This window comes from Eucyclogobius newberryi, unplaced genomic scaffold, assembly GCF_026437365.1.
Source record: "Eucyclogobius newberryi isolate DKJ021-1_F unplaced genomic scaffold, fEucNew1.0.hap1 SCAF_5, whole genome shotgun sequence".
In the NCBI taxonomy this organism is placed as follows: Eukaryota; Metazoa; Chordata; class Actinopteri; order Gobiiformes; family Gobiidae; genus Eucyclogobius; species Eucyclogobius newberryi.
Genome location: NW_027316167.1, coordinates 23,129,038 through 23,365,079, shown reverse-complemented (window position 1 = coordinate 23,365,079; position 236,042 = coordinate 23,129,038). Strand labels below are relative to the sequence as shown.

At 39.3% G+C, this 236,042-nt stretch overlaps 16 protein-coding genes and 1 non-coding gene across 34 annotated transcripts; 10 read left to right on the top strand and 7 right to left on the bottom strand.

Annotated features, from left to right (window-relative positions):
* The first annotated feature begins 438 nt into the window (after nucleotides 1-438).
* On the top strand, nucleotides 439-5,697 carry btbd10b (BTB (POZ) domain containing 10b). 3 transcript variants are annotated; one of them, XM_072464787.1, is made up of 9 exons: nucleotides 439-505; nucleotides 904-1,054; nucleotides 1,784-1,971; nucleotides 2,764-3,073; nucleotides 3,202-3,304; nucleotides 3,428-3,548; nucleotides 3,626-3,823; nucleotides 3,890-4,000; nucleotides 4,688-5,697. In XM_072464787.1, the coding sequence occupies exons 2-9, from the start codon at nucleotides 951-953 to the stop codon at nucleotides 5,017-5,019; spliced, it is 1,467 nt and encodes a 488-aa protein (XP_072320888.1). In that variant the 5' UTR covers nucleotides 439-505; nucleotides 904-950; the 3' UTR covers nucleotides 5,020-5,697. The 3 variants fall into 3 exon arrangements, with proteins under 3 accessions (XP_072320888.1, XP_072320887.1, XP_072320889.1); XM_072464786.1 differs by having other exon boundaries at nucleotides 442-530; XM_072464788.1 differs by lacking the exon at nucleotides 439-505 and having other exon boundaries at nucleotides 904-1,041.
* Nucleotides 5,698-14,663: 8,966 nt separating this feature from the next.
* Nucleotides 14,664-15,978, bottom strand: rassf10b (Ras association domain family member 10b). Its single transcript, XM_072465124.1, has one exon. The coding sequence runs from the start codon at nucleotides 15,927-15,929 to the stop codon at nucleotides 14,664-14,666; it is 1,266 nt and encodes a 421-aa protein (XP_072321225.1). The 5' UTR covers nucleotides 15,930-15,978.
* A 3,176-nt stretch (nucleotides 15,979-19,154) lies between these two features.
* On the bottom strand, nucleotides 19,155-39,310 carry tead1b (TEA domain family member 1b). Its single transcript, XM_072465403.1, has 13 exons — nucleotides 39,081-39,310; nucleotides 28,277-28,341; nucleotides 26,329-26,391; nucleotides 26,153-26,215; nucleotides 24,525-24,536; nucleotides 23,795-23,926; nucleotides 23,479-23,525; nucleotides 23,324-23,382; nucleotides 23,104-23,228; nucleotides 22,715-22,888; nucleotides 21,401-21,541; nucleotides 21,013-21,165; nucleotides 19,155-19,842 (listed from the first exon to the last, which is right to left on the bottom strand). The coding sequence occupies exons 1-13, from the start codon at nucleotides 39,226-39,228 to the stop codon at nucleotides 19,729-19,731; spliced, it is 1,296 nt and encodes a 431-aa protein (XP_072321504.1). The 5' UTR covers nucleotides 39,229-39,310; the 3' UTR covers nucleotides 19,155-19,728.
* A 17,311-nt stretch (nucleotides 39,311-56,621) lies between these two features.
* mical2a (microtubule associated monooxygenase, calponin and LIM domain containing 2a) lies at nucleotides 56,622-84,169 on the bottom strand. 8 transcript variants are annotated; one of them, XM_072464509.1, is made up of 24 exons: nucleotides 84,063-84,169; nucleotides 75,139-75,500; nucleotides 72,301-72,508; nucleotides 70,713-70,829; nucleotides 69,406-69,507; nucleotides 67,740-67,895; nucleotides 67,299-67,399; nucleotides 66,971-67,228; nucleotides 66,608-66,723; nucleotides 66,383-66,509; nucleotides 66,208-66,298; nucleotides 65,011-65,158; nucleotides 63,812-64,011; nucleotides 63,035-63,138; nucleotides 62,863-62,931; nucleotides 62,653-62,784; nucleotides 62,428-62,529; nucleotides 62,090-62,335; nucleotides 60,631-60,738; nucleotides 59,501-59,678; nucleotides 59,332-59,408; nucleotides 58,685-58,769; nucleotides 57,375-57,413; nucleotides 56,622-57,069 (listed from the first exon to the last, which is right to left on the bottom strand). In XM_072464509.1, the coding sequence occupies exons 2-23, from the start codon at nucleotides 75,391-75,393 to the stop codon at nucleotides 57,403-57,405; spliced, it is 2,991 nt and encodes a 996-aa protein (XP_072320610.1). In that variant the 5' UTR covers nucleotides 75,394-75,500; nucleotides 84,063-84,169; the 3' UTR covers nucleotides 56,622-57,069; nucleotides 57,375-57,402. The 8 variants fall into 8 exon arrangements, with proteins under 8 accessions (XP_072320610.1, XP_072320609.1, XP_072320606.1 ...); XM_072464508.1 differs by having other exon boundaries at nucleotides 57,375-57,406; XM_072464505.1 differs by lacking the exons at nucleotides 56,622-57,069; nucleotides 57,375-57,413 and having other exon boundaries at nucleotides 57,466-58,769.
* On the top strand, nucleotides 83,316-86,946 carry dkk3a (dickkopf WNT signaling pathway inhibitor 3a). Of its 2 annotated transcripts, XM_072464514.1 has the most exons (8): nucleotides 83,316-83,491; nucleotides 84,937-85,076; nucleotides 85,175-85,273; nucleotides 85,344-85,403; nucleotides 85,633-85,728; nucleotides 86,115-86,262; nucleotides 86,363-86,519; nucleotides 86,586-86,946. In XM_072464514.1, the coding sequence occupies exons 1-8, from the start codon at nucleotides 83,350-83,352 to the stop codon at nucleotides 86,671-86,673; spliced, it is 930 nt and encodes a 309-aa protein (XP_072320615.1). In that variant the 5' UTR covers nucleotides 83,316-83,349; the 3' UTR covers nucleotides 86,674-86,946. The 2 variants fall into 2 exon arrangements, with proteins under 2 accessions (XP_072320615.1, XP_072320616.1); XM_072464515.1 differs by lacking the exon at nucleotides 83,316-83,491 and having other exon boundaries at nucleotides 84,842-85,076.
* Nucleotides 86,947-87,247: 301 nt separating this feature from the next.
* Nucleotides 87,248-97,474, bottom strand: usp47 (ubiquitin specific peptidase 47). Of its 5 annotated transcripts, none has more exons than XM_072465444.1 (29): nucleotides 97,219-97,474; nucleotides 96,122-96,178; nucleotides 95,229-95,426; nucleotides 94,633-94,749; nucleotides 94,406-94,559; nucleotides 94,138-94,234; nucleotides 93,918-94,063; nucleotides 93,719-93,810; nucleotides 93,395-93,544; nucleotides 93,194-93,289; nucleotides 92,965-93,117; nucleotides 92,650-92,817; nucleotides 92,443-92,574; nucleotides 92,288-92,364; nucleotides 92,155-92,210; nucleotides 91,959-92,071; nucleotides 91,769-91,870; nucleotides 91,492-91,699; nucleotides 91,270-91,385; nucleotides 91,044-91,163; nucleotides 90,169-90,955; nucleotides 89,689-89,864; nucleotides 89,527-89,607; nucleotides 89,350-89,465; nucleotides 88,949-89,067; nucleotides 88,742-88,872; nucleotides 88,616-88,663; nucleotides 88,390-88,520; nucleotides 87,248-88,263 (listed from the first exon to the last, which is right to left on the bottom strand). In XM_072465444.1, the coding sequence occupies exons 1-29, from the start codon at nucleotides 97,261-97,263 to the stop codon at nucleotides 88,083-88,085; spliced, it is 4,167 nt and encodes a 1,388-aa protein (XP_072321545.1). In that variant the 5' UTR covers nucleotides 97,264-97,474; the 3' UTR covers nucleotides 87,248-88,082. The 5 variants fall into 5 exon arrangements, with proteins under 5 accessions (XP_072321545.1, XP_072321546.1, XP_072321547.1 ...); XM_072465445.1 differs by having other exon boundaries at nucleotides 93,731-93,810; XM_072465446.1 differs by lacking the exon at nucleotides 96,122-96,178.
* Nucleotides 97,475-98,071: 597 nt separating this feature from the next.
* clec3a (C-type lectin domain family 3, member A) lies at nucleotides 98,072-99,344 on the bottom strand. The gene is made up of 3 exons (XM_072465450.1): nucleotides 98,943-99,344; nucleotides 98,775-98,861; nucleotides 98,072-98,483 (listed from the first exon to the last, which is right to left on the bottom strand). Exons 1-3 carry the CDS (start codon nucleotides 99,046-99,048, stop codon nucleotides 98,086-98,088), a joined length of 591 nt encoding a protein of 196 aa, XP_072321551.1. The 5' UTR covers nucleotides 99,049-99,344; the 3' UTR covers nucleotides 98,072-98,085.
* Nucleotides 99,345-100,864: 1,520 nt separating this feature from the next.
* On the bottom strand, nucleotides 100,865-105,153 carry vat1l (vesicle amine transport 1-like). The gene is made up of 9 exons (XM_072465449.1): nucleotides 104,867-105,153; nucleotides 104,383-104,512; nucleotides 104,100-104,315; nucleotides 103,758-103,900; nucleotides 102,988-103,091; nucleotides 102,678-102,733; nucleotides 102,095-102,289; nucleotides 101,272-101,355; nucleotides 100,865-101,145 (listed from the first exon to the last, which is right to left on the bottom strand). Exons 1-9 carry the CDS (start codon nucleotides 105,079-105,081, stop codon nucleotides 101,047-101,049), a joined length of 1,242 nt encoding a protein of 413 aa, XP_072321550.1. The 5' UTR covers nucleotides 105,082-105,153; the 3' UTR covers nucleotides 100,865-101,046.
* A 538-nt stretch (nucleotides 105,154-105,691) lies between these two features.
* Nucleotides 105,692-107,068, bottom strand: bola3 (bolA family member 3). Its single transcript, XM_072465128.1, has 4 exons — nucleotides 106,950-107,068; nucleotides 106,716-106,839; nucleotides 106,505-106,593; nucleotides 105,692-105,976 (listed from the first exon to the last, which is right to left on the bottom strand). The coding sequence occupies exons 1-4, from the start codon at nucleotides 107,016-107,018 to the stop codon at nucleotides 105,911-105,913; spliced, it is 348 nt and encodes a 115-aa protein (XP_072321229.1). The 5' UTR covers nucleotides 107,019-107,068; the 3' UTR covers nucleotides 105,692-105,910.
* A 674-nt stretch (nucleotides 107,069-107,742) lies between these two features.
* Nucleotides 107,743-121,037, top strand: LOC140381259 (polycystin-1-like protein 2). Its single transcript, XM_072465289.1, has 41 exons — nucleotides 107,743-108,052; nucleotides 109,082-109,240; nucleotides 109,310-109,498; nucleotides 109,817-109,927; nucleotides 110,001-110,148; nucleotides 110,217-110,446; nucleotides 110,539-110,949; nucleotides 111,025-111,140; nucleotides 111,300-111,432; nucleotides 111,513-111,711; nucleotides 111,775-111,886; nucleotides 111,972-112,113; nucleotides 112,199-112,411; nucleotides 112,588-112,730; nucleotides 112,798-112,977; nucleotides 113,051-113,188; nucleotides 113,355-113,504; nucleotides 113,587-113,711; nucleotides 113,784-113,904; nucleotides 113,998-114,126; nucleotides 114,206-114,431; nucleotides 114,541-114,731; nucleotides 114,814-115,044; nucleotides 115,132-115,233; nucleotides 115,327-115,505; nucleotides 115,588-115,734; nucleotides 115,805-116,004; nucleotides 116,419-116,639; nucleotides 116,706-116,922; nucleotides 117,108-117,574; nucleotides 117,647-117,743; nucleotides 117,949-118,089; nucleotides 118,173-118,358; nucleotides 118,661-118,991; nucleotides 119,124-119,257; nucleotides 119,328-119,455; nucleotides 119,533-119,693; nucleotides 119,962-120,172; nucleotides 120,466-120,567; nucleotides 120,651-120,782; nucleotides 120,850-121,037. The coding sequence occupies exons 1-41, from the start codon at nucleotides 107,755-107,757 to the stop codon at nucleotides 120,997-120,999; spliced, it is 7,401 nt and encodes a 2,466-aa protein (XP_072321390.1). The 5' UTR covers nucleotides 107,743-107,754; the 3' UTR covers nucleotides 121,000-121,037.
* A 6,252-nt stretch (nucleotides 121,038-127,289) lies between these two features.
* nfat5b (nuclear factor of activated T cells 5b) lies at nucleotides 127,290-143,480 on the top strand. The gene is made up of 13 exons (XM_072464601.1): nucleotides 127,290-127,537; nucleotides 136,668-136,790; nucleotides 137,691-138,279; nucleotides 138,558-138,747; nucleotides 139,267-139,457; nucleotides 139,529-139,701; nucleotides 139,788-139,916; nucleotides 140,029-140,081; nucleotides 140,440-140,572; nucleotides 140,706-140,771; nucleotides 140,855-140,940; nucleotides 141,068-142,703; nucleotides 142,769-143,480. The coding sequence occupies exons 1-13, from the start codon at nucleotides 127,459-127,461 to the stop codon at nucleotides 142,993-142,995; spliced, it is 3,675 nt and encodes a 1,224-aa protein (XP_072320702.1). The 5' UTR covers nucleotides 127,290-127,458; the 3' UTR covers nucleotides 142,996-143,480.
* Nucleotides 143,481-150,913: 7,433 nt separating this feature from the next.
* kars1 (lysyl-tRNA synthetase 1) lies at nucleotides 150,914-156,857 on the top strand. 3 transcript variants are annotated; one of them, XM_072464959.1, is made up of 14 exons: nucleotides 150,914-151,061; nucleotides 152,021-152,156; nucleotides 152,235-152,400; nucleotides 152,477-152,570; nucleotides 152,800-152,986; nucleotides 153,339-153,464; nucleotides 153,552-153,671; nucleotides 153,760-153,922; nucleotides 155,128-155,301; nucleotides 155,394-155,479; nucleotides 155,578-155,663; nucleotides 155,734-155,860; nucleotides 155,931-156,074; nucleotides 156,563-156,846. In XM_072464959.1, exons 1-14 carry the CDS (start codon nucleotides 151,018-151,020, stop codon nucleotides 156,635-156,637), a joined length of 1,728 nt encoding a protein of 575 aa, XP_072321060.1. In that variant the 5' UTR covers nucleotides 150,914-151,017; the 3' UTR covers nucleotides 156,638-156,846. The 3 variants fall into 3 exon arrangements, with proteins under 3 accessions (XP_072321060.1, XP_072321058.1, XP_072321059.1); XM_072464957.1 differs by lacking the exon at nucleotides 150,914-151,061 and adding an exon at nucleotides 151,613-151,852 and having other exon boundaries at nucleotides 156,563-156,857; XM_072464958.1 differs by lacking the exon at nucleotides 150,914-151,061 and adding an exon at nucleotides 151,615-151,852 and having other exon boundaries at nucleotides 152,235-152,404; nucleotides 152,481-152,570; nucleotides 156,563-156,765.
* A 621-nt stretch (nucleotides 156,858-157,478) lies between these two features.
* On the top strand, nucleotides 157,479-159,621 carry gcshb (glycine cleavage system protein H (aminomethyl carrier), b). Its single transcript, XM_072464949.1, has 5 exons — nucleotides 157,479-157,691; nucleotides 158,626-158,705; nucleotides 158,990-159,053; nucleotides 159,121-159,252; nucleotides 159,373-159,621. Exons 1-5 carry the CDS (start codon nucleotides 157,541-157,543, stop codon nucleotides 159,468-159,470), a joined length of 525 nt encoding a protein of 174 aa, XP_072321050.1. The 5' UTR covers nucleotides 157,479-157,540; the 3' UTR covers nucleotides 159,471-159,621.
* A 9,913-nt stretch (nucleotides 159,622-169,534) lies between these two features.
* Nucleotides 169,535-171,138, top strand: rpl13 (ribosomal protein L13). The gene is made up of 5 exons (XM_072465119.1): nucleotides 169,535-169,711; nucleotides 169,991-170,132; nucleotides 170,497-170,670; nucleotides 170,783-170,839; nucleotides 170,939-171,138. Exons 1-5 carry the CDS (start codon nucleotides 169,608-169,610, stop codon nucleotides 171,095-171,097), a joined length of 636 nt encoding a protein of 211 aa, XP_072321220.1. The 5' UTR covers nucleotides 169,535-169,607; the 3' UTR covers nucleotides 171,098-171,138.
* LOC140381784 (small nucleolar RNA MBII-202) lies at nucleotides 170,347-170,427 on the top strand. The gene has a single exon (XR_011931275.1). It is a non-coding gene; the product is annotated as a small nucleolar RNA MBII-202 (small nucleolar RNA).
* Nucleotides 171,139-174,428: 3,290 nt separating the features above from the next.
* cpne7 (copine VII) lies at nucleotides 174,429-198,752 on the top strand. Its single transcript, XM_072465226.1, has 15 exons — nucleotides 174,429-174,665; nucleotides 179,630-179,812; nucleotides 180,150-180,224; nucleotides 181,248-181,322; nucleotides 183,713-183,796; nucleotides 183,884-183,973; nucleotides 184,856-184,954; nucleotides 185,040-185,126; nucleotides 185,726-185,785; nucleotides 186,271-186,404; nucleotides 190,448-190,502; nucleotides 193,032-193,083; nucleotides 195,398-195,531; nucleotides 196,185-196,421; nucleotides 198,582-198,752. The coding sequence occupies exons 1-15, from the start codon at nucleotides 174,492-174,494 to the stop codon at nucleotides 198,732-198,734; spliced, it is 1,692 nt and encodes a 563-aa protein (XP_072321327.1). The 5' UTR covers nucleotides 174,429-174,491; the 3' UTR covers nucleotides 198,735-198,752.
* A 32,432-nt stretch (nucleotides 198,753-231,184) lies between these two features.
* LOC140381695 (adenosine receptor A2b) lies at nucleotides 231,185-234,016 on the top strand. 2 transcript variants are annotated; one of them, XR_011931258.1, is made up of 3 exons: nucleotides 231,185-232,077; nucleotides 232,930-233,315; nucleotides 233,413-233,451. XR_011931258.1 is itself a non-coding variant. In XM_072465807.1 (2 exons), exons 1-2 carry the CDS (start codon nucleotides 231,270-231,272, stop codon nucleotides 233,223-233,225), a joined length of 1,104 nt encoding a protein of 367 aa, XP_072321908.1. In that variant the 5' UTR covers nucleotides 231,185-231,269; the 3' UTR covers nucleotides 233,226-234,016. The 2 variants fall into 2 exon arrangements, 1 of the variants encoding a protein (XP_072321908.1); XM_072465807.1 differs by having other exon boundaries at nucleotides 232,930-234,016.
* Nucleotides 234,017-236,042: the final 2,026 nt, after the last annotated feature.

Here is a 236,042-nt window from a genome sequence, read left to right as displayed (position 1 = left end):
CCACATTACCTGTTTTTTTGGAGGGGCTTGCTTCTGAGTGGCACTATTATGGCATACAGTTGGTGTTTATGTTGTAATAAGATAAGATAAGATAAGATATTCCTTTATTTTCCACACATGGGGAAATTTCACTGATGCAACGCAGGTAGATACAGAGGTAGATACAGAGGAAAAGAACAGATCACTTATAGGAAGTTTGAAAAACACTCTCAGTAGAAGATCTCTTATAAACAAAAACTTGATGGATTAAGTAATGACTGAAATATGGGTGGTTAACAGATAATGGATGTTTTAAAGCAGTTATTATTGTCATACATGATATTAAAATATTCGCAACGTTTATCTTGACGAATATTTTTTTTGCTTAATTTTGTGGCGTTGAGATCGCTTCTTTTTTTTTTCAAAGGCTTGATCGCGTGCTCTCTGACAATCTGGCAACCCGCGTGTACGTCAGAGGGAGATTGTTTTGAACTTAGGCTACATGGCTGGCTAGCATTATCGGCGAGTAAGAGAGATTTACACCTAAAGAGGTTGGGTTTTTTATTTGTTCATGCGTGAACCTTATTTGTTTGATCAAACGTTCAAAGGCATTTTAAATGACTGTCTTACAGCATAATTCTGTGTTATTTTACCGTATATTTGTGTGTGGTCTAAATGCTACATCTAGCTAGCGCAAAGATGCTAACTGGCGAAAAACTAAACCGCAGATTGTCAAGCTGCAACACATTTAATTGTATTAAGGAGTTTTCCATGTAGGCCAGTAATAAGTAGTAGTTTATCTGCATTAAACAAACTCATGCAATGACTCTGGATCGTACAGACGTGTCAAGCAATCGCTAACGTTAGACACAGCCTCTGTAAAAGAAAACTGACTGATTGACTTGTTGATTTGACTTTGACCAGATTATGAACAGTGAAAGAGCCAGTCGGGACCCCCCGCTGATCGGGTGATGGCAGAGCGGCTGCAATCATACGACAGCAACTCCAGTGACACCGACAGTAACTGGGATCAGAAAGCATCAAGCCGACCTCGTAAACTCTGTAAGCATCTGAGGTGAGCTACTGCTTTGTTCCTAAAATTTACAAAACCTAATGTGTATATGACAAATACAGGGACCATTTATTTCAATTCAATTTATTTTTGTTACGCCCAAAATCACAACCGCAGTTGCTTCGAGGGGCGACAGTGAAAAACAGATTAAACAATGTTCATAGGGACTTGACAATGTCCCAGCATCCCATGTCCTTAGACAAATGTCCCAAGCTGTCCAAAGACACTCCTTCTCGGCCAGGAAAAACTACTTTGTACAATACGGACACAATTTTCCTACAGTTTAAACAAATAAAGTATTATTATAAATCATATCATAACTATAGTGTTTTTTATATTGATACTGGCCATTTTTTACAATACAGTTGCTAGGTAACAAATGTAGAATCACTTCTTGTCCAGCTCATGTCTAACCAGGCAGTAAAATGTGTTCACCAAAATGGTCAAACTGGGGGGAAATAGGCCAACATCTCTTAAATTATAGTCTAACCTGTCATATGCACTTTCAATTCCAATAAGCCCCTTAGATGCAGATTGACATGTTTTGAAATATGCCAAAAAGCAAAACAGTTCCTTCAAATGAGGGAAGAAACCTGATGATCTGGTATGACCTGTTGAGACTCTAGTCCAACCGGTATTGTTTATTGTGTAGCAAACAACTAACACAGAACAGCTTTTAGAAATATGTAAAAAAGAATGCGTAATAAAGTGTAACTAAATTGTGAACAACAGCAGTCAGGCCCGTGCATCCCGAGTGGAGGCTGAACAGAGGAAGATGAGCTTGCATGGCGCCAGTGGGGGCAGTGATCGCTCACGAGACCGCCGCCGCTCCAGTGATCGCTCCCGGGACTCATCACACGAGAGAGAACTCACGCCATGCATCCGCAACGTCACCTCTCCTACGCGCCAACACAACTCTGGTCAGTGTGCGTGTTGTGGTAGCGCTTCACAGTTCTAGCCAAATGTGGTATTAGGTCTGCAGCTATCGATTATTTTAGTAATCCCATTTTTAAATACGTGTTATAGTTTATAGTAATGAACAAATAACAAATAAGGAGTTTCTGCCCTAAAATAACAGTTTATTCTTAATTTCATATTCGTAAAAACAGGAACTTTTCACTTCACCAGTCCAAATTGTTCTGTTAGAATATATGTTGTCTGTGTTTGAATTAATTTGAGTTTTATGTCACTTAACTTAAAATAAGAAACTTGTTTTTATTCCTGGTGTTTTGAGCTGTAACTCTGCAGTCGTTTTGCAGCATTAGCTCCGTGTTCCCTTTAGCCTCCGTGTCTTTGCAGACTTTCTATTTTATAATTACGGTCATCTGTGCTCTTTCACACAACAAAACTACATGTCCCAGTCATACTGTAAGTTTAAAGTACACTGCTCTCTCCTCTGTTGCGGGTGAAACTAAAGCACTACAAGTTGTTCCGTGCTCCACAGATTTTTTTATTAAATGTGTATATCAAGCGAATCATCAAGGTAATAAAATAATAGTCAAGGCTTTTTTGTAATCAAATTACTCGATTTACTTGTTTTAATCGTTTCAGCCCTAATTTTGTATATTAAAATATAAAGCAGATTTTAAGCTATTATATAATATTTCATATGCTCTTCTAATGGTGCTTTCACTTAAATTGAATTGTCATCTGTCAATGTGATTCTATTCCTTTTGTTTTTACCTTGATTTCATTTGCATTGTTGGTTTTAGATCGTGATGGTGGCTCTTCATCTAGGCCCAGTAGTCCGCGGCCTCAGAGAATATCCCCCAGTGGCTCCAGCAGCAGTGGCATTATGAGCAGCCGTAACAGCAGTTTGTCCAGCACTGAAGGCACTTTCAAAAGTTTAGGGGTTGGAGAGATGGTTTTTGTCTATGAGAATCCCAAAGAGGGAGGGACAAGTGCCACTGTTGCAAACCGAAACATACGGACCTCAGAAAGAGTCACTCTGATTGTAGATAATACTCGCTTCGTCGTAGACCCCTCCATTTTCACTGCACAACCCAATACTATGTTGGGCAGGTATAGTAACGTCATATTTTCTTTAAATAAATTATTTCATGGTCAGTATGTGACCGAAAACTGCAAATGTTATAAATATCATCACATTTTCATATTCAATGAATTGTGCTAATCTTTTTTTCATGCAGAATGTTTGGATCTGGGCGGGAGCATAATTTCACACGGCCAAATGATAAAGGAGAGTATGAGGTCGCTGAAGGCATCAGTTCCACTGTTTTCCGAGCAATTCTGGTATGTCTGTGCTAGATCCTTTTATATAGAATAATGCTCATAGAACATACCAGAGCTTTCAAATTAACACAATCATTTCCACATTATTCAAAGTGTCATTTTTAACATTCTGATCATTAACAGGATTACTACAAATCTGGGTTAATCCGATGTCCTGATGGAATTTCCATCCCTGAGTTGCGAGAAGCATGTGACTATCTATGCATCTCTTTTGACTACAGCACCATTAAATGCAGAGACCTTAGTGAGTATCACACTAATGACCTGAAATATCAGATTTATGTTACTAATATTTTCTTTTTTTATGTTGTCTATTATTAGGTGCCCTGATGCATGAGCTTTCAAATGATGGAGCTCGAAGACAATTTGAATTTTATCTTGAAGAAATGGTTCTTCCTCTAATGGTTGCCAGTGCCCAGAGTGGAGAAAGAGAATGCCATATTGTGGTTTTAACTGATGATGATGTGGTGGACTGGGACGAAGAGTATCCTCCACAAATGGGTGAAGAGTATTCACAAAGTAAGTACATGCAAAATTGCTCACTGCATGTAAACTCCATTTGTGAAAATCTGTTTGTTTTTGCAGTTATTTACAGTACAAAATTGTACAGATTCTTCAAGTACATAGAGAATCGAGATGTTGCCAAATCAGTATTAAAAGATAGGGGATTAAAGAAAATACGACTTGGAATTGAAGGTACAGTATTATTGTTATCAACGGTATATCTGTTACCCAATGGTAGACTATACATACATACATACATATACATATACATATACATATACATATACATACATACATACATACATACATACATACATACATACATACATACATACACACACACACACACACATACATACATACATACATACATACATACATACATACATACATACATACATACATACATACATACATACATACATACATACATACATACATACATACATACATACATACATACATACATATATACACACACACACACACACACACACACACACACACACACACACACACACACACACACACACACACACACACACACACACACACACATATATACATATACATAGTGTTTTTCAGACTTCCTATAAGTGATCTGTTCTTCTGGATCTACCTCTGTATCTACCTGCGTTGCACCAATGAAATTTCCCCATGTGGGACAATAAAGGAATATCTTATACACACATACATACATACATACATACATACATACATACATACATACATACATACATACATACATACATACATACATACATACATACATACATACATACATACATACATACATACATACTAGCTGTGAAATTACAATATATTTGAATAATGTTTTATACTTTTGGACTGCATAATGGCGAGTGCTTTATTTGGTAGGCTACCCCACATACAAAGAAAAGGTTAAAAAACGACCAGGAGGACGTCCAGAGGTCATCTACAACTATGTGCAAAGGCCCTTCATCCGCATGTCATGGGAAAAGGAAGAGGGGAAAAGTCGTCATGTGGACTTCCAATGTGTTAAGTCCAAGTCTATCACAAATCTGGCAGCTGCTGCAGCAGATATTCCACAGGACCAGCTTGTGGTGATGCACCCTGGCCCACAAGTGGATGAACTTGATATCCTCCCAAACCATCCGCCCAGTGGGAACCACTACACCAACAACTACAGCAACGAGCCTGACCCTGATGCACCTTCACCTGCGGTTTGAGAACACGCCTCGCCCCTCTCTCCTCCAGTCCACTCCCAGCATGCTGCAGCATGGACCGCTAGGGGCGCCATAACCATATTGCCTTGACACCTTCTTTGCAGCCTTAGAGCCTCAAGAACATGCTGGACTGTAGTAAAGGTATATGAAGAGGGTCATAAGACAAAAGAAGGAATTCACTGTTATTTAAAAGAAGGAAAAAAAAGTTTTTTACTTGACCAAAGGATTTATTTTTCTTTTTGGAATACATTTAGTAAAATATATATAACATTATTATTATTTATAATGTTGTTACATCTTAATTTGGTAAATTTGGCTGAGCATAGTTCAGCACATGTTCTTTGTTTCTCACTTTTATATTTCTCCTTATTTAACTGATTGCATACACATTCTAGGGTGGTCTTTTACTACTTAGGGGAGAAAAAATAGAACAACTGGTAGTCTAATTTTATGAAGCCAAGCAACAGATTGTCAACTATCACCATTTAGTGTTATGATCTCCAGATGTTTAGATCTTGCTCTACAGTCTGTAGTCATTGGCTGGGTCCGAAATGTGATGTTATGCTCCACCCACAGCCGATTATAAAGCAGAGCGGCTGTTGTGATCAGAAACTTATGCGAAGCTTGAAATCTTGTTGTTGATTATTACAAATATAAGTAAATAAAGGTCTTAAAAGTTTTGATTATGGTTCTTGTTTTAATTCAACATTACTCAGAGTTTGGACATTAATAAATACATCTTCTAAAAGGTTGCGTTATTATTTCTTCCTGATGTTTGTTTTTTTGCATTCCTTGTCTTAATATTTATTGATACTCAAGTATTTGCATTGCTTAATTGTTACTAGACTTAACACTTCTTTATCCCGAAATGTCATGTTGTCTTAACCTCCTACTGTCGTATTGGCACTAGACCTAGAAACACAGTATACAACCTTTGGTGATGGCATTTATTCATCTATTAGAACTATTAGTTTACAGCCCCTGAATCCTGGAGTGTTTGTTTTTAAAAATCTCTTTTCCCTAATTGCCATATTACATACAGTGTAATTGCCATATACATCTCAATATGAATAATGCAGGAGCATAAGACCAACATTACATTATTCTCTGCTACTGGGCACATCTGTTGTCCTTGCTGAGGGTCAATATGTTAACTACAGTTATGCAACATGAGCTTAATTAATGAGTCTTGCATTTCAGACGTCTTGTTCCCTACAATTAGATTAAGTGGATATCTTTGTGAAGTTCAGAAGTTATATTCTTCTATATTTAGAGTTTGATAGTCTAGTTAGGTTACATAGATAGCTTTGTCCTGTCTGGTTAGTTGTTTTTTTAATTTACTTTATAAGTGACAATATTACTAGGCTATTTGATTCTGAATCAATTGTGACAAACCACTTTTTTCATCACATTTGCGATTGACATTTAAAAAAGATTACTTGATCAGGCCATATAAGATTAAAACACTTTACCATAACAGTCAATGTAATGGTCAAATGATCAAGTGAAGAAATAAAATTGTGTGGATGTGATACAGATTTGCTCTAACTTGGTTAATGCTCAATGTTTCCACTAGATGTCTCTACTGCTCAGCAAGTTAGATTGAGGATCCTGCCTGGGTTAGTTGAGTTGCCTTTTACATATTTACATTTTCATGTCATATGCACACACTATTACCAGAAGTGATGTTGTATCGTCAATGATAATGGAAATGGAAAGATCTTGTCTTTGCAGGTTATAACACACTTCTCCTGCCACTGGTCCTCTGGGCTCTGGTGTCCTCGGGTTTGATCAGATTGCGTTTGAGTGTGTTAACATGAAACATTAGTCTTCTTTATTAAGAGGTCTTGTTATCTGTGTTGGTGTGGTTTGATGATTATTGAGGAAATATAGCCCTCAAACATTTTTTATTCTAGCATATTATTTTTAATTTAAACAATTGTTGCCAAATATATTTGATCAGAAGAGGATTACTGAAAGGATACATTTATATGTGAATGAGAGTCAGAAAACCACCTCAGTATGAGTGTTAGGGAAATAAAGTTGACCTACAAAAGTAGAAAAGTAGTGAAACACAATCCACTGCTATTGTGCGAAAGGCCAAACGCTCCTATTGGGTGATTAGGAGAGGATTCAAGCCATTGTCCTGCGACAAGATCTTGTTATTTTCCCCCTGAGGAGAGTCTTTTGCCTTTCTGTGAAGAGGAAGAGAGTGGAGGAAGTTCAGAAACACTTAGACATCTTCATGGTTTTTTTCTGAAATGGATATTCTCAGCATCAAGATACATTTAATTTTGTGTTTTAGTAGTTTATTTAAAAGGGACAGAACTGAGAGCATTGCCACATTTGAAATAGTAGCCGATGTCATGTCCACAGGCCGTTTAGCCAAAGGCTAATTTGCAGACCTGGTCCCTGACATTAAAACAGACAAAAGCAATAACATATATATTCAACATGCAGCATAATGTATTGTGCCAATGGGACCAGTGCATGTTACTTCAATGAAGATGGGATCTGTATTAAAAGACCACATCTAACCCTCTTAACCTCAAACTTCTTTCTTTTAACATTGAGCTGAGTCTGTAGCAGTCAATGTTTGACAGTCGAGTATACAGACTTCAAATGCCCAGGGTCTTTAAGACAAGAAAGGAATCAGCTGATGATTACGAGCCTCACAATTGTGTGGTGAATAATAAATGGAAGAGGATCAAAGCAGACCGGCAAAACAACTATATTCATATTTAATCAACATTAAATCTACTAAAAGCCTTTCTGTGGAAATACTCCATTAGATCATGTTCATAACACTGATTTAAATATATCAACATTTAAATCAAAAAAGGTTATTCAAGTTATCACATGAATGTGTAGAGTATTCAATCAAAAATAGAAATGTATTAGAGTGTGGTAAAACAAATCCTGATACATTTGTATTCTCTGACATGGCTAACCTCCAGGATCTCAGAAGCTGACATTTCTTTGGACAATTATAATAAATTTCATTGTGATGGACCCAGCAAAGGAGGTTGAGTAGCAATATTTCTAAAATCATTTTACTGTGTAAAAAGTTTGGAATGTATTACCCTTGATGTGGGTTGGAGTAAAAATAATACTGGAAAAATAATAGTAGTTCTTTGGGTTAACCTTTTTCAGTCATGACCCCTAAAATAACAACCGTTGGCCTTCACCACCCCTGATATAGACGGCAGGCCACTCCCAAAGTGATGATAAAACTTGATGCCTAATGTTTGATTTTATTTTGAGGCTATAGATAAATTACTTTGGTCGGACAACAAATAATAATCTACATTTAGCACTGCATTTGAAGGGTTTTAAGACTATTGTATCAATTTAACATTTTCCCCAAGTCATCCGGGGACACCCTGAAATCATTTCGTGTCCCCCATTGCGATCCCGACCCCCATGTTGAGAACCACTGAGCTAGAATACTTCTTTACTTTCCTTTCCACTTTTGATCATTCTGAATGACTTGTTTTAGGTGACAAATAATCAATCATTATAATGTGTTAAACCTCACACAACTTATGACTGCTCCTCCCGACCGGAGACCCACTTAAAGCAACATTACTGGACATTATCTTAAGCAACAAGCCTCAGAATTACCAAAGGAGTGGTGTCTGTCCTCTTGTCCTCTTTAGTGACCTCTGTCCTATTGGGTCCTAACACAAAATACATTAAATCAAGTGTAACTGTTAAAAGGTCCTATAAGCTTTTAATGAGCAAGCATTTCTGTCTGATCTGTTCTATAGTGACATTGGTTCATCAATATTACAGAACCCAACAGCGCTGGACTTTTTCTTTAAATAATTTCATGATATTACCCTAACCCTCTGGTCGAGTGGTTAAGGCAGCAGCACACATGCCAGTCTCTATGTGCTCTATGTGTACCCTATCTATTGCTGTTGCCCCAATACACGAGGATATATATGTATTTTCTCTTAATCCTTTTACACAGTATAAAGTTTTTAACTTAAATGTTGCTCTCAATTTATCCAAAAAAGTCCACTGGAGCTGACACCCTCAAATTTGCTATTTTTATCAGCTCCAGCTCCCATGTTTTTAATCAAAATGAAAGTATACTATTCAAGCTATTCAAACTTACTATGGAAAACTGATTTACTTGGATCATTTCCCTCCAATCTCAAAATTCCTGTCTAGCAAACTTCTTTTAAGCCAATAAGTAACCAGGTGTGTGCTTTCTTAGCCAAATATTCCATTTGAAATAGCTGACAGTCTGGATTTAGACCAGGGCATAGTACAATCACAGCTGCTACCACAGTTATAAATGATATTGCTATTGCTTAATCGTGAAAAATGTGCTGCTGTTTCTGTTCATTTGTCCAGGTTTATTAGACAGGATAGGCCAGTACAATTGTCAAGGATTAAGAACAAAAATGACTGGTATGTTATTTAGTTGTGTTGATCCACAGAGTTCCACAAGTGTATTCTTTAATTGTGAAGAAGTGTATCTTTATATTGTACATACATATGATTATTTAAGGCTTCTAGATACAGAATATTTACAAATAAAGTGTATTATTGATGAAAGCAGAAAAAATATTATGATTTTCTTGACATTTTCACTCAATAAAGCCAAAGGTCTTTCCATAGAGCAGTTGTTCCCAAAGTGAGGCAGAGGGCAAACAAATGGGAATCCGTGTTTTTAGAGTCTGTATAGTCCAGATAACGATTACAAGATCAACAAATAATGATTCATTTTTAATGTCGACTAGTCATGATTAGTTGATTATTCGTGGCAGCCTTGGATTGTATTGCAGAAGCCTGATATATGTTTATGACTGTTCTGTGATGACACACTCATCTCTCCTTCACCTTCTCTTTCCTCTTTCATCTCATGTGCCATGATAAGTGGCAGTGAGTATAGAGTATATAAGGCTAAAAAGGAAAAAAAAGGCTGGAACTTGATTGGAATATATCTATAGCATCACTTCTCGCATGTCATCGTCTCTGTGGTGATTGCCATGGCTACGGCCTTTGACGTCACATACTGTATAGTACCACAGTCTTCCGCTCACTTTTGACTGGTACAAAGATTGGATCATATCACAAACACTCGCTTCCTGTCTCTTATCGTATTTATTTCTAAATATTTTTTCTTTGTTTTTAAATGCCTTTACAGCCCCTGCGCGATCGCTCAGATCAGCAGAGCATTCCTTGTTATTGGTGCCAAAAATAAGGAGGAACCTTGGAGGAGACCAAATCTGTGGAATGTTCTGCCCCGGCACCTTAGACAGGCCCAGTCACTTTCTGCTTTTAAGTCAGCTGTTAAAACTACTCTTTTTTCCTTGACTTCTCATTGAAATGTTGACTTTGTACAATATATTTGTATCTTTTTTTGCATTTCCGCATCTATTTTTAAATTGAGAAAGAAGACAGTAAAGCAGTGGGATTGCTAAAGTAAATAAAAACCTTGTAAGTTTGTTTTGAATGCACTGATTGACTGGCTCATACACAGGGTGGAGCCACAGATGCAGTGACAGAACGACATCCCTTCCCTTCAACGACATTTAAAATGTTCTCACATAAAAAATAAAAAATAATAAATACTGGCTAAAATAATACTAAAAGAAATGTGTATTTAATTCAGGAAACAGAGAACAGAAAGTGGTCCAGGAGGGTATGTAAAGAGAAGAGAGACTGTTTCAGAAGGGCAGTGCAAGAGACATGCAAAAATGTCAAAACACTAGTGCCTCTCTACCAGACAATAAAGGTTTCTTTGAACTTTGAAGAGCAGACCAGCTCAACCATGAAGCAATATACCATTTTGATAACAGTTTTCTCTGTACAGTAGTCCACGGATGCCAATATTGATCCCTGTCTGGGTTATTAAGTAAATAACTGGCACACTGGCCCAGCTCGGTGCCACCTCCACACTCGTCCTGTCCACCTCCACACTCGTCCTGTCCAGTTCTCCTGCCAGCGTCGTTCAGTGCCACCTTTAGTAACGTCGTCATGGCAGGTCTCTTTTTGGAAGCAGCTTAAGCTCAGAGGAACCACAGGGAAACATTCCAGGGATTAGGGACCCTTCCAGTAGGAAAGGGATGTTTTGGGTGGGGTCGGCTTACAAGTGACATTTTTGGTTTCTTGCTTTTCACTCACTAATTGCTTTGACCCAGAGGCTAATTATATTGCTCATAGTTCATGTGCTTCTTTCTTTATATATTTTTTTCCCTTCTCTAAAGTATTGTCACTTATCCAGCTTGAAACTGGTGCAATGAATAGGCTGATTTGTGATCCTTTGGTGCTGAATTTACCGAGCAGTGCCAGTCTCAAGTCACAATCAGGTCAGAAGGTTTCCTGGCGAAATACAAGCACCTCTTGCTCTCTGTCCCACCACAGGAGGTCCTGAGTGCAGACGTCCTATGGAAAGAATTCAACTTTATCCCCACAGTCACCTTCGTGCCCCTCCTGGGTCAGTAACTTTAACCTAAATGACCCCAGAATTTAAAGGACAAGAGCAAGAGCAATACTGAAAGATTTTGTTTTGTGTTTTATTCTGTACTTGGGCGTTACATGAATATATCAACTGAAAAATTGTTATTTTGCTTTGAAATAAGGGTATATTTCTTTAGGGCGTGGCCCCACAGTTTCAGGGACCGCGGCATTTCCCGTATAGCCTCATGGCTAACCCTAACCTTAACCTTAACCTTAACCTTAACCTTAACCTTAACCTTAACCTTAACCTTAACCTTAACCTTAACCTTAACCTTAACCTTAACCTTAACCTTAACCTTAACCCTAACCCTAACCCTAACCCTAACCCTAACCTTAACTTTAACCTTAACCCTAACCTTAACCTTAACCTTAACCCTAACCTAACCCTAACCTTAACCTTAACCTTAACCTTAACCTTAACCTTAACCCTAACCCTAACCCTAACCCTAACCCTAACCCTAACCCTAACCCTAACCTTAACTTTAACCTTAACCCTAACCTTAACCTTAACCCTAACCTAACCCTAACCCTAACCTTAACCCTAACCTTAACCCTAACCCTAACCCTAACCCTAAACTTAACCCTAACCTTAACCTTAACCTTAACCTTAACCTTAACCTTAACCTTAACCTTAACCTTAACCTTAACCTTAACCTTAACCCTAACCCTAACCCTAACCCTAACCCTAACCTTAACTTTAACCTTAACCCTAACCTTAACCTTAACCCTAACCTAACCCTAACCTTAACCTTAACCTTAACCCTAACCCTAACCCTAACCCTAACCCTAACCTTAACTTTAACCTTAACCCTAACCTTAACCTTAACCCTAACCTAACCCTAACCTTAACCCTAACCTTAACCCTAACCCTAACCCTAACCCTAAACTTAACCCTAACCTTAACCTTAACCTTAACCTTAACCTTAACCTTAACCTTAACCTTAACCTTAACCCTAACCCTAACCCTAACCCTAACCCTAACCCTAACCCTAACCTTAACTTTAACTTTAACCTTAACCCTAACCTTAACCTTAACCCTAACCTTAACCCTAACCCTAACCCTAACCCTAAATTTAACCTTAACCTTAACCCTAACCCTAACCCTAACCTTAACCTTAACCTTAACCTTAACCTTAACCTTAACCCTAACCCTAACCCTAACCTTAACCTTAACCTTAACCCTAACCTAACCCTAACCTTAACCTTAACCCTAACCCTAACCTAACCCTAACCCTAACCTTAACCCTAACCCTAACCCTAACCCTAACCCTAAACTTAACCCTAACCCTAACCCTAACCTTAACCCTAACCCTAACCCTAACCCTAACCCTAACCTAACCCTAATCCTAACCTTAACCTTAACCTTAACCCTAACCCTAACCCTAACCTAACCCTAACCCTAACCCTAACCTTAACCCTAACCCTAACCCTAACCCTAACCTTAACCCTAACCCTAACCCTAACCCTAACCTTAACCTTAACCTTAACCCTAACCCTAACCTAACCTAACCCTAACCCTAACCCTAACCCTAACCCTAACCCTAACCTAACCTTAACCCTAACCCTAACCCTAACCCTAACCTTAACCTTAACCTTAACCCTAACCTTAACCCGGCGCAGACACTCCCTTTCTTTAATTGAAAAAGCATATTTCACATAAGGTAAATTTCGCCTATGTATAAATATAATTAATTTACCCCATAATTAATAATAACAATTCTAATCTAGCTTTATAATGATTTTTCTTGGCATACAAGGGTTTTTTGTTTAGCCTATTGTGGGTCTTATAATCTGACCTCTGAGCTTGAGAAAAGACCACTTGAGATTCCTGCGTTTTCTGTCGAGGGTCTGCAGAGTGGTGGAAACCTCACATCATCAGAAAGTGACATTTAGTTTCACATGGGAAACACTTCACAATGTTCCAGAGACAAAAGACCAGGAATGTGTTCATTTGCTCCTGAGAGAATCCGCTACTCTCCAGTGATTCAATTGGATCTTTCTTCACCAGGTCACAACAATTAACGCTTTCTACGGTGACAAAGTATCTGAAGAAAAGATGACCACATGAGATGGTGGAGTGCAAAAGGAATGTGACTCGCTTTCACAAACATACTGTCGTTTTATTGAGAGAGAGCGGCAGGAAAGGCCCTGTCAGAGCTGAAAATGCCTCCAGACCGAAATCCAGACAAAGGAAATTGTACATTTTACCATTACTATTACATGATAAAGTTGAATAAGTCTAGGTAAACTGGTCAAATAATACAACTTGGATTGGTGTAAATTGTGTAAAAGATCACTCGAAACATTTTTGGTAATTGTAATGTTATGGATCTTATCTTGTCCTGTGAACACGGTAAAACCTTAACACCTTGTGGCGCAAACAGACTCATTGTAACACTGACTGTGTTTGACGCGGCTGAGACAGAAAACAATACTTACACATTTGAAACTCAGTACACTTGGGAACCGTGGTGTGGCCTCTTATGTGATGCCAGACATGTGACTGAGAGCCTTATGTTTCTGTCATTGTATATGCTGAGAAACAACTTAATACCCATTTTCAATACAATTATTGGAGCGCTACATAAAGGGCTGTAATATATACCTTTGTGTTTTTTTTACACAACCATAGCCTAAACCTAACACGGTAAATAAACCAGATAGGTTTTAGTATAGCCAGCCAATAATAAATGGTGTATTATCCAATGTTTTCATGTCAGAACAAAATGCAAGATCCAATGTCATTTCATAGCAGTTTATAGAAGTTACGCCCATGGTCTCAAGAGAGGTCCAGATAAGGTCGGTTTCTCCTTTGCCTTTAGTTCATGTTTTCCCCCTCCATTCAGTAATCATATACATTTGATTAGAGGTATGTGGTTAAGTCTGGAACCAGTATTGTAATGTTGCCATTATCATAAATAAGACCACTTTATTCTAAACTTCAAAACAAAACAAAACAAAACTGTACAGTCTAAATGCTAAGAGGTTACAAGACTCAGGAGAGAGAGATGCACCAGCCTTTTGTTATGTGCTCTAGCTTAGTGTTTTTTAAACTTCCTATAAGTTATCTGTCCTTTCCCCCTGTATCTACTGCGTTGTAACACCAACATCTCCCCATGTGTGGACAATAAAGGCATATCTTATCTTATCTTAAGTCTTAAAAACCTGTTTTACATCACTGCCCACTGAGCGGGCTCTGAGTCCTGGCTGTGCAGGGAGCTCAGGCCCGTGTCCGAGTCGTCATCGTTCACGTCGTGCGCTTTGGAGAGTCCTCTGACCTGCTCCATCCACTCAGTCTGACAGTCCAAATGGTCCACGCAGGTTTTACCTTCTCCCTCAATGTTTTGCAGATCTGTAAGGTCCAGCGTGTCCACTTTCTGTAGTAAATCTCCAATCTCCTTCATTTTGGAGGCATTTATGTCCTCGGATAGATCTAAATCGCCCTGAACAGCTTCCAAGTCCGTCTCCAGGCGCAGGCCGATGTACCAGCTGGCTTCTAGTTGAGTTCTGATGCGCTCCTCCTCCAGCAGCAGTTGACTCTCGTGTAAGATGTTTGTCAGTGAACTCGGGTCGCAGAGGCTGGTTCTGGGGGTCAAGTGCTGCTGCCTCCGCTGCATCAGGCGCAGGTGCAGCTCCTCCTGGATCTGCGCTGTCAATCTGTCCATCTGAGCTTCATGTTCACTGATCTCCTCGTGCAGCCGCACGAGAGCCTCGCGTGTTGTCACATAGTCCTCAAATTGTTTAATCTTCTTTGAGCAGAACGTCTCTGGGACGCACGCGGCTTCACCGCTCACAAGGTACGTGTCCTGGACGTAGTTGACCCCGTGCCGCCGAACCCGCTCCAGGTGCACTTTGGCCTCACGCATCTCAATGTCTGCGTCCAGTTCCGCAAGTCTTTGCAGCTGCTGTCGGACGGTGTGGTCCTGGGACAGCACCACGTGCACCAAAGTCTCCATTCTTTCTGCGCATGATGCGTCCTTGCGTGCGTGCCTCTTGTTGATTTTCTCCAGTTTTCTGAAGGCCTTCCTCACTATGCGCCGCTGTTTCTCAGGACAGACCCCCACTGGGCAGCGTGTGGAGCCACTGGAAACACACGGACTCTGCTCGCTGCGCACCACGCGCGCCTCTGCGCTCCGGGGTGCGTGACTGGAGACCGACGCGTCGCACTTTACAAGAACAAACTTGACATCCTTCTGCTCCTGTCCCCATGCGAGCCATAGCCGCCAGATCTTGGTTCTGTTTGGAAGGACCCTCTCAAAGCCCCTCCATTTCTCAACCATGCAGTAGGACTGAGGCGCGTGGGACAGTCCCATCTCCAGGTTCTGATCCTTCAGAAGAACCTGGATCACATCTGCACAGCTGGTCCGCTTGGACAAGCCCAGCACAAGCTTTTCTTCGCGGCAGATACACACGGAAATTCGGTTTTCCACCGCCATGTCTGGTTCATCTCCTGTTGTCCTGTCAGAGGTCTGACATCTCCGCAGCGCTGGTCACGTGCACTGAGCCATATACTTGGGATGCAAACTTTACACATGCAGTACACAGAGCTCTGTGGTCACGTGATTCCATGTCACCAGTGAGAACAAGCCATGTGCAAACATTATACACTATAAAGTTCGACCATAACTGAGAAAAGTCTTGATGTCAAGTTGAGTCAACAACATTAAAATGTGCTATAAAATGGTTTATAAACTTTATTGGAATAGGCAATAGGTACCTCAAGATATATATTTTTGATATGAATTTGTATTTTATGGGGAGAAAAGTCAAATATGTTATTTTTATAAGCCTACTTGAGTTGCATATTCAAACGGTTGCTGTCAACTAAACTAACATGTTTTGGTAAAATAAGGATTAAACAACCAGTGTTCATCATGTCTCCCTCTTGTGGCCACAGCTGTAAAAACACCCGTACCCAGAAGAGAAACGCGTTTTATTGTGGTGAATCGCTGTGTATGTTAGAAGCAGCACACACACAATATTTTTTCCAATTTATGGAATTTATTTAATCTCAATTTTGCATACATACAAATGATCTATAAAGCTACAAAATATTTAACATTATCATTAAGGTATCTTGTTACGAAGCAGAGGCAAGATAAAATACAGAACATTGACGTTGCATTTTCTTTTCTTTGTTTCTCTTCAATGTTTTACAGTATGATACAAAAACATACCACAGCACCTGTGCCAACAAAAGCATATACAGAGCACCTTTATACAAAAAGTCTGCATAAAAAAAATAAAATATATGTTGGGCAACTTCCTTGTAAAATATTTTGAATCCTCCATACTATAACCATGATAGTAAACATAATTTACATTCGTCAAACTTAAAATTTTGTCTTAAGATTTGTAGTATTTGAAATGATGATATAAGAAGTATAAGCATTGCAATCTTATTGGGCTTGCAATTAAAACAGTAATGACAACACAAAACAAATACAACTGTACACAAACACATCAACAAACTGTTCCCACAAAGAAATTAAAAGTGAATAATAGACAAAAAACTCCTGCAGTGTTCACTGTAAAACACAGAATATTTTTATTTTACTTCACCAGATTTCCCCCTCTCCTGCCTTAATGGGCTCTTTTCTGATGAAAATACACATAGTTTGTACAAAACCCACACACGTGCACTCGCACATGGACGCACACACACACACACACTCACACAAGTTTAAACACACACGCACGCACGCACGCACACACGCACACACGCACACACGCACACACGCACACACGCACACACGCACACACGCACACACACACACACACACACACACACACACACAAAATTGGATCTGTTTCAGTGTTTAATGGCTTTATTTGGCCAAACATTAGTGTCTAGGTTGATTTAGCATTCATAGTGCTGGGATTAGTGCAGTGCAGACTGAGTGTAAAGGGAATAAAGGCTAAATCCGAAATTGAGCAAAAATACCTCTTTCTTTGAGTGCAAAGTCATGAGTAACTTGGAGAAAGCTGCTATCGCTGCTATCGCTGAATTCGAATCTTACATAAGTCTTTGAACACTTGAACCTGCAAGTGTTCACAAACCTCAAATCTGTAGTGAACAAGAATAAACACCTGATAGTACCAAATGACACACAGGACTTGCTACAATGACATAAAAAGTAAAAGAAGAGTTGATAGTATGTCAATAAATAAACAAATGTACACAGAAAAATACTGAACATTATTCAAAGACTTAAGACTTTATGTCATGTAGCCCATGACAAAATGCCAAAATATGCCTATGCTCCCTTTTTCACAGTCCAAGTTTTGTGTCTAACAATTGATAATATCGCCATTGTTGTTATGGATATTTGCAAAATCAGAATATCAATTACATTGTTTATAATATAAAATATTTGAAAAAGGCAGCAACAAGAGCGTACTTTGTGTGAATTTGTGTAAACCAAGACATTTACAGGCACGTCAGGAATACCATTATATAGTCTGAATATTGTCCTTGGGAAAATGTTTTTGACATTTTTCTCAGTATTCTAATTATTGTTCGCCACTATTATGACAGCATAATAAAATGGCATGAGCTTGGGGAAAAATAACAGCAAGACTGGATTAATTTGTACTGAAACAATGATGAAGTGAACATAGACCCTGACAATACCGTGAATCATTCAAAAAGTTGAATTTATCTGAGGTTAATTGAAAGTGCCACACCGCATCTTAATTCAGTCTCACATCAAACAGTTTGTTATGGAGAATTTAATTGTAGAGGATATGAAATTTGCTCTAAAAAGAAGGCAACTTCTCAGGATAATATGGGTCAAGTCACTAGGAGGTCTGAGGGCCACAATTGGCCCCTTGGCCATAGTTTGGACATGCCTGGTCTACAGTCTAATACAATGTATGAAAAGGCATTGTGGTGTTTGATGCCACTTGTGTTTTTGGTTCATTTGTCGGATCTGTTTACGTTGATAGTCCTCAAACCAAAGGCACTTCCTGTTACACACAGGACACACTGGAGTGTCTCAGGCTGGTTCTGTAGCCTACTTGTAAAAGGCTGAGATGTCCTCAGTAACTGGTGGTACAGTAGTAGGTCTATAAAATACTATTCATATGATATAGGCCTGTACATGTCAAACTGATACTGGAGTGTGGACTACAGATACTCAAGGACTTAGTTATCAACACCATCACTCGTGAACTAAAGGGTAGACTACATTTAAGGCACTGTACTTTTTACCTTTGGCAAATTTGTGTTTCTATCTCAATGCACTTAATCATGAGAAGAAGAAGCATGTTTTGGTGTTCACACAGCTAGCTGCAAAGGCCACTCATAAACATGAGCACAGTGTGATTGATAATGTAGTCAGGTTTACAAAGTTTAAGATGATCCAGGGACACAGTGAATTAGGCCTGAAGTGTTTAAACCCATTAGAAAACACAAGCATGACAAAGGCAAGGGATTTTTCAGTGTTTTTGTGCAAACTAATATTTAGTCAGAGCATCCACCTGAAAAACTAAAAATAAGTATTTGGTACATACCAAATTAGAATTTTATGGGGAATTTATACTTTTATTTCTACCTTTCTGTTTAATATAAAAAAACAAAAGAAAAAGAAAATGTATATATACACATTAGATGTACCGGTAGATCATAATTATTATTTTTTTTTTTCAAAATAATGTGTTTGATATCTTGAAGTAAATCCTTCTAATTTAGCAGTTATTATATTGTAATTAAAGTGTCTAAAATCTATGTCAAATAAAATCTAATGAATTTCACAGTGCAGTACAGTTAGTGTTCAGGGCGTGGAGTGCTTCAACATGTTATGAAATACACATCTGAAAGACTGCCTGATTTTAGTGCGTTTGTTATTTAAATATCATTACAATAGCACTGTTTCTTTGGGAAATCTACTGACAGCTGTGTATTTTAGAGTTTATAGACAATAGTTTCTAACTAAACACAGAGCAACAAAGACCAGATAAAACCATTTAAAAAGTGTTGTTTTTTCTTCTATACATGAAACAGAGGACAGCACATAGATTTCCATTTACTATTTTTGAACATATATTAATAATCATAGCCAACAAACTTTTTTTTAAAACATAAAACAACTGTACCGAAATTCACAGCTGCAGTCAAATACAAAAATCAATTACGACAGCGGACGTCACCCAAACCGTGGAAAAAGAAGCCAAGTATGCAGGACTTTAGTCGAGGCACTGGCACTGGGGTAAAGTCTATAAAAGAATGCTCACTCACTCCTTCACCAGTCTGTAAAGGTGATGCTGTGCTCCGTGTTCACTGTTGGAGACTTCAAACACACACGCCATGCACAGCAACGTCTCCTGCGTGTCCCTGTTCGTCACCACCTGCAAAACAATGGCTGCCTTCAGCATATCGTCTTTAAAAAACTATAGGTTTTTCACTCAATTATAGCTATTTGCTGATATGATAGGTCTAAGATGTCTTTGTTCTTCATGACAAAGATTTTTAAAAGGCTTACATTTCTAATACAGTTCAGAATAAAAATCATCACGTCTGAAAATATCTAATGCCTGTTACTGCCTAATTGTATTATTCATTCAACTGCTCTATTCATTGACAACAATTGAGGCACTTTAACTCCAGCTAGTTAAAAGTTGGATAGTCTGGATTTGTACAGAACATTTTTATTGTTAACTAACATAATCAACTATTTTAAATAAATATGTCAATTTTAATGTAAAAGAAATGTGAGACATGAAGTTGCTTTTTTCCTGTGAGTGTCTATATTAAATGACACTTTAGGACCCCATGTGACGTCTCCAGCAGAGGTCCCGGCCCCTTTCATCCCCATCTCCTGCTGATAATGAGTCTCCTCACACTGCGCCTCATCCCGTTAGGAATTACAGGAATGTGGGAGTTCATCTCACCACACACATTCAGGGTTTCTACACTTTGCTGGAAATTATTTTACACAACTTTTCCAGGACTTGTCTAGTTTTGTTATCACGGCATCGACAAAAACATTACCACCTTTATTATACAGTATTTATAATAAAGATGTAGGCTATACCTGAAGTTCACATTTATTGCAAATGAATTACACAAGAAGGCAAAATTATAGATGAGCCTACTGGTATATTGATAACACATTACTTTAGCACAGATTAGATGTTTGAACCCAAACATCATGCTTTATAGAATAAGAAATGTTGTACAAACCAGGTGCCTTTTCCTGCATTATGATGGTTTTTTTTTTGTTTTTTTTACCCCAAATCCAACTGCTGTTTTGACTGCGATGATGGCAGTAGCAGTCTCTAGTCATTTGATATTCAATAATCCAGAAAAGCAAAGTGTAGAGACATTTTCCTGCCTTTTAAGAAATAATCAATAATAATAATAATAATAATAATAATAATAATAATAATAATAATAATAATAAATAATGCATTTTCCATGTCTGTTTTCCAATTATTTTCCAGGTTTTCCAGGACCTGTAGGAATACTAGGAAACCACACATTAAAAAACAGGTTTGACCTCAGGGTTGAGTAGTTACCAATAAGATTGTGAAGTTCTCCAGCACACTGTTCATCATGTATTTCTCTGGGAGATGCTTGAGCTTATGGATGAAGTTGATCATGTATTCACACATGGGAGATCGACTGATGCGATACACGAAGCGGCCATTTTCAAACCGGGCATATTCAGTCTAAAAAGAAATACATAAAAAGAAATACTACAAATTGAAAATATATGTTACCATAATATAACTAATATTCAGGGCTAATAACTAGTTACATTTCATATGGTATCATATGCTGCCAATAATATTTTCTAAAACTGTAAACTCATGGAAATCAATGGTCCACATCACACAATAACTGTATTCTAATTGATCATATCAGTGCACACATTTATTAAAGCTTGTTTATTAAAGGCCATACCTCGACTTTCTCCACCACCTGTTTGCCGAAGGAGCAGACCTTGGTGGAACATGTTATGGTCATATTCTCAGAACTCTCGTATTGACTCGTAACGCCATAAAATGATCCAGTTTCCTCCTGGATGTTGCAGTTTAAATCCGCCTGTCAATCAGAGAAATAATGACACTAGATAACATTAATATGTTAAGCAAAGGGTTGGCAATGTTTTATTGACTTAAAGTAAGAAAGTCTCTTTTACAGAGCAGTCCTGTGTAACCCATTATTTGCCAAATTATATTTGACAAACTTCAATATTTACTATGATCAAACATGTTTTTATTTATTACCAGGGCAAATACAAAATGTATATTTGAATAATTTTCATTAATTGCCATTTTTTAGTCTTCAACATGATTTGTGCATTTTCCTTCACTCCACTTTTCAAGTGATTAACTTATATTATAAGTTAATCACAAATCCATCATGTGTCTTAACAGGGGCTTAACCTTTACACACAGTCCAGACAGGGAACAAAAGAAAGTGATTAAATAATAATTTTAACTACATCATTTACTTACATGGGTTATTTTGTCAAGGCTTGAAAATGTTTGATAATCAATGACTATCTGTCGCGTTTAATATATTCAATTGTAAGAAATCATCACATGAAATCAGCAATGGAAACAGGCTGTTGCTGGGTTAAATGAACGGGTTAAAAGACTGATTTACAAGGTTGAGCTGCTCTATTGGAGAGTGTGGCCTCTGTCTGCCCTGCATATCCGGTTCATTATGACCACAAAAAGACCCCATCCTTCTCCTTCATTAACCTCCACAGTTATACATTCATTATTGTGGAGATTTGGCCTTTCATTTGAATTTTAGATCTGCCGATCACTTCAAAAAGAATTTGAGAGGACTTGGCCCAAGAACACGCGCCCTTTACTTTGTTGCTCGCCGCTAGTTAGCATTTTGGACCAGACAAAGGAATACAAGCAGCGTTTCGTCTCCATTGAATGTCCAAAACCGGGTCACGTCATCGTTCCATCATGTTACATAAATTAGTGAGTGCTCTGATCAAAAGCTCTCCTGCTATGCCAGTCTAAATATAGCTAGTGTATTCAATAAACAAGGAGTTTTCACAAGGAATCCACTTTCCATGAACCCGGATATAATTTGTAATTCAGCATCTGCAGCTAAAAATGATTGTTATTTGTACTACACGAATTTAGAAGCTTATACGTTGAGAAATCAGCTTTTCTGTTTTGGCTTTATCATGGGTTACACAATACTTCATTTGTGCATGAATAGGGTAATTTATGGCTGGAAACGGCTTACCCAGAATTTAATAAGGAAAAAGGAATTCTGAGGCCCTTTTCCATATAGTTCTTTCAGTCCTCCTTTTTTCTCAGGAAATTTGTCATAGATTTGCCGGATGTCCACGGACTCCAGGAGAGCGTCGCTGTAGGAGTGGTTTGTCTGACCAATATGTACAAATAGATGTTTGTTGTACTGAAAAAAGGATTAATTTTTAGTTTTTGTTGATTTATATTCTTGAACAATATGCTACTGCTGAAAAGTAAATTCTAAAAGAATATTAAAACAATGTTACACATTATTTTCTTTCAGCTTTATTGTGTTTTTTTTCTTTTGACTGGAACAAAACAAAAAGCTTGTGTATTGTCAATAAAACAATCTATCTAATGTATTGTGATGGTGTTTCTTACAGAATCTGGGTCTCTCTGTTGTTCTAGAAAAGCAGAGAACTCAACCAGTCGCAGTTTGGACGTCCCGATGGAGCGCCCCTGCCAGGCAGGTACTGCTGGGGCCTGGCCTGTCAAAGGTTCATAGCCTAAACCAATCACAACAATCAATACTTTATGTCATGCGATGTACAAATACTAATTCAATTTAATTTAAGTGTAAATAATAATAAAAAAGTCTTACTTGAAATGGTTGTAACGGTTGGCTGGATTGGATATGCTTGTTGTGAAAATGGTTTAATGCTGTAAAAGAAAAAAGGTCTATAGTTGTATATGATGTTTAAAAAATAAATTAATATATACATATTTAATGCAGAAACATGTTTTAGTCTAACTTACTCTTGTGAGGATCCCGGCTGCCCCGCTGATATCATGCCCTGCCATAACTGAAGAGTGACACTATTATTGTCAGATCAAAAGAAACAGAGATTAACAATGTCCACTTGTGTACATGTGTGAGAAACTAGATCAAAAGGGTCCTAGCTCATGTTTAGTGTCAGTAGTTATCTTCACTAGCACTCTTTGATCACAAGCTTATCTGATAGGGGAAAGGCATCAGTGTGTAATGTGATTTGGCCTGGTTTGGTGGTCGGCCTGTGGCTGCAGTGTGCCGCTGGATGACAGATGAATATTGGGGTGCACTGGAAACACTTACCCCTGCTCCGGGGAAGGCTGGGCGCGGGATGCCTGGCAGCCCCAGCTTGTTGTGAATTGCCGTAGCAGAGACGATCTGAGCAGATGACATGGAGGCCATGCTCTGGAGCGCTTTGTCCTTCACGGCTTGATCCTTTAACAGCAGTCACAAAAGACTTAGCCTTTGTCGAGACAGAGGCAGCAGCCACCAACCCCACTGACCTTTCTCAGCACATTTAACAGCAACAGGTTAAAGCACCAGTGTTTAAGCGTGGCATGGTTTTAGTAAACGACAAAGAATGAAAACTGAATTCCAATATACAAAGGATGGTATGCCATTAAAAAGTTATTGACCAATGTATGACACACTGAATCAAATTGTCAAAGCAAAGAATTTCTCAAGTTAAAATGAAGGCCAATGTACTGACAAAACTTGCAACCTTGTTGTGGTGCACAAAATTGACAGGTACATTATAGTCACAACAAGTAGAAAATGCTGCAGAGTTGACGACGCCCACGCAGCCCCAAGCAAACCCAAGCAGACTCACGAGCTAAAGGCAGAGCATGCTGGTACCAGAAGCTGGCGGAGCAAAGTCAAGCAAAACGACCACACAAAGAAAGGCAAAAATTAGATGCAAATTAACTGAAAAAAAGTGCAGAATCTACTGAGCCACTAACAAGGACCAAACCAAATACAAGACAAAACAAAGGAAGAGGTCAATTCATTCAAAGTGACAAAAGTATACACTTACCATACTTGTAACCTGAATAAGAAAAACAAGATGAATGTAAAACAAGTAAAATAAAAAAGTACAATTTGATAATCAATGTATATATTCTATTACATTATCCAAAGCTTTGTCTAAAAAGAAGATTTAGGTAAACCAATTCATGAATTGAATTATTTGTATTATTTATTTTATATTAAAATCATATAGAACCAAAACATACAGAATATTTTACATAATTTACTTTTATTATGTTGGCTTGCAGTAATACGTTACATTTAATTACAAAACCATTATAATGACAGCATGCTGCTGTTACGTTTCCTGCTTTGAATACTTGATAAAAATAATTAAACATTTTTCTCCACCTATTCATCCACCTATTTTTCTTATACAGTAAATATATAAGTAGAAAGTAGACATACTGTCTAATGTAATCCAGCAGAGATTACAGGAAGCAGTGGGTCTTCCATTGATGACCCTCTAAAACGCAGGGCACTTTTGTATTTCTCTATGCCACTGAAGTCTAATTTGCTTTAAATGAGACAAGACAGGGAGTCATACAAAAGCCGCCTGTTTTTTCTCAGACTGAAAGAACCAGGCATTCATGTGGCTCACGGCCGCTCTGCCTGTCCAACAACACACACTCTAACCCGCACATGCACGTTAATAAGGGGTCATTAATGCGTGCTGAATACTGTGTGAGCAGAACAAAGTGTGAAAGTCAAAATTCAAAGTTGCCTTCTGCCTTCCCCCCAAAAAGAGGAAAAAGAAGCCCTATGTGCAAGTCTTTTTAATGCACTATATAATATACTTCAAATTACAGGTCAATATTATTCAAGATTACTCCTTCTTTTACAAAGCCAACCCCAAGTCTTAATGTGCCACTTTCAAAAGCTTTTCTTTAGGGATTTTTTTCCTGAATTTTACTGAAATAGCTGACAAGAACGCCCCGAAATGACAACATCTGAATCGGGAGGGAGGAAAGGCAATGACAGTCGTGGCATTGTAAAAAGCCAGGATGAACAAGAATAAAGCATTTTAGACACAGACAGAGCACTGAACGTGTCTGCCATAGAGGCTTTGACAGCAGGGAAAAGTTGGGTTACTGTGTCAAAAGAGGTTAAGGGGTAATCTTTTTTCTTTTTTCTTTTTTTACACAAACCCTTTTGCCATCCCCCCTTTTCTATTTAACATCTTTGAAAAACATGAAGGCAGACTTCCAGCTCCGAGTCACAGCCAAGGCAAGCATGCTTCCCAAATGACAATCAAAGAAAGGTCAAATACACCATGCAATGTATACAGTAATTATATAAAATAATGAGATCATTTCATTGATCAATTTAAATTGTGAAACATACATTAATGGGGCTTAATCAAACAACAACAAACTAGAGAATTATTATGATGTTATATTATGTGTACGGTGTCCTTTCTTTAAATTTTATGACACTGCAAAATGTGACTTGTCATTATAAAACGAGCCACTTTAAATTAGCTGCGCTTATATACGTTGCAATGCTTTTTTTTTTGGGTGGAAATATCTCGGGCCAGACGAACAAGTGATGAGAAATGAAACTGTGTTAGTTACAGTTATTCACTACAGGACACAGAAGTTTTCAAGCACGAGCCCAGAAGCAGGAAGCGCATACCTTTAGCTTGGAATGAAACTCACGAGATTTCCTTCTGGCAAGAACCTGAATGTGACTAGACACCTGCGGGGGTCGGGGAGGGAGGGGCGAAAGGGGAGAGAGGGGGAGGAGACAAAGGAAGAGCCTGTAACCATGGCAATGAAAAGCCCCCTGCAACTGGGCAAAGCAAGACATACCTTAATGGCAGCTTGGATTTCTCGAACTTTCTTTCTTGCTAAGACCTGTATGTGACTAGACACCTCCATTTCAAAAAGACAAAAGGGGGAAATCAAAAGGTGGATTACAAATGCAGCTCCAAGCTACAGAGCAGACTAACAGTGTAGAGTGAATGTTATGAGGTGTTGTACCTTGTAAGTTTACTGATTAGGGACAATCAAGGCTTGTTTAGGCCATATTATCAAATGGCAGATGTGGTCCGCTGTGTGCTGAATGAGAATCTGCTGCTCTGGTGTTCTTGTGGGACTTAAGCCCAAATATGTCACCACAATGTGAGGCCAAGACAGAGAAAAATATACTTTAAAATAAAAGACTAAAACCACCGTGACATGGAGCCCATTCGAGCTAAAGATAATGATTTTTGAATGCAAAAATTGTTATCATGGGGACAATGTTGGCACTGGTTCATCAAAAGGAAATGGATCGAAAATAATAATTGAATTGAATTGAATAAACAAAACCGACTTTTAATTGAATTCAAAATTGCCCAATTTCTTCCTCCAAAGTCTGAACTCTGCTGCTCCAAACCACATGCTTTTACTGACAGAGGATTAACCGTGGAGCTCTTGATTAAAAACATATCATTGACAGGTGATGTGCGCTGTGCCTTATCCAGGATCTCTATGCGCGCTGGTTAGAACCCGCACTCTCCGCTGGTGAGGATTGTAGGACAGACGCGTGAAAAAGACCCGTTTGATAGACAGCTGCTGTGAAACGTTTCAGTTCAGAGGAAAAGGGCTGAGAGTCAAGGCCAAAGTGGGTATTTTTATGAGCACTGCTTTGAAAATTACAGATTATTTTTGTTATGTTTGTAAATTGCACTTTAATAATTTTACCATAATCAAATGCTCCATTGGTATATATTCACACCTGCCTCAACAATGTACAAAACTTAAGCGTTTGTGATATATGAGGCCCATAATGCAATTAGTTTCTCTGAGTAAATCATTCTGGTGGCGATAAATATAATACCAATAATATTGAGCATAATAAAATACCATCAATTAGAATGGAATAGTTAAAATAACTTTAGTTTAAAGGCGGTATGGACGATTTTTCGGCGATTTGAGAACGCAGGTGGAAGTGCGCGTGCGCACTCCCCCGTGCGGACCGATACAACACACACGTGCGTTTTGTTTATTAGCGCAACGGATCGCATCGCATCGCTCGTCTCCCGTAGATTTCTGTCCACTTCTGAGTCAGCTGGAACTGTCTTTCTCCGTCTTCATTTTGCCCCGTACACTGAGGGAACTATATTATGATAGATCCATGCGCTTAGGCACGCGGAAACGTGGCACGAACCGCACGCGGCTGCAGGTGAGCGATAGGTGCGTTTTATGATTGATACGTGGCAGGACAAATGATTTATCCACGCCACGAGGAAATATGATAAAACATTTGCTGAAAAAAATCGTCCATAACACCTTTAAGGATAAGTTTTAATCACCAAAACCTGTGAATGTGGAGGACACATACACATTGTAGACATCTGCATTAAAACACATTTTAATTAGTAACATTTTCTAGTAGGAGCTTATTTGTAATTCCACTAATAGTTGGTTTGTTACTTATGGGAGCCCTGAGAGGCAAGCGGAAAAAAAATAAATAAAACACATATCATTCACAATCTGTTTTTTAAGTTCACATGTGTTTCTCTATGGTTTAGCTTGCAAGTAAAAAAATATAATTGGAAAAAAAAAACTTTAACAATTTTACTTGTGACTGAAAAAAAAAAAAGCTTGCCTCTCAGTTGAGAAAGAGTTTGAAATATTATTTACTTCAAACTATTTGATATCCATACTTCATACTTTTAGACCACATCATGGAATCTGTATTTTTCTAATAATCAGCAGGATGGGCCAGCAGACTATTCAGTGAGCTGTTCTGTTGTTTGACCTCTTTCCTCACCTGTTTCCGAGTCCTCGTCTTGCCTGTTCGCAGCTTTATGTATCTGGCGATCAGCTCATTTCGGCCTGCACACAGAAGAACAGAGAGAGAAAATCATACATATTACCACATTAACTGTTTTAATGCTTCAAAACAATTTGTGTTGCTTGCAGTTATGTCATGCATTATTCAATAATTTATAGTCATTTAAAGTTATTTGTGTAATGTGGTACATGTATAGTAATACTAAATATGTGCTGCTGTTCCAATAATGTTGTGATTTGTTTGAACTAAAGCTGAATGTCTGAGTAAACCAGTGTGCTATGAACACACCATGTGACATTAGCACGACAAAACTGCAAAGCCTTTTCAATTAATTCCATTCAATCAGGAAACAGGGCTAGCTTTTCATAGTGTTACAGAAAATAATGGCACAGAATATATCAGGTTTAAAACAGTGCAGCGTGGAGTAAATTATAATTAAAGCATAGCTTTGTAAAGATTTCCAATTAACAATGGCTCCAAACATTCTTCTGTCCACAGTCCGACTCTAATTGATGTAGCGATGCACATGACCCTTGCTTAGCCTTTTCATATGGTAATAACACGGCGCCAAGCAAAACTATTACACAAATTATAGTTAAGGAGCCACTCTCATTATGGGTCCAGCTGTACACAAACCAAAGCCCTGGGCATGCTCTGGTCTTCTCTGAAATGCAACAACATAATTACAATTTTTTTGACATTCAGTTCATTTTCATTGAGGTCTCACAATTATTATGCCACAATGGGGCTGTATCAGTCTTACATGTTAATAATATATCTGAGGTAATTAAGACAAAGGTCTTCAACAACAACACTATCCTATAGAAGCATGAGATTAAAGAGGAGGTTATATGATCAGGACTTCTTATAAAATTATAGTATAAAAGGGAACAAGTGCATGTACATCTTCTGTGAGCATTAAGGAGCAGCTGTAAACTCCAGTGAGCATGTCCTGTTACAGTCTGCATGACCAGTGTGTGTCACTGTGCCAACAGTGTAAACTACGTCCAGCATTTCTCTAGTTTCAATGAGCAATGAATTACACACAGTGGAACCATAACATACAATACAGGCATTCATGCAAACTCCTGATTCCTAGATCAAAGTGCACAAATGGGAAGTTGAAAGCTTGCTTACTATTGAATTATTCATTCTTTTCACCAGACTGACAAAGCTCATGGGTCCTGGCCGTCCCACTTTCTTTTCTTACTTGTTTTAGCAAAAAACAACTGCTGGAAAAGGTTTTTTATATATATTGACTGATGACAAAACAAGCAAGAGTGTCCTAGAAGTGTTATTCAAGTTTAATGAATTATTACTTATCATTATTACATTGCATCCATGTTCACAAAGAATATACATTCTTTGCCATACTTTCCTTCATCTCAGACTAGCTTATTTTGATGGAAGGCACTTGTGTGGTACAACTTAAAAACATCATAATCGGTTTAATTTATCTATTCTATTCTCCAGTTATCAAAAAGATGCATCACATCTGACATTTTGCACATAATATGAACTTGATGAATGGTATAATCAATACATTTGTGAAGTTCAGCGAGGCAACAGCTGCTGTGATTTAGGGCTCTACAGAAATAAATTGAATGAATATGCTGTTAAACTATGTTGGAGTTGAACTGAGCAGTCCATGGGTACTATTACCGTAAAACATTTACATTTCAAACTGAACTGGCGCTTCTAGTTGGTATTGAGGAATCCAGAGCATTCCTGCTTTAGTGAAATGGCAGATGTTTGTTTGTTTGTTTGTTTGTTTGTTTGTTTGTTATTTCGTCTTGAGGGATAAAAGGGAAAATAACATTTAGTCACATCAACTAAATCTCAAAATATTTCAGATTTTCTAGATCAGGGTCCAGTCACGAATCTTAAGAAAAAGGATGTGACTCAACTCTTCCCCGTCCCTCCGCCAGTTTCTCATTTGGATCTACATTCATTCTGTAAACATTCCGAGACCACTACAGTCAAGGGCAGATACATTTGTTATAATTATTTTTTATTCGTTCTATAAACTGCAGATCTCATTTCACTTTTCTAAACATTTTTATTTGACTAAAAATGTCTTACATATTTTGTCAGGAATACATTTTGTGTAGTATTTGGCAGCACACAGGCAGCTCTTTTCATCTGTGACAAATGGACAAAGGTCTCAGGGTGGCATTAGCATGACAATAGTTTAAACCAACAACATGAAGGCATCCATCCCAGGAGCTGTAAGCTTTTCATATGTTTATCAAACAATAAACACTTGCTAAAACGACAGAAACGTGTAACATGTGGTTATAAAGAAAAACGGACACTGTTAGAACAATCAATACAAGGTTAACATGAAGTTGGCCCATGCTATAAAGACCAATAGTGAGATGACAACATGACCTGAACACAGAACTGCCATGAATTAGGGACATGATAATGTAGTTTGTCATACAGACACCATTAAAGCTAAAAATACATTGCTGTCACTGGATCTTGCAGGTGTTTCCTGTACGATATGGGACACAGTCGTCGTCGTCGTCGTCGTCGTCGTCGTCGACGACGACGACGTCGTCGTCGTCTCCTTGTAATCTTTGGACTTTGCACTATTCCCACTGGAAAGTAGGTACTGTATATGCACTCTGCAGCTCTAAACAAAAGAGTCACACTGAACAACTGAGGCTGTCCAAGAAAAATAAATTATTATTAATGTTTTTGTTATTAATGGTTATTATCTTATTCTTCAACTTTTGTTGTTAGCTAGCACTTATTCAAATACATATAAAATGTTGTTCTGTAAAATGTTGTCTATTTTTCTAATGTGTTCAGATGTAAAAAAAAAAAAAATCAGGTCAAGTTTGAGATAACACACAATGTAACTGTGACACTATTAGGTTCTTAAAAGACAGTGCAAGACTGTAATTAACAGCTCTTTAAAAATCAATTTTTTAGTGGACACCAAAAGAAATCAATACTTAGCTTGTATTGACCTTATTGAGTCGGATAAAAGGCTTTATTGCATGTCCCGGGTCAAGAGCAGTTGAGCTAATGTGTTAGTTTAACAGTAGGGATTAAAGGTGAGGTGTTCTCTCAAAATCTTACAAGACATCACAAAGCAGAAGGTCACTAACCGGAGCCTTCCTGGAGACAGCGAGAGCGCATTACAACAGCCCTCTGCTGAACTGGACAAGCATCGAGATGGAATCAAAAGACCAAAAGACTAGGCTCTTTATCACCCAGCGGGGCCAACTCAGTCCATTTCCTCCTTCCTCACTATGTGGCTCTGTTGCGGCCGAAGCACCAATCCACTCGCCCCAGCTCTGCGCATTCTGCTCACAGGGGACCAATTTGCACCACCGGCCCTTGACTGAATCACTCTATCAATTAGGAGCCACTGTGTTTATCATCACATACATTATAACGGGGGTCATGGTGCTGAGGTGTGCGTCTCAGGAGACAGCAGAGGAGGAAATAAATGGTCAGGGAATGAAGACACAGTTGGACAGGCATCTGTACTAATCTGAACAGACAGCTGTAATTATGAGTCTCACGAGTAGCCGCTGTGCGTCCGGGGAAAGTGTGAACACAGTCAGGAAGGTGCAGGCCCCCCTTCTGCCACCAAGTCAGACATGGAGGCAAATCAATATTTTCAATCTTTTGGGATCAATTCGGAATATGAGCACAAAAGGAAAATATACTGAAAGTGGACAATAAGAAGAGATGAAAAGTCAAACTTTGTGGTTATGATAAGTTGCCTTTTACTTTCTTGACCAAGCGACATCACAAAGTTGTTTGTAGACACGCAGGCTGGTCAAGCATATGTCATATAAATCATGTTGAGAAGCAGATAAAATCCATAAATAAAACTGGTCCTCACACACCGGACTACACTGACTGTAGAGATGACCCATTATTTAGACTAAAAGTGCTTTCACATGATATCAAAACATTATAGGACTGTACAATTTAATACAGGGACAGCTAAAATTAATATAAGAATCAATATATAATCTCCCATCATGGATTTTGACATCAACACCACCAATACTCAGTATCAAAGTGCAGTGAAAGGAAGTACTATTTTCTTTTACCTTAAAACACCAATAATTATCAGAGAAATTGACTGATGACTGATGTACAGGAATCGATACAATTCAAATTGTGAGTAAACTGTATCGTTGCTGCACAGAGCTGGACCTTCACTCAAACAAGTAAAGTTAAATAGGTCACAACAAAGGGCCCCAGGTTCCGTGTCCTGATTGTTTTATCATTTATGTCTATCTGAAATCAATAGGGCTCTGATTTGCTCTTCCGCTTCAGCTGGTTAAATGTGTATAACACACCACAGCACAACACAGATAGAGGACCCCCACTATAAAGTTGCATAGTGCAACTGAACAGTATTTGTCCTTTCTTTATTCTGCTCAAAAGGCTCCATAGACATCTGCACAGTTGTGCAATATTTGAATGGAAATATGACTATTTTACAAAATAGGCTGAACAATGGGTGCACAAGTCTAATAGACTTGGCCATTTTTATTAGTTGTGGACCTGAGGTTTAGTTAAAAGACTTAGGTAAGACTACTAAAAGCCATAATTTTACCCACACTTCATCCAGCTATAGCAAACCTGTAAAAAAGTGTCTTGTTTATTTGCATTTGCAAACATGAAGGTTAGATCCAGCTCTGTTCTTGCATCACAACTTCTCCAGTCGTTGTTTTAGTCATTTTAGCATCTGATAAAAGTCAGAGATATTCTTTTTTTCTTTTTTGGCAAAATGCAAAGAAAATGTTTGAAATGATTTCCACGAGTGTTATAGATACTGACAAATCAGGCACAGTCACATGGTTTGTGCAAAGTGTCACATTGAAGGCGCTGAGCTCATTTGCTGAGGTAAATTATTCAAAAAAATTCTGATGGCTAACAGAACAAGAGCTTATTTGTTAAGAAGAAATTGACTTCTAATTTAAGTTCTGTCTATCTGGTATTAAAAAGTGTAAGCTATTTCTTGTTGCCTTTTAATGTATATTGCTGTTTTACATTTTGTGTCAAAATACTTCCCTGACACCTCAATACCACAAAGAAAAGATCAATTCCTTGTTGCAGTGTGGCCCCAATGTTCAGGATGGGACAATAATGGCAGCATTCAAATGTTGATTACATAAAATTGTCCCATCAGAAAAAGATCGTCCCATCAGAAATGTTTCATCATAGTGATGTGACGTAATCATCATGAAGATTTCCTTGGAGTGGGCTCTGGCTCTTTAAGAGGCCGGAGCAGTGTGTGTTTTAGCCAAACAAAAGCAGCCTATTGGGAACATGAAACCTGAAACCAGCAGCCTGGCTTACAGAGCCTGACACAGACCTCAGAGAGAGACACACCCACAGTCCTGCCTCACAGACACAGACACAGGCCAGGACAAAACACTCAACAGAACCCTCATGACAGCAGTCATCAGTTTTCCACTGAGCAGCATTTTTAATCTGGCATAAGCTTTAAATTGGATGTATGACCCCTCTCCCGCTTGCCCAGGCTTAGAACTGGCCCAAAGGTTTAACACCTTGTGGCTGGATCATTGAGGGTTATATGTATGGCACTGTCTTTTCACAACTTGATTTGCATTTCAGTGCATTTTGAGTCTTGAAAAAACAACAACATTTTCTCCTTGTAGGCCCTAGTTTTTCAACTGACGAGAATAAAAACATACACATTAAACATTACGTTTGAAGGGAGTATATGTGATGTGTCATGAGTATTTTAGTACATATGGTGTCACAATTTATAATTTTTCAATAAAAGAAAATTGTACCTCATAAGGAGAACATGTTTATATAATCCTACTACTCACTGTTAGAGACCACCAGACCATTCCATTTTGTGCATTTCTTGATATTTTAAAATACTCTATATTATTTTCATCATTTATTTGATCTAAAGTCTTTTCTCTTAACTAATTAAGATTAAAGAGAAAATTACTGGGAAAATGTCTGTGTGTGTCTTTATTTAATGACCGCTGAAGCCTAAACCATTAAAGCAGCGATCCCCAACCGTTTTCCTCACAAGGACCAATAAAATCACAAGATTCTTTGTCAGGGACCGGTTGAAGGGGATAAAGTCTGTAACAACAGTGTAAAATGTGTACAAACCCTTCTATAACTTATGAAATACCTTACTACTTATGTTTGCTGTTTATTAGATTAATTGGCTCTATATTTTCATGGTTAAAACACATATAATATTGGGCTTTAGCAACAGACTATTAAACAAAAATAATAATACATTAGCCACTGGGGACCAGTAGCAGATGGCCCGCGGCCCGGTTTTGGGCCTTGGCCCGGTGGTTGGAGACCCCTGCATTAAAGCAATTAAAGTGTATATGAATCAACATAGAATAAAAAGCGCCTAAAAGATAAAAATTTCCTCTGTGGGAATCAACTGTAATTTTCCGGTATCTGCGAAAAGACAGCATAACCATTTCAATACCAAAATAACAAACATGGAGTGATTGATGCGTATTGAGCTGAGATGTGTATTCTATCATGAGTACTGTTGCATCCTTACTATCAAGCCAGGTGCTAATTCAAAAAGAAGTACTTAAGAGAACTTGAGAGCATGTTAAGGGTGATTTACAACCTTTTTATAGGAGAGTCGAATTTATCAATCTGAGATGTCTCCCACTGAAATCATTTGGGAAAAGGAGGTACTTTGAGTAGAATATCTTTGTGCCTGCAGTTTGTTTTTCCCATTCACAAACGCAAAGGTACGTTTTTTTCAATCAATTGGTGTAGCTACACATACGTGAGCCAGTGTCACCATGTCGTAGGGCACTCGCTGCTATCATCTGTAAAGCCCTCCCCCACTGCACTACTGCCATGCTATTGATCCATTCTGCATTTGAGTCTGAACATCCGGGACAAACTCAAGCTCATCGGAAGAATAAGGTGGATTTTTTGTTTTTGAGTTTGTGAACAGGAAAATTCATCTTAATGTGCAAGGCCAATGAATCACTGCAACAAATCTGATATGTGAATAAGTTTGAGTGCAACAGTTCCTCCATCAAGTTACACAATTATGAGGATATTAATAATTTCATTAAATGTGGTTTCTAAACGCTTATTAGAATACAACAATAATGCTCAATCTCAGAAGAATCTCAGTGTCACAACATCTTCACCGGCACAACATAAGTCTGCAACTCTATTGTGTGGTTAGGTTAACCCAGAGAAACACAGGACAATTGTGTAGAAGGACTGAAGTGGTCAGCTGTGGTTCAATATATATCTAAAAAAAAAAGTATTTGTTTTACCGTGTCAGACTTAAAATGGTGCTTTTGAAGATTAAAAAACGAAATAAAAACTAAGACTTTAGCTTCTAGTCTTCTATTAACTCATCGATTGCCTTTATTTATTAAGACTTGTGACTGACATTGGCATGTGATTATTCTACAACCCATATTTTATAGTCCTTTAAAATTAATCGTGTTGTAACTGATGGAGGAAAAAAATCAGGTAAACAAAATACAATATTAAAGAATGTCTTAGAAAGATAAATTATTTTTAATATAAAAAATACAAATTAATTCTAGTTCCCATCCATACATCTTCTCCCGCTTATCCGGCTGCGTCACGCAGCAGTCTAACCAGGGACCTCAGATTTCCCTCATCCCAGTGGACCATGCCCGAAACACCTCCCCAGGGAGGCGCCTAGGAAGCATACAGAACAGATGCCCAAATCACCTCAGCTGGCTCCGCTCGACGTGGAGGGGCAGCGGCTCTACTCCGAGCTCCTCCCATGTTACTGAGCTCCTTACCCTATCATTAAGGGAGCGCCCAGCCACCCGGCGGAGGAAACTAATTTCAACCGCTTGTGTTTTTTCTGAGTTTTCTTGTCCTTTCGGTCATTACCCAAAGCTAATGACCATTGGTGAGAGTAGGAACGTAGATTAACCGGTAAATCGAGAGCTTTGTCTTTCGAGAGCTTTGCTCTTCTTCACCACAACAGTCCGATGCAGCGACTGCAGCCGCTGCACCGATCCGCCTGTCCTATCTCACGGTCTGCCAGTCCAGAGGTACTGTCCACGACCGTCACCCGATGTTGCAGAGATGTGTCAGCCAAGACAGTCCTACAACATTCAGAGACTTAAGGTATCTCATCGACCCCCAGAGCCCTGCCACAGAGGAAATTGCCAACAACCAACAACATCAGTGACTTCAGGTTGGGTGATTGACAAGTCAGCCTCCGAGTCCTCAGTCTTTGCTTCCTATTCGGAAGACGTGACAGTGGGATTAAGGAGGTCCTCAAAGTATTCCTTCCACAGTCAAACGAACACTGTCCGGTGAACTCCAACACGTGGCGGCTGAGCTGTGGGGCTAAAAGCAAGCCCACACCAGCCCACCACCTCTCCCCGCAGGAAACACCAGAGAAGTGGAGTGTCAAGGTCAAGATGAGTTCCAGAGCCCGAACTGTGCGTGGAAGTGAGGCTGACTATATCTAGTCGGTACTGCTTAACCTCCCGCAAAAGGTCAGGCTCTTTCCCCGCAGTGAGGTGACGTTCCATGTCCCCAGACTCAGTTTTTGTGTCCGGAGATCTGGTCGTCGAGGCCCCTGCCCTCGACTGGCCTTTCCCCACGGCCCTGTGGGGAAAGCCACCAGACGCTCGCCATGGAGCATCCACCCCACGCCTGGCTCCAGGATGGGACCCCGGTAACCCCAATCCGGGCGACGTAACTGTCCTCGTTGTAGCACTCATCATGAGGGGCTTCTGAATCGCTCTTGGTCTGACCAGTCACCTAGGACCAATTTGCCTTTGGAGACCCTACCAGGGGCTTGAAGCCCCCGACAACATTGCTCCTGGGATCATTCGGGCGCTCAAATCCTTCTACCACGTTAAGGTCGTGGTTCAAGGAGAGGATTCTAGTTCCCAATTACATGAATCTTTCCATCACCTGCATCAATGCTATTTACACTTTTGTAAGACGCTGCTTTTCAGAATGCATAAAATAATTGGACTTTTTTATCACCATGTGTGTGATAAAGCTCTAGTGCTAGTCTGACAATAGCAGGGGAACAAATGAGGGATTATTCTGGAGGAGTGTGATGCCTCTCCTGCCATGAAGTTCCTCACACTCTTCTGAGTGAATGCAGGTGACTGAGGAGCCTGAGCTGATCCCAGAATTCCTCATTATCCGCGCAGCAGGGAGGATGTGGTCCAGGCGCTCTGACTTGAAGCACGTTCAGCCCAAAGAGACAAGCCCCAGAGGAGCACAGAACTGGGCCTACGGGCCAAGCCAGGTCTGCTCATTACACCTAACTTATCTGTGGCATCTGTGCAAACCAAGTACCACTTAGTCCAAACAGGAGGGGTCTGTGCTAGAGCACTAATGACATGGCACAGAAAGAATATAGGCATCACTAAACAGCTTGTCAACAAAATATATATTCACTGATGTCTCTAAAGCTCTGCATTTCGTGTCAAAATTGAGAAAACATGTTTAAGTATATTGAATAGTGATGAAATAGATGTGATAAACACTCAAGACGTGCAAAAAACAAAATCACCTTAATGAAAATTACAAACGGCCCCATAAAAGAAATCAGTACAACACATTTTGTTTGTTCAAAGATAGAATAAACTGCATGGCAAAAAATCCCAAATGCCCTATAACTTGCAAGGTTAGTGCAAATACATGAGGCAATGAATAAACATACAATTTGTGTGAGGCGTGTCGTTTCATTTATCAACTCTATTTCAGGGATAAATGAATACAGCCGAGCACAGCAGGTGCATTATGCCATTGCAGTCTTGGGCCTTTGGCTTGAGGCTAAGCATCGAGTTTGATTTTACTTTTAAAATACTACATCCCTGACTGCGGTAGCTGGAGATGTCAACAATATATACACTGTATCTTCACAATAAGCAGCAAGGAATAAGCATGATGCATGTGAAGCACTTCAGGTAAACACCACAATAAGCTAAGAAGCAGAAATTAGAAATTGTTTTGTAGCACACACAGTTGCTATAGAGACGGTTGCTAATTAACTGCACTCTAGGCCGGGATAACAAAGGGCTTAAGGCCACTCAGGGCGGCTCCTCTTATGATGAGCTGTGTATGGAACACAATGCCATCCCCAGGGCCGCTCCGCCACAAAATACCTGTCTCTTTGTGGGCAACCTCCAAACCAGATGCCATGAGAGATTTTGTACTTATTCTGTTTGCCCCACTATACCAGGGGTGAGAGTGCATGATATACACAGTCACACCTATGTCATAGCGTACACCTTAAACATGTTGACCTGAACCTTTACATAAATATAGGGGGCTGTAGACAGGTCTTTTGAATGAACATAAATAAAAATAGGAAGATGACATGAATATCAACCATCTATTTTTGATTTGCTCATCTTTGCTGCAATAGCTCTTAAAATAAATATATATATTTTGGGCAGTAGGGTCTCAGGACAGATGTAAGCTAATGCTCTTAGGGGCCTTCGGCTTTCACTTGACACTGACAGACTGTGAGACAGTCCAAGAGCAAAGACAGAAAATATTCCCTGTTTGCATGACATCAGCCAAAAGCAGGGGTGGGGGTGGGGGGTTCACAGCTGGTGGCACCCACATGACCATCTGCTCTTGACTAATAGTTCATGCAGTTGCTCTTAAACGTATAACGGAAAAAAGTGCAGTTGAGAGAACCAAGGAACTGCCATCACAAACATTTCCCATTCATTAGAGACTGAATCATTATAATACCACTTGGTTGAGTCACATTGTTGATTGCTGCTGTACTTACCATACATCTTGCCCTCATCTGAAAGTATGATCTTCCTGCGTCCACAAGGCGGGTAGATGGCCAGCGCCTCCTGGAAGCTCTGCTCTATGTCCGGGCTCCATACACCCTCAGCATCGTTGTCTGCGGGCTTGTCCGTGGAGTCACTCATCCTCTCCAGGTCTTCGCCAGGACTTTCGCTGCCGCTCCAACTGCTCGGATCAATGGTGGCGGTGGGGCTCTCCAAGCTGAAGCCTGGAGCAAACTAGGGGGAGACCTGGAAAAGTTAAAAAAAAAATCCTCAGTCAACAGTAACAGTGGACATATAGTCCTCCAGTACATAATATAGCACAAGTCATAACTTTAGTATATCTGTGTCAGAAAGACATAGTGGTTTGGTGAATGTGATACATATATTTTCTTGCAATTTTGTATCAGCTGGTATCGTGATAACTATGATTTTGCAGCATAGTGCAGCCTTAACAATGGTTTACAATGAGTAGTAACATATGACCAATACTTGTCCTTGTAGTGACGTATAGTGTATAAAATACTTATACTTTAGGTATTTTGAAAGACATCTCTGAACCATGGAGAAAAAAATGTGTGACATATTTTACAGTAGCTCAAAAAACTCAATGTATGGTAAATTACTATTTATTCAAAATGAAACACAACTTAAACCCGAGCAACTTTCTTTTTGACTTATCTTTCAACATTAATCCCAACACGAACATTCATAATATTCTTCTTATGGTTTCCTTTCATAAACTTCACTCCACTGTGTGTGAGGATCCTGTCTTTGCTCAATCTCTCCTCTTACACCAGACAACTGCTTCTTCTCGGTGCACAATCCCATTCAAGACGCACAAGCTGTCAGGAAGTGAGAATACTAGCATATGTTTCTTCCAGCAGGCTGGACCGCGAGGGGAAAAGGGGGGAGGGGAGCAAGCTGTTTGGGAAAAGTCTCCCAGAGCAGAGAGAGCAGAGCTTTGACTGAATCTGTGTTTTGTGAGGCGACTGCTGACGCTGCAGAATGGATTCACAAACCAATGAGGGAGGCAAAAAGTCCCACTCAACATGTATCTTTCAGACAGATGACTATAGATGGATTATTATGATAATCACAACAAAAAAGGTTTACAATATCAAATAAAAAGTAGGTTTTGAATAATTCAACAACACATTTGTGGCAATGTAACAGTATATAAGATAAGATATTCCTTTATTGTCCCACATGGGGAAATTTCATTGGTGCAACGCAGGTAGATCCAGAGGTAGATACAGAAGAACAGATCACTTATAGGAAGTCTGAAAAACACTTTCACTAGAAGATCTCCTATAGATAAATAAAAACTCCCATAGACAAATAAATAAATACCATTGCATGTGATCACGACAGTAACTGCACATGAATATGTGTCACGACAGCACATAGATTGCACATGAATTTCACAGTAATTGCACATGAATTGCACATGAATTCCAACAGCAATTGCACATATGACAGAATTGCACATCAGTATTAGGTTAGGTCAGTATTGCGACGGGATAACGTGACGATCTCCGGGTAAGACGACTGTTCTCCGCAGTTTCATGAGTTCCTCCTTTGTGGAAACGCGGTACGGCACCGGCCGGGGGGCGGGGCCGGAGCCGGGGGGCGGGGCCGGGGGGCGAGAGCCAAGACACATCGCAACGACACGACGAAAACACTCAATCCAGCCGAATAAAGTCAAAACAAGTTAATTTAAAGCGATTCCAGTGCGTGTCCCGATCGTTCGTGAAGTTCCTCTTTCATATAAACGTGTACATAAACGTGTACCGACGACACGCCGTACTTTAGCGCGGCCGGAGGGCGCGGGGAGGGAGGGGCTGGTGGGCTCGCTCGGAGCTAGCTCACGTCACAACAACACAACGAACGCAACGAAAAACGCTCAAATCAGCCGAAAAAAGTCAAAAACAGTTGAATTAAAAAACTATTCCAGCGTGTGTCCCTATCGTACAGTAAAATAGAAAAAATATACTAACTATATTTACAAAATATAGGAGATAAAGCACAATAAGTGTGAGAAAGAAGAGAGAGCGTTTACACCGGGCTGCTAGCTGTACCAGCGCCTTATGACGTACAATATGTTGTATTATCTGTAAATATAAATATAAATATATATATTTATTTTAAATATGGGTGTGCCTTTTAGGAAAGCATGGTCAGAGACTGCCACATCACATATTTACTTTAGAGGCTTTAATTAAGGTTTAAACTCAGGAATACTAGATCGCTATAGACTATCACAGTCGTGTACATTATTGATTCTCCTCAGACACACTCTGGTGATGTGGTCATTCTATAGCCACAGCTGTGCGGGGTCAGACTGACAGGAGCGTGGTGATGGGGGGTCAGACTGACAGGAGCGTGGTGATGGGGGGTCAGACTGACAGGAGCGTGGTGATGGGGGGTCAGACTGACAGGAGCGTGGTGATGGGGGGGTCAGACTGACGGGAGCGTGGTGATGGGGGGTCAGACTGACGGGAGCGTGGTGATGGGGGGTCAGACTGACAGGAGCGTGGTGATGGGGGGGTCAGACTGACAGGAGCGTGGTGATGGGGGGTCAGACTGACGGGAGCGTGGTGATGGGGGGTCAGACTGACGGGAGCGTGGTGATGGGGGGTCAGACTGACGGGAGCGTGGTGATGGGGGGTCAGACTGACGGGAGCGTGGTGATGGGGGGTCAGACTGACGGGAGCGTGGTGATGGGGGGTCAGAACTGTGGTCCTGACCCCCCATCACCATCGTCAGTCTCGCTTCAAACAATAACACTTAAAGCACCAGAGATGAAAGGTAAGAGAGTCTCAAAGTTAGTCTATAATCTGGTACTAAACCTGGAACTAAAGCTGGACTAAACCAGGTCAGATTACTTTGCTGAATGTCTCTACCCTCTCGCTCCAACTCCAAGTGTGAAATCACCCTAAAACACCAACTTTCTGGTTAATGTGTAAGCATCTCTACCTAACACATATATTTTTAAATTTTAGTTAAAACTTTTGGTAATACAAGGAAATGACTTCAATTTGAGTGTTTAGAATGTGTAACAATTGGTTATGTCCTTGTTATGTTGTGCTGTAATTACAGAGGATGTACCCGGACTCATCACCACAGCAGCCTGAGCGAGGTCCCCTATGTGAAGACAGATGACAAGCATGTTTTGCTGTGATTGTGTGTTATTGCTTTACGGTTGAGATAACAAAGACTTGAGGATTTGAATATAATGTGCGGATGTGAGGATTACCAGACATTGCACAAGAGACCCCCACTACAATATGACAAATTAAATTACATAAGCCTTTGTTACCCAAAGTGTATTATGTTTTGGGGTTAAACGCTACACACTTACTGCATGAGTCACTCTCAAGTGTTATGCTGCTAGAACAAATTTTCTGTGAGAGGTGTATAAATTATGAAATAAATCAGAAGGCTACCGTGAACGCACACCAGAGTTTACAATCTCTGTTTAACATCCAAACACCTGCAACCAAACATATACTATGATCTGAGCCTGGACTGCAATTCTACTGCTGTGCTCTTTTAACCCTGACCTTTGACCCTAGGCTGCCTCCATTAGCCTTTGAGAATGTTGCACAATCAAACATTAATGAATGGATTGTAAAATAAACTTGGCTGAATTCAGGAGGTTCTGGGCATTAAAATGGGGTTTTACATGTCTAAAATAATAGAGTTGAAGATAACACTGATAAAACTGTGTTTTTTTACCTCAGTCGCTGCTTTGGGTCGCTGCCAACTGGCGATCAATAATAAATGTGTGAATTGTCAGACAAATTCGATTGGATTCACGAGATTCTGGGTAATAGGAAATTGACGGATTGAAGTAGGTAAAATGTGTTTGTGGCTGAATGGGCACAGTTACTTAATCCAAAACATCAGCTCTACAAAGTGTGGGTGAAGAAGGGTACACAGAGAGGACCTACTCCCACAGGATTCATGTCACATTCAGTGTCAAATGTGTGTATATATGTGACTATGATCATATATGAACATTATTAAACCTAGTTTCGTTTGACAATTTGCATTCTTTACTAATGACGTGTTTTTTTCTGTTATAAAAGCTTTCTGCTGCTTATTTGACTTCAGTGCCATCAAAACAAATTCTTGCGCATAGAGATCCAAGCCAAGATGCGAATAATCAGGAGTTGCCAAAGTAGCCAGTAACTTAGAGCTTCAGAATCTCAACCAATTAAGTTTATGAGAGGACGATATGAATGACAGCCACAGAGACACTAGTGGCACACGATAATTGCATTCTGACTCTGCTCCATAGAAATGGCTTTATTTGTGAAATGCAAGGTGAAGATGGCCCGAGGTGGAATAAGTGAGGGACGGTCGCTAAGCAGAGTAGTAGCTGTGACACGGCATAATAGGAAATTACACTTACCGTGGGATTACATAAACCACTCACCAAGCAGGAATCCAGCTTCTTAAATTAAGAGAACCCATCTCAACCATCAGACAGAGCAAGGTAATGAAATAGCAGATGAGAGGTCTCAAATGCAATTTTCCATGTGGGGTTCTTTTGTGCCGCTATCTCAGAGGGTGCAATAATGATTCTGTGAATGACTTTTGTGCTCCCTATAATGGCCCGCTGTAGTTAAGGCCACACTGTGCAAAATCATAATTACAATGTTATTTCGGAAAACCCAACATTTTCAGCATCTCACAATAAAATATACGCGCTTTTGCATAATTACAACTGCAATGTCATTTGAGCCGGGCATGTCTGACCAGGGAGATATACGAAAAACCTCTGAAAGTAACACAAAATCCATTTACTTTCTGTCAATAAAACACATTTGTCAAGTGTTTGCAAAGCTTGTTTACCAAAGAGATGGCGGCTTTTATTTAAGAGGTTAAAGAGCTGTATGTAGTGGAAAAATTCTAATAACCAAATGCCTTAAATTGAATATATTTATGCAGCATTCCCAGTCAAGGTAAGGCTAGGGCACGCAGCAAATAAAATCAAATAGGCAAAAATTAAGGTGAAAAGGTGCTCTTTAGAGAGGCAGACTGCAGAGACTGGTTTAATTAAAGACACACATTTGACTTGGCAAGTTACATTTAAAGCTAAAGCACAGAATCTCATTTCACTTATAGGATAGAAAAAATGCTGCTATTGATTCTATACTGCACTTTGTTTAATGTGAAGACTGAATAAACGAGCTTTTCAATAGTAATTTCTGCTGGACGTGCTATGCTGTCTCCATTACTGGCAATGGTACAGTGTCTCTTTCATGCCTCTTGAACGAGACAGGCTTGTGGACACTGTCTGAAATCTACAGCCCTGGATCGCAGGAGCGCCCAGCAACCATCGGGCCACTTCGGGATCAATCTTTGTAGCGGAGAATGGAATTGATTTGCGAGTTGTGTCAAAGCAGTTTTCTCTACCTGCAGCAGACACAAACAGGTAGCAACAGCATGACCCGGGCAACACTCCAGGACAAACTGGCTAAAGATTTGCTAAAGGGATCTTCAATTATTCTCACGCAGGACCCTGCCAATATGGTTTTGTTTCAGATCCAGTAACTGTAGCACAAATGTATATCTGACAATTTCCCATAAAAAAAGGAAAGGCAGAAACCATTCGGATGATATTTGCTCTCCAAACTGTGCAGTGCATTCCTCACAATGTGTTAAGGCGGTGTGTCGCACAGGCAAAGCACATAAAGCTCAGGAAATTAAAGCTGTAAAGAAAGGTTGGTCAGATAGTGGATCTCCTGACAGTTATGAGAGCTGAGCGAGGCCGAGGCGCAGGCTGGACGCGTGCGGAGGGGCATGAAAAAACAAATCACGCTGATGAGCTCCTCTCCTCATTTATCTCCTTGTTCACTTCTCCTCGCCTGCTCTTCCCCTTGTTTGTTTTTGGCAGGTATATTACAATCTCCCGTCAATTGGAGTCCAAGTAGACATAGCAGAAATTATAGCTGTTCTATTAGTATCTTTTATGTACAGTTCATGTCATCTGAAATGTATTGTTTATCATTTTAACAAACTTCTATTACATTCATTTCAATTGAATCAATGTTCTTCTTTTCAAGAATATAATTACTATTGAAGCTTGAAATATTGTATAAAAAATGTAGCAGTGTGTATATGAATACAATTTCCAAACTATTTTTTCCGATACAATCTGAGTGATGTCAGAATCTTTGCCCCGAGCTGCCGTGTGCCTTGGCTGATTTTGGGCATTTTCAGGAAGATTTGTGCCAACCAACCAAAACCGCACACATTTATGAAAGCTCCTTTGGGAATTGATGACATTGACAGAGCAGTACAGCGCCGACATGACTGAATAACACACATTTGAATACAGGCCACAAAATATGCACCCGTTCACTAAATTAACTGACAGTGGCTTTGTTCACACACGCTCAAAGCTTGGACACAACTATACTCAGATGCAGAGAGAGGAGACAGATTACTTTTACTGTCGTCACAAACTTTGTGTTCAATATTACGACTAACAATTCATTGACAGTAAATTATTTTATAGCTTTGGCCCTTTGAGATGGAAATAAATGTTGGATTCCTTTTTCTGCAAATACATACGTGTCATTTCATCTCCCTGAAGCTAATAACTTAAAAAGCACGTGGGTGGGAAGATTATGGTGGTTTTGGGTGCATTTGCCACGTTGTAAAAATAATTCTACGGTTGAAAAATAAAGTGGTTGGACTTGAAGAGCTTATTACGTCGTGCTAAATGTAAAGCATCTGGTCAAAGCTAAACAGTCAGTGCATTAGTGCTCTACTTTTACTCGATTAGAATATAGGTTCTGCATTGGCACGATAAAAACATGGCTCGTACAGTACTACTCAACGCTTAAGTCCATGTTGTCTTTCATCAAATGGCGAACCGTTTATGCAAGTGGGAAAAGCGCCGCTCACAGCTAAGGTGCAGGACTGAAGTGCATCCAGGATCTGGCAGTGGTTTAATTGCCACACCTCTGAGGCAGATTTACACAGGTGACGTCAGTGGCTGTGGGCCAAAGTTTCCTTTTTGGTGGCACACTGGGCCGGCCTCAGTACGCCCTGCTCAGAGTGCTGCGGCAGAGGTGCTCGCTCTAAAATTCCCTTTCAGCCATCCAGGGTTTACCTCGGGGCACACAGCCTGTAACCAGCATGACAGGCTTTTCTCTAGCCCGCTGCAGGTTTTATTTCAAGATTAACGACACTAATTCAATTACAGCTCGCATCTATTGGTGAAATATCTAAATGAAACGGCATATTATGGTTGCATTTAAAATATAAACCTGGCTCGAATTTAAAACCGAAGATAAGAATTCTAGCTAAAGCAGTGAGCGACAGTGCCTCATAACTCTGTGCACGGCCTTGAAACCTGTGGATATCAACCTCCGGATTTATAAAAACAAAGGAGGCCGAGTATCTGCTCCGGGTGCCTGTCTCACACATTGAAAAAAAAGCTAAAACATGTTTAAAACAAGTTGAGAAAGGAGGGCGCTTGGCTTTGATCCAACAGAAAGACGTTGTGCTTAGTTCACTCATTACACACACACACACAACACTGAAGCCTCGGTCCTGCCCTCAAACCTCAACGTGACCAAACAGGATCTGCTTTAATGATGCATCAAGAGCCTACGATTGGGTTTATTCAGACTTAAATAGATCTATACAGCTACTTCAGCAAATGATTATGATAGGAAAGTACGTGTTTTTCAGAATATAAGTGCGCTACGTGAGGCAGGAACAGGTTAAAGAAGCTGTATATGTTAATACTTATATACTACGTTTATATCTATGTATACTGTATGTTTTCATCTGCCGACAGCAACAAGTGGAATGTCACAGTGCCCAGAAGAAAATAATTGGGCTCAGTTACATGATGGAAAACAAAATGCCTGCCTTCACATCGAGTATTTGTATATAATACTTTAAATACATTTAGTAGTATCAAGTTTAAGAACAATTAGAGGGAAAAGTGAGGATATTACTGATGCTGGAGGCTGATCAATTACACATGTAGCTGACTGGATTAAGTCTGTTTTCAAATGATCAATATTATGTTTATTTCTTTGAGTGTCAGTAGTGATTTATGGAGTCAGTTTAGTACAGAGAGGGGAACTTTCAGAGTGTGGTGTTACATACTTTACAATCACTTTTCTATTTCATTTTATGCATCTAATTAAAACAAATCTTGGGTCAAACACAAATCATCCCATCTGCAGCACATTTCCCGGGATTCTGGTCTTTAAATCATTGCCAGGAGTAAAAGTTGTGACACACTGGGATTGGCTCCAGGGCTGCTCTGTGATTAGACTAGAGTTTTAGCTGAGCACGCTTTTCCCAAACGCAAGGAAGGAAAATAAACCAGTGATGGAAACTGCATCACATACACGGACAAATGAAGCACGGAACAGAGCCATGCAAATAGTAGAGTTTAGCACCAAATATTTGACATTCAAGTATAATCAAACGATAACCTATAGGTCTATCAGGCCATTTGTATGGACTAAATACTTTGAGTAAGGTCAAAGCACTCAATAAACCAAGACAATAGACTCTCTGCAGATGATAATAACAGGCTTCATTTGTATATTTTGAACAAAGCATTAGTTTCAGTCACACATCCACTAATACAGAGAAAACGTTGGTGCCCACAACAAAAAAGACAATGTACTTACTCCAAACTTTGTGCAAACAGAAAAGGAGGAAAGTCGCTGAAGCAACAAGTCTCTTCTCTCCGCGGTGTTTGGAAGGTGTTGATCCGCAAATCCTCCGAGGAAATCCCGGACAACTCCAGGATGAGTCCACCGCAACTACGGAGAGCAAACACAGCAGCATTTACAGCGGTCATCCTTTCCCAAATGTTAAGTCAGTTTGGAGTTCAGGGCGGCTGCTTTCGTGCTCTGGAAAAGCGCGACGGGCGAGAACACACCGACTTCCGTTTGAAAAATGTCAAAAATGCCAAAGATGATCGCTATGCGAGAGGCAGGGGTGTAGAGAGCACCCTGTTGCAACCGCGATCGCAAATCGGCCATTTATCTCAGCGATGGACATTGGACACGGCATTACCACCATGTGATGTAGGAAGCGCACAACTGACACAAAAGCTTGTTTTATACTACGTTACATCTCCACGAGTAGAAGTCTCCAAACTAAACTTACCTGCTCACTGATTTCTCTAACAAAATTGTCCCTTTTCTGCTGATGGGGCTTTGCAAAATATTTTAATATATTAAATTGAAGTTATTGGTGAGTTTCTGGGCCGGCCGGGAGGGTGTAGGTGAATAGCTTCGCGCACTGTCAGAGATGCGAAGAATGCTCGGAATGAGAAGAGGAATGAAATGAACGCGAAGAGCGAGTTTGCGTCGGGGGCGGGGCCAGAGGTGGCGTCATCCCGAGCTCCGGAGCACAGCGGCGCGCGCCCGGGCAAAGGCGGCAGGAGCGGGGCGAGGAGCAGACAGCCAGGGACGGGGGGCCTGCGCGAGTCCGGGGAGGCACCGGCTCCACACGTGCATCAAGGACGTCGTGTCTAAACGGCTAAATGATGTCAAATAGTGATTGTTTGGAAAAGTTTGACCTGCTTTAAACATGCATCGCTTATTCATCTGGAAATAAGTTGATGGAAATGGGTGTGCATCAGGTGTTTGTGGGGCCCTGGTCATCATCATGTAGGCCTACTCTTGTCACCATCACATTGTGTCGTATGTAGGCCTATAATACTTTGGATACATTAAAGTGAGGAGTATTGCACTAATATTGGAGTAGACCTACTGTTTTAACCATCGCATTGTGTTGTATGTAGGCCTATAATATTTTTGATACATTAAAGTGAGGAGTATTGCACTAATATTGGAGTAGACCTACTGTTGTAGCCATCACATTTGGTCGTATGTAGGCCTATAATACTTTGGATACATTAAAGTGAGGAGGATTGCACTAATATTGGAGTAGACCTACTGTTGTAACCATCGCATTGTGTCGTATGTAGGACTATAATAATTTGGATACATTAAAGTGAGGAGTATTGCACTAATATTGGAGTAGACCTACTGTTGTAACCATCGCATTGTGTCGTATGTAGGACTATAATAATTTGGATACATTAAAGTGAGGAGTATTGCACTAATATTGGAGTAGACCTACTGTTGTAACCATCACATTTGGTCGTATGTAGGACTATAATAATTTGGATACATTAAAGTGAGGAGTATTGCACTAATATTGGAGTAGACCTACTGTTGTAACCATCACATTTGGTCGTATGTAGGCCTATAATACTTTGGATACATTAATTAATGTTAATTTAATTTGGATACTGTCCTGTGTTGGGAGCATGAAGTGTTGTTGCACCTCTATTTTACAGTATAAAACTAAACTTAAAATTAAATAACCCAATGTAGACCTCCAACACATTCACATTTACACACCACTGTCCCACCTTTTGACAACAGTATTATACACAGGACAAATGTGTCACATTTTTATTTTGGTCTAATAGCATGTGTGCCAGGGCGAACGTTCCTGACCCGCTGCAACAATACAACTAAACTGGTATTGAGCATTTAGAGTTCAGGAAAGGAAATGGATTGTTGAGAGGGAGAAAAGAAGCAACTATTTAAAGACTTACCTAACATCCTTTTGATAGTACTCATACAACATTGATTTTGAAAACAGAAAACAAAAATGTGTCTTTGTGACATTTCAAGTGCCAATCTGTAATCAAGGTGAAATATGTCATGGCAGAAAATGTAATCAAAACATTTTTGTTTTTTAGTATTTCATTGCATTGAATCCATTATAATTATAAATAATTGCCTACTGCACCTGTCCAGCTCCAGAGCCGTATTCTTGACATGGGGAGTGTTTAAAGTGTAACAAGAGCAACCAGAGGCCTTGAAAAGTCCACTTTACTTATTCAAAGTATTCAATGAATTCAAAGTGAATGAAAAACACATTTTAATTAATTCAAGCTTAAACACAATAAAAAGTGAATGCCAGTTGCTTTTTCTTGAGACAGGAAAAAAACATATTTATATATTGTAAATGCAGTGTATGATATAGCGAGATATAATTGAGTCTTTGACGGGTGCAAAATACATGCACTACATACTGTATATAGTAAGATAATGTCACAATATTTAAATTAGATGAAATCCTTGGAATGTAATCAATACATTAATGGCATTGAGTCATATTTATATGGAGGATAGCATCTCTGAAATACATTAGCTGAATAAAGGGGAAACTAATCAATCCTTTATTTACTTGCACCACTGTTTGTGGCACTAAAGAATAATAGTTAGTTTATCAACAATACATACATAAATATACGACTACACACTTAGTAGCTCTGTTTAATCGTTGTCAGGATACCTCGCGCCCTTTCTCTTCACCCTTTACACTGCAGACTTCAGACATGACACGGACAGCTGTGTCCTGCAGAAGTTCTCTGACGACTCTGCCATCATCGGACTCATCACGGACGACAATGATGCGGAGTACAGAGGACTGGAGCAGGACTTTGTGGACTGGTGTCAGCGGAACCACCTCCTCATCAACGCGGGGAAGACCAAGGAGATGTTTGTGGACTTCCGCAGACGCCACCCCACTGCCCCCTCACCAGTGAACATCCAGGGAAGGGACTTTGAGAGAGTGGACTCATACAAGTACCTGGGTGTTCATCTGAATCACAAACTGGACTGGACTCATAACACAGACGCACTGTACAGGAAGAGCCAGAGTCGGCTCTACCTCCTGAGGAGACTCAGGTCTTTTGGAGTGACAGGGCCACTCCTGAAGACCTTCTACGACTCTGTGGTGGCATCAGCTCCTGTACGGTGTGGCCTGCTGAAGCAGCAGCATCACAGAGAGGGAGAGGAAGAGGCTGGACAAAGTCATCAAGAAGTCCAGCTCCGTCCTGGGCTGCGCTCTGGACTCGGTGCAGGAGGTGGGGGACAGAAGGGTCCTGGCTAGATTCACATCTATGCTGGACCATGAGTGTCACCCCCTGCAGGACACTCTGTCCGCTCTGGAGAGCAGCTTCAGTGAGAGACTGATCCACCCTCGCTGTGTGAAGGAGAGGCTTCGCAGGTCTTTCCTTCCTGCTGCTGTCAGACTTATAACAAAAACTGTTAGTACTGAACACTCGCAATACTGACCTAACCTAATACTGATGTGCAATTCTGTCATATGTGCAATTGCTGTTGGAATTCATGTGCAATTCATGTGCAATTACTGTGAAATTCATGTGCAATCTATGTGCTGCCGTGACACATATTCATGTGCAATTACTGTCGTGATCACATGCAATGGTATTTATTTATTTATTTGTCTATGGGAGTTTTTATTTATTTATAGGAGATCTTCTACTGAAAGTGTTTCAGACTTCCTATAAGTGATCTGTTCTTCTGTATCTACCTCTGTATCTACCTGCGTTGCACCAATGAAATTTCCCCATGTGGGACAATAAAGGAATATCTTATCTTATCTTATCTTATATGGAAACTTTTCATGGCACTCTTGTACAAATTTGCATATTTTTGTCCCAGGATGTGCCTGTGGATCATTTCCTGTTTCGAGGGGTTCGATCAAATCCCAAATCTCTGTTTTTAGCGCACAACTACTCAGAAATCCTTGTGCATCCAAATTAAACTCTATAACTTGTAATGGGAACACTTTTTGTGTGAGATATCTATTTAATTCTAAAGCATGTTATGTGTCTAACGTTGAGTCAGTCTTAGATGAAATGTAAATACTTCTTTGGACCCTCACAGTTGGGTTGAGATGGATCAAGGACACACACACACACACACACACACACACACATTTAACATAAACATAAACATAAAGAATATTTTGTATATCACTGTTAATTTATTGTATTGTATATTCTCCTTTCACTTTCCTTTACTACAAGTTGTTTGTATGATCCCCTGTGAAGGCCAGTAGGGGCATTTAGGTGAAGCACGTGTGGACAGGCACATTTTAAATGAATTCAGCCGAATATAAAGAGTGTAATTTCACCTAATAGCTGAAAAAGCTGCTGCTGAAGACACCTTGGTGTATGCTGAGTGATTATACGTGATCATTTTTGCTGTTTGGTGCATGGCCATGGTCCTGTGCTTTTACTGATGATAGTGGTCCAGAACAATGGGCTATTGAAATGCATTGTCACAGTCCAGGCTTAAATGTCACAAGACAGAGATGCATAGAAGAAAGAAAAATCAGGACCCAGTGATGTGAACAGGGCAAACCTGAAATGGATTTTCTCCATCAGCCTTGAAGTAAAGTGAAGATACCTCTAATTTTGACATTGGAGCAATATCTTACTCTATCTTAAAATATCCATCAGCTGTGCCACATACTCTAGTCGCTGTCCTTCTGGAAAAAAAAAAAAAAACACTTCATAAATAAAAATCTTAAAAGAAGTGATTATGTGCTATTTTGACCTCATACGTTGTGCTGCACATTTATAGGAACGATAATACATTTGCATATGTGTCAGGTAGGGCATCTAGCATAAAACCATGACCAAATCTCAACATCAATCTCTGCACAAGAAGCGATACTATTAGCTTTGATGACCCTAAAATACAATGTTATGACTGTAATAAATATACAATAACACAATTAAATGAGCATACTTTAAATGAATTGTCCATTAGTTGTTAGAAGAGAAAAATCCACAGTTTTATTATTATCTTGTTATATCTTGTTATTTTGCAGTGTACAGGGGCAGTAAAGTGCTTCAGATACAATGAGTGAGTGTTGTGTGGGTCATGCCTCTGGCTGAACCTCCTTGTACTCTCACTGAACTCTCTCTTCTTCTGTCCTTCTATTGTGGTTTGCCATTTCCAATATTAGATAACACACTTTTGTGCATTTGTAAGTTTACCTGGACAAAAATGCTGTCTCTGAATCTCAATGAAATGTTGTTTGAATCATTATTAATCCGGAAAAGCAAAGAGTTGTAAAAAATGGTTTTAGAAGTCTCTTTCGCTGTAGTGGAGGTGAAGAGAAGGTGGTTAGTGATTACTGAAGCAGAGATGGAGTGAAGGGCTAAATAGCTAAGCTGAAGGTGAAGCTGAGGGGAGAAATCTTCCAGGCCGCAGTGATGGACCCTCAAATACATCCCTTGTGCTGTTTATGAATGATTATACAAACAAGAAAAAACACATAGACACATCAAAAAAAAAAAATCTATGTGCAAAAGCTGCGTCGAAGAAGAAAGAGAGTATTCAAAAGGGATTACAGTAGAAATAAGCCATTTTATTGCACTATACATCAACAGAGAGACGTGTTTGCATCACATTTCTGGTGAATCCAAACAAACGCATGTTTTTTGTTTGTCACTCTAAGCTTTAGTTGTAATTGAGATATGCACATTTAATCGAGCAATATAATGCAATGTGATGTTGGAGACAAAGCAGCAAACATAGGCCTGATCAAATACAGACCCAGACACGAATGCAGGACTATCAAAAGCATCAGTCAGTCAGTTTCAAATATTCTATGCTCAGGAGGAACTAAATCATACTAAAATATATTCCAATGTCAAAGTGAATTCATGGCAATGCAATTAGAAGTGGCATATTAAATAAATGGACAGGCAAAGACACACGCTTGATGGAATGTTTGGGGAGAATTTGAGCAAAAGGAAATATGCTAGGGATGTTGGCTGTGCTGAAGGCTGCCTTATTTGTTCCCCTGGTTGACTTTTTCCAAATGTAATTTCACATGTTTGTGTTAAAATACAGACACACCAGTCGACATATGATTTTTTTTCAAGGTTCTTTGCGTTCTTTCACTTGACGCGTTTGGTTAATGAAACGTGCCACACAGATGATTGAAAACTCAGAGAATGTGGTATTTCTGCAGGTGGAATTTAAGGCCACCACAAAGTATGTGTTCATAACAGCCGCTAAATGGACCATGGGCTGCTGTATAAAGTTTGAATTTAGGCCCTTTAAAACTTTGTAAACAAATAGGTCTACAATCTAATTCTGCAATGAAAAAGGAACATAATGCAATTTCAAAGGAATTACCACAGAATATCACTATATAAATGCAAATAAAAATCTCTCAAAACATGTGAGTGATATCAAAGCCTGGTGTTTTATTATTTATCTTATTTGTTTATTTGATCTATAAAAAACGAATAAACACACTGTAGAACACGGAACACAACACGACCCGAGAGCGAAAATCTAAACAAGAACACAAGTAGACTAACATCAAAAGAAACAAATCATGGCACATTAAAATTTGAATTTAATAGAGTCCCAAGAGGTCCACAGTCTGTCGAATGTTTCCGTTTCCCACCCACTTGTCTAATGTGACAATGTCAGTCCGGTTCTTGATCGTTGGTGAGATTTTTGTCATCCATTTTTTTATGATGACCTTTTTTCCTGCTGCCAAAAATACATTCCAAAGGTATCCATTTACTGTGCTCATGGCAGGAGTTTTGAGGCCCAAGTACAAAGTTCTAAAATTGAGTGGGATAGAGAGGAGACGAGGATGTAAAATCTTGTTTTTTATGTTATACAGATACAACAGTACTTTTATCATATCCTATTACATACCTTATCTCAATAATAACTACTTTTTGTGAAACTCAATACAATTTTGAGGCTAAAAAGAGTATGTTTAAAGTGGGACATTTTTTGAAAATTCAAAATTCATCATTAATATTATTTTCATTAATGAAAGAAATGTCAAAGTCTTGAATGTAATTTTAAAAAGGTGAAAGCTCCAGATGTCTACTTTATATCAGAGAAAAAAAAAATATCAGAAATATTACACATGCCAAAAAATCACTTTTCATTGTTAAAACAGTAAAAACAACACCTTTATTATATATATATATATATATATATATATATATATATATTCATAATGTGAACCATTAAAGACTAGTTCAGAGCCAAGAAGGTTCTGTGTGTGAGACAATGAAGTCTTCAGGTTGAAATCCCTTTAAGGCTTGTTTGAAGTGTGTTTTTTCATCCCCTGCACTTTATTTTACACATCTGCATATTCTTTAGGACTTGTGTGCAATTAAATGATTTGTTATTGAGGCAGAAAATTCAAGGGGACGATAATGGGATCATCATCCCACTGTATTTGTAATGTGTATTTTAGCCTCAAAACCCCTGCAATAGACGCAACCAATGGATACCGCTGCAGCACAAAGAAAGGGATGACACCACCTAAACCAATAATCAAGGACTGGACGGACATTGTACTTGGCATAAGGAATGTGGGGAATATTAAAATGGGACAACATTTTCAAAATGTATACATTTAATAGACAATACTTGACTACTATGTTTATTTATTTTTTTCAAACTCTGAGCTCTATTTGTCAGTTTTGTTTTTGTTTTGTGTTCCTTGTACATGTTTGTTATTTCATACCATCTGAAAAAAGGAGTAGGCGCATAGTGAGGAGCAGTACGACGCTCAGTAGAGATCACATCCTTATCCCAAATGTTGGCTTTGAAAAGACACCATACCTTACATATATAAAAACAGGTCTGTGTGATTTGTGGAGATGAACGAGACTGAAGGCACTTGAAGGCAGCTTATGAGCTAAAAATAGGTGTGAAATGTTTGAATAATGTATTGTAAAGACCTTTGTGCTTTAGTAATATTTTTTACTATCTGCTCATAGAGAATAATCATAATAATTTCAATTAAACAGCACCTTAAATTTGACCAAATATACACTGTATCACTTTACTAATAATGAACAATCCCACTATACAAATGCCAAGTGAAACAGTGACCAAAACTTAAGGAATTTGCAGGTTTTGTTAATAAATATTTTGTATATTTTGTACATATTTTAATTATCCATTAGCGTTAGAACGTTATAGCTTTAACACATTTAATCCTAAATTGATAAGCCAAGGTAAGCCACTTTTCCTCTGGTAACATGCGCTTTCGGACAATGCTCTCATATCCACACGAAAAAATATTTTGAATTCTGCATATGTCGATGATTATCATAGAGTTAATATTAAGTTGTAGATGTGCATGGATTTAAAATATAAAGGATCAAGCTTTACTTTGCCACTTTACCCATTGCCCTAAACTAACGTTTGGAAATTAAAATGCTTGTTTATTTTCGTTTTAAAGACTTCATCAGAAAAAAGATGACAGAGCATATTAATGAGTGTGTCATAGTCAATGGTCTCCACGTTTAGACTATCTGCGCGTGACATCCTGAAAAAATATTAAGAACGTGGCACAAAAGGCAATTTTGGCATTTTCTTAATCTTGCATTAAATGATGATTTGAACAAAACTGCTAAAATAATGGTATTTTATTTTTAGATGCAAGTCTGTTTTTTCATCAACTTTCACAGCACCTGTAATTTCACTTCAATTTCATCTCCTGATTGCACAGTTTAGTGTTAATCTTTCCAATAGACCACAGAAGTGCTTTGTGGTTATAGAAAAATGTCTCTTTATTAAAACAGTCGACTATATACATACCAATGATTTATGGCACTCAGAAAAATGCAATCAAACACAATCATATTTGCACATTATACATTTTTACTAAGCATAAAACAATTATGAGCTGACAATGGGGTTTTAGCAGAAGCATAAGAAGAAGGCAGCGTGATACAAAAGCTGGAGCAAAAATGTTGTACATAAAATTTACCAATTTTAAAATATAAAATACATTTAAATAAAGTAAAAGTATGTAACACACATTTAGAGAAATAGGATACTAAAGAGTCAGTGATGAGTCTTGTGCTTATCAAATCAGAAACTGACCCAGTTTTCTAATTTATTTATCACCTTATAACTTTAACTCTACAATCACTTTTTTTGTTACTTATTGTTTTTCTGTTACAAGTTACTTTTCACTGCTACTTTCCCTAACTGCTTGTATTTATTTAGCTTATTTAGCTTCTTCTTCTTCTTCTTCTTCTTCTTCTTCTTCTTCTTCAGGAATAATTCAGATGAGTCAGAAATTCAACTAATGGGGACAAACATATATACAAACAACAATTGTTGTTTTGTAAAGAGAATGTTTTCACTTCAGAGTCCAAGCAGTTACTGCTCCCAACTGTTAGTATTGCTTGCACAACAGCAACAATTCAAACTATATTGTTTGTTTTAATAGTAGACTGGCGAAATGGGAGAATTGTCAATGAATACTGTAATAATTGTTACTCAAAACACAAATTGTATTATTAGTACATAGTTAGTTCTACAAATGCATGATAAAGAAAACTATAGTTTTTATTGACAATCCTAGAGTGTGACCATGCAGATAATCACCTCGGATACCTGTCAGTCCTCATCAGGATCATCTACAAACTCATCAAAAAAGTGAGAAAAATGAGAAGAAATAAGTCAACACAATAAACAATGAATTGGAAAAAATATTTTATATATTTTTAGACAATCCATTTAATTCTTTGGTATTTGATATTACCAAGTCAAAGCAGTACTATTTTACACATTCAAACAATAAAATAAGATTTTTTTTTAAAGTGCTTGGAAGATATTATTTTAAAGCAACTGGTCAAGAGAAGAAGCAATAATCATCCACTGGTCAGAGGCTTGACTTGTGGCTTTTTTGTCTGTAGTGAATCCTTTAGACAATGAATACAATTGTCTGTGCATTTTGTGTTACTGAGAATGAACAGTAGATGGCAGAAGCGTAATAAAAAAATAATGCATCTTAAAACAAGATACTGTCTTAAACCCAAAGAGGTTTTGGTTTCCAAACAACTTCAAATTCTTACACAACTGAAAAAATAAAATAAAATAGAAAACAACCGTATTATTAATATCAAAGCAAACACAACAAAAAGCACACCATATCACATGCATCCATCAATGGTTTCTCTTACACAATAAAGCCATTTCTGAAGATAAATGCACTATATCAGTCATGATAACCTGAGTCAGTGTAAATAATTTACCTACAGGACATTTACAGCAAGATAATTCATGTGTTCAGTACAGTTCTTTCACCTGACAAGAGCTTCTTGAATTTGATTTACAATGAAGTCAAATATATCAAATCATGAAACATGAAAGTCTACTTAATTTCAGATCAATTCTAATGAAAAGACACGACTTGCATTATAAAGTTAGGAAACACAGTTAAGTATTTATAAAATGTGTTTGTATGGTAGTAGCAGTATAGCAACTTCAGTTTTATCATCTGTGCATGTAAAATGAACAGTGTCTGTGGTACGTTTAAAAGGCAAGTAAACATTTAACTAAACGGTGCTAAATGCTCCCCAGTGAACGTGCACTGAAATACCATTGATGAAGCTGCATGAATTAAAGCTGCTGCTGAAGCCATTGCACAACTGTCTGTATTGTGTTGAGTTCTTCTGGTACTGCCTCTGTGTACATTTGGAGGAGCACCTCTTGTAAAACTAGCAGCAAAGGTACGCCGATGGTCATAAGCTCAAAGAGGAAGGCATATTCCTGGACATTCTGTGTGAGGTGAGTGGTCAGGGCATGCGTGGTGCTACGCACACAGTTTGATAAGTACTGAGGGGCGTTGCACACGGCACGTGTCACACTCAAGGGCCAACGCAGCTGTTTTTGGGCCCACGAGCACCAAGTACCTGAAGAGGGACTGTGCGGGGCCACTGGAGCCCTGGTCTGCTCCTGGAACACGCAGCTCTCCACAGCTTCACCTCCATTGTGAATCTGAGAGAGCAGAGAGCACAGTTTGTTTGTGTTTATTTCATTGAAAAATATTGCTTCATAGTTTGCGTCAATGTCGAAATAATATTTTTAGTTTTTTAAGTCATCATGAGGGATTACACTATCATGACTAAAACTACACACATTTGTTATATAAAAAAAAAAAAAAAAGATGCGCCCGGGGTCAGCCCTATGTTCCCCTGGTTTAGGGTTTGATTTGGGGTTATCCATCCATCCATTTTCTACCGCTTGTTCCCTTTTGGGGTCGCGGGTGACTGGAGCCTATCCCAGTGACTTCGGGCCTTAGGCGGGGTACACCCTGGATATGATGCTATATTTTATCTTGTAAAACCATACATTTATGCACAACTTTTGGGGATGTGGAACCTGAACCAGTAGTCTGTGCTAGAATTAGCCTAGTTCCCCCGTTCATAGAAAAGGGGGAACATAGGTACCGGGGAATATAGGTATGCACCCCTGCGCCCGGCACATGTTACGTATTTGGAAGTACTGGGTTTGTAGTAGTAGTAAAAGCTAGTTTTAAAAATAGAAGTAATCCACTTACCGATCGCTGAGAGAATGTCCTCCTCAGATGAGTCCCATTACTGCGCTGATCAAAATGAAGCTGACAGTAAAGTTTACCTGTAGGACCACAGTCACATTAAAGTCACCAGGTCAGTAATCATTTTCCCATGACATATACATCAGACTTTACCATGACAACAAGTGAGTACCTTGCTCAGTGTCAAAAGCGTGTGCTCCCAACCTCAGAGTGGAGTTACAGGAGGAGCATCGGAAACACTCTCTGTGAAAGAACAGACCTTCAGCGCTCACTCTCTCCACCAGATACACGCGTCTGTCACAAGAGCGACACCTGTCTGCAGACTGCGGGACTGTCCTTCGAATGCCACCCTGTGAAAGTCAAGTAACATCATGAGGTGGAAGAATCAAAGCATGTCAAATGATGAATTAAATTGTGCAAAATATTCATATTAAAGTTTGAGTTACGTGATTAATATGTAATTATTTCATCCAGCTAATGCAAGGTTATCAAGACTAGAGAAATATCACTACGGTCATGCCTATTACATGCATAAAAAGACATGGTGTGGGCGACAAAACAAACTTGCGCACACATAACTTCAGCTCTATGTGGGTGTTCTGCTGATGGTAATTCCAGTATAAGAGTGTACATGAACAATAGGACTTTAAACTAGACTAGTCAGATGTATCCCTTTACAAAATACTACAGTGCATAATTGCTCCTTAAGGAATATATAATTGTGGACAAGAATAGACTCTTGTAAAGTCTTGGGTAGCGCGAGTGCCACTCTGTCAGAGCTGCTGCTGATTAAAATCACAAGGCCAAAATAGGGGTACAGAAAAACCCACAAGCATGGGATTTAAATATGTGTACGTTGGAGTAATACTGAATTCACATATTTAAAAATCAGAAAACTTTAATAATAGTGCTCGGTATTTTAACACATGTAAAGGGTTTATGGTCTGCAAAAACATACTGCTAAGGTAAAAATACTGTTAAATGTTATTCAGCCTGTTGTGGATTTAATGGATTATGTTGCAATGACTAGGGCAAAGCCATTACGGCAGTGTAATATCATCAAACAAAACTGTTAAATCCTCTGTGTCAAAGTGTGAAAAAGATAAATGCAAGAGTGAAAAATTATGCCATCTTTTAAAAGTACAAACTTCAGTCTATCTGTACATGACAGTTATTGTACTTTATTGTACTAACATGCCGACATAAAACTGAGCACAGGCGAGAAGGCATCACAACATGTCCCAAGCAATTAATGTAAGCACAGGAGACATGTTAAAGATGTGATTCTGGGACACAAGTCACCTTTGGGGAGGCTGGACCTTCACTTGAAAAAAGCCCAGTGATGTGAACCGCCTTTTCTTTAATTGACTTTGTGTGGAACTCCCGTGTTTGTTGTGTATGTGCCTTTATCTGTAAAATGACACAAAGATGAAGACTAGAGACTTCCAAGCAGTTTACCTCTGCACGTCACGTCATAACACCAGTCCCACTCCTGCTCTGTGTGGCCACAATAGCCCACAGACTAATAACCTCTAATAAGACAGAATATGAAAGCCCTCGTCTGTTCTCGCTCACATAAGAAGCTAGATTTGACAGCAGCCAAATATTTATTGTTGGAAACAATAACTTGACTGTGTGCGCTGAGAGCACAGATCTATTACATTACACCCACACATTGTTGCCCTCAGACCTCTTAGTGAATTGGCCCAAACTACCATAAGATGTACTTTTTCAGTGCAATTTTGCTTAACATTTTATATTCTAATCCAGAAAAAGCTCAAAAACATATTTGTAAGAGCATAAATAAAGGTGTCAAAGGTTATCTACCTCTGTATCTACCTGCGTTGCACCAATGAAATTTCCCCATGTGGGACAATAAAGGAATATCTTATCTTATCTTATCTTATACACCTATCTGAATAGTTGACTACTGGTTTGTGCCCTCCAGAATGTCTATGTTGCAAAATACGCCCTTCCAACAACAAAGGTTTGGACACTTCTGCTTTAGATGGTCAGGCATTGTTCATAGAGCAGCGTCTTACTCTGAGCACAATTAACAGGACTGTGAAACCTGAAATTCAATGCATTTCTATTTCCAAATATTTCAATGAACTTCTTGTTTTAATCTTTTAATTTTGCTTTTGGATTGTGCAAACGCTAATTATTTGCAAACTCAATTTACAGATGATTCACCCCTCTCCATTTATGCTCAAATTCAGTACATTAGAATTATATTCAGCACCAATCCTGGGTAAATGGCAAATAAATGTAAAAGCTGGGTTAACAACTGGATTCTATTACTGCAAACTAGAATGATTTAATTGTGGTAAAAAGAAAAAGAAGAAAAGGGCAGTGGACGTAATGTCATTTTGAAATTGAGAAATTACATAAACGGCATTTTGTCTACGTCGTCTAAGCCATTGCGTAATGTGAAAATAAGAATAGTATTTCTTTGGACTAACACACAGTCTTCTGGCAGCTTGGCCCATGATCCGTTTCACACACTGTTTCTGTCCAATAACCCACCTGTGCAAAGACTACAGACCTGAACTTGCAATTTTTACCATTTGGTTTGCTGAGTTTGACTTCACTCTCAGACTGCAATGCTCATAATACATGCTGCAGAAGTATATATAATCACGCTTGATCTATTATTACGGCCGTGTTTGAGGTCTTCGGAGGGATGAGAAAGACAACAGTGAAAAGACAAGAGAGAGAAAAAGTAGCAGCAGAAGATTTAGAAAGAGGATAGAAGATTCACCTCAGAGATGTGTTGGTCCACTTCTCTGAGGCGCTGCAGGACCCTGGACATGACCTGGACAGCGGGGTGGCAGGACGGGGCAGGGGGGCTCTCGGGCTGAGCGGGGGGCATGGTCTGGGCATGTGTCTGATCGACATGTCTAAGCTTCACTACACGAAAGAGCTGCTCGGACGCTGGCTGGACGGGTCTAGGTCGGTCCGCGGAGCAAGCCGGTCTCAGAAACGCGAGTGGTGATGCAATAGTTGACTGGAAGTGATCAAATAAAATGTGAGACCTCTCCAAAGGATCATATTCCTCAAATAATAAGTCTTAAATCTGATTATATTATGTGTATTGACCCTATGGACTACCTCTACCACCGGAGGAGCAGGTTTTGGGGTCGGAGTCGGTCTGAGCCTGATCTGCAGAATCTCTGTCAAGTCAATACAGTTTGGCAGAAACTTTAGGAAAAGAGAGAAACGTGAAGGCAAAGAATAGACAAGGCTGAAAAGATATATCAGGCCAGAAATTAGGCGACAGAAATATAGACAAGGTTGTCACACCAAAAAAAAAATTATTTGTACCTGTCTTCGAATAGTTGAGTTGGGCTTGTTTTCAAACTTGGCCAGTAGCTGTGAAGCCATTGAACGCACTTTGTTCTCTTTGGGCCCCGCGTCATCCGGCGCTGCAGATCTATTACTGGAAAGATTGGTGGCCTAAATAGAGACAAACAGTTAGTGTCTGTCACAAAGAACTGTTTCTCATTTACCTTGCATAAATAAACACGGACAAACCTCTTCTAAATAACCAAATTTCCGTCTCCTTTTATAAATGTTGTCTGCGCTGTCAGTTTTCTTTTCATCCTGGAAGAACAACAATGTCACTTAAACATCCGTCTAAACCATAAACGCAGTACGTTGAAGACAGAATGTACTATAATTGAAAATGTTAAATAAATGTACTGACCTTTGGAACCCTCTTTCTTGTCAATGCAAGATTGAGCACATTATTATTACTCCTGACTTCTTTAGATGGAAAACCTCCACTGTTTTCATCCACTCCTTTAGGACCTGAAACATAATTCATATACTGAACCTTTTCGACGAACAACACAAAGTCGTAAATGTCACACCTTTAAATGCACAATGTCATTTTAGCAAACAAACATGATGTAACCTCGAAATGCTGACTGAAGCCTGTGTGACTTAATAGTGCTACATGACGCGTGAGGCTCAATTATACACACTATAAAGTAGCATTAAACCTGTAAGTACAAGCAGACGTGTTTCCAGATGAGTAAAAGTTTCAGCATCCAACCGTACTTTTGGCTGACGTGCATTCCTGTCATGCCTTAAGACCTTTCTAACAGAACAACTCACTCAGCGCCGTTCACCTCAGGAAATCGAAAGGAAATTGAATAACAAAAATGTCCTGGAATTTCCGTTGTGCATTTTTATTCAGCGTAAAAACGACAGAAACTAAAAGACACTCTGCACATTAACAATATTTTACTTAAGGTTAACATGACCAATATGAGTGGTCATTATTTAAAGTCATTATCTACCTTTCTATGTTTAGTCAAAATTAGCACTGGTTTATTGTAGCACAGGTCAGTCATTGTTTCCTTCACACAATTTGCCAAAATAAAGGAAAAATAGAGAGAATCTGTGTTTTTTTGCGTCTCAGTGTTCACAATGTTATGGCTTGAATCATGTGTGGGTGTTGTACAGTGGCGTTTTCTACCTGACGCAGGTAAAGGTGTGCCACGGAAGAGCTCATAAAACTTGGACAGGTAAGTGATCATCTTAGTCTTATCCAGCTCTTGATCTGCACACAGCTCCTTCCCAGTTGTAAACGGTCGTATCCCAAATTCACGTTCACTTATGTCAAACGCAAGCTGGAGTTTGGCCTCTTGGTCCTCCTCATTTAGGGAATCAAAATCTCTGGAGAAGACAATACAGACGTTTAACATTGTTTTTGTTCGAGAGCCACAACATCAACTTGTGCATCAAGTTACAGAATAAAAGTTACAGTTGATTTAGTTTGAACACACAAAAAAACAAGGTTGTGATTCCATGTCAGGGTCAAATACCAAATATATAACACAATAGCCTTAACTGGAAAATCAAGGACTTTGAATAAAATGTCCTTAAATGGTTGAAAAAACTTTGGTGGTGAATTAAAGAGGTGGAAAGACTGACAGATCCCAGACCACCGTATAAATAGCAGTAACCTAGCAACTGCACACAAACAATGGTGTAATTTTGTAAGGATTTAGGGAAAATCCTGGCATTTATTCTGACTAACCTACTCACCCGTCTGCAAACAATATTCAACATAATTAATCTGCACAACATAATGATGTGCTTTATTTTATTTGCCCATGTAGTAGTAACATACATATATATATTAACAAGTTATTGCCCTGGTGTTGGTCAACTGTACATTTGTGTACATAGTAAGCCTATTTTAAATGTTTTATCTTATTGCTTATTTTTATTTTTTATCCAGATTTGAATACTTTTTGACTTAAAATATAGGTTAAAATATAGGTTTTATCATTGTTCATTGTTTTATGTTGCACCGAATCACCAAAGCAAGTTCCTATGTTTATGAATTCTGTTCATTGACAATGGCAATAAACCTTTTCTGATTCTGATTCTGATTTTGTTCTTGGCCAATAGAAAATCCACAGGTTACTATTTGATTTAGAACATGTTCACACGCCCCTGTCAATGTACCAACCGTGCCCTTGTTGAAAAATGAAGTACCATACCTGGCATATTTAGCACACCCATAGGAGACTTTACAGCGTGTTGTTACCGAACACATCATGTTACGAGTCAATCAATAGATAGTGAACACTCGGCTCGTATTAAATAACACATATAATACCCAAGTTATGCCATTGCTTCAGGCCAGTGCGGACACATTACACGTACACGAGCTGGGGTTTGAAGCGGTGAATGAGGGCACAGAACGCTGTGCCGCTGAGCCAGGACGAGCTCAGGTCAGTGATGTCGACGCCTCTGTAGCCCTCCGTCTGCCTCTGACACCAAGTGAGGAGTCGCGCTGGTCGGATCTCTGACTCTATGAAACACAGAGTTCAAAATAAAGCAAATAAAAGGTGCACAGCGTAATTTCTCTGGTTGAGGGCTCGTCAGCTTTTTTCCACGGAGTTGTTAACGCTTTGCCTCTAATGTCCAATCATATGGCATTAAACAAATCCATGCATTTGTTCAAATACAATTGTTTTCATTGCAAAGAAAAAATACATTAATCTCTAACTTGGTCTGGTGGTGCATGCAAAGAAACAATTAGGCGATAGAGAGACTACAGAAATTACGTGGTGCACTTTAAAATAAATATCGAGGAGGACAAGAGAACATGTAACATCTGAAATGGAGCACATGTTACAAGAGTGAGTCAACACGTTATCAAAAGCCTAAATCAGTCAAAAAAAATCTCAAATATGTTGATTTACACGCACTGTCCCAACCAAATAGACCTAATGAATCAAATAATAAACATTTCATAATTTTCATCACTGTCCCATGATGATATAATACATGGATGTGCATATGTTATTTATACTTTTTTATTATTATTACATAACCCACTGCTTTTACAGAACCCGCACGGACAATTTGATTATTAGTTCAGCCTGATTTGAGACTAAACAGTGCGACTCCATCTACCACAAGCCCCGGCAAATATGACACAAACAATTAAAAATGAAATGTTAATTCCCATTGGACTTAAAAAGCTAGGTTTATTATGTGTGGCAGACTGTATTCTTCATGTTTATGTTATGTCGCTCCTACACGTCATATGTGCTAGTTCAGAAAGAAAATAGCGTGCGTTTGACTCTCTTGGCACATCGCAAAGCTCCTCTTAAAGAATCCTCCCAAGAGCACCACATGTAAAAATACACATCAGGTGGAGACTGGTGCCTCAATGGAGAAACATTCAGAGGATTAACAGAACATCTAATGATATCCCAAAGTCAAACAAAGAATACAAGAGGAGTTTGTTGCATGCGTGAACATACTGGTCCTCAAAGTGTTAAGAGATACAATCCTTAACATCGTTCATTTTTAGAGCATCTTTACAAAATATGTCTGAAACTAGACTCTAACCTCGTCTGCAGAGATTGACCGGTCGTCGAATGGTAACAGCTCGCTCCAGAGAGCAGCTCTTCAATTCCCCGCTAATGTACAACTGTCGCACCTGATGAAATGGAAAGACAAGTGTGAAAGACTTTTACTATTACAATGCACACTAAAGAGAAGAAGGAGGAAGATAGATGAAAACCTGGTGTGGTCGGACTGAGGACACGTTCAGGTTGGGATATCGCGTCCCAGGGTCAACGGTGTACTGATCAAAGTTTTTAGTAATGTTTTCAGGTGTCGTCTGATGAAGTAATCTGTAAACACTTTCTCTGTAAAAAAAAAAAAAAAAAAAAGGGAAGAAAAGGAGACAACATGGATTTAAAACTAGTACAAAAAGCACACATTTGTTGGTATGATTTGCTTGTACCTCTCTGCCAGCACCTCCAGGACAGGCCGACCCTCAGCCCAGCTCTTAACCATCCAAGCGAGATCAAACGCAGCAAGAAAACCTCGAGCACAGCCTGTTCCCATGGGCCAGAAGGGCTGCAAAAGATAATTAGGAGTAATTAATTAAATGTTATTGACTCACTTGGATTCTGCGGAGAGATATAGTGCACTACAGAAGCATGAATAAAATAGAAACAATTGAATTCAACATAATTGCTGAATGTTTATGTCTATATATCCTCCAGATTTGACGATTATTCACGTACATATTAGTCATGCAATGTAAGAACTGTCTGTGTTTTGAGCCGCCCTACAATAAAACTTTATGAGGAACAGTCTTTACCTCAAGCAGACTATCGCCAACCAGTGCCACCAGCAGCTGGTGTCCAAACCGCTCGCGGACCAGAGCGGCGTTCTCGGAGGCGTACATGCTTGTAAAGTCAAACATTGCTACATCTGGCTGGCCACAGTGGTTCGAGGCGAAATCCAGCGTAGGAAGTTGATAATTGGTGCCAAAGTCAGCTGCCTCCCGGGCATAGCAGAGAAGAGCTTCCTGGTTGACGTTTTCACTGCTCAGCAACATCTGTGTGTCTATGTAGTCCTGTTGAATAAAGCATATCATTTACTGGACAGTCTTGCCTAGTGAAAGAGGGATAAACAACAAAACTTACATTCATGACGACTCCTTTGTCCATCAGACTCTGTTTTTTGGCCGTCATGACAAAATAATGAGTGTTGTCTTTGTAGTACACGATATTCTCCAAATCTATACCTGCAACAGATGAAATATTTACATTGCAATGAATCCAGATGAGAATAAAGACTGTCTGTGGGTAATGTATATAATACGCCCATAGACCATAGTTCTTGTAGCTTGTGTTTGTTTGTTTTGTGAGTTTTGCATGACATGTTATTTGTTTTCTTCCTAAAAATGAGTGAAAAGTGTGAAGTCAGCCATGTGACATCAGTGCAAAGACATTTCTCTTCAGTGTCAAATAAAGTCTTCCATTTCTATTCAAGATGATGCTTTACCTCTGTGCTTTATTAGTTTGTGTTGTATTTTTGTATATTAATTGCACTGCACTGTCCTCATTATAATCTTTCACACATACCTGTTTCTTCTTTGAGGTCCAAAAAGAACTTTTGGTTAAAGATGAAAGCCACTCCACTGATCTCCTCCACTTTGGCCTCAGCAGTTGTGTTTCTGTTCAGAAAGTTTGCAGTGATGGCAATGGCCAGTTTTCCTCTAAACTCCTTTCTTTTGAAACCTATGAAAAGGATAGATACAGGGATGTAAGGAATAACATGGGATGAAAGCATACAAAACCTTTCTGTAATCTTCTTAAATCCAACCCTAAATCTTAATTGTAAGGTAGTTATTTCATAATAAAAGAGCTCTTTGTACACAAAAGAACAATAGTAAAGCAATTGTCAAATGACTAACACCTGATAAATTGTGTGTGTGTGTGTGTGTGTGTGTGCGTGTGTGTGTGTGTGTGTGTGTGTGCGTGTGTGTGTGTGCGTGCGTGTGTGCGTGTGTGTGTGTGTGCGTGTGTGCGTGTGTGTGTGTGTGTGTGTGTGCGTGTGTGTGTGTGTGTGTGTGTGTGTGTCATTAAACCGTAGCAAAATGAAAGGTTCTGCACATTGTGTGTCTTTCTCCTGTTTAAAGTGACATTTTCAACAATACATATGATATGAGGGAAATATGTTCATATTGAAACAATAAACATGTTGGAAAAGAGCTAACTTTAATGCGAAAATTTAAATGTTAAAAAAATAAAGATGTTAAAACATGAAACGTTACTTGTTATAACGTGAAACTTAACTCGTTATAATGTCAGTGTTCTTGTTTTAATCTAATGCTTCTCTGTTTTAATGAAAAAGGCCTATATCTCAGTGTTGTACAGGCATTAGACAGAAGACACTGAATCACAGTCACAAGTTGAGGGAGAAAGAACACTTGTTTTAGTTCCCTTTATTCAGTAAATGTTTGTGAGGAAACATGGGCTTTAGCCGTGGGATAATGTAAGTCAGTTTCCTGTCACTCAGTTGATCACTAAAGTATCTGTTATCATAGGACTGTCTGATGTATATATATATGTATATATATACCGGTATACATATATAGTACCAGAGCTCCGGTCAAAAGTGGTCCGACAGCAAGGGAAAAGCATCTCCCCAAGGCCTATTCACAATTTGGAAAATGTGCTACACTTTCAGCACTGGCTCAGAAATGCCCTTTTTAGGAATAAGTATCTGGTGTAAAATGGTTGTTGGATGACAACATTTTAAAGAGAGAAACCACAACAATGAGACATAACATGGCATCGATCCAATAGGTTTGCATTAGCTCTCGCAGTGAGGCTGAGGTCTGCTTTATGTGAGGGATGTCGCTCTCCACAAAAGGACACAAACATTTTCTTGATTTAATTATCTCATTTTACAAAATGACTCCCTCTTCAGTCTAAGAAAACATACAGGGGAACATACATTTATACATTTGAGTTCAACCTGCTAGGCTTTAAATGTTAACACACATTCGTTATATTTTTGGGCTCAAGGAAATATTAGAGGGCAAAAAGGTTAAAAAACATTGCAATCTATATAAACCACTCACGGTACACAAAATATTTGCCCTAAAACCCATTATTGGCTATCAAACATTTGAGTTGGACAAAATGAACAGCGGAGTGACCAAACAACTTGAACACGGAGTACAAGGAGTAAAAAGTACTAAGATAAGTGGTTTATTCTGTTTCTTTATCACTCAGTACTGACCATCAAGAGTATTCCGACGTCCATCAGCTCCAACGATCACATCGAAGTCGAAGTTGGCCACAGGATGATCAGCAGGACGGATAGCAGCACGCCAGCCCATTGCTGTTAACGACAAGAGAAGATTTTTATGTCTTTCATGTCTTATCTCACCGCTTTATTCAGTGGCTGCACATACTGCCTGGATTGGACAATGTGTTTTGCAAAGGGACAAAACCTCTGGGTGAAATGCAACCTTCTGCACAACTGTTGCCTCAATTTTGAAACAATACATCTCATAGAAAATACAGATCTTGGCTTGAATATAATTGCAACATGTTGCTTTGGACATGGCGGCATCAGACTTGCAGCTCCTGGCAGTGTGTTCAGTAATTGCACCATGTCAAAAATGCATTCCATGACGTCAAGGCCAACTCTAAGTTTGTCACACAAGAACAGGAGGGATAAGCGTTGGTTTAAAATTAGGCCCGGCTCTTGTTATCGTTGTAAAGCCTTTATAGCTGAAGAGAGTACACCTGACAGCCCTCGGCGAGTTATTTCTGTTCAGTTTTGTGCGTGACAAAGAGTCAAACTGAAAAAGCTCTTATTATTGTATGTAGGCTACGCGCTGAATGTAACATGGTCTGGCCTGAGCCTTTATGTTGTTTCCAGGGTTACATAAATAAAATGGTCCAAAAAAAGAGAAAACATTCAGTGAAAGCCAGCTGATGCCTGTGGACAATGGTCATACAGTATCCTAGAAAAGCAACTCAAACTCATGTGCGTTACAAGCCGACGGCTACAGATATGAAAAAATGTGTCTTTAAAATGTCTTCACCCATTGGCTTAACCCGTGTCGTCATGCACACCAAAATCTGATTAGAATCTGATTTCTGGACCATTTAGGTACGTTTAAATGACATGCAATCCGCAAAATGTGAAAAATCGGAGGAATAATGATTGGGGGGGAAATTATTGGATTTCTCGCATAAAAATTGTTCATTTTAATAAACTTATAACACCAAAAATGTTTAATAAAACAGATTTTGAGTGTGCATGTAACCGCAGATATTTTTGCATTTACGGGTACTCATCCCTAAAATGATGCAGTAAAATGGCCAGTGAATATAGACTAAACTATGTAAAAACTGAATAGGTTCAAACAGTTTAAGGAACAGAGAAACAGGCTTGTAATTTAGGAAGTGTGCATGGCCTTTAGAAGAACTTCCCAAAATACATGCTATTTATAACTGAATATGAATCTGTTTGTGGCTGTTGATGAAATCCAACTCTGCTCGCAGAACTGTCCCATGGGGCTGACATCCAAATACCTTTATTTTCCTGGTCCTCGGGAGGTTCCAGTAATTTAACAAACTCTGTGTTGATATGAAACTCCACAGCAACAAGGAGGGCCACTTTCAGCAGGATGAGCTGCAACTGCTGGATACCTGTTGGATCCAAAACACTGATTATATAACCGGGACATGCTTTCGACTTTAAATACCGTATTTTCCGGACTATAAGCCGCACCTTTTTTCATAGTTTTGTCCCAGGTGCGACTTATACTTATATTTATACTTATATAGACTATGATGTGATATTATTTGTTATTTTCACACAAGCAACCGCATTTCATACTCCAGTGCAACGTATATGTTTTTTCTTCTCTATTATGCATTTTTTGGATGGTGCAACTTATACTTCGGTGCAACTTATAGTCCGGTAATACAAATATAGATGAAAATGAGCAAAAAACAAATATATTGGTATAATTTACCATTGCTTACAATATTTAATGTCATGCCATTTCAAGCCTTGAAATAATGACTTTTATGTCCCTGTCAACATGACAGGTACCAATCATTTGGTACCTGGTATCGGTCACAAGTGTTTTATTGATGTGTTGATTTGGCTTCATGCGGTCGCTGCCAACATTAAAGACACAGTAGACACACCGGTCTTTCCTCGTCTCCACCTCAGTCAGTGAAGCCAAGTGCTTCATACACTTCCTCATATTTCCTCGTTTTATTAGCTTTTGGTTGACTTTTGTTTGTTTCGTTATTAGGGGTGTCACAATATTAATTTCAGTCACGATTATCATGAGGAGAAATATCACGATTTTACGATTATTCACAATTATCAGAAAAAAGTAAGGGAACATTTATATTGTATTGATTTTTTAAACAATTAACTTCCCTACTCTTTAATGGCCCTAACCCTAACCCTAACCCGGCGCGGTGAAATAGCCCAGCAGTTTCAGGAGCCGCGGCACAAAATAGCCTAGCAGTTTCGGCCGCACGCCGCGGCTCTGTAGACACTCCCACTCTTTAATACAGCGTATTCATTTAAAAATAATATTATTAAATAATATACAAGTATGCTTATTGGCCCCTCATTGTAGCTCTTTTAAGCATTATATAATTTATTAGAAACAAGCTGACATATCTATATTTCAACTATAGTTTCTGAAATTAACAAAATAATCTAGTAGTAGTAGTAGTTTTCCTCCCAATATGCACCTTTGAAAATGTGACAATTTAACACATTTCCTGTATTACAGAGCATTTTAGAAAGTGGCATAAATTAGCATGTACTCATTAATATTCATGGTAACGCAAGAACAAGAGTTGGCGCCAATTTTCCAGTGGCAACAACCGGTGTAAGTAATTCACTCAAGACAAACTTGTGCCACGGAACACAGGTGCAGAAATACTTTTGAACTGAAGACTTTATTGGCGCTCTTAACTGTCACAATGTGTAGGATACAGACTGGCAAGTTGATATTTCTAGCATTTTCAAACACCGCATTGAAAATTCAACCACTGTCCCAACCTTGAAAGCAACGCAGTAAAAAAGTATTTTAAAAGAATTTCAAGCATCCGTACGAACCCTGCCATTAGGTATAAAACGATTACTTACTAATATGGTCTATGGCTCCAGCACAGAATTTTCCACAAAACTTTTTGGCCCCGAGCCCTCGTAGATCATGGATGGTGAAGGGCCAAAGATGCAGCACGTTGTGTCTGGAGAATGAGTCTCTTTTTTCAATTACCACCACTTTGGCTCCCATCAGTGCGAGCTCAATGGCGGTCCGTAATCCGCAGGGCCCTCCGCCGATGATCAGGCACTAAAGGGAAAATGGCGTGTCAACTTTAGCACAAATGCTAATAGGAATCATTTGCACATTTCGTCTGGTGGTTTAATCCCCGCTCAGTGTTACTTCCTGTGTTAAATCTCACATAAGGACACTTGAGTTAAGGCTTTAATACTTCAGTGGTGACCCTCAAGCACCTGGGAGCTTTTAGAACATGTCTGGATGAAAGATAAAGAAGTGTCTCTAAGCACTACAAACATAACATTGCAAAAAATAATTGCTCGCAGGAATGTTTGCTTTGGGTACCTATCAATAAACCGCTTCAAGTCTTTCATTTGTAACCTCACGTATCTGTCCGATGGAGAGCAAGTGTTAGAGTACAAATATGCTACAGAAAAACCTGCATCAAGAAACACTATCATTATTAGAGTGGTTTAACTGCAAAACCCATGACTATTTTCCCATGGTGTTCAAAACTAATCAGATATTTAGACAGGGCTTGAGGCTTCCTGCTTTCCTGGATGTCCACTATCACTGAGGACACAATATCAGCTTTGTACGCTGCACCTTCTGCCAGCTGTTCAAACTCCTGAGCCGTGCACTTCAAAAGAAAGATGTTTGGATCCATGGTGACGCTCGCCGAGTGTGTTGTTGAGTTTCTGGTCGGGACGTGGGGGGATGAGTAAGACAGCGTTTTACCATAAGTCACCTGGGCTTAAAAGCACAAGGTTTAAATAAACATATCCTCCTTTTAACATTTCAAAATTGTCTTTCCTTATATGCTGTGATTAAAATATTGATAAAGCACTAAGAATGTGATGAATTTTCCTGTTTAAAGACAAATGCTTGCAAACACACTACACCAACTTTTTCCTCTCAATAAAAAATGGTATAGACCAAGCTGATTCAGGTTGTAGTTTTACATATTTGTTTTCACAGATGTGGTTTCCGTATGTGTCACTGTCAAGGTTAGAGGTTGGCTTTATCCTGTTTCCATCCACTAATGTTATCACAGACACAGATACAAGCTTGTGCGGGTAGAATAGATGTGTCCCAACTGTGATTTCTCTTCCACAAATCTCAATTAGGAATATCTTGTCAAATTTGAGCATTAATAATTATTTGTGAAGAAACATCACCAGCTGATGATTAGCTCCATGACCAACAACAATAAAGCATGAAAAAAGACTCCTAATGAGCCAATCATTTAAAAATAAGTATTCAGACTTAGTAACTACTTCATTGATACGCTAACCTCTTAATTAGTATGTAGTTATTAAGTCTTAATCATTCCTAATATGCAAATAGTGTAGTTATTATTAAGTGCTACAAGAAAAACAGCCAGATGAAAAAAGCAATTACTTTCTTGGAACGTAGATTGAATTTAGATGACTTAATTTTGCTCCTGGAACTGTCACAATTATGTGATACTGTGAACAGAAAATCCCCTGGAATACTGCCATTTTGCACTTTCTATCAAATATCTGACGACAGCGTTCTGTTAGACTTATTAACTCTTTATAGTTACGTGTCACCAAGTCCAGATGTGTCAGGCCGTAAAACAGAGCTGACATCACATCCTTTAAAACTGTTCTTGCAACAGAAAAGTGTGAGCGACCGACACAGCAACGGGGGAAAACAGAGCCTTGGTTTAACCTGTTGAGTTTCACCAACAATAAAATTAAATGTTACGGTCTAAATGTGCATCTGAGTAGAATTATACAACACATGTTCCTGTGTATTGTCTCTCACACTACTTTCTGCGGTTTTGTGTCAACATTGGCCAAACTACACCAGACATTCTGGTCTCTGGTGTTAAGGATGAGCCTACAAAACTCCCACGTATTATGAGCTGTGGTAAACGCGAGCCAAATAATTTCAGCTGATGAGTGATGCTGTCTGTCTGGGTGTGCAATAAAAACCCGCTTTCATGGAGCTTTGGGCTGATGGCGGACAGGTAATCACACTGCAACAGGCCTCCCGACTCCCTTTCAGCACCTTTACAGTCACAAGGCCTGGCTGATGTTTTTACTGTCTTTACAGCAGCACACAGAGGAGAGAGGGCCCCGGAGCAGAGTCACTTGTTCCAGAACACCAGCACGTACTAATTTGACTTCCTTGTACCGGCACATCAATTGAAACACTTGGTAATCATCAAGGAAAGATTGGCAAATATAAAAAAATATTAAAATAATTAATAATAAAAATAACAATCTAATTGAAGCAGCATTATATATTGAAATACATGCAGCATGTACATATTGAATATATTGTTTATAGTAAAACAAATGCTGCAAAAAGAGCTGATTAAAGATTTTAAAAACGTTCAAATAATGGTGTGATGAGATAGTTTTGTATTTTTGTGATTCATTTTACAAACATTTCACATTTGTCTGATTATTAATTCTCAACTAGTACATTTAAAAGCATGTTTTAACACATTTCTGTTGGACTGACGTAATACCATAGTCATAGTCATTTTTGTAAATATTGTCCTTATACTTTTTTTTGCAACATAATTATTCATTTAAATCCTTATTAGATCTACTTTCATTTATGTATTCAAAGATGGCATTAAAACAATCAAAAAGAAAGACATGTTTGAAAAATGTCAAATGTATTTCCAGACAGTTGGAGAGAGACATTAATAATACTGAACCTACCCTTGTGCCCACAGCAGCGTGTCCTTTCTTGTACTCCTTATGGGACATTCTCTTGTCCAGTTTGGCCCACAGCGCTTTGGCTTTCCAGCAGGTCACTTTGGCCTTCAGTTCATCGTAGAACGTGCCGCTCTCCGATGGCTCCAGGTCCAGTTTCCGGCACATCACGTTGAAGGCCTGCAGCGCGCCCTTACACGAGGACGCCTGGACAAAGTTTTCAAACAGCTTGGCCACGTTGTCCTCCTCCGTCTCCCCCATGGTCCTGGTCCCGTAGTGCGGAGAGTAGATGCTGCTCAGATGCTGCTGGTTACAGTCCTCCTCCTCCAGATTTGGCTACTCCCTCTGTTACTTCATGGTGCCCCCGTCTGCAGAAGAAACACACAAGGTCTGATGTCATGGGGTAAGACTTCTGCACACATCGCTGTAGGCAACACTTGTCTCCTCATGCTCTATGATTAGCCCTGATTCACTTCATTACTTCAACATTTTTCTTCTTTGTTTGTTGCCTTACTACAGTAGACAGGGCAGATGTGTTCTATTCTCCCTGCGGCTCCAGTTTAGCATAATAAATAGCTTCGGGCTGTTGAACAATCTCTATTATTATCTATTGACAAGAACATTCCATCTAAAGGTACGGCAGAGATATAATATTAGGGAGTCACCCTACTGTACATAAGCAACTGTAAGTAGGTCTTAACATACTGTAGGCATGGCCGGGTCCTAAGATTTGTCTCAGGTACTACATAGTGCTTGTTGAACTACAAACTGGCCGACAAATGATGCAAAGTTAAATTTAGATTGACTAATTAAAACTGATTGAACAGGCAATGCAATGAGTGTTAAAGACCAGTGGTACCTGTCCCATACTTTGAGAAACCTTTGTACATTTCTTGAGTTGACAGACAGGAATTTACATGAATGAACAGGAAACATTGTGTATGTTTAGGCCGTTTTTTTCCCCACTCTTCAGCAAGAAAAGCTGGTCATTCGTGAAAAGAGTTTGCACTGGTTACACATGACTCGTACGAATGTTAAATAGGATTTCACTGATTCATATCTATCTGCGTGAAAGATGGTGTTACATTCGAGAGCAGGCAAAGCTTAGATGCATATTATTTTCTCCAATCAACCATCACATTTTTCTTTTTTTCCTTTTTCTTTTAATGAGGTAAAAATGTCCACGTCTGAAAGATCAAAGTGGGATTTCTGCATTTAGGGTGCAAGCTCTCATGGGTGGAGTACGCAGCTTCCCCCAGTTTACAGAGAAACTGCTTTTGATATTTTAACGTGCCGTGGAGCAGGACGGGCAGGTTATGCTGGATTTGCAGGGACCCCAGCAGTAATCCCCCCACTGTCAGCACCAGCGCACTGGGCTTCGGGTGACAAAATGTGACCGTGGTTCTAAATGTGCACAAGCCCCAGCTATGATTGTCAAAGAGACCACATAATACAGGCCTGAAGCTCCACCAACCAACGTGATCTCACTCTTTCACTTCTGCCTCTGTTCTCTCCTTATCTGTTAAAAGCACAAAAACAGGGATAAGAATTCCTCCAGGCAGCAATCAATGTTACACAATAGCAAAACATAGACCTAGCCTCAGAATAGCCAACACTGATAAGATCTTCATGTCATTATAGTTTATATCCTCCTGTTTTGGTCAAAGTGCACGTTTACCCAAAGGATTTCCATGACGTTTCAGTGACAGTGACAATTCTGAAATAAAGCACATTTTAATTCAACAATAGCACTAAAGTTGAGGCTGTGTAATGATTATGCAATTGCAATAACACAGATTTGAAGGTAACAAAACTTTTCACACCCACAAAAGTAGAACTGGGTGAACACATTTTTCACAACTTTTGCAGTAAAAACAAATAAAATAGTAATTTCCCTAACATCACCACAACCAGCTTTTAATAATTGCCATTAAAGCAGTGTGAACTCTACTCCAAATACTAAAACAACAATAGATATACCGGTACTTCTTGATCAAAAAGAGCCAAGCTTCATCATCAATTAGAAATGGCTCAAGTGTGATCTTGATTTAGAAATACATACATATAATTCCTTGCACAGCCCTACCCAAATGTATTTAAAAATTCCCCAGATGTCAGAACTAGTTAACTAAAAAAAAAAAGGCATCTAATTCTTCCGGCTCTTGTCCCCTGAGGCTGCTCGGCGGTGACACAATGCGGTGCCACGTGGATCACACAGAGCAGCAGCATCAGCAGGAGCCCACCTCTCTGCCAGCCCACCCACTGGCCTCAGCAGTCTGCTATTCACAATAACCACATTAACCATATCCCTTTTCTCTCAAACTATCAAAGAGTGAACCCGCGATGACAGAAACAGACACATAATGTATGACGGACGTGCTTTCACCCTTCAGGCATGAGGCAGGCGGAGAGACTGGGCCAGTTTACCTCATCGTGAAAGTTCAAAGCCGGTAACAGTTTAGCTAATGATTCAACAGTTGGATGGAATTTAGACTTTTATCTGCAGACAAATAATAATGGACCAATTAAAACGAGTCTTGGGAGCAATGAAAGATGAAGCCGGTTGGGTTTGGCCTCATAGTTTGACAATGTCTTCTACTTTGTTCACTCCTTATTTGATCTGTTTAAAAAAGGTAAATCTTTATTTTATACAGTATATAGCGTTGAAACTTCTGATTGTCCAAGCAATCACTATCTCTTTTATTTCCGTTGTTTAACTAGTCAAATTATAAGTTCTATTGTGTCCTCGTGTTGACTCAAGACCACCTAGAAGGATCAAGCTTATCAATTGTGAGTATTCTTGGGTTCTTTTTCATGGACCACCTTCATAGGTTTATACACATGTGTTCAGTGTTCGGAACAATACTTTGACAATGTCTGTAGTGGCAGAATAATTCACCATACCTGCATTCAAATGTATTTTGTAACATACAAGCCGTGTTTACTGTTTGCGTTGTGTTTGTTTTGCATTTACTTATCATTAAATCAGATTAGAGAAGTCAAAACCGCACACGCACGCACTGAGAGAGTGTGTTTTCTCTTCTTCTTACCAATGTCATACAGTTCTAAATTGAATGATGAACTACTGCAATGTATTATTTTAGAAAAGCAACTGCATTCTGAATACACCGAATGAAAGAGTAACTGTAGAGGTGCGTTATTCTGAATGTGTATTTTTGATGCATGTATTTAGTTACTTCCCAACTGCTTCAATAACTGCCGCTTCAATAACTTTTGTCTTGATTTAAAACTTCAAATGACTTAATTATTTTGCTTTCCAGATGAAGATGAATCCATTCTAATGATTGGAACCATGTGTTACAGTACGTCAGATGAAAAGGTAGCACTGCTGCTCAAAGCTTTGTCTGAGCCAGAGTTGTATGACTTCACCATCTCGGGCCTGACTGCATGGAAAGTCACTTGTGGGCAGACGGCGCTCAGCCACAGAACGGCTGTAAAAATATGACTAATGAAAGACAAAGTGGAAAGAATACAGGACAAACCCTCCCACCAAACATCACCGTCCCAGCAGACCATGATTAAGAGGATCGGGGAGTTTACTGCGAAGGGTCTCGAAATATATCCGTCTGTTGCATTGTGTTTTTCTTAGAGCGATCAGTGTCATATATTAAACGAGAAGAATGTGAGGAATCTGAAAAATGGACCTGTCTCACCTGGGCAGCTCAGAGAGTGTAGAAACCTGCACAAGAACACACTCAGACCCATAACAGTGGAACAAGACGCATGGGTTTATGGAGGATTTACTCAAATTATAGTATGTCATCTACAGTAATAGCACACTACATACTTGAGGTTTTACTCTTTTCAGGAAAATGGTTTGGAGGAGAAAATAAATCCTAAAACTGTTATAGAACGAAGTAAGTAAGTAAGTAAGTAAATTTTATTTATATAGCACCTTTCACAGACAGAGGTCACAAAGTGCTTCACAAAACACAGAATAAAACAATAAAAACACAAAAAACTTACACTGAACAATACATATACAACAATATACAGTAAAATCAGTCCGTAAAACATTTGCATTTAAAAGGCTTGACTAAATAAAAAGGTTTTAAGCTGACCCTTAAAAGCAGTAACAGAGTCCAGTGACCGTAGGGAGAACGGAAGATCATTCCAGAGTCTGGGGGCAACTGCCTGGAAGGATCTGTCTCCTCTGGTCCGAAAACGGGTGCGAGGCACAAGCAACAGTTTCTGATCCAAGGACCTTAGTGAGCGAGAGGGAGCGTATTGTTTAATCAGATCGCTGATGTACAGACCTGACCATTTAAAACTCTAAAAGTTAAAACAAGAATTTTAAACTGTATCCGGTAGGAGACCGGCAGCCAGTGAAGGGCTTTAAGAATGGGTGAAATGTGGGCCCTTCTATTTGTGCGGGTTAAGATCCTCGCTGCAGAGTTCTGGACCAGCTGCAGACGAGAGAGTTCCTTCTTGTTAAGACAGGAAAACAAGCTATTACAATAGTCTAAACGTGAAGACACAAATGCATGAATTATAACTTCCAGGTCATTTTGAGACACCATTTTCCTGAGCTTAGAGATTTTCCTCAACTGAAAGAAACAGTTCCTCGTCAACAGCTTGGAGTGGTGCTCTAAAGACATGTCTTTGTCAAAGACAACACCCAAGTTTCTAAGACTTGGTTTAGCAGTCTGACCTAAAACACCCAAGTACTGGTTTATCCCTGGAATGGCATCATCAGGGGCAATAATCAGAGTTTCTGTTTTGTCTGCATTTAGCTGCAAGGAGTTTTTACTCAGCCATTGTTTAATTTGCACTAAACAACTGACCAAGGAGTTCAGCTTCTGGATCTCAGAAGGTTTAAAAGAGCAATAGAGCTGAATATCGTCAGCGAACAGGTGATAGGACACATCACTAAACTCTTTAATGATCATTCCCAGGGGAATTATATAAAGCAGAAATAAGACGGGACCCAAGACGGAGCCCTGAGGAACTCCACACAACAGATCAGCTGAGTCGGACATTATTTGGTTTGCAGCAACACTAAAGCTCCGACCGGATAAATATGAGGAAAACCAATGAAGAACTGACCCCGATAGTCCAATCAGGTCCCTCAGTCTGTTCAACAGGATATGATGGTCGACAGTGTCAAAGGCTGCAGACAGATCCAACAGAACTAGAACAGTACATTTTCCAGAATCAGCAGACATCATAATGTCACTGGACACTTTCAACAATGCGGTTTCCGTAGAATGATGTTTGCGGAAACCAGATTGAAAAGAGTCGTGAATGTTTGACTGATCAAGGAAGTCTGACAATTGTTCAGAGACCACCTTCTCTAAGATCTTGGACATGAACGGGAGCTTTGAAATAGGTCTGAAACGTTTTGGGTCTGTCGGATCCAAGTTTGTTTTTTTCAGTAAAGGCTCAACTATGGCATGTTTAAATGGACCAGGAAACACACCGGTAGAAAGAGAGAGATTTACCATTTTGGTAACCCAGGGGCCAATAACATCAAACACTTTGAGGAAGAGCCTGCAGGGAAGGGCATCTGATGTACAAGAGGAGGGTTTCATCTTGGTCACCAGAGCTGAGATGTCTTCTAGAGTGACAGGCTTAAAAGAAGACCAGTTTTGGGAAACAGGCTCCACAGAAACAGGTTTATCAGACAATGGGAGTGGGATTTGGTCTTTGATCATCTTGATCTTATCGATAAAGAACCTGAGGAATCCATTGCTGTCAGCTTTGCAGAAAACAGGAGTAACTGCAGCTGTAGGACAAACAATAGAATTTATAGTGTCAAACAACACTTTGGGGTTTTTCTTGTTGGATGTTAATAGCTGGCGGAAGTGAGAGTGTGACATACAAATGATAGCTGCCCCTTGATAGTTTCCAAGCAAAAGTGTTTTAGATTTATTTCATAACAAGTAATTATTTGTATTAATTAAGTTACTCAGGAATCAGAACATTTATCTACATGAAGGTTAAATCTTTTCTCTAACAATCTCTATCAATTTGACATATTTTAGCTTCAACTAAATAACTAGGCGACTAATTGATCGCATTTTGTTCATGTAAATTGATTCACTTCAGAGTAAAATTGTTGGACTAGAACATGCAATAAACTACAGCCAAAAGTCGGAACGAAACAACAGCAAAGTGCCCCACCACCAGTGACACTGTTTTTTCAGCGCACATAGCTCCAGGCTTTGGGAGTACAATAGGAAGCTGCACGGACGGTACAGAGCAACGTTGGAAGTGCTGGAAAATGTGTAGCGAAGCCAACGAGTAACAGTAATTACAGGGCAGTCTGAAGAAAACCAGGAAGGAACCCTCTGTTGGCCTGATAAGCAGCCAACGTGTCTCCAAAACAGCAGCTCTGCCTTGCACCGGTCACAACGCGATCCCAAACCAGCTCCGGAAAGTGTTTTGAGGGTGAGATGAAGGACATATGGTTGTAAAAGTGTCAATCATATTCCTAACGACTCATTTACAGAAAAGGAGTGAGCTCTTGGGGCTTGTCTGGAGGTGTGTTCGCCACATGACTTCACTGGACAATCATTTATCAAGGCATGCTGGGTAAAAAGCCACATTGAGCCAAGAGCTCTCAAAAACAATTAATTTGACCAAACCGGCCTAGATTGTCCATTTCAGATTAGCTATTTGAAGTTTGATCAAGAGAACACTGCGATGGCAAAACTGCACTTTCAAGGATCGTTTAATCAACCAGGGGCCGGCTGAAGGACGGGGAGACGGGATCAGGTCTGGCAGGAATAGAACTCACAGCCAACAATCGCTAAAAACAGATTCAAAGTGTTATATTACAGAAACAGCACATGACCAGTGAATATGTCAACAAGAGGAGTTAGTGGACAACAACAGTGGTCACTTCAGATGTTTGCCAGTGTACAAAGGTCAACTTGAAGGTAGTCAATGTAATTCTGAGATATATTTGAGAGGGATGGATAATACAGTATGTCAGTGCTAGCACCAGTATTGAGATATCAGTATCATTTAGAAAATATTTGGCAAGGATCATTTTAAAGCTGCCGTAAGTGACATTGTGTGCTTCAGATCAAATCAAATCAAATCAAATCAATTTATTTTTGTAAGGCCCAAAATCACAACTTTTCAATAGACTATAGAGTTAAACTGGAACCAGAATGGGAAGTTTAAAATGTGGTTGCATGTGCGGTGCGTGCGATTTTGCTACTAATCATTTGTATCTGATAAATACATTTTGTAATTATTTTTGCAAAAGTGAAAAGTTAATTAGTGAACTTCGTGATACCTTAACATCAATTTGTGGGGCTTGCAATGGATTCTAAAATATTTCACACTAAATATCAGTTATCAGCCAAAGCTGGATATCAGTATCGGCTGATGTGCTGACCCAGGACACACTGTGTGTTCATCCTTGTGGAAAGAGAACGTTGATCGTGCCTCCAGTAAAGGACAATCCAAGATGATTATGTCATTTCAAAGTTTACTTTGATATACAGGAAAAGGCTTGATATTTGATACTGAGTTCAAAAAAGGAACTTTATGAATGTAGTTTTTCAATTAAAATTAATTAATTTGCACAGATGTCAAGGCAGTTGAAATTTCAAAATAAAATATTAAAAGTAGAAAAGTGTTCAAAGTGACCCTATAAACAGGAAACACATATTAGTCCTGAGATAAATAAAGATCAGAAAAGGCCCGAGTTTTTTTTCAAGTGTCAATATTTGAAAAACAAGTTTTAGTATTGATTAGTATTGATTAGTATCAATTAGTATTGATTAATGTAAATTGGTATGATTAGTATTGATTAGTATTGATTGGGCTCAATTAGTGTCAATTAATTTTTTTATCCATCACACATATTTCACACCATAAACAAAAGGAATAGTAGAATATTAGAACAGTCTTTGCATCTCCATTCAAATGATTCAGACTGACGTTAAGTCTCTTGGCCAGGGATGCCAGCACATTTATTGGCAGAATTGGGGGGAAGTGGTGCCAACACTGACTAACGGGGTAACATAGAACCTGCTGAAGTTTATCTAGCAGCTGTAGCATACGCAGTAAATTATGGTGTTGTTGTTGTTGTTGTTGTTGTTGATGTTACTGCTATAAAATGTCTATATGTGTATTATACATGTCTCCTGTTTAATGAAGCGGTCATCTTATTAAACATTTAGAAGTACACTCTATCAGTTTCAGGATGTAGACTGGCCTGTCACCCTTAAAAGCATTAGTATGTTGCAGTTTCATGTCACTCAGACTGTGGAGCTCTGTACAAGCTGTCGTCACCGCCACACCTTACTTTATGACACAGTTTGGGCCATTACAGGGCAGGAGGCAGGAGGGCTCTTTACAGGCGACAGAGGAGGCTCAACAGGTGAGGTAAGCTGCAGTGAATGAAAAGATAAGTGCGTCCAGTTCATTAACGTGTACCAGCAGGGTTAGTCTGTGTTTGTGGTGGGACTAAATACACAAAAACTCAAACTATGAGCCCATTCAGAGCCAGTCCCTGATTTTAGTTGCAGAAATGTTTGAAAAGCCTCCTCTCAGAAGTGATTTATGAAGAAAAAAGTGTTCATGGGGGCCACGAGGGTGTGTAGGTTACATCTGTACCGGTTTGTCATCAGCCATAAAGAAAAGAAGACAAAAAAGAGACAGCTTCTGCCAACAAGAACTTTTAACGCACATTGCATTATTTAAAGTGACACCATGCAACTTTCTGAAGATGGAAAGTTACATGAATAACTCTATGGGGGGATTTTTTGTTTATATTTCAGTCTATTTTTGTCTAAAACGTTAAACGGTGGGGATTTAACAGGCTAAATGTGTGTAATGGTTCTTGCCTCTGGTTGACATGCTGTGTGTATCTTTGTATTCTAGTCTTCTTATCATCCCATGCATTATTGTGTAATGGAATATAATGTCTCCAGATATTGAGAAAGTCTTACCTTTTCACAGCTTTGGAGGTTTAATTTCAGGTCACTGTCCAGTTCTTTATGGGTGAATGAGGTCGGCCCCAGTTAATGTAACCGGCAGCGGCGTTTGTGAAATGTAGTAGTCAAGAGTCAAAGGGCGGTGCTGAAGTCTGACACAGACTGTGCTGCTCCACGCCTCTGTTTCTCATGTGTTCAAAAGGAAGCCAGCACTGAACATTTGGAAAGATGCCCATACAGCAAGGAAAAGGGAAATCCTACCGGTCTAAAGAGACAAAATCAAATGAAAGACAATGTTTTACTTGCACAATGTTTTTACTTTGTATACTTTTGTTGTGATGTAGCTCTTGCGTGACACTTTGGTCAACATGTCATACTTTGTGAGGAGAAACACAAAGCAGGATTAAAGCATTGATTACATAGAAAGGGAACGTCAAGGAACGTCCGCTCCACGCACGCTTTTCGTCATCCTTGCTGTGGCGCCATCTCGTGGACATACTGCGAAAATACACCACGTGAAAAAATGGTTTCAGATACAAAATGAAGAATAAATCATGCACACCATTAATACGACTCCATTTTCAATTGTGTGTATAAGTTGTTCAAGTAAGTAAGTCGGTATGCTAAAATGTCATTAAATTGTGAAGGGCTGGTAAATGATAACTAAATCAAACTAATAGAGTCTAAAGTACACAGGGCTAGATTTGAACACACAGGCCTACTTTCTGAGCACACAGGCCTACATCCTGAGCACATAAAGGCGTTCACCCTGATCACGTGACTGTTGCGTCCCGCCACGCCCTCGCGCCCCTCGCTCAGTGCGGCTGCAGCATCAGTGGAGCTCGCATCATGTTGTCCGTCACTCTGCCTCTTCTTCTGCTCCTGACAGCGCCCGTCCATGGCATCCTCCCGGACATCGTGGACTCGGGCATCAATCACATCGTGGGAGATGTTTTCTCTCGGGGACAAGCGGATGTCGACAGTCGTCTGGTGAAAGAGGAGCAGCTGCAGCAGAAACCCGAGTCTCAGGTGGATTAGTTAGTTGAACCTATTGGGTTGCTTGACTGCAATATGGGCTTATTGAACTGCAAAGGTCTGTATTTTTGTTATGTTGTTTTTTTTCCTAGTTAAACGACAGCGTCACTCCACCTCCACCAAGCCATCTCCCTTCAAACACAAATGACACAACTTCTAATCATATTGAGCCAGTCCACGATTCAACTCTGGTAAGTTTGGATCTGGATGATGGAAAACGTTCACTACTTTTTTATTTCATATTATTTTACTTGAATACAGGATACAAACATTACCTCTACAACTGACCGGCCCAATTACCTGGACAACAATATTTATCATGTAAGTTCGATCTACAAACAAAATAGATTATGGCTATTATAAACAATAATCAATTATACAAATGATAGAATTTACCTTATTATTGTGTTAGTGTAAAGTTAAAAACGATATACTATGTATCTTGGTTACTTTTATAACCTATTTTTTTTTATCTCATTTAAGTTCAAGCTTCATGCTGTTTCAGAGTAAATTTGACAGGTTGAATTGACTTGACTCTTGTTTACTTAAGGACTGCATCACTGATGATGACTGTGGGAAGGGAGGATACTGCCCCTCTCCTCCCGCTCACCGCTCTAAATGCATGTCCTGCAAAGCTCTTGATGTGGTAGGTAAAATATGATGTAAAGGATTGGTTTAAGAGCTAACGTTTAGGTGCACAGCATCTTGCTGGAGCAGATCGGACACCCTTGACTGCATTGCAGTGCATCCACAAGTGTAATTGGAGTGTTGTATTCAGAACACTGTGTGGTGCAGACTTTGTGTCTCTGATCATTCATTAAGAGAAGCAGCAAACTGTATAAACTGACTTTAGAAATGGTCACTGCTGATTCACAGCTGCACAGGGAGAAAGGCTTTATTTCAGACATTGGGCTGGCAATTTTGGATAAGAGAACCTTTACTTGTCCCACAATGTAGACATTTCTTAACCTTTAAGATGCAGATATACGTTTGTTGTACAGAAATAATCAAACTGTGTCCCACTATTTTCAGCCATGCACCAGGGATGTGGAGTGCTGTGATGAGCATATTATGTGTGTGTGGGGTCAGTGCACTCAAAGTACTTCTAAAGGAGACGCTGGCAGCACATGTCAGACTCAGAGCGACTGCAACCCTGAGCTCTGCTGTGCTTTCCATAAAGGTACTGAGTATTCACTGAACTGTTTCACCAGCCTTTTCTCAATGAAAAGATCTGAGAGATACTACATCAAAACCTTGCAATAATTGTAATCGCTTTATAGCACTGCTTTTCCCAATCTGCCTATCAAAGCCCATAGAGCGTGAGCAGTGCTTTAGTGCCTCTAACCAACTCATGGAGCTGTTTTACGGGGGCCCTGAGGATGAGGGGCCGAGGAAACACTGCCCATGTTTGGGAGACCTCCACTGTCAGCATTTAGGGTGAGTAATCAGACTTACATTACATTCTTCTGAAAATTTGATTTGTTTTTTTCTACCGCTGGACAGACGAGGGTCTATGTGTCTAAAAGGAGAAGACTCAAGTGAAGAAGATATGACGGACAATCTCTACTCAGAAATAGACTACATAATCTAAACCGCAACATTTGTAAACTTACCGTAAGCTAATGTGTGGATCCAAATGTATTTTAAGTTTGGGCTTGGATTGTCTATACAGCATATTCTGTCTATATGTACATAATCGAACATCTCGACCAAAACAAGGACATTTGTTGTACACACTGAGCTTTGCACTTTGATCACGTTCCTCAGTTTCCAGTTCAACAAATTAAATTAATTTAAGCAACATCTCAACTTGAAAATCTGATTTACAATGTGGTATCAATGCCATATAAAGCTGCTATTGTTATCTGTTGTATGCCTCCTTATTGCTGTAGTCCTTTAAGACTCGATGTGTAATACTTGTTATTGTCAGTTTTTTGGTTTTGTAAAGCTTTGATCTATGTATTTGACCTGTACGGTCATGGTCATTTTGATTTTGTGTGTAACAAGCCACATTATGGACCATTTCAATGTGTCCCATTGACCTGAATGGCCTGGTGGCTGTGTTAAATGCACCTATTTGAATGATTCATTGTAATGATCACCAGTTTATGGCCCTCCACATGATTAAAAAAAAAGTTGTACTGCAATAGACAGAAAACCTATGAAAAAAAACATTTTAATTAGTTTCTAAAATCAAACTATTTCACACAAGATTTTAATTTCAAAGAAATGAACAACAAACAAATGTATATATTGGCTTCATTCTACAGTGAATAGCTGGTGGCAGCATCAGAAACCCAGGGGACTGCGACGCTGAACTACTCCTCAGAGCAGGAGCAGACGACATTGTGGCGTTAGAAGCAGCAGCAGATGAACTACGCCTCACTGTGCCGTCAGAAACGCGTGGAGAGACAACCAGATCACATGGCATAGAAACAGACATTCTGGTTCTAAATTAAAACAAGTACAGATAAAGAAAAATGAAGAATGATTTCATAGCTACAATCATGTTGATTGGATTGTTGCTTAAGGAAATATACTGAAGTGTGCTGTTGGCATACAGTTCAGATATGCTGATTCAGTTATACTATAGAATAATTTAGGAATGAGCAAACAAAACTGCATGAAAAACAGACAATACTAAATCAACCTGTCTCTCATAAATAAAAGGTAAAAGAGAAGGTTAAATGGATAAAATGACACCAATAAAGATGGACACCTTGTGGCTCAATATCACAGTCCCAACACCGGCATCCACCTCAAAATCCTGCAGTTAAATGATTTATCTGTACAACCATGATGCTTTCAGAGATGATTATTCCCTTTAAACTTTACAGTAAAATACACTAGAGTGTACAGAGTTAATCCTCTACTCAGAAAAGGGGAGCAAGAGACCAGCTTCACAAAAGCAACTGAAGTGTGTGACATTGTGGACCCAATGTTCTCACCGGGTCCAGCTCCACTGTAGCAGCCCAAGAGTCCAGGAGTAAAGCTTGTGCTTCAATCCTGCCCCTGCCCTGTGTCTTTGGCAGGGCCTCCATCCAGGTAGATCTTTAGGGCCTTCTCTTTGCGTGGGGAGTAGCTGACACGCTGGCCCGTCTTCAGCAAACGACTGCTTTCCTTCTTCATCAACTCACTGCGTTCATCTTCAGACAGCTCCATGAGTTCCTCTGTATTGTCCCTGCAGATCACAGAGAGAAACTTAGAAATCTAACACTCATTTAAGGCGAGTTAGAAACAAGCTTGAATGACTATCCAAACTACAGAAAAGTAATCTCTGAACGTCAGAAGTTCACTGGACTGTTACCTGTAGAAAACCACAGCGCCGTCATCACAGATGTAGAGAGGCCACACGTTCAGAGTTGAGACTTTGGGGTTCCAGTCCAAATCCTGATGGATTTCCAGCACAGAGATGTCACAAGGAAACGTCCCTCTTCCCTGGACAATGGCACATAGACACACCAGTCCTGAAGCCTCGAGCAAAGCATTATAGACAATGTAATTGATCTTCCATATAAATCGGAGAATCATACCTTAGCAAATTCCAAATTTTCAAGAGAAATTTGACCAAGATGGCTTAGCTGCAAACGTATACAGAATAATTTTAATACAATTACTGTAAACAGCATAATATAAGAATGACCAAATGTGTTGCTTACCTTTTCCTTCAGTTCCTCAACACTACTACTTTCCAGAATCACTTCCTGGAAAGAACCAAGTTTCATTGTGGCAGGGCTCCATCTACGAGTCAGAACTGCCAACTGCGACATAGACTTCATTTTCTCTGGTTCTAAAGAACAGAGGCGTGCATGCAATTGAGAAACAAATACAAGTTGATGATTTTGTAATCATCTTAATCATGCTACCATTGAGGACTTCCAAGAAAACTTCCCAGTTGGAAGAGATGCTAATGTCCTCCTCGTAGACATGGTAGTCCAGAAACACTGTTCCTGGATTCTTCCATGTCTTTTTCCTGAGACGAACTCTGAGAAAAAGAAACAACAAAAACATATTATGCTTTTTCCTTACATTTAGTTGATTTTTATAGACCGTTTTCTCTTGGATAAATAGTTTAAATCACGGCCCATCTCTGGAATTACAAAAGGTGGCCTACAATGGTGCTCTTGACGCATTACAGTAAAAATTACATACATTTTAATGAGCTTTTTCATTGTATATTTTCTGGGTTTTGAGTGATTTATACATTTAATTAGTATGATACGACTCTTAACTAATGTGAGACTCTTGACAATATGCAGCACCTTACCTGTCAATACTGAGGTCGAGCTTGCACTGCTCTTTTAACTGAGGAAGGAGCTCTTCTTTGGATTGTCTGACTGTCATTCCCTTGGCAAACACAGTGTCCAACAAGAACTTGCAAGGCTGTGATTGAGAAGAGTTTTTAAACAGGGTGTTCATGAAGAGACAAACCTGAGTTCCTTACCTCGGATTCATTTATAAGTAGCTGATACACTTTCACTCTGTATTCGCCTTTTTTAAGTGCTCTTCCAAGTCGTATGGTGATCTAGAGTGAACATCTCAATATAAGCATTGACACATGTGACAAACAAATATCGACACAAAAGACATGCTCCAGAACCCTGACCTTGTTGTCATCAGAGAATGATGAAAGTGTTTCATTCAGTCGCACACTCTCAAACTCCTGGTTGTTGGCATAGACTCGGAAAACTTTGAATTGTGTGGAAAGAACTCCAACATAAGGCTCCAGGTTCAATTTAAAGGCTGCTAATGTTATCCTTTTGTCCACATGAACCACCAAGCCTGAAATATTTTAATGACAATACATTTAACAGATTGGCGTAATTAAAACTACATTGAAAGTATGTTACTTAAAAAGGCACAGTATGTAACTTTCTGAGGGTGGAAAGTTAAAACATTACTCCAGCCCATTCTCCTTCTCAATGTTGTAGAGATGCAAGCCAGCTCACAGTAAGGACAGTTTATTTGTTAAATGTTTAGTGCAATAATACCCATCCAAAATGAAAATAAAGTTAAAAGTTAAGTACTGTGCCTTTAAATATAGAATGTAAACAAAAAAGACAAGGTATCAAGGTTAAACATATACATTTTTGTGTGTCCCACGTAGAGTCATCATGAGAGCAAGGCTCTGCTTTGAAGTACAGGTAGGAGGCTTCTGCTTTGCTCTTTCCATTGTCATCATACTCGCTGTCTGTTCCAGAGTCTTCTTCGGCCGTGTCCCAGGTTTCCTTTTTGCCCTCATGGGCTTTAGAGCGCCGGCTGCTTGTGATGCTGTGAGAGTCTAAGCCGTTGGCCAGTTGGATCGGTCCACTCTCTGCGTTACACAGTGTGTCACTGCTGTGGCTGGAGCTCAAGATGTCACTGTCGACTGAGCTCGTGCTGCGGTCATTAATGACCTCTGAGTCGGAGCGCTCTTCAGAGGCAAACGGAGTCTCTGGGTCAGACACACCGCTGCCTGGTCCGGCCCTGATCCGGTTCTCCAGTTCTCTGTTGTCCACAGCAACACACAAGGAAGAGTTTGAGTCTGCCTCTTGAGTGGGAGATTCAATGTGTTCAAAGTCACTGGTGTGAGAGCTCTTTTGGCTGTCACAGTTGCTGGATCCCTGCTGCTGCTGCAGAGACAAGTTCTTTAACTTTTCTGTGCTCTCCTCCAGGATAGCCTCAACAGACTTACTGTTACCCTTTGAGTCGCCAAAGGGCACATCAGAGTCACTTCCTGCCTTAAGCGTCCTATTAGCCAAAGTGCCAGGAGACTGTTGGGGCAGTAAAACCAAGAGCCGGATCGTATTTCCATGACGGTCCAAAAGTTTCCACAGAACTGAGTCAGTGAATGCAACCTGATGATCTGCTGTCTCCGAGCTCTCCACAAAAACCTTAAGATAAACAACAAATTATTATCACCATTACAAATTAAAGCTTTAAAAATGTGATATAACAGGCATGGAGGACAAAAGTAATTACTTTGTTGCTTCTGAAGAAGCCCTCTGCTTTCAGTGTCTTGTTGGGTACATAGAGAAGTCGGAGGTCATTGTAGCAGCGCTCTAGAACAACACGCATGGTCTCTGCAGAAAGCCCTGTAGCCTGAAAAGGCACACAATACATACTTCACATGTCTACCAAAATAAAGCCAAGCCTTATCACAGATCTTATTTAAACTAGCACACTGAACAATGAAAGAGCAATGTACCTGTGCAATAAGCTGCTTGAACTCAGGGATGGTCTGGTTCAGGTACGCACGAACACTGACTGGAGAAGCTATGGTCTCACTTTTCAGATCCACAACATGCACTTTCACCATCACTTCTGTTGTAAAACAAAGAAGTTAATTTATATTGGGCTGTTCATAAAAACATCCCCTGAACATTTTACTGCGATACAACCGTTTTTCTGTATGCAACAAGTGACTTACCTCCAGGTTTGTAGGGCTGAAAGACTTGCTCTGGTCTTCGGGTCTCAAGAAGCAAATCAAACATGTAAGAGGACTTAACTCCTCCAAGCAGCAGTCCCATCGGCGTGTCCTCCTCCCCTTCATAAGATCGCTCCAGATACTCGTGAAACTCATCGTACTTCACCAGTCGACAGCAATCAAATGGAACCACCTCTTGGAGCTCCATCATCTGAGTAACAGAACACAGTTGATTGAATAAGTAATTAAGAAAATGAAATGTATGATAAACAAAACAAACCTTGTAGGCCATCTCTGTTGCTTCATTGAGAGTTTTGTCTTTGTGAACTTCAAGCTTGCTCTCCATCATCATCTTCACAGGATGCATGCAAAAAAGCTTGATCTAGTTGGAAGGGAAAAGACATCAAGGTTTCTTCCAAAATTTGAAAAGGATACATCTTGCAGCTACACTGGTCAGGCTCTTATTGTACCTTACAAGTGTTGCGCTCAATCTCCCTTTGTCTCTTCTCCTGCTCCTCTGACTCCTTTTCTTTTTGTACTAAACGTGTTATGTGCGCTGGGAAGTCTTCCACAGCAAAATACTCTTGATTTACAATGGATAATATTAATAGAAGCCAATAAACAATATAAATAAAGCATGGCAATATAGAAAATAGTTTATCATACTTGCATTCCTTGTGGCATCTTTTAATCTGTAAATGAGCATGTATGCATTTGTTGAACTGTAGAAAGAAACACATTTTCACTTTGTAATCATCACATTGAAAGAAAGCAAAAATCAACATAAGATGCAGCTAACCTGGCAAAAGCACTTGAATAGTAGCCTCTGCTGCCTGAGGAACCCCCATAAGTTTTTCTAATATCATCTTGAGTAATCTGAGGAACAATATTTACAAAGTGGAAAGACAGCAACACTGTGTTTATTTATTCAACTCGGACATTGCTGCGACTGACCTTACTGACGTGCTGATCATTAAAGCTGTACCATTGGCCATCACTGAAGGACCTGATGCAGGCATAGTAGTGCCCCCCTGCAGCACTCCCCGAATGGACCATGACAGAGAAGAGCTCATAGGTCAGCAGGCTCTGTTGCAGAAAATGGTCAGCTCATTACTGAAAGAAAGACCATGGAACTCGTGTGGTTTTACTTTAGTGAATTACCTTTGGTTTCAACACCCTTTCAGTGCTGCTGCTGCTGCTGCTACTGTCCAGGCAGATGCCTTCATCCACACAATCATCAGTGGAAAAATCATTGCTCATCTGGTCACTGTGGCAACTGCCTTCATTCTCTGCTCCACTGTCAGTACAGCTCTCTGTCTGTGGGGACTTCTGAATGAGGTAAACAGGAATAATAAAAATACTTATTATTATAAAATAGACTGACATACTATTTTATTTATTGTATGCCACTATGCCATTATCAAGATGCACATTATTTTAGTTCAAATATAGGTCAAACAGTAGTGCAATGGGTACCTCATCCTCTACATCAATGAACGGACTCATATCAAGTTCCTCTGGAAAAGTCATGCGGTCATTGAGTTTAATGCGATGCATGGTGGTGTAGTCAAAGTCAAACCGTTTCAGCTGGAGTGTGAGCAGGTACGGAAAGTGCAGAAATCTCAGACCCTGAAGTGAGAGGAAAATATAAAACAACAGTGCTCTCTTTGAACAATTGTGTATATGACTTTTTCACCCTGCTCACCTTCCGGGCATCACATTTTTTCTTGCAGCGCTCACAAAAGTATTGATTGGGCCCATCCAGCGTTTCAGGTTGGACAAATGCTTGTAAAGCTTCCTCCTGTCAAAAGACACATAAGGGTTTGTTCCGCTTGTAAAGTTAAGACAATGAGTGCCGTTACAAAAGGACAGAAAAAATATTCTATTGATGAGAATTAGAACGCACCACACTGCCATAGGCCTGGCTGGCTCCAAAGGGTCTAATTACAAGCGGGATATCCAGGTAAGTATCATTTCTCCAGCTCTCATAGCCACACTCTAAACAACGAACATAATCCTTCAGTTTCCCCTGGTACAGCTGGTTGATCAGGTCAGCCTGAGGGAAGAAGGCATGACTGTCAGATGTTTCACATTAACAATGTACCTTTGTTGGAATTATGAAAAGAAAATGCTTGGAAAATTATATTTGATGAGGATTCTCTCATTCACATTTGGTGTAAAAATGCATTAAATGTAATTGTCATCTCTTAATCAAAGTTAAGCAACTTACAAAAATACTGACCTGCTCAGTCTGTTTCCACTTTTGCTCAAGGGCATCAAACATAACCCTGCATAGCTCTTGCACATCATGCTGTTGCCAAGCTGAAAACATTAAGTGATAAAAATGGGTTTTTATTTCATTAATTTACCATTGGATTTATATAGTACCTTTGATGACACTCAAAGCACTTTGTCAGACCGATTCTCACCTTCGCTGCTGTCCCAACCAAAGCTGCGGGTCACATCAGTGGTCTCAATGGCACGTTTCTTACTGGTCTGAAGCAGAACAAATAACCGCTGCAGCTGATATGGAATGCTGGTAACTGGTTCCTCTTCTGATTCTTCAAACTCCCAGCTAAATGTAGAGTAAAAAGTCATTTTGATTTGTGATTTACCCCAATTCAGATTTTCATTGTGACGTATACTTACTTGTAGAGAGCATTTCTAAACTCTGGAGTCATAAACAATGTCTGGAGAAGGCTGTTCAAATAGCAGGTCATTGCCTGGTTGACTAATCCAACATAACCTACAGATGCAATAATAAATAATGTAAAAGGTTTTTTTTTTTTTTTACCACGGCTGCAAGCATATTTAGCAATTGTGCCAAATGCAAAATAAATTAATTATGTTACCAATATATCCATAATAAATTAGAGGTCATATTAAAATGCTTTTTGTGATTTCTGTAAAACCCAACCTGTTTCAGACTTGTTGAGGATGGAGGAGTAGGAATACGACGGGCTGCTCTGGTCACCACTGCACCCCACAGTGCCATCTCTAGGTAAAGGTCCAATAAAGCGCTCCTGTGAACTGTCCTCACACCCACTGCTTTCGGCTGCTCTTGACTCATCCTAAGACACAGAATACACAACACCTTAATGCATGTTGTCCACAATAGTTGAGAAAATGATGCTTTGGACTTACTGATACAATGTGTGGCTGTTCTCCATCCTTGTCAGTAAGGTGAAGGCAATTCCGCTTTCCTCCAGGTTTAAACCCAGAGTTTATGAGGGACATATCACTGGTGTAGTCCAGTGACGGCTAAAAAAAAATAACAAACAACATAATATGACATTAGTTAATCCTTCTTAAAAGTACTTACTTGAGTAGCTTGCTTTCAGACATAACTGCAAACACTTACAAAAAGGTATTAAACACGCATTCAAATAATTTTCAGAGATGGGATCACAGATAGAGAAAATTAGCTAATTATATACATGTTTTTTAAACTATAGGACTGTTGAGCAAGTAGACTGCAAGTGAGCAAACCACTGCTGTGGAAACATACAAAAGCTTAATCCAATGACCTACTCAGTGAGATAACAACAGGCACAGCACCTGGCTTGGGTCAGCAGCAGGATTAGTCTGGGTCCATTTATGAAAGGGGGTTGTACCAAACTAAAACAAATATTCTGAGTTGCTTTTGACAAGTTAGGTGAGAAAGTAAATGTTTATTCTAGTTTTAACATTCAATCTAAAAATAGCTGAGATCTTATTATACATTCAAAGTTTGTGCTCACTGTGTCTGGTATGTTTCCCCACACGAGCTCGAAGGTGCCAGGGACATATCCTGCTTTATGGGCCACATCTTCATGAAGTTTGGAGAGAGTGGTGGAGGCAGGCAGATTAAGAGTCAGCTTTCCAGTCACGGCAGTGACACTGGTAGTGTCTTGAACTATACACAGTACTCTCAGCTCATCTGCAGCATTCTGGATCTGCTACATAAGGACAGCAAAAAGTAATTAGGCAGTCAGACACAGAATATACCAAAACTCTTGAAACTGAAACTTTTTTTGGTTTTATTAATCTAACATTCATGGAAATAGCTATAGACATAAGGATAGTTAGACATGCTCAGTTTTGTGTATTTGGCATGTGAAATGTATATATATTTGGATAAACGAATCCCAAGAAAAAATACAGGGCTACAACAATTAAGATAATCCTCATTTTATTTTGAAAATTATAATCTTTACTATGCTGACTCTAAAAGAAATGTCAAAATACATTTTAAAACAAAATTATATTATAAAATAAATTATAAATTAAAAATGTAAAAAATAAAATATAATTATCAATAATACATTTTATTCAGAAATATTTCTCAACTTGAAGCCTTCAGTAACCACATTTCAATATGTATTTGCCCAAAAATGTATTGAAAAAAAAAGGAATCATTTTATTGGTCAAAAAAAAAAAAAAATGTTAGTTGCAGCCACACAAAAGTACTTAAAATCATCCCTGTTGCTCCAAAAAACGTTTGCAACAGGCCAGGCACAGACAACCACAATCCATGAACTACATGTACAAGCTCAGTTAATGTCCATGCATTATTATCCAAGTTATGACAATCAAAGGTCTCTTATATGACACACAAACTGTAGATGCTACATCAGACAAGCATCAATGGTACCTGGCAGCGCCTCTTCATTTCATCAAAAATCACCTGCCTGCAACTCCAAAACATCCCCTAATAACATTCATAATAAAAATATATTGAAGAGTTCGTTTTGTCCTGCATAAAAGTTCTTCTATGCAAACCACAATATGTTTTTAATGTATGAAGAACAACTGACATTGACTAAACCAAAATCATACGACTCAATAAGCACAAATCGATTGCGTTTATTTGTGTTGTACAAATCCAAGAAACTTAAGTTGTGTTTGCATTTACCTAGAATACCCACATTTAAGGGAAAGTCTCTAATTAATTCGTGAGACTAATTTAGCGTTAAATTACTACTGGACACAACACAACAATTTGATCAAAATGTATGTATCGAAAGCAACAGATTGTAAATTAAAGTAAAAACATTTCGTGTTATATATGGACTCTACACTTCCAGATAATGGATGCTAACGTTAACATTAACTCCGTTGACCGATGATGCGCGAATGCTAAAGCTAAGTGAATTTAACAGGGCTTACAGCAAAACTGAAAACAATCTGAAATAACAGATGAGACACTACCAGCACGTGGTTGTCACAGAAAACGTGCAAGAGGTGTCATGTTGTCAGCAAATGTAAGTGGCACATACATAAAATGCCACCATAGTCTTTGAATAACTTTAAAACATCAAGATTAATTGCAGCATTTCCTCAAAGCCTAGCGGTTGCTAGTTAGCTTCATCTTACTGGCTAGATAAGTTGGCTTACTAGCTTAGCGCCGATGTTAACAAACGTATTCTTTGTTTAGAAAAATAACGCAATCAAATATTTACACAGAGCTTGAACAAAATGATTGTTTCAATAGCCAAAAGTATTAGAAAACACCCAATCATGAAACGCTGACAACAAAAAATAAAATCGTATGTTGTAATGAAACTAGCAGCTAACTTTCGTTAGCTCTTAGCCATGTCATGATAGCATAACATTATTTGGCCTAGCTGCAAGCTTTAACTGCAGTAAGAGCACAAACTAACAAACGCTTCACTTGTCAACATATCTAACCTTATGTGCACACAAAATGTGATGGGAGCTGGTTTCCAAGTGGCGCCGTGTTTTTCTCACCTCTTTTGGAACAAACTGGTTGTCCTCGCTAGGCACCATTTCCATTTGCACGACAATTTAGACAAGCTTCTGTCCCTCTGTGGATGTCAGCGAATTAACTTTACAGGGACTCGCGTAGACATGGCAGGCGCGCGTGTTCGCTTTAAAAAAAAGGTAAATTAAAGCTCTACTTTGAAGTATAGACAAAGTGGTCGCAACAGAGTTACACTACAAGCACAAAGTGTCTTGTTATAAATGGTGAAAAATGGCCGCCAGACTTTGGCGTCACATCCATCGTTAGCGTGCGTGGTGCGTGCGTAGCGATCAATCTTTAAAGGACCAAACGACATGTAAATAGTAGGGAAATGTACAGAACAATTCTACCACACAACATGTCGCATTGCATTGACAAGGTACTTTATTAAGATATTATAAAGCCACAAAAATGTCCACTTTGATATGTGCAACATACAAGTCAATGAAAGTGTCAGAATGCAATGATGAAGCGATCTTCATCAGGCTGTTGGCATAACATACTTTGTGGACTTGCAGAACATCAGTTAACATGGTTTCAGAGTTGCACTTTGAAAAGCTAATTTTTAATTTAGTTTTATTGCTATTTTTGTTTATTATTACTGAACTGACAGTTCCAAAGTTCATCCACCTTATTCTAGGAAATTGTTACAAACGTTCTCATGCGACGGGAATAAGATCATTGAGATAAAATGTCCAAATGTAAACTAGACCAAAAAATCTGTATTTGCTACATAAAACTATTGCTGATTGCTGACAATAAACTAATAATGGTTTTATCATCAGTGATCCACACACTCTTAATACATTTCTTCATTTAAGATAAACGATATAATCACCATTTTCCATGGTCTTCTAGGGAATAATATATTCACAAATGTACTTTTTCAAACTGCGACACACTTCATCATACCACTTTCCTTGGGCAGCCACTGACAGGGACACACAGCTCTCCCTCTTGTTTCCTGTGGGTTGTTTTTTGGTGCGATCCCAGTTAAAGTAGCTGATGGGCTGGCTGTTGACATCAATATATTGGCCTTCTTTCACTATATCTGCAACTCCAATCCAAAAGTCCTTGGTTCCCGGGGCGCTCCTCTTTGCATAGTCCCACAGCTCATTGTTTTCCATCAGATCCCTTGGTGTTGCAAGAGTTCCTCCTTGTGCAATACAATCCTCATTTGCTTCATGGTAATGTTTGGGGACCTCAACAGTGAGGTAGCATTTTCTGTGAGCTTTGATTCCTCGCAGACAAACTGAAAATAATATGCATCTGTTTTATTAATCGCGACCCCAAAAGGGAACAAGCGGTAGAAAATGGATGGATGTTTTATTAAGGTCATTTTCTTAAACAATGAATATTGCTTGTCCTAAAAAATAAAATAAAAAAAGCCTAGAGGGTTTAATCAGTGCTTATAGTACTGTACAAGTGTTTCTGCTTTCTTCAGTTTCTGATAAATTACAGAACACAACTTAAAAGGTTGAACCAGTTTAGCCTAAATCTTATCAAATACAATTATATAAATAAATGTTTCCTTTAAAAATACCTGTCTGTAGTGCTTGCATCTCTTTCAGTGAATTCACCTCCAGCCACAATCTCTCAAGCTGAGACTTGACATCCTCTTCATCTGCAACTGCACCCCCATGGAAATCACAAAACAGAAAAATCAAACAATACTACCACCAAACATTTTTAGAGGCATATATATAATTACCAGCTTGGCGAGTGGACACTTTTCTGGTCCGAGTTGGAAGGCTAAAGTTCACATGAAGCAAAAAGAAGTAGAGGACCAGAAAAACTGGGAGGACGAGACGTGTCATGCCTGAGTCCAGAGGTAGACAGTAGCACACCTTGTACTGCTCTGAAGGGAGTTAGCCCAATATATACTAGCACTGTGTATGCCTTTCATAATGCTTCCTTTACTCTGCTGCACTGACTGAAACCCTTATTTATTTTTTCCAAATAGTAGGCAGAAGTGAGAGAGGCAAAAACAAATTTCCTGTATCTGTAAGTTAAAACAAAATACCAAAGATGCAGAGAAGATAAAGTACACAACAGTTGACACATTTTTTGGTGTGATGCAATAATAACAAAACCTACAAAATGTGTTTATGAAAACCCAGTAGTCTATCAGAATATCTTTATTGCTTTATACATTTTTAAATGTTAATTCAATCTTAATATTACCCTGAATGCCATGTGATATACTTAAATGAAAGTAGCACTAAAGTTGTGCTTTAATTTGGAGCAGCTCAAGTTATTTTTGGGGAAAACTGTACACTGGTGAAAGGAGGGGCGATTTGAGCTTTATAAGAACAGCATTCAAAACATGTTTTTTTTCCTTTGGTTTTTAAAAAACACCTCAAGCTCAAGGGACAAATTGTCGACCATAATTAATTAATTATAATAACAATGTCTATAATGTGTTGTTTTCTTTTTTGAATGTTTGTTCAGTTAATTTCGAGTCGAAATGTTGCTTATAGCACAAACAGTGGTGGTACTTAGTTGTGTTACTGTTACTTAAGAACAGTTACTTAAGAATCACATAAAATATATATACATAAGTAAAAGTATGGAAGCAAGATTTTGGAAGTAAAAGTATTTTGCAAAGACTTATGATAGATAAAGAGTGAAATGTGGGGATTAACTACTGCTCCTGTCTGTTTCCTGCTCCTGGTATTGTCCTGCTTCGGCCTGCTCCCTGCTTCCACTGCCTGCGACATTTTAATTCTTAAACCTGCCTTAATCTTTTGAATCTGCTTTTGGGTTCAGCTGTAAACCACCACAACTGCTCTCAAATATAGTAAAATGAAGTCAAAGCAAACAGATACCTAAACATTTTATGTAAGTGCAGTACTTTTGTACCACAGCACACACATGAATCAAAGTTTGAGATTGTGGTCTGATTAGTTATTCACCTATAGGCCTATTACTACATGGGTAAACATTTAAATTATCCATTTGACCTTGTGCATAAACATTGAGCCTTTCGGTCTAGCTGTAACATCTTAACTAATACAAAAATCCTGTTTATAAATTACAGTGACATTTATTGAGGTAAACAAATTAACAAAAATATTGTACAACACAGAACAATAGCACTAGTTTTTGTAAGGCAACATGACAAATCTTTCAAATCTCATTCTCACTCATGTAAGGAAAGTAGGCCATTGTTAATCAAATGATCACATACATTTATATCCCTGAAAATGTAACAAATGTAATACAAAAACTTAGTTAATTCCGGGGATTTCTAAAATATACCACTAAGGCTACTAATTAATCAAAGAGAATGTTGAGAATGTATCTCATCACAGTTGAACTGCCTATTCATTTCACTCATTTCACTTTTGACATAATTCAAGTATTCACATGGATTGAAGACAGCTTAAAGGCACTGATAAATCCATTTAGATACATTTGGCTAGACTTGATATGACACTCCATCTTTGTTCCTATCCTGTCCTTTAGATGACCTATAATATGATTTTGTCATTTGAAACAGTGATGTGCATATGACCAGCACAAACATATGGCCTACTGAATGACTATCAATTGCATAATGTACAGAGATACCTGCAGTCAATCCCTTCTAGCCATCTAAAGCAGGCAATTAATTGGCACTTCACAAGTTGCTATACTGAACAAGTTTAATTTGCCCGTGTAACTAAAACCACATTAACATCAACAAAAGGACAAGATACAGATAAATGTATGTGCAGTACACTCATGCATACATACAAAGCTCCTATAGTAAACACTGCGTGAAGACTTTTGTATGGAAAAGGTTCCTTTTTGTTACTTCATTATATTTTTCACTAATGGATAAAAGGCATCCGTTCCTTAATGTCGTTGTCTCCTTCTGTCTCCTCTTCCTCCTCACCCGCTTCACTCGTCTCTGTGCTGTCACTGGCCATCTTGTAATAACATTACAAATCAAAAGACATTAGAAGAAAAAGCACTGACACCTACATACCTATGCAATTTAACAATATTAAAAACTGGGGCTAACTTGTATGGTAGTAAAAATAACATGTTCATACCAAAGGTGTAGGAGACTTATCAACATCCAGAATAAGTTTTCCTATATTTCCCCTGTCATGGATTCTCTGCATAGCCTCTTTTACCTGTGACAATAAAGCAGATTCCTCAGCAATTGTATTTATAATTATGTCATTACATTGCACAAGTTAGCTTATGCAAGTGACAATAAAGCAGATTCTGTGACAATAAAGCTGATTCCTCAGCAATTGTATTTATAATTATGTCATTACATTGTACAAGATAAGATAAGATAAGATATTCCTTTATTGTCCCACGTGGGGAAATTTCATTGGTGCAACGCAGGTAGATACAGAGGTAGATACAGAAGAACAGATCACTTATAGGAAGTCTGCTCATGCAAGAAATAGGCCACTCATTGTTTGATAGTGCATCAGTGGGACAATCAGATCCAAACAATTTACAGTGCTAAAAGTCGGACAATATTTAAGATATGTGATATATAATCAAAACTCTTAAGTCATTATTTCTCTATTTAGTTAAGTATGTCATTAATTTTAGACACATTGTTTTAATTCAGGCCTAAAACACGAGGGAGCACTGTGTTACACTCCACTCTCTTGAATGGTTTTGTTCATGGGAAATGCCTCTTCTGAATGGACAGAGCAGCGTGCCAATATCTGGCATAATATAGCAGTAGTTTCCCATGCAAATGTGCATGTAGTCTTTTGTGCACACTGCATAGTAATATGTGCATATACTACATGTGTAAATGGGATTGGCAGAAAGAAAACACTTCGCTTGTGACCTGTGGTGGTTAGATTGACACAATTGTACTTTACATGTTGCTTAATCTTATCTTACCTCCTCTACAGCCCAAAGGGAGTCCACCACTGGCTTTATCTTCTTTTCATTGTAAAGGCCCAACAGTTTTTCCATCACAGACTTCACTAAACCACATTTCTTTTGCTTGAAGAGCAGATTAAGCAGCGAGAATCCTGCTATAGCTTTATTCTCTTCATAAAGCTTTATAGGGTTCACCTTTTCCACTTGCCACCACTGGAACAAAGTAAAATGGATGTAATAGTGGGATATTATCTTCCTGCTTCAAAATATCTATTCAGCAATATTCAGAAGTCCAAAAATAAGCTATTACACAAATTCAGTGCAGTGTAATACATGTTTTTTTGTGCCACTGTGCAGAAATAAATACATGATAATCAGGTTTTTGGCTGCACTGTAATTATATTAATGGAGTTAAAGACAGTGGGAAAACTCAAGTAGGCCACTGTAGGGCACACATAATGTCATGCCCTTTAGATCAGGTGTATTGATTATATATTAAGTCCCATGTCCCCAAAAAACAGTTTGACATTTAGGTATCGGTATAACATATTTTTCAACAGTATAAGCCAGTGTATAATGACCCATTGTATCTATGACTCACAGATTTTGCAAAGCTGAAGAAACTCTTTGTCTCCCCAGTTACCATGTTTGATGCGCCTGAAAAAGCAAAAACAATATGATTGGAGTGCAAATAGGTGGGCAGATGTAACCGGCCATTAATATCCAGTGTGCAGGTAGCGGAACAGTGGCTCTTGACCTTTAATATGCATAGCATTTATTTATACACATTTATTCATGAGGGAAAGTAATTAGTGTAAAATTAGAAAATGATGGTGGTCATGACAATAACACATCCGGGCTATGGCCTTACTTATTTCAGTATCTCTTACCTGATTGCACTTTTTTCTTACCATAAAGGATATATGTACCCAACGGCTTCAATAAACTTAGACTTTTTCCTGTGTTTTCCCCAGACAGACAGTCCAACACAATGTCCACACCCTCAGGAGCAATCCTAAAACATGTGGATCAAAGCAAGTGAAAAGGAATAGAGACGTTAATTTTATGCATTCAAATTTTAATCACCTGCCTTCTTAATAAACCATTCATTATACCATAAGGTTCCATTTAAAACATGACTGAATGATTTACTAAATCACTGCTTTTTCTGCACCTGCCATAGTCTGACCATGTGGCAGTATTCTGATTTCAATGGGTATTTGATTTCTGAGAGTCCAAACTGCATTCTGAGCTTGATCCTAAGGAGAATGTGAACTTCAGCAAAGACAGCCAAGTGACTTATAGTATGTGGTATGTTTACAGGGATTCATTAGCCTTAAAAATGATTGGAAGACAACTGTTGGTTTAATATGCATATAAAATAGTAAAAGATAGGCCTAATTATACAAAGTCTCCCCTAACAGCAGGTTTTATTCTGAATGAGAATGTAGGAGAGCTGCACCCTAATTGGCTCGGCTGGTCCACAGTCAGCCCAGACCTCTCCCCAAGCTGCCGCTTCTCGAGATGAGCTGTGAGTTGCCATGGGGACTGTGACCACACAGGTCCAAATAAGGCAAAGGTAACTATCCCAATGCTCAAACAGAGCCACGTCGACACATCAGCCACAGGCAACAATTACACAGACAATGCCAAGAGTCACCATAGGCAAGATATTTCTTACGTTTTGACCTCGTACATATAATCAACGTTTCTGTCGAAGAGGTGAGTCACAGAGTTTTTGATGGATGGATGTTTGAAACACGACGCAATCCCAAAAACCGTCACATTGGGCACAGTGGAGCACAGCTGAGCCACAGCTTGACCCTGGGAAAAGTAACAATGAGGACACCTTAACTGCGTTTGACTGCACTGAATACAAATGTGTGAATATCTAAAGTAAAGGTAAATACAAAATAAACATCCAGTTATGTTTGTACTTTGTGAAAATATTGATAGTTGGTGATGCACATAAAAGAAACAAGCAAAAAAAAATACATATATTTCAAGTAGTAAAAATACTTACCACACTCCCTCCAGCTGAGTGTACCAGCACTGACATCCCCTCTCGCAAATTGGCCACTTCAAAAAGCATCATGTAAGCAGCCACATAGTTCAGAGAGAATGCTGCAGCTTCAGCAAAACTCATTTCATCTGGCATTTTGTAAACAAAATCCACTGAAGTGCACACCACCTCCGCCCAGGCATTGTAGTTTACAAAAGCCATTACTCTGTCGCCAATCTGAAAGATGCAGTGATGCAAAATAACTTGAATTATACCTAACATGAGATTTGATCATTTCACTAACCTCAAATCCTTCTGTGTTTTCACCCATGGACTCTATTATTCCACAGCACTCAAAGCCCGGTACCACAGGTGTCTTTGGGGGACTGTCAATTGTTCCCTGACGCACCATCAGATCCAAGAAATTTAAACCACTTCCCAAAATACAAACAAACAAAACATGATTTATTTACCTCTGTCATAATAATGCACGATCAACACAAGCATCCTCTCCAGAACAAACACCTCCTCCTGATATTTCTCAAATGTCATAATTTTAATCGCAATTTTTTCTCTTCTCTTCATTTAAAAAAAGTGACCCAATGCAAAGTAAACATTGTAGTCACTGTAGAGGATGAGACAGAGCTCCGTAGAACATCACATACTTGTGGCTTCGCTCGCGGCCGCAATGAACCGACTGCGCTGCGTTAACGCGCTCTTTTCGAGACACGCGGGGTGAAGTTGACGTGCATCTACGACCCAAATCAAATAGATCCCGTTATAATCACCATGCTTTGACGCGTATCTTCACTTCTCCATCCGCGGGTTCGGGCATCGCTTTCTTGGTTACCCTGAGTTTGTTGAGACCACCAAAGCCCGACAGCATCACCACTCGCATCTCTTTGCCATCGCAGGACGGCTCCGCGTGTTGGGGTTCTTTGCTCAACTGTTTCTCTATCATATGCTGGGTTTCTTCAGTCATCTCAGACACTTGTTTAGCCATGATGATGGAGACCGTCACCCTGCGTCCCTGCGCCCCCTCAAATGTTGCGCGATGCAGCAAGTCCACTGAGAGTCCGCGGATCGATGTGGTACACGCACGATGAGGCGCACCAGTCACTCAATGAGTGCAAGTCTACTCACACATGCCGATTTAAAATGCATCTTCGCCGTTGAAATGCAATTTATAATCTCATTTCTTTTAGTTCATACATGTTTAAACGTATGAAGTAAAAAGTGCACCACCTGCTGGTTAAGTGCGTACAAAACTTTATGACATATTCTGACAAAATAGCACGGTCTGATTCTTGGTGTTTCAGGGAATCAAAGAGCACTTCGCTTTTAGATGAGTTATTATAGGCATAAATCCACAGACCTTGTTTTAGGTTGTGCAAAATGTGTGGTATTGAATCTCAAGTGCCGTGTGGTCTAAGCGCACTGCCATCTTCTGGACACATTAAGTATAAGCAAAAGAAAATGTAAAATAATAGATAGAAAATTATCTATTGATGGAAGAGAGAAATTAAAGTCAAACTGTACCTGTAACTTAGCAAATGTATTTTATTGGTGACACAGAGACAGAGTTATCAAGGTAGATGAAACAGCGTAAAACAAGTTTGTCATTTTGTGCGTGTTGTAGCTTCATTGGCTCATAACCTCAGAATAAAATCCTAAAAAGGTGAATTTGACAAAACATACTTTTGGTAGTGATTATTATTAGTGATACATACACAAAGACATGTTCATAAACATTTCTTGACTACATTCTGATAAATAAAGTTCTCATAATTTAGTCTACTGTTAAACTAAATTAAAGATATCGCCACAAGAATTTAATTCTTTGGGACTTCAGTGAATATTCTAAGCCCATGCATTCCTTGGATCTCTTCTTTGAGTGCCTACAAAGAAAGAAAAAAAAAGACACAATGTATGTACATTAAATCAAATGGCCTAATCATTGACAAATGATTGGTTTCAGTCATTTGTCTTTTTTGAGTGTAAGACATATCTAATTCAATCTTTGCACTGGTATTGGAAAAGTGTATCAGCTGATAGAACTGATTATTTCTATATGAAAAATATTTTTCTATTAAGTGTAATATACTAATAATTAGTGATTAGTGAGGGGGGAAATGCAACGCATATCTATCTATAAATAAAGATTTGTTTACAGTAGAGTACTTAAAGTACTTTATCGAACTACACTTACTTGTAATCTGATGTTGGTCTGCAGTTATTATTATTGTATTATGTTTCACTTATCTAGGTCATCTACATTTTGTTCACATTTTAGTTTAACATATTGTTGAGTGGCAGTTATTGTCAGAGGAAATTAACTTCAAACGTTACATTGACTAAATGTGTGTTTTTGGCATAATAGCGCTTGCACTTATTGATCGTAAACATGTAGATTGTTAGACATTTACCTGGTTGACTAATTGGTGTTGTTGAATTGTTCTTTTCCCTTTGAACTCACTGGACTCAATATGAATCTCATACATTGCTCCACATCCACCTAAAAACATTTCCCATCACATGTTGAAATAAGACAACATAAGCGCGCGTGATGATCATGATTGAAAACAACTTGCATAAAGCGTTAACTTCACTGTCCCCAGTGACCCTTAGATTATTTACCTGATATATCCACAACTTTGAGCGAAGACGCCATTGGAAACTTCTCTTGTAATATCTTAACAATCCGACCTTCTCCTTCTGTTTGTGAGGACAAATATCTATGTGCAAGTCCAGAAAACAAACCCTGAGAAGAAACAAATGAGATGGGACAGGTCAGTCAATGGCAAACCGCAGCTGTCATTCAGCGCTAGTTACAGCAGCGTAAACATCTGAAACATTCACAAAATAATTTACTTTTCTATACAAAATACGATGTGCTGTAATCATTGTGTCCCCCAAGGTCCGTCTACATGCAAGCATCATAACGGCAGTTTAGTTCGAACGACGGAAGTTAGCATCGTTAGCATGCTAAATCCTGCAGTAGTATGGGGCTCGTTGTTATGACGTCAACATCCGGGTACTGCAATATATAACATACACAAATTTAATTTATTGTTCCATCGTTTACTGGTTTATTTATCTTATAATGAATTCAGTCAGGAATGTATTAGTGTAGTTTTTAATTACTCCATTTATGTATGTGTTTATCTATGTATCTATTAATTTATTCATTAATTAAAAAAATAAAAGGCCATAGGCCTCTGTAAGACAACCTATACTTAATAATCCAAACCAAACTGCTTGAATGCATTATTATTTCATTTCAATACATATAAAATTGCTGACTATAACATAATCACTAACAGATACTGAGGCCGTACCAATAGTGTTGTGAAGGAGAAGAAGACATTTTTTATGAAATCAAGCTTGAAAGAGGGGCTTATCTCTTTGTGCAGGTTGTCAGGATTTACTGTAGTGGCGGCTATTGCTGTTTACAATGGGCTTTTGTTCCTCTTTCACTGCTCATCTGAGCTTTGTTTCACAATAAGAACGATGTCTCCTGCACAAAGGCAAGCATCAATCTAGACTGTTCCAAATATATCTAATTGTACCTTAATTAGTTTGTTGTTGACAGTTGCTGATGTCACTGCTTTTTAAAAACATGTTCCTCCTCAGTGTGGTCAGTTTGCTCACAGACATGGGCAGAGACAACAGCCCCATGATTGCTCTAGTTCTCCTCTTCCTCAGCTGCGCCTGCCATGCTGAGGAACTTTCTGATGATCTTTCCTGTCCAGATCACCAGGAGAGCTTTGATGGCTCATGCTTTGAACTAGTCGGTGTACAGCGCCCCTTCTTGAGGGCCCAGTCCTGGTGTGAGCGTGGTGGTGGACATCTCGCTTTTATTCTCAATGATGAAACGCAGCAGTTTCTCCAGAAGCATCTGCACCCTGGGAAGAACTGGTGGCTTGGACTGGCACCAGCAGCTCCGAACTTTACTCTAGACACTACTGGTGATGGTGAGAATACAATTTGTGTTTTTTTGTTGTTGTTGTTGTTGTTGTTGTTGTTGTTGTTGTTTAAAGTCATAGCTACGTACGTGGGATTTTTCTTGAATATTTATAATAAACTAAACAAATAAAATTCTCCTCTGGGACAAAAAAGGCTCAAGTCTAAACATAGATATTATTTCAAATCAGATTTGTATTTTACTTGTTTGTAATGTTAAATCTTTACATTTACATTATGTTTAAATGTTAAATTCTCAAGCCGTACATACAATTAGAAAGCATGAATGAAATGAGCAACTAAAACAAGTTTGCAATTGACCCAAAAATCAATCCAGGTTAAACACAGTTAGTGTTTTTAAACTAAAAATCAGATTCAGATTCAGAATCAGAATCAGAAAAGGTTTATTGTCATTGTCAATGAACAGAATTCACAAATATAGACACTTGACACCTGATGATTCGTTGCAACATTAAACAATGAATGAGTCAAAAGAGAAACAATTTAAATCTACTAAAAAGTGTTCATAGTGGTATTACTGTATCTTTAAAACCCAAGTACTGTTATATTTAAAATCGAACATAATTACTAGAAGCAGGTTAAAATTAATATTCCACAATTGCTAATACTGATTGTGGCGCAACCTCTTCTGTAGTACTACCTTGCTAAATCACCATCAATGTTACTTCTAATTGCTCTCTCTGCAGTTTGTATGGCTACTGTAAAGAACATTAAATCATTCATTCACACACCTCCACTCCTGCCCTAATCTTGATATCACCCTGAAACAGCAGGCTTAAACACACAAGATCCTCTTTTCACATAGACACTGAAAATGGCCATAGATGTCATTCTCACTTACCATTGTTATTTTATTTGACTACAGGCAATTCTCTTTCTCATTCATTTACAGTATCTGTTATTCCCTTGATAGTGTTTATAGTTTACAAATGTTTGCACTCACGATGGACATGCTACATTACACCTGTTACAAGTGTGTCGTGAATTATAAATCTAATTTACTGATTGAATTATTACAGGTTCCCTTTCTTGGCTGGATGGCTCAGATGTCAGCTATAATAACTGGGTGAACGCACCAGCGCCAGCGGCAGCTTGCGGTTACATACAGAAACAGTCAGGGTTTCAATGGGAAGCCACAGATAATTGTACCCAAGAAAATACTTTTGTCTGTCAGTTTGGTATGTCACCTTAAATTCATACAATATCTGTGACTTGTTTATCTCACTTAACAATATTTTTCTGCATAGATTCAGGAAGATCTATTTCTTGTGAAGGCCAAAATGCTACTTTGCAATGTGGTTCTGGTCAAGTAATAGAAATAGATGATAGTTTCTTTGGCCGAAAAACCATACATTACTGCAGATCCCATCTCGCAGCCTCACCTACAGCTTCACAGGAAGAATGCAGCTGGATCGATGTGGTGGATTCTGTAACTGGTATGATACCAATTCAAAACTAAGTATTATGTTGTTGTGTAATGTTTAGATTGCACATTCAGTATATTTCAAACAGCTGTTATGTGGGCAAAACCTACAAGTCACTGAAACATAAAACGTATGCCTCTAGCTATGTAGGAACAATGCAACCATAATAGGTCACTAATCCGCTTTCACTCACTCAAAAGTTAAGCTCTATGTTCCTTGACTGTACAATGGTGCATTTACGGTTTGGTGTAAGTATTATTAAGAGTAAAAAGCTACTTGCTATCTAAATATATTCAAACAAACATGACAGGTGTGCACCTTTTCTTTTAGCCCATTGTTATGGACTGCAGGCCTGCCAGGCTCCTGTGGACGTGAGCACATTTGGAGAGCCGTGTCCAGCATTTGGAAGTTACCTTTCTGTGGAATACCACTGCAAACATGGTCAGATTTGCAGAAAAGACAAATGACGGATAAAAAAAAAAAACATTAAATAGCAAGTCTTTCTTCCATTCAGGTCTCTCCCTATTAATGAGCAAACTGGCAGCTGTGTTTGATAATGTCACCATTACTGTCAAGTGGCTTTTGCATCCATTTGAGGGAAATCTCACGTGCACAGTCAACGCTGGAGATGGTCATACAATAGACCCATACAGCCCAGAGGAGTGAGTAACAAATAGTTATACAAAATGTTAATGTTAATGTTAACTAAATGCATTTACTCGGTTTTCAGGATGGAGAGCACTGTAATTCACAAATTTACTGTACCTGGGAGTTTTATAGTCAGTGTTGAATGCACCACAAGTGACTGGCATGTTACAACACAGAAGGCAATAACCATTCAGGAGCCACTGGGAGAGTTTGGTGCCATCAAATGCTTTAGCCAAGACCTTTCTATTGATGACAGCAAATGTAATGCAGCGTATGGCAGGCCAGTACAAATTCAAGTTCTGCTTGAAGCAGGTCTGTCATTCACATATTGTGTAAAAGTGAACATTATTGGTGAATAATATTGGCGAACATTAACATAGTCTGTTTTTGTTTTTGTGTTTAAGGTACAAATGTTACTTATAGAATTCAACACAATGCTCACCTGGTTGCAAACTCTTCTGTGGACAGTGGCGTCACACCTCACAATATAACACTTGACATCGATTCTGTGGAACAGCTTGGACGGGGCTGTCAGAACTTGACTATATCAGCTTCTAATAAGATTTCAGCTAAGACAGTATCCACAAACCTGGAGCTGTGTCTGCTTCAGCCCATCAAGGGTCTGCAGGCTTTTGTGGAGGCCGAGGAAAGCCTGTGTCCGGACACTTCTGATCTCATTATCAATGTTTCTCTGGAGCAAGGAGCCCCTGTGCGGCTTCTGTTCACGCTAACAGGAGCTCATGATAATATCACTGAAACTAAAGACATGCTCAACAGTAGCACACAAGCATTTGCCTTCTCCTCTCCACTTGAAGGTATATTGTGCCAAGCCGTTATGAACCAATGGTAGTAAATTCTATACATTTACATATTGTACTCTTGGATTGAAGGATCTTTACAAGTTAAAGTGCGAGCCATGAATGCACTCTCAACCATGGATGCTGACGTGGACCTTGAAAAAATACTTCTAGCGTGTCATAATTACACAGGCCAACAGGAGGATCCAGTGTGTTATGGAGATAATTACCAACATATTATTATTATTATTATTATTATTATTATTATTATTATTATTATTATTATTATTATTATTATTATTATTACCACGTTAAACATAGAAAGATCAAATGATTGTTTTTGCTGATATAGTAACTGTCTTTTGCAGATGGAAGATGATTTTGGCGATTTCAAAATGACTGCTTCACCTTCCTCTCTGGTTGACTACAGTCAGAGTGTTACTCTAAAAGCCGTAGCCTCATCCCTGCCCAGCGAAGGAATCAAATTTTATTGGAAATGCAGTAAGAATTGTCGTACTTTAGTAATTATATTTAGATTTTTGTTTTTATGTCCAATACTGATGTTTTGTTTTTGGTTACAGAAGGTTCCTGCAAATGTGTGAACGAAACAAACCGTGATTCTTACACAATTGAAAAAGAATGCCTTCCAAATCCTTTTGAATTTGCGAGATACACTTTGATTGCAAAGAAGAGAAGTTGGTTTAGAAGTCCAGTTCAAGTTGCAGCGGCTTCCAAGTGTATCACTGTTTCTCCAGGGGAATTCAGAAATGTAACAATAAGGTAAAAATCCTTAAATTCAGCAATTGAAAAATATTTAATAATATACATTTAATATTTGTATAGATGCGATACTTGCACTTCAATAAATGTTATTACCAATGTTACTCTGAAACTGCACTGTGAAGAAAACTGTCCTGATGTTGTATGGTATTTAGAGGACCAAAGACAATTGGCTGTAAGTTTTGCTCTTTTGAGTACACAAAGCACAAACTGAATTTATCTGCTTTTATATTGATTGATTTTCTGACTTTAATTTCTAGAACAACCTTGAAAAATGTTACTCTGAAGTGAGCAGACGGCCTCCTACTGAAAAGCAGGATGGAAACACTCAATATACTGTTAAGAGTCAACATTTGGAAAAGTCTAGAGATACTATGCAAAACATTGTTGTGATTGCTTATGGTGGGTTTTACACTGAAAAATATACATATGTTGTTTAATTCCACCTCTAATAGTTTTGTATAAGATAAAAATGTATTTGTTGCAGGAAAAACTAAGGCTGGATTTGCCAAGTATATGCTGCCAATACCGGACCCTCCACCAACCCCAACTCCACCTGTGACATCAAGCCCTGCTGCAGACATCATTTCATGTAGCATCTCTCCATCTGCCGGGACAATACTTGATGCTTTTAACATTATGTGCAAAACAAGCCTGACTTGCTCCTCGGGCTGCGTTTACTGCATCAAAACAGACATGGGTAGGGAAGTTGCACTGCTAAACTTTATTTAGCGATTTATAGTGATTTACCAGAGATAAGTTTAATGTTACACATTACAAACTGGTTTCAAGATGCATGTTGACCAATGTGTTTAGCAATAGATACCTAAATGGGTCATTCTGTACTTGAAATTTGTTTTTTACATTTTCTTCTAGGTAAACACCTCAAATGCAGTGATGCACATGAAATGAAGGCAGTCTTTCTGCCTCTTGGAGATAAGAATAACAACTTCAGTTTGTCTTTAATGGTGACTGTAAAAAATGAAAACAAGAAAGCATCCACAAACATAACCACACAGGTCTGTATTCTGCTATTAGAGTCTCTGTTTCAGGCAAGAACATAGTTTAATGTAACTCTCTTCTAAGATTGAGCAAAGTTACACAGAAAGCTCAGTGGATGCCCTTCAGTCTGCAGTTCATGATACAGTGACCCAGTTAGAGCAGCAGGGTCTTCTCTCGGGTGAAGCTCTGGGACAGATATTTACATCAGTCTCAGATATGCTCAACACAGAGTCCAAAGAGGAGTACAAAGATTCAAGAATGAAGGTATCAAATACGTATCATAGTTACTTCAAATGGATCCAAATGCTCCTTTCAAACATGTGTGTTGCTCTTGCAGTTAAGAGAAGTAATGTTGACCAAAATGACCAAAGTCCTAGATGGGTCCCCCAGTAATACAACGCAGGGGGTCCAGGTGATGGCAAGAGCTGTGGCTGGACTCACTCAGCACTCAGATGAGCTCACACCCACTGCTCAGGTACTGTACTCCCTACTTTTGGAAAACGAAATGCAAATGTGCAGGGGAAGGCACCCTTGGGTAAAGAGTTTATGCCTTTTTGAAATGTAAATGTGTTTATCTGCATAAAGCTTTACAAGAACAAAACAACAATACTGGATGTGTGTGGTACATCACGTTTTTGCAGGAAGAAGCTGGTTCGTTGTTGGTGGACCTCAGTGCCTCTCTGAATGTTATCAGTGTCTATCAATTCACTGCAGAAGAAAATAATGAAGTAGTACAAGCAGCTACACCAATTATAGAAGCAGCTAGCAACATTTTAAACGTTTCAGCTAATGTAAGGTTCAAACCAAATCAGATACATATACTGAGGAACATTTTAACAGTAATAATCCATTAACTATTGATTATCTCCTTAGAAAAAAGTGTCAGAATTTCTCCTTACTGGGATTAACAATGTACAAAGTGCTTTACTCATGAATAAAAGACTGGATGGAGAACCTGCCATTATCGATTCTGGTCAGATCGGTGTTTACGTCAATAGGTATGGAGTGATCCCTGACATGTGTTATGGAAACGCCAAACATTTAACTGTATATACTCTATTCCAATGAAGGATAACACCACAGACTATGCAGATGCATGATATCAACATACAGAAGAATACGTCCTCTAGATTTAATCTTCCTGCCCTCCCTGCGGCTATTGTCTCACCAGAAGAACCAGTGGATGTAAGGGTATGTGACAAATATTCATCAATATGAACATAGGATTCCGTAGTTTAACATTTGTTTAAAAAAATCTTGCAACAATGAATTTATGATTAACAGATGATGAGTTTCACAAAGAATCCATATGCTTGGAACGAGGAAAACATCACTGGGGCAGTAGGATCAGTCTCTTTAACCAGAATGGATGGCAGTGTCATCGCTGTCCATGACTTACCAGAGGAGATAGAGGTAATGTGTAAGACATCAAATACTAATATTTTGGTATGTTAAAAGATAATGCGTGTTTACTTTTATTTGTTGTTTCTAGATTTTCCTTCCAAGACTGGATGTGGGGCAGGAGAATAGCACTGAGCTAGACTTGGCCAATTTCAGTACTTTAATAATAGACGTCCCTTCACCTGATGTAACACTTGTTCTGAGAATGGAGCCATCCGAAGACATTTCTTTTGTCGCATTTCTGGGATATAAAGCTTATCCAACGCATGAGAAATACGTCGCAAAGGCACAGCTCCCTTTAGAGGAAGCAACAGAAGGTATACTATTAAACATACATCTTTAAATTAAACACTTTGTCAAATCTTTATTTTTTATTTATTAATATCTTTACTTATGTTTAATCACAAATATGTAATTATCTTACAGAGGAAAAGTTTATCTGGGTAGTGAGGCCAAAGGATCGAGCTGGAGATGTTGGCGTGCACTATCTTGTTATAAAACCTATTGTAAAACCTGGCGTCAAATCAGTCAATGCCACTGTGAATGTAGTCACTATTGCTGCTCAGTGTAAGTATTGGAATGAAACCGAGTCATTTTGGAGTGAAGATGGCTGCAGGGTAAGTATAAAAAAATATCTGTGTCCAATAAACAGTTTTTCAATAGATTTGCATTTAGTAATTCATGAATTTCCTTTCTCAGGTTGGTCCACTCACCACACACGCAGTAACTCAGTGCTTCTGTAATCACTTGACAGTTTTTGGCAGCTCCTTTTTTGTAATGCCAAACTTGGTAGATGTGTCACGCACTGCAGAGCTGTTCGCAACTTTTACTAACAACCCAGTTGTGGTTTGTTTTGTTGGTGCCATCTTTGCTGCTTATCTTCTGGTTGTGGTGTGGGCACGAAGGAAAGACATCCAGGATTCAGCTAAAGTAAACTACAACACAATTTACTGGAAAATACAAAACACATTTCTATATTTTGTTTTCAGCTGAATTCATTTTGTTTCATCTTTTAAGGTCAAAATAACCTTACTAGAAGACAATGATCCTTTGGCAGAATATCGCTATATGATAAATGTCAGCACTGGACATCGGCATGGTGCATCTACGTCCTCTCAAGTGAGTCACATGTTTGTAGACAGAGTGAAAAGTGAAATCTATTATACTTAAGGTTAATGTTAATGTTTTCATTCGACTGTCCACATGCTGTAGGTGACAATAACACTGCAGGGGACAGAGGGAGAGAGTGAGCCCCATCACCTGACAGACGCAGAGAAACCTTTATTTGAGAGAGGTGCAGTGGACATGTTTCTGCTGACCACTCATTTTTCTTTGGGGGACCTGCAGAGCCTACGACTCTGGCATGACAACTCAGGAGCCTACCCAGCGTGGTGACAGTTTTGTTTGTTTTTTTGATCACGTCGAATTAACTATCTGTAAACGTTGAAGGTAGCTGTAAGATGTTTCTTTCAGGTATGTCAACAAAGTCATGGTTCAGGATGTGGAGACTGGTCAGAAGTGGCACTTTCTGTGTAACTCCTGGCTGGCCATAGACGTGGGAGAGTGCACGCTTGACAAGGTTTTCCCAGTGGCAACGGAAATGGACCTGAAGAGATTTAGGTAATAGTTTTTTAAGCCAAAAAGGACGGTGCTACATTCTGACCTGTATTTTACCTCTTTTTTCTTCTAGTAATCTGTTTTTCATGAAGACTGCCAAGGATTTCCGCGATGGTCACATTTGGTTTTCGGTTGTCAGTCGTCCTCCTTGCAGCACCTTCACTCGGGTGCAGCGTGTCTCCTGCTGCTTCTCTTTGCTCTTGTGCACCATGCTCACAAGTATTATGTTCTGGGGCATCCCGACAGATCCTTCTGAACAGACAATGGACCTGGGTAAAGTCTATTTTGTTTTGTTTTTTACTTTGAAACTATTTTCTTACTGCCAAAATTGTCACTACTTATACATCAACAAATGCAATACATTATTCAAAATGTTGTACAATTCAACAAACCACCTATTTTAGTTAATTAATCAATAAGTTGTGTTCAAGTGACATGCCTACAGTTTGAAATTGATCTGGCGAATTAGCTGCTTCACTCTCAGATTGCAGATTGTTGACCTGGTTTATGGTTCATATCTCTGTAATTACAGAAACTATCCACATGAAACAAAAACCCGAAATAGGGTTCATAACTTTGGTTATTTTATATACAAAAACAGTACCTCTACCACTAAGTTATTGGCCTCTGTCCTCAATCTTAAACTATCATCACTAACATCACCATGTTTATTGTTGTTTTTGGCAGGACACATTGAGTTCACATGGCAGCAAGTGATGATTGGGATTCAAAGTTCAATCATCATGTTTCCCATAAATCTGCTCATTGTGAGTATTTTCAGAAACACTCGTCCTCGTGAAAAAAGTAAAACAGAAGTGTCCAAACAGGGGAAGATGGGTAAAGTGTCCCCCTCTCAAAGCTCTCCTCAGAAAGAGCTTAAGGACATCACCCCAGACACTGTGATCAAAGTAAGAAGATTCAAAACGACACTGGGGAAAAATAAAAGCAACATTTATATTTGAATTTCTTTGTAGGACATAAAACGAATTGCGCAGTCCTTATCAAAGGCCATGAAAAGCCCACTTCCACATTTAGACCTCAAACCTGGGCAACAGTGGGATATCAACGTCCTATTGTCTTTGGTTGAGGACATAATCAAACAACATAATAGGCCTTCTGAAGATTTCTATAATGACACAGCGAAAAAGGAGCGCTCTATGATCCTGTCTTTGGGCTCAGTCAGCTTGCGAGGTAAAATGTAATGGTACCAAACTATATCAGTTCTTTTATAAAACAGATGACAAAACAATTAGCAAATCTCATAAAATAATTATTAACAAATGTAAGAATACAACACATGGACATATTTTCAGTTTCAAAATGGCAATGTTTGGATCTTTTTTCTTAATCCAATAAATAGATATGTTCTCTAACAGGATCCAGTATGTGGGAAGACTCTGATAAATCATCTAATGGGGCCCAAAAGAGCACCACCAGCTACACCCGATATCTGTACAGGCAACTGCGCCATGTTGAAAAGGAGCTGGGTTTGTTGGGGCCCTCTCGTTTCCCCAGTTCCAACAACTACAACCGGGCACTGCAGCAGGTCCATGGCATGAAGTCTCTGCTGGAGTACCATCTCCCATTGTCTTGTCTGGAGGGTGAGCAGCTAGACATCAGCACCAGTCCCGAAGAGAGCATCAGCGGGGATCCTAAAAAGAGAGGCGGGCTGCCCTGGTGGTTTGTCTTTGTGGGGTGGTTACTGGTGATTGCGACCAGTGTCACGTCAGGATACTTCACGATGATGTATGGGCTGACGTATGGGAAAGATCGCTCAATAAGCTGGCTAATCTCAATGCTTGTCTCCTTTTTTGAGAGTCTTTTTATTACTCAACCATTAAAAGTAAGACATATTTGAGGGTTGGAGGTTTAAAAATCAAAATTGCACTTAATTTAAACTCAAATTCCTTTACAGGTTCTCGGGTTTGCAGCGTTCTTTGCTCTTGTTCTGAAAAAGGTTGATCAAGAAGAATATGGAGAGCCTCAGGTAGACGGACTTGCAATTAATTCAGGTATGACACCCAATGGCACAAAACAACAGAAATAATAAGAAATTCAATGTAGTACATCGAGCTTGTACTCATTTATTTTAATCTACAGTTAATGGAAATCTCATATTGCGTAACCACTAAATTAGAATAAAATTGAATAGATTGTGGTAATATTTTACTATATTTTGTGTATCTTTCAGTCAAATTAAAACCTACTTGCCCTTAGATGACCCAGATACTGTGCGCGCTGCGAGAAGAGACAGCACCTGTAGTTTTTACCAACCACCCCCCCCAACTGACATTGAGAAGATGAGGAACATCATGATAAAAGAGCAAAGAGTCTTTATCCTCATAAAGGAGATTGTAGGTATGAAAACGCATTGCCCCAGAAAATGAGCCACAATATTCCTACAATATCTATCACAATTGTGCTTTTGTTTTTACTTTCAGCCTATATGGGGTTTATGTGGATGCTTCTCTTAGTGGCTTATGGTCAGAGGGACCCCAATGCTTACTTTTTGACTCAACACATACGTCAAAGCTTCAGCAAAGGCATCTCAGACACTATGAATATTCAGGATGTGTTTGGTTGGGCAAACGCAACGCTATTGAGCAACCTTTTTGGCGACTATCCAGGTAGGTATGCTTTGAAATTACATAGTGAATGAAAATGTCACTCTCTTTCATGTTGAGGCACATTGGTCTATCAACACATGGGAAAGTACATGCACTTTAAAGCATATCAGGTTTGGTTAGTTTTTGAACACCTAATGTACATTGGCGCAGACTTTAATTGTACATTGTTGATCATCCATAACTGCCCCTTTTATATACATTTACATTTGTAACAAATAATAACAACAACCCTTCTCTCTACCATTTACTCCTTCTTCCGGGCGTCAACAGTTGTACAGTTTTGTCTGATCTTTTTTGTACAGGTTTTATCACAGATGGTAACTCAAAACTGGTGGGCAACGCCCGTCTTCGCCAAGTCAGAGCCCAGCAGAAATCCTGCCATGTGGCTCCATCCATGAAGGAGTCTGTGTCAGAATGTCACGCTCCCTATTCATGGGAATTGGAGGACATGGGCGCCTATGGTCCAGGCTGGACCTTCACTGTGCCAGATAATGAGACACAACATCTGGAAAACCCATGGAAATATCAGTCACAGAGGATGCTTCGGGCCTATCCCATTTGGGGCAATGTGGTACTTTACAGAGGCGGGGGGTTTGTGGTGGATCTTGGCCCAAATTACCAAAACTCCAGCAGGTACATGAATGCAGTATTTCTAAAAATGTCTACAATAAACAGTAGCCCCTGTGGCACAGGGACTTATGCTCCAAGTAAGTTAAAAGGTGTTTGTTATACATTATTTTATTTATATATTTCTCTGTCTTGAAGGGTCCTCCAATACCTTTATGACAACACTTGGTTTGATGCATACACTCAAGCCATCTTTGTTGAATTTACTGTGTATAATGCAAATGTGAATCTCTTCTGCATTGTTACACTAATGCTGGAAACCACAGCCATTGGTGAGTTACAACATGTCTCTACTTTTTTAAAGTGTTTGAAACTAAATCCAAATTCCTGTGTTTATTACAGGCGCTTTTCAGTTTCGCAGTGAACTTCAAAATGTTCGTCTGTATCAGTCTACTGGTGGCTTGCATATCTTTGTGATGGCCTCTGAAGCTATTTACTTTGTTTTCATTCTTTACTATATGTTTGTTCAGGTATGATTGATATCAATGGGTATAATATTTAAACGTACATTGACAGCAGCACACTTTCTTATATTTGTTTCTCACAGGGAAAGTTAATAAAGCAGCAGAAATGGTCTTATTTTAGAAGCAAGTGGAACTTCCTTGAACTGGCTATTATTGTCTTGAGCTGGAGTGCCCTCTCTGTGTTCATCAAGAGAACTTTATTGGGAAAACGAGGGATAGAGTATTATCAGGACCACAAAGACCAGTAAGTTAAACAAGGGAATTCTTCAACCAGGCATATTACTGTTGGTATATAATTACACTGTATATCCACATGTCTTAAGATGCAACCCTGTGCACAACAAAAAATACTTTAGTAGTTTGTTCAATGCATCTCACAATAATGTGGATCAGACCTGTCGTTAATCTGCATTTTTATTTTTACTTTATTCTACAACATGGTTCCATAAATAGATACGTGTTTGTACAAACAAATTGTTATAAGATCTTTACACTGTATAAATGTCTTGAAGATTTGCCAGTTTCCATGAGACAGCCAAGGCTGATGCAGTGCTGGGGTATCTGATTGCATTCCTGGTGCTGCTGGCTACAATCAAACTCTGGCACCTGCTGAGACTGAACCCCAAGCTGCACATGATCACCTCCACACTGCAGCGCGCCTGGACTGATATTTCAGGCTTCCTGGTGGTCATAACCATCATGTTCCTGGCCTATTCTATTGCTGTGAGAATTTTCCCACACTACACTTTAACCGATATGACAAATAAACCTGCATCCATACATATAGCCATGTATAGTAGCATAGATATACAGACAAATATACATTTACATGCATGCAGTAAAGAAGCAAGGGTGATATAGTCCAAGTACGAATAAAGATAATACAAAAATAGTTCAATTTGATTACAGATGTTGCCCTGGCAAAATTTGCTGTAGCATTGTCAATATAACTATTCATTATCATCAATGTATCCCTATTCCAAGAGGAGTTATGTATATGTTTTATTTCATTTCAGTCCAACCTGATGTATGGCTGGAAACTGTACTCCTACAGAACGCTGTTAGACGCTGCTCAGACCATGGTCAGTTTGCAGCTTGGGATTTTTAACTATGAAGAGGTAATATGGAGATTGTAATGCAGTACAGCAACAGCTAACCACATAATAGAATGAGTTTTAAAACAATATTTGGTTTTCCACAGGTACTGAATTACAACCCAGTGCTTGGAGCTTTCCTCATCGGCTCATGCATTGTGTTTATGACCTTTGTTGTGCTGAATCTTTTCATTTCTGTCATTCTTGTGGCATTCAGTCAAGAGCAGATTCATCATAAGGTGCAATCCCCAAATTTCAGTCATGAAAAAGTGTATGTATTAATTACATGTATTTATATTTCCACAGCCATCAGAAGAGGAAGAGATTGTTGATCTGATGCTGATGAAAGTGTGCAGTTTGTTTGGGATAAAATGCAAAAATCTAAGTTGTGATGACAAGCTAGTTTCAACTAATGGAATATCAACCATTTCTTCTGGGATCAACGATGAAGCATGAAATGTCAATGTGTAGTATATAGTATATAGTATATAGTATATATATTAGCTGGGAATTAGTTGGCCATGTACGTAAATGTAATTACGTCACTGAATATTTTAGTTTGCATAAATGTAAAATACTGAGATACAGTGAGAATATGTCTTATGTCAATATGTCATGAAAAAATATGTGAAATTAATATGCTTTTGCAATAGACGTCATGCTTGTAGAGACACAACAAAAACATTTAGCATTGACCTGCAGCAGCAATAACAAAATGTAAATCAAAAGAGGCAGGACACATTTCCCACATTGTCTCATCCTACATTAAGCACCCAAACAAAACAACACAAATACAAAAACACAACAGCAAAAGTTGATTAACGAGGCAAATTTTTTTTTTAGCCACGTTAATCAACTTGCATCCACAGATTTATAGTCTATTGTTTTAACATCTGTTTTCTCAAAATTCATTTTTTGCACATACGGACATAAAGATCACACCTTCACCAACTTACACCAAACATTCTGTCTTGTTCTTAACAAGATTTTGACGGCTCGTACAAAAGGATTTGTTGATAACTAAGCCCTGATTTTTTACAAGTTTTAGCAAAAATATATGCACATTTTGATTTTTTGCACTTCTATACAAAACATTACATGGTGGAAAACTTGTAATAGGCCTATGTGTTCTTGCATCTGTGTTAGTAAACTTAAGAAGAAGTTTCAAATAATTAAATTCAAGATTTTTTCATATCAGAATCAGAAAAGGTGTATTGCTCTTGTTATTGAACACAGTAAGCAAACTTAATGCCGGAGGTTGTCTTGGCGTTAAGGTGCAACATAAAACAATGAATAATATAATAATAATAATAATAATAAATATAGCCGCAAGTGGCAATGATCGGCCCTCGCCACGCCGCCGCCACGCCGCAAGAGGAGGGGGCGCTAACGCGCCCCAATTGTCCTTTTATTACATCTACTGCTGAATCTGTGACGCTGTCACATCTTCTCCCCTTTGTTTTACCATCAAAAAGCAGTTTTATTTTGAATTCTTGACACCGTGACTCTTAGCATAAAAATGTGGATAACTTTTGATGGTCCACCCCTGAAGATGAGTCTCACCAAATTTCAGGTTAATAGGGCTGACGCCCTAAGAGGAGTTTGTGAAAGTCTAAAGTGTAAACATGTTCTGGCGATTTCCCCATTGGAATAACATGGAAGGTTTCGGTCATCGTTACGGCAACGCCATAACAATTATGACATGGGTCTCATTGACTTTTTTGATGGGGATTCTAAAATTGAGTTGTGTGTCAAATTTCATATAATTTCGCAAAACTAAACATTTAACCTCCATATAAAATCTGTAGGGGGCGCTGTGGCTCCAAATTAATTTATTTCACTTCAAGTAGGTTTACCGTGAGAGGTATCAATGTAATTTGGATAACTTTTGATGTCCCACTCCTCAGTAGCATTTTCACCAAATTTCAGCTTTTTAGGGCCAACGCCCTGGGAGGAGTTCGTAAAAGTACGACGTTTGGAAAAACTCCGAAGTCATGTTCAGCCATTTTTGAAGCAATATGGTCGACATTTGGTTGGGCGGACGGCGTTGCCGTAATAATATTTTTTACTTCTCTTGTCACCATCTACCTCTGCGCCAAATTTCATGATTCTACGATCAGATTTTTTTGGGGTCATTTCCCATCTCTCAATGCATTTTTGGTACATTTGGGGGCGCTGACGCGCCAATTTTTTTATTTTAGAAAAGGGAAATAGCCAGAATGTAGAGAGGCACGATTTTTAGAGGTGTGCAAATTTTTGTGACTTTTCGTCAATGTTCACTGGGTGAAAAATAGGGGGGTTGGTCCCGAGAAGAAGAAGAAGAAGAAGAAGAAGAAGAAGAAGAAGAAGAAGAAGAAGAAGAAGAAGAAGAAGAAGAAGAAGAAGAAGAAGAAGAAGAAGAAGAAGAAGAAGAAGAAGAAGAAGAAGAAGAAGAAGAAGAAGAAGAAGAAGAAGAAGTCACTGACGGGTACTTTTGTTAATTTTGAGTGGGCTCCGCCCACTTTGTGTTTTTGGCCCTCTATACAGTAATAATGTTCAATTTTTGCATTACATGCTTATATGCACGGAACATGCAAGAGATGGGGAACGTATTCGTGAGGTACTTAGCGCAAATGAGTGCTTTATATGGGGATGATGACCGCTGCGGTCGTCATCTAAATGTAAAGTGCTCGTTTAGTGCGCACTTTTGCACGGGCTTCGCCCGTTTACAACGGTAATGTTCCAATTTCCTACTACTAATTAGTATGCACGGGGCGTGCATGAGTGAAGGAGTGCGTTAGTGAGTGTTTGGAAGTGGGCGAGCGCTTCGCGCTCGATTTCGTGCGCACTACGTGCGCACTTTCGCAGCCGTGCTTCGCACGGCCTTACGAGATTAATAGGCCTCTCGCCAGCTTGTGGCGCTCGGGCCTAATAATAATAATAATAATAATAGCAACGTCTATAGAGTCAAATATGGCATGCATGAATTAAGAATTTACTAATAAAACAAGGTAGAAATAAACTTGTCTTGGTGTGTACTCAAATATTTACACAAAAATGCATAGACGGTCAGATATAGTGCAGAAAGTGAACTGGAAATAGTGCAGAAAGTGAACAAAAATATTCACCTGCGGTTACAAACAAAAAGAGAAAACAGCCTATAAGTGGCTGAAGAATGGAAGTAATAATAATATCATCTGTGGCTGGAGAACTCAAAAGTCTGGCTAAACCGATAATATAATAGATCTATGGGCTAAACGTGACCTTTGCAATAGATCCATGGCTAAATGTGACCTTTTTAATAGATCCATGATAATATGTAGATCCATGATAATATAATAGATCCATGGCTAAACGTGACCTTTTTAATAGATCCATGATAATATAATAGATTCATGATAATATAATAGATCCTTGATAGATCCATAATAATATAATATATCCATGATAATATAATAGATCCATGGCTAAACGTGACCTTTTAATAGATCCATAATAATATAATAGATCCATGATCATCACCAAGCTCTAAAGTAATTTACGGTGTGCCACAGGGTTCGGTACTCGGTCCAATTCTGTTTACTCTTTATATGCTGCCATTAGGCAACATTATCAGAAAGCATGACATTAACTTCCACTGCTATGCAGATGACACTCAGCTGTATTTATCAATGAAACCTGATCAGAGCGATCAAGTAGACAGACTTAGTGCTTGTGTGAAGGAGATAAAAACCTGGATGACACTAAACTACCTGCTTCTTAACCCTGAAAAAACCGAGGTCATTGTGCTTGGCCCTAAGCATCTACGAGACTCTCTATCTGAGCAGATAGCCACACTGGACAATGTCAGTGTAGCCTCCAGTTCTACTGTAAGAAACCTTGGAATCTTATTTGACCAGGAGCTCTCATTTAAAGCTCATATAAATCAAGCTTGTAAAACAGCCTATTTCCATTTGCGCAACATAGCCAAAATCAGAAGAATTCTGCCTAAAAGTGATGCCGAAAAACTTATCCATGCATTTGTAACGACTAGATTAGACTACTGTAACTCCCTGCTTGCAGCGTGTCCTAAAAGCTCCATAAAAAGCTTTCAACTGGTTCAAAATGCAGCAGCAAGATTACTAACAGGAACAAAAAGAAGAAAGCACATTACGCCAGTGCTGAAGTCTCTTCACTGGCTCCCCGTCGAGTTTAGAATCAAATTTAAAATTCTACTCTTGACCTACAAAGCCATAAATGACATGGCCCCATCCTACCTCAAAGATGCTATAGAACCATATCATCCAAACAGAGCTCTTCGCTCTCAGAATGCCGGCCTTCTGGTGGTGCCAAGAGTCTCTAAAAGTACTGTAGGAGGTAGAGCGTTTAGCTACCAAGCTCCTGTGTTATGGAATCAGCTCCCGACCCATGTTAAGTATGCTGACACAGTCTCTTCATTTAAGTCCAGGCTTAAAACGTTCCTCTTCGAAATCGCTTATGGTCAGACTAGTTAGGAACAGAAACATAAACCCACAGCTTCAGCTACGCTGCCCTAGGAGTAACTATGCTGGGGGAAGTATGACAGCTTGAGCACTATCCTCTTCTTCTTCTGACTACTTATGCTATCAAACAATATTTATTTTTTGATTCCACTTGCAAACTGTTCACCGCCTTCTTTTCTTTCTCTCACTCCTGAGGACCTGTGGACCCAGATGCCCCTCCCCTGATGAAGTGGTCCCTGCCCTGTGTGGACGGTCCCTCATCTGCCTGAGGAGTGGGTCCAGCTCGCCCCCGACGGTCCCTCATCTGCCTGAAGAGTGGGTCCAGCTCGACTGAGACGGTCCCTCATCTGCTTGAAGAGTGGGTCCAGCTCCAGTCTCCTCGTGTCCGTCTGTCCGTCTGTGAGAGTCGGATTTCTCCTTCACTGGAACTCCTCCAGGTTTCTACGCTTTTTTCCCAAAGAGGTTTTTTTTGTAGTTTTTCCTGGCCGAGAAGGAGAGTCTAAGGACAGAGGACCCTGGGACATCGTCCCTCGCCACCACAGACATTGTCTGACTCCATCGCCACCACAGACATTGTTGATTCATTTCTCCCTGTGGCCCTCAGAGGCAACTGTTGTTGTGATTTTGGGCCTTACAAAAATAAATTGATTTGATTTGATTTGATAATAGATCCATGATAATATAATAGATCCATAATAATATAATAGAGCCAAAATAATATAATAGAGCCATAATAATATAATAGATCCATGATAATATAATAGATCCATGATAATATAATAGAGCCATAATAATATAATAGAGCCATAATAATATAATAGATCCATGATAATATAATAGATCCATAATAATATAATAGATCCATGATAATATAATAGAGCCATAATAATATAATAGATCCATGATAATATAATAGAGCCATAATAGTATAATAGATCCATGATAATATAATAGATCCATGATAATATAATAGATCCATAATAATATAATAGATCCATGATAATATAATAGATCCATGATAATATAATAGAGCCATAATAGTATAATAGATCCATGATAATATAATAGAGCCATAATAATATAATAGATCCATGATAATATAATAGAGCCATAATAGTATAATAGATCCATGATAATATAATAGATCCATGATAATATAATAGATCCATAATAATATAATAGATCCATGATAATATAATAGATCCATGATAATGTAATAGATCCATGATAATATAATAGAGCCATAATAATATAATAGATCCATGATAATATAATAGATCCATAATAATATAATAGATCCATGATAATATAATGGATCCATAATAGTATAATAGAGCCATAATAATATAATAGATCATGATAATATAATAGATCCATAATAATATAATAGATCCATGATAATATAATAGATCCATAATAATATAATAGATCCATGATAATATAATGGATCCATAATAGTATAATAGAGCCATAATAATATAATAGATCATGATAATATAATAGATCCATAATAATATAATAGATCCATGATAATATAATAGATCCATGATAATATAATAGAGCCATAATAATATAATAGAGCCATAATAATATAATAGAGCCATAATAATATAATAGATCCATGATAATATAATAGATCCATAATAGTATAATAGATCCATGATAATATAATAGATCCATAATAATATAATGGATCCATAATAGTATAATAGATCCATAATAGTATAATAGATCCATGATAATATAATAGATCCATAATAATATAATAGATCCATAATAATATAATAGATCCATGATAATATAATAGATCCATAATAACATAATATAATAGATCCATGATAATATAATAGATCCATAATAGTATAATAGATCCATGATAATATAATAGATCCATGATAATATAATAGATCCATAATAGTATAATAGATCCATGATATTATAATAGATCCATGATAATATAATAGATCCATAATAACATAATATAATAGATCCATGATAATATAATAGATCCATAATAGTATAATAGATCCATAATAGTATAATAGATCCATGATATTATAATAGATCCATGATAATATAATAGATCCATAATAACATAATATAATAGATCCATGATAATATAATAGATCCATAATAGTATAATAGATCCATAATAGTATAATAGATCCATGATAATATATAAACCCATGACAGCGCCATGGCTACACGTGACCTTCCTGTCGGACTCCCTCACTGAGGGGCGTGTCTGTGTTGGATGAATGACAACAAACAAGCGGAGGAGGCGGGGCCGAGTGGAAGTCACAGCGGAGAAACCGACGGAGTCAAAGCTGCTTGTCTCCCGTGGTTTACAGAATACGACTTTGCCTCTTTGAACACGGGCACGCAGACTGAAACACGGTTTTGATCAGCTCGTGTTTGTCGTCGGTGTCCGGTTTCCTGACGTGGAGGGATTGCGATGCCCTCTGACTTCACGTCGCTCTTCAGCGGGGATCTTGACCTGTTTTCTCCCACGCCGCCGTCGTCCTACTCCACAGGTGGGACATTTCATTCATGACCTGTTTTATCAATATAGGTTACTGTCTCGCATTTCTACCACACAGGCAACGAAAGGTAAGGTTTAGTTATATCCAAGCCCATTTAAAGTTATTTCATTATATCCGTGTGCTGTATAATTGTGCTACTTTTAAACAGAAGACAAACTTTAGTGAGCAGAGCAGGCGCTCGGAGCCCCTGTCTGTCCCCTTGGCGCACACCGGTCCGACCAGTTTAGCTTCTTCCACTCGAGAAGCGAAGCAGTTCTTTCATCTCTTACATAAGTCTCTTCACTGAGCCACACTTGCTTCCACCTCCTCCGCTCCCGGACTTGCCCTGTACGCGGCGCTACTGAGTCCACATTTGTATTTTTTGTGTAGTTATTACTTTTTAGAGGCCACAAAAGTGTTATTATTGTTCTAGGATAGGCTGCATTGGTTTTATTTAGGTTAATGAAAAATGACACAGAAAAGAATTAAAAGAATAAACCTCAGAGAGTAAAGGAAAGATCTACTCTCACAGTATGGCATCTGAGGTATTTTATCTCCATGGAGCGATGCCACTTACAGGTCAGATCTGTGGAGAGGTTTGTTTTTCTTGCCACTAAACCCTGTAGGCTGATTAAATAAATGTAAGATGGGTGAGCGTAATGCCCTACCGTGGTACATTACAGGCAAATCCAATGGGTTTAATACGATCATATGTAATATGCACTGCAAAACCAATTCAGAATGATTAGAAAATATAAACTAGTGGTGGGTTCAAGAATGAAAACAATATAAACTAGAGCACTTCGGCCTGAATTCTTTCTGGAGACATAAGATCAATACAGCTGCGTCTAGCTGAGTCATAACTCCTAAAGTCTCGTTTGAAAAAGTTTGTTCCTATAAGACAAATAAAAGTGGGTTAACAATTGTGAAAGTGCACTTCTCTGCTTATTTACCTCCCTCTAGTTGGCTCCAGCACTGTCTGGTCACTTATTAACCCTGTGGCTGCTCTCTGTGTTTAAACCTGGGCTTAAATAGCACTCTATTAATATTGACTTGGCTGTGTTAAGTCAACTTGGCCGCATGCGCATAAAACACTTTGAAAGCATGTTCATATTATATGACAAAAGTGAGTCAGGGATCACAACAAAGAAAAGTATACACTATGTACATGTTTCTTCTTTAAACAAACTATTGGGATAGGATAATATGCCATTATGGTGGTAACATAGAGTCTCTGAGCCTTTAACCCTGGGGCAGTAAACATAGCCAGCTTTGAAAAGCTATTGAAAATATTTTTACAAGCGCTTTCAGTACACTCAGTAAAACATGAGTGCCATCAAAACGTCTTTTACATCAGTTGTGAAATACTCCTCTGAACTTTGTGCACTTAAGAGCCCCATTGTTTCACAGGTAATAATCTAAAAATGTCTCTTATCATTATATATCATTGATATATTGCAATGTATTTGTTGTAATATTAAAACCTTAAAGACAAATGCAGTTTTTTTTTTTATTTCCTTAAAAAAAAAAAAATTACATATATGTTTTTTTAAATAGAAAAAGTAAGGCCTGTAGTGTTTGTAACACAAATTAATCCTTCAATTTCAAGTACAAAATGTTCCCAAATAGTTAAGCACATGGTTTTTCAGTTATATCTGTTTCCTCTTTCTTTCTCTAAATCTAATTTATTATTAACTTCTTGCCCTAATAAAATGCCTAATCAGGTCTAGGTCAAAAGAGTGCCTCCTGAGGTATTTATTGCACACCTGTGTGAGTTTCAAAGCTTTTTAACCTGTTGCATGGATTCAGATCTGCTTCATCACCTCATTAAGTCAGGTGCTGTGAACCTTACGCCCGTTACCAGCATTAGTGCCGTTTGAAATGGGTTATTTAGGTAAACTGTGGTGAGTCAAACCGTATGTCCCTGTGGGGTGTGGCAGACTCTCCTTGGATTATTGTAGGTTAGTTGTATACTTGAGTGGAAGTAGATATTTTCATATCCTTAAGCCATGACTAATGCATTGCATTATTGTCTGTTAAATATATGTTCGTTATTGAATGACAACAGAGTAACTGATATGCAATACATTCAACACACATACAGGCCCTCTGGTTACTTACTGTGGCACTATATTCTTGTGCAAACTACAGAGTAAAGCTGTCTCTTTTTGGAGTGATGTTACTCTGAATATTTGTATGGCTTGTCAGAGGCAAAATCATAGGAAAGTGTTATTAGTTTGTGTGCTAACAATTGACCAACTAAAGCATTCATGAGCATATAGCTCTTGCACTCACATGACTACATTTGTTGAGGTCGTGATTATGGCAGGAAAGAAATCGTGGTAATGAACATTTTAAAACTAATCAGATTAAACATTAGCTACCCTCACCTGGCACCGGTGTGTGAGAATACATTGCGTAGATTGCTTCCTAAATCTGCAAAATCTGGACATCTACCGGGTAATTCACTTTTCGATGTTACAAAACCCTTCACATTTTGTAGCACATCAGTTCATTTACTCATTCAAAAATGTTATAAACACCCAAAAAACATTTAACTTTAGTTTGTGAGTTTATTAAACAGTGAATTATGCAAACAGTTTAAACAAAAAAAAAGTTTATTAGAATTGCCAATACACGATCTTAATTAAAGATTTGGAATCGTTATGAGACACTGGCAAAATCATTCCCCAAATGAAAACCCAAATCAATGCAGAAATATATTTGTGGCTTAATTAATGTTAGGCTTGACTCACTATACTCTGTTTTGTTTGTAGAAATCCACTTCTCTGTCGATCTGGCGCTTTGTAAATACTGTCAAATGCTCTGGCAAAAAAAAACAATCCACATAAAGTTTATTACAGTATTTTTAATGCAAATTTCCTGCCACATTCATTTGCTTGTGTGCTTTTTTTTTTTTTTTTTTTTTCAGCAACAGCTTAATAACAGAAAGAACAACATAGACCATAATCCAACATCCTGCAGACATGACTGTTATTAAGCACTTTTACATTTTAAATCTTTGGAATAACAACAGTGTTCTCGCTGGGCTGAGGTTGGAGGATGGCGGTGGGACGACCGTAGGTGGCGCTCGCAAAAAGTACTTCAAACATTTTGTCCACGGGGCTCGATGTGGAAAGCCAATATGATCACGCCGCCACTTAGGAGCGGCGTATCGCGGCTTATTTTCCAACGCTTTTACAAAATAAAGCAGCGCTATTAACGCAGTGCGCCGTCTGACGTTCCGTAAACGAGCACCAGACGGCACTCTGCGTTCTCTTAATTTACGCCATACGCCGCTCCTAAGTGGCGGAGTGTGATCATATTGGCTTTCCATATCTTTTGGGTACCGTGCGAGCGCTGTGGTGCTTTTCGCGCACGCCTCCTGCGGTGCGGAAAGCACGGTTATCTTAATATCTTTTGAGCATGGCTGGGGCCCGCTGGAGCCTGGCAGCATCTTTTGGGCATGGCGGCTGCGGTGGCCCCCGCCATGCCCAAAAGATGCTAAACCCCTCAATGCAAAACCCCTCAGCGAGAACACTGAACAATAATAATAGCAAAATATATCAAAAAAGGCATGCATAATAACAGATAATGGGATTCTGAGAGAGTTGGATACCATTACATCCCTAGTCAAAAATGTAAAGGATCATGATTCTAGTCTTTGTACTGTCTGGTTTAAAGTTTTCTATTTTAGAAAACCTTAAACCAAACAGTCGCACTACAGTCCAGTTATAAGTGCAGTGCAACTACTTTAAAATGTTTGAATAAGGATACACAATCTTCACTCAATCTAAAACAGAAAGAGTCTGTGATAAGCAAACGCACACAAAGCAAATGTTTATTTTACTGTAGGCTGATATTGTATTTTGGCTGAATAGTGAAACAGCAGAACGTAAAGTAGATGTTGTAATCCAATCGCACTTTATTACAGTGCACTTGGTGAGAAGCGGCTCATATTCAGTTTTTGTTGAAACGGTGCCATTGAGCCCATGTAACTTAAAGATCTTATACCACACATACTGCGGACTGCTTTGTTTTCACGGTTCTATATTTTCTACAATCCATACCATTTGTGAACAATCCGGATATTTCATCAACGTTTACGGTCATACGGTGTGTTCATCATTCTGGTTCCACGTGATGCTACAGTATATCCTGTGTTTTCATTTACTTTTTCTGAGTCATACTTCCTTGGTAGACTGGCAGGATTCAGGAGAGTAGCAGCTTTGCACATTTTCCCCACGCATCCAGCCTTTGTTCTGAATGCCTGCTCTGTTGTGAAGGTTTCTATGTTGCATGCTCCCAAACATGTGCGTTCTGCGAAACATTTTGGGCCTGTAATTCACACTTCATCAGTGCGTTTATTTACAGTAGAATTGCCACATGACGAGCATCGGCCATCACTTTGTGTTTGTATTGGGTCTCCAAGGCGGGTTTTGGACTCGGCTGCCTCAAAAACATTGAAGCGGTGTTTACATTGGTGGATTAAATGTGCATTAAATATCAAATGGTCTTCAATTGAAATGTGTAAATGTACAAGTTTTAACAGGAGTCTAATTCAATATAGAAATCCGAATTGTTTGCAAACTCTGTTACAGGCTTTTAATCTTTAGTGGTATTTTGGGAGTCTTTTTATTTAGATCAGAGGGTGTTTGCAATTTCAATTGATCCTCTGTTAGGATTTGTAGATTTGTAGTTTTTTATTCAATCTGTGCAATTGTATTCATTTTTGTTTTAAAATGTATTTTAAATCAATACAAGGCATTTCCCATCATTAGTATTCTGCCCATTATTAAACACATATGTCACAGTTTTAAGTCACAATTTTGCTTCAATTACAGACAGAAAATACAAATGTCTAAAAGTGAAAAATATCAGTGGTTTTAATGACAAATATAATTAGTTTTGTATTTGTAATTTCAGGCATACCGGTTAGTGCTTGATTTTTTAGAAATTAATTAACCAAGTAAGAACCCATTGAGATTGAGACATCTTTTTCAAGGGTGACCTGTGGTTGATGAGAGGACTTATTTCAACAAAAATGTCTTAAAATTTAAAATAATGGGCATCTAAACAAAGTAAATTAGAATTTCTTGTTTCTATTGTTCGTGCCGGTTTAAATCTGTAATTTAGATTCAAGTCAAACAGACAATGTTTTCTCTATTGCACCTTTTAATAAACTTTTGTTTATTCCTGTATCACTAACTGGCCGTGCATGGTGGTAACATCGAATGCATGTGACGTCATTGACTATTATGACAGAGCTTCTTCCCGCTTCTTGCAAGATCAGACCTGTCTCACTGAAACGTTTTCCCCTCTGAACTTCCTCTATATATACATAAACTTATTTTGGCTTATCAAAAACTGTTACAAATACATTTTGTCAAAGACGGTTGCTTGCTCACAAATGCTCGTCTTTGTTTGATCTCTGTTGAGAGGCCACACTGGATATGTTCACATGCTAACCAAAATCTGATTTCCAGACCTTTAAGATTATTTAAATGACATGGAAACCACAAAATCTGATTTAAGTATTCAGAGTGACCAAGATCAGAAAGAACTCTGATGATTTTGAGGTTCACATTTGAATCTGAGAGTAATCTAATTTTGAGTGCGTATGAAACCACACACTGTTTATATTGAATCTAAATCGTATTTCCTTTGACATGTGTGCAATATTGATTGCCGATAAACACATTTTAGAATTTGTGACCTAGTTTGTATGGATGCCGGTCTATAGCATCTGCTGTCTAAAATAACTGACATGTAGACTCATTATGCGAATGTGGTAGACTGTGTGCGCTGGTGTCACATTCCAGTACATATGTGTAAACAGGGCATTTTCTGGTGCGTGTGCTCAAGCCTCTATGTGTCTTTTGTAAATAGTTTGAATTCCACTACTTTCTGTTGTCGCATGTGCATTCCTTTGATCCAATGAGCACAAGTGCGTCTGACGCTGATGTGCAGAAATATCCATCTTTGAAAAAATGACTATTTTTTTACACTTCAGTACTCTCCTTTTATTGGGCTATTGTGTCATTTATCTTTGCATATTTTGTTTAGTGCATCTACTGTCATTGTATATGTGTAACTGAAATGCATTTGATTGTTAAAATGTTTTTATTACATTTCAGATTCAAAATAGAAATTAGTGTGAGCGCTTTTAAGGAACAGTTTTTTTTGTTCATTAATGTTGGCATTTAAACATCTCTATTTCTATTTCTAATAGTCTGTTTACAATTTGTGGACTTAAGATCCTTCCTGTGTTGGCGCTGGTTGTAGGAATTCTTGAGCTGTTATGAAGTAGAATTTGTGGTGGGTGTTTGTTGAAAGTGAGTAGTGTAAACCGATGCCTGGAGGTTGCGCCTGGTCACTTCAGGATTAGCTCAACTCAAAGAGCTACATGCACACTCTGAGCCTGCTTCACTGTACATTTGATATCAAGCCTAACACACCTGTCCTAAGGGACTTTACCGGTATATCAATGGAGGCTCATTACGCTACATGTGCATTTCTGTTCAAAGTTGTTCACTTTGGTATGTTGCAACGCAAGATTACATAGAACTTCCTTATTGCATGTTGTAATATTATCGGGTAGTGAACATTGTGTTTTTTCCCTTAGTACAGTGAGAGTCACTGGCAGAAGCTGATAGTGACGTCTTTACAGTAGCCATCAAAATGACACTTGCATCTTAACCTGACGCTACTTTTCAGTATTTTCATCTAATTATTGGCACCACAATTACCTGAAACTGAGGCTCATTGATTAGTTTACTTGTAACTTGACTTCCTTAATGCATTTTTGTTGACTCTTAATTTTTGCTACTGAATTATTGTATTAGTAAAATAACATAACCTTGACATAGCTCAGATGGGAAAGTGGTTATCTTATAATCAGAAGATTCACCTCAGATGCTTTGGGTAAGACACTACTTAATAATGTTGTAATAATTTGGTTTTGAGACTTTGATTTATAACGAGTTACGTCATTATGTCAATAATCTGAATTTTGAAATAAAGTATGACTGGATTGTAATTGGCCTTTTGGAGGATTTGTTCATTAATATATATATATATATATATATATATATATATATATATATATATATATTATATAATATATATTTTATATATTACATATAATATATATTATATATATATATATATATATATATATATATATAATATATATATATTGTGATATTTTCTGTAGCAATATATATATATATATATATATATATATATTGCTACAGAAAATATCACGATAAATGATGAATATTAAAGACTACTTCATGCCTCTGACTCACCCTGGCACTAACAGATGTGTGTTTGTGTAATATTGTATTTTCTTGGATTACATAATGAGTTGCATGATGCTTTTTGGGTTCTCAAAAATATTTATTTTTATGTTGTCATTAATTTCACATGGGAAACACTGCTTTGAAGACTGGTCCCCTGATCTGTTACTATGGAGTCTCTGGCAGCCTTCATGTAAGCTTGGCTATAAACATTACAGGGTTGTTGTACATGGATTGTGGCAAAGGACAGCCCCTTCACTGTTTTTCTATCTTACTGTCCTTTTTTATAAACATTCTATTATAATAAAATAATGTTACGCTAACTAACCTACTCTTTTATTTTTATTTTTTATTTAATTAAATCATTTATAAAGATGATGATTTTTAGATTGTGTTGATTTCTGCCTAACAGGATTCCACCTGACAAAGGCACTAACCTGTCGAACAGGTTGAAGTATGGTGAGGGGTTGCACACAGTAAACAAAGCAGTCCCAGAGAGAAGCAGTGGAGTGGAATAGAGAAGGGGGAGAGAAGGGGAGTTAAATCAGTCACCCAGCCAAAGCAGTGCCACGCCCCAGGTGCCAAGGCTAGTAAGAGCAGGCAGCAGGAATGTGAGGCAAATGAATGGGAGTGAAAGTCCTGCCATTCACATGGTGAGTGCTCCTTTTTCACCTTTTGCCTGTACAGCTTACCATAAAAACAAAGCTATATGGTAAAATATTGCAAATCCAGGCATAAATACGTGCTAAATAATCATTCATAATTGTTAGCTTGCATGAATTTTGTGTAACAAATAACATGTCATTCAAAGCTAGTTGTGCATAGATATTCAGGTTAGTTATTTAATAGTTTGAGCTATACAAATATTGCAGACAAACAGAAAAGGTCTGCAGTGGTCAGCCTCATCAACAACGCTGCAGTCTTAAATTGAAATGAAAACATCACATGGTGACTAGTTCACTTGTTTGCTAATGCAAAAGCTGGGCATCTCTAAAAGCTTTTCATGTGTGAAACATGTTTCCCCTTAAAGTAAATTAAGTTTTAATTTTTATATTTTTGTTTTTTTTTATCATGTCCTGTGTGTGAACTGACTGAACTGACTAGTCACTAAGACCACTGTTAAGACTAAGACTGTTGGACCACTGAGTCTATATATTCTGTGTGGTTGGCATCTGTTTACTGGAAAGGTGGCTCACTCAGAGCACATGTTGCTGCATGTGCTGTCCTTCAGTTAGCCGTGTTTTACGTATGGTTGCACAGGCTGAGGGTGTTTTTGCTGAGATGCAGGGGGTGTGTGCGTGCCTATCTGCAACTGATTTTGTTTGGAGGATTTAGCAAATAACCAACAACACACTGGAGCCCTGTATATGAGTTCTTACCGAGTTTGGACTCAAAGCTCCTGTTTTGGGAACCAGCATTCCCCCTTTTTAACATCTCACTGCAATAGACAGGAGGGCTTTAGGAATGAAGGGGCATGACTGGAGTCAGTACATCCCAGGTTTGCCCATTGTACACAATGAGTGATGACAATGGGAGGGTTAAGTATCTGATATACACACCAGACCCTGGCACTCAGCTGCAAGTAATTAAATGTGGCAGTTGGCAGAAGAGAGTCATGCGACTGTAATGTTCGCTTGAAGTTCATACCATAATATTTAGATGATGAATCAGGCTTCTAGTAAAAGTCATTACCCATTCCACACTCTGGAATGGCCCGTGAAGAGAAGAAAGAATTGAAAATGGGACTTCCATATCATACAGTTGCTTTCATAACTGTCTCCATCTCTATGGTTTATGTTGATTCGGTATTATTAACCTCTCCTAATTATCTCTTTCCACAGAGGTGTATGATCCTCTTCCTGAGCTGTGGCAGTTGCAAAGCCCCGGTCAGCAGAAGCTCAAAGTTATGAGTCAAAAGAGCGGTGGAGTGGCAGGTTCACCTCCTTCTGCAGCCCTACCAACAGGTACAGTGCTATTTCTTCTCTGAGCATCCTGAGTAAGCAAAGTCCAACTCAACCCTGCACATGGGCAGCTTATGCAGCAATCTGTACCTGCAGGCGCACACCTGCCGCTCAGTCAAGCAAGCAGGCGTGTCTATGATCGTCACATGACAGTATGTTGCTTAAACATGCTTTAACATGTGGAACTTTTCGTTTGCAGCAAATCGACACACAAAGTTTTCTATTGAGCCATGAAGTCATCCTGTTTTTCTTTCTCTTCTCAGAGAAAGTTCAAAACTTAATTTTATTTGGTGATTAGTAAAGCATTTGGATTCAGGTGTTTTTCCTAATTTCATTTTTCCCCTGACCCTCCTTATTCCCTTCAAACACCTTTTTGACTTATGAGCATACTGGAGCATTTTTTTCTTCCCACAAACTTACCCTTTTTGGATCTGAATATTTTATATTGTTCCGCTCTTATTGCTCATTCGCTGTCTTATTTTTATTCCAGGAAGTTCCCTCTGAAGCAGGGAGTGGCTGCATTTAAAATGGTCTGCAGTTCTCTGCTTCATAGGTCAGAAGCTTGTTTATTTTGTCTCTGTGGCTACGTTCAGTCCCAGCACCTGAACTTTGTCAAAAAGCAAAACAAGACAAAACAAATTTGTCATGCATTGCAATATTAATATTGGAGTTACATCACGAACATCATGTCAGAATTTGACAACACATAGGATCATTATAACATCTGTTATGAGAATTGCCTTTTCATTGTAATACAAAGTATTAGTCATTTTTAAATCCAATGCACATATCACATTAAATTATGTATTGGAAAAAACTAAGCCCTATATACAAATTAAATGGGACTGCTAGCCAATCATAATTGAGAAGCCTTTATTAATGTTGTATTGTTTTGCGCTGTAGATATTATGTCCTCCATGACCATCGACGGCAACTGCAGTGCCCTCTCCACTTCTACCAGCTCGTCCATGCATCCGGATAGTGACCAGACAGCAGCAAACAGCAGCAATGTTGAGCCAGAAGAAGATGGGAGTGGAAGACCTCTTACTGAAGGGACTGGGCACGAAGCTATCAGTGTTAACATCAGCGGCGGTGCTAACTGCAGGGCAGGCAGTGACATAGGAGTCACATCCCAGGACATGCACCAGATCACCCCCTCAAAACGCCGAACAGTGCTGAATATCTCTCCACCCCCTCAAGATTTGCTGGATAACAGTCGTATGTCATGTCAGGATGAAACCTTTGGAGAATCAGAGCAGAGCAACAGCATCTGGATGGAGGACTCCCTTTCAAACTTCAGCATGATGAGCACAGTCTCTTACAACGATAACACAGAAGTGCCTCGAAAGTCCCGTAAACGTACCCCCCGTCAAAGGCCTGGTCCTAAGTCTAAACAGGGTTCCAACCGGGACATGTTTGATGCAGACGGTGCAAAAGGTCCACACTTTGTCCTCTCTCAACTTGGCTCAGACAAATCCGGACCAAAGGGAAGGTTGGTTTTATTCTGCTTTATTTTAACATTACTATATAAAATTATTGAATAAAACTGCCTTCAATGATTGTTATTTAGGAAATAAGTTAAATATCAGCAATGCGCAAACTCTAAATCTTTCACCACAATGTGACTGGTGAAGAGCATTTAGATCAAAGCAGCGTGACAGCCATGATGATCTCAGTTAGCCACCATACATCTCTCACATATTTACAATTTATTTATTGTATTTGATAATCATACCATTCACTTGGCCTGTAATCTTGCATTCGTTGTAGTTCTGAAGTTGGAACTCAAGCATCCAATCCAAAAGGAGGAATTCTTTCAATGCAATATCCAGCAAAGAGTGAAGGGAAGGAGCTGAAAATCCTGGTCCAGCCAGAGACCCAGCATCGAGCTCGTTACCTGACAGAAGGCAGCAGAGGCTCAGTGAAGGACCGCACTCAACAGAGCTTCCCTACTGTAAAGGTGATGGTTCCATTTACAATCATCTGAATGAAATGCAATATAGCAGTCAGCGGCGTTGTGCCACCAGCTACCAGACTGACAGCGTTAAAAGATAAAGCTAAAAGCTGAAGATAAAGGGATTAAAATAAGTAAAAACTAAATATATGGGTACAAGCCATGAACCAGAATAGAAAATGACATTGGAGTAAAAAGTTGGGGTAGAAATAGAATAAAACTAGGACTTATCAAAAGCTAAGCTAACAAAGGTGGGTCTTGAGCCTCCTGAAATCTATTGACACATTTTTTGTAAAAATGTATGTTTATTTGTTGTTTAAAAATCTAGTAGGTTCTAAACGCTGACATGTAGAGTCTCAAAAATATACTTCCTTAAAGAGAGGAGATTTATTTTAGAGACCATATTGCACAAAATTGTAACAATTGAAGCTCATGGGAGACGTGAAGATGAATATTTAAAAAATAAATCTGGCCTTTTTTTAAAGTAGTTTTGCTAGAATTATTTCTGTGTTTTTTTAAAAACAGCTGGAAGGGGTGAATGAGCCTGTGGCTCTACAGGTTTTTGTGGCTAATGATTCAGGACGAGTGAAGCCTCATGGATTTTATCAGGCATGTCGAGTAACTGGACGCAATACCACTGCCTGCAGCGAAGTGGACATTGAGGGCACAACTGTCATTGAAGTGCCTCTAGATCCTAGTACCAGTATGACATTGGCGTAAGTCCAACAAATGATTTATTTAACTTTTTTCCCATAAGCTACAACATCAAAAACCTTTTTTTTTACAGAGTGGACTGTGTTGGGATTCTTAAGCTTCGTAATGCTGATGTGGAGGCCCGTATTGGTGTGGCAGGGTCCAAAAAAAAGAGCACCCGCGCTCGACTGGTTTTTCGGGTCAACGTTCCTCGTCCTGATGGATCAGTACTCACACTTCAGACTCCCTCATCACCCATACTATGTAGTAAGTGAATAACAGTTCATTCAAGTTAACATACTACACCAATAATTCAACTGGACTGCATTGGAGTGCTAATGTTTTTTTTGCAGCTCAACCTGCTGGGCTTCCTGAAATCCTTAAGAAATCTCTGCACAGTTGTTCTGTAAGAGGCGGAGAAGAGCTCTTTATTATTGGAAAGAATTTTCTAAAAGACACTAAAGTTATATTTCATCTTTCTGGTATGTATACATATTTTTAATGAATGTTTTTCATTTTCTAATATCCTCAAAATATAATTTTGTTAACATAATAAACATATAATAACATATAAGTATTATATTATATATTTAGATGAAACTTCATGGGAGGCAGAAGCTGACATTGACATGGAGCTGTTTCATCAGGTACTATGCAAATAGTACTATACTGTACTCCACTACACTGCAAATATAACAGTTTTCAATCCTCAACTCAATGGTTAATTTTGCTATTAAAAATATTTGATTGGACACTGTTAATGTTGTTGCTGCAGAATAATTCAATAATGGCATTGTACTCTTACATAATCATTAAACATTTTCAAAGCTTTGCTAACTCTGTCTCAGCAAGCCTATTAAAACCTTTGACATTGTACAAACAAATTACAGTACTTAAAATTTGGTAATAGTTGAATCCCTTGACTAATACCTTCAGTGTTTGTGTCCAAATACACAATTAACTTATTTTATAAAATATAATGGCTTGGAATGTTCTATGTTTTAGAACCACTTGGTAGTAAAGGTCCCTCCGTACCAGACCCAGTCGATCACCAGTGCAGTTTGTGTGGGTATTTATGTGGTAACCAATGCTGGAAGGTCCAATGAAATCCAGCCATTCACGTACACTCCTGATTCAGGTTTGTTTCTAAACAACCAGTTATTTTATTCAATGGCTCCACCTGTAGTTTGAAAGTTTTAGGCAACCATGCTTTTAATGAATGAATGAATTAATTAATTAATTGGTTGGTTGTTTGTTTGTTGTTGTTACAGCAAAAACTGATGTTTCTGTAAAAACGGAGATGGTTTCACCAACCAAGGATTGCTCTTTTGATAATGGTTTGTAATTTGTAATCCGGTTGCTTTCACATGTATGTGTTTTAGAAGTACCAATACATGTCTATATTTGCTGTAACTTCTAGTAACTTCTATGTTGCCTTTGGTAAAGACTGAAGAGGTCACCCCAATGGAGGTCACCAGTAACTTGCAGAACACTGGACTATTCAAGGTAATCTTTCAGAGTAATCAAGATGGCTTTTTCTGTCAAATTGTATGTCCTTATTTTCTACTATTCTATCAGTTTGTTGTCAACATGTTTATTTATTTTCTCGGTTGGTAAATGTTTGCCTTGACATCAAAACGGTCTGTGTTCACAGCCAAATCCAAATATCACTTCTGGTGCTCTAAATAAGAACAGGCCCTTCTCTAGTCTTCAGCAGACGACAGGTGACCTGGATCAAGGCCAGAATTTTACAAACACTGAGCAATTGAGCACAATTCAAAAACAGGACATTGCCCCTACCAGCTCATTTTCTGTGCCTTCTGGAGACTCTCTGGTCCAACAAAGCCCTCAGCAGTTCCTTGTGAAGTCTAGGGAGAGTGTAAGGCAAGACCAACCCAGCAGCGGCCCCACAAGAGTGGGTCGGCTCTGTGCTGATGCCACCCCTCAGCCACCACAGATGGCTGTCTTCCCTCCAGATGAAGTGGCCCAGTTAGAAGAGGCTGTGAGACAGCTTAAAGCCAAAGGTTTTTGCAGGTTACAGCAATCTGAAAATGCACTGGTTAAACAGCAGCACATGCAACACCAGCAACAACTCCAAAATCACCAGATTCAACAACTTCAACAGCAACAGCAGCAGCAGCAGCAGCAGCAGGTTTTAGACAACCTCCAGCAGCAGCTCTTTCAGTCGCAGATCCAGATGCAGTGTGTGTTCCAGGATGCAGGACAGGGAAAGGGTGAGCAGCAAGGCTCCCCTCAAGTTGCTCCAAACCAGGTCTCTCTTTTCCAACCGACGCCACAGCAGCAGGTGCCCATGTTCCAAAACAATGAGCTGCTGTCGATTCAGACGAACTTTCTGCAACAGTCTCCCTCCCATCATTCACCACCCATGTTTCACAATTCATCTGCATTGGCTGAAACATCTACTGCACAGGGGGCACTCTTTCAAAAGTCCTCTCAAGAACAGGCCCAGGCTACACTGTTCCAAACCCCCATGTCAGTACTGCAGTCTCCAGAGCAACAGACCTCTGCCTCTTCTCTTTTTCTCCCACAGACATCCCTTTCCTCTCAACTCACAACTAACAGTCCTCAACAGCAGCAGCAGATGGCCTTCCTCAATACTCTCCAAACACCAAACCCTGAACCACCAGTATATCAGGCTCAGACACAGCTCACACCCATTCAACCGAGAGGTCCCATGGAGCAGCAGCCTCCCACACAGTCCCAGTCACACACTCAGTCAGCACAGCAGGCAACTCTGTTTCAGAATGTTCCTGCACTTCCCTCTGCAAATCCGCTGTCACAGAACCCACAACAACCACAGCAACCGGGCCTTTTATTTTGCAGCAACCCCATGTCAACCCAGGACCAGGCGTCCAGTCTGTTGTTCAGTGCTCAAACCCAGATGAACGTGACACAGTCTGACCGCTCAGAGCCCATGGCTTTAGGGAACCCATCTGACCCACGGCAGCAGATTATATTTCAGGAGCAGCAGCCGATGCAGCTGGGCAACACTGCAGGCTCTCAACCTGAGTCATCTGTGAGCCTTTTCATGCCTCCATCAAGCATGGCATCTCTACAGCAGGATCTGGCTCAGGAACTTGCACAATCATCTCTGTTTACAGCACAAAATAGTGTACCAGCCCTCCAGACAACCACCAATTCACCTGTTCAACAGCCAAGAGCCTTGTTCCAAACGGCAGGCAACCGCAACATCAGTCAGCCAAACCAGGCACAACAGCCTGGACTCTTTATGTTTGGGATTCAGAATGGTAAGAAGTCATTACTAATTTGCACAATTCCATTTCAAAACTTTATCTTTTTATCGGTTCTACAGAATGTGGTCAACTAATAAATCCAGCTGGAAACACGGTGTCGGATCAGATCATTGCCATCAGCCAGTCTGGTCAGAACCAGCGAGAGAGCGAGGCTCGGATCCAGTCCTTGCTGAACCAGACCGCCTCAGTTCAAAACAGCATGACTCCTTCCCAGAACATGGAGAAGATGGACGAGCTGCTTGTTAGCTTACATGATTCTGCAAACGGTTTAACACGTTCATTTTAACATGATATGTACAGATTCTATTTTATTTAAATGAAGTATTTTAACCCTTATTAAACAATGACAGGCATTTAAATATTTTTTCAGAATAATTTGAAGGACAGCAAGGATTTATGTTGCTCTAAAAATGTCTCTAAAAACTGAATTGGAACCCCTGTATCCATATTTAATATTTTGACAAGATGGTTTTCTTACCTAAATGTTTAGTCACATTCATGTGTGCTCCACAAAGTCATAATTGTTTTCCTTTTATTCTATATAAGACCAGAAAAATATTGTGTGGCGTTGAATGCATTACAGCACCCATCTTAAATATATTTGATGCCTATTTCAACCAACATATAGTATATATTTGTTTCAAAGATGTCAGTATTTTTGTCTTTGAATTCATATTTACTTACCCATAATATTTTTGTCTTTGTGTGGCACTTTGTAATATCACAAACAAGCTACTAGATTTGGGCTTATTCTGTTAAAAAGGGGTTAGGGATAAACATTAGTCACCAGAACATGATATATGCACCAAAATATGATTACATAAAAACAAGGGGAGCATTGTAAGTTATACAAAAATAATACATGTGATTTATAATGTGTGAATCAAATACCATAAAGTATTTGATATTAGTACTTGTGTGACACTCCACAGGCACTATCATTTTACATTTACACAATTATTTTAGAATGTAGTAGAGGAAAGAGTTTCACTTTTCATGTCAGTTTAATCTGCGTCTACCACATGTATACTGAAGTGGTATTATTTAAGGCATATCCACCACGCTTAGTGGAGATTGTAAATGAATGTTGGCTCTTTGTATGTCATTACATGAGAGTTGTTTTATTTTACATCTGATTGTCAGGAGTCTGTGACTAACAATTGACTAAATAACAAATTATTTTGAAATCAGCACATTGTTGATGGTTTGCCAGTTATATGGCTTATATTACATTTTTTCATATTTCCTTTCCCTCACATCCTCTAATTGTTTTGTCCAGTGTTGTTTCACAGGACATGATTGCAGAAACTAGGGGCTGGTCTCATAGTGACAATTAGAAGTATTTGCTTATAACATGTTACATGTAACACAATGAAAGCTATAATATGAGAACAGGCTTTTTGGTTTCTTGAGTACAATTTTAAGCTTGGCCTGCCTTATTCTTAAAAGGAGTAAAGGGCTTATTTTGAATTGCTTTCTTTCACCTGTAATGACCTGAATGTGTCCAATGTTTTAAAATGTTATTGTATATTTTAGATTTAAACCTTTTTACTTATTTGTTGAAGTCTAATTTATTTGTGTAAAACATTTCCCAAAATCATCTAATACATTAATGTATAAAATTTGTCTTCAAGAAAGTGTGCTCTTGATTCAATAGATATTTAATTCATGTAATCCCTGTCATGTTGCTGAAGTATATTTGATATTTCTATGACCAAAGTGGTAATTACATCATCTTAAAGAAATATTTTCAACTTGGCAATCACTGTATGATAGTATTTGTAATGCCACATGCTTTCTGTTCTACAGACTCCTTACATTGTTGTAGTTTTCAGTCAAATCCTTTCCTTGCATCTGTTGCTGTGTTTTGAATTTAAAAAAAATTGTTTGTGACATTGGCAGTAATGAAATGTTTAAGACAATGGAACAAGCAAGATACAAAACAGCTCTTCATAACTGTTTTGTTGTGTGTTGTTAATAAAGCTGAACTATTGGCTAATACTTTTGTGTCAGTACACGGCTCTGACAATCTTTTACCTGTAGCAAACCAATGCAAAGATAATACTCCGGCACAGAATGTTGAATTGATTAAACCCCAGCCTTCAACTCTAGATGATCTTGACCTCCCATTCAGGCCACTTGAGCTAAATAGTGCGCTAAACAGGAATTCAATAGCTGAACAGCTTCTTACATTCGAGTCACAAAAATTATGTAAAGCTACAGTTACTTATACAACACAGGATTAATTGGAATATTATAGAGTAAAGCGCATCTTTGTAGTGTTACACTAAAGTCCCCTTTTAGTATTGGCTACAGCTATTAGGCCGCGGTGCGAAATAACCTGGCAGTTTCGGCCGCGCGTCGCGGCTATATAGACACTCCCTTTAGTATTATGGTTTCCGTTGATCTCCTGTCCACACTCATTCCAGTAGGTGGCAGTAAATGCACCTTTTCAGTTGGCTGCCAACTGCCGCACAACAAAAGCAGCCTTTTAGTATTAAGGTTTCAGTTGATCTCCTGTCCACACTCTTTCTGCTTCCTCTGCACCACTATCACTCAGGACCTCAAGCTGGAGCCCATCATCAGCTCCCTCATCAAGAAGGCCCAGCAGAGGATGTAGTTCCTTCTGCAGCTGAGGAAAACCAAGCTGCCAGCACAGATGATGGTGCAGTTCTACACGGCCATCATTTAGTCCATTCTCCTCCATCACTGTGTGGTACGCTGGAGCCACAGCCAGGGACAAACAGAGACTATAGTGCAGTGTGAGCTCTGCTGAGAAGGTGATCTGCTGCAGACTTCCACTCTGCAGGACCTGTACATCTCCAGGACTCTCTCTCTCAGAACTCTCACCCTGGACATGGACTATTTGAGCCACTCCCCTCACGCAGGAGGCAATGGTCCATCCGGACCAGAACCTCCCGCCACAAGAACAGTTTCTTTCCCTCTGCCATTGGAATCATGAACACTTCTTAAACACCTGTCACTTTAATCACAATTTAATCACCAACTCACTGCACTGTTCACTTTCTGCACTACGTCTGTAAATGTTACTGTACATTTTGTGTCCATAGTAAGGCCATTTTTATTTGGCCGTGGCTGCAGATAGCCCAGCAGTTTCAGGAGACGCGGCACAAAATAACATGGCAGTTTCGCGGCTCTGTAGACACTCCCTTTTATTTAATATAATTGTGGCAAGGCAAGCCCAGTCATGTGACTTTGTCACAGGAGAGCATAAAGGTCAGGGGTCGTGAATGTCACTTCCTTTTCCTGGGCAGGCTGGAGCCCATGTTGGTGGCTGGGTCTAAAGTCCTGTGTGTTTTTTAAAGGCGAAGTGCGGGTTGCCGTTTTTATATAGTCCGTTTTTATACAGTTTTATATTGCTTAGTTTTAACAGTAGTTGGTGTCGGTCCTGAGGTTGCCGGGGAGGATTGGGGCTCACTTTAGTGGGTGATTTTATTCATAGTTATTGGTGATGGAGTGTTTTAAGTTATGATAATGGTTTGTTTTCTTTAATCTTGTTTGTTTGTTGTGTCACTTGTAGTATGCCTCTCCCTCCCCAGCTAGAGTGGACCCTCACCAACTCTTTATCAGACCTTTTTATATTGTTTTAAATAAAAGCAGCCTTTAAGGCTTTGACCCACACTGACTGGCTTGTTTCGTAATCAAAGCAGACTCGCACCCACAGAACACCTAACCAGTGTTACATAATGTTAAATTGTCTTTCTTCAATGCATGCCCTTTTGATTCTATATATGTTGTTTTATTGTTGTTCATTGTTTTATGTTGCACTGAATCACCAAAGCAAGTTCCTTTGTTTGTGAATTTTGTTCATTGACAATGGCAATACCTAACATTTTCTGATTCTGAGTAGGTGGCGGTACATGCACCTTTTCAGTTGGCTGCAAACCGCCATTAAAAGCTACACAATAACAAGTCACCAATCACCAATTCTGCACTGTACCAGAGGCTGTGGGGGAGCGTGGATACTTTTTTATCTACTAAGGGGAGGTGCGCCAGTTAAAGTTTGAGAAGCTCTGGCCTAATGCAAAAGGGCAATCTCAGAATCAGAAAATATTCTCTGTGGAACCTGTCTGGTTGTGCTGTTGTTGTGGTTTCGGTTCGGCTGACGTTGGATGGAGTGCTGGTGTCGTGGTCTTCTTCTTCTTCTTTGGTGTTTTAATGGCAGTTGGTATCCAAGTGCTACATTACCGCCAGACTTTATTCTTTAGACTTTATTCTTTTTCATTAATTAGACTTCATTATTTAGACTTCACTCTTTGAACTTAACTCTTTAGACTTCATTCTTTAGACTTCGAGGCCCGAGGCCACGTGCGCTTGTAGTTAGTGGCGAATCTAGTAGGGGGCGCTCCAGCCTTTGCAGGATAGCATGCTTTATGATGTCACCTGCATTCCTTTCGCTGTGCAAGGGTGCTCAGTCTGGAGAAATCTAAAGAATGAAGTTGTTGTTGTTGTTGTTGTTGTTGTTTTATGGCGGTTGGCATCCAAGTGTTGCATTACCGCCAGACTTTATTCTTTACAAAGCCCATGAGGTCATGATATGTCTTTGTGACTAGAATAGTTGTTGTTGTTTCAGAGACGACTCGTCTCTGAAACAACAACAACTATTCTAGTCACAAAGACATATCATGACCTCATGGGCTTTGTAACACCAAAGCAATGGAAGGAGTACTTTTACGCACTACGACAGTCTGAGGTCTCAGGAATAAAGTCTGGCGGTAATGCAACAATTGGATGCCAACCGCCATAAAACAACAACAACAACAACAACAACCGGCTTTATTCCAGGGAGACTCTTCTTCATCTTCCTCTCCTTCTTTGACGTTCGGTGCTTCCACCGTACAGCTTTATTCTTTAGGCTTCATTCTATAGGCTTTAATATTTCCACTGATGTCGCTGCTTGGCAGCCGTGCGTCTACGAGACTGGACGAGGACAGGAGACCACCCCCACCCCCATCTCGTCACTCTGATCACCCTGACTCCCCAAAAGCAGACCCCCATCACTCCGACTCCCATTTATCGCCTTTAGCCTGTTTTCTATGTCTGCCCAATCAAGCTCCTTTGTTCCAAGGAATCTCCCTGCAGCTTTAGCAATGATCCTGATCCTTTCAGTTCTGCTTTGAGTCTGAGCAGCACAGTTTACAACATCCACCATAAAGAGTACAAAATCCTCTCTATCCACAACCAGGGTATTCTCATTAATTCTGGAACCTGCACACTTGGGACCTCCACTCTTGAAACCTTCACACTTCTTGGGAGCCACGCTGGCCTTTCTCATTTCGCCCTGGCTGGGAGCAGCGCTGGCTCCTCTCTCTGTATTTACTCTAAACTCGTTACTTGAAACTTTCTTGACTGCATCTGCATAGGATATACCTTGAGAGACCTTTATTTTCTGCACCTCAGCAGCTCTTTTGCTAAACCTGCATCCCCCGTAGGCAGAGCTATGTTCTTCCCCACAGTTACAGCACTTCAGTTTTGCTCCCACGTCACACTTCCCATACTCGTGATCTCCTGCACATTTACCACATCTTTGCCTCCCTCTACAGACCGCTGCAATATGCCCAAAGCGCTGGCACTTAAAGCAACGCAGGGGCGGTGGAACATATGGCCTAACGTCATGGCACATGAACCCAATGAACACCTTACTAGGCAGGCACCTCCCTTCAAGTGTTACCATTACCGACAAGCTGTCACATCTTACCCCAGACCGGGTCACCTTCAACCGCCTAGCGTCCACCACCGTAGCTCCAGTCAAATTCTCCTTAACTTCATCCACAGACGTTGCCATAGGGACACCTACGATAACTCCTCTGACCGTGTTTCTTTCAGCATCAGACACAAGAATGTCCTTTCCACCCAGACGTTTAGTTCCAATCGCCTTCCGTTGCTGAGCCGCGTCCTTGCACACGACCAGCAGCGAGCCATCTCTAAGGACACTCGCACTCTTGATCACTCCCACAGCTACAGTTAGGCTCTTTGACAATGCCACTGAATTCCACTCCTTAAAGGATGCACTATCCTGTGCAAGCTTTATGATCACCTTACAGTCTCTGCTCTCACTCCGGATATCAATAGCTTCAGCCTCATCCTGCTGCTCATTCCCAGAACCCTCGGACGAGCTAAGGGACTTTTTACGTTTCCGGGCACGTGCAGCCAGAAAAGGCTGCTCCTCCACGCCGTCCAGAACGTCTTCGACCACCGATCCACTCTCCTCCGCCATCTCCCGTCTCTCCAGACCGGAGACTAGCTCTTCTTCTTCTTCTTCTTTGGTGTTTTATCGTAGTCCTGTCGCATTACCGCCAGACTTTTTCATTGTAAGTCTAAAGAAGAGAATAAAGTCTAAAGAATAAAGTTGGGGGCGGGAATGTAACACTTGGATACCAGCCGCCATAAGGACGCATTTTCCTGTGCAAGCTTTATGAACACCTTACACTCTGTGCTCTCATTCCCAATGTTTGCAGCTCCATCTTGCATCTCACTGCCAGAACCCTCCGACACAGACGAGCCAGGGGACATTTTACGTTTCCGGGCACCAACATCCACAGGAGGTTGCTTCTCCCCACTATCCAGATCGCTGCTGACCATCGGTCCACTCCCCTCCGCCATCTCTTGTCCCTCTGAGCTGCCCACTGCGCAGCCCTGAGTCCTCTTCTTCTTCCATCCCATACTACCTGACTCCTCTTCTTTGGTGTTCTTCTTCTTCGAGTCCTTGGAGATGGCTCGCTGCTGGTTGTGTGCAAAGACAGGGCTCAGCAAAGGAAAGCGATTGGGATTAAAAGTCTGGGTGAAAAGAGCATTCTCGTTTCAGATGCTGAAAGAAACACGGTCAGAGGAGTTATCACAGGCGTCCCTACGATGGTGACTGTCTGAAGAATAAAGTCTGAAGAATAAAGTCTAAAGAATAAAGAATAACCAGCCGCCATAAAACACTATAGAAGAAGAATAAGAAGAAGAATTTGTCTCTAAATTAAGGAAATACTCAAACTGCAAAGTGACTCGCTTGAGAATCACAGGCCCCATCATTTCTTTGTTTACTATGCACTTGTAGTTAGTGGGGTGTCCAGGAGGGGGCGAGATCAATAGAGAGACCTAATAATTTAATTGCTGTAACAAAATGCTTAAATGATAAAAGAACTGAGCAAAATAGAAACAAAAACTACAAGTACAGTTTTAGTTTCAATTTTAGTCACTGATTTAATTACAACAAAAACAAGTTTACTGCACTAAGCCAAACTCGCACATGTAATGTGTCTTGATAGTTCAGTCATCAACATGCCAACATATTACACAACATGTTTATCTTCTCTAAATTGACTTTGTACCTCGGGTTTGCCACGACTTTAAGCCATGGATCTATTAGCTTGACCCCTTCCCCTCGTAGGTCATAGGAAATAAAAATGTATAGTAAGGCCGCAGTTATTTTATTACTTGGTTTACGGATCCGCCGCACTTAGATTGTTGAATTCAAAAATATAAATAAAATAAATTATTATCAATTTTTTTTTAGAAAGTACCGCCGACAATGCAAAATAGCATTAAATGAAATATAAAAAGCGGTATTAAGTCAAAAGATAAGAGCGTGTGAAGCAATTTTTCCTGCGGGAGTCTGACGGAGCTGCTCCGTCCCTGCGCACGGCCCCGGAAGAGCATGTGAAGACACGCGCGCCCGTTTCCGTGTCTGCTGCGCGCCTTTATATTGCAAATACACATTTAAAACCACATTAAAAAACACATTTTCTCCAGCGCGCTTTGCCGTGACTAAGGGTGCACACTGAGATGCATCTGTTCTACCAATGCAATACACGCTAAATCTAGGTACACACTCCTGCGCGCCCCTCCTCCCCTCCTCTCTTCCCCCGATGCGTTTTGTGAAAACCCGGAAGAAAAAATCTTTTGAAATTTAAATTGTATTTATATTTCGCCCGCCTGTTCAATATTTCATTTAAAAATCCGTAAACCAAGTAATAAAATAACTGTGGCCTAACCTAAGCACTGCTCTCTGGGGGCCTCTAGTGATCAAAGGGCCCCAATCAATTGCCCGTAATGCCTGTTGGGTAGCTACGCTTTGCAATGGCCCTGGTCGTCCTTGGGTCCGCCCGCCCATGATCCGCCCCCTATTGTCCATTCGTTTTTTAATAACACAGCTCATTTGTGTCATTTGTTCAACCTCCATCCACGGTTTAGGCTTTGCGGGCGGGAGAAATCGGACTCAACCTACGCTCGCATCTGACGCTCGTGCACTTCCGCCGCGCGTTCAGACTCAGCGCGAGCGGCACCGAGCAGCGACATCATGGCAGAAGTGACCACGGCGGACGGGGAAAAACTCAGCAAGAAGTGAGCCAGTCTGTTTTATTTCACCTCAAACACGCTCACAATGCCACTTCTTGTGTACTTTGAGGGCTTTTATTTCCTCACGTGGTGAATTGCAGCTGCCCACGCGGCGTATTACTTCACGTAACATCAGTTAGAAGACCGTAAGCACTAGTCGCGGGCTCCATATGGTTCGCATTTCCCAGAAGCCCTTGCGGTCGTGGTCGTAGATGTAGTTTTCTTCGGATTTTGTGTCGCATTCCCGTCATGTATTGTGAGACGCGTTGGAACTACAATATCCAAAAGGCTCGTCCAAGGAACTCTCGCTGCACGTTTTCGTTTCGGCTCTACGAAATGTTAGCTAGTTTCACCGTTGCGTGCATGTTTTTAAAGCCGGATAAGCTTTATTTGGAGAACCAGTAAATCGTATGAACTAGTTATAATAATGCAGCTGCCTTTCACTTTAATAATCATGTTGATCTTCGTGCGGCTTGCCCTTTAGCTGACGTGGGCAGTGTCACTGTCAGTGCTTAAAATGTGTAGTATTTTTTTTTTAATTTTTACAGCATATTATACATTCCCTGTAAGTAGCTGTGAATTGTTAAAGCTGACGGCCCACAAACAGTGAGCGTGAATCTATTCCTCAAGGTTTGTCTGCTGCATTTGGTAGCCAGCATGTTGTGTGTGGTCAGAGTAGCCAGGCAGCAGCTGTGCCAAGCCTATGGGGTCTGCGGGCACTGGTTAAGATATGCACCCCCGTGTACAACTGCAGTGCCCCTTCAAATCTGTGGGAATCGTTGGAAAGGTGGCAAAAGGTTGGTGGCTGTTCTGTTGTGTAATGAGAGCCAACCTTTTGTAGCTACTAGTGCTGGACCATCTCCTTTGCGAGTGCATGTTGTGCATTTAATAACAGGTTGTCATTTCTGAAATTAAGTGCATTGTGTCTGTATGTGTTGTAATGGTCTTTGCTCTTTTCTGGACAGTGAGTTGAAGAGGCGAATGAAGGCTGAGAAAAAGGCTGCAGAGAAAGAGGCTAAAGTGAAAGAACATGTGGAACAAAAGAAGGAAACCGATAATGACGCCCATGATTTATTGGATGAAGAAACGCTTGACCCAAATGCAAGAATTACTTTCACTTTTATTCGTCATAGCGTGTATTAACCTGTTTAATAAAATGTATGTTTTGGGTTCATATAGCAATACTTCAAGATTCGCACACAAGCCATCCAGGCACTGAAGGGCACTGAAGAGGACCCATACCCCCACAAGTATCATGTTGACCTGTCTCTAACGGAGTTCATTGAGAAGTATAACCATCTACAACCAGGAGACCAACTGTCAGACGTGGTCCTGAATGTAGCCGGTATGTGCTATTTGGAAATAGTTAAATGAACCCTTTTGTAGGAAATGTCATTATCTGACTTTCTTGTCCGTGGCAGGCAGAGTCCATGCCAAGAGAGCGTCAGGCACCAAGCTGATTTTCTATGATCTACGAGGCGAAGGGGTCAAACTGCAAGTCATGGCAAACTCAAGGTACAAAGTAGATTTAGAGAAAATAAAAATGTTTTGTAATATATGTTGGCATGTTGATGACTGAACTATCAAGACACATCGACATGCGCGAGTTTGGCTTAGTGCTGTAAAATGGAACTTTTTTATGATTACATCAGTGACTAAAATTGAAACTAAAACTGAGCTTGTAGTTTTTGTTTCTATTTTGCTCAGTTCTTTTCTCTATTAAGCATTTTGTTTTTACTGTCAGAAACTACAAGTCTGAAGAAGACTTTGTTGCTACTAACAACAAGCTTCGCCGTGGCGACATCATTGGTGTTCGTGGGAATCCAGGGAAAACCAAAAAAGGAGAGTTGAGCATCGTTCCCACTGAAATGACTCTGCTGTCACCGTGCTTACACATGTTGCCTCACCTTCACTTTGGCCTCAAAGACAAGGTATCCTGAACAGTTTAATACTGCATTGCACTACTACTATAGTGCTGTAGTGTGTGTGTAATAAATATATATATATATATATATATAATATATATATATATATATATATATATATATATATATATAATATATATATATATATATATATATATATATATATATATATATATATATATATATATATATATATATATATATATATATATATATATATATTTTTTTGTATGTTTGTTATAAATTTTCAGTCATGTGATATCAGGCTTTATACCTCATTTCCACTCTAACTAGATTAATGTACCAATAACATCAATTATGTATTCAACTTCTAGTTTTTGTGTTTTGTTTCTTTTAGGAAACACGATTCCGTCAGCGATATTTGGATCTGATTCTTAACGACTATGTGAGGCAGAAGTTTTTAACACGAGCCAAGATCATTACATACCTGCGCAGGTTTTTGGACGAGATGGGATTTTTAGAGGTAATGCATGCATATAACATGACGAGTGTGTGACTCCAAAGCCAGTATGCTGAGAGCACTCACAGATACAGATTTTTGTACTTCAAGATTGAGACGCCGATGATGAACCTTATTCCTGGTGGAGCTGTCGCCCGTCCATTTGTAACTCACCACAATGAGTTGGATATGAAACTGTTCATGAGAATCGCACCAGAGTTGTACCATAAGGTGACATTCAGATTTGATTCCTTTCTATGTTCAAATAGAAAATATTGTTTTAATCCCAGATGGAAACTTTAAATCTATATTTCCACAGATGCTTGTAGTTGGAGGAATGGATAGAGTTTATGAAATTGGACGTCAGTTTAGAAATGAAGGCATTGACCTTACCCACAACCCAGAATTCACCACCTGTGAGTTCTACATGGCTTATGCGGATTACCATGACCTCATGGAAATCACAGAGAAACTCCTTTCAGGTAAGAAACTGATAATAATGGAGCTGTAACTTGAAAAACAGAAACTAGTTCAAGTCTTTGCAGCTGGCCAACAATCTATTGGCCAATAATATTCATTACAGATGGGGGGGCAGCTAAAATAAATATTGTTAAAATGAAGATTTTCATTGTAATATACTGGGTCTCGGGTCACTGATCGAAAGGATCAGGTTCAACATTTGTGAATTTACCTAAGGCTACCCCAAATAAATTGTCTGTTTGCTGTTACCCGAGCCAACATTTTTCAAGTGGCTCGGTCGGTAGGCAAATTCTTATTTTTTTTTTTTACCTTGAAGGCAAAAAAAAAATCCAAATTTTGCCATTTTTTTTTTTTTTGAGTCGGAGTGACCACCAGAGGTCAGGCTTCAACAGTCAATGTCAGAAAATGTCTCTATTCTCTTGTAAACGATTTTAAGACATTTCAATCGACCTTTTGTATGCCGCTATCCTTAATTCTGGTAGCGAAGACGAGCGGGGGGGGGGGGGGGACATGTGGGGGACACGGGTGTCGCCATGTTTGTTGTGATGACGCTACTGGGCGTGTGTCAATCCCAGAATGCATTGCGTAAGACACCCTGACAGACACCCTGGCATGTCCTATGGACACTTGAGTGGCGCCGACGGAGGCGCACTAACTTGTAAAAGGCAATTTGTAGTCATTAACCCGTGGTCTGTTTTGTCACGGACACATGTGGGGGACTGACTATGAAGACGCACATGCGTTGCGCAGTGCGTTATCTTTGCTATAAGGATAGCAAGCGTGATTAAAAATATTCAACACATATTAAGGGAAGTCCGGCCGGTGAGTCGGTTAAATAATTGAAAAATAAAAGAATTCAAAGTTTTTTCAACAAAATGCTGATAATTTTTTTTTTTTAGCCGGCTAGTTTCACGCCGGGTCGGTCGGGTTACAGCAAACAGACCTATTATTTTGCTCAGCCTAATGGATTTTTTTTGGCAAAATACAATGTGTTCTTAGCATCCTAATTATTCACCGCAATGAGTTTATAAACGTTGTTCACTACTTGCAGAGAGCCGGCGTGGATTTTGTTGTCACGGTTAAGCTAATGACGCTTCCTGCTTTGCTAAAACGCTCTCTAATAAGATGCAGTCAGAGCACAATAGACACATTTTTTCCCGGATAGACTTTTTACATTACAGCTATAAACAAACTCTCTTTCCATCAGGAATGGTGAAGCACATCACTGGTGGATACAAAGTAAGCTACCACCCAGATGGACCAGAGGGTACGGCCTATGAGATTGACTTCACCCCACCATTCAGAAGAATTAGCTTGACACAGGATCTGGAAAAGATCATGGGAGTCCCATTCCCACCTACTGACTCCTATGACTCTCCAGGCAAGTATCAAAAGATGAGCCAAATCACCTATGTCATTCATTTAAGTCTTCAGTATTTTTTAATCTGTGATTTTTCTACTTTTAATTTTCAGAGACTCGTAAATTCTTTGACGAACTGTGTGCCAACAAAGGGGTTGAATGTCCACCACCAAGAACCACAGCACGTCTCCTTGACAAGGTGATATTTTCATTTGTGCCATTTTTATCAACACTCTGGATTGAGTATAGTTGCTCATGTGTTTTTTTTTTGTGTGTGTTTGTGTGTTTTTGTTTTAGTTGGTTGGCGACTTCCTTGAAGTCACATGCATCAGCCCAACATTTATCTGTGACCACCCTCAAATCATGAGCCCTCTGGCCAAATGGTAGGGATAAATATTCACTCAATTATTTAAAACACAATTGAAGAGATTCTGACAGATCTGATGATTATAGGCACAGAGTGCATAAGGGCCTAACGGAGCGTTTTGAGCTTTTTGTGATGAAGAAAGAAGTCTGCAACGCATACACGGAGTTGAATGACCCCATTAGACAGAGAGAGCTGTTTGAGCAGCAAGCCAAGGTATTGCCACACCTCTTTTGTAATGATGTCTTATTTCAAGCTTAACTGTTAACATGTCTTTTTTTTACAGGCCAAAGCTGAGGGCGATGATGAAGCCATGTTTATTGATGATAACTTCTGCACTGCACTGGAATATGGTCTGCCTCCCACCGCTGGCTGGGGCATGGGAATAGATCGTCTTACCATGTTCCTCACTGACTCAAACAATATCAAGGTAAATCCATCCTGATCAGTGCCAAGATGCCATGGATCTATATAAATACCTGGATAGGGTAGTGCTAGTATAAGTCATGAGGTTGCCCCAGTGGCCAGTCCATTGGAACTGCAGTGAAAAAATCCTCCACAGTCCAGAAATGTAAAAACAAACTCCTTGTGTTTGGCACAGGGACCTACAGCTTTAACAAAGGTCAGATTTAGTGAATTTGTTTTATTTTTCATTTTCAGATCATTAACTTTTTCTTTGTTGAAAAGCCTTAATATTTTTGTTTTGGCTCGCTCTGCTTCGCTCTAGCAACTCTGGCTCCAGTTGGTCAGAGTGGTCACATGCTTGCATGGGAGAAGAGATTTAGGCTAAATTGGTCACACGTGACAATGAGCTTCATGTTTGATGACTGGGGGTTATGATTAAAGTGCAAACAAAGAAGTAGTTTGTTCAAACACTCAAAACAGACCTGATTTAAATATTCTAATTTTGTCCACCAGGAGGTGCTGCTCTTCCCAGCCATGAAGCCAGATGACAACAAGACCTCGGCCCCTGTAGAGGGCACTTCTGTCTGACACAAAGAACATCAGGCTTTCCCCTCTGTGGTCAACAGAAGCCTCTGCTCTCATTGTTTTAATCACGTTTGTGTGTCCAGGGTTTGGTTCTTAACTTTCTTAAAGGTGGTATGGACGATTTTTTTCAGCAATTTTTTTTATCATATTTCCCTGTGGCGTGGATAAATCTCATTTGTCCTGCCACGTATCAATCATAAAACGCACCTACCGCTCACCTGCAGCCGCGTCTGGCTCGTCCCCACGTTTCCGCGTGCCTAAGCGCATGGATCTATCATAATATAGTTCCCTCAGTGTACGGGGCAAAATGAAGACGGAGAAAGACAGTTCCAGCTGACTCAGAAGTGGACAGAAATCTACGGGAGACGAGAGATGCGATGCGCTCCGTTGCGCTAATAAACAAACGCACGTGTGTGTTGTATCAGTCCGCACGGGGGAGTGCGCATGCGCACTTCCGCCTGCGTTCTCAAATCGCCGAAAAATCGTCCATACCGCCTTTAAAGTGAATGACGTGATTTTCTTTTGTACTTTGACAAAACCATAATTGCAATAGCTCATGGGCTGTGGACAAACAAACCAATGGTAGACTGAAGGTAGGGCTTACAATAACAATAAACGTTTTTTAATGGACTGAATGTTGCCAAGTCCAAAACTGCTTAATAAATGAAAAAAGTGATAATAAATTGAACATATTTATTCTGTGGTCTTTCTTTCACACACGGCCAATGTGCATTTGGCTGCTGCTCCACTTGTTGCTGCTCTTGTTCTAGTCTTGTTTCACTCACACGGGCTGAGGCCATGGATCTTTTCTAACTGAGGCCCGCCCATGTGCGGGTCAGTGATGGTGCGCGCTCACGCGGCCTAGTCTGTGTGCACTCGTTTAAAGAGTAGACAAACCGAGAGAAGATGGCGATGAGAGCTGCGCTGCGGAGCCTGTCCTTAAACCTGTCTTCCGGACTTCTTCAGCCCTTGACGACAGCGCAGTTTTCAGCTGCTCGGCTCCTTTTGAGGAGCGACGCATCGCGGGCCCTGAGCTCCAGCTCGACCTTGTCCACGGGTAAAAACATTAGACAAAAGTTGCTTTCCCAGTGAAGCTGCCGCGTTAAACGTGGGAAGACCTCGCATTCCTGTCTGCAAAACTCCTGCATGTCACTGGTCGCCACCGTGGAGCGTGTGACCGCTTGTTTAACCAAATATTAACACGTGTTTGCTTTGGCCATTACAAAACCGTTTGAAGTGGACGGGCTACTCTAGAATAAAATGCATTGGCATCTGCACGAAATTAGCAGGGATTGTGGCACGCAACACGTACTTTTACAGCCGGACATGATCGAAGTTGTAAGACTTAATTCAGATATGACTATTTTAATTCTACGATCAAACAGTTGTTGAAAGTTGTGAAGACTGGTTCTATCATTAAAATCTGACAGCAAAAGTTAGCATATTGTTTTTGTGCTTTCCCTCTGGGCATCACGGTGAAGGTGTTGTAACTTGTTAATACTTTGCTCTAACTAGTTTTTTCCACCAGCAGTGTCACGTGGGTAGGTAAATTACTGTGTTTCAGATCATATTGAAACAGTTCAAATAATTCTGTTCAAATATGCTGCCTGGTGGTCCAGTAGTTAAGGCGCAGCACACATGCCAGGCTGCAGGTGTAGCCTGTTGCAATGTGGTGACTTCGACTCCCAGCTCCGAAAATGTCCTGTATGTCCTTCCTGTCTCTCATCCCCACATTTTCACTCTTTTTTTTTTAAATAAAAAAATCGGATTTTCTCGAGTTTTTAGTCCCTAATAGACATGGTCAGATTACAAACCTTTAAGCTAACTTACGGCAAAGTACAATGTAATCGGTAGGGAATTCTGGCTCTTGCCATCTGAGGTTATGGCCATTTTTGTTTCTGGAATTCCATGTATGACGGGAAAATGTACTTTTTAATCAAATGTGGAATGAAGAATTGTTTGGCTAATAAATCTTTTTGTTCTTCACACAGCTCTAAAGTTCACAGATAAACATGAATGGGTGCGAATAGAAGGGAGCAGTGGCATCGTTGGCATCAGCAAATACGCTCAGGTAAGTTATTGTGATTTATTGCCCTGTTAAGAGGGCCTATCTAATTTTAGATATCCACTCGAGTAGATGAACTTTTGAACAACACTTTGTTCTCAGTTTTACTGTACAAGCCAGTTGAATGGTTTATTGCTGTATGGATCTGTTGATAACGTGTGCAACTCGGCTAAGAGGCTCCTGTGGTAATTTCAGTGCACAGGCCAATCTGACTCCGTCTCTATAACTAAATCACTCGCAATGCTCTTTATATTAAGAGACACCCCTATTAAGTATGCACATCGTTGCAGGAAGCATTGGGGGATGTGGTATACTGTGGGCTCCCAGAAGTTGGACAAAACCTTGAACAAATGGGTATGTAAAAGTGTGCACATGTGGTATTCAGGAACATAATTGAATAACATTTACATTTTTGTTTTAGAGGAATTTGGTGCCTTGGAAAGTGTAAAGGCGGCCAGTGAATTATACTCACCCCTCACTGGTGAAGTGTCTGAAATCAACACAGAGTTGGCAGAAAACCCAGGACTTGTTAACAAAGACTGTTATGGAGAAGGTATAGTTTAGAAATATTTCCCACCATTTCATCAGTTGACACAAAATGTACATGACAGCTGAACGTATGGAGGAAAACGCATTTAACTATTTTTAGAATTCAAATGTGTTCTTTTCGTAGGCTGGCTAATCAAGATGAATATTGGAAAGCCTGAAGAACTTGATGGTCTCATGGATCAATCTGCGTATGATAAATTTGTCAAGTCACTTGAGGATTAAGATTGTTGATGTTGTAAACCTCTAATTGCAAATCAAAGAAATATAACATGTTTATTAACCCAGCTTCTAAAAATATTTGTTCAATATTTATTTTGGTTTTGAAATAAATCATTTCTGTAGCATCAAGTGTGCTACTAAAATGTTCATCTGGCGCACTAGTGGTTTGTGTTAATATTAAGATGGAAAATGTCACATTTTAATTTAATAAACTTGCATGTGATGTATTTTTACCTCCATATCATAAGTTATCTATTATCAGCACATGCATATTGTCCTGTGCACACATGACCACCCCTTGCATTGTAGCACCGTACCACCATTACCTTTGCCCTGAGGGGAAGATTGGCCGGATCAATGATTAATGAAGAGTATCCACCAGACATGAACCACTACATTTAGTCTATAGAAATCTGGCTAATTTAGAAGTATCCAAATGTTTCCTATTGAATCGATATATTCAAAGCCAGAAATTAAAATGTTTGGTATTCTCTGTGGACTTGGATGAGAAGGTCAATGGTAGACAGTGTGGATGTTAAACAATGAGCCTGATCATATTGCATGATCATATTAGGACGGATTGTGCAAGTAATGGAATTCCGATTACTTGTGAAGATTATTAGGACATTAGGAAAGTGGTATTTAGCTTTTTGTATGAAAGAATTTGTAACATTAAAAAGTTCAACAAGAGAAAGCGTTAAAGCTCACACATGTTTGCAAGAAGGAAACGATTATGCCAGTTGTGCTGCTGGAGTAGGCAAAACAAGATTGTGAAGTGAGGAATAAAGAAGTCAAATACAGAAAATTAGAACTGAGGAGGAAATTGCAAATGCTGACGCAGCTAAAACGATGCAGGGTGTGCAGCCAGTGAGTCGGATTTGAGAAATGTCGCAGAGTTGAGGAGGTTGAGGAGGACGCTCTGAGTGTTAAAAAAAAATCTGATTGTTTCTATTTTATGGTGGAAGCTATTAACTGGATTCCCAGATTAAGTGTGCTGGTACCAGAGCCAAAACGTATAAAAGCCAGAGGTCACTTGTTGTACTTCCTCTGCCTGCTCTCTATATGCCAGTTGTGCTCCGCGGGGCTCACTCTGTGCTCTACTGTGTGCAATAGCCTATGGTGACCAGCAGCCTTGCTAGGCAGTATCTTTAGAAGATGTTTGGATGGCATGCGGGCTACTGGTGTTTTAACAGGGTTTCCCCTGTCTATCCTGCTCGATCTATCTATCAGGTCTATCCTGATAATTTGTCTACATTGACCTGGCTACTTTATTATACTTGTTTTCTCATTACATTTCTGTAGCTTGCATGCTACCTTTACAGTTAGTTGTAAGCCATTATATCGATATATTACATCAGTACAGTAGGTGGTGGTATACAGCGTTTTCCTTGGTTTGTAGCCCGCCATCAAAACCAAGGATGGAGAAGAACGTCTATACTGGGGTTAATTTAATACATCCATGATTGGGGTGCGCAGTGAGGAGGTGGCTGAAAGGAAGTCATTAGTGGAGTGTCTGTTAGTGTAAACGCTGATGATCTTAATAACTATAAAGGAGGCAGAGGAGCTAATCTCTGACGGAGTAAAAGTATATATATATATATATATATATATATATATATATATATATATATAAGTATTCTGATTGTTTTTGAAGAAGAAAAAAAGTGTTTCTTAGGTTTATTAGTTTCCCAGTCAGACCCTATGTTCCAAAAGTTTAGCCACTGCCCATCAGTGGTAGTGGATACACATCAAAGCCCTTTTTGATCTGAGCCCACATCAAAAAGTAGAGAGCTGTGGCTGTCCCTGAATGTTGCAAACCCTCCAGAAGGGACTCGGGCTGCACTGGCATTGCAGAACAGACACTATCACATATCGCCTTCACCACACACAGCAGCCTCCGCCCACAATGTGCAACATCTTAGCCTTAGCCAGACAATATGACCCCATAGGTGTACTCATTATCTATACCACCCGGGCAAATATCCTGGTGCAGAGGTTCTGGGGAAAGAAACGTGACTGGGATGGTCCTCACCTTGCAGAGGACCTACTTCAGCTGTGGGATGCCTGGGTAAGTGAGCTTCATATTCCATCTAACATCTCTATTAACTGCTGTTATGTGCACCCAGATACAGACCTCTCATCTGCAAATCAGTGCATCCACATCTTCTCAGATGCATCAGAAAAAGCATATGGGTCTGTCACTTAACTTTGCACGGTTAACACAAAGGTGAAGTCCAGGTGGCCTTCTTAGCTGCCCGATCACGAGTCACCAGTTTGCCAGCAGTCAATTCCAAGGCTAGAACTTTGTGCTGCCCACACCAGTGCCCCTCTTGGCACGGTTTTGAAACGAGAGCTGAGGGTCCTCATTTCATCGGTAACATATTGGGCTGACTCCACAACTGTGTTGAACTGGCTACAGTCTCCTTTGTGCCGCCACAAAGTGACATTCAGGAGTTAACTGAGAGCAGCTCATGGCGCTGTGTCTCCAGACATTTCTTGCCCTGATGACCCAGTTGAGCTGTGTAAGGCTAGGTTCTGTGGCCTTATCACTCCTTCCCCTCACACATGTATGCCTGACACTAGCCAGTTCAAGCATTTAGACAAGCTGAACTGTCACTCCTCAGACAGGTGCAAAGTGACTGCTTTCCAGGTGACTTTTGCCCTCACCTCTTCCCAAAAGACTATTCCGTCCAGCAGGCTACTCCTCACTTTGGCTCCAGGGACTTAATCGGGGTTAGGGTTAGGGCTGATCATTGCAGATTATGAAAGCAAACTTGCCCATCCAGGTCCAGAGAGAGTTTTTTGCTGAACTACACAGAAAGTTCTGGATTTTACGTGGCAGACAGGCACTCCGCAAACATCAGCATCACTGTGCAGACTGTCGTATGTGGCATGGCCACAGCATCCAGCTTATGATTAAACCAGCCAGCTTTGAACTCTTCTGGGATTGACTGCTTTGGTCCCTTCCTAATCAAGATTGGGAGGCGCAATGAGAAAACATGGGGCATATTATGCAAATGCCTCACTACACATGCAGTGTACCTAGATCTGCTGGCCAGCATGGACACTGAGTCATCACTCATGAGTCTGAAGCACATCATTTCCAGTGGTGGCAAGTCTCACAAACTGCTGTCTGATCAAGGCACAAATTTCAAAGGTGGCAGCTCAGAACTTCAGAATGCCTGCAACTCATTTGCTCCTGATCTTCAGTCACAACTTGCCTGCAAGCAAATCCACTTTCGTTCCAACCCTCCAAGTCCACCCCTTCTTGGCGGTTCCTGGGAGCGAGAAATTACGCAAATTAAGTTGCAATATTGGGCTCTCAAACAGTCATAGTCCTGAGAACAATTCTCATGGAAGTGGAGAACATCATCAACTCCAAGCCCCTCTTCTACTTTACACCTCTTCCGATGTAGCCGATCCAGATCCCATCACTCCCAATCTGCTGCTCATGGGGCGACTGGACCCCTCCACTCCTTAAGTTGTTTATCCAGCTATGGAGGTCCTCAGCCGCTGCGGATGGAGACACTGTCAAGCTCTATTGGATCAATTTTTGATCCACTTCATAAGAAACTACTTACCATCCCTTCAGAGCTGCTCCAAGGCGCTGCAGCACTTTGAAGACATCTGTGTTGGTGACATTGTTCTTATTGTTGACCAGCAGCTTCCACCTGTCGCCCCCTGCGGTCAGCGTGTACTGCAGGGGGCGACGCTCATGGTCCAGCATAGACGTGAGTTTAGCCAGGACCCTCCTGTCCCCCACCTCCTGCACCGAGTCCAGAGCGCAGCCCAGGACGGAGCTGGACTTCTTGATGACTCTGTCCAGCCTCTTCCTCTCCCTCTCTGTGATGCTGCTGCTCCAGCAGGCCACACCATACAGGAGCTGATGCCACCACAGAGTCGTAGAAGGTCTTCAGGAGTGACCATGTCACTCGAAAAGACCTGAGTCTCCTCAGGAGGTAGAGCCGACTCTGGCTCTTCCTGTACAGTGCGTCTGTGTTATGAGTCCAGTCCAGTTTGTGGTTCAGATGAACACCCAGGTACTTGTATGAGTCACTCTCTCAATGTCCCGTCCCTGGATGTTCACTGGTGAGGGGGCAGTGGGGTGGCGTCTGCGGAAGTCCACAAACATCTCCTTGGTCTTCCCCGCGTTGATGAGGAGGTGGTTCTGCTGACACCAGTCCACAAAGTCCTGCGCCAGTCCCCTGTACTTCGCATCGTCATCATCCGTGATGAGTCTGATGATGGCAGAGTCGTCAGAGAACTTCTGCAGGACACAGCTGTCCGTGTCGTGTCTAAAGTCTGCAGTGTAAAGGGTGAAGAGAAAGGGCGCGAGGACGGTGCCCTGGGGCGCCCCCACACTGCAGGTCCGAGTGTCAGACACACAGTTCCGGGGTTTCACAAACTGGGGCCCGTCTGTGAGGTGTTGTTGTGAATGCTGTGATTTCTTGCTTGAGTCGATTTGTTTTATTTCAACTTCTTTTAATTTATATATGTGGCAAGGCAAGCCCAGTCATGTGACTTTGTCACATGAGAGCATAAAAGTCACGGGTCATGCATGTCACTTCCTCTTCCTGGGCAGGCCGGAGCACATGCTGGTGGCTGGTGAGCGGATGATTGCTTTTGATGTTTTAACCTTGTTTGTAAAAATACCGATTTGTATATTTGATACATTTTAAAGGGTCTAAAGTCCTGTGTGTTTTTTAAAGGTACGCTTTTATATTTTATGGTTAACTAATGTAACTGTCTAATACAACTGCAACCGCATTGTGTTTACAGGCGAAGTGCTGGCTGCCGTTTTATATAGTCTGTTTTATATAGTTTTTATACGGTTTTATATTGCTTAGTTTTAACAGTAGTTGGTGTCGGTCCTGAGGTTGCCGGGCAGGATTGGGACTCACTTTAGTGGGTGATTTTATTTATAGTTATTGGTGATGGTGGCACTGAGTGTTTTATGTTATAGTAATGGTTTGCTTTAAATCTTTGTTTTTGTCACTTATAATATGCCTCTCCCTCCCCAGCTAGAGTGGACCCTCACCAATTAATCAAACCTTTTTATATTGTTTTAAATAAAAGCTGCCTTTAAGGCTTTGACCCACACTGACTGGCTTGTTTTGTAATTAAAGCAGACTCGCACCCACGGAACACCTAACCAGTGTTACATATAGATTATATTCACTCATTTATTATGTATATATTCCTTCTACATGTACAATGTATATCTATCAATATTCATTACATGATTGTGATTCAATTTATTCATCCATTATTCACTGTACTTCATTTCTGGATTTTAGAAACCATCCACCCACACACAAGAACTTTAGGATGGACCTTTGTTAATAAATATTGGTAAAGTGTACACTCGCGTCCTTTATTTCTGGCCGAACAACATGGGGAGATTGAGGATTATGGAGTCAACACGGTCCGTTCAGAAGTCCCAAGGTTGGATCTCCTTCCCGACACCTCGGGGTAGACGGTAGACGGGGTGCCCCGTGTAATTGATTGATGTGGATGTGTAAAAATGAAACGTGTGCTGCGTGCACTATTCAGAAAGTGAGACTGGAAAGGAACATTTAATATGCAGAAGCAGTGACAGTTACAAGAGAGAATGCGCAGAACAACTTGCAATTGGGCAGAGGATATCTGAGGCTCAGAGACCTCCCCCGGGGAATGCTAACGATGACATTAGTTACTTTCTTAGGAGTAATAAACACCACAGCTGGCATCCAATCAAACAATTAGAAGATCCAGTTGATCGTTAAGGCAACAGTTAATCATCTGGGAGTAGGAGGACTGACATTGGAAGAAGTGAGGGACAACCGCAATCAACAGTCGAGTCAGGACACATGATAATGTTTTTCCTAATCATGGTTTTTCTTCTATAGTGGAATGCAAGAATGTTATTTGCGAATGGCCAGGGGTTTAAGCATTTCATAAAGGAACTTTCTGTTAAGCCAAATGTCACATGTGTGCAAGAGACGTGGCTTAAATCTTCGTTGGATTTTTCGATATGTGGTTACTCTACAATTAGGATCATGGAGGAGGTGGAGGTGCTACATTTGGTTAACCCCTTAATTTTGTCCACCATCTTATAAAAATAAACTCAAGCTGCTTGATATGCTGTACATAAAAATAAACCTGTTTTAAAGCTATTTACAGTCATCAATCATTTTGGGAAGCATCATGGTCAGTTTGTACTCCAAACCCACAAATAAAATGATCACATGGTTTTATGGTGTATGGGCTGTAATGTAAATAGGGTCAGAGAGGCTCAAATAACTTGAGTCAAGGAATTTACTTTTAAAAACATTTTGAGTTGTAACCTGCGTTGCACCAATGAAATTTCCCCATGTGGGACAATAAAGGAATATCTTATCTTAACAGTAGAGCTCAAATATGAGCTAATAGTATATACTCCGGAGCGGTAGATGGCAGTAATGCTCCTTTTAAATTGGGTGCCAACAACCGTAAAACAAAAAAAAGACGAACGTATTTGCTCCATGGATCTATTATATTTGGCTCGTACTCGTGTATCATGGATCTGTTCAAATATCGGCTCCCACATGGATCCAGAGTGGCGCTTGTCCTCTGCAGGAGAGAGTGCTGCCACCGCCGCTTGTTGTCTGGAACAGACGGTTCCACATGAGTGGTCCGCATGAAGCTGTCTATCTGAAGCGATACTAACACAGCTACTGTGCTGCTGTCATTGTTTCACTTGCTTTAATGTCACTTATAGTTACAGTCACACAAACCAAATGTCTTCCTGATCAAAGGTCCACAGGTCAAGTTATTTCAGTAAATAGGACCACATTTTATTCAAACAATTTATAAGTCAAAATTCTTCCAACAGAAAACCGCTATCTTTTTAAGTATTTAATAAGAAAATCACCCTCTACAAACAAACCATTCAAACCAAAGAGGTCCTCGAAAATCAAATAATGCAATCACACCCAGAAAATACGGTGGCTGCCCACGAGTCCGAAGGTTTACTGGTCCGAAGGTTCACGAGTCCGAAAATTCACCGAAATTTAAAAAAAAATTCACCGACATTTTAAGGTTTACAAGTCCGAAGGTTTATTAGTCCGAAGCTGTGTCTCCGTGCAGCGGGCTCTCCTCGCCTCCCTTTGCCCCACACACTGCTTTTTGGACTTTTCAAGTGTTGATGTACTTTTTATGATTAAACTCACGTATTTTCCATAACCGACTTGTTTCTGTGCATAGCCTGAGCTCCTTATCGTATTATTAATGAATGAATTAACTCAAATAGCCCCGCAGTTTCGGCCGCGCCGCGGCTCTGTGGACACTCCCGTCTTGGCCAGCTGAATTTCCTTTTTGACTACCAATCCTACGGTGATCGGATCACGCGTTTCTGTTTATACATATATAATTTCTATACTTTGATCAAATGAAGGCATAGAACGGAGGATTCTGATCACACATATTTCTTATGATAAAATGAAGGCATAAAGCGGAGGATTCGATATGTTCCCTTGTTATTTGTATATACACAGTACAACTTGTGGTGCCTCCTGTAGCAGCTGGTACACAACGTTGTGACGAGCCCTAGTGCGTGTCTTCGTGCTTCGTGCGCCTTTTACAGACTGACTACATCCCGATGCCGTCTGCACCTTCACTTTAGCTTATGAGGAACTTTCGGACTAGTGAACCTTCGGACTAGCGAACCTTCGGACTAGTGAACCTTTAAAACCTTCGGACTAGCGAACCTTCGGACTAGCGAACCTTCGGACTAGTGAACCTTTAAAACCTTCGGACTGGTGAACCTTTAAAACCTTCGGACTAGTGAACCTTTAAAACCTTCGGACTGGCGAACCTTTAAAACCTTCGGACTAGTGAACCTTTAAAACCTTCGGACTGGTGAACCTTTAAAACCTTCGGACTGGTGAACCTTTAAAACCTTCGGACTGGTGAACCTTTAAAACCTTCGGACTAGTGAACCTTTAAAACCTTCGGACTAGTGAACCTTTAAAACCTTCGGACTGGTGAACCTTTAAAACCTTCGGACTGGTGAACCTTTAAAACCTTCGGACTGGTGAACCTTTAAAACCTCCGGACTAGTGAACCTTTAAAACCTTCGGACTGGTGAACCTTTAAAACCTTCGGACTGGTGAACCTTTAAAACCTTCGGACTGGTGAACCTTTAAAACCTTCGGACTGGTGAACCTTTAAAACCTTCGGACTGGTGAACCTTTAAAACCTTCGGACTGGTGAACCTTTAAAACCTTCGGACTGGTGAACCTTTAAAACCTTCGGACTGGTGAACCTTTAAAACCTTCGGACTGGTGAACCTTTAAAACCTTCGGACTGGTGAACCTTTAAAACCTTCGAACTAGTGAACCTTTAAAACCTTCGGACTGGTGAACCTTTAAAACCTTCGGACTAGTGAACCTTTAAAACCTTCGGACTGGTGAACCTTTAAAACCTTCGGACTGGTGAACCTTTAAAACCTTCGGACTGGTGAACCTTTAAAACCTTCGGACTGGTGAACCTTTAAAACCTTCGGACTGGTGAACCTTTAAAACCTTCGGACTGGTGAACCTTTAAAACCTTCGGACTGGTGAACCTTTAAAACCTTTAAAATTATACCCCAAATACAATTTACATGTCGAACTGAGACCAAACAATTATCAATGCTATACCTGTGTTTTCTAGTATTAGCTCAAACACATAACCTAAACCAGTGGTTCTCAACCAGTGGTTCGTGAAATGATTTCAAGGGGTTCCCAGATGAAATGAGAGAAAATTTGAAAATCGATCCAATATGTTGATTATTATGTATTATTTGTCATATATCTAGGTTTATATCTTAAAAACAAAATCAAACATTGTATATGAAGCTACTTTTTATTTCAGGGGTTGCGAATGCCAATGGTTGTTATTGTGGAGGTTGCGACTGAATTCAGTTGAGAACCACTGGTCTAAACTACAGAACTCACCGAAATTGCCCCCTCAACTGGTTGAAGGGAAGAACTTCATCCCAGGAATACTTTCAAACAAATCAATTTGCATGGCATTTTACTTATTATTTTCACCCACCTCAAATTCAACAAAATTATGCTAACTATTCGTTTGGGAAAACGCATTTCCAAAATTGTACTTGTGCTTACCTTAAATTACCCGTAAACCCTAAAGTCAAAGTATTCTACTTTAATTCCTTAATACAGCTCTGTTATGCAAAAGATTCAAAATTGAAAATCAATAACTGTATATTCTGTAATGAGGCTGTGGAATCAACCTACCATTAATTTAGTCCCTCATTTATTTTGTCTCACGCAACACTCTTTGGACTGACACAACGCTTATCCATCTTTTCTGAAAAAATAAAATAAAACTTATTCTGAAAAATATGTCATCAGTGGGTTAGTATAATAGATCCATGCTTGTTGCACAAAGACAAAAACAGACATTTTTCCAAACTGTGTAATCATCACAGGTAAATTCTTTATCAATAAATGTAAAGTGATGAGGTCACGGCTCATTTTTCACCTTTTTGTTTCTGTTTTTTCCCTCTTCCAATGTGTTAATTACATGGATCAATTATAATATCGGTTAATTACAGGCCATACATTCCCGTCATTAAAAACAACACCGGTAGTGAATTAGAAGTGAACGCGCGAGGGGGCTCACGATTGGCTGGCTGATACATTACCCACAAGTCACGGCGTCGTCACTTCCTTTTTCCTTCGGCCATTTTCCTCCCTTGTAGGTACTGTGCCGTTTTCTCTAACAATTTTGAACAATCTTCAGCAATCTTCTACAATGAAATGTTATTGAAGGGTGTCCCATACACTGAGCAATTGTGTGCTCTGTTAGCTGTCTAAAAAAGTGATTATTTTTAAGTCATTATACTTTAAATCACCGTGTTGGAGAACGCTGCTCCATTGGGCGAACGGCGCATTTTTGGTTAGCATAGGCATTGCAGCATAGTGAGTGTGTTTTAGCAAAGATGTATTCTCCATAACACAAAGGCTGACGGGCCATGTGGCATATTTAAAAGGGCGGTTTAATGTCGTGCTTTGTTAGTCTGCTGAAACACGCTTATTAGCATATTGGAGCACGGTGGTTTGTGCCGGTGTATCAGTCTGCTCATAACACGTTTGTTGCAGGGACTAGGCAGTCATGGCCCCCAGCCGGAATGGAATGATCCTGAACCCACACTTCCACAAAGACTGGCAGAAACGAGTGCGCACATGGTTCAACCAGCCAGCCAGAAAGCTCCGCAGGTAAGAGCTAGCAAAGACTCACGGGGAAGCCAATGCTAATAACATTAGCCAGCTCAACGTTGTACTCAAAGGTACATCGGTTTATGAAAGGCTAGTATCTGTACTCGCTTACGCTCATTACGCTGGGGTTATTACAATTGCTCTTAAGACATTCTGGATAATAGCAGTTTAATATTGGCACGTACCTGTCTGTCAGACGTGTACGTTTGATAAAACACCTGTGCATGAGGACTGACTTGCATCTCCTTTCAATAAGAAAATACCTGTTTTTACTCTCAGACGAAAGGCCCGTCAAGTCAAGGCTCGGCTCATCGCCCCCCGCCCTGTGGCTGGACCCCTGAGACCTCAGGTTAGATGTCCCACAGTGAGGTATCACACCAAGGTTCGTGCTGGACGTGGTTTCACACTGGAGGAGCTCAAGGTAAACTTTTTATTATGTTTAAACATTTGATGCGCCCTGACATGTTTCTAAAGTAGCATTATTAGGATATCATTCATTAACTTAAAATACAAAGTTGTCGATTTTATAAAAATGATAAACTGCGTTATGGCTTTAATCTATTCTGTCTAAGCTTCCTTAAGTACCCTATTTCTGTTGGGAATTTCAAATATTGTAAATGTCAGTAGCAGTCAGATGATGACAAATCTCCGGAATCGCTGTATTTTCTTGATGAAAAATGTGAACCCCTTTTCTGATGACTGCATACAGTACTGATATGCTATTTTGTATTAAATTGGGAATGACACACTTCACATTCAGTGTACTTCTGCTTTATTTTCTTTAGGCGGCTGGCATCCACAAAAAGACTGCCCGAACCATTGGCATTGCTGTTGACTCTCGCCGTCGCAATAGATCCACAGAATCTCTTCAGGCCAATGTGCAGCGCCTAAAGGAGTACCGCTCCAAGCTTGTGCTGTTCCCCAGGAAGGCTACAGCTCCTAAGAAGGGAGATAGCACTGTGAGTATAATGTGTCAAAGTTTAGGGCAGAGTTATGCCCCCTTGAACTTGTTGCATATAACATGGCATGTGAACTGTTTCATTTTTTTTTTTTTAACAATTATTTTTATAGGAGGAGGAACTTAAAATGGCCACTCAACTTCCTGGTCCAGTTATGCCCATCAAAAGTGTAAGTTAGAAGTGCTTTTCCATGCATGTATTCTGTTAAATTGCACTCGACATTGTAGTTAGAACAATTACCTAATGTGTTGCTGTTTTTACCTCCCAGATGCACAAAAAAGAGAAGGCCCGCGTTATCTCTGAAGATGAGAAGAACTTCAAGGCTTTTGCCAGCCTGCGTATGGCTCGCGCCAATGCTCGTCTTTTTGGTATTCGTGCCAAGAGAGCAAAGGAAGCTGCTGAGCAGGATGTTGAGAAAAAGAAGTAAAAATTATAATGCAATTTTGCAAAAATAAATTGTTAAAATATCAGATTTTCTTTGACTCCCTATTGATAAAATTGGGTTTGGTAAAATGCATTTAACATGGTGCATTCTTATACAACTGCAGCAGATGGCGGCAGAGCTGCAGAATGAATATTAAGTGTCCTAAGAATGGCACTGCAAAGTCTTGTGGTCAAGAATGTCCAAATGCAGATAAATAATTCAGTTAATGAAGGTGAATGGCCAGTAAAGTAGTTTTGGTCGGCGAATGACTTGCACTTTATAGCCTGGTCTCTAATGGATGGGCACAAACATTTGCCATTGTCAAATTATTCACTGTTAAAATGGCTTTGATCTGTTTAATGTAACAATCTTAAGATAAGATATTCCTTTATTGTCCCACATGGGGAAATTTCATTGGTGCAACGCAGGTAGATCCAGAGGAACAGATCACTTATAGGAAGTCTGAAACACTTTCAGTAGAAGATCTCCTATAAATAAAAACTCCCATAGACAAATACATAAATACCATTGCACGTGATCACGACAGTAATTGCACATGAATATGTGTCACGACAGCACAAAGATTGCACATGAATGTTGCTGTAATGATAACCCAAAATCACATGACTGTTATAAAGGTTAACTGGTAGACCAGAGGTTGGCAGTAATGTACATGTATTAATCAATTTAGATCCTCACTGCAATATTTTAAATTTTCTAGTTTGGTGATAATGACAAAGTATGAATAGACTGGTTTGACACAGTCCTTTTGGAAGGTTTTGATCACTAAAAATGCCAATAAAGAGCAGTTTGGACCTTTAACAGTCGGTATCAGTGCTGAGAAGCCACGTTTGACAATACCTGGAATCAAAGGTGTTCCATTGATAAACAGACTGAGATATCCTTTGGTTTCTTGTGCCTTGTAAACTTGGGAAGATACCACAAGCCCAAACTTTACTCTTTCTGCAAAAATGATTACAGAAACATATTAAATTTCCACTCAATATTTATATAAATCTACACCATCTGTGAGGTGTGAAAAGTGTCCGCTTATTGCAAATGATTAGATAATATTTTTGATGTAAACTAGTGCCACAGAGGTGAGACGAGAGGAGACTGAGGCAGTGGGAGGTTTTGAGTGGCTAATCCATGTGTAAAGATGAGTGTCCTGTGGGGTGCAGCTCTGACACAGCAGCAGATGGCAGTTGTTTGGAAATGTGGCGTAACTGGGCTCAGGTGTGTGCCCCAAAGCAGAGGTTTTCTATCGACTCCCAGGGACAAACAGACAGTGAGGGGGAACATGCAAGTCATACTTAAGGTGGTGAATATGCTGAGTGATACACTGCAGGTATAGTGGTGTTTCAGTGTTGGTAAACCATTAGTTTAGTGTCTCTAAAGAAGTATGTGACTTGTGTGTAAATAATCTGATGATCAACTTAAGCAGATATAAACATAGTGCATCTCTTTTAACAAGCCTGACTAATGCGAGCCTCACATAGTTAAAAGCGTGGGGAAGGTTTTTTCTGTTAAAATGGCTTCAAAAACCAAAGATTGTACTGGTCTAAAGCGGTAAGGACACTTGTTTTTAAGTCTTTACCAGAGTTAACACTCATATTAATTCAAATACAGTGACTTATGCAGACCTGAGCCTGGTTTACCTCCGGAATTGTACTAATGAATAAACAACCCCCTGTTTTGGTTTGATGGAACTTGAGAGCTGTATTGTTGCTCAATAAATGGTATGTAATATCTAGAAATACATCATTAGTGGGTGGACTGTAAAAGGTTAAAGAGGGAGCAATGGATTCTGATTCTGATACGTTATGAAACACTGTCCATTCTTTAAGTTATAGGCTATTTAACCAGAACAGATGATCTAACTGCTGGATCATGTTTATGTGTAGTGCCTTTTCCAAATAGGCCTACTAAGGTAAACTGCTCCGGGGAGTTCAGGTACAAACAGTAACCCACACAATGCCTATACACAAACACAATCTCACACACACACCGACCTGTGTGGTCCCTTGGGACTTAGATATATGCGTGATAGTCTCTAGTTTTACTGCATGTTCTCTTTCTGCATTGTCTTTGTGAGGGAAATGTGACTTGTAGCCAGACAATTGGACTATTCCGGGGTACACCAGATTTGCTATTGAACTATCAGCAGAGTGTGGAGCAGCGGCTTACATCAGCGCCAGCGCACTGTCTCCGCTCTCCGCCCAAAGCGCACTCCCTCCTCAGCAGTCGAGCGCATGAGTTTGAGCGGACACCATCATCCAGCGTGTCATCGTGAAGAAGTAGACCACCTTCAAGAGCAGCCACGCTCAGGTACAGAGAGACTTTTGATTTTAGCTGAACTTAACCTGTTGGTTCATGATGATGGCATATGTGATCGTACCGGATTGTACTGATCAAGTAGCGGTAGAAGGACTTTTATGTCATGCCTTTGCATTTGCATTGGTCGAACTTGTCGAATTGTAGTTTTATCGAATATCGATTTACTTACAACTGTTTTGATAAAGCAATTGTATATTATTTAAATGAGATAGTTTCCGGAGTTGACGGAAACGTTTGTGTTTTGAATGAGCGAAAGCACAGGGCGCTGTCCATGGTGCTAAATGTTCACGTGAGAAAATCGCATTCGCTGTCCTTTGTATTTGTTTTGTTGGGTAAAATCTGATGCACAATTCACACAACTCTTGCTCAAGGACACATTAGTTGGATACACTCTAACTATAAACTACAACTGCAGATCCCTAAATATTGTAGTCTTATCATTCCATTATTACTTTAAATTATGCTTTTTCACTAAAAGGAGATGAAAAGGAAAAAAAAACAATTAAAGGCTTTAATCAGGCACCGTATAAGACATTTTTAGCTTCATGCTTTGTTTTACATGATTTGATTTGTAGAATCTGACTCAGAAAATTTCAATAAGTCAACTTTCATGTCTTGAGGTAAGAAAATATGCATCTCAAGGTGATTTATCCAGTAACAGCTTTTTTTGTTCTTTTTCTCTTGGGGTTTAACGGGACTCTCTCTCTCTCTCTCTCTCTCTCTCTCTCTCTCTCTCTCTCTCTCTCTCTCTCTCTCTCTCTCTCTCTCTCTCTCTCTCTCTCTCTCTCTCTCTCTCTCTCTCTCTCTCTCTCTCTCTCTCTCTCTCTCTCTCTCTCTCTCTCTCTCTCTCTCTCTCTCTCTCTCTCTCTCTCTCTCTCTCTCTCTCTCTCTCTCTCTCTCTCTCTCTCTCTCTCTCTCTCTCGCTCTCTCTCTCTCTGTGACATCTCAGATCTCAAGTCAAAAGAGGCAGGCTCCACACATTCAGCTTCAGTGAGATCCCTCCACGGACTCCTTCACTTTACTTGGCTCGTCTCTGCTCTCCACCACACTCTTAGTCAAGATGAATGATATTCAGGAAGCTACTTCCCCAGCAACTGGTCTGAGCGGCCCGGCTACCTGTGTGTCCAAAGTGGAGCTGCGCGTGTCGTGTAAGGCTCTGTTGGACCGGGACACACTGAACAAGTCCGATCCCTGTGTGATCCTGATGGTGCAGACCAATGGGCAATGGACAGAGGTATATCATTTTTTTCCCTACCGTTTGAATGCCCTGATGCGGATGTATATCCAACTGCATTTCTATGACCACCAATATATGGGTAGGGCCTATTTAAAAAAGACAAATGTGTGAAAACTCTGTAGATAAAGCTCTGGAAAAGAAGCAAAACCGCAGACAGAAACAATAATAACCAAATATAAAATTAACGATATAGTGTTTCCCATGACCTATACTGAATTCATTATAATTGTTGTGATATTTAGCAACAATAATAATATTAATGATAATAATGATGATGATACATAAGATGACGCTTTATATTGCATTATTAAGTCACTTTAAACCTGGTAGTGATTACCCTTCAATTACTATCCATCCCACGCTCACACACCACATACGTGTCTTGCCTAAGGACACAAAGAGCCACTGCTGCCCTGCTTCAGCGCTCCTCCATCCCAGTAATAACACGCCCAACCCAGTTTTGCTTCCAAGATTGGGCATTATCGATGTGTAATCGGCATCATGGAAATGATGCCGATTACTGGAAATGATTACTGGAATGATGCCGATTACTGGAAACGAATACTGGAAACTGGAAAACAAACAAAAGAATTGGTGAAAAGGTCAAGGTAAAATATTCTAATTTTAGCACTCAACACTGTGTGAAAAATCCCCAAAGTACGTCACATGACCCCAAAGTGCAACCAGTGAAACAAATGTGTTAATGGTTAAGTTAACTTGCATCTGTTTTTCTTCACTTCCCTTCTGTTGTACAATTAAAAGTGTTAAATTTGCCATGCATTGCTGGCAGACAATAGCTTTTGTCTGTCACCAAGTGTAAATAACACAACACTCCGGAGGAACTTGTTTGTTCTTGTAGCAGAGCGCATAGCAGGACAAATAGCTCACATGGAAGATACATTCCTGCTCTCAGAAAAATTGTTACCTTTTTGAAATGGTCCCAAGATGAGTTAAAGCATGTGATAGTCTCCTATTTCCTTCAATAATTGAAATAAGTGAAAATTAAAATCTATGGTAAAAAATAAACAAACATTATCTGCTATCTTTGCTGCTTTTCAGTGAATGAGCATAACTGTGCCAAACGCATTCCTCTTGGGAGCCATTTTTCGTAATCATGATGTTTTGGGCTTCTGCCTAGATGTGATGGACTATTATGAAAAAAAGAAAGAAAAAAGACTATTATGAAAGGCTGAACGCACTGTGGTTAATTTGTAGAAGCCATGTAACAGATGAGGTGACTGATCCCAGGCTAAGTGTAGCATGAATATACAAGGGGGCTATTTTAGTGCAACCAAATGAAGCTATTTTATTTTATTCTACATTGCACATTACACTGATTAAAGATTTTGCATTGTTCTCTTCTAACTTGGATTGTATATGAGCTTGTCTGTCATGATAAGGGATCATCAGCAACACTAAAATGGCCCTATGTGTGGAGAAAATTAATTACTAGAATCAACAGTTTAGTAACTAGCTGAATACACTCATCGAGGCCTTTGCACGCACTGTAAGACCATTGAAACAGCGTTGGTGACATTGAAACAGCGTTGGTGACATTGAAACAGCGGTGGTGACATTGAAACAGCATTGGTGATATTACAATACATTAGACTGGCCATATATTTAGAGAAAGAAACAGAGAGACATCCAATCATTCACCTGAAGGTTGGCTCCAGTGTCTGCGTAGTCTGGTATTTTCATGTGTTATTGTTTGTGAGTATGAATAGATATATAGGTCTTTGAGTGTTCGCAAGCAAGGACCACAACCCCAGCTACGTCAAGTGTTATTGACATACGAGAAACATAAACAACACAAGTGTACAGAAATGCTGTAGGCTCCCGGGCCTCGATACCCCCATCTAGGAGTTAAAATAGAATAATTAGAAGAGGGTGGAAGGGAGGGGCACGAAGTCACGAACACTGATGTGTGTGACCTGGATGCTTTAGTGTGGCTGCAGGAAGGGGCGTGAAAGGGGTGTGGTCCTGCTCTTGAACTTAAGATAACAAACTTATCTTCAGAAAGTAATTTGAGGTCAAAGAGAGGCAAAAGCTAACAATAATTATAGCCCTGAGAGTGAGTATTTACCACCATTAAGCAGGTTGACAAACTGTTGAATTGTTTTATTCCGATTTGTTACTTCTAAATATGTCACAGAAATATAATTTGGCTGCAAATATCTCAGGAAGATTTGATTGTAAAACTATTTCGAGCTCAGTTTCCATGCCAGAGATCTCTCTTTGGTGGAGATCGTACACCAATGGAGATCATGCATCACGGCTTTCAATATAACTCTATTCTATTCTCTACAGCACTGATTAGCTTTCATCAACAAACACTCATCTGGCTCAACTCAAACCTTTCCTTCCAGATGGCACAATGTGAAGGCAGAAGGAGACAATGGCAGAAACAGGGATGAATGGTGCTGGTCAGACTCCTTGGCTTTGCCTGTGATATCACAGAGTTGGAAATAGTAACAAACATGGACCTTTCTAGTGAAACTTTAGAGTGACAAATAATATTAAATACAAAAAAATAAAAAGCGCAGTGTCTGCATTTGGTATAAAATGCAAAAAATAAAATAAAAAAATGGTATCTAGCTAACGTCACTTGGATTATTCATACTGGCCAAGGATTACATAGAATGAATAGCGAAAACATCTGAGCCTGAATCAGGTGTTGTCAAAGTTAAAGGGGACATATTTTGCAAAACACAACTTTAATGAGCGTTTAAAACCCTTTGTAACACTGTTCCCTCATCATTACTTAAAGGTGGTATGGACGATTTTTTTCAGCAAATTTTTTATCATATTTCCTCGTGGCGTGGATAAGTCATTTGTCCTGCCACGTATCAATCATAAAACGCACCTACCGCTCACCTGCAGCCGCGTCAGGCTCGGCCCCACGTTTCCGCGCGCCTAAGCGCATGGATCTATCATAATATAGTTCCCTCAGTGTACGGGGCAAAATGAAGACGGAGAAAGACAGTTCCAGCTGACTCAGAAGTGGACAGAAATCTACGGGAGACGAGCGATGCGATGCGCTCCGTTGCGCTAATAAATAAACGCACGTGTGTGTTGTATCAGTCCACACGGGGGAGTGCGCACGCGCACTTCCACCTGCGTTCTCAAATCGCCGAAAAATCGTCCATACCGCCTTTAACTCAAAGTTGTATTTTGATTGATTCCTGCATGTTTGAGTATTATCCTGCAATTGAGGCTCTAGTGCACAGAAAATCGCTGTTTTGACCTACCCCCTATCCCCGGCCACATCCCGGTACTTAGTTCTGATAATTAGAAAAATTGAGACTCAGATTTTTATTTAGGCCATCCCTTTATTTTCTAATTGTATTCATTATCACTGTGTTCTCTTTGGCACTGCTTGGTTCTGTTTTTGTAGTTTTATGTTTTAAAAAAAAAAGAAAATTGAAGACTCTGAGTGACACAGGTTCTAAATGTCACGTAGACACTTCAAAGTTTTATGCAATACTGTGGATCATTCCAGGCAAGGCAATAAATTCTCTGTGGAGACAAGTAGCTGCCCTCTACTAGAAAAGTTTCAAAGTGGACCTTCAATGAAAGACAAAACCAGGTCATTTTTCTCTCCAAGTGTCCTATTCCTTTTCACTTTAAAAGACACTTTATACAAAATGGACTTTCTTGAGCTTTTAACCGTGTTCCAACATTTATCCCTCGCCAAAAACATACCTGAAGTTTTATTTAACTTCCTACTTGCTTGTTTGATGAATCTTGTTTAGTACGTCCTCTCCCTTTAAGCCCCAGAAAACAGAATTTACCAGTTTCACGTATGAAATCATAGAAGAAGCTCCAAGCTACGAGCTTCTGTCCATAATTCATCTAAAAGTCTAAAAGTCTAAAACTAAAAGTCCACATTGCTTCATATTAAACACAATATTTTAAGTTGTAAAACATGAAAACCCAAAGCAGAAGGTACTCAAGAGCATGTCTAAAGGACAATAGCTACACATAATATCTGTTCTTGAATGAAATTAAATCCAAATTGACCTAATGATTATGTAAACCAGGATCTTTAGGCAATAGGCAAAACTCAAAAAGCCAAATGGAAAGAGAGAGAGAGAATATACCGGTAATTACATCAGAAATTATATTAAGACATCCATTTCTGGGTTCAGGGTCAGGCGTTTTCCTCTACCAAGTTATTGGAACAGTAGCCGTTGGTGTGATATGAAAGGTGTCTTCCCTGGTGGTAAATCCCATCCGTCCGGGCGGTGCAGGTGGTCACTGAGTGGTGTAATGAAGATGAAAAACATATCAATCGTATTTTATGGCTTTCACTGTAATCTGATCTTGTGAGTTCACCTTCTGCATAGATCTCTTCTGACACATTAAAAGGCCTTTTCTCCTTTATCATCAAATATCAAAAGTGTGTGGTTACATCACTGACAGAAAGTGGAGGAAATTATCTGGCTTTTTCTCTTTCGCTTTTATTTGATCATTTTGTCGCATTAAGATGTCAAGATCCTAATGTCGCTAAATTGGCTGACAAGTTTTATCCCTCGCCGTGCATATTTATATAATGACACATGCCGCCCATCCCGGACCTCTGTGATTCACCTGAGACAAACGTAAACAGCGCGGGGACGAGCGGTGAGCAGCTAAATCCTATTATAAACAGATGGGACCTCATAGGACTCAGCTTTCACTTGTCTTCCTGTCTAAAATAAGCATGGACATACTGTATTCTGCACGATGAGATTAAATGTCAGAGCCCTCCCTTCTCATTTCATGTCATCTTCTTTGAATTAAGTGAAACAATATTTGTCCTATATGGTTTGCCCTAAAGAGACGGATAGGGAATTCTATAGTCTCAAAAAGAACAGCAGGCTATAGAACTTGTATGTAGTCGACCACGTTTTAAATTGGATTCACATCACATACCAATGCAATGGTGTTAAGGTTTATTCTGTGTGTTCTCTTTTCAGCTCGACAGATCAGAAGTCATCAAGAGCAACCTACATCCAATGTTTGCCAAAGTCTTCTGTATGGACTATTATTTTGAAGAGGTTCAAAAGCTGAGATTTGAGGTGTACGACATCCACGGCACCCACAGCATCGGAACTCGAGATGATGACTTTTTGGGCGGGGTCGAGTGTACACTGGGTCAGGTACGTGTTTAAGTCTCTTCATTGCCCTTCATTTAAAAAAAAAAAAGTAAAGGTAGGGTACAGTAATTTAGTTTTGGACACTTCTTGATTGGCTGATAAATTTGAATATAAATGAATTCACAATTTGTTTCTCTTTTACCCTTTTAGTGTAATCTGATAATTATGATATTAAAAACAACAGCTTTTTCTCAGTTCCTGTTACAGCACCTGGCTCTGTTTTTTTTTTCTTTTTTTGAATCAAACCAAAGATGTGACTCATGTGATGAATCACTGCACCACTCTTTACATCCATGCTTTTATTACTATTATTATATTTCCTTAATCCTCTTCTTTGCAGATTGTGGCCCAGAAAAGAATGGTTAAGCCATTGCTGCTGAAGTATGGAAAATATGCTGGCAAGTCTACCATGACGGTAAGTATTATTTAAGATTAATGAGGATTTTTAACTAATAATACTACAACATGCATTCCATTTAGCTCATCAAAACAGGAATCAAATGAATAGAGGTTTCGGGGACAATAGCAATAAAGATGCAAAGTGTGAACATTATAGCGAGTCTGACATATTTTAAATATGATTTAAACACTCGCTTCTTGCCGTAGCCTCCTTTTCTATAGACAAACATGAATCAACAGTGCTCATTATACTCTGTTATTGCAGTCTAATTCTAAAACCTGAAAAGTGGCAGCATTTCACCTGCTCGCACACCTTTTTGATGTGTTTTCCCTTTGGCCCTGTCAAGCAGTTTGATAAAAGCACAGGTTTTCTCTGTTGTGGGTTTCACTGTCAAGCTCTGTCAAGCACTCTGACCAGCAGTGTTCACAGCTTCAACCTCAATACTGTCTCTCTATAAGTGTATGTTAGTTTTTCTTCCAAGTCTGGAACAAAGAACAAACTGTTCTGTGTCAGGAGTGAGCAGCTGTGTCTGGTGCTTGGCAAATACTGCCAATGCCGGTCACTTTTAACTTCAAACAATTTACAGTTTTGAGATTAAAGGGTCAACGGCCCAGATTGGAAGTGCACCATGTTTCACCTGACAGGAAAGAAGAGGGATCAAAACCCATGCATGAACCTTTTTCTGGTAGGTTATGTTCAAAGTATCCTTGAGTCAGAATCATCACTTTGAGATTAATTAATTTAAATTGAACTAGACCAAGCAACCTCTTGGTCCTAATGCACCTGCATTTCTGGTCAAACTTAGTTGCTTATTTTTCTGCATCTATCACATCATCACACCCTGAAGCTCTAATTCAAGCCTCCCATACACTGGTGCTATGATCAGGAGATGCTTGGAGATTGGAGAGGCTTAATTTATGTATTAGGTCTTGTTGTCTAGTACTATACATGTTTAATGTTTTCTGCAGCTTTTTGATTTCAACAATATTCCAATACATGGGTATGAATAAAACAAGCAAAGATTTTATTTCCTTTCAGGTGCACGCAGAGGAAATTTCTGGGAACAATGGATATGTTGAGCTCGCATTCTGTGCAAAGAAGCTTGACGACAAGGTGAGGAGAATGGGTGTTTGTAACGGAAATGCCAACTATTGGTTCCTTATTTTATATGAGATGTAGAAAATACCACAAGAATTGCAATATTGTGATACTGGATCTGACTTTGTTTTGAAATATGGGGCAACGAAACAGAGCAGTGATTTTCCACACTTTATTATGATTATGATCATATTTCAGTTTTATTCATATGCTATAACACATTTCATTGACAATACTATATGCACGGTAGATATAATATGCAATAGAATGGATTTAATTGCATTTGGTTAATGTTTGTGACAGTGTTAAACTGTCTGTAAAAAGTAAAAAAAACTAAAAAACAAAACAGCTCTATACAAAAATAGGTTTATGGCTACAATCCGGCGTGTTTTATTTCATGTATGTTCCTTCATTTGCTCTGTCCTGACCAAATAAATAAACAAAACAAAAAGAAAACAATGAATGAAATCATGTGGAAAGACACTGTTCTTTCCAAGAAGGAAAAGAACAAGAAAGAAAAGATAAAAGACAAGCAATTACATTTTCTGGCTGTTTTTGACCTTAGCCGTCCTCAGTCCACACTTGTTCTCTGTCGACTCGTGTTGAAGGCATATTTCAATCTGAAAATCAGCAGGAGCTTATATCCACTTAGAACTCAGGAGAGCAGAAGTCACATCCCATTTTCATTGACTGCATAACTCCTTGGTTATCCTTGATTTACCTCAAATTAGTGCCAATTTAAATGATAGATCTGTATATTCTTTAATTAAAATTTAGACTGATAAAGTGATTATAATATTTTATGTCAGTGCCTTGACCTGAATGTGACATTTACTTTATGTATCCTGTCTTATGCTTGATGTGTAGGAATGTAACTTTACTAAGACATTACTATTATGCTCTTCCAAAAAAATGACACCCATGGTCTTAGGTTACTCATTATTATATATGATATGAATCGGCATGTATCTATTTCAATATAAATGGATTAATTCTTACTGTTGTACATTGTTAACAGTGGATATTGAAACCCCGTTCTCACCTGAGCTAATCCAGCACTGGTCTGATGTGAGCTGTGTTGTCACACCTCAACCTGCTTTAAATGCTAAACACTCTAACATTCACACTCACAGAGATAAACAGTGAAGCCATGAAATTGACATCATTTACATTGTATCTTTTGTTCTTTTTGACATCAGCGCTCGGTAAAGTCCGCCCCGCTGATGCCACTGGCTATGGGTTGTCATGGCGACAGAAATAGGATGCAACATCTCTGTGTGTGTTTATGTGTGAATGAGTGTGCGGATGACCCTCAGGAGATGTGTCAGCTTAATGTGGTTGAGAACGCACAAAAATCACCGTGAAAATGTTTACTTAATACACTGCCTTTGTGTCATTTGTTTTCCTCTGCCGGAAGACTCAATTGACCTCAAGAATCAGTGTTGTTGCACCCTTTATCTGTAAATATTTATAAGCCACTGGAAGATTGAAGCAATAGTTATTATAAAATGGATCTGACAAAAGCTTTCACAATATGCTACAAATGCTTACTTCGGTAGTTGCAAGGAAAACAATATACACTTGATTTAAGTATTCTGAATTTAAATATGAAACTTATGCAGAGGTAACATATTAACAAATCTATCTATGTATAATCAATGTAAAAGCGTTTCCCAGCATATTGCTACTGTGTATTTATAGTGTTTTTTTCTTCAAATGCCATACAATATTCAGTGATATCAAGTGCTCACTGACAAAGGCCAAGCTTGCATACTAAGAGCTAATTCAGAGGGGCCCACACATTTGAATAGCGTCTGTAGTCTGAATGCAAATGTTTCTTGGGTCATTTACTGTGCAAACTCCTACACAGCACAACATCCTGTTCTTATGTCTTCAAGATTTTTAGCAAAGACAGCTTTATCTGAGTGATTCACACTGTTATATGTCTACTTTGTATTCCCTGCTTTAGTGCAAACGCTTATCCAAACCAATTAATTCTATTAGAAAAATGCACAAGCATGCCTTCTACTTGTCAATATACAAAGGTCACAGTGAAGTAAAACTAAAAGGCAGATTTGTGGGCTATGATTCTTGTATTGGTTTACTAAATATGGCGTCAGTAGTTGCAACAGCAGGAATAATTGCATATAATAGCTATAATTTGACAGGGCAATATGAGTACAAAATTAAGCTCAACCAACCCTGACTCCCTGAGTGGACAATTTTCTTTTAACCTTTAATGACAAACACAATTAACTCATTTTCGCTGTTATTTTTCCCACCAATCCACTGATCAATAATATCAGGCATTTCAATGTATGTTTGACAGCACATTCCACCCAAAAAGCCCCATTGCTGATGTCTAGTGTTGTCAGTAATGCCTGATGACGTTTAACTTTTTGCAGGACCTCTTTAGTAAATCTGACCCCTTTTTGGAAATCTACAAAATAAACGACGATGAGACAGAACAACTCGTGCACAGAACTGAGGTAGGTTTCCCCCCAGCTCATATAATACGGGCTTTTTGCTCAATTGGTTTGCTCGTGCTTGCTATATTTTCTTCTCTATTCAACCAGGTGATTAAGAACAACTTGAATCCTGTGTGGGAGCCGTTCAAGGTGTCTCTAATATCACTCTGCAGCTGCGATGAAGACAGAAAGCTCAAGGTAAAAGGTCCCAGCGAGAAATTGACCCAGTGCCAACGAAACTGCATTGTCAGTAATTCATAATCAATACAGGGAGTTTATAATGATGCTATGAGGGGTCAAGCCAAGGCAGTGCAATTTCCAGACGCCAACTCTAAAATAGGATATTCTGGAATCTTTTACTAATATGATTAAATAAACCTGGACTGGAATTTAGGAACGCCTGAGGTGAGAATACTGCACACTTTCTCATTAGTGTCAAAACAAATTTATTAGGAAACTAGATTATGAGAATATTTGCATTTAGACTCAGTAACTTTAATGATGTCAAAAGCACTATGGTAATTAATGATATTGTTTGTTTAGTTCAAAGGATTCAACAAACAAAAGATTAAAAAAATAAAGTAATTTATTCTAGCTCCACTTCTAAATTAAATGTATATAGACCCATTGCATGTAAACAATGATTACTGTATGCAGCTGCCCAATTAATTTACAGTATAATGTACATGCTATAGCAGGGGTGGGCAAACTACGGCCCGCGGGCCACATTCGGCCCGCTGGGCCTTTCAATCCGGCCTGCCAAGCTTGTCCAAGTTATATTAAAAATCTTTTTTATTTTTTTTTATTTTTTTTTCCTTTTTTGCTCTCAGGCATCTGTCTGCACTTGTATCCTTAATACATATGACATTAAATGAATTAAATAATAGATTCAATAGCCTATATTTGACAGAAAAGTTATATTTTATTTGATATTTAATTTTTGGGATTTTTTTTTTTCACACCAATGATCAGCCCTCCGCTACTTGCCTGCATTTGAATATGGCCCTCGGAGGAAAATAATTGCCCACCCCTGTGCAATAGTGATGATGAATTTGATAGTAGTGTGTTTTTTGTGCACAGTGCTTCGTGTGGGATTATGACTCCAGAGGGAAGCACGACTTCATTGGCGAGTTCTACACCAGTTTCAAGGAGATGCAGAAAATTTCAAGTGGAAATAAGGTCAGTGAAGAAAATCTGTTGCCTCAAAAAGCATGTTGTCAGTCTCAGTTTGATGATTTGGGCCACTCTGAACCCTTTCAAACAGGTAACATGGGACTGTGTCAATCCCAAGTACAAACAGAAGAAGAGGCATTATAAGAATTCAGGCGTGGTCATCCTCAGGGAACTTAAGGTAAAATATGTAAATCTGCATCATATTCCATTGTGTTGTTTAATTATAACAATCCAATTTTGAAAAAAAAAACTTGGCACTGTGAAATGCCATTGCTTTTGAAATCTCATTAAACCTATCAAATATTGTGTGATATAGAGTTTAATATTTTACATTTTAATTGAAATAACAGAAACAAATTGTTGTAATTATTTATAAAAAGTCTGTTATTCGTGCTGCTTGTTTAGTTTCTTGACTTTCAGTACCGTACCAAGCTTTTTTTTAAATTGTTGTTTTCTTTGTTTATGAACTAGTTGCTCGAGTCGTAGTGGTTCAGAAATATTGTAGTAGTTGTACGAAAAGTTTATGATATAAAGTAGCACAACAATAAAGTAATAAATAGTGACTTTTAAGATTTAAGAATAAAATATAAGTTCAAGCTGTTTGTTTTATCTCACTGTAGAGGTAGATTTTGTGCAGTGTGACTCCGCAGCAGATTGTTGTAGTTAATACCACTTTAATCATCCGATGCTTCATGGCGTCGGAGCAGCTGATTATGAAAGCTGGAGAGTAGGATTCACCTAAACATCCTGAGCACTCACTCTTTTTTTCTTTTCCAGCTCCATAGAGTGTACTCCTTCTTGGATTACATCATGGGAGGAATGCAGATTCACTTTACGGTAAACTGAGTAGAGGCTGCTTTTGCTGTTGCCGAGTATCTCTGACTACTGGCTTTGTTTATTTCTGTTATCATCCCGACTCTACGCTACAGGCAAATGTGTTTTTTTCATATGTGTGTTTGTGCTCTGAAGGTGCTTTGTAGGTTGAACAGCGTATGTACTAGTACTGCTACTTACAAAAAACATGCCTAGAATGATTGTGTTCTTTGACAAGCAATGAAGGATATGTTATGGATTTAAACAGTTTGAGCTAATCAAAAATTGTTTAATTCCTAAAAACATCAACAGAACAGAAAATACACATAAACACCCAAGCAAACAGCTGAATTGACTCTCAGACTGGTGTTATAAATGTCGTTTTTTGTTAATATTGCCCTTCTATCTCCATTATTTGTAACCTACACTTTACTTAAAAGTTCAGATAACACACATTGAGGCTGGTAATTGTCCAAGGTTAATTAACTCCCAGCTTTCCTCTTTTCCAGGTTGCTATTGACTTCACAGCGTCCAACGGCGACCCCAGAAACAGTTGTTCGTTGCACTACATAAACCCGTATCAGCCCAACGAATACCTGAAGGCCCTCATCGCCGTCGGAGAGATCTGTCAGGACTATGACAGGTCAGAGATTTAAGCCATTTTACTTTTTACATCCCTTTGTGTGTTGTTGTTTTTGGTTGGCTAGTTTTTTTTGTCTTTTTTGACCATTAAACATTGCACTTTTTAAAGGCTGAGTGCGTAGGGTCACCGAAAGAAAGACTCTGTGGACTGCTGTGGACGTCATTTGTAATAGAACAATATAACTACAGCGTGTCTGCACTAAGACCATATCCGGCCGTAATGGCTGACTGGCTTCATTATGTCTCAGTAGCTCTAATCCAAGCAGAAAAAGATAATGGTAACAGTGGCATGTAAGGGCAATTATATTCTTCGTGATGACAAGTTGCTCAGCTGCTCCCTGACCCAAACGTCATAAATCAATAGGTTGCGTTTACGTGAATCCCTGGAGTTTAAAATTGAGCTGGAGGTCAGGTCAGATTTTTATGGTAAAATTTGCTGTTTTGTGGTCTGATTTGCTGACCTGGTTTATGTTTAATATCTCTGAAATTACTGCGCCAATACAAATGAAAAGAAAACTGACAAATATCTTCTGTATCAGTATAAGTAAACAAAAGTGAAATCATTTTTTGCATAAAGGCTTCAAAACCATTATTGAATCCCAAAGAAAAAGAGTAATATGGCGAGTTTCTGAAGCCAATCTCTAATAAATAATGACAAGGTTCAACATACATAGTATATCTTTAAGAAACACAAGGTTATTCAGGCCCCTGCCCTCCACCTGAAACTGTGACTTAATTCTATAACGTGAACACAACCAATTTACTGTAATTTGCATAAAGTAGTGTTTGCATTTACATTATTTGTTATTAGCAGTAATGAAAGGTTAATTTAAAAATCTTGTACTAAAATATGTATGAAAATAAATGATTGTGTTTGTAATATAATGACTAATGCATGAGGTTGATTCAGACATGGTACTTGACTAAAGGACAAGGACACTTTCATGTTCTTTTTTCTCACACTCATGTAATTTATAAATAAAGAAAATACAGTCTGATATTAACACCCAAACACCATAATGTGAATGTGAATATATCTAACCAGTCAACTATTTTAATATGTGGAATATCTTCTATTTTTGCAATTTGTAGCTTCAGTTGAGGATACAGTTTGCAATGGTTCTCAGCGTTTATGAGTTCCACCTAAGAAAAAGGTTTGGCTTCCATTGTGCCATCAGATCTAAAACAGGTCTAAACTAGGACTAAATTGGTTATAAAATTGACAATTACTTCCCATTTACTTGCCCTTCCCATGGATGAACTCAAAGGAGGATTGATCTAAATAAACTTAGCAAATGTAAAGTAGTATTTTCAAAGCTTAAAAGGTGCACTATGTAACTTTTTCTAGTAGCCACCTGCTTATTTCCATGGAGTTGTTAGTGCCTTGAATGTTCCACAGTATTCATTGAAAGTAACTATCTCCATGGCGACAACCTGGTGACACCATCTGATCTCAATTCTATTTCAAAATAAAATAAAAACACTTGTAAATGAATGAATGAAAAGTTCCCTGGTAATACATTAAATGCTGTACGGCGGAACTTTCTAATCCGAGCAAAACATCTCCATGGAAACAAGCAGGTGACCCTAACCTAACCCCCAACCAATAAAGTTACATTGTGCTTTTTAAATTAGTAATAATAACTAATAAATAATAATAAATAATAATATAATAATAGTCTAAATATTTGTGTACAGGAAACATAAATGAAACCGTCTGCATTCAACACTGTTTATTCATAGTATCACGCTCGCTTGTGAAGGATTCAAAATAAAACTTTGTAATCACACATCTTGTAGTACATTTAATTAAACTTTTGAAACTGCTTGTAGGGTTGTTGCTCCTCACAGTCTCTTTAGTCGCCGCGGTTGTTAGCTGTATGTGCTTTTCCCCTGTGGATGCTACAGTTTTCTCACAGCATGCTTCTTACTGCTGGTCCTCCACAGCTCACATACTCTCATCATTAGCCCGAGATGGGGACACGCTGCTGCAGGGCCCGGCACAGACACAGACACAGACAGCCACCACTTCAAAAAACAAAATGTGAAAAAAACATATGTAACAGTGTGTGGCCAAAGGGATGGGAAGACAGTGGGAGTCAGTGTGTGTAACTCATTTGGCGCGTGAAGAAACTGGAAAAGTTGGAGAAGACACTTTAAATATATGCAACGCTTTGTATTAATTTTGCATATTTTAAATCCAAATCCACTTAATGGCAAAGTACTTTTAAATGCAATGTTTAAGAAGAAAAAACCCTCCTCTCATCTGTTGAACTACTCCAGATGAAGATTTATACTGATCTCCCAATGGATACCGTAAGTGCACTATGGGGCTAATAATAGCACGGTGAGATAGCTTTAGTGCCACACAACCCTTCAGAGGACAGAAATGGACAATGGCCTTTGTGTTCGAACATTATTTATATTAAAAAAAACATGACATATTTATGACGGTCTGCCTTCCTTAATGCATTCATGAGTTAAATAAAGACGCTGTTTCGGAACATACTGATCTGAACATTGGCAGTTTAGATCTAAAATCATTCTGCTCTGTCTCTGGACTTGTTTCTTAATAACTTGCTATGAAAATACTTTCTAGGCTAGATTTTCCAAAACTGTATTGTTTTTGAAGTAGTATAGTAAAGTGTCGGTGTAATCCCTCGTTCGTCCAGGAGTGTTCCATTGTAGAAAATGATTCAGTTTGTAGTCATCTGGACTTCGACTTTCATCCAAGAGTCATTCTCAATCTGCGAATAGTTGCTACTATACTGCGAATAGTTGCTACTATACTGCGAATAGTTGCTACTATACTGCGAATAGTTGCTACTATACTGCGAATAGTTGCTACTATACTGCGAATAGTTGCTACTATACTGCGAATAGTAGTATAGTAAAATTGATAGTACCCTTTGCTGATACTCAAGTATTATGTGTTACGTACTGCCCCACACTATGTTATTTATTATTATTCATGGTTCAGCTCCTGTTTTAAGTAACATTTTAGGACTTATATTCAAAAAATATAATATTTAGTTATATTGTTAAGGCAACAGTCCTAATTTCACATCATTGTGAAACCAATGGATAGATTGAAAATGTGCTTGAACACATTGGGATCAAATTCTAACTTTGTTTTGAAAGGAGACTTGATATCCGTCTAATTATCGCAACCCATAAGCCAGTGTTTTATTTTACACATATATCTAGTTGTATGAATGTAGGTAGTTGTTCTTTTTAAAGGCATATTGTATTGGTGTTGCTCGTGGGCACGCGGCCGGACCTTTTAGCCTTCACATGATGTAGGTGATGTGGGCTGTTACAGAGCATTACAGAGCTTTTTGTCTGTGTGGGAAGAGTTTACCTCACTGAGAGACCTATTTTACCCGCTACAGCTCTCTCTCTCTTCACATGAAAAGTGACAAAAGAAGGACTAGCTGAGCAGAACAACTGAGAGTTTTGTTCTGGGAATAATAAAAGAAAAAATAAAGACGGTAACAGGAGATTTATGAACACTCCATGTTCAAATTCATCCATGCACCATAACAATGTTTTTGTATTGTATTGTATGTATGTATATATATATATATATATATATATATATATATATATATATATATATATATATATATATATATATATATATATATATATATACATATATAAGGTAATTTTCCCTATGGCCTAAATGTTTTTCAATACAATACAACAAAGGCGCATTTTAGATCATGCCTATGTGCCTTGTAGTTAGTAAGATTGTGGAGGTTCAAATTAAAAGTATAATGACTTAAACAAAGCAAAAAAACAATATTTTGAGCATAATATAAACATTTGCATTTGTGGCGTAAATCATGACAAAATGAAAAAAAGTATAAACAGCAGCAGCTTTGGCCACTGCATAGAGCCAAGGGACCTAATGCAAACATACAGACAGCATGTCATCCAAACTGAACAGATCAAAACATCAATATTTTCACTGATAAATATATATTTGAGATTTACAATTTACAATAATGTGACAAATGTGTGATGATTTTATCATTTCAGTGATAAAAGATTTTCTGCTTTGGGCTTTGGTGCAAGAATTCCTCCAAACTATGAGGTGAGCATTTCTTCTCGTCTCTGACACTTTTGCCAACAGACTTCATATTCATGAGTGCGTAATACATTCTTTTACATACTGAGCCAGCAGATTTCTCTGACCCTTTTATGACCAGTTTTGTCAGTATGCAAGAAGTATAATTTATGCTAATGAATTATGGTATATATTTTATTCATATACATTCTGAATATTAAAATATCAGCATGTTGATATCTTTATGTTATATACAATGCATCTTGGTGTTTTGCTTTATTTATTTATTTTAAAGATAGTACATTTAAACGTGCAATTGATTTTATTTATTTATAAGTTATACAAGGGAAACCCAATTAGAGAAACTCTTTTTCATGTGCACCCTGTATGTACAAAATACAAATAAATAAAACAAATATAGAATATCTGGAGAAAATGCCAATAAAATATTCAAAACAATCAATAAAAACACACTTTTACATACAATATTGGATGAACTCTATACAAAGCATGAGCAATGGCATTGTGGGTTATTTTTAACCAGTGCTTTCAATGTATTAAAAGGCATAACATTCAAAAACAGGGAGCAAAGTTGCTGAAAGCCTTTTCCCCAGACTCTGTGTTGACTCTGTGTGACTTTAATTTGTAAAGAAAGTCCTGAGATCTCAGGTGATGAATACTTGATCTGATGTAGTGAATGAAGTTGAAAGTTGAATTGATTGCCAGCCTTTTTCCTGTGTAATGAACCTTAATGCTGAGTGATAAACTTCAGTTCAGAGGTTTGTATTAAGCTACGTACAGACCGCCGCGGCCTAATCGCGCCCGACGCAGAATTTGAGCACGTGTACATTTGAAAGGTTTACGCACCGGACGCGCGCTATTGACGCCCCGGCCACTATACACAGGCACGCGTATGTCTGCGCACATGCGCAGTAGAGGTATTGTCGCATGAGCAGTGGAGTTGTTTGTTCATTGTGTAAAATGGCGGATATCGAGAGCGTTTTTGTTTTTCAAAACTCTCACACGGAGGCGCCGGGCTTGTTTCTGTCTCAGTATTCCACCGTGAGAACATCGTACAGCTCCTTTCTCCCACAAACAGCCACAATCAGTCTTTCGTCTGCCATTGTTGACGAGCAAGGAAAAAGTGGGGGGGGCAATACGTACGTACGTACGTCACTGGAGCGTCAGCTCTGATTGGCTGCTGCGGCGGCTGCTACGCTTCAGCTGCCAGAGATCTCAACATATCTGAACGCGTCGCGTAAGCCGATTTCGTCGCCTCGGCCGGCTCATACGCGCGCTCAAAGCGTAAAAAAACACACAAATCGCGCCGCAAAAACGAAGAAATCGCGCCGCGGATAACGCACTACGTGCTCGATGCGCGTTTACCATAGACTTTGAATGGAAACTGGACGCTTCGGCCGCGGCGGTGTGGACAAGACTTTAGGGTAGTCCAGCTAAGAATACATACATTGTTTGAGTCACTAGAGTCACTAGAGTGCCTTTTGGAGAACAGCATACATTTTATATTACATTAATTCCTTACATTTTTTGAATCAACCCTGTTTTGTTGGGTGGAGTGTAAATGCTACTAAAGCTACTACGTTTTAGATTATGTAAATTGTAAATAGAAGTGGTCCAAAGATGGACCCTTGAGGAATGCCTCTGTTAGAATAAGAGAATTCAGATTGAAAGCCATCAGCAGAAACAGCTTGAGCTCTGTGAGGTAATCTGCAATTCATTTTTTTGCCTTTGATAAATTGCCTTTGCAGCAGCGATGGTACTAAAACTGGACTGGCAGCTATTTAAAATGTAATATTTGCTTAAGAAGGCAGGCACCTGGTTACTTATTAGCTTCTTCAACAGTTTTGCCAGGCATGATTGATTATCACATTCCCAATTTTGTAAGCAATGTATGAAATTAGATTTCATTAAGAGTTAGGAGAAAACAAATGTTTGAAATATTGAAAACAAAAATAAAATCCTAGTGAGCACAATTGAGGAAAGACAAACCCTGTGAGTCCTAACCTTAATCAGAAGAGGCATTTGAGAATTTCAGCATTTACCAGTCCACAAAAATATTAATTTCTCTGAAGTACTAGGCTAGAGTATAATTGAGTAGACTAAACAATCCCCACTTCAGCCTCTGGTATAATAATACAGTCTTGAAATCTTGAAAGTTAGAGTGATGAAGTCCAATTCCCCTGCAGTCATTTTGGAACATACATATAACTTTTATTAGGATTCCTAGATTTGTCACATTTAATCCCAGAATAACTTGTAAAAAAGACTTGATGCTGGAGACCATTCACTTGTCACTGATCTGGCTGACAGTTGGTGGTGTGAAAGGAGGGATTTAATGTGTGCCAAATAAACAGCTTTGACAAACATCAGAATCAATCTGATGTTGGCAAGAGTAGCTCGCATACAGAATGAGGACCAGCCGCCTTCTGTCAGAAATCTTTGCAATGAACATTCGGGTAATAGTGTATGTGAAGCCACTTTGTTAAACTCAACATGTGCCTCATGTATTTTTTGTCTTGTCTTTTCCCAAAACAGGTGTCTCATGACTTTGCAATCAATTTCAACCCAGAGGATGATGAATGTGAAGGTGGGACAAATCTCGCGTTTTCAAACCTAAATTTATATGTTTGTTTGTTTTTCTCATTGAAACTTCAATCATCCAAGAAAAGGGCAATCAATTCTAAAATGAGGTGGAAATGAGTATATTTGTCACAAGCTACTCTATTTTGACACTTCTTTGTGGGAGACAGAAAAACAGCCGTAGTAATCCGAACAGAGAAACGATTAAATGTCTGTGTGTTTTCTGTGCTATCTAAAATTATGGCATTTCTTCATTTCTTAAAGGTGGTATGGACGATTTTTTTCAGCAAATTTTTTATCATATTTCCTCGTGGCGTGGATAAATCATTTGTCCTGCCACGTATCAATCATAAAACGCACCTACCGCTCACCTGCAGCCGCGTCAGGCTCGTCCCCACGTTTCCGCATGCCTAAGCGCATGGATCTATCATAATATAGTTCCCTCAGTGTACGGGGCAAAATGAAGACGGAGAAAGACAGTTCCAGCTGACTCAGAAGTGGACAGAAATCTACGGGAGACGAGAGATGCGATGCGCTCCGTTGCGCTAATAAACAAACGCACGTGTGTTGTATCAGTCCGCACGGGGAGGGCGCATGCGCACTTCCGCCTGCGTTCTCAAATCGCCGAAAAATCGTCCATACCGCCTTTAAGTTCACAAATATTACAGATATATATTTTTTATTCTGTGTTTACACTTATTAGCACCCTGATTGGTGTACTTCTTTTCTTACACGACTTTGACATATTTATGAAGTAGAAAGTGCAACTTTCTTTCAAATACCAAGAGATTCAAATTTGTAACTGCTCCTTTCTTGTTTAGCATGTATGTTATCACTGCTACTTTCTTGTTTAGCATGTATGTTATCACTGCTACTTTCTTGTTTAGCATGTATGTTATCACTGCTACTTTCTTGTTTAGCGTGTATGTTAAAACTGCTACTTTCTTGTTTAGCGTGTATGTTATAACTGCTACTTTCTTGTTTAGCGTGTATGTTATAACTGCTCCTTTCTTGTTTACCGTGTATGTTATAACTGCTACTTTCTTGTTTAGCGTGTATGTTATAACTGCTACTTTCTTGTTTAGCGTGTATGTTATAACTGCTACTTTCGTGTTTAGTATGTATGTTATAACTGCTACTTTCGTGTTTAGCATGTATGTTATAACTGCTACTTTCGTGTTTAGTATGTATGTTATAACTGCTACTTTCTTGTTTAGCATGTATGTTATCACTGCTACTTTCTTGTTTAGCGTGTATGCTATAACTGCTACTTTCGTGTTTAGTATGTATGTTATAACTGCTACTTTCTTGTTTAGCGTGTATGTTATCACTGCTACTTTCTTGTTTAGCGTGTATGCTATAACTGCTACTTTCGTGTTTAGTATGTATGTTATAACTGCTACTTTCTTGTTTAGCATGTATGTTATCACAGCTACTTTCTTGTTTAGCGTGTATGCTATAACTGCTACTTTCGTGTTTAGTATGTATGTTATCACTGCTACTTTCTTGTTTAGCGTGTATGCTATAACTGCTACTTTCGTGTTTAGTATGTATGTTATAACTGCTACTTTCTTGTTTAGCATGTATGTTATCACTGCTACTTTCTTGTTTAGCGTGTATGCTATAACTGCTACTTTCGTGTTTAGTATGTATGTTATAACTGCTACTTTCTTGTTTAGCGTGTATGTTATCACTGCTACTTTCTTGTTTAGCGTGTATGCTATAACTGCTACTTTCGTGTTTAGTATGTATGTTATAACTGCTACTTTCTTGTTTAGCATGTATGTTATCACAGCTACTTTCTTGTTTAGCGTGTATGCTATAACTGCTACTTTCGTGTTTAGTATGTATGTTATCACTGCTACTTTCTTGTTTAGCGTGTATGCTATAACTGCTACTTTCGTGTTTAGTATGTATGTTATAACTGCTACTTTCTTGTTTAGCATGTATGTTATCACTGCTACTTTCTTGTTTAGCGTGTATGCTATAACTGCTACTTTCGTGTTTAGTATGTATGTTATCACTGCTACTTTCTTGTTTAGCATGTATGTTATCACTGCTACTTTCTTGTTTAGCGTGTATGTTATAACTGCTACTTTCGTGTTTAGTATGTATGTTATAACTGCTACTTTCTTGTTTAGCATGTATGTTATCACTGCTACTTTCTTGTTTAGCGTGTATGTTATAACTGCTACTTTCGTGTTTAGTATGTATGTTATAACTGCTACTTTCTTGTTTAGCATGTATGTTATCACTGCTACTTTCTTGTTTAGCGTGTATGCTATAACTGCCCTCATGTCTCCTGGTGTGTCTTTGATTAGAGATCCAAGGGGTGGTCGAGGCCTATCAGAACTGCCTTCCTAAGATCCAGCTGTACGGTCCCACAAACGTCTCTCCCATCATTAACAGGTTGGGCAAGCTGGCAGCAGGAGATGACAACATAAAAGATGCCTCGGTGAGTGTCCTGCACAAACTAATACATGTAAAACAAGGCTCTGTTTTGGTGCCTACAGCTGAAATTCTAAGTGCATATCCTCTGGTTCACCTCCATGTTTAAAGCAAGAATGCCCTACAGCATAATTGGAAAAGACATTATAGAGCTCATTTGCATTATATGCAAAGTAGATCTTAGTTAGTCTGCTTGATTAACTTTATAAACTTTTGAAATGGCATTTTTACCAACACACACAACTTGGTGCTTCGGAAAAGAGGAAAGATGCCTCACATTATTTTAAAACTTTAAAACAAAACAAGGGGTCACAAGTTTACTCTTTGTATCAGCCCGAAGCATGAACAGATTTATTAGGTTTATTAGGTTGAGAGTTATTTTCACTCCAAAGACAATTCTATGGCAAACACGTGGTAATGAAGCGTAAATTCATTAACCAGATTGTATTGTCCAGTTCTTCTGGGCTTACAGTCTCTCTTTTCTTTCTATGTTTTTGTGAAAGCATTTATATAGAGTGGTCTTCACGGCCTACTCACTAGATCCTTTTAAATCATTCAAAGCAACATTAAAGCCCTACTTCAGACTGTACCAACCGCTATCACTTTGTGGTGTTGAATGTACCCTTTATTAACATGGAAATGTGTTTTTTTCCTCTCTAGCGATACCACATTTTGCTCATCCTCACTGATGGCGTGGTTACAGACATGGCAGACACTCGTGAAGCCATTGTGCGAGGCTCCTACCAGCCCTTGTCCATCATCATTGTGGGTGTGGGCAATGCAGACTTTACAGACATGCAAATCTTGGACGGTGACGATGGAGTCCTCCGCTCACCGAAGGGAGAGCCTGTGCTTAGAGATATTGTGCAGTTTGTGCCCTTCAGGGAATTCAAAACGGTAAATCCTTTAATACGTTCTAAGAGTTTTTATTCACCCACTCATTTCTATTTAGACACAGCACAAATATTCTAAATACATATACACAGTCACTCCCCCAGAGTCTGTTTTTTTCAAATGGATGACAAGAGGGTTTGTGGGAAGTGACTTTGATAAAGGTGAAGGAGACTCAGACATGTCTTTCAAAAAGAATGGTGGCTGCCACTGACATTTCAGACACATTACTTGAGTGCATTGGCTTTCCATGTGACCTTCATGACAATCTGATGAAATATGAACGGGAAAATTATATAGAGATTATATATATGTCCAGTTCATCGTGAATATAGTTGCTAAGGGGCACTCTTCCCCGTTAATTTAAGTTAATGTATTTGGATATTCCTTATGCAAGCCTAGTGCAAAATAACTGGAATTTGCTTTACAGAACCAGCCCAGGAACTCATACGATATGATGCGAGGACATAAGCCTGTGCTTGTGTGTAAATACTGTATGATAAATCATCAAACAGAAGTGGAATAATACAAACTTCCTTGAAATATTGTAACATCTGTATAAATATATTTAAATCTAGTATACATGTAAATACAAATATTATAAAAACTACACACTCTTCTGGACAGAAAATATTGTACCAGGATGATTGACCTTACGTCACAATATTGCACATGATTATAACAGTATTGCATGTGATTATAACAGTATTGCACGTGATTATAACAGTATTGCACATGATTATAACAGTACTGCACATGATTATAACAGTATTGCATGTGATTATAACAGTATTGCACGTGATTATAACAGTATTGCACATGATTATAACAGTACTGCACATGATTATAACAGTATTGCGTGTGATTATAACAGTATTGCATGTGATTATAACAGTATTGCATGTGATTGTAACAGTATTGCACGTGATTATAACAGTATTGCACATGATTATAACAGTACTGCACATGATAACAGTATTGCATGTGATTATAACAGTACTGCACATGATCATAACGGTATTGCATTGTGATTATAACAGTATTGCACATGATAACAGTATTGCATATGCTTATAACAGTACTGCACATGATAACATTGTTGCATATGATTATAACAGTATTGCATGTGATTATAACAGTATTGCACGTGATTATAACAGTATTGCACATGATTATAACAGTATTGCACGTGATTATAACAGTATTGCATGTGATTATAACAGTATTGCACATGATTATAACAGTATTGCACATGATTATAACAGTATTGCATGTGATTATAACAGTATTGCACGTGATTATAACAGTATTGCATGTGATTATAACAGTATTGCACGTGATTATAACAGTATTGCACATGATTATAACAGTATTGCATGTGATTATAACAGTAGTGCACGTGATTATAACAGTATTGCATGTGATTATAACAGTATTGCACATGCTTATAACAGTATTGCATGTGATTATAACAGTAGTGCACGTGATTATAACAGTATTGCACATGATTATAACAGTATTGCACATGCTTATAACAGTACTGCACATGATTATAACAGTATTGCATGTGATTATAACAGTATTGCACATGATTATAACAGTATCGCACGTGATTATAACAGTATTCCACATGATTATAACAGTATTGCACGTGCTTATAACAGTACTGCACATGATTATAACAGTATTGCATGTGATTATAACAGTAGTGCACGTGATTATAACAGTATTGCACATGCTTATAACAGTACTGCACATGCTTATAACAGTATTGCATGTGATTATAACAGTATTGCACATGATTATAACAGTATTGCACGTGATTATAACAGTATTGCACATGATTATAACAGTATTGCACATGCTTATAACAGTACTGCACATGATTATAACAGTATTGCATGTGATTATAACAGTATTGCACATGATTATAACAGTATTGCACGTGATTATAACAGTATTGCACATGATTATAACAGTTTTGCACGTGATTATGAAAGCTGAATGACACATGTTTAGGGCTAAATGGGTCACCGGTATATGCAGACATCAAAATTCCCCTACGGTCCCTAAAGTCTACCTTATTTGCTATTCAGGTCAAGGCTTGGGTCAGGATGAGAGGAGAGATGACTGATTTCACACATGTTTTTCTGTATCTTGCCTCAGGCCTCACCAGCGGCTCTGGCCAAATGCGTCCTGGCAGAAGTCCCTAAACAAGTGGTGGAATACTACAGCCACAAGGTCATCGCTCCAATGTCTCCCATACGGGACTTATCCACGCCCATCTTCAGCCCTGTGGCAACGACCCCGACAGAATAAACCAGTTGAACCAGCATGGCAAAAAGACTTACGAGATGATTCCTTTGTGAGAATCAGTTCCTTCTATCAAGATGTTTACACAAAAGCCAGAAGCTGTGGGTTTGCTTGTGCCATGTGGATCTGGGACATTTTCCATTCGTTTGCCTCTCACCACATGCGTCCTTGAGGATTTCTCCTTGGATTTTTTTCATGCATGCAGGCCAAACCTTTGAGAAGTGATTTATTGATTGGTATATTACTGTTTACTTATTACTGTATTTCCACTGCCATCAAAGTCAGGACAACTTTTACGTTTCAGTCAGATATTTTTACACTCTTTAATCAAAAACAAGTAAATATATAAATACAGGCTTTAAGAGCAATTATTATATTATAATAATATATATTTAATTTATTTATATAACAAAACTAATATAGTCCAAAAAAGAATAACATAAGATTATGTAATCTATTAAGGTTGCCAGTTTAAATGTAATATATATTCTCCAAGTTTAATAGAAATGGAAGCTTTGAAAAATAATCTTTGACACAAATCAAATATAATAATAAAATATATAGACTAAAAAGATAAATAAAAACTAACCAACCTGCCCAACATTCCCTGTAACAAAAATGTATTTAGGCTAGTCACTATTTATTTTTTTGTCAAATAAAATAAGGAAGTATACTATACTACTATACTAAAATATTCCTCCAGACAATAACAATAATGAGTACAAATTAGGGTAGCCAGATTGACTGTGGCTGTGAGTGCAGAGCAACACATTAGTTTTATGTGCCACTACTGTCCTGAACTACCACAACACAGCAGCATAATGACTTTCTGAGCTGTTCTTCTTTTGTCCTTCTTCTTTTGTCTCATAATAGCAAGTCACAAATGAGGCAAGGTTTACGCAGAGGCCATCATCGCCACAGCAGGTGTTCAGTTTGTTCTCCAACTAGAGTTTAGGATATTGTCGTCCCACCCCAATGAAATCCCAGACAGCCAATGGAGAAAGATGACAATTACCGGTACTAAATGACAAAACCTTTGATTTATGAAGTAAGAACCCAAGCTACAGGCAGATATGCAGTATTTATATGCGACAGGCTGACTGAACACAGCATTTTCAGTATCTAATAACCTCTAGAAAATAATGTTTCATTCCCTCCCTACAGGTTTATCTCCTGGAATACTTTTCCAGCAGTGCAGTTTAACATTGTATATCTTTTTTTATTGGGTTAGGGTGTTGCAGTTCTTTCGGTTTGTCATGGTCATCTGTTTACAAATGGCTTTTACCTAATGTTAAATCTGCTGAAGCTATGACAGATTTAGTATATTGATAATATTTCTCTTGCTGTATTCCATAAAATTAGGCTGCAAATGTCCCATCTTTTAGGTGCTTAGTCTTTGGTGCTTTGTAAATCTGCAGTGTTTTGTTTTATGAATGGCTACATTTCTTGACTTATTTTTGCCACACATCAAGCTACTGCAGCTGTCATTAAGCAATGGACACCATCTTGTTTTTGTGGGACAGGACAAACTAGAAATATAAATCTGACTTTGATGTGTCCTCCAGACACACAGAGGGAGAGATGGACTCCAACCCCTTTGAAGATCCCTATCAATGATTCTTCTGTCATTGTGGATAACACAGACCTATTGATTCAGGAGATCTATCAGAGGTCTCCATTGTTGATGGCCAATGGGGACGTTGGCTTCACAACTGATCTCGGGAATTTCTAATGTGATAAAAATGCAAAAAATCTCCAAATATAAATTGTAAAAAAAAAAGAAAAATACCAACAAAAAATACCAACATAAAAGTATATTGTATGCTTGCTTCCTCATTTGTGTATATGATGATTTATTATGTTTTAATGTATTTTAAATCGGTTAATGGCATGTTAATGTGTTAAAGATTTACAACAGCACAAAATAAATTACTCTCCTACTCATCATTTGACTGCAGGGAAAAGGATACAATTAAGAATAGGCAATAACTTGCCTGAATGGCCACAACTCATGGCCAAAGAAAGTGTTTCTAAGTTTTTATTTTGCCCAAAGGCCATATTTTCTCACAGGTTAATATTTTAAAGGCATCAGCGTGAGCAGTGCCTTACATGGCAATTCCCACTTTAATTCATTACCTGTATTACTGCTTAGCCTCAGGTTATGAGCTGCACAGCTCAAACGCCTCATTACCCTGATCCAAGATTTTTTTCATGGGCCGTGATTTCATACTAATACATTTAATTCATAAAACTCAAGTTGACTTTAGTTTTGTGACCTCACCCCATACATTATTTTATTTGCATCCATCTCATCAAGCTCCCTCCATTACCATTTGGAAAAACGTTGTGTAAAGATACATTTTATTTGTGCTAAAGTGGTGGTAAGAGTTAACGCACTGGAGACTATAAGGCATAGTTCTTGTCATATTTCACTGTGGAATTAAAAAAGCTGTGAGAATCCAGTGAGCTGCATATTTCCTTATCTCTGCACACTCCATTGTCAGACTAAATTAGCCAGTCATAGGTTTTGAACCCGAAAGCTGTCTTCAAATCCCCATCCACTGCGTGTTTTATCAATCCAGAGCTAATCAGAACAGCGTTTACAGCACACAACCCTAATATGCAACTCAAGCTGCCGCACGTGGACAGGAAACGGTCCATGTATCGAAAATATCTGGTCAGAAAGTGACAAAGGGATGTGTTGCATGCTTATTTCATTATGACGCTGTGGAGTCGTTTCTTTGGATTTGATAATTTGCTGTTATGCAAGCCTGCATTTGCACAACCCTCTATTGTAGTTTATGCTCTTTGTCCTGCAGTTATAGGTCAATAAATTTAATCATTTTAACAATGTTTGTTTCCACTGTTCTTTTCTCGAATGGAAGATTAAACAATGTTTGGACAAACCAGCGTGGACATTTATCCTATTTGTGACTAATTAATGTGGTGTTGATTTTTTTTTTCTTCTTCATTTTAAGGGTACCACATTTTGATAAAATGCATGATTCAACCTTTATACCATTAAAAACCTCAGCCTGTCCACAAAGCAAATCATAAACCAGAGGTAGTTAGTTGAATTCAGTAAAATCTTCAACTCGGACACCACATATTGAAACGTTTCTGATTATGACAACGACAAAAAAAATCCAGTTATATTTCTCATGTTGTGGTGTGAATGATGGAAAAAAAACATCCTGACGAGCCCACTCTTTTATCTCCATCAGACAGCTCCTTTCATTTAACGTCTATTGTCGAGAGCACCGAATAACACCCGTTTCCATGGCGATGTCTACTTGTGGGGGGGCGAAGACCTTCATATATATATATTTTTTTGTCAGATTCAGGGACAAAGACAGCGAATGGCAGAGCAGGACACACAGTCGCACATCCTGACAGAAAATAAGCAGGGAAATATTCTCACGTTTTATGAGATTGCGTCTGAGAATTTTGATAAAAAACGCGATGGGCAGTAGTTACAGTTACCTGAGTTTTATTAGAATATACCTTTGTTTTATTCATTGTATGTTCATGTTATTTTCTACTATTTAAGTTATGTCAAACCGTACTGCAATCCTCAGGTTAACTAGATGTACATTCTCTCTCTCTCTCTCTCTCGCTCTCAAAGATCTTGTTTAGAGCCGTGACTGCTGATTTATGGCAACAATTAACCGTGCATTTCTTACTCGCAATAAAACAAATTCGTATGTTCAGCGAGGGACAGGACGTTAAACATTTGTTGACGTTAAACTCTGCTTGGTTTCCCTTTACACGGACACGGCTTCAGGGTGGATTTCGCTTGAGGCTTGATAACAAAACAAATAATGATACTTATTTTCCTGGTTTGGTTATAATGAGGATGTGACTAATAAGCGCTACAGAACAGAGAATCTTGCTCGTAATCAGCTGTTGATGGTTTCCCCAGGGTGGCATATACATACCTTTGAAATTCTTGCAGAGCTATAGGGGTTTCTGATGTTGCGGTTTCTAGTCCCAGGGTACTTTGCGGATGACATGCACAACACATGCCGTGCGTCTCTCTGTGTGCGCACACCTGAAGAACGAGGTCAAGATGAGAAGACACTGCAGTAATGAAGGATGCTTCCTTTGACAGCAGCCTGATGGAGAGATATACACACAGCATCAGAGTGAACAATGTAAGGCTATTGTTATTGTGTTCCTTTTACAGCCGTAATGAGACACCACTCTAAAAGTCGTTGGCAAGCGGTCCTGTAGTGGCTTTGATTGCAACAAATCGATACATGGGGTGGACAGCTAAAACTAATAATCTTCTTTTCATTTGGTTATTCACCGGTTAACCACAGGAAATTATTTGCCTCCTAGAGCGTGAGATGATCTGCATAATAATTAGCAGCAGTAGTTTTCAACCATGAATAGAACGGCTTTCCTTGAGCCTTTTTCCAAATATGCCTGAGAGGAAGTACAGAAGCCCATTATGGCACATACCTTTGGACCAGTGTTGATCAAACTGTGGTACATGCATCACTGGTGGTGCAGACTCTGCTATTTGTTTTATTCTGAAGCAAATCTAAAAATGTTTGATTGTCCTTGGGTTAATCCTTTTTTAAAGCTACTAAATGCATGGTTTAATCTTAACAGCTTGTTTTGCCCCAATTCAGTCATGATATAGTCTGGGTTTATATCTAGTGGTAATTGAGGGTGGTGTAATTGGTGTAAAAAGTTTGAGAAGGTTGAGAGGTTATGTTATTAGAAATAGCTTTAATAAACTGTGCTTCTGCTCCCACAAATCCTACTATTATTAAAAAGCCCTGTTTACTTTGGTAGTTGTCAAATTCACACCTTCATTTCACAACTATTGTCAGTCTCAATGAGAGACAATGGCATTCTCTGCAATCAGTGCAAACAACATGCCTTCTCCTCAAATTCACGTTTGGGGCTCATTATAAAACTGAAGGAAGGAAGAACCTGTATGGAATGTTATCATTTAAAATTCAGTGTGAACCATTAGCAGCCAAAACAACGCAAAAACTTGTATTTAGAAAGTGATTCTTCTTCTATATATATATATACACACACACACACACACACACATATATATATATATATACATATATATATATATATATATATATATATATACACATATATATATATATATATATATATATATATATATATATATATATATATATATATACATATATATATATATATATATATATTTATTTTTCAGTAAAATGTTTAACAATTTATTTTCGATTGACCAATTTTTGACTAAATCCAATATAAATTATTTTAATCTTTTGATTGCTTCTAAGATTTGGAAACTGCCATCTGCTTGAATGAGTTTGTGTGAGGGTTGGCACTGAGTTCAGTGTGATATATTTGTTGTCTCTCTGTAGGAGCTAGCATCTTGCTCATTTCCTGGCTAACAATGGCAGTAAAGCGTCCTCCAACAAAATGTAGAAAATATGGAGCCAAATTGGAGAGGTTACTGTCGCACGCACGCGCGCGCGCACGCGCACACACACACACACACACACACACACACACACACACACACACTTTCATATTGTTACATAACTGTTATTCTACATGATTATGAAGCCAAATACAAAACGCTCTTTAATGTATTTTATAGCAGGAACCATATAACATCAATCATATTCTTTAGAGTAGAGCACTGAGTGTGCAATTTCTTTTTCATAAAATATACCTAGATCTCCAAACAGAAAATGTTGGGAACATTTTTTAGTCAAATTAACCGCTTTTGCCATTGTAATAACTCCCAGGCAATAAGGCAGGTATCAGGAGCCAGGCTGCATGCAGAAATGTAAAAACGTGATCACAAGCACATCTTATTGATCTCTACATCTGTACGCAATATCTGATGTAGTATAATTATGTTTCCGTAAATGAGCAGTAAGGCAAAACAAGCTAACAAATCCGTCCCTAACGAAGCCCAGAGAGTCTTTTCTGCTTTGACATAATACATTTCCTCCAAAAGATCAGCAATATCCTACACCAGAATGACATTTATGAGAAAAATGTAATACTTAGGCTGGGGCTCACTACAGACTGAGGATAATGCGAAAGATTAAAACAATCAGTCTTCTATGGCACCAGGTTACAGGTTATACACATCGCATTTACTCTCAGGTGTGTGAATGCACATGGTGAACACGCAAAGTCAACATGCCAATTATTAACAATCCATGGGTTTTAGAGCAGACGTGGGTGGTACTCCGTTATATTTAGAAATTATACGTCTGTAGTTTTCTAACACTCTAATTTTACTTCTACTTGAGTATTATTTGGTTTGAAGTAGCAGTAGTTGAGTAAAAGGTTTGGTTCCTCTTCTCACTGTAAGTCTACAAATAACAAAAGCTTTAAGTTTGTCAAATGCAATATTTAATAATTTGTCTGTTGAATTGAATTAATTCATAAATCATAAATCCCATTTAAAATATATTTTACATTCAAACTGTTACTAGTAGTTTCTCAACTTACTGGTTTACTCTCACTTATTAATTATATGGACTATTACTGTTTACATATATATTAATTTGAGTACACATTTTTACTACTCTGAACAATTCCAAAGAAAACAAAACTTTGAATGGACAAAAGTCTTCCAAATGGCACAGATAATAAGAATAACGTATGTACGAATAAGAATGTACGATGTGGACTTGGATTGAGTCATTTACAAAAAGTAGCAATTTTATTTGTTGATTTGATATTCAGGATGGTCACTTTCTGGCTGGGTTGTCCATGGGTTTCAGAATAAGGAAAAAATAGTTGTCATAGAGACTAACCATTTAAAACCAAATATGATGGTATGAATGGGAAAAATATCCTGAAATGTTGCATATGACAGGAAACTGAAACCTGTGAATACTGTGTCATGAACCTTAACGGATTTTTCAAAACAACATCTCAAGTGGATTTTTGTTGAACTCAAAATAAATTGTGTCTGTAAATATAATATGTGTTGGTGTTTATCTGCATAAAAATGTGATATCTTGGCATATATTTTTAGGTTTCCGGCCTGTATTTGTGAGCGTCCCTGATGTGTCTTTTTGTTCTCACGCTGAGGTCAAAGAGGACCTGTTTATTCTGACATCTGCCTAAAAAAACTGCACTGGAGCTGAAAAATTATACTCCAAGGCTACGAGTGGATGAGTGAGTAATGGCAGAATAGTAATTAGGCTTCCAGCCCACAAGCGGTTACGTTGACTCGTATTTTTATCCATATTTTAAGCTGTAATAAATCACCGCTGTAAATAACGTGAAATGAGACCAACTGAAAAACATGTGGAGCGTTTTAGTTTGTGCCACAATCCGCTAATAATTGACATTTGTAACGAGATTTACAGTGTCCGCAGTGAACAAACGTGTTACTATAATTGCAGCTTTGGGCTGTGAAATAAAACTTGCACCAACATCATCAGTCTCTTAAAACAAATCATAATATGTCTTAATGTAATCTTTATGATGAACAGTTTACATCTTGGACTTATATTGGTATTCTTGCAGCTGAAAGTTTTGCATTCCTCTATAGATTAGTTTATATGAAGCATATATTTTGCATACATATTTTGTTAATACAGACACCATAATGTAAAGGTAGAAAAACTCCTAAATGTTTAACAAAATCCTAACAGTCGGTGCTGTCTGAATTTCTCTTGACACTAATGTGATCGACCTTCTTAGTATCTTTTCCTTCTTCCTCCTCCTCTCTCATTCTTTCCTCATTTCTATTCCTCTTCCTCTCTCTCTCTTTGTCTTCTTTATATCTGTGTGGGAACAATATGTAAAAGCATATTCTGTAAATACATAAAAAGGAATAAAGAAATGACCACAAAACAGATCTTGACATTTTCCCTCTCTATGCATTTGTCAGTATCAGCTCAACTCTTCAATACAGCGTGGCTCCTCTTATCAGAAAATGACATCTGCTCTGGCCAAAAATGCCATTAAGCTCGACTTTCATCTTTTAAATAAATAGCTGTGTTTACTTTTCATGCTCCCCTCAGATGTTTCTCTGTCAGCAGTGGCCGCGCACCTCCCTCGACCTGCTCTCCTGCACCGCTCTCTAAGTGCTCCCACATTTCAGCCATTTCAACACATTTGAATTTCCCAACGTGTTCTCTCCAGTGCCCAGTGTTTAACCCTCTTGTTTTGCTGTTTTCGCAGGGTTCCTTTTGGCCACGTTTTTTGTCGGCAGCCGCTACAGTCTGGTTTGTTTGTTCTGCCTCTCTGTCCGCCTACTTACATTTGTCTCAGCGCTGTACCACTTCATTCTCTCCATCGTGTCTTCGTCAGGCTCCAGAGAAGGAAAATAAAACCTGTTAATTTGTGTTTTGTTAGTTTGTATTTGTGCGGATGTCTTTGTTTTTGAGAAGCATCTTTATGATTAAGGCACAATGTAAATGAAAAAAGATAATATTTCCACTTTGTCTAATTGTGAATAGAAATTATAATAGAAACTGACATTGTCCAAAGTATTTATGATGTTTTGTTTTGGAGACATATTGCAGTATTCTTGGCCGTCAATTTGGCTACAAAATCTCTCTAAAGCACTTAATTTAAACGTATGCATACTTTTAACCTTTACATTTTACATGGATGCACAACAAAGAAAAAGTCTTATTAAAATACCTCATTAGAAACGATGGTGCTAACTTTCTCACTTATATATTCATGCAGTCTCTGAGCCTCTTCATTGACTCCGAGGTCACATCCTCCACATTTATTGATTGACTGCTCTATTTTTGAAAACACAAAATCTTTTCTCACTTTGGCAGAGAAAGCAAAAAACAGTAATAATATGTTATATTTTAACAATAACATCCCATCAATGTCAATGAGGTTTGGTTATCTAAGCTCCGACCTCAGTATTCTCCAGCATTTACAAGAACTTCTCCACACGTCTGATCTTAACATATATCTTTAAATATCCTTTCACTAAATGATACCACTTTATATTACAGTATAAAGCATAGAAGGTAAAGTAATGGCAAGTGTCTTTGGAGGGTGTCTAATTTATGCTGAAATTGTACTCCATTGTATAGGCTCCTGTGATTAACTCTGACAAGAGATAAATGGAGTTAATTTTGTCCAGTGTGTAGCCGTGTGCTAGAGTTTGAACAACTACACCAACATCAGAGTGCAAAGTAATAACATGCACGGATAAACAACTAAAATATAATATTGTTATTACACCATAGTGATGGTTATCATCAATTATTTAAGCTAACAATCAAGTTTTCGTGTTTCATTATCATTGTCATGCTGCGTTATCCATTTTCAATTTCTCAGAGATGAATAAATTGTGAGAAAATGTACTGTAAAAGCATAAAGTCAGACCACTACATGCTGGCTAAGTAGAAACATTTCATTAAAGGTTGAATGGACGATTTTTTTGACCAAAATCTGAGTCTTATTTCCTCGTGGCGTGGACTGCCGATTAGTCCTGCCACGTATCAATCATAAAACTCACCTACCGCTCACCTGCAGCCGCGTGCTGCTCGTCCCCACGAGCAGCACGTTTCTGCGTGTCTAAGCGCATGGATCTATCATAATAGTTTCCTCAGTGTACGGGACAAAATGAAGACGGAGAAAGACAGTTCGAGCTGACTCAAAAGAGACGGAAATCTACGGGAGACGAGAGATGTGATGCGATCCGTTGCGCTAATAAACAAACGCATGTGTGTGTTGTATCAGTCCGCACGAGGGAGTGCGCATGCGCACTTCCGCCTGCGTTCTCAAATCACAAAAAAATCGTCCATTGCGCCTTTAATTGAAAGAGCCATGTGTGACATTCTGGAGTTTGTCGTTTTTTCTTCTGAAATCGCTAAGGAAAAAAATTATGGAAAATTTACACTGAACAAAAGAGTAAACGCAACACTTTCGTTTTGGCTCCCATTTTTCATGAGCTGAATTCAGAGACATGAAACTTTGTATTTACCCAAGATGCATCTGTACTGGAGCCTAGTGAGGTGTTCCGGGCATGTTCCACTGGGAAGAGGCCTCAGGGACGATCCAGGACATGCTGGAGGGACTATGTCTCTCTGTGGCCTGGGAACGCCTCGAGATCCCGAGCAGGAGCTGGAGGTAGTGTCTGGGGAGTGTGATGGCCATGAAACAACCTCCAACATGAGGCCAAGTGTTGTTTTTGTGTTTATATAGAAAATGTTGTTATTCAGTGTTTTTCTGGAACCAAGAGATGGGCGGTCACTGTTGAGCTCCATGGGATGAGAGCTGAGTGACTCGGGTCCACATTGCTTTACCTTTTCCACCTGCTCTGAAACTGTCAAACAAGTCTTGAATGTAGCGAGCAAAAATGAAACTATGGGTTAAGACATTTTCACCATCTCTGTTTATCTATTAAACTGCACTTTTACCATGGGCTTCAAATTCAATTACATGTCAAACTGTCATTGCTCTTTATCTTCATGGTTGAGCTGCTTTTTTATTTAAATTGCACGTTCCCCCAAATCCATCTGGCGCTATTCACTTGTAAGGATGTCATGGCAGGTATAGGATTCAGCTCAACATGGCATTGGTGAACAAACTGGAAAAATGTATATTGACTGTGTGAGTGAATTGACATTGTTACCGATTCACACGTATGTTCCCTTTTTCTATTGTGTGGTGAAAACCCTGACGAATCATTAGTATCGCACTTCCCAAAAAAAAGCCGTCAAACAATCCTCTCAAGATGAATGGTTTGCTGTAGAGTAATATTTATTCTTGCTGTCTGCATGATTGAGTGTGGGTCATTTTCACAAACCACTATCCCAGAGCTGCGTGAGAGAAAAACTCAACAAGATATTTGGTTTTATTGGCCGCTATCAGTATCAGCATCCGACTGCAAACCCGCAATGCCTCAGAGCTGACAACGTGGATAAATACATCTGCAAATAGTTTTTCTGCTGAGTGGAGGGTGTGAATGTGTCTCTATTAATCACAACAGACAAACGACAAACGGCATAAGTGAAGGCTGTTTAAAGAAACCTCTGGATGAAACACATGCAAAAGGTAAAAAATACTGATTAACTGGAAAGATCTTAAGTAGAGGTCAAATTATGGAGGGATAAATGTGACAATGTTGTGTTATGTGGCACTGAAAAATTGATGTATTTATTTCCCCATATTGTCCAGTCTTATTGAGTGAATCCAAACCAGATCTGAATGAGATTTAAACAGGATTGATTGAACATGCACAATCCAAGGACTAAAGCAGGACTAACTTTATTAGAAATGAAAAAAATCAATTAGTAAAGTTTGATATAAAGTTTTTGGGTTCTTTTGTAATTCCGGACATGATGAATAATGTCACAGAAGTATTGGATAAATCATGTTGCAAGTGTAACAAAATAGCCCCACTAAAAACTAGATATCCTTTTACTTTTTACCTTAGCCTTTTCTGGGTTAGAACATTCTTGCAAAATACAAAGCAGTCTGTTACATAAGCATTAAAAATAGTGGATGACCAGGGGCCACATTAGCACAATGAACTACCACTGGACCAAATGCACTGTGCAGCACTAAAAGATTGTGCCCATTCCAACAGATGAAAAACGTTGAATGAAATACAAAGAGCTTCTATTCAGGGGAAAAGGTCCGGACTGGTGATTACGCAGTACCTTTTCTCCCTTCATTGGATAATAATTCTGGTTTCTAGTCAATAGCGGACATTGACTGGAAAGACCTTTTGAATAAATAGTATTTTATTTCAACAATTTTGACTTCTTCTAGATCAAGTAGTAACTGTAGCAAAATGAGAATTAAAGTGGGGATGTCACAATATGTTAAGATTATTGTGAGAAAAACCTTTGCGATGTCAATATGCACAATTACTGAGAACATGAGCAAAAAACTGTGATATTTTAGTTTTCATTGTAGAGAAAGATTCTGTCGTAAAAGCTGCAAAAACAAGACCTTCCGACTTTCATCCAAAAGTAATTTTCAACTTTTTGGATGAAAATCGAAATGTCCTGTTTTCTCCCAACGCCGTGTCCAGATGATTGCAACTGAACCATGGAACTCTCTGAATGAGGGATTACACCCCGCCATTCTTTCACTTCCTCACGATACGATTCGTCAAGTTTGTGCCTTGCTTTACAAAACAAAATTTTCTGGATGACAAAACAAAGTTGGTGACAAAAACTGATAAAAATTTAGATTTTTCCGACTAAATATTTAATAAAAAATGCTTAATTTTGTTTCTAAAATTGTCACTATTATTTCAGGGTTTTTACGACTATGTTGTGACCAATCATTTTTAAATCCCTAATTTGAATATTATTTTTACATGATTGTTTTGAAAGTAGTGATGTCAAGATTACAATGAGACAAAGTCACAATATAATCTTAAAGTAAAAAGTAATAATCGTGCACATTTTAGAGGCAAGAACACACTAAATCATTAAAATGTTATCCACCCTCCACACTATGAAAATCAACATTATTTTATCATTCAGAAAGACAGATTTTATGAAGCTGTTCACGAGCAATGACAGTGTGACCCAAAGTATTTCACTGTCGTTTGTCACGTCAATAAGTGTGAATAATCTTACACTTGTGATGTTTCTTACGACAATAATCCTGACCCTAAAACTTGATCATCTTTGGTATTCGTAAGTCTTTTCACCAAATGCTTTCTTGTCATTTATGCCGGACTGATGTCATAACGATGCACCGCAGAGAGTTTTTGGCTGGACATGCACTGGAGGCATCGTGTGTCGTGCCATTGACTGAAACCGCGGAGACATTTCTGCAGAGTGCCGCAGGACATAACGTCCTAGTGTCCTTTCAATTTTCAAAGAGCTGGGCCATGAAATAGGCAAATAGACTCTTCATTTAGCACTGCAACTTTTGAGAGGTTGAATATGAACCATGTTTTTGTCTGAACTCTCCTTCAGGCGATGCTGAGACTGGTGTTGTGAAGATGTTTGTTTAATTAATCCCTACAGCGTGTAATTCATTATAAAGGCTAATTTCTTCAGCTAAGTGTTAACCCATTCATTTCTGTGTAAATCAGTAATGATATAATTATGTGCCGGCGCGAGACGGGAGCATACAGACACACTGTGGCTTATTGTCCATTAGGGCTTAATAATAGCTCTGAGACTCCATTAAATGTTTTCCCATGTGTGAAGTCGCAGCCTCATCTGGGAATATGCTCCTGCTTTGATTGAACACAAGAGCTGTTAACAGAAGCAAACATTAATTCAGAAGAGGACGGATAGGATCAGTAATAATCTCAAAGCACAAAAACACAATTTACAATCAGTTATTCGCAAGTGATAAAGGATTCTATCAACCTTAAACTATTAAGATTAAGGGATCTTAATTAAGGGATGTTCAGAATCCGTTTAGCTGCACCTCGACTGGATGTGTCCAACGAGAGCATAGAAAAAACAAACCATTATAACCTTCTGACTGAAAACTTTATTTAGGCACACAAATCAGCTTTTAAGGGGAATAATATCCAACTTATGTAAATGCATTAATGACCTACTAAATATATTAAAACGAAATGGGAAAGAGAGGGTTCATTTGCTTTGACTGAATGGGAAAAACGATGTACTTCGCAATGGAGGACCATAAGTCATAGGTATGGAAATGTATTCTGTTTGAAGAATGGGACCAGTTTTTTCATAACACGGTGTCAAAGTGCTCATTATTCACAGGGAAATGCTAAATGTTGGAGAAATTGTGGCCCACTATTATCAAGTGTTTGATCAAGAACTGGGCCAACAATATAACTGTAGGGTATTATACTTTGCGTATGCATCCTCGCACGGGCTGCACCAGTATATGTAGGGTATTCTTACTAGTACAAGTACTGCAAGGTTATGAATGTCCTCCCACTTGTGAAGGAGGGGAACATTCCAGGTTGATATTGAAATTCAAACATGACACATTGCATAAGTGTGGGTATGTTTGATATCATATTTTAAGAGTAGATTGGGGCACCAGCCGTATAATTGGCATTTTAACAACTCTATAATCAGATATCTAAATTAATTAATTGATTAAAAAACAAAAATGTGCTCGTTGATCTAAAGGTTTCTGAGAACGTAACCGTGACATTGACACCTTTTCTGGAAATGAATGAACACTTAACCAAATGTGGTTTATGAAGATTTAATAACCAAATAATTAAACAGATAAATATGAATTAGGACTATGCAAATGAGTCGGTTTACAGATGGAAACACAAGACATGATTGTTCTAGATATATCTAGTTGTGTGTTGGAGTTAATTCTAAGATGATATTATCAGCCAGCCAGTGTATTCATACGAATACGAGCCTGCGTGTCTTTGGCTCTGAGGCACTCCTCGGAAAAGGGCCGTTGCGCTGATTCACAGATGAGGCTGGTCTGGAAAGGCTGTGGACTTGAAAAGTTGCAAAAAGGTCGTTTGCTTGATTTTGCATGATGCAGTATCAATCACGTTTAAAAACGGGCACAGAATTCTTAGTCCTGGGAGAAGTTAGCTTATGCGGGCATGGAATGTCCCATAGCTTAGCTTAGCTTGGCCTAGTCAGGCCAGAGGCCTTCTCCCCGGGTCCTTTGTCATGGACCTTCCTGGTGGGACTCGGATGGAGCTCCGAAGGAAACTCTGATGGAACTGACTGTAACTCAAACTGCTCTTTCCTTTGTCTTTCTGACTTACCCTGCGGGGGTTTTGGCGCCGTGGCTTCAGCCAATCAGCATGCACGCTGGGGTCAGAGCTCATGAGGGAAGATCTGGAGGCCCTTGTTTAGCATTAACATTAGGCCACAAAAGTTACACAAAAGGTAAAATTATCCACAAAACAAGTTATGAAACAGTTCACACAATATGTACATGTAAAGTCATCTGCTGGACAAATTCTGCCATCTGATGATGTCTAAAACCGCATAGTCTTTTTGCGTTTTAGCTTTTGTCTTGGAGAGAAAATTTCTCTCTGTAATCCAAAAGAAGTCATTCGATAGAAACGTTGTTTTCAACGTTCAAAGCGTCTCTGTTTGTTCGCTCACGTTCTCGGCTCCTGCCATAAAACTTCACGCGGGGTTTTGGCTGATAACACCTTTAGCCCGCATTCCTGTCACCATGGTAACAGGGGGAGGTCATCTGCATATCCTATACAACAGACGTATGGGAAATTGAAAACATATATAAATCTCATTTGGACTTGGACAAATTTGACCGACTTTGGACTAAATGTGATGTTTATTTAACTTTTTTTTCCTTAAATGTGTGTGCCTTAAATTTCTTTCTTCAATTCTTCTTTCTTTATATTCTTGAATAGGTCTTGTTTAATGTTTCAACTTTTGAAAATTGAAAAAAGAAAAGAAAAAAGAAAGAAAGAAAAAACACCAAGAAGCCTAAACAGACCAATAGGATGAAACCGGAAACTCCAGCGTCGATCGGATCTTTGCAGATCGAGCTTATTCTCTGCAATTTAAACATCATTATTAGCCAAGTAACAGTACTTTTACTTGAGTATAAATTTGCTGTACTCTTTCCACCACTGCCTAATACAAACATACTATTTTAACAATGTATTGATCACAAAAAATAGACCTACTTTAATCCAAACCGCTAACAAATGCAAAAAGTTTCCAATTGCTGATTTATTCGCAACAAATGTAATAGTTTGTTCTATTAAATCCTCACATAATTTCTGCTGCAAATGAGTTCCTACATGAGATCGCATTTGGCCGATGTTCCTGTCATATCCCTTCCACGCCTGGCCGAGTTTTGTTTTCTCATAAGATTACAAATGGCCATCACACTGTGTTTACTCCGACAGACTGTTGTTTAGCTGTGCCTCTGATCCAGTGGTACACACACCAAACAAGCTGTTCACACAATAACATTTTTGCTAGCCTTGCGGTTTCTTGGGGCTTTTCCACAAGACTTGTCCCTTTATTGCTAATAAATACTAAAAAGGTATCCGGCGTGAAATTTATTATTTACGGTACTTTGTGGGATTCTTTCTGATGAAATATACAGTGTGCATATGTTGTGGGATATTGACTATTAATTTGAATCATCAAAGAACATGTCAATGACCCATATTTTAATTGAATTGGTTTGGATAAATAAAGAGTTTGAATTATAAAAAAATCCAGACCATGTTGACAAGGAACAGACCACTTTCTATTGCTTTTTCCACAGCAGACAATCGATGTTTGGGCTTAGGCTCAGTAGGATAAAAGAAGTCTAAATAAGATTTGCTCCGCACCGGTATTTATGTTTGAATCATTCTTTTCTTTCATCTTTTTCCTCAAAAAACTAAAAACAGAGAAGATTTTTAACGTTTTGGGGAATTTCTTCTTTTGGAATTCTGTGGAGGAGACCAGACAATCAATGACACTGTAACTGTTACCATTCTATGCAAAGCCTTTGGGATGGAGAGGTAACAGAAAACCAGGCCAAGCACTAGAGCTGACACAGAGGGGCGAGACTGCAGCAGATTTACACATGCTGGATTTGGATTCATTGCTCAAAATAAATGTGCAATCCATGACCGACATCCTGAATAAATGAACAACTTGGCTCCAAATGCGTATCCCATTTGAATTAAATTTGCTTTTCCTGCACGAGGCATCTTGTGGAATGGTGGGTATTTACTGGAATTGATTAAACTGTAAAATACCCCTGATTTGATATCCAGAATACCCATTACACTGGTGATCAGGAACTTTACTATGAACAGTTCTAATTTCCCACCAGGTTCTAGTCTCAACAAACTTTCTGTCACTAATAAACCACACACCATACAAAGATAAGGCTATAATTGGAATCAAGCTTGAAAATGTGATTTTCTCACAGTGTTTCTATTGATCCAACCTGTCTTTAGGAGGAAACTTTGAACTGTTAATGAGCAGTGTTTTTGGCAGTCGAGCGGGGAATTGGCCCAGTTAGGATTTGTTCTATAATGTCTGGCCAGTACAACAATGCAGCAAGATCAATAATATTGACCCACGGTGAGTCGAGTGTGTGCTTAAGATCACATGTAGAGTAAGTTCAATACGCTGCTCCCGCCTGGGCTCAATCAGCTATACTGAACACCTTGACAAGATTAGGTGTCACCTTTACACGATGCCTGATGTGACTTTGCTGTTGTGTCTGTAAAGTCACAGTTCCACAGTCCAAACCAGTGGCAGGTTCCAAATATAAACGGTATTGGTTATAGAGCTGATGTCAAGCTACTTTAGCTCATAGCAAACAGAGGATCCAGGCACAAATGTGGCTCAACGGTGACAGGCTGATCTGACATGTGTTCAAACATAGACAGAGCTGCAGTTAAATTCAGGGAAAATTGAAAATAGCAGTTAATGTGCTTGACAGTCACACAGCTGATGATAAAGGATGAAAGCAGGTCAGTTCGAATCAAACATTGCTTCAGAGTCGAGCTCAGGGAACAAGGGAACACCTTTATAGTTCACCTGCCATACGGTCAAGCATGATGTACTATACAGTATATAGCCGTATACGTGGAAACAATAGAAGAAAAAAGCAGCTCTCAACTCTAATCTAACAATGGTCCATGGTCATATTATACAGACTATACCAGTGTAGAGAATATCCTATCTCTTTTATTGGTATTAGCAACATTTAAAACATTATGTTCAACAGTCCAAACTGTTTTACAATGACTATTAACAACAACAAAACATATGACACAATCCCACACAACTTGGTCCAAAAACATTTCTATGTTCAGTCGGTGTTTTTCAACACTGCGGTGCTAATTGCAAAGCATGTGAACAAATGGCTAAAATGTAAATCTACATCCTATAGATCCCATAAGAATAAGATGCACAGGCTTATTCTTTCTGTAGGCATTTCAATTGTGACTCTTTAAAAATACTACACAGAACATTTACTTTCAGACATGCCTATCCATGGGTTTGAGAATTTCCACATATGGCTGCTGTGTGAATGTTCCCAGTTTTGCTGGAACAAGGTGATGGAGACGCTGCAGAGCATCCAGCTGGAATGGGTCTGACCTCGGACCAAAGGGATCATATTTATGAAGGCAACACAACCTGTTGGGAATAACAAGCATCAACACCGGCCAAAGGCTGACCAACAGGCTATTTTATAAATACACAGGTATACTTTCTTTTATCTGTGTCTTCAAGTGTAGAGAAAGCATTTAGAGTCCACATCGTATATAAAGTAAATGCAGTAAACAGATATACACATAATACTGCACTTTTTGGATCTACTGCCTTGAGCTCATATCAAAGCACATCTTATATAGAATATTTAAACCCGTAAATATGTAAATTTACGAAAAGGGAAAACCTCTCTTGTTCCATAGTATTACCACATTTCCTTTGACATTTAATCTGCAAGCTGTTTAACTCCAAACACCCTGAGATTGAATCCCTGACAAGGTAACAGTTTAAAAGAGAATGACATTTGAAAGACTCACACTTCAAGTCAAATTAGACGCTAGGCGTCATAACAATTTGTCCCTTTAGCAATTTAGTGCCAATGCTGGATATGTGCAAAATGTTCCCTTTGTAAGCACTTGGTTACAATGTCTATGAATGAAAAGATGAGCAGGGTAAAAAAAGAAAGGAAAAGACTGAATAAGGCGGCAAAGAAAAAGGTGAATTTGATGAAAAAGATGAAAATGGGAAAGAACTATGTATTTCTTACAGTTATGAATTGCAAATGAATCTGGGAAGCCATAATTAATAGGCTATACAATTTGAGTGTGCATTTTTAGAAGTGTTTTCAAATAATCAAGTTTTTGGTGGCTACAATCTTTCTAAACTCTTAAAATATTACAATTTGAGTAATTAAGTATTGCAGTACCACAGTGGCCTCAAAATAATTACATTACATGACATTAACTCCATTAGTATGTTGTATGTTGTTGTTTTTTTACATTCAATATTTATTTTTATAATATAGTAAGTGTTCGAAGAATACACATAGTGTGATGTTAAAATTAAAATATTCATGCCAAATGGCCCTGTAAATCTTCCCTGGCAGATCTGTTCTGTCGCACAGACATTCAGGTCAAGGTTACCGTCAGTACATTATGTGCTGCATCAGATGCCTGGGAGCCAGACCCTGAAGACGCCTCTTATGTCCCCTCCAGCACAAACAGATCTGCTCAAAAGAACTTGGCACCTCATATCGGTGTGGCTGAACTCCCAAAAACTAAACTGACTAATGCCTTATGACTACAACAGATTCTTAAAGAAACTGACTAAAGTTCTATCTTATCACATCATAATGTGGGATATTTTTGTACAGCAGAGATGTACAGTATATTAGACCAGTGTGTTTCTTGAGTTCATTCTTGAGTGACGACATACCTTCTTTTATTCAAAAGGACATTATCAAATGACTCAATGAATGAATTTTTCAATTCTGAACATTTAAAAATGGTAAATTATTATAGAACTATACATGAATAGTTTTTTTTTTAAAAGGCCCATTAGTTCCTCTGCAAACGTTATCAATGCCGTCTCTAAAGCTTTCATGTTATTGCGTTTACTGGAATGTTCCACAATTGAAGCTATGAAGCGGCGTCCCCTGCTTGAGTCCATGGAGTTAATGCCACACTGTGGAACAATGCAGACAAAACAGTGAAAAAGGAAAAGAAAAAAGGGAAAGGTAGCGGACCCTCCATCTGAGAAGAATCAACCCAGGATATATTTGTAGTTGAAAATTCATTATAGAAATATTACTGCAGGTGTACTCTCCAAACAGTGACTTTATGCCCTTGACATCACAACGTTTACTGCTTAAAAATGTACACTATGTATTCTTAAACTTGCAGTTTGGATACATAACCATCCTCAGAGGTTAAAGATGGATGCAGTTTGTCACACCATTAGCTGATAAGTGTTAATCATGCCACTCACAAATCCCACCTCTGCAGAGACGTGTTCAGAATCAGATGGTGTCAAGATGTTAATGTTGAACTGCTTCAAATAACATTTACAGGGGAAAAAAAGAACAGCTGTTCATACTACATATAATATGAGTGTATATATACTGTATACCACATCTTCACACATACAGCGCTAGCTTCAGAGAGCTTTCCCAAATTGTTTATTGTGACATTTTCTGGGTTTCTATGTGTAGTAATGTGTAGTACTACTGTAGTGTGTAGTTAAAGGGGACATATTATGAAACGTTTACTTTTATGAGCTTTTAACTAAGTTATCATTGTTTTCCTTTCCCACTTGAAGTATAGACTTTATTATCTTGTATTCAAGACAATACATTATAACTATGTAGCAGACAAACAAAGAATTATATTTTAGACATATGTTTCTTCTTCCGCTTATCCGGGGCCGGGTCGCGGGGGCAGCGGTCCAAGCAGGGACTCCCAGACTTCCCTCTCCCCGGACACTTCTTCCAACTCCTCCCGGGGGATCCACGGGGCCTCTTCCCGGGGGACATGTCTGAAACACCTCCCGAGGGAGGCGCCCAGGAGGCATACAGAACAGATACCCAAGCCACCTCAGCCGGCTCCTCTCGACGTGGAGGAACAGCGGCTCTACTCCGAGCTCCTCCCGTGTGACTGAGCTCCTCACCTTATCTCTAAGGGAGCGCCCAGCCACCCGGCGGAGGAAACTCATTTCGACCGGTTGTACCCGCGATCTTGACCTTTCGGTCATGACCTAAAAGCTCATGACCATAGGTGAGGGCAGGAACGTAGATTTACTGGTAAATTGAGCGATTTGTCCTTCTTCATCACAACAGTCCGCTTGTCTTCAAGGATGTAAATATTGAAATCATTTAAATCAAATACCTCTTCAAATCTAAAGAAAATATTCCATAAAAAATCAAATGCAATGTATTTTCCCCACCAATGAATGTTCTAATGGTGTTGTAGCTTTGCTGCACTGATGAATCACAGGTGCAGTGGAAGTGCTCTGACAGTAAATGGAGTGGATAAAAGGGAGTTGTCAAGTGTGTGACACATGGGACACAGCAGCAGTCAAAAAGCGGACGTTACCGAGTGTCCATACATCTGAAGCCCACAGTCAACAGCAGCTCTGATGGCCACATCCATATTCATTATGACCGCTGCAGCTCTGTCTGAATCATTCATTAATCGCCTCATTAAAAACCCGCTTTTGCTTAGCAGAACATCGCAATAATAAGCCACGGAACACCCGCGGAATAGTAAGTATAGTATTATAAGAAATACTTCAGCCTACAATACATGTTGATAATATCTTAAGTTAATATTTTTTATTTGGAGAAACAGAGCAAAAAGTGGGGGTGTTGATTAAGGCAGGTGGGTTATAAGCGCAGAAGCCTTCGCAGTTACCATCATCATGGAGTAAACACAGAAATGCATCCAAATGAACATCTTCACTCTACCTGTTTTTAAGAGCACAGAACTACTTTTTTAGTAGCTTATACAACCAAACGTATGTACAACCAAAGAAGCTAATTCAAAGTTTTATGGGAATACACATTATTAGTTATTTTACATAATTTAACAAAAGTTTGCCAAAAATTTAATATATTGACTGTTTCAAAATTACATCTATCAAGTCATCTCGCAACCGCCTGCTCATGCCTTGCATGCCCCCCGTGGGTCCCAACCCCCACTTTGGGAAACACTGACATGAGGTATAATGGTATAATTGATAACAATTATATGACAACAATAAAGGATTAAAAGATTAAAAGTGCAATACTGTTCCTAAATTTCTAGTTTACAGCCGAAAGTAGTTTTACAAACAGTATCTAATTCAAGTTTCAAAGGGAGTCATCTGGACTAGGTTCTACTGGGAACTCATTTTTAATCTGAAGGTACTGGTTTGAGAAGCTAGAATTTATAATACATTGAGGTACAACGACGACGACGACGGCGGCGGCGGCGGCGGCAGCAGCAGCTAGTAGAAGTAGTAGTAGTAGTAGTAGTAGTAGTAGCTGCTACTACTACTACTACTACATTTCTCATAGGTTTTCATGATTGACTAAGGAACACAGAGCTCCCTTGTGTCATGTCTCACTCCTGAGGTCCCACCACACGTGGACAGTATTTAGACAGTAGCTGTTGCTTTGTGTATCTATGAATGTAAAATAAATAGATAAAAAGAAATCCAGAATCGCAGCAATATTAGAGACAAATTATCATCTATTCCACTACGTATAGCTTTAGTCTCAAAGAGAGCTGGATTAATAGCTAATACAAACAAGACAACAACAGATGAGACAACACCTGTTCTGGGTCGATAAACAACAGAAGGGACTTAAGGGGATGACTCTTTTTACTCACTGCTCGCTTATCTGATACACATGTGGCTCAGAGGAGAGCACATTCATCTCACATCTTTTTAAAATAAACACTAGTAATATTTTCATGATAGTAGAATAGATTTGCCTAATAGAAAAAACAAAGGCAGGACAACAACGCTGACCTGCTTTAGCTTACAGTGTGCGTCATCTGTTATGACTTGTTCCTTGGACAGATTTCCGTCACTATTGACAAAGAATACTCAATAAGTTTAAAACAGGTATTTACAAATGTCCAGCCCTAACACTTGGTCTTCCAACATCATTCCATACACATCAATTCAACCTGATTCTAAGGCTTCATGTTATTCATTTGTCAGCGGTCAAAGCGTGAAGGTTGATTGGTGTACTATACAGAATAGTATTAATAGTATTTTTAATTAAGTCCAAAAGTAAATTTCTAGATACAGTTCATGGTTAGAATTTTTTTTATATTCCTTTCAATCCATCAGCATCTATGCATCAGCATAGTTTATGTTTATAACCTAAATATAAATCAGCACTGACCACAAACTTCAATATTAAATTAAAACTAAAGATTGTGTAGCAATCAGATTTGGTGCTGTCATGATATTTGAAGTAATGCACTGCAAAAAGGCAGGTGTAATAAATGTTTAATAAAGGCTGACAGCTGATTAGGACCTCACACAACATATGTGGGTATTATTACAATGAGGTTTTTGGAGATTTTAAAAGTGAAATTAAAAGTGAAATACTGCAGAAATTAGAGCAGTGCTTGGTGCAGTCCGATTTGAACAAATCAAATCTGACATAAAGGAAAGTTAAAAGAGACTGGAGCGGATGGAGCACGTATGGATGAAAATGAACAGCATATTTCAGACAATACGGACGAGCTGCAGACTATGAGGGCCGAGATGGAGGCACTGCGAGCTAAGGTGATGACGCTGCAGACAGTGTGGTGGACTGGGAAGGTGGTGTGTCCACTTCTTTGTGAGGATTGGAGCCAGGAGCGGCCGGGGAGCTTTAGGGCGTTTTGATCTTTTACATGATCAGGTTTTTTCATGCTGAAAACATGATCCAGACGTGGCCAAATAAACCAGAGGCTGTAACACCCCACAAGTGCACTCCAGTGTTTATTATCTTATGTCTTCTAGCTACGCCATATTTCACTTTTCATATTTTGATATCTGCGCTGGCAGGTTCAAAGGTTTTCTCCCTTTTCCTTTTATCCGCTTTCTTATTTTTTGTTATAATGTCATCTGTTTCCTGTTCTTGTGTTTATTTGTTCAACCAGACCAGAAACATTTGAAAATTATCAATGCGATCAACCCAATGGCATTGGAGGTTTTACAAGTAGCATCCTTTAACATTAACGTTAATGTTAACAAAAATTAGAAGAAAAAAAAAGAATAGAATCTATTTTTAGACCCAACAAAATTGTGCTATTCCTCTGACAGAGGCAAACACAGGAGGGGAGTTGCAGTATTGATTTCAAATCGAAAAGCTTTTGAACCGAGTGTTGAAAGTAAAGAGGGCAGATATGTACTGGTTAAAGGAACTATAAATGGAAAGGCTTTTACTCTGCTGGATGTGTTATGTCTACCAGGGAGTGAAGGAAGGACCACAAAATCACATGTCTTGAGAGAATTTTGTTGGAAAAATGTGTCACGTCTTTTCATAACACCGTGTCAAAGTACCCAATATTCACACAGCGATGCTAACTGTTGAAGAAACTGTGGCAGCCAGGAGGCAAACTACTATAACGTGTTTTGGGACTGTCTTGTTGCTCAGGAAAATTGGACTGAAATCAACAAAGAGCTACAGATTGTATTTGACATTAACATCCCTTTGATTTTCAAACTATGTACTTGGGCCTCAAACCTTTTCTGCCATGGATACAATAAATGAATACCATGGAATGTCATGTTGGCAGCAAGGAAAATTGCAAGGAAATGGATGACACAAACACCCCAATGATCAAGGACTGGACTGACATTATAACCGACATTAGGCATATTGTCGTGCGGTTTAGTAACTGGTAGAGCTTTGATAAACAGTTGATATGCTCTTTACGTATTCTGTTAGTGCATCAATCATTTAGTTTACTGAACAACACTTGCTCAAGAAAATATATATCATCTGTCTCTGATTGTAAAAGGTTATTTGAGTCATACTTTTCTTTCCTGCAACACATTTCTGTTCACTGCAAGCTAGTTGACATAAAAGGTTGACGCACATTTTGGTGACGACAATCCAGTACATATTCTGCCCTGCCGACAAGAACACGTGATTAAAAGGAACTCACTAGCTATGCAGACGTAAGCTCGTGAAAAAGAGTCATGTGAGGAATGTGTGTCTTCTTCTAAAATTAAGGCATTTCTACAATTTGGTGAATAGTAGTCGAGCGTCGATGTAACTTTTGTCTGGTGGGGGTGTCTCCATGATTGCTGTTCCTGGAATGTTCCACAGTACAGTAATACAACAATCTATTTAGCATTGATTCAAATTCAGTGTTTTTATTGCCAAAAACCTAACAATCAATGAAAATGATTGTCTTTTCACAGCTGTAACACTATCGGTGACCCTGCTTAGAAGATAGTTTAAAGCTTTACTGCGGAAAACTTCTGCAAAGCAACAAATATCCATGGAGACAAGCAGAAACCAACCAGTTACAAGGCGCACCTTTATATGGTTGTATTTAGCTTGTGTGTTGTGTAAATGACTGTGAAATGGTTGTCTGTCAGTGCACGTCAGCACTGTAATTAACGTATCGACTGCATAATGCATGTACTAGTGGACGGCTGACTGGAATGTGTGCCTGTCATTATGTGTCCTTTGTGCTGATTAAATATGAGACAATATGAATTATGATATAATTTGAATATAAAGCAAGCAATAAAGGCTTGCATGCACTAATCCTAGAAAAGAAACAACCTTACTAAGAATACTGATAACAAATTATAGAGTCCATCTTAAATAATTAGTGAACTGGCTGCTGCATCAGTGTCTACACAACTCTCAAGGCCATTATTTGTGTACACTGCTTTACTCAGAGCAGATATTAAAAAGCAGGAATCATCTGAAGCTTTTTGCACATGTAGCCCTTACAATGATGAATCTCGTGCACACAGACATTAAAACACATTGGAGAATAATACATAGACCTACTTTAATCTCTATAACAACAGGGGTCATAGACAAAGCTAAGATAGTAAATTAAAGGAGGGACAGTGTTTTGCACCGTCAGTGAACAATAGAGTGAACTGCAGGAGCCTCGGGAAGTGGATGTGGCATATTCCTTTCATGACAAGTCAGAGGAGAGCAGCCGGGTCTAAAATAAAGCTATTTGCTGCTGACCAACAAGGCTATACCGCTAAAATGTGTCGAGTAAGCGACAACCAGCAGACAAGATATAAAGTGGATTTATCAAGGTGAAAGTAAGTTAAATGTAGTTTGGGATTATTGTGTGGTCCTGCCCTGGGATTTTCATACAAATAATCTTTGCATGCTCCATAAAGCTCTTTGGCCTTGCTTTATATTTATTCATCCACTCTCCTTCCTCAAGTCCAAATATTCTTAATATTTGCCTTAGTTAATGCTTAGAACATCTTTGAGGGGTCGGACTTGAACTTCCACTCCTGTTGAGTACCAATATATTTCTCTCTTTTATGTACACATGTACATAACAGACATATTTATCAAAAAATAAACTAAACCTTTGGGAAGACTTTTTGATGTTACATTCTCAATATTTACAACTTACAATACATCCTCATACTAAAGATATGTATTCTGTAGTGGGACAAGATCTCCTGAGATAAAATGGCCACAAAATTGAACACACATTTTTTTTCATTGTTCGAAAAACATGGGTTAGGGGCTGATGAGTTGTACTTCTTGAAAAGCTTTAACAGAGTTACAATGACACCAAGAAAAAATAAATCAGCTCGTCCTCCTGTTTACTGCATACAACACAGTCATACAACATTTCTCATGCACTCATGACTCATGTCACTGTAACTTTGCTGATGACAAACATTCAGAAGTGGGGTAGTTTTGAACCGTACCTCCACAGTCAAGACATCATCATTTCCCATTTGCAGAAATGTGAGTGTAGAGTGTAACCAAAACAGTTCAAATCAGTATACTCAGTCAACCTCAATAACAACCTTTGCCGTTGTCACCCTTGAACATTTCCTAAAATCCATAATGCGGTTAGAAACCGTTAGAAACACTGAAAGGAAATATGTGCCAATAGAAATTGAATGACCATGGCCAGGCCTCTTCAAACGAAAACTGCTCTTATGCAAGACTGACACTGAATCCGGGTTTAGATATTTTTGTACAAAGCCGAGAGGCAGAGGCACGGTGACATATAAACATTGTGTAACAGGAACAGGGTCAATATGTTCTGCTTACATTACACACTTTTTTGAGGAGCAACAAGCTGCACTGTGAAAATGAATACGACAATACAAATGAGTGTGACAGGCTAATTGACTTACTGTTATAACTATGCTCCCACTGTGAATTACTGACTCGGTTTATCATCTCTCCAAGCCACAAGAGTCAAGTTCTAGATAAAAGCTTTATTGTGTACAGCATTTGAAGAACACAAAGCAAATCCTATAACATATTAAATCCTGGGTTTATCATAGTTTAAACGATGTAGTGTTTCTTGCTGGAGATGTAAATAGGTTTTACAGATCAGGGGATGCAACAAGGACTAAACACAGCAGTCTGTGCCCAAAAGAGGATGTACTTTACACACCTGTAAGATCACTCATGTCCACTACCAAAACAGGCACATCCCAATCAGCCATCGTGCCATGGGCTAAACAGCGTCCTCAATGCCTTGTGTCATCCCTCACTCAGAGAATAAAGTTTCCCACACATAAGTTCAGATCAAATCAATGCCACTGTTCACATCGGGATGCTGCTGTGCTGTGGGGACTCATTAGGAGCCCACCCACTCGAGTATTCAATTGTAAAGAATCCATCGTCTCTGTTTCAAGCACCACATTTTCACATAGGACAAACACTATTTTCATATCCACCTTTGGGAAATGGCTTCAGAAATGTATGTTTATTCTGTGGAACAGAAGATACACAATGTAAAGTTGTATCTGGAAGGACATCTGGCATAATAATCAAAATGTATTCGTATGCAAAATGCTGCACCTTTAAGAGACAGAGTTTGCAAATGTATAATAGAAAAAAGAATAAAAAAGAAAGAAGGAATATGAACTTTATTGAACATGAACATTATTTGCGAAGCAAATTAAATATAATAGAGATGGGCACAATTCAGGATTTTTCATTTAAGAGTGGTCCATACTTAAAGTAGTCATTTGGACACATTTGATTTTCAGATTTCTGGATGAATATTGAAATATCCAGAGCTAAAAACTCCTGCCTTTACTCAAATTCAATCATTTGTGTTCACAATACAATTAAAATCTTGAACAGATCATCATTTGTGTCCTCTTATTTGCCATTGCGGCTCATTATATGCACTAATAGTATTTAGACAAAAGAAAAATGAGGGAGTAACCCTGTTTGGATAGCCAATTGATTCTTATGCATGAATACATCCTTAAATAGCTCTGAAAAGGATGTGAAGTTCTGATAAGCAATGGTATCTGCAGCTTCTGAGTCAAGCCAGCGATGACATATCTGTGACCAGCCCACTGCTTTTAAGTAGGACAAAGGCAGGTGAGGTGCTTTGTAATTGACTTGAAGATGAAGAAGTCTAGTGAGAAAAAGCGTGCACATTTTAATCCTTCCTCCAGCTCCTCTTCACTTCACCACCTGGAGAGCTGCTCATTAAGATGCTGCAAAACACATATATCAAACAGAGAACGCTGTCAAGTTGTACCCTGTGGGACTAAGCTGTATTACGCTCCATCTATGTATACTTTTATAGAAGACGTTTCCCCGGAGTGCAGGCTGTGGGACATTCACTTATTAGTAGTGAATACTTGAGATATGACTGGAGGTCATTTCATCATGTGTATTTTACTACTTCAAAAAAAGATTGTGGTCACATGATCAACAATAGATGTCAATAGATGTTTATTTATTTTTCTACTGTGAAGTGATTTTTCTAATGAGCTTCAAGACACAGAAGTATATTCATTGTTTATTTATTAATTGGGATCCCCATTAGCATTATCTGAGGGCTGTCCATTTAAAAATCATTATTAATTACTTACAAACTTATACATTATAATTTCATATATATTTCATAAATTGATCTGTCTTTTTAGAAAATATATTTGTAGCCATCAAATATGTCCAGTATTGTTCGAGGTTGTTCTCAGGATCAAGCTTTATCAAAAGAGACATTAACTAAAGTTATGGCTTTGGCACACTTTGGCAATAACCTTCCTTCAAACAGACTTGCATATAAATAATTAGTTTATTGCATTAGGCTATAGATTCAACAGCTGTCTCTCTTTTCCCCTCTGTCATAAAGAGTCTGTTTGGCTGCCAGTCCGTTTGAAGCTGTTGATGCTCTTTTCCCCCTGTAAGGAGGTGGACAGGAGACTGACACTGAGGAGGTCAAATTGTCAGATATTGGGCCATGATTGGTTGTGAGATGTCAGTTTTTAGATTATGCAGTGGTGACAGTGTGTAAGTGTTTGACTGACTTGCCCTATTGATGTTGATTAAACCTGCCAAGATGAAGGTCTGAACAGTGACAAGCACTACATCTTACTCAACACATAAATATGAAGGACACTTTATTCTCAACTTTAAGAAAACAACTGTAGAAATGTGGTGTATTAGTTGCAACAAGGCTTTTGTGAAGAAATAATTGTAATACAATAAAAAGAAGAAAATTGGTAAACATGGACAAGCAGCCAGTAATAACACAAAGACTGTGGTCTGCTTTTTGCAGGGGTTATTTTAGGCCTTTAGAGGACAACTACCCCTGCTCTCAGACACCCATCTCTGCATGGAAGATTATAGCTATTGCTGTAGGCTATTGCTTTGATCTCCATTTGGCTGAGAGCCACTCCCTCAAATCATCCAATACCAGCAGGAATATAGCACAAAATCTATTTGTACCAGATCATACACACTATATATTGATATAGAGTGATGTAAATATGAAACTCAACATTGTATTTGTTGGGCCTAAAAATGGATGCCTACAGTAATGATGGTCAGGCCAAGTCATGCATTCCATTTCAAGATGATGGAATTAGAACAAGAAGGACTAAATATTGTTCAACTTTTTGCTTGGTGCAGAGAGCCTGGTGCAGAGAGCCTAGTGCCTAGTGCAGAGAGCATGGTGCAGAGAGTATGGTGCAGAGTATGGTACAGAGTATGGCACAGAGCATAGTGCAGAGCATGGCGCAGAGAGCATGGTACAGAGAGCATGGTACAGAGAGCATGGTGCAGAGAGCATGGTACAGAGAGCATAGTGCAGAGCATAGTGCAGAGCGCATGGTGCAGAGAGCATGGTACAGAGAGCATAGTGCAGAGCATGGTGCAGAGAGCATGGTACAGAGAGCATAGTGCAGAGCATAGTGCAGAGAGCATAGTGCAGAGCATGGTACAGAGAGCATAGTGCAGAGCATGGTGCAGAGAGCATAGTGCAGAGAGCATAGTGCAGAGCATGGTACAGAGAGCATAGTGCAGAGCATGGTGCAGAGAGCATGGTACAGAGAGCATAGTGCAGAGCATAGTGCAGAGAGCATAGTGCAGAGCATGGTACAGAGAGCATAGTGCAGAGCATGGTGCAGAGAGCATAGTGCAGAGCATGGTACAGAGAGCATGGTGCAGAGAGCATGGTACAGAGAGCATAGTGCAGAGCATAGTGCAGAGCGCATGGTGCAGAGAGCATGGTACAGAGAGCATAGTGCAGAGCATGGTGCAGAGAGCATGGTACAGAGAGCATAGTGCAGAGCATAGTGCAGAGAGCATAGTGCAGAGCATGGTACAGAGAGCATAGTGCAGAGCATGGTGCAGAGAGCATAGTGCAGAGAGCATAGTGCAGAGCATGGTACAGAGAGCATAGTGCAGAGCATGGTGCAGAGAGCATGGTACAGAGAGCATAGTGCAGAGCATAGTGCAGAGAGCATAGTGCAGAGCATGGTACAGAGAGCATAGTGCAGAGCATGGTGCAGAGAGCATAGTGCAGAGAGCATAGTGCAGAGCATGGTACAGAGAGCATAGTGCAGAGCATGGCGCAGAGAGCATGGTACAGAGAGCATAGTGCAGAGCATGGTGCAGAGAGCATGGTACAGAGAGCATAGTGCAGAGCATAGTGCAGAGAGCATGGTACAGAGAGCATAGTGCAGAGCATAGTGCAGAGAGCATAGTGCAGAGCATGGTACAGAGAGCATAGTGCAGAGCATGGTGCAGAGAGCATAGTGCAGAGAGCATAGTGCAGAGCATGGTACAGAGAGCATAGTGCAGAGCATGGTGCAGAGAGCATGGTACAGAGAGCATAGTGCAGAGCATGGTGCAGAGAGCATGGTACAGAGAGCATAGTGCAGAGCATAGTGCAGAGAGCATAGTGCAGAGCATGGTACAGAGAGCATAGTGCAGAGCATGGTGCAGAGAGCATAGTGCAGAGAGCATAGTGCAGAGCATGGTACAGAGAGCATAGTGCAGAGCATGGTGCAGAGAGCATGGTACAGAGAGCATAGTGCAGAGCATAGTGCAGAGAGCATAGTGCAGAGCATGGTACAGAGAGCATAGTGCAGAGCATGGTGCAGAGAGCATGGTACAGAGAGCATAGTGCAGAGCATAGTGCAGAGAGCATAGTGCAGAGCATGGTACAGAGAGCATAGTGCAGAGCATGGTGCAGAGAGCATAGTGCAGAGCATGGTACAGAGAGCATGGTGCAGAGAGCATGGTACAGAGAGCATAGTGCAGAGCATAGTGCAGAGCGCATGGTGCAGAGAGCATGGTACAGAGAGCATAGTGCAGAGCATGGTGCAGAGAGCATGGTACAGAGAGCATAGTGCAGAGCATAGTGCAGAGAGCATAGTGCAGAGCATGGTACAGAGAGCATAGTGCAGAGCATGGTGCAGAGAGCATAGTGCAGAGAGCATAGTGCAGAGCATGGTACAGAGAGCATAGTGCAGAGCATGGTGCAGAGAGCATGGTACAGAGAGCATAGTGCAGAGCATAGTGCAGAGAGCATAGTGCAGAGCATGGTACAGAGAGCATAGTGCAGAGCATGGTGCAGAGAGCATAGTGCAGAGAGCATAGTGCAGAGCATGGTACAGAGAGCATAGTGCAGAGCATGGCGCAGAGAGCATGGTACAGAGAGCATAGTGCAGAGCATGGTGCAGAGAGCATGGTACAGAGAGCATAGTGCAGAGCATAGTGCAGAGAGCATGGTACAGAGAGCATAGTGCAGAGAGCATAGTGCAGAGAGCATAGTGCAGAGCATAGTGCAGAGAGCATAGTGCAGAGAGCATAGTGCAGAGAGCATAGTGCAGAGCATCGTACAGAGAGCATAGTGCAGAGCATGGTGCAGAGCATGGCGCAGAGAGCATAGTGCAGAGAGCATGGTGCAGAGTATGGCACAGAGCATAGTGCAGAGCATGGTGCAGAGAGCATGGTGCAGAGCATGGTACAGAGAGCATAGTGCAGAGCATGGTGCAGAGAGCATGGTACAGAGAGCATAGTGCAGAGCATGGTACAGAGAGCATAGTGCAGAGAGCATAGTGCAGAGAGCATAGTGCAGAGCATCGTACAGAGAGCATAGTGCAGAGAGCTTAGTGCAGAGAGCTTAGTGCAGAGCATGGTACAGAGAGCATAGTGCAGAGCATGGTGCAGAGAGCATAGTGCAGAGCATGGTGCAGAGAGCATGGTGCAGAGAGCATGGTGCAGAGAGCATAGTGCAGAGCATGGTGCAGAGAGCATAGTGCAGAGAGCATAGTGCAGAGAGCATGGTGCAGAGTATGGCACAGAGCATAGTGCAGAGCATGGCGCAGAGAGCATAGTGCAGAGAGCATGGTGCAGAGTATGGTGCAGAGAGCTTGGTGCAGAGAGCTTGGTGCAGAGCATAGTGCAGAGCATGGTGCAGAGAGCATGGCGCAGAGAGCTTGGTGCAGAGAGCTTGGTGCAGAGAGCCTGGCGCAGAGCATAGTGCAGAGAGCATAGTGCAGAGCATGGCGCAGAGAGCTTGGTGCAGAGAGCTTGGTGCAGAGAGCATGGTGCAGCTTTAGAAAAGGTCACCTCCCAATGCTGATTGCCTCAGGTGTGAAGCTGATCGCGCCTGCAGTGGACTGCAAGGCTCACGATTTGGTCGCCCTGATGGATTTATGAGTCAAAATGCATCTTAACTTCAACTTCTCTTCTCTTCCTGATGACTCCAACTCATCCACCACATCAGACATCGAGAGGTCTCTGGAGCTGACTCACCGCTCCGTTAAAGTCAGCGTGATCGTGGCCCTGGGCGTGATGATCACTCTGGGGAATATCGCAGTTCTCCTGGTCATCTCCTCCTCCGTGACTGGGTGGTCGAGGAACTCCCGGTACCTGCTGCTGTCTCTCACGGCTGCGGACTCTGCGTTTGCGCTGCTGGTCATGCCTCTGAACCTGTACGTGAGTCTGCTCGGGGATTACGCCGAGGGCCCGGACGCGCTGTGTCACGTGGTGGCCTTCTGCAACGCCACGGTCTACTCCACCTGCATGTACACCCTGGCCACCATCAGCCTGGAGCGATACGTGGCGGTGCTTTACCCGCTCAAATCGCGTGCCATGTTGACCAGGAAAAGGACTCTGCTGCTCATCGCCTTTTCGTGGTGCTTCCCCCCAATTTTGCTCTTTCCAATCTCACTGCCAACGGACATAATCCAAGTGCACTTTTCCACGGCGTCCTTGGTGTGTAATCCATCCTACTCCACAAACGTGCTTTACTCTCTGAGTCTGACGAGTTTGATTTTCTTCCCATGTTCTATTATTATGACCTTCTGCAACCTGAGAGTTTGGTGCGCGGCCAAAAGACAGAGACTGAAACTGCGCCAATACGACTGCGCCCGACGCAACAGGCCTAACGTGGCCTCCAGGGTGCTCGTGCCCGTCATGGCGGCCTACTACACCTGCTGGACGCCCTGCATGGCCGCCATGATCTACAATGGTATGTGGTGGTGCAACACGGATGTTCTGTTTCATGAGTTCTGATGAGGGGTATTTTTATGAATGACAGTCTTATAGAACATGACAATTCATGTTCAGGTTAGTCATATTTTTCTTTTTCTCCAGAGAGCAGAAGGATAAAGTGTGACAGCCACTGTGTTAAAGGTGCACTATGTTTGCTTTGCCCATAATGTACCACAGTATGGCATTAAACCTGTCCATCTTCATCAAGACACTTGGCAGGTCTGTGATGATTTAGTTGAGTCATAAAAACAAACTACAAAAACAAAACAAAATTGAATAAATGTGTCTGTTTTTTATTTAGAATTTCCCATTTATGAATCTTCTACAGCTTGTTCTTGTTGGGGGTCGCGGGTGACTGGAGCCTATCCCAGTGACTTTGGGCCTTAGGCGGGGAACACCCTGCTTGTTAACAGAGACGCACAGACAACATTCACTCATTTTTAGAGCTGCCAATTGACCTCACACATTCATGTCTTGGTAAGAGGAAACCAGAGAAACCACGGTAACACGGGTAGAACATGAAGACTCCACCCAGAGAGCTCATGTGACATTGGTCTGGCCCAGGAGTCGAACCCCTGAACCCCATGTTCAATGCCGTACAGTAGATGATTATGCAAGCATTAAGATTCCATGAGACGAGCAGGTAGCTTAGAAAAGTTACATAGTGCCGCTCAAGTTATTATTCTAAGCCTGATTTACACAGACGTCGTCATTTATTATAGAAGATAACATCATGTATCCTGCACATGCCTCATGACCAGCGTCTCTGATGGTGTTGCCAGGCAGTTGCTACACACTTCTCAATCCTGTGCATGTGTCTGTCTTGCAGCAGTCTCTGGGAGAAGTGTACCGGAGTGGGCAGAATTTGTTGTGGTGTGGCTGCCAACCTCCAATGGCTTCCTCAACTGCATCTTCTATTTCTGGATAAACCAAAGTTTCCGCAGGAAATTCTTCCTCATCCTGCAGAAGCTCACCCTGGCTCTCTGCCCAAAACTGGCCAACATCTTTGGGTGGTACTCTACTTCCCAGATTCAGTTTGTGTCAAACATTTTTGATAATAACAACAGTGTACACGGGCGGTCGGCCAGCGTATCGTCCACAACCACCTTACTGTCTTTGGCATAGGAGCTGGACGTCATAAAGACGCCCTCTGAACTGTGGAGGATCTTCCCCAGGGAATGTCCCACTGTGAATCTGCAATGCTGATAATGAATGGTAAGAAATAAACTGCAATACACAAGTGGCAATTTAATACCAGAATGTACAGCTGTAAGCATAATTTAATATTTTCTTTTTATATATTTTTATTCAGTTTCAGTCATGGTTTCTGTTCTGTTGAGTGGAACACTTTAACTTTTGTCTGGATAACTTTTTTTGTTCATTTTATGTAAATTTGGACACACTGTAAATGGTCTCTTAATTCACCCTTTTAGTTGTTTTATAGTTGGTGACAAACTTGTGTAAAGCCACTCTTTTATGTACTTTAATGTGTTTGCTCAAGTCAATGTTTCTTACAAAATTTGGATTAGTTCATTACCAGGAACAGATATGAAATGTTGGCAAACTGACGTGGAGATTAGGAGCACTTTGAAAGATTGTGGCCATGTAGTTTGTTGCCAGTTTAAGACCTTGGCATATATCAGCTGAGAGAAGTTAACCTTTTGAGTCGTGCTGTTTCATGTACCTAAGGAGCCATGTAATTAAGCAGTTCCACTGTAGAAAGGTCAGCACATTTGTGCCAACAGGAGATAACTCTGGTAACCACAGCTGCTTTGGATGTGATTGTGAGATATTAAGCACATCATTTACATTATTACTGTCAAAGTTTGGTTTTAGTGTAAATCCAGATTCAAATAAAAGTTGAATAGACAATGGAAAGGAAATGTTTCCATTTTTAGACATGAGGCTAAAGCTTTTGGCCATGACTCACTATGATTCAGATGACTCTTGTCTGTTGGAAATATGTGTAAAATATTTGTAAGTTATATAAATTTGTTATTGAACAGTTGTGTAAATAAAGCATAAAGCCTTTAATGTTACCTGCAGTTCTTTTGTCGTCCAGCATGTGTAGTTGTACACATTTCTAACATTAAATTCTATTTTACAGAATTCTTAATGTGAAGCACATTATGGAAATGTCTCCAGTTACCCATTGTATAACAGTCAATAGGGTATTAATATCAGCTGTAATGGTGTAGGGATTGTCTTAGTATCTATCTACATACTGGAACATTAAAGTGCATTCATTATCTCAAAACAAAAGCTTCTGAAACACGAGAAAAGCCTTTTGCACCTTGGTAACCTGTTCAAAGGATTTAGACGCCACAATACTTTTTGAACAAGTAGCACTTTTGTAATGAAAGATTTAGAATTTTGGAATAAATACAATGACCAATGAATGAATAAAATGACAGATCAATCAGCTTTAATAATGCCCTTTGTCTGTTACTGCCACATTAGAGGGTTCTTTCAGACTTTCAGTCTCCGAGGACAGTGGAGTGTTGTGCATTAGTAGCTCTGCCTCTCCTGGAGTGTCTGTGCTGATGGAAATAACAAGTGTTTCGGTCACAGAGAAGGATGCTGCTGGCTTGATGGCCTCACAAACGCCCACTGGTACAATATACTCTCGCATATAGAACATCCTTTTGCCTGCTGACCTCACTAAATCACTAAATCCTTTACAGGGATCTATTTTTTATTGAATTTATAATGCACGTTATCCTACATAAAATCTTTAATCAAAGGTGTTGGTTATTTAACGACAAAAACCTACATTTAGCACTTGTTCGTCCAGTTTTGTAATAATTCAAAAGAACATGAATGAAAAAAATAGTGTATATGCATTGATAGTAAAATATGGTCGCAGTGCCATCTTGTGGCAGACTTAAGTATTACTCACTCTTCTTGAGGGAAAGCGTTCATTTGTTGCTCCTTAGCGTCCGTTAAATGGAAGTGGCAATTTATCTATTGCACTTAGGGCTGCAACGATTATTCGAGTTAATCGAATAATTCAATTATTGAATTATTCGAGTTAATCGAATAATTCAATTATTATTGATTCGATGCTTCGTTTAATTTACATATTTTATTAAAACACGTGAATCTGTGGCGCGCGGAGCGCACGGAACGACTTGTGGCGCTTTTGTTTCCCACAGACCTTCCTGAAGCAGCTGAAGCACAACAGAGAGAGCGGCGTGTTTTAAACTCACGAGTGCGACTCATGGATCTGTTATAGGTGCGACGGGAAGAGTTTTGATGTGTAAAAGAGCAGGTGCCGCGAGCTGCCGCCACTAGTTCCGCGCGCCGCCGGCCCCATCCTCCGCGTCCTCACCGCGGACCCCCGCTTCACTCGCGCTCCACACTCTGTTCCCTGTCGCACTCGTACGTTTCAAACATGCCACACGCTCCTCTGCGGCGCCTTGAAACGGTCAACACATCTATGGAAACAGCAGGAAGAGCACGGCCATTATAATAATCTGATGTCAAACAGAAAGCCAACGCCGTAAAGTGACAAAATGCAAAATGTAGGGCCACCGCTCCAAACACCAGCATCACTGTCCCACACACAATGTTTTACAAACTAATGTCTTATTTTAAGTTATGTGACAAACACAAATGAATTCATACTGTAACTGTTACAGTCTGGAGACAAGTTAATTAGCCCTTTATATATTTTCTTTATATATTCTTTATGTTCAAACAGAACACTTGGACTGGTGAAATGTTGCTGTTTTGGGGACAAAATTATGTCAAATTAAGAATCAAATGTGTTTTTTTAGGCAGAAACTCAGTTATTTGTTTATTACAATGAACTATAACGTTTATTTAAAAAAAAATATTTAATATGCTTTTAAATGGTTTACGGATTGTACAAAACAATTAACCGATTCATCGATTAATCAAAGAAAAAAAAATCGATAGATTAATCGATTGCTAAAATAA

What these genes read in the sequence shown, in the direction of transcription:
- rassf10b (XM_072465124.1), bottom strand. Translation starts at nt 15,929, where the DNA reads ATGGCGGTGGAAAACCGAATTTCCGTGTGTATCTGCCGCGAAGAAAAG.
- tead1b (XM_072465403.1), bottom strand. Translation starts at nt 39,228, where the DNA reads ATGAGTGACTCCACGGACAAGCCCGCAGACAACGATGCTGAGGGTGTA. An exon ending in AAATCCAAGCTGCCATTAAG is followed by an intron (nt 26,216 to 26,328) that starts GTATGTCTTGCT and finishes CGACCCCCGCAG; the next exon opens with GTGTCTAGTCACATTCAGGT. An exon ending in CAGCCGGGATCCTCACAAGA is followed by an intron (nt 23,383 to 23,478) that starts GTAAGTTAGACT and finishes TTTCTTTTACAG; the next exon opens with CATTAAACCATTTTCACAAC.
- usp47 (XM_072465444.1), bottom strand. Translation starts at nt 97,263, where the DNA reads ATGGAAATGGTGCCTAGCGAGGACAACCAGTTTGTTCCAAAAGAG. An exon ending in CATTCTCTGATGACAACAAG is followed by an intron (nt 89,608 to 89,688) that starts GTCAGGGTTCTG and finishes TGTTCACTCTAG; the next exon opens with ATCACCATACGACTTGGAAG. An exon ending in AAAATTTGGAATTTGCTAAG is followed by an intron (nt 88,521 to 88,615) that starts GTATGATTCTCC and finishes GCCATTGTCCAG; the next exon opens with GGAAGAGGGACGTTTCCTTG.
- rpl13 (XM_072465119.1), top strand. Translation starts at nt 169,608, where the DNA reads ATGGCCCCCAGCCGGAATGGAATGATCCTGAACCCACACTTCCACAAA. An exon ending in CCAGCCAGAAAGCTCCGCAG is followed by an intron (nt 169,712 to 169,990) that starts GTAAGAGCTAGC and finishes TTTTACTCTCAG; the next exon opens with ACGAAAGGCCCGTCAAGTCA. An exon ending in TCACACTGGAGGAGCTCAAG is followed by an intron (nt 170,133 to 170,496) that starts GTAAACTTTTTA and finishes TATTTTCTTTAG; the next exon opens with GCGGCTGGCATCCACAAAAA.
- gcshb (XM_072464949.1), top strand. Translation starts at nt 157,541, where the DNA reads ATGGCGATGAGAGCTGCGCTGCGGAGCCTGTCCTTAAACCTGTCTTCC. An exon ending in CAGCTCGACCTTGTCCACGG is followed by an intron (nt 157,692 to 158,625) that starts GTAAAAACATTA and finishes TTCTTCACACAG; the next exon opens with CTCTAAAGTTCACAGATAAA. An exon ending in ACAAAACCTTGAACAAATGG is followed by an intron (nt 159,054 to 159,120) that starts GTATGTAAAAGT and finishes TTTTTGTTTTAG; the next exon opens with AGGAATTTGGTGCCTTGGAA.
- mical2a (XM_072464505.1), bottom strand. Translation starts at nt 75,393, where the DNA reads ATGGGGGAGACGGAGGAGGACAACGTGGCCAAGCTGTTTGAAAACTTT. An exon ending in GGTCAATCTCTGCAGACGAG is followed by an intron (nt 65,159 to 66,207) that starts GTTAGAGTCTAG and finishes TGTGTTTCATAG; the next exon opens with AGTCAGAGATCCGACCAGCG. An exon ending in CAAGAAAGAGGGTTCCAAAG is followed by an intron (nt 62,932 to 63,034) that starts GTCAGTACATTT and finishes TTGTTCTTCCAG; the next exon opens with GATGAAAAGAAAACTGACAG.
- clec3a (XM_072465450.1), bottom strand. Translation starts at nt 99,048, where the DNA reads ATGACACGTCTCGTCCTCCCAGTTTTTCTGGTCCTCTACTTCTTTTTG. An exon ending in AGTGTCCACTCGCCAAGCTG is followed by an intron (nt 98,862 to 98,942) that starts GTAATTATATAT and finishes ATGGGGGTGCAG; the next exon opens with TTGCAGATGAAGAGGATGTC. An exon ending in GATGCAAGCACTACAGACAG is followed by an intron (nt 98,484 to 98,774) that starts GTATTTTTAAAG and finishes TATTATTTTCAG; the next exon opens with TTTGTCTGCGAGGAATCAAA.
- LOC140381259 (XM_072465289.1), top strand. Translation starts at nt 107,755, where the DNA reads ATGATTGCTCTAGTTCTCCTCTTCCTCAGCTGCGCCTGCCATGCTGAG. An exon ending in TGTGGTGGATTCTGTAACTG is followed by an intron (nt 109,499 to 109,816) that starts GTATGATACCAA and finishes CTTTTCTTTTAG; the next exon opens with CCCATTGTTATGGACTGCAG. An exon ending in CTTCTCCTCTCCACTTGAAG is followed by an intron (nt 110,950 to 111,024) that starts GTATATTGTGCC and finishes CTTGGATTGAAG; the next exon opens with GATCTTTACAAGTTAAAGTG.
- vat1l (XM_072465449.1), bottom strand. Translation starts at nt 105,081, where the DNA reads ATGGCTAAACAAGTGTCTGAGATGACTGAAGAAACCCAGCATATGATA. An exon ending in ACTCAGCTGGAGGGAGTGTG is followed by an intron (nt 103,901 to 104,099) that starts GTAAGTATTTTT and finishes TACTTTTCCCAG; the next exon opens with GGTCAAGCTGTGGCTCAGCT. An exon ending in GGGTACATATATCCTTTATG is followed by an intron (nt 102,734 to 102,987) that starts GTAAGAAAAAAG and finishes TTGCTTTTTCAG; the next exon opens with GCGCATCAAACATGGTAACT.
- nfat5b (XM_072464601.1), top strand. Translation starts at nt 127,459, where the DNA reads ATGCCCTCTGACTTCACGTCGCTCTTCAGCGGGGATCTTGACCTGTTT. An exon ending in AGTTATATTTCATCTTTCTG is followed by an intron (nt 139,917 to 140,028) that starts GTATGTATACAT and finishes TTATATATTTAG; the next exon opens with ATGAAACTTCATGGGAGGCA. An exon ending in AGAACACTGGACTATTCAAG is followed by an intron (nt 140,941 to 141,067) that starts GTAATCTTTCAG and finishes TTGCCTTGACAT; the next exon opens with CAAAACGGTCTGTGTTCACA.
- bola3 (XM_072465128.1), bottom strand. Translation starts at nt 107,018, where the DNA reads ATGATGCTTGCATGTAGACGGACCTTGGGGGACACAATGATTACAGCA. An exon ending in ATCGTATTTTGTATAGAAAA is followed by an intron (nt 106,840 to 106,949) that starts GTAAATTATTTT and finishes GTTTCTTCTCAG; the next exon opens with GGTTTGTTTTCTGGACTTGC. An exon ending in AACACCAATTAGTCAACCAG is followed by an intron (nt 105,977 to 106,504) that starts GTAAATGTCTAA and finishes CTTTCTTTGTAG; the next exon opens with GCACTCAAAGAAGAGATCCA.
- dkk3a (XM_072464514.1), top strand. Translation starts at nt 83,350, where the DNA reads ATGTTGCAGTTTCATGTCACTCAGACTGTGGAGCTCTGTACAAGCTGT. An exon ending in AGCAGAAACCCGAGTCTCAG is followed by an intron (nt 85,077 to 85,174) that starts GTGGATTAGTTA and finishes TTTTTTTCCTAG; the next exon opens with TTAAACGACAGCGTCACTCC. An exon ending in CTCCACTGTCAGCATTTAGG is followed by an intron (nt 86,520 to 86,585) that starts GTGAGTAATCAG and finishes ACCGCTGGACAG; the next exon opens with ACGAGGGTCTATGTGTCTAA.
- btbd10b (XM_072464787.1), top strand. Translation starts at nt 951, where the DNA reads ATGGCAGAGCGGCTGCAATCATACGACAGCAACTCCAGTGACACCGAC. An exon ending in CCCAATACTATGTTGGGCAG is followed by an intron (nt 3,074 to 3,201) that starts GTATAGTAACGT and finishes TTTTTCATGCAG; the next exon opens with AATGTTTGGATCTGGGCGGG. An exon ending in AATACGACTTGGAATTGAAG is followed by an intron (nt 4,001 to 4,687) that starts GTACAGTATTAT and finishes TTTATTTGGTAG; the next exon opens with GCTACCCCACATACAAAGAA.
- kars1 (XM_072464957.1), top strand. Translation starts at nt 151,713, where the DNA reads ATGTTGTGTGTGGTCAGAGTAGCCAGGCAGCAGCTGTGCCAAGCCTAT. An exon ending in AAGAAACGCTTGACCCAAAT is followed by an intron (nt 152,157 to 152,234) that starts GCAAGAATTACT and finishes GGGTTCATATAG; the next exon opens with CAATACTTCAAGATTCGCAC. An exon ending in ACTTTGGCCTCAAAGACAAG is followed by an intron (nt 152,987 to 153,338) that starts GTATCCTGAACA and finishes TGTTTCTTTTAG; the next exon opens with GAAACACGATTCCGTCAGCG.
- cpne7 (XM_072465226.1), top strand. Translation starts at nt 174,492, where the DNA reads ATGAATGATATTCAGGAAGCTACTTCCCCAGCAACTGGTCTGAGCGGC. An exon ending in AGAGGATGATGAATGTGAAG is followed by an intron (nt 193,084 to 195,397) that starts GTGGGACAAATC and finishes GTCTTTGATTAG; the next exon opens with AGATCCAAGGGGTGGTCGAG. An exon ending in ACAACATAAAAGATGCCTCG is followed by an intron (nt 195,532 to 196,184) that starts GTGAGTGTCCTG and finishes TTTCCTCTCTAG; the next exon opens with CGATACCACATTTTGCTCAT.
- LOC140381695 (XM_072465807.1), top strand. Translation starts at nt 231,270, where the DNA reads ATGCATCTTAACTTCAACTTCTCTTCTCTTCCTGATGACTCCAACTCA. An exon ending in GGCCGCCATGATCTACAATG is followed by an intron (nt 232,078 to 232,929) that starts GTATGTGGTGGT and finishes TCTGTCTTGCAG; the next exon opens with CAGTCTCTGGGAGAAGTGTA.